We start from the raw sequence: 243,793 nt of genomic DNA on the forward strand, positions 1-243,793 counted from the left end.
GTGGTCAAGGACCATTCCATTAAATGTTGGGACCATTTGGGACCATAGTTCCAATTCTGAACCACTTTTTAGTATACTTTTCAGACCTGCTAGTGTTAAAAGATAGGACAGAATTTTTCAAAAGCCGGCGAGCAGTCTTAAAGTAATAAGTAAACTGAAATTGCATTTTCTCGAGAACTACTTGTCCAAAAAACTTCATGTTTGTACAAGAGGCAAGAGTTATAATTGGTGATTTGTAATTTTAAAACATAATTTGATTTAATGTGAACATTTTTTGATGCGAGTAGTTTAAAAAACCTATTTCTTTTAAAATTCACTCGTTTGATTTTCGCGTTGCTGTTCTATTGTTAGTCAACTGAAGCTATTGTTAATTGAAAGGCTTGTTACATAACCATTACACCAAACTCGCATACACATGCTTGTAGTGAAATTAGCCTAAATCACAAACAGCATTAAGACACACACAAATAAAGATATTTTTTCCCGGAGAAATCTTATGTAGGCGAATTTTACAGTAGGCGGAGGTATGCACTCTCGGAGTGGCTTTCTAGTTTTACATGATGTTTTTAATAGTTAATTTTACTGTTCAGTTGAATTTATTTGTAAAATTATGTTTATGATATTCATAATAATCGTGTAATTAATTAATTAACCTATGCAAAAAGAGGTAACACGTAAATTTCTTAACGACATTATTTTACTTTAGTATCCTCAAACGTTTATTTATGATTATTAAACAACAACGTTTAGTTCAACAACGTTTGGTTCAACCTTGAAATAACTCTGAAGAGTTGGTCTATTTGGGCTATGTAAATCTAACGAAATTATGTTGCTACCAAATAATTAGGCCTATTCTTAAAAAATAAATAAACATTAACAAAAAAATACATTTCTTTTGCATACAATTTGATTTAAAAGTTAGCGAAACAAATTATTTTTCCTAATAAAACATGTAAAAATGAATAGAATATTACTTGATTCCAAAGACAAAAACACTTGTTTGTTAGTGACAAGTGAAAACCGTTCAATGGTGTCCTTGCTGACATCAGTATTTGGACTACATGATGAAGCTAGTGAAGTTATACACTTGCTACGAAATAATTATGCATATTCTTAACAAATAAATTAACATAACAAAAATACATTTTGATTAAAAGAAAAAAAAAATTAAAAATGAATAGAATATTACTTGATCCTAAAGATACAAACACTTCATGTTGGTTAGTGACAAGTGAAAACCGTTCAATGGTGTTCTTGCTGACATCAGACCAATACAGTGTTAATCTGCTAATGTCAAAATCGATAGCGACAGGTTCAGTTAATACGACATTCTGAAAAACTGATGCTAAAATCAAATTTGCGTTGTCACTGGAACTAATGTTTGTCATATAAATTCCAGGAGGATTCAACTTATTGACCACAAACATAACATCACCTGTATTAAAATATAAAAAAAACAAAACGTTTACTTGAATATAACACCTAAATAAACAATCATAACAACACTAACATTAATTTTTGGGAAAAAAATTCTTTGCTGATTCATAGATAAACACATGAACAAATCAAATACAATACCTATGCACAAAAACAAAGCGATTTTTCAAAGCTCCAGAGGATTAAATTAAGTTTCTAATTGTTTAAATATAATGTATTTTTTTATATTTTATTTAATAGTGTTAATAATAATTTAATTAGTTAAATATAATATGTTTATCATTTTAAAGAAGGCCTCTGAATATTAGCTGGCCTGATATGCTAGAAGGTTTACCCTCCTAAATAAAGTGGAAATAAATAAACAAAAAGACAAAATCAAGGCCGATTTCTAGGAAATTATTAAAAGCATTCACTCCACGTTTACATCAACATGTTTCTTATCGTTGTTCAGTCCCACAGTATCGCAATATTAAAATAACTGTAGTTACGACTTAAGTGTCTTTAACACCTGAAAATCATCAAGTGTTCGTCTCCACGACGCGGCAGCATGGTTTCCTTTAAATCGCTGCACTGTCGCTACCACAGCAGCATCATCTTCGACAGGATTGGATTATAAAAAGTCATTGATTTTGAGTGATTTAATTGGAATTCACTACCTTTGTTAACAATTATTGACTCGATATTGAATATATGATTTATATTTGCCTGGTAGAAATTAACATTTGTAATCATAATGGTTTGTCCATTTTCGAAAACAATATTTCTGTACTATAGATTTTGTCAAACGTGGCACACATTATCAGTCAGTTATCTTGATAACATAGCATACTGTAAGTTGTAATACATACAAAATATTTATATATGACACAGTATACAGTCATTTATCTTGATAACATAATATCAATCATCATGCAACTATTTTACATGAAACATTATAATATATGAATCTCTTGAGCAACGAAATAGCTAAATTGCCTCAACACACTCCACTGGGACATGAATACCACTGATTTCGCATCGTGATATTCTACAAAACACTTGAATTTCATGTTCCCACCTAAATATCTCGGCTATTATAAATCGGTAGTCGATAGTCGATCGATAGTAGCTCAAAATAAACTGTAGACAATACTGAACATTATGATATATGTTTGAAATTGTAAAGTTACAAAAAGTAGGCCTATGTGTCATTTTACGTTTTAAAACTCACCATCCATTGCCCGCTGACAGTGTGAGGTCAATTTTTTACCTATTTTCTAAAGCACCACAGTGTTTTATTTGCAATTTAAGATCACTTGTAGGCCATCAATCATTTTGGATAGTTTCTTAAAAGAAAGCTGAATATTCATAGATTCCTTACATACTTTTCTTATGAGCATTGGCTTAAAATAGACTGTGTCAAAATAGCAAAATCTATTTTGAAAAAATCTAAAAAATCCTCAAAAAGGCGGCAAAATTCAAATAGGGTTTGCCTGTGTTATCAAGCCGGTCTTCACTTGACAGACCGTTGGATTGTAGCTAAGTTTGGGGTTAATTTTTTCATTATATAATTGTAAGTAGCATTTAATTTTTATATCATTCTAATGTTTGATATATAAGGAACAATTGTTAGGTGTTATTTAGTTCTATATGTCGTGTTTTATATTCACAATTGCCAAATTAAAACACCTATGGTTTAATGATAGCGAGCTGGGATCTACCATTTTTCACTCGGGTAATGGTTATGTTTATCTTTCTGTGACCTGTTTTGTTTAATGAATAGATGGTAATTATTACAAAGTCTGGAAATGTTCATACTATACTAGTTCATGTCATTTTAATTTCTTTGGTTAAAAAATGTAATCAATAATCGTGAAAATTAGTTGTAGTCATAATGGTTGACCCCCCCCCCCCCCCCCCTATATAATGGACGATGACAAGACTTGGGTTGCATGAACTTGGTATGAACTTATAAGTAGATAAACAGCTCAATAGGTACATATTAAAAATCACTGTTTGGTTGCAAAATTTGCACCAAGAGATTCATATTGAACGTAATTACTCATGAATACATAAACATCAGTAGAATATTACATAAAATAGTTATGATCATTTTATTTACATAATACAATCATTTATTGTGATATAACATGAGGTGTACATAATAAAAAAATAATAAGAAAAAAAATATACATGAATAGATATACAGCAGTGAGTAAAAATACATGATAAAACAAATGTAGGCCTACTGTATATGACTGTCCAAGATCAAGTGCATAGCCCCTAACATAGGCAATAAAATGAAAAGACTTATACTGTAGTAGTACAGTACTGCATTTTTAGTGGATGTTTAAGAAAGATTAATTAATCTTGTGAACAAATTGTCTCTATAATTAGACTTTTTCTGTTAGAGCAAATAGGAATGTGTATATTGTGAACTATGGCGGCCATTTTTGACGCCATCTTGGATTTCTCGGAGAGCACAAGGAGGATTTTTCAGGACTTTTAGTATGATGTTCCAATAATAGTTCTGAACCTTTACTGAAAAAATCAGCTTGTTACCAAACATTTGCGCCGAAAATTGTGTAAATAAATTCTGATTATTAAAAATGTTTAGTAATGTTAAAAAACTTAATTCCGGAAAACATTTTTTTTTAAATAATAACGAAGTAATTCATATTTAATTCGTAAAATACACAGTAGCCTACTTTGAAGAGCATAAACATCCAAGTTTCTTTCTCTTAATGTAGAGAATCAGTTAGTCGGAGACACCCTTTACATTTACACAGCATTGGTAAATAAATACTATAAATAATATTAATAACATACCTTTACTTAAATGTAGAAAGGTAGAAAGAAAAAAACAGACGAATTTCCAACAGGCCATTTTTAGAAACAATCTAACTTCACAGTCTGTTAATAAACAATGTTCAATTACGTCGTCAAAAACGAATATAAGCTGTATATCACACGGTCGCAATACAATATAATTATATTATACCTAACGCTGTGTATGACGTCATTTGTTTTTCACTTTACGCGTTGCGCGTACGATAGACAGGCTGATCTATATTTAATGGTATCGTGTGAGATATTATGCAGTTTTTATCATCTATATTGTTATTTGGAACCCTTGGTGAGTTTGAATTATAGTCAACATTTAATATGTTGTACAGTCTTTGTGTTGTTGCCCCTTTTGAATTATATAATCGTTTGTTTAAGCAGTTTCATAATTCATAATCATATCTCTACTCTAGGCCTACACTCTAAGCATCGCTCGTTATCATGCCGTTTCATTTGAGTCGGCCCATTATTATTCATAGACCCATTATTTCGGGAAATGGCACTGCTACACAGAAAATTTCTGAATAGGCCTATGTGGATGATTTACTTAGACCATAATGTGACTGATCTCCCGTCATACATTCAGGACTCCACGGACTTTTACCGCAAAATTAACCAAATTCAAAATGTACCTATTAATTCTGTTCTGACTACATTAATTAGATGTTTCATCGCTGTATACTAATATCCCTCACGAAGACTGGAGCCGATGCATGCATTTTAAATTACAAACAAATTCCAGGCAAAACGCCTACTAAAGCTCATTTACGAGAACTGGTCATGTTGATTTTAACCAACAACAGTTTTATTTTTGGCAATGACTTACCTCCAAATTCATGACACAGCGATGAGCACAAAAATGGCGCCATCTTTTGCAAATTTATTTATGTGACAATTTGAGGCCAATTTTCTGTCCCTTCTCCAACCTAATAAACTACTTGTTTAGTTTAGATACATTGACGACATCTTCATGATCTGGACCCATGGTGAAGATAATCTGGATTCATTGCTTCTGAATATTAATTCAGCCCACTCACCTATCAAATTTACAGCTACTAAATCCACTAGTAGCGTTGACTTTTTCGACACTATAGTGACCATAGAAAATGGTACACTCAAAACTGACCTATTCCGTAAACCCACAAACATGTACCTGCTACCTAGCAGTTGTCATCCCCGACACTGTACCAAAAACATACCGTACAGTCAAGCATTACGTATCAGACGTATTCAGATGTTCAGATTTAGATTTTCAGAATCCTACAGAAGAACTTTCTTTCTTTTATTTCAATAAGATACAAGATAACTTTATTGTCAAAATTGTTAACAATTTCGAGATATGTTTTGTACCTTAGTAGAATAAATAATACGATGTGATAACAATAAAAATAAATACAAATGATACAAGTGACTATCTTGAAAAGTTTTTGTTAAATAAATTGCATGCTATGTACATTGGTGAAAATCTGAAACGGTTTGTGGATATTTTTTTCTGTGTCAGTCTAACCCTTCCTGATCTACTTATAATGATGTCTGAATGTAATGGGTGTGATGGGTCTTGCATAATTGTGTCAAATTTTTGAAGTATGAATGTATTAAACATTTCATCTAAAGGTTTCACTTATACACCGATAACTCTGCTGGTCTTATTTACAAATCTCTGAATTTGACTTTTACTGTTTACATTGATATGAGAAAACCAAACAATAATACAATAAGAAATGATTGATTGAACAACAGAGGAATAAAACATATGAATGAGATGAGAACTAACATTAAACTGTTTCATTTTGTATATAAAGTACATTCTCTTATTAGCCTTGGTACGGAGTTCTTTAGTGTTGCTCTCCCAATTTAGTTTATTATCAATTATTAATCCCAAGTACTTATGACTTTCTACTATTTCAACAATTTCATTATCAATTTCAATATTTACATGATTAGTTTTATTTTTCCTTCTAAAATCGACAATAACCTCTTTAGTTTTTTTGGCATTTAGTTCAAGAAAATTTTGTTTACACCAGACTATAAATTGTTCAACATATTCATTAAACAGGGATGTATTATTATTTGAAATTAAACCAACTAGGCAAGTATCATCTGCAAACTTAACATTAAATGATTTACTTGGATCAATATCACTATAAAAATCAGAATATAATGAAAAAAGTAAGGGTGAGAGAACGCATCCCTGTGGTGCACCTGTATTACAAGTTAACTGCTTAGATACGCTACCCCTAAACTTAACAATCTGTGTTCTTTCATTTAAGAAATCAGAAATCCAGAGATTTAATCGTGGATTTATTCCTAACTTTAATAATTTATCTGTAAGTAAATGAGGCTGAATTGTATTGAACGCTGCAGAAAAATCTAAAAATAATATTCTAGCATAGTTATTTGGATATTCAAGATGACCATACACCTTTTGCGTGAGCGTCATAACTGCGTCAACTACGCCCCTTTTTTCCCTATAAGCAAATTGGTTGCTATCAATTATACCCTTTGTCTCATTATTTAATATATTTTTTATAATTTTCTCAAAACATTTCATGGGGATGGCTGTTAATGCCACTGGCCTATAGTCATTGCAAACAGTACATTTATCATTTTTTGGAATCGGTGTGATAATAGCAGACTTCCAAAGTTTTGGTACACGACATACATCAACCGACCACTGAAATAGGTAATGAAAAATATACTTTAATTGAAAATAACAGGTCTTCAGAACTTTCCCTGAGATTTGATCTGGCCCTGTGGCTTTCTTTGACTTGACTTTTTTTAGGGTTTGTTCCACATCAGTTATATTAATTAGGATATTGTTATTTTCTTCTTCTGATTGAGCCCATAATATTTTCATTTTGTTTTTCCCGTAAATCCGAAAGGTCACTTTTTTCAAACCTGACATAAAAAGTATTTAAGTTATCCGCTGTGATGTCAGTATCCTTACTCTTATTTAATGCAACTTTGTAATTACCCGTAACTTTATTCATACTTTTCCAAACGTTCTTGATATCACCTGACTTAAATGTGTCCTCAATGTGTTTGGCATAGTTCTGCTTATCTCTTTTAATTACTCGTCACACTTCTCTTTGTCTAATTTTACTGGCCTCGAAATCTCCTTGTTTAAATGTTTCATATTTTTCTTTCATTAGTAATCTTAATTCCTTTGAAACCCATGGTTTATTATTTGCATAGAATTTTACGAATTTGATTGGTACAATGGAGTCCTCACAAAACTTAATATATGCTGAGCATCTTTCTACCGTGTCGTCAAGTGAATCGCTCTTAAACGTATCCCAATCTGTTCTATCAAAACAATCCTTTAGATCATTTATAGCAACTTCTGACCATATCTTGACCGGTTTTTTAATGATGTTAAATTTTCTTAATTTCTGCTTATACTTTGGCAATAATTGAATAAGATTGTGATCCGATTTCCCAATTCCATATTTTGCTTTTGCCAGGTACGCATTCGGTATATTTCCATAACATTCATCCAATATGCTGTCTTTCCTTGTCGGTACTTTCACATATTGATGCCAATGAGGTAGTGCTCTTTTAAGCATACAATGATTGAAGTCGCCTAACACCAGCTTTAACGCATCTGGTGACTCGCTCTCTAATAATCTCATTTCCTGTGCGATGTTATTCCCTGCTTCTATACGACTTCCTTCTTGTTGAACATATGCAACTGACACAAAGATCTGTGGTATTTCTCTCGGCAAGTAAAAAGGGCGTAGTGCAATCACAATGAATTCAACATCTTGACAGCAATGTTTTTTTACTACCTTGATGTTGTTACACCATCGTGTGTTAATGTATGCGCAGACACCACCGCCTGATCCCTTCTTTCCTGTAACATGCAGATCTCTATCTCCCCGCATGCATGAGAACCCATCAATACTGACATCTGCAGTGGTATGTTGGTCTTTAAACCACGTTTCGGTGAAACACAGTAAGCTAGATTCTCGGAAGTCTTGTATTGCCATACACGCTTCCAGTTGATCAAGCTTATTACACAGGGATTGAGCATTTCCAAAAATAACAGTTGGTAGAGGAAGACGATCCCTCCTCTGCGTCCCCTTTTACGCAGCTTTGGATTGTAATTGAGATTTAGGTTGCTAGGCCCATCTATTATTTTCGGACATACAGGTTTTTCTTTTTTCATAAGCTTTACATAAGTAGGTTGCAAAAGACTTCATTGTTTATAAACATATTTTTTAACATGTATACATTTAAATCAGACATACATTTTTTCCTGATGTTTTTATAAAAAGGGCAGTAAAGAAAATGTTGTTCATCTTCTAAACTTAATTGATCACAAAACATACATTATTCTAGACTTTCGGTTAATTTTTAAATGTCGATTATGACAAGATAATCTAAAGCGTGATATTAGTGTTCTATACTTAAAACTTAAATCATAAACATAAGGTTCGTAAAAATTGTCGAACTTAATATTTTTATAAAAATTGAGACGTGTATATTACTAATTTTTTCATTTGATTTCTGCAATGCAACATACCTAATTCTTTGTGAGATAATAGGTAAAATGTTTTCATTGATTAAACTATTCTACATATAACCACAACCGAAATTATCCAGAACGCCCAACAGTTTTTTCCATTTTTCGCCCACGATCTTTGAGTTTGGTAGCATATATTTGGTAATCTATTATTTTCCGTTTTATTAATTTTTATCCAATACTTGATCATTCTCAATATTTGATAGTAATTAATTGGAATTCTACCTAGTTCATTCATTACGCGCACCTTCGCTTGGGCACTGTGTAAATTAGCCTATATATAAATCATACTGTCAAATTATAGGAACAGTGCTCATATTCGGATCTTATAATCGCGTCGAGCATAGCTCATCGGCGAAAGTTTTAGTATTTTTAGTTGTATGAAAAAATGTCTCTGACGGGATTCGAACCGAATCGCTTACAGGGCGAGTATCATACCACTAGACCAAGAGCCATATATGGTATTATCGCAAATTTTCACCCACCAGATACATTCTCTCATACAACAAACGCCCTCACAATCAGTGGAGGCTTAACTAGTCAGAATAAATTCTAACTTTAATACGCAACGGTTTTTAAATAATATTGTGTATAATGTAAATCAATTGTGTTGCGTAGCACTGTGTAAATTATATATAAATCATACTGTCAAATTATAGAAATAGTGCTCATATTCGGAACATGATCTTATATATATAGACCATGCATATTAATTTTCAGAGAAATCGATATATCGGTGACGTCATAAAAGATTATTATAATCTTTCTTTAACGGAAATATTTTAAATAACACGCCCTCTGTCGTTTTTGCCAAGAATTAATTATTGTTATGGCGTTCACTCGACTCGGATGATATGACAGACACAGTTTTTGTAGAATAAAATATGTACGTGCATGTTGTGTGTGTGTGTGTACAATAGGAAAAAAAACTATGCGTGACTTAATTTTTAGGTTAAAAATAACGCTAGTATTAAAATGAATCTCATTCACTTTGGCCTGACAATATAGTACGTTATGCACATAGACACAACAAAATTGTACTTGATAACACACACAAGTAAACTTTAATAGTATTTTATTTCCTTAAAAAATACAGAATTAATAACTTAATAAACTTATACTGGATAAGTTTAGAGCTTAGAGTTTTGATAATGCATGATCATACTTTATTAAGCGGGTCGCATAGAGGCAGGCTGATCAATATTTAATGGTATCGTGTGAGATATTTATGCAGTTTTTATCATCGATATTGTTATTTGGAACCCTTAGGGTGAGTTTGAATTATAGTCAACAATTAATATGTTGTGCCGGGAGTGTCTGCGTGTTGTTGTCCCGTTTGAATTATATATAATAATATTGTTTCATATCTCTAGGCATCGCTCGTTATCATGCCGTTTGATTTGAGTCGGCGTACGTGGTCTACTTCTTTCTACTATTTTAGAGGGGGTAGTTCCAATATTTTTTATATGGAGTGCCATGACTATCGTACATTATCCAATGATATAATTATATATAATAGCGGCTTATTACATCTCTCTGACATTATCTGATACATAATCCCGACTATAGAGGGGGTAGTTTTATTATTGTTTATCATCAGAGATTATGTATTACCCCTTTCACACCAAAACTCCGGAGTAATCTCCGAAAACACTCCGGGGATTATGACCGTTCAGAAATTACCTTACTTAAAGATATGTTGTCCCTCTACCTTTTTGTTTTTTCGTTGAATATGCCATTTTAATGTCACATAATAGTTATTCACTTTGACCAAAAACTGGATCGAAAAAGATATATATATTTTCCTGAAAAAAAATGTAATTTAAAATTAACCGTTTCTTTTGTCTTTTCATAAGTGAAATAATTATTTTTGTTGATTTTTAACTTTAATAAAACTGCAAAATGGCCTTTTCAAAGTATTATTTTATTAGTCTTTATTTTTCAGGTTTTTGGGGGACAATAGGGCCTATATCTAGTAACAATATCCTTTTTGGACCGATTGTCCCATAAGGCTACAAGATGTTCTCTTCAACCAGTTCTTTTTCTAACTTTAGTAGCCTCATTCCATGATCTCCAGCATGATCTTTTTCTTTCTCCACCGTGCGCCTCCAACTTGTTTTGTTACTCGAGAAATAACATTTTCTCCGGATAATTGGTCAGCATGAGATGGTATTTCAAATCCACGCGTCGTCAAATAACACGCCCTCAGTGTCGCTATCTGCAATTTGCCATGTTATAGTTATGGTGTTTGCTTACATAAACATCTACAGCTTCATGTTTTTATAGCCATGTCAGTTTTGTTGTTAAAGACTAAAATATGTACGCGCATGTATGTGTATTATGTATGTACATAATAGGAAAATACGCCTACAATGTTTTTTCGACAACTTTACTTGAGCGTTAAATTACGTTTACATTGTAACTAAGATACCGTTGAAATAAATAATTTAAGCTACCTAGATACAGTGCGTAATCAATAATCATCTCCTTCAATTCACTACACCATTTAACAATTAGCAATAATAGAATATTTATTTAAACACGGTAACTTTGTATGTTTTCGTGAACTCAAATTCGATGATTTAGAAGATGACATAGGCCGTAGCACGTTAGGTCACGGAACAAGCGACCGCCCTCAATATGTTTCTAATATGAGAACTTTTACTGTAGTGACGTTACTAAAATATAGGCTGTGCACTTTATTATTAATAGGCCTGTAGTTAATTTAATCACATAGCCCATATATGTTGTTGACGTTACTCAATAACCGGCAAGTTGCACTATTACAGGCTTAGTTTAGCCTTCGGCCAACTCAGAAAGCACCGAGTTTGACCTGTACTCGATCAAAGTTATGCTTTATCTACTATAGGTAAGGCTAAAGTATTCACTCAATTCAACCATACGCTGGATTGTGCAAATTCTTACCGAACATGATAACACATAACGTGAAATGAAATTTAAGCCATTTGCATGTTATATATTGTAATTATATCAGAGCAAGACTGACAACATATCGAACGACGTATGCCTCTCATGATTAAGAAGAATAAATTGAACATCATTGACGTTGATAAGCGCCCTTCGCTAATAATTGATCTTTTTGCACCTGACCCCTGACCAACGTACGCGATAACTAGCAATGGTGTTTGTACGTCAACGATACAGTCTGATCCAGATACATATTACAGTTTGATACGCGCATGCGCAACAAGTGACTTTAACTATGTAAGAATGTGTGATTATCTTGATTTTTAGAATAAAAGTGCTTTGGTCTGCTACACTGACAACCATATTTCATTCGAATAATAAACAATATTAAGCAAATTATAATTTAGTAAAAACAATTACGCAATTACAATTTTAAATACATTTTTTAGGATTTAAAATATGAATTATTAAATTTCATTGCACGTAAGATAAATAACAATAGCTATAGTGTAATTACAATAATAATAAATATTAAGTATATACAAAATCTAACTACAAATATAAATATTCTTAATTGATATAATTCTTATTATTTTTACGTAGCGCCACGAGTGGCCCGGCAATTTGATTTTTCAAAACAGGATTTTGTATATGTATGAAACTTCATGCGTGACAAAAAACAAATTTTATTATTATTAGTCCGAATCACCATTAATAGTATTACACTAGGTAAAAACATTCAAAATATTTAAGAACAATACAAAATTAGCAATGCAAATACCAAACATATTACAATTAAAACAATTAAATATAGATTGTAAATTTCAAAGTTCCATTTTCGATTGAATTTAAAAACCACAACAGGACGGAAATCTGACTTAAAATCGGGCCGCTGAACTGTCATGATTTAGCAGCAGTCTTTCTTCATTTTCAAAACTCCATTATACTTCAAGCCACTGTCATCATCTGTTGAAAAGATAGAAATGTGTTAAATAAGCACAGTAGCATAAAACCTAATCATCATTATCACAAGTATATTACAGTTGATTAGTTTATTTCGTATGACGTAGAACTGGTTATTTTTAACATTTTTAAAAGATTGTCGCACTTAAAAACAATACACTGTAGTGTAACTATTTCAGTTTTTAAAACACTGAAGCAAAGACAGGTAGCTCAAGTTTGACCAATCACAAGCGACAGTTCAGATTAGGCGTCGCTTGTTATTGGTCAAATTACTCGCATTGGACGTACATAACCGTGAGACCTAAATAATGATATAAACTCACACAGCCAGTTGTCTTCACTAGTTCCAGCCGTCTTGAAGTCCGGCAAACTTTTTGTCAAAGAGTCCCAGGCGTCTTTACTGATAAACACCCACGTTGCACCATGATCTTTACTGCGCATGTAACTGCGCATGTCCATGTGAATGCCATAGATAAGTCCTGTGAGTTGGTCAGATCCAATGACATTGTGTAGGTTCATTGGTAGAGCTATTGAAACATATTTAATTTTTTATACATATTGTAATGGTAATAGTACTGGGATAGATTTTTCATCTTGAAAAAAGAAAATATTAATAAAATAATGCAATGTTTCGTTTATGTGCCTTTTTTTTTAATTGGAAAATATGTGTGGCCGCTAGGCATTCAAGGCAGGATGTATTGACAAAAGAAATCTAGGCCTAGGCCTAACAATTCATTGCTAGTTCTCTGCAAATCCGGGATCTCCGGGAGAAAATGTCAGTGTTAGGCCTATTACTTTTCGATTTATCAAGTTAGAAATTCCTCTTGCATATCGATGTGTATGATGACCCGTGCCAATTAGGCTCTAAATATGGAAGTTCGTGTGTTTGATATATCAGCCAGCCTCAGGTCAGTGATATTCTTTGAGGGACATTATGAAAACAATCCTCATTGTTTTACCTTTCCAGCGTCCATCTGGTGGATTATCTTGTACATAGCAGGACGGAACAACCTTGTCTAATAGACGTCCAACTGAAGGGTTACAAGCAAAAATGACGTCGTTATCCGGATCATCCAACTTCTTAGTTATGACAAAACCCTGGTCATAATAATCTGTCAAAATAATTAAAAAAAAACATCGATAAATTAAAAGCAAACGCAATCCACAAGGCCTTATTCATCGATTAATTACATTGTGTGGAAAATATCTTGTTGATGTCGTGTTGATGCTTCGACAAATTGCTAAAAGTCACATGGATAGCTAGAAACCAAACCATGTTAGGATGATAAAATAGGAAGAGGAGTGCCCGGAGAGTGTTTACCAACATTATATTATATATACTATATAGTCAGAATTTTAGGAATTATTGTCTCTTTTTTATATAGGTTACGCATCAGTGTTGACACAGTAATTTGATTCATAAGCCAAATAAAAATGTGATATATTAGCTATACCGTCAGGACTCTTTATTCCAAACTTACCTGGAACTGGGCATTTACTAGGATCACTGACACACACAGTATGTTTTCCGTTTTCACACTTATGAGCACCAGCCACGCAAGCATCGCACGTCTGGCTAGATCCCCCATCATAATGGCAGACGTCTGTCTGAGATTCGGTCCATTTGCTGTACCTCATCACAGCTTCTTTTGCATATCTTAGTACTGGTTCTGGTGTACCCTCATCTGAAGAAAAAAGTGTATTATAATGGAAATCCGAATTTATTTTGCTGAAACCCATTTTCTAATAGACAATATTTGTGTGCTACTTTATTACAAAATTGCAGTTGTAACTGTTCTAAAGGTTTATTGTGGCGATCAAGTCTATGATAGTATGTAGTCATTATCGAAAAACCAAGTGCCCAATCACAACGCAACCATTTGTCCTTAGGTCAAAGATTAAAACATTATTGCATTTATCCGATATTGGTCAGATTTACGCATTACACACGCGTCCGTGTTACGTTGCGTGCTAATGCCAAAATTTATCCGATTTGAATGAGATAATTATCGGTTAATTTTTCTGGAGCGGAATCAGTTAAACCCCTTTTCCACATCGGTTAATTATCGGTTAAGTTAGTTTTATCGGTTAATTGACTGCAGAAACACAGTCTTTTTGCAGTATGTTAAGAACCATGGATTTAGCGTACCGTATTCAAAATCTAACATATGATACTCGCAGATAGCTGGCAGGATAGCGGTGCAGTCCATAATGTCCCAGTCACCAAGATCAGTACTGACATCCCTGGTATCGTATACGTCTACAAAAGCCGCAGCTCCGCAGTCTTCGGTCACACTTGTTCCGGGTCTGTTTGGTAGCCATTTTGTAAAAGACGCCGATGACCCGTCTGTCCACTTGAAAGTATCAGTACCCTAGAACATATATATTGTTATAATTGAAGAGTCATAAGGGGTATAATAAACGGCATGTCATGTTTACTGGGCATGGTCAGTTCATTACGGTGATTACTATATAGTGACGTGAGATCTCTGAGTCATGCTCACCCCAACGTCTTTTAGCCCAATCCAGTATTTGTATGGAGAGAGTACTGGAACGAGGCCGCGAAGAAATTGCTGTTCAAACGTATCTTCAATCATGACTAATTGCGCATTGTCTGCTTCACAGGCCGCCTTTGCTGCATCCCAAGTTTCTAGCGTGCCGTTGAACACTTTGTAACACGTTTCTTCGTAAGGTGTGTAACCAGATCGACATAAATCTACAAGTACAGTGTAAGAGTTATAGAGTAATTACAATCAGACGATTCATGTTTGTAAGAATCATCAGGGAAGAGTTAAATTAACTTTTCCCTGGAATCATAGACACACTGTTTATTACAACGTAATATATCGATCACATATAAACTTGTATCAACGAAAGTTGTTTTGGTCGAGGAAGTCATCGTTATGATACACATGTGTTCCTGTATCTACAACTTCTCTATGTTACTGGACAAATTGTTGATACTTTACCGATATTACAATCATAATAAACATAATTCATATTTGATAAGGATGTTTAATGTTATGAAAGAAACATTGTCAATGTTTTGGTCGCCTTATTAAACACACTATCGTACACTTACCACCACCAACATCTGGTCTGTCCGAATACTTAAATTGAAAATATTTTGTGGAACCAAGAACTTTAGCGCTATTAGCAGTCGAGAACCACAACAAATCAGCCACGCCAAAAAAGCGATGATTGCCCGGAGCAGTTTTACCGTTTTTGTCGATTCCTAGGCGTACACGGAAAGTTGGTTTGGCAGCAATCTGAATAGTTCCAAGCTGTGAAATACATACAAAATGTTACTAATTGTTGTCCTTTACGCCTGTATTTGATATCATTTAGAAAACCCTATCCCTGGAAGTCATTAAAACAGAGAAAGTTAAACACACCACCCAGCGAAATAAAGGCTGTAATAACTGTAAACCTTTAAATAATAACAAATCTGAAGAGTGAACAAATCGCACACAGCCAATATCGAATTAGTTATCCTGATGCAGACAGACGTTACACTTCATTATAGGTGTATGAATGTATTCTGAACATGTTGCTGAAGGTACTACACTCACACTGGCCATCCACCCGTTTCCTAATCTTTCAAAATGTATCAGCGCTGTAGGTAAACACCTAACATACTTAAAAGTACTCTTCCAAACCTTAACCAAGCTGACCGTGGGCCCTTCACATAATTGAATCTGGTTAATTGTAGAATAACTTACATTAAATCGAACAGGTGATGGTCCAGGCATGCTTGGGTTTACCACTGGTGGCTGGAACAGCTCAGTGTATTCTGATTCAAGGCTAAGATATCGCACATTTTTCGATGTCATTATTGTGAAAGTTACATCTACTGCTTTTCCGGTTGAATCGTCATCGTGCCAAATACTAATCATTAGTGTTACATCATCACTGAAAATAACAAACAAATACTCTTATCGAAATTGAATTAGAGTGGTACCACAATCACTATATCCCAATACTTATAGGACGTCAAGAGTGATTATGTGAAAATATTGTCGCGACCCAAATGTCAAATGCCGCAAACAAAATGTCAAACGCTTATGTACAAATTGGTTACATTTAAAAATCGCCAAACATGAACAATGATTGCCAACGATCAAATACGACGAATGCAGTTGTTTGCCAATTAAATAATGCACATCACAAGTTCTGATAGTGTTCGCTAGTGTCAACTTGAACCATTCTAATTTATCTTATTTCATTCATACAATTCTACAATAATAAGAACAATTAGGCCTACTCTTACAGTAGGCCTACATTGCTTGTATCCGATACTAAACTTACCCTTTATAAAAGGAATTAGTTTCGTATGTTATCTTGAACGACATCTTAGGCTTTGGGACTTCATTAACCAGCGTATAAACTGGTACTTCTCCAACCCAGATGTGAGCCCCGTCGTCAATCTGCATTCCAAGTCCTAACCAGTGCTCTGATCCATTGACCACCGCGTCTGTATCGTCTAAGACAATTTCAACTTCTAACGCCAAGATGTTATTGAAAGTATCTGGGTCGTTCACTTCAATAAATCCGTTGAACTGTGTCACCGACCAGTCTTTAAGGATGCCGAAATCATCATCGTTAGCAATGTACTGCGTCTGAGGAGCGTAGTAGCAGAACTCTGTCGAATATGTACAGGATAAGGACTCACTGACATACGAAACGGACACTTTGTTGATACTCCACTGCTCGCTTGTCTTGTTAGTCGTGAAGTTGTATGGTAGTATGACTTCAATTGTAGGATCAGCGGTACCTTTTGGAAACTCAACAATAAGGTTCATATGCACCTTTTGACCAACGTTAACATAAACATTGCCATCTGCAGATTGCTCGGTGATGTTCATCACGAAATGCGGTAGTTTAGGCCTACTGAAAACTGCGTTTGACACTCCTTCTGCGGTGACTAAGCCATTGAATATGTCAGTTATTTCAACAGTTATAGTTACACGTAAAATAGCTCCAGGTTTTACATCGGCTACATAGAAATTGATGTAACAACAATAAATAAATATTATTATTGTATATCTAAAATAATGCAAATTAGGAAGACATTAAAACTATAATGTTCACTTCAAAGACGTATTGGTGTTATATTTCTTGTCAAATACATGCCTTAAACTAGGACTAGCACTTGGTGACGTAATTACGATTTTGTACAACAAAGCAATGTACTGTATAGGGTTACCGGAGGGATCTATAAGAACTGTTATAATGTGATATGGTTGGTTGAGGTCTGTACGTTAATTCATAAAAAAAATACTTTTACAAAAGATTATCAATTTGATAATAAATCTGATCTTATACGCTGACGTCATCAGTTTGATAGGAACAAGGATGTGGTAACTCTCATTTGGGTTCAACAGCCTACAGTGTAAATTATTATTTTGGCTAAAAAAAACAAACAAAGGATTCAGTTAAAATACCATTAACAGTAGAGTTGATGGTCCCTTCAAATTGAATGTCAGATGAAAATATACTGTTATTACTAAAAGACAAAGTAATTTCTGATGCGGAGACCAGGGTGACATTGAAGTCGCTCTGAAAAATACAATGAATCCGTAACAACATCTGATAGCAAATCTGACTTAAAAACAAAACACAGTAGATCGGTCAAATCGAGAAGTAACTCAGGTAAAAATCTTAAGCTGTAATGTAAATAGAATATCTGAGATTAAAGTTGGCAAAGTCGGGTCTTCTCCTTCTATTTCTTTCGCACGCCCAACCGACAATTATATTATAGATAAAAGACCTATACCTATGGTTTGACATATCATTAGATTAAGTTATATTCAACTATTTCACTGCTAAAATCACACGTCACACTTATTTTGTTATAACAACAACAACTAACCAATATCGTATTTAGGAAAATATAAAACAGAACCATACCGGCATGGTTGTTGAATCGGTGTTTCCGTTTCCTGTTAAAGTCCATATAAAAGGATCTGCAGACAGGTCGAACTGAAAAAGATGTTTACTATAATTACCACCCGATTATCGGTGCTGTATCTATATTATTTGCACAGTATCATAGGAATAGTTGGTAATACAACATCACATGTGTTTCACATGTTTCTCCTATAGTATTACAACCAAATATTCCTTCGACACTGGGAAAATATCTAGTAATACGTGAAGATACAGCACGGTGAATCGGGTAATAATTACACCCAACCGGTATTTAGTACTATATTCATTATGTTCCGCGTGTGTTATTTTTTTCTATTTCTATCTCAGTAGGCTTACGGTGGATTTATCGTCTGGCCAACATTTTTTTTAGTTCTTTGCCGTTAGGCCTATATTTAAACATTTTTCTTGTAAATAGTTTGTGTTTATGAGAACTCCGAACCTGTCAGTGTCACTGATAAAATATGATATAGAAATGTATTTTTAACAATTAAATCTCAAAGTTTTAGTTAACGTGTAAAATTCAATCCATACAAAATGCATATAAAATCCGGATCACGCGCGGAATTACCGTCTCGTTACTACACGTACACATGTGACTTACGCGAATTTTACCAATTATGCGACTACGGAGTTTTTGCATTCTACTTATTCCATAACTCATTACCTAATGCATTCTCAACTGAGAATCATCGACGCACAGGTCAACAACTGTGCAAGTATTAAAAGAACACCACCAAAAATACAACGAAGTGGAAAACATTACGGCCAAATAATCACCCTATAGCCGCCGACTTAAATTGAGAATAACCAAAAATAGCCTAATTTTTCGTTATGGGATAGAGGAGAAGAAAGATTATATTATAGAAATTATATATTTAAATTAATGGCATGGTCAGAAACACTGTATATATAAAATATGTGTTCCTTTTTAGTTAGTTACCTCCATATTCTCAGCTGTAAGGGTGACATTAAAGACTGTTCCTAATGTCAATCCAGTAGTGTTCACCAAGAAGTCTGTCTTCACTTCATCTCCAATTCCGTAGTAGGTTGTCGAATCTTCTACGGTTGCGCCCGCATCCATGATGATGATGGGCGCTGAAAGTATACGTTGCCGGTATCAATAAACAATTAGATAAGAACAATTATTATACAAATAATTAATGTTTATTCGTTGAAAAATTGACTGCACTATTTAACGAGGCATAATAATGAAATTGCAAGAATACAATCAGGTGTGTTATAAATTTATCTATACGATGGTCTGCTAGTATTAGATTATTTAATTATTTAAAGCTTAGAAAAATACATCCTCGCGTTGTCTTTCATTTTTTGGCAGAATCCATTAATACAGAACGGGAAAGATTCGGTAAATTTATTCACAATCGCCTCTATTTTGTGTTTATCATTGAAGCAAAACGAAAAAATCTGCGCGCAATGCATGCCGGTATTTAAAGCTAGCCGTTTAAATTGTTATAATCGACTTCTTTTTCAGATTAATACCCGTATAAAGACAACAAAAATGATCGCAATATCGGCCCGGCCATTTAGGGTTCATTTTTACAAAAAAAATGTAGTCTGTGATCTTAAAATAGACCATGCACAATATGTAGGGAATGCGTCTTTTATCAAAATGTAATCGATGGAACTCTTGTTCGTTAACAATTAAACAACTTTCGCCCAATAATATTATAATAAGGAAAACACATCTTATTTATATCAGGTCAAAGTTTAATATGTTACTCTTCAATCCTCCACTATGCTTTTGAATCACAACACAAAAATATTTCGTCGATTTAAAATTATTTCGGGAACTGAGAGAATATCGCGTAGAATTTCGTCTTACATTGTTTTGTTCTAAAGAGTGTTTTTACTAGCACATTTGGTTTAATTGTGAATGTATGTACTTTAAAAAAATCAAAAATGGGTTTGTTGACCACAAATATACTTTACTATAAACTAGGCCTAGAAATATAAAAGCAACGCTAATGGAACGTGTGTCATTTGCATCTTTAACTACAATTTGAATTAGAAATTTCATTTGAATATTAAAATAGAATATTTACTTTTTAAAATATATAATCCTTTTGATTTATTAAGTCGACTATCGCTACTTTGTCGTGATGATACTCCGGTTGTTCTATCCACTCGATATATATGATAACCTGTCCAATACAGATAGTTTCCATAAATGTCAATGTTTAACGGGCGCTCCGGCACAGTTATAATCGTTCTTCTGTTAGTACCGTCAAGGTTAGCTTCCTCGATTAACTTTTTGTTGTAGTCACACCAATACATCTTTCCATCTTGAGAATAGTGAAAAACAAAAATGAGAGAGACCTTTACGATTGAATACGGTAAAGGGATTACCGTGCATTTAGTTCAAATGAAAAGAAGTTCTCAAGAAAATGAATCACAATGTAAAACGTAAAAAAAATGTTATCACTCAAACGAGAATGTAATCAAATGGAAGCATAGATTTGATCATGGGGTCTGAGCAACATACTTTGTGCCTAACGAGTAAAAATGTCATTATGCGATGCTCATGTGTTTTTGAGCGTGGGCAGAATTTTCTTTTTACTCGAATACGCGTGGCGCGCATCGTGTGAACGCAAAGTCGCTAATGTCAGGAAGTAAGACGAATCTACAACATGCAGTACATCGAATGTCAAAGTGATAACCCCACGTACATTTTACATGATTTTGTAGTACCATGCACTCTATAGCAATACAATGCTGAGCCAGCACATGTCACGGATGCGCACACATTGACTAATGGAGCGTGCACAAGGTTAGCTTTCTCAATTTCGTCAGTACATGCATCATACTACATCTTTCCTTTCTTATAAATAGTATTTCAACACAGTAAGGAAAGAGTATGAATTCAATTAAAAACGTTTGATAATATAATTTCACCATATGCGTGCTTATCCTTATTATATTATACGTTTTAACAAGTCAAATTATGTTAAAATGTTAGTACCAATAGCTTTACGTAAAAAGAATATATTTTGCAACATCCGACGTAGCTCTTATAAGCTAATATAGGTACGTGGCTGACAATAGACATAGGCCACGATACCAGCCACGATACCTAAAACATAATATAATTTAAGGAAGTATATGTAATCGATCGTTGTTTTCTAGGTCTTACTATAGCCTACACAGTCACTCATATTGCAGGTATAAATAAGCAACGTGGCCCGAAATGTTGTTTACAATAGTATGCGACTTTATGTACAGGCATCAACAATCAGCATTAGAAATAGTTACTAATAGTAAACATAATATTACATATGGTAGTAATATTATATAACTTATATGCATTCATGGTCATAGGCCTAAAGTAACTTACCGGGAACTGCTAAAACAAGTCCGGTTGCCTCTGGTACACTTTTTACTAAGACGGTCCTTGTATTCAAGTCATTTAACTTCGCTCGCTCTATCACATCGTTATTTCTATCAGTCCAGTACAGGTATCTAAGTATAAGTATAATCTATGTTACTACATTAACGTTAGTTCAAATCCCTTCCACGGATAAAAAAAAATATATTGAAACTTACGAAATTACTGAAGCAGATTGATTATTATTGAAAAAAAATGTTAATGAATCTTCATTACAATTCCTTTATTGTTGAGTGGTATTAATGTATTATTATTATTACGTTTTTGCTTACTAATCAAAAGGAAGAATCAGAACAATGGAAATGTGAAGTTCATAGTTGATCTTCTTGCAAAGTGAAAAGTGGTTTAGTGTGTATAGATGGTGACATTACCCGTTAGGTATATCAAACGTAACTAAAAAGAATGTACGTTCCATCCAGATGTATTACTTTAATGCGGTCAGTCTTTTACTAATTTAGATTATGATACAAGTGGTTCAATGGTATAATGGTAGGATTATCAGTACTGTAAGTATAATCTGTAATACAGTGTTATATCTGTATCACATGTGACACCTGTATAAGCCTACCCTAACTGTAACCATAACATAGTACAGACGCCAGTGAAACATGTGACAATGTATTTACAGAATTGGCCTATACTGGACAGATTATATAGATACTTACAAACTACTAAAGCTGAGACATTATTAATGAAATTCAATTCATTGAATGTTTTAAACGTAAAGGCAATCATTCTTCTTTAACATTATTATTAATTGTTAACGAATTTAAATGTGTGGTTTAGATGCATTAATAATATACAGAATACAAGTCAATCCGAGATGTGATCACACAGTTCATCTCTTTTGGGTGTGTGAAAAAAAGACTGACGTGCGTTAAGAGAGAGTGACATACCCGTTAGCTGTGTCTATCTCAATTGCCTGTGGCCACTGTAATCCCGTGTCAAACAGAATTGTTCTGTTTGTTCCATCCAAATTGATTACTTCAATTCGGTCATTTTTTTGATCTGTCCAATAAAGTTTTTTTCCAGCTCCATCAACGGCTAAATCACGCACATCTTCATCTGAAATTTACTTTATATGCTAAAGACTAAAACTGTGTTAACACATTTCAATTGATGCTCAACCCTCGACTAGATGTATTTTAATTCTATTATACCCTTTATTATCCCAGGTATTTTAGTTCTTGTATGCAGAGGAAATAACAAAAAAGATTTTTGTTTGCGAAAACAGGAAATAAAAGATTGGCCTATAAATTATAAATATGCTGTAAAATGGTTTAACTTCTGCTACGCCTTTGGACTAGGCGCTATCTTTCCTAACCTCACATCTGTTATCAACGCTTACTGAAATCTTTCGATTCAGAAATCCTTAATCCGACTCCGTTATCTACAATTTTTTGAAAAATCGTACGGATTGATAAATTGTTGCTTATAATTATTACATCACCTATGCAAAAAGAGGTAAAACGTAAATTTCTTAACGACATTATTTTACTTTAGTATCCTCAAACGTTTATTTATGATTATTAAACAACAACGTTTAGTTCAACAACGTTTGGTTCAACCTTGAAATAACTCTGAAGAGTTGGTCTATTTGGGCTATGTAAATCTAACGAAATTATAAACTTGCTACCAAATAATTAGGCCTATTCTTCAAAAATAAATAAACATTAACAAAAAAATACATTTCTTTTGCATACAATTTGATTTAAAAGTTAGCGAAACAAAGGCTACAAAATAGCATGATGCTCATTTTTCCTAATAAATGAATAGAATATTACGAGCATGTCCCAAAGACAAAAACACTTGAAGCTAGTGAAGTTATACACTTTCTACGAAATAATTATGCATATTCTTAACAAATGAATTAACATAACAAAAATACATTTCTTTTGAATACATTTTGAATTAAAAGAAAAAAAATGTAAAAATGAATAGAATATTACCTGATCCTAAAGATACAAACACTTCATGTTGGTTAGTGACAAGTGAAAACCGTTCAATGGTGTCATTGCTGACATCAGACCAATACAGTGTTAATCTGCTAATGTCATAATCGATAGCTGAGGGTGTGATTAATCCGACATTATGAAAAACTGATGCTAAACTCAAATTTGCGTTGTCACTGGAACTAATGTTTGTCATATAAATTCCAGGAGGGTTCGACTTATTGATTACAAACATAACATCACCTGTATTATTAAAATATAAAAAAACAAAACGTTTACTTGAATATAACACCTAAATAAATAATGATGTTATTATTCAATTAAACATTAAGTATTGGGGAAAAAAATCTTTGCTGATTCATAGATAAACTAAATTAAATTTGTGTTTTCACTGTAGCTAATGTTTGTCATATTCCAGGAGGATCTGGTTGACTACAAACATAACATCACCTGTATTATTAAAATATATATAAAAAAAACGTTTACTTGAATATAACTAAATAACAATTAGTAGGCCTATAACAAAATTAAACATTAACGCCCTAAATAATATTCTATTAAACATTCATTATTGGGATAAAAATTAATGCTTTGCTGATTCATAAATAACCGCATGAATAAATCAAATACAATACCTATGCACAAAAACAAAAGCGATTTTCCAAAGTTCCAGAGGACTAAGCTACATCAAGAGGCAACTTACAGGTACCTAAAGTAACATTGGAATGCTTCCGCCGTTATTTTAGTTATTTTGCGACACATTTATATTATGTATTACCATCTGTTTTAAAAGAGTCTTTCAGTATCAATTCCTTTAAATTTAAGTTTAAAAAATATATTCTATCTTTTTTTTATTGAATGTTATATTGTAAAGAGTTTAATAAAGTTAAGTATAATAGATGTTTATATTTTAAAGGCCCCTGTATACTAGTTGGCCTGAAGATTCAGCTAGAAGAGTTACTCTAAATGAAGTGGAAATAAATAAATAAAAAAATCAATCGATCTCTTGTGACGCATGCCAATATTTTTACTCGATATGCGTAGATGTAGTAGTAGTATTTTGCGACACATTTATATTATGTATTACCATCTGTTTTAAAAGAGTCTTTCAGTATCAATTCCTTTAAATTTAAGTTTTAAAAATATATTCTATCTTTTTTTTATTGAATGTTATATTGTAAAGAGTTTAATAAAGTTAAGTATAATAGATGTTTATATTTTAAAGGCCCCTGTATACTAGTTGGCCTGAAGATTCAGCTAGAAGGGTTACCCTAAATGAAGTGGAAATAAATAAATAAATAAATAAATCGATCTCTTGTGACGCATGCCAATATTTTTACTCGATATGCGTAGATGTAGTAGTAGTATTTTGCGACACATTTATATTATGTATTACCATCTGTTTTAAAAGAGTCTTTCAGTATCAATTCCTTTAAATTGAAGTTTTAAAAATATATTCTATCGTATTTTTTTTATTGAATGTTATATTGTAAAGAGTTTAATAAAGTTAAGTATAATAGATGTTTATATTTTAAAGGCCCCTGTATACTAGTTGGCCTGAAGATTCAGCTAGAAGGGTTACCCTAAATGAAGTGGAAATAAATAAATAAATAAATAAATCGATCTCTTGTGACGCATGCCAATATTTTTACTCGATATGCGTAGATGTAGTAGATTGTATAATGCTTTAGAAAAAAATATTTATCATATCTAGTTACCAATATAGTTGATTAATTTACCGTCACGAGTGTGTGAACGAATAACAAGAACCAAATAGAAAATTATAATTTCAATGTTGTAAATAAATTGTGATTATTAAAAATGGTTAATAATGTTATAAAACTCAATTCCGGAATACATTGTTTAAAATAATAACAGTAACGAAGTAATTCATATTAAATTCGTACAATACACAGTAGCCTGCTTTGAAGAGCATAAACATCAAGGTTATTTAGACCAAACGTTTTTGTTTTAACTTGTTTAAATTCTTTTGTAAGTGTATTATAGCAAAATATAAGGGAAGGAGGTAATACGGAATACAAAGATTTAAAAAAGTTACTGATGAAGTTTATCAAATTGTGATGACATTAGGAATTAACAAAATGTGATAAATAATTGTGATTTATGTGATGACATGAAAGATAATATGAATGTGAATAAAAGTGATGTTTACGCCACAAAAGAGACAAAAAACATTAAGTTCCTTCCAAGATACTATACAGCATTGATAGATACTAAAACATATTAATAACATACCTTTACTTAAATGTACAAGTACAGAAAGAACAAAACAGACGAATTTCCAACAGGCCATTTTTTAAAACAATCTAACTTCACAGTCTGTTAATAAACAATGTTCAATTACGTCGTCAAAAACGAATATGCTGTATATCACACGGTCGCAATATTATAACTAACGCTATCTTGTTGCGATTTGTTTATTAATAACGCTATATTATTCAAATTAATTAATATTAAGACTGACATATTAGGTACTTATGGACATGATAAGCACAATAAAAAATTACTTTTAAGACCATAACACACCGATCTTTATGAAAATTTTACTCTCTTAAACGAAGACATAATCAATAATAATAACATAGTTTATTATTTATAGTCTTAGTATCTTTATCTTCGTGGACGGGAATATTTTAAATAATACGCCCTCAGTCATTTCCGGCAAGCATTAATTTTTATTGCGTTCACTCGACTCGGATGCATCTTTAACTTTTCTTAGCCATGACAGTTTTTATAAAGAATATAATAATGTGCGTGCATGTATATGATAATAGAAAAATAACAATGAGTTATGAATTTATTTTTAATTCATTTCAAGGTTAAAAATAGCAATAACGCTAGTATTACAATTAGTTTCATACACATTGGCCTGACTAATTAAATACGTTAGGCCTATATATAATACAACAAAACTGTTCTTTTATTTAATAACACACACAAGTGAACCTTTATAGTATTTTATTACCTTAAACAAAAGACATAATCAATAACTTAATAAACCTACATTATACTGGATAAGTTTAGAGCTTATTTATTAAAGATGTATTGTCCCCCCCACCCCCCATCCCCGAAAAAATAATTCTTAAAACATTTTATTCAACAATATTGAATAATGAATAATGTCACATAATAGTTATTTACTTTGACCAAAAATTGGAGCGAAAACAAAATTATTTACTTGAAACAAAAATGTAATTTAAAGCAAAAAAATTGTCAAATTGGCTGCCAGCCAATGGGTTTTTGGTTGAATTTAGCCATTTATTTTGTCATTTTATTAGTGAAAACTTTTTTTTCTTTTTCTACAAAAATTATTAACTTATTGAAACTACAAAATAACCTATTCAAAGTCTGATTTTTCATGTTTTGGGGGGACAATAAATCTTGAAGCAGGCCGTTTTAAACACTTTTTAGAAGACCAACAAAACATCCTACTATGTATGTAAGCAATTTGAAAATAATTAGCTACGTTAACAAAATTTAATACCAGACTGAATTTAAGGAGTCACGCGACGACGGCCAACTGATAGTTCAAAATATACCAACTTTATTTAAGTTATCATAAATAAATAGTACAATACAATACAATATATAGGCCTATGTGTGTGTGAAAAGGAGCCAAAAAATAGCTTTCGCTAATCAAGGTTTGACTCCTGTCACAAAAAATAAATTAGTCATAATGCATACATTTTCATCTATCAACAATAATTCAATAAGAAAGAAACAGCAACTATATGAAAGAAATAACATTAACAAGGGCTAACATTAATATTTTTGTAAAAGTAAACATTTAACTTCATTTATGAATTTAAATCTAGAAGAGGTACATTTTATAACTAAGGGTAAATTATTCCAAAGTTGAGCTCCATTAAAAGAAATTCTAAATTTACCAGCATCTGTGCGAGCTTTCGGAATTGCAAAATTATATCTACTAGAGGGTTCGCTCGCGCACCCTCTAGTGGGTGTACCCGAATGGTCCTCGAAAACATGACCAACGCCTATGGAAATTGAAGCCCAGGTGACACCTATGCATATGACTGATGAGTAATGTATGTTTATTTTGTGATGTTTCATGGTGATCCATAAATTAGGTACGCCAAAAATATCGCTTCCAGGGTAATGTAGCAAATTAGAGTTTAAAAAATGTACGAATAGAGAACAATATAGGCTATTTATTATATTCGGTCTTCCGCCGAATGTGTGTGTGAGATTTGAACCTGTACTGAAAATAAGTTTGGTAAGATGCGAAATGTATACCAATTATGATTGATTACGTCCCCTGTCAGTTAGTAATGATGTATGGACACTTGACAGCAATCGTTGGTTAGGAACGTAAAGGGGAAAAGTTACTCAATAGATTTATTTATTTGTAAACAAAATGTACATTAATTCTCCCTGTAATGATGTAAAAACTTTCAACAATTGGTATTACAACAATTGGTGTTAATGCAAATAATATAATTGTAAAGAACAGTATATGTATAATATACATATTAGCATAGCAAAGCATAGTTTATCAACGTGGGTGACAGTGAGCGGGGCTTTAACATTTGTATCACAATATATCATGACAACAGCATTTTGTTAATTTTGGAACAAAATGATCAAATAACAACTTTCGCAGCCTACTTATATTTCGGTCGTAGTAGACACCATTTATAATTATAAATAGAGCAAGCAACAGAAATAATCGATAAACAGTAAAGGTGTTTCCCTGGTAGGCATGGCCTCCTATAGTAACATTGAATCGCACCTAAATTTGATAAAATGATTAATAAATAGCATAAATAATTAGTTAAATTACTAAAATCCCATTGTAGTTCACATAAAAGTAAAGGCCTTCATTCAAAGTTAAATTACTAAAACAAATTGTAGTTCACGTAAAGTAAATGCCTTTAATCAATATAATTTATTAGTTGAATATCTAAAACAAATAATTTCAGTAGTTCACGATACGTTGAACCACTAAAATATTTTTTTATTTCTCGCGCACCCTCTAGTGGGTGTACCCGAATGGTCCTCGAAAACATGACCAACGCCTATGGAAATTGAAGCCCAGGTGACACCTATGCATATGACTGATGAGTAATGTATGTTTATTTTGTGATGTTTCATGGTGATCCATAAATTAGGTACGCCAAAAATATCGCTTCCAGGGTAATGTAGCAAATTAGAGTTAAAAAAATGTACGAATAGAGAACAATATAGGCTAATTATTATATTCGGTCTTCCGCCGAATATGTGTGTAAGATTTGAACCTGTACTGAAAATAAGTTTGGTAAGATGCGAAATGTATACCAATTATGATTGATTACGTCCCCTGTCAGTAATGATGTATGGACACTTGACAGCAATCGGTGGTTATGAACGTAAAGGGGAAAAGTTACTCAATAGATTTATTTATTTGTAAACAAAATGTACATTAATTCTCCCTGTAATGATGTAAAAACTTTCAACAATTGGTATTACAACAATTGGTATTAATGCAAATAATATAATTGTAAAGAACAGTATATGTATAATATACATATTAGCATAGCAAAGCATAGTTTATCAACGTGGGTGACAGTGAGTGGGGCTTTAACATTTGTATCACAATATATCATGAAAACAGCATTTTGTTAATTTTGGAACAAAATGATCAAATAACAACTTTGCGTACTTATTTCGGTCGTAGTAGACACCATTTATAATTATAAATAGAGCAAGCAACAGAAATAATCGATAAACAGTAAAGGTGTTTCCCTGGTAGGCATGGCCTCCTATAGTAACATTGAATCGCACCTAAAATTGATAAAATGATTAATAAATAGCATAAATAATTAGTTAAAATATCACATAAAAGTAAAGGCCTTCATTAAAAGTTAAATTACTAAAACAAATTGTAGTTCACGTAAAGTAAATGCCTTTAATCAATATAATTTATTAGTTGAATATCTAAAACAAATTAATTTCAGTAGTTCACGATACGTTGAACCACTAAAATATTTTTTTATTTAATATTGAATGGCGCCACCAACGGCCATTTTGCCGGAAGTGACGGACCCGGAAGCCAGTTGAACAACAGCGCGAGTGTGTGAAAATAACCCTGTGATATCCACAAATTTCCACAATAGGGTTGGTGAAATCTGTCCACAATAGGTTACTTTTCTGTCCATAATAGGTTACTTTCTGTCCACAATAGGGACTAGAGGGCGCTGTTGTTTGTCCATAATAGGTTACTTTCTGTCCACAATAGGGACTAGAGGGCGCTGTTGTTTGTCCATAATAGGTGACTTTCATAATTGGCTGTCCAAAATAGGTGACTTTTTGTCCACAATAGGGGATTTTATTGGAGTAGTGCGCCATCCATTGTGTTGTCCATAATAGGTGATTTTTTTGGCGTACTCTCGTACGTACGTACGTAGGCTAGTTTGTTTCGCGAGTAGAAGTAATACTAATTTGCTTTCTCTTCAGACTTTGAGTTGAGGCTACCGACCTAGGCCTATAAATTAGTATATTATTTAAGTCTCTCTAGCCTAGGGGTCTCTCTAGCCTAGTCCTGTTAGTTAGGCTACCTCTATAATATAGGCCTACTTAGGCCTACTAGCCTAGGGCTAGGCCTAGCTTAGATACAGCAGCAGGGTACCTCCCTGCTTACAGGAATACAAATGACATGGGCTCCATATTAGGTAGATATGTTTCCTACTACAAACAACTAGGCCTAGCCTCAGTTATCTTGTTTGTTTGTTTTTTTATTATTTATTAATATAATATGAATATATATACAGACTAACATACTATTTTACTCGTAACTATATTGCCTATTCTGCAGGTCACTGGCGGACTAAGTCACTAGAGGCCTAGTCACTATTTAATACGGTCTTTTACTACTGCCACCGCTACTATACTTTGAAGACCGAAATCTTCAAATCACAAACATCTAGATTGAACTATTAAAATTTTTGTTTTTTTTATTATTTTGTGAATGAACGAGTCTTATCCAGACAGTTCGGACAGTTAATAGGTTGGCAGTATAGTAGAACCAGAGCTAGTGTTACTGTGTTATTAATTATGTCATCTATTTAAATCTCACAATTGTTTTCCCATATTTTTTGCGTGTATTACAGATTGTGTACAGTGTATCTTCTGATCAATGTTATAGTACAGTAGCATGGAAATGTCTATTAACTAGGGTAAGTAACAGATAGGCCCAACCTACAATTGAAGAAAAATACTTTACATATAACCCACTACATCTTTTAGGAGATTTTTCAATATGATCAAGATACTGTGAAATCCCAAAAAGAAGCCTATTTCAAAACAGTATTTGTTTGCAAAAGTAATCTCGAAAAGGAGGATACAAATGAGACAAACTGAATATTATCAGTACCGTAGTAGAAAAACTTGCTGACAATACATTTGAAATGTTCTATTCATTTGCTTTGCTAGGAAAATAAAAGTAGATATTTCTTTGTTTATTTCCATTCATTATAAACATTACAATCACCATACAAAGAATAGATAAATCCACTGACAAATTCATGCAGAAAATATTTCAAAATTTAATTAAATGTTATATTATTAAAGCATTCATTCAATAAAGCCTTTATCTTTAAACATTTAATATAAGTTTTTATATAGTGAGTATGGTAATAATTGACTCTGACAACTGGCATAAACATAAATTTAGTAAAACAATCCTACATATCTTTTTTTTAAATGCAATAAAATATTTAAACATAACTGTGTCCCACCATACAACATGACAATTTGACTCAGCATTACTAAGATTGAAGTTACTTTTATTATACAATACCTAAACATTATTATAGTGTTTAACTATTTCCTTTTTTTATTATAGGCATACAGATGTTTGATATTCTGCCCATATATCCTGCTGAAATGAAAATTTATCTTTGCTATTTTTTAAATTGTAGTTTAACCATATTTTTACACTTTTAAAATTAATATAATTCAGTATTTTTGAATGTGATTTAGATTATGAATAAATTTAGAATACAGAACAAAATTGTTGATTGTACACTGCGTGTATGTAAACTGGATTTATTGTCGTATTCCTAATGATTCAAAATAATATTTATTTTGCTTCATTATTAAAGATGTATTGTCCCTCAAAAACATGAAAAATTAATTCAATCAGACTTTGAATATGTTATTTTGTAGTTTTAATAAAGTTAATCGAAAAATTATTATGTTACAATAAAATGGAATGGAAAATTTTTTTTTAAGAATTATTTTTTCAGGGGGACAATACATCTTTAAACATTAAAATTGATTCATTTAATTAAACAACAATATAATAAATGGATGAGAACTGCTGCTGTTGATTGACTACTGACTGGGATGATTTGTCATGGATTTTGAAACAAGGGACGACCTAAAATGACGAAATGAAGTGCTGAACTCTGATGTCTTTTGCAATATTAAATTGATAAAGTTGATTTTTATTATTACTGTTAACAAAACAAAAAAAACAAAAAATTAACGGTAAAGAGAAAACATTATCATATATCCATATAACCTATGTGGACTATCATCAGGAATTAAAGGTATAAAGGTATAAAAACGTATTTTACTAAAACAATAGGAAGATTCAAATGTTGTAAGCCTACATACAGTATTTACAAAAGGAATGGAAAACCCAAAGATGAAATGAAAAGCTGTTGGCAAGCGTCTTTAACTCCTATAATTTGTAACATTGTTGAGAAATTGCTTTGATGTATCTAGAATAGTATAATAATATACTAATTACATTTTTTCAGTTTGGAATTAAACAAATGTATAATTATTGAACTTTTACTTTCTAAGGTTTTCATTCATGGGCACAGTTAAAGGCTGTAAAGATTTTTAATTTTTGTTTTCTTGACTTTTCTTCTGCACTGGACGGTGTCTAATAAAAAGAACTTAATAACTCAGTAGCTGTTGGTGAAAACACCAATGGATTACAGATTTTATTTCAAATAAAGCGCAAGTCAAAGTTGGTGATATTGTAAATAATATTTCTTCTTTTTTAATTTGCTGATGATCACACCTTATCACGTCCTATAAAAATAATGATTGTATAATGCTTCAAATAGATTATATTTAATTGCTAAATGAGCAAATGTCAACAATCTTAAAACCTTAAATCCTGTACAATGTGCCATAATATTCTCTCAAACTATTTACATACACACTGTAACTTAGTGAACATTGTCTGATTCTTGCATTATGCATTATATAAAATATGTCTTGGTCAAGTTGAACAAAGCTCTATTACTCCTAGTGGTTAGATTGTAGTGTGGGCACCATTTGAGAAATATTATGTTTAGAGAATAAAAAGTATACAAAGGAAAACAACAAGGAAAGTGATTTTAGACACACTTGGGACATAGGGCCTACCTTATTTTTATAGTTTGAAAGTGCTAGAAATATTACCTATTGGTTGATTGATCACTTTATTTCAGAATAAAAATTTCATACAACAATTTAAAAAAACCCGAAAATCACACTTTAATAGGATTTTTTCTCTCAAAACCTATTTGAAGACTCTATTGAAGACTTGTTTGAATTACATTTAAACTTTTATTAGGATTTAAGGTGTTGAAGGGTTACTATAGTTTTTTTGGTTTTGTTGGAATTCAAAAGGCAATTCATAATTCTTCCCAGAAAGCAAATTATTATTTACGATACAACTTTCCTACTATTAACTCAGACTTGGAGGCCTAGGATAGGCCTAGGGCCTAGCCTAGGCTAGGCCTAGGGCCTGGCCTAGGCTAGGCCTAGTTTAGTTAGTACTTGGTTGGCCACTATCTAGCCTATACTAGGGCCAGGCTACTTAATTACTAGTCTACTATGCTATGGAGTTTCCTACACATTACAAAAATCACCTATTATGGACAACATAATGGATGGCGCACTACTCCAATAAAATCCCCTATTGTGGACAAAAAGTCACCTATTTTGGACAGCCAATTATGAAAGTCACCTATTATGGACAAACAACAGCGCCCTCTAGTCCCTATTGTGGACAGAAAGTAACCTATTATGGACAGAAAAGTAACCTATTGTGGACAGATTTCACCAACCCCGCTCCAAATTTCGATAGGTAACGCTAAATTTTGTCGTTGTAAAAGACAAAAGTGGAACAATAGCGTCGATGTGAAAACTAATGTTATCAAATCTACGTTTCGCGGTACATCTGAGATAGATAAGGTAGGTATCCATGGCGGAGATTTGTACCGAAGTTTTTGCATTGTGCTCGCCTATGTCGGAATTAACCATAATTAGTTATCTCCTTGTAATCGTCCTGTTTCATCATCTTTTTTTTTTGTCTGTATTATACTTCTTTCCTTCTGTCATTTTTGTGCGTCGCGTTTCTCAAAAACGTGTAAACAGAACATATCGTAACTTTGTCAACATATCGACAATTACGTGAACTTGTGCACCCCCTATTTTTGAATGACATCAGAGTTGCGCAACGTGACTTACGCGCAATTTTATGAATTTCAATGATTGATCATAGATTAAAAACCAAAAGTCATTTTGTATTGACACTTAGTGAAAATTTAAGTCAAATCAAGGGCAAACTTTCTATGGATTAAAAATGGCATGTTTCACAAGAAGTTACGCGTGCACGCGCATTAAAAATTTCAAAATGCGCAAAATTAATTTCTAATCTACTTTCTGATCATGACATTTTGAGCATGTCAAAAATTCCCACACGCGCGAAAAATTTTACGCGTAAAGTGCGCACGGAGCATGAAAATCATGTGTTTTTCTCTTGAATTATGATTTTACAGCCTTTCCTAGTCATTTTAAAAAAGATTGACATAATTTCAAATTAAAATGACGTCATACGAACACGTTGATTTAGACCATTTGCGCGCATTTTAGTTGAAAAAGTTATAAAATATTGTCAAAATAATGCCAATTTTGAATCTATTATAGCTCTTCAGGATAAAAAATGATCCCCAATTTTTTTAACTTATTATGTAAGAAGATAAATTGTAGATATGAATTCATGCAGAATTTTTACCTCTCGGATGTTATGACGTCATCGTATGGCCACACGGATGTAAAATATAGGATTTTTGTCTCTTTCGTTATTGCTCATCACATTCAACAGAGCGCATCTCGCTTATACGTATTCCATTTCCCCCGAGATTTTAATATTGTCTACATCAATCAACTATCTTTCGCATGTGTTAGAAATATTTTAATTTTTATGACGTCATCATGTCTAAAAATGTAAATAACGTGGGTCACTTATTTTCATCTTTACAGTAAATTTTAATCTGTTATATTCTCAAAAAATTTCATCTGGTTTCAAATATATATTAAATAAATCAATGTTAACTTTTTGGTTAAACCAGTTGACAAGTACTTACTTGCTACGTTTCAGCTACTTTCAGTAACCTTGATCACGCAAATGACGTTGACATGATGTTCTGTCATTCGTCATAGTTCGGTGACTTGCGCCATCTTTCGTCTGGTGTTCAGCTTTCTGCTGGTGTCCCCCTTTGGATGCTCGGGTGTCCCTTTTTATTAAGTCATCATAGATGTGGCTCAGTTCATGTCCTCCCTGGTCTCTGTTGATGTTCATATTTGTTTTTCTTATCCAAATGGCTTCTTTTATTTTTCTTGATAAGTAGTGTTGTTCTTTGTCTAATATTTTTGTATTTTCAAAATCCGGTATGTGATTTTCTATGGTGGCGTGATCTGTGATTGCTGATTTGTGTAGAATTTTAGATTGTGAGTGGCGAGCGCTCCTGGTTCTTGTCCCTACCGTATTTTTTTCCACGTCTGTTTTGTGTTCTATTATTCTTGTTTTTAATGCTCTGCCTGTTTCCCCTATGTATACCTTCTTGCAGTTGTGGCAACCTACTTGGTAGACTATACCACACTGTTGATCTTTGTCAATCTTGTCTTTAGGATGAACGAGACTTTCTCTTAATTTGTTTTGGGGAGTGATATATGTATTTATATTCACATCTGTCCACTAGGGTATTGACTACGCTAAGTTTGTGTTCGAGTAGATGATTTGATTGAAAGTGTAGGTATTGGTCTGTGTGTGTCGATTTTCTGTACACTGATGTTTTTATGTTACCATTGTCTTGAATAGTGATTAGAGTATCGAGAAAAGGGATGGTGTTGTTTTTCATGTTCTCCATAGTGAATTTTATTTGGCCTGTCTGGTCAATGGTGTTTAGATGTTGGAGGAGTTCTTCCTAAATCCAATTGGTACAATTGCCAAGACATCGTCTACATATCTGCGCCAGAAAATCGGTTTGATATGTGATGGTGCTGTTTCTGTGGCACGTTGTTCCAAGTCTTCCATGAATATATTTGCCATTATGGGGCTGACAGGACTGCCCATTGCCATTCCCTCTTTTTGTCTGTAAATATCACCATTAAATGTGAAATATGTCGTGTTAAGAACTAGGCTTAACAGCTCCATGATGTCCTCCGTTTTCAAATTGGTGTTTAATTTTCTTTGGACTTGTTCCAGGATCTTAGTTTCTTTCAGTAAAGTGTTGTGTGTTATGTTGATTGTTGGTTTTATAGGTGTCTTTGTGAATAGAGATATAACATCAAAGGATACAAGTGTGTGTTTTTCTATGTCTATGTTGTTCAGTGCTTTTATGTCGACTGCTAATTGTTTAGAATTTTCCACATGGAATTCTGTGTTTCCAACCAACGGTGATAATAATTAAGACAAAAGGGAACATAGAAAAGCAAACAAAGACAAAGAAATAACAACAGATAAAGAAAAATCCAGAGTCAACATTGGTTTACCGTATGTCGAAGGGATGACTCAAAGGCTAAGAAGAACATTGAAACAGCACAATATAAATACATATATCACTCCCAAAAACAAATTAAGAGAAAGTCTCGTTCATCCTAAAGACAAGATTGACAAAGATCAACAGTGTGGTATAGTCTACCAAGTAGGTTGCCACAACTGCAAGAAGGTATACATAGGGGAAACAGGCAGAGCATTAAAAACAAGAATAATAGAACACAAAACAGACGTGGAAAAAAATACGGTAGGGACAAGAACCAGGAGCGCTCGCCACTCACAATCTAAAATTCTACACAAATCAGCAATCACAGATCACGCCACCATAGAAAATCACATACCGGATTTTGAAAATACAAAAATATTAGAAAAAGAACAACACTACTTATCAAGAAAAATAAAAGAAGCCATTTTGGATAAGAAAAACAAATATGAACATCAACAGAGACCAGGGAGGACATGAACTGAGCCACATCTATGATGACTTAATAAAAAGGGACACCCGAGCATCCAAAAGGGGACACCAGCAGAAAGCTGAACATCAGACGAAAGATGGCGCAAGTCACCGAACTATGACGAATGACAGAACATCATGTCAACGTCATTTGCGTGATCAAGGCTACTGAAAGTAGCTGAAACGTAGCAAGTAAGTACTTGTCAACTGGTTTAACCAAAAAGTTAACATTGATTTATTTAATAATCTGTTATAGCTCGTCAGAATAAAAAGTGATAATCATGATTAAAACGTTTTCTGGAAGCTATTAGATTGTAGATACGAATTCATGTGAATATTTTGCCAATCAGATGTTGTGACGTCATCATATGGCCAGTTGAATAAAAAAAGTCGTATTTTCATATTTTGCGTCACATTTAAAAGAGCGCGCATCTATATTTTACGTATTCAAATTTCTTCTACACGTTAATATGTTGTTGCTGAGATAATTATCTTCCGTAATTGCTATATTAGTGTTTCATTTTGATACCGTCACCATGTTAAAAATTGGAATAAATGGCGGGACTCATAATTTCAACTATTCTACACTGTATGTAATATGTATACAGATTATACTATGTATACTGTAAATAGTATATGACACAAAATATACAGCATTCAGCACTAACAACATATCATATTCTTCAGTTCAGGTCATAATGCCATAATCTTTTTCTGTGTGCAATATTCCAACGTATGACGTGCACGTGGCGTTTGTCGAGCGGATAACTAACTCGTCAAAGTGACGAGTTTCATGTCTAGTTTATATATAGATTACTAAATCTGGTACTAGCATTATGTGTAATTAAATAAGAGTATTCCATTGTTTGATGTGGTGTTTTGCCGTTAATTTGGTCATGAACAAACTTAACTATACTTAATTCAAACAACTTAATTATACTTTTAGCAATATTTACTCAAAATGTTAGGAGAATGAAAAAAATAACACAAATAAACAATAGATCTAGACGTTCCAATATCGAGTACCATCAGTATCACTGGATTTGTATTTGTCTCGAAACGCCAGTTCCTGCACGGAAATTACCTTACTTAAATATATATTGTTCCCTAAAAATGTTGTTTTTTTTTAATATGCCATTTTAAATTATGTCACATAGTAGTTGACCAAAAATTGGATTTTTTTATTAAAACTGTAAAATGGCCAATCCAAAGATTTTATTAATCTTTATTTTTCAGGTTTTTGGGGGACAATATATCTTTAACAATCCTTTTTGGACAGATTGTCCTGTGCCCATAAGGCTACAAGAAGTTCTCTACAATCAGTTATTTTTCTAGCTTTTGCTTAAGCTTCATTCCGTGATATCCAGCCTAATCTCTTTCTTTCTCTACCGTGCGTCTCCCGATTGCTTTGTGTCGACTCGGAAACTTACTCGAGAAATACAATTTTCGATCCCCAAATGGTCTGAGATGGTATTTCGAATCCACGCGTCGTCATTGGTCAAATTATTTGCATTGCACTTATATACAAACAGAACATGCATATTGATTGTCAGGAATATATCGGTGACGTCATAAAAGCTTATTATAATCTTAAGCTGTCAACACTATCAAACTAGTTTGACAACAAATTGTGATGTGCCCAAATTATTATAGTAGTGATATGCTCAATCATTATAGTTTTTTTTATCTTTCGTGGGAATCACCCACCTTTATTGTAATTTCTTCTCATTTTAAATGTATAATAGTATAAATAATTCTGTCATTCTTAAAACGATATAGATACATATTTGGCATAAAGGTAAATAAATATACTCTATACAGATTGAGCTATAATAGAACCATTGATAAAATAATTAGTGATACATTATACATATATTTAAAATTGTACTGTACAGATAAATGAAAATATTGCATATATTAAAATCAAGGTAAGTTCTCTAAAATGCTAGTTTTTACATTTTTTCATTTTTTGTCTGCTTTAATAAAATTGCATCCGTATTCATTTGTAACTAGAGGGTACTCCGAGAGTACAAACCTCCGCCTACTGTAAAATTCCCCTACTGTAAAATTCCCCTACATAAAATTCCCCCTAAATATTTTTTTTTTACATTTTTTTTTATTAGTTCTAAGTGTAAATATGTTAACTGCACACTACAAATTTGTGGATGACAGTGTGGTGTAATGGTTATGTATCCAGCCTCTCACAGTTAAGATCGCTGGTTCAAGTCCCACTGAGGTTTTTTTTTTTATTATTTTTTTATTTCTTTTTTTTTTAGTTTTTTGTGGACTTTGATCTTTGACCCTGACCCTTCAAAATTTAACCACAATTATATGATGTGGCTAAGTTTGGTGAGAATCGGATAAAAACTGTGGTCTCTAGGCAGTAAAATAGTTTTTTGTTAGTTGTGACCTTGACCTATGACCTTTTCCCCTCAAATTCGAACTTGTCCGAGCTTTTGGGGCATAGATCATTGTTGCCAAATTTGGTGAGAATCGGATAAAAACTGTGGCCTCCAGGCTGTTCACAGACACACACACAAACACACACACAAACATACAGGGGTGAAAACATAACCTCCTTGGCGGAGGTAATTAAGGATTTCAATTCAAATGCAAACAAATTCAATATCACTTTATGTTTTTTCTTTTTTTCTAATTTTTCCAAAATGCATGATTACTATTACTATAGTATCATTAAAGATGTATTGTTCCCTTGTCTAATTCCAAAAAAATAAAAAATAAAATATTTCGAAAAAAAGTGGGTCATTTTGAAGTATCATAAAAGTTATTAACTTTCACCAAAAATTAGTCGAAAAAAAAATCATTTAACTGAAATACAGACGTTTTTTGATTAAAAAAATAACTTTGACTTCCAGTCAAAGTTTTTGATCAAAACATATCTCATAATGCAACGCGCTTGTTTGGCTACTCTCTGTATGCATAATCATAAAACTTCCTTGCGGTCTGTGTGAAAACACCTTCTCAACCATGACGAGTTGTAAACAAATCTTAATTAGCATATGCATAATGCATACTCGTGGTTTGAAATCTTTGTTTACTTTCGCTCGCGATGATTTTCCAGACGAAATGTAATCAAATTAATTTACCTGTTAATTACGTAAACTTCTTGTTTTTGGCTCGAATTTTCGACTTAAAGTGAATATCTTTAATATTACTTTGATATGGCCAATTTAAATTTAGAATATTTTGACCTTCATTTTTTTTGTGTTTAAAGGGACAATACATCTTTAATTAATTTATATCCAGAATGTAACCATGTTTCAAAATATATTGATTTTCCATTAGTTGTAATATACCTATTTTCTCACAATTGTTGTTTTTTAATTTCTGCTACATTTATTGGATTTCGACCTAAAATATTGTTGATGTGCACCACATCTTTTAACTTTTCTACATAAAAGTCTGATAAACCTCTTAAAACTGTGTTATTCTAAATTGAGTAGGCTTGTATTTACAGTATATTCAATGGGATACATATAATAGAGTGGTATGCACTTCCATTTACCGGGGTCTGGACTTAGAAGCCTTTTTATCCAACTTAACTTTAGAAATTTTACCATTGACTTAAAATTAACCATATTAAGACCACCTTCACACACTTGCTTGATGAATGTTGTTCTTTTAATTTTTTCTTTTTTCTTTCCCCAAAGAAAACTATATATTATTGTTTCTACTTTGGGATAGACGTAGTGTGGAACATTTATTATACTTGCATTATATACAATTTTTGAAATGGCAAGTGTCTTAATGATTGTAATTTTACCAAAGAATGTGAGGTTTCTTTTCTCCCATAACTTTAATACATTTTCTAGGTTAACAATTTTATTGTCCCAGTTCATTGCATTACATTTATCTTTATTGTAGCCTATATAAATTCCCAAAAATGTTACTGGTTCAATTGTCCATGTTATGTTACATGGTTTTAAACAACTATTTTTATTTGACCCAATCCAGACACCTTTTGTTTTATATTTGTTTAAAGTCAAACCAGACACCTTACAGAAAATATCAAATTCATTATCAATATTTATAGTGATATGAGATCATCATGTCCATATTTGAGCACATCACCTTTTTTTTTGTCACATAAAGTTTGATAGTGTAGGGCGGAAATATTAAATAACACGCCTCTGTCGCTCTCTTTGCATTTTGCTAAGCAATACTTTTTATAACGTTAGCTTACATAAACATCTACATCTTCATGTTTTATAGCCATGTCAGTTTTGTTGTTAAAGACTAAAATATGTACGCGCATGTATGTTTATTATGTATGTACATAATATGAATATACGCCTACAATGACTGTTTTTCGACAACTTTATTTGAGCGTTAAATTACGTTTACATTGTAACTAAGATACCGTTGAAATAAACAATTTAAGTTACCTAGATACAGTGTGTAATCAATAATCATCTCCTTCAATTCACTACACCATTTAACAATTAGCAATAATAACATATTTATTTAAACACGGTAACTTTTATGTTTTCGCGAATTGAAATTCGATGATTTAGAAGATGACCTAGGCCGTAGCACGTATAGGTCATAAGAACAAGTGACCACCCTCAATATGTTTCTAATTATGTGAACTACTGTAGGGACGTTACTAAAATATAGGCTATGCACTTTAATAGGCCTTGTTACAACCGCTAATGTAGAAAACGCCAGCTAATGTCGAATCAACCGTTAATGTAGCACAATCCACCGCCGCTTATGTAGTAAAACCTCCAGCTTATGTAGAAACACCAACAGCTTATGTAGTAAATAACAAGAAATATTTCTAACAAAAAACGCTGCTCGCTTATTGACGTAACAGTTTTAAAGATATATTGCCACTCTGAAAAATATTGTTAATTTCAAATTTGTTTTTGAATGTGTCATTTTATTTGTCACATAATAGTTATTTTACCTGAAAAAATGTAATTTAATGCAAAAAATGCAGACAATGGCTTTTGGGTTATAATTAAATGTTTCTTTTCTCTTTTTATACGTGAATAAATATTATTTTTTTGTTACAGAAGTGAATAACTTTGATATGAAACACAGATTCAATTTCTGTCACTTTAGTTTATTTTATTGCTAAGGTCAAGATACTTCAAGTGTGAAGTATCCTATTACAAACAAAAACTTTAATGGACTGATTTGATAATAATTCAATGATTATCTGACAGCGAATGACAGTATTTTATATCGGTTCAATCTGTTGATTCGCGTCAACCAATCAAAGGGCAAGAATCCAAAATCGTTTAACCGTGAGCCCTCATAGACTCTTTTCCGAGACGTTTTTTGGGTCCAGCAGCTGGGACCTATAAATTATAGTCGAGAATCCTTTTTAGCAAAAACGTCAGTGTCTAGTACTATAACTGCTGCTTGCTTTCAGCTTATAAATGAGTCATCTCTTGTGACGTAGCGGGCTAGAGCAGCAGCGTGAAAATCAACACAAGCTAATGTAGAAACAGTCAACAGCTTATGTAGTAACGAAAATTGCCTCCCAGCTCATGTAGTTACTATCGCCAGCTAATGTAGAAAATGTTATATATTTTACAAAAATGTCTAATTCATGTGCAAGCATCGATCTTTACTTAGCTATCAGTCTTTCCATCTCTCGTAAGCAACCAACTTTCTAAAACCACCACACATCGTAATAAGCTACCATCTCTGTTAAGGGACCGCTTCTCATAATCGACCACCTCTCGTAAGGGATCACCTCCTCTCATAAGGGACCGCTTCTCATAATCGACCACCTCTCGTAAGCGACCACCTCTCTTAACGACCACACCTCTCGTAAATGACCACCTCTTTTAAGGGACCACGACCTCTTTTCTATAGTTGCACTATAGTCTATTACAGGCTTAATTTAGCCTTCGGCCAACTCAGAAAGCACCGAGTTTGACCTGTACTCGATCAAAGATGCTTAATATCTACCATACGTAATGCTAAAGTATTCACTCAATTCAACCATTCGCTGGATTGTGCAAATTCTTACCGAACATCTTAAGACATAACGTGAAATAAAATTTAAGCTATTTGCATGTTATATATTGCGGGCTACTATAGACCTACCCATTTCGGTTGTACTTGAACACAGTGATAATAAATAGGATTTAGTTTAGCACTGTGCGCTACTATACCCTGTCTGTACTTGAACAAAGTGATAATAAATGGGATTTTGTTTAACACTGTGCGCTACTATACCCATTTTGGTTGTACTTGAGTACAGTGATAAATAAATAGGATTTGGTTTAGCACTGTGCGCTACTATACCCATTTTGGTTGCATTTCAGCACAGTGATAATAAATAGGATTTAGTTTAACACTGTGCGCTACTATACCCATTTTGGCATTACTTGAGCACAGTGATATTAAATAGGATTTAGTAGCACTGTGCTCTCCCATTCTGGATGTACTTAAACACAGTGATAATAAATAGTTTTTAGTTAGCACTGTGCGCTACTATACCCATTTTGGTTGTACTTGAGTACAGTGATAAATAAATAGGATTTGGTTTAGCACTGTGCGCTACTATACCCATTTTGGTTGTTTTTTAGCACAGTGATAATAAGTTGGATTTAGTTTAGCACTGTGCGCTACTATACCCATTCTGGTATAATAAATAGGATTTAGTTTAGCACTGTGCACTACACTATACCCTTTTTGGCAATACTTGAGCACAGTGATAATAAATAGGAGAAATAACATTTTCTCCGGATCAGTGGTCATGAGATGGTATTTCAAATCCACGCGGCGTCGTTGGTCAAATTATTTATTTCTTTGTGTTGCGTCGTATTGGGAACCTGACTTTGTATATAAGTTATTTTGGTTGCAGCGTGCAGAAAGGGTTTCTAGATAGGTATATACAAAAAAGAACATGCATATTTATTCTCAGGGAAATCGATATATCGTTGACGTCATAAAAGCTTATTATAATCTTATTCTTAGTTATATTTATCTTCATGGGCGAAATTTATTAAATAACAAGTCCTCAGTGTCGCTATCTGCAATTTGCCATGTAATAGTTTGATGGTATTTGCTTACATAAACATCTACAGCTTCATGTTTTTATAGCCATGTCAGTTTTGTTGTTAAAGAATATATTATATATTATAATAACAATATTATAACAAACGCTATCTTGTTGCGATTTGTTTATTAATAACGCTATATTATTCAAATTAATTAATAATTAAGACTGACATAATTAGGTACTTTATATGGACATGATATGCACAATAAAAAAGTACTTATAAGACCGTAACACACACCGATCTTTATGAAAATTTTACTCTCTTAAACGAAGACATAATCAATAATAATAACATAGTTTATTATTTATAGTCTTAGTATCTTTATCTTCGTGGACGGGAATATTTTAAATAATACGCCCTCAGTCATTTTTGGCAAGCATTAATTTTTATTGCGTTCACTCGACTCGGATGCATCTTTAACTTTTCTTAGCCATGACAATTTTTTATAAAGAATATAATATGTGCGTGCATGTATATGATAATAGAAAAATAACAATGAGTCATGAATTTATTTTAAATTCATTTCTAGGTTAAAAATAGCAATAACGCTAGTATTAAAATTAATTTTATACACATTGTCCTGACTAATTAAATACGTTATATATAATACAACACTGTACTTTTATTTAATAACACACAAGTGAACTTTATAGTATTTTATTACCTTAAACAAAAGACATAACCAATAAATTACATAATCAATGACTTATAACTTATGATATGGCTAAAGCCCTTGACAGGGTCTCCCATAAGTTGCTCTTATTCAAACTTCAACAATTTGGTCTAAATCACGATTTAATTTTATTTTTTAAAAGTTATTTATCGGACAGGTTTCAGAGAGATATTGTAATATTTATTGCCATCCATATAAAAAAGTAGACAGATCAAACAATTTGTACAACAATAATACAAGAAAAATAAGTTACATATATGGAATAGCAGAGGATAACCCTTTAAGCTCAAGAGCTTGTTTCAGATCTTATATTATCGTAAAAATTCAAATATGAAGTATGATAATTATAATTTAGATATTATACAGATATTTTATAAGTAAAAGGTTTGAGATACTCCCCTGTGGTACTCCGCAAACGACCTCCATTTTGTCTGAAACTCCACCACTAATACAAACTGTTTGAAACCTATTCTCTAAATATGATTTAAACCATTGTACTGATCTTATACCAAGCTTTCCTAATTTTTCACACAGTATCTCATGATTTACACAATCAAATGCTTTTTGTATGTCAAGTAGTAACATACCATTAGCAGTTTGTCTTTTTATATGATCAATTAAATGTATTAGACAGTGATCATTTGAGTGTTGCCTTCGAAAACCTGATTGAAAGCAGTGTAAAAGTTCATTATTTTCAAGATACATATTAAGTTGGGAATGTACAATTCTTTCCAGTATTTTCGAAGCCACTGGTAAAATGCTAACAGGTCTATAGTTGGCTGTATTAAGTTTACTTTTCTTTTATAAATTGGTCTCACTCTTGCATTTTTCATGCCAGAGGGAAAACATTCCTTAAAAATAGATAAGTTTATAACATGGGTTAATGGTCCTGCGATGACCAAAGAAGAGTCCTTTAAAAAGCGTGCGGGTATTCCATCAGGACCGGTACTTTTGTTGCTACTGAGACTCGATAATTCCTTTTCAACAATCTCAGAGTCAATTGGATTCAAGTAGAATTCCTCAACTTTCTTCTCTTTATAGTAGTTGTCAAACCGGTCAGAGTTCACGAGGTTGGCACCTTTTGTTGTCGGGAGGTTTTTAACTAAGTTGGCTGCCACAACAATTTTAGGATCGCTACATAAGTTACCGTTAATTTCTAAAGTCATAGACGCCTTGCAGCTTTTATTTTTTCTTTGTACCCAAGATCCTTTATTATTTTCCATAGCTTCTTTGGATTGTGACGATTCTCGTTAATTTTATCCTTTATATTTGGCAAACTTGATGGTTCGTTGAACCTCATTTCTGACCTTACAGTACTCTTCTCTATATCGGTAGATGCGCGTTTCCTTGTATTTTTTAAGATAGGCATCCCTTACATTAATTCGCCTTAAAATGTCAGGTGTCATCCAGGGTTGGGAAGATTGTCGAATCCGGACTTCTTTGACAGGTGCAACTTCATCTAAAGCTGTATTGAAGATTTTACACAATGCTTCCCATGATTCGTCTACAGATCTAGCGTTGTAGACTTCATTCCAATTTGACTTTTTCAATAACAATAAATAATAATTTGCTGCTGTGCCAGACACATTTCCAGGTGATGTCAAAAGGATTTCATTCACATGGACAGTGATGTCGTTTGTTTCTGAATTTGTACTAAAAAAGGAATTGTTCAGTTGCGGAAGAGCACATAAGTGGCATACCCAGTCTGACGGTCTACTTTTGATGAACTTCCTAAAACTAAATGCATCAATTGATAGGCAACTAGTATGAAAATATCTAAGACAAATGTAACACTGTAGTTGCTGTCTATTTCTAGTAATCTTAGAGTCACAAACTTGACAATGAATTGGCATTACATAATTGACTTCACCAGTTGGATGTTCTGTAGGTCCTGGGTTAGGTTGAATGTCACCACATTCATTAAGATCTATATATTATATGAGGCAACAGAGTTGCGATCATATAGGATCCTAGTTTTAAAAAACTTATGGTTCCTAGACCTAACAACATGTGCAGGTAAAACTGAATTAAATTGGAAATTCACAAATACCTTATTTCTGTAAAGAACACCATCACTAACTAACATCACCAGTAGTATAAAGGTCAATGGAAAGTATTTAAATAGTAAAAGTATGTGTATTATGTATGTACATAATAGGAAAATACGCATTTTTTCGACAACTTTATTTGAGCGTTAAATTACGTTTACATTGTAACTAAGATACCGTTGAAATAAAGCATTTAAGCTACCTAGATACAGTGCGTTATTATTATTTGTGGAAATAAATATTATTATTACTTGAGCACAGTAATAATAAATAGGATTTATAGTTTAACACTGTGCGCTACTATACCCATTTTGGCATTACTTGAGCACAGTGATATTAAATAGTTTTTAGTTTAGCACTGTGCGCTACTATACCTATTTTGGTTGTACTTGAGCACAGTGATAATAAATTGGATTTAGTTTAGCACTGTGCGCTACTATACCCATTTTGGTTGTACTCTTGAGTACAGTGATAAATAAATATGATTTGGTTTAGCACTGTGCGCTACTATACCCATTTTGGCTGCATTTGAGCACAGTGATAATAAATCGGTATTCGTTTAGCACTGTGCGCTACTATACCCATTTTGGCATTACTTGAGTACAGTGATATTAAATAGGATTTAGTTTAGCACCGTGCGCTCCCATTCTGGTTGTACTTAGCCTAAACACAGTGATAATAAATAGTTTTTAGTTTAGCACTGTGAGCTACTATACCTATTTTGGTTGTACTTGAGCACAGTGATAATAAATTGAATTTAGTTTAGCACTGTGCGCTACTATACCCATTTTGGTTGTACTCTTGAGTACAGTGATAAACTAGAAAGCCACTCCGAGAGTGCATACCTCCGCCTACTGTAAAATTCTCCTACATAAGATTTCTCCGGGAGAATATATATATATATATAAATCCAAGGGCAAATTACTGAAAAAATGACAATGCTGTGGGTATCAGTGGCTGGATCTCAATGGAGATACAAAAAAAAAAAAGCGAAAAGCTAAATCAAAACGATAAGTAAAACAGCCAGAAAAGTTAGCAGAGCTTTCGGGCAACACTAGCCCTTCATCAGTGCAAGTGAAGGAATTTGGATATATATATATATATATATTTATATATATATATATACATATATTTGTGTGTGTCTTAATGCTGTGTGTGATTTAGGCTAATTTCACTACAAGCATGTGTATGCGAATTTGATGTAATGGTTATGTAACCAGCCTTTCAACTAACAGATTCTGTTGACTAACAATAGAACAGCAACAGCACAAACGGGTGAATGTGAAACGGGTGAATTTCTTGAAAAGAAATAGGTTTTTAAAAACTAATCGTATCAAAAAACCTGTAAATAAAATCAATTTAAGATTTAAAATTATAAATCACAAATTATAACTCTTGCCTTTTGTACAAAAATGAAGTTTTTTGGACAAGTAGTTCTCGATAAAATGCAATTTTATTTTACTTGTTAATTTAAGACTGCTCGCCGGCTTTTGAAAAAAATCTGTCCTATCTTTTAACACTAGCAGGTCTGAAAAGTATACTAAAAAGTGGTCCAGAATTGGGACCATGGTCCCAAATGGTCCCAAAATTTAATAGAATGGTCCTTGACCACATATCTATCTGTATATTCATTTTGGTAAAGATCTTGTAATTACTTTTTGAGTAATCCTGCTAACAAACAAACTAGCCCTCGCGCATAGCGCGATACTTGGCCAAACCAAAATTGGCCTCCTGACTTTGACCCGATTTTCACCAAAAGTGTGTGTCTTATACTGTGTGATTTAGGCTAATTTCACTACAATCATGTGTGTACGAGTTTGGTGTAAAGGTTATGTAACCAGCCTTTCAACTAAGAATAGCTTCAGTCGACTAACAATAGAACAGCAACGCGAAAAACACACGGGTAAATTTGAAAAGAAATAGGTTTTTTAAACTATTCGCATGAAAAAACTTGTATATTAAATCACATTATGTTTTAAAATTACAAATCAAAAATTATAACTCTTGCCTCTTGTACAAACATTTTTGGACAAGTAGTTCTCTAGAAAATGAAATTTTAGTTTACTTGTTAATTTAAGACTGCTCACCGGCTTTTGAAAATTCTGTCCTATCTCTTAACATTAGCAGGTCTGAAAGAAATTCTAAAAAGTGGTCCAGAATTGGGACCGTGGTCCAGATTTTCACCAAAATTTGGCAGTGTCAAACACATATACCTCCTTGGCGGAGGTAAATAAATCGGATTTAGTTTAACACTGTGCGCACTATACCCATTTTGGCATTACTTGAGCACAGTGATATTAAATAGGATTTAGTTTAGCACTGTGCGCTCCCATTCTGGTTGTACTTGACCACAGTGATAATAAATTGGATTTAGTTTAGCACTGTGCGCTAGTATACCCTGTACTTGAGCACAGTGATAATAAATAGGATTTAGTTTATGCACTGTGCGCTACAAACCCATATTGTATGTACTTGAGCACAGTGGAAATAATAGGATTTAGTTTACCACTGTGCGCTACTATACCCATTTTGGTGGTACTTGAGCACAGTGATAATAAATAGGATTTAGTTTAGCACTGTGCGCTATACCCATTTTTGTTGTACTTCTTGAGCACAGTGATAATAGGCCTAAATAGGATTTAGTTTAACACTGTCCGCTACTATACCCATTTTGGTTGTACTTGAGCACAGTGATAATAAATAGGATTTAGTTTAGCACTGTGCGCTACTATACTCATTTTGGTTGTACTTGAACACAGTGATAATAAATCGGATTTAGTTTAGCACTGTGCGCTACTATACTCATTTTGGTTGTACTTGAGCACAGTGATAATAAATAGGATTTAGTTTAACACTGTGCGCTACTATACCCATTTTGGTTGTTCTTGAGCACAGTGATAATAAATAGGATTTAGTTTAACACTGTGCGCTACACTATACCCATTTTGGTTGTAGTTAAGCATAATGATAATAAATAGGATTTAGTTTAGCACTGTGCACTACACTATACCAAAGAACTTATAACACAAGAATCTCCTGTTCTTCAATTTGCATTCAAAACACAGTATCGGAAGTACAGGGTTAAAAGGTCAAACTGGGCGACGCCATTTCACAGCATGGAGCAGCGCCCCCTCCAAACTAGGAAGTCAATTACTCGACCCCCCTAGAGTATTAGCAGATTCCCTCTATGATTTTGACTTTCTAATTTGATGCGGGCGCCCTACTCCTCAGTCAATTACTCTACCCCCCCCCCCCCACCCTAGAGTATTAGCAGAACCCCTCTATGATTTTGACTTTCTAATTTGATGCGGGCGCCCTACTCCATTGCTTACAATGGCGCCACCCATAGCTCTATTCTATCCCACAATGCCTTTCGAAATTGTTACGCGCTTCGGACGAACAGGAGATTCTTGTGTTATAAGTTTTTTGACTATACCCATTTTGGCAATACTTGAGCACAGTTAAAATAGATTGGAGAAATAACATTTTCTCCGGATCAGTGGTCATGAGATGGTATTTCAAATCCACGCGTCGTCGTTGGTCAAATTATTTATTTCTTTGTGTTGCGTCGTATTGGGAACCTGACTTTGTATATAAGTTATTTTGTTTGCAGCGTCCAGAAAGGGTTTTCCAGATAGGTATATACAAAAAAGAACATGCATATTGATTTTTAGGGAAATCGATATATCGTTGACGTCATACAAGCTTATAATCTTATTCTTAGTTATATTTATCTTCATGGGCAAAATTTATTAAACAACACGCCCTCAGTGTCGCTATCCGCAATTTGCCATGAGTTTTATGGTGTTTGCTTACATAAACATCTACAGCTTCATGTTTTTATAGCCTTGTCAGTTTTGTTGTTAAAGACTAAAATATGTACGCGCATGTATGTGTATTATGTATGTACATAATATGAATATACGCCTACAATAACTGTTTTTTGAAAACTTTATTTGAGCGTTAAATTACGTTTACATTGTAACTAAGATAATTGAAATAAACAATTAAAGTTACCTAGATACAGTGCGTAATCAATAATCATCTCCTTCAATTCACTACACTATTTAACAATTAGCAATAATAAAATATTTATTTAAAAACAGTAATTTGTTTATGTTTTCGTGAACTCAAATGTGATGATTTAGAAGATGACACAGGCCGTAGCACGGTTTAGGTATATAATTTATATATATGGCTCTGGGTCACGGAACAAGCGACCGCCCTCAATGTTTCTAATATGAGAACTTTTACTGTAGTGACGTTAGTAAAATATAGGCTGTGCACTTTAATAGGCCTGTAGTTTAATCCGCATAATTCACATAGCCCATGTGTTGTTGACGTTTCTCAATAACAGGCAAGTTGCACTATTACAGGCTTAGTAAGGCCTTCGGCCAACTCAGAAAGCACCGAGTTTGACCAGTACTCGATCAAAGATATGCTTTATATCTACTATACGTATAGGCTAAAGTATTCACTCAATTCAACCATACGCTGGATTGTGCAAATTCTTACCGAACATCATAAGACATAACGTGAAACAAAACTTAAGCCATTTGCATGTTATATATTGTGCGATACCCTGTACTTGAGCAAAGTGATAATAAATAGGATATAGTTTAGCACTGTGCGCTATTATTATACCCATTGTGGTTGTACTTAGGCCTAAGCACAGTGATAATAAATAGGATTTAGTTTAGCACTGTGCGCTCAGACTATACCCATTTTGGTTGTAGTTGAGCTCAGTGATAATCTATATATAAATTATAAATTATGGTGCGTTGCTATACTCATTTTGGTTGTACTTGAACACAGTGATAATAAATCGGATTTAGTTTAGCACTGTGCGCTACTATACTCATTTTGGTTGTACTTGAGCACAGTGATAATAAATAGGATTTAGTTTAGCACTGTGCGCTACTATACTCATTTTGGTTGTACTTGAACACAGTGATAATAAATCGGATTTAGTTTAGCACTGTGCGCTACTATACTCATTTTGGTTGTACTTGAGCACAGTGATAATAAATAGGATTTAGTTTAACACTGTGCGCTACTATACCCATTTTGGTTGTTCTTGAGCACAGTGATAATAAATAGGATTTAGTTTAACAATGTGCACTACACTATACCCATTTTGGCAATACTTGAGCACAGTTATAAAAAATTGGAGAAATAACATTTTCTCCGGATCAGTGGTCATGAGATGGTATTTCAAATCCACGCGTCGTCGTTGGTCAAATTATTTATTTCTTTGTGCTGCGTCGTATTGGGAACCTGACTTTGTATATAAGTTATTTTGTTTGCAGCGTCCAGAAAGGGTTTTCTATTCTCAAAAAATTTCATCTGGTTTCAAATATATATTAAATAAATCAATGTTAACTTTTTGGTTAAACCAGTTGACAAGTACTTACTTGCTACGTTTCAGCTACTTTCAGTAGCCTTGATCACGCAAATGACGTTGACATGATGTTCTGTCATTCGTCATAGTTCGGTGACTTGCGCCATCTTTCGTCTGATGTTCAGCTTTCTGCACTGTGTTCAAGAAAAATGGGTAGTAAATTTGTCAGACAGGAATCTATCACCGATCGAGCACGACATACTAGAAAAAGGCCTGAATTTTGCGATTGCCAAAGAAACGCTACCCATCCAGGATGTGATCGTAGCCACTGAAGTAGCCTGTGAACAAATAACTGAAGCGGAAAGAGATATTGTACGAGGTAAGGTTACTAGCATTTTAAAAACCACCAAACCACCACAAACAAATATCACAAAAGAGCAACATTCAGCCATACATAGCCTTAAAAAAGACAAAAACATCATGATCTTACCGGCAGATAAAGGCAGAGCTACGGTGATCATGAACACCCCTGATTACAAACGTAAGGTAAACACCATGATGAAAGATGGGGATGTGTACGAAAAACTTAAAAAGGACCCTACAAAGAAATACAAGAGAAACCTTGTGGAAATCCTAAACAGATTACTAGAAGAAAAGAAAATAACATATCAATGGAAAACCAAACTCTTCCCCACTGCAGAAATCATCCCACGACTATACTGCACACCTAAAATCCACAAACAGAACAATCCATTACGCCCAATCGTAGACAATATCAACACAATATACTACGAAGTCTCCAAATTGCTCTCAAAATTATTATCACCGTTGGTTGGAAACACAGAATTCCATGTGGAAAACTCTAAACAATTAGCAGTCGACATAAAAGCACTGAACAACATAGACATAGAAAAACACACACTTGTATCCTTTGATGTTATATCTCTATTCACAAAGACACCTATAAAACCAACAATCAATATAACACACAACACTTTACTGAAAGAAACTAAGATCCTGGAACAAGTCCAAAGAAAATTAAACACCAATTTGAAAACAGAGGACATCATGGAGCTGTTAAGCCTAGTTCTTAACACGACATATTTCACATTTAATGGTGATATTTACAGACAAAAAGAGGGAATGGCAATGGGCAGTCCTGTCAGCCCCATAATGGCAAATATATTCATGGAAGACTTGGAACAACGTGCCACAGAAACAGCACCATCACATATCAAACCGATTTTCTGGCGCAGATATGTAGACGATGTCTTGGCAATTGTACCAATTGGATTTGAAGAAGAACTCCTCCAACATATAAACACCATTGACCAGACAGGCCAAATAAAATTCACTATGGAGAACATGAAAAACAACACCATCCCTTTTCTCGATACTCTAATCACTATTCAAGACAATGGTAACATAAAAACATCAGTGTACAGAAAATCGACACACACAGACCAATACCTACACTTTCAATCAAATCATCCACTCGAACACAAACTTAGCGTAGTCAACACCCTAGTGGACAGATGTGAATCCATCGTATCAACAGAAGAAGGACAAAAACAAGAAATGAGCCATATAAAAGTAGCTTTATCAACATGCGGATATCCAGACTGGAGTTTTAAAAGAGTTAAAGACAAAAGGGGAACATAGAAAAGCAAACAAAGACAAAGAAATAACAACAGATAAAGAAAAATCCAGAGTCAACATTGGTTTACCGTATGTCGAAGGGATGACTCAAAGGCTAAGAAGAACATTGAAACAGCACAATATAAATACATATATCACTCCCAAAAACAAATTAAGAGAAAGTCTCGTTCATCCTAAAGACAAGATTGACAAAGATCAACAGTGTGGTATAGTCTACCAAGTAGGTTGCCACAACTGCAAGAAGGTATACATAGGGGAAACAGGCAGAGCATTAAAAACAAGAATAATAGAACACAAAACAGACGTGGAAAAAAAATACGGTAGGGACAAGAACCAGGAGCGCTCGCCACTCACAATCTAAAATTCTACACAAATCAGCTATCACAGATCACGCCACCATAGAAAATCACATACCGGATTTTGAAAATACAAAAATATTAGACAAAGAACAACACTACTTATCAAGAAAAATAAAAGAAGCCATTTGGATAAGAAAAACAAATATGAACATCAACAGAGACCAGGGAGGACATGAACTGAGCCACATCTATGATGACTTAATAAAAAGGGACACCCGAGCATCCAAAGGGGGACACCAGCAGAAAGCTGAACATCAGACGAAAGATGGCGCAAGTCACCGAACTATGACGAATGACAGAACATCATGTCAACGTCATTTGCGTGATCAAGGCTACTGAAAGTAGCTGAAACGTAGCAAGTAAGTACTTGTCAACTGGTTTAACCAAAAAGTTAACATTGATTTATTTAAGGGTTTTCTAGATAGGTATATACAAAAAAGAACATGCATATTGATTTTTAGGGAAATCGATATATCGGTGACGTCATACAAGCTTATTATAATCTTATTCTTAGTTATATTTATCTTCATGGGCAAAATTTATTAAACAACACGCCCTTAGTGTCGCTATCTGCAATTTGCCATGAGTTTTATGGTGTTTGCTTACATAAACATCTACAGCTTCATGTTTTTATAGCCTTGTCAGTTTTGTTGTTAAAGACTAAAATATGTACGCGCATGTATGTACATAATATGAAAATACGCCTACAATGACTGTTTTTTCGACAACTTTATTTGAGCGTTAAATTACGTTTACATTGTAACTAAGATACCGTTGAAATAAACAATTAAAGTTACCTAGATACAGTGCGTAATAAATAATCATCTCCTTCAATTCACTACACTATTTAACAATTAGCAATAATAAAATATTTATTTAAAAACGGTAATTTGTTTATGTTTTCGTGAACTCAAATGTGATGATTTAGAAGATGACACAGGCCGTAGCACGTTAGGTCACGGCTGGGTCACGGCAGATTTATATATATAATTTATTTAATTTATATATATGGCTCTGGGTCACGGAACAAGCGACCGCCCTCAATATGTTTCTAATATGTGAACTTTTACTGTAGTGACGTTACTAAAATATAGGCTGTGCACTTTAATAGGCCTGTAGTTTAATCCGCATAATTCACATAGCCCATGTGTTGTTGACGTTACTCAATAACCGGCAAGTTGCACTATTACAGGCTTAGTTTAGCCTTCGGCCAACTCAGAAAGCACCGAGTTTGACCTGTACTCGATCAAAGTTATGCTTTATCTACTATAGGTAAGGCTAAATATTCACTCAATTCAACCATACGCTGGATTGTGCAAATTTTTACCGAACATGATAACACATAACGTGAAATGAAATTTAAGCCATTTGCATGTTATATATTGTAATTATATCAGCGCCAGACTGAACACATATCGGACGACGTATGCCTCTCATGATTAAGAAGAATAAATTGAACATCATTGACGTTGATAAGCGCCCTTCGCTAATAATTGATCTTCTTGCACCTGACCCCTGACCAACGTACGCGATAACTAGCAATGGTGTTTGTACGTCAACGATACAGTCTGATCCAGATACATATTACAGTTTGATACGCGCATGCGCAACAAGTGACTTTAACTATGTAGGAATGTGTGATTATCTTGATTTTTAGAATAAAAGTGCTTTGGTCTGCTACACTGACAACCATATTTCATTCGAATAATAAACAATATTAAGCAAATTATAATTTATTAAAAACAATTACGCAATTACAATTTTAAATACATTTTTTAGGATTTAAAATACGAATTATTAAATTTCATTACACGTAAGATAAATAACAATAGCTATAGTGTAATTACAATAATAATAAATATTAAGTATGTACAAAATCTAACTACAAATATAAATATTCTTAATTGATATAATTCTTATTATTAGTCGCGTGGACGCGACTCTATAGTTCACTATGTCGGTCGGTCGGTCTGGTATCACTATGCGTTTTAGCACGCGACTTATGGCTGTTGGTCTTGTTTTTACGTAGCGCCACGAGTGGCCCGGCAATTTGATTTTTCAAAACAGGATTTTGTATATGTATGAAACTTCATGCGTGACAAAAAACAAATGTTATTATTATTAGTCCGAATCACCATTAATAGTATTACACTAGGTCAAAACATTCAAAATATTTAAGAACAATACAAAATTAGCAATGCAAATACCAAACATATTACAATTAAAACAATTTAATTCAATATAATTTGTAAATTTCAAAGTTCCATTTTCGATTGAATTTAAAAACCACAACAGGACGGAAATCTATAATTGAAAGTTGAATAATGACTTAGAATCGGGCCGCTGAACTGTCATGATTTAGCAGCAGTCTTTCTTCATTTTTAAAACTCCATTATACTTCAAGCCACTGTCATCATCTGTTGAAAAGATAGAAATGTGTTAAATAAGTAGCATAAAACCTAATCATCATTATCACAAGTATATTACAGTTGATTAGTTTATTTCGTATGACGTAGAACTGGTTATTTCGTTTTATATAACACCTAAATAAATTCCTGTCATTTGATTGGACGATTGTGGGTCACACATGGCGTGCAATAGTACTCACTATTAAACGACCGTTTAATAGTACTTTTTGAAACATTTTTGTGTACGAAAAAAAAAACGTCTCGCGGATGAAAAAAAATCTAGTACACAAATTATCCTATGATAATAATGACTCTGATCTGTACTGTGAAATACAACAGCGCCACCTGTCGTCTGGCCTCAGTTTCGTTTTTCTTTTAAACATATTGTGTACGAAAAAAAAAAACGTTTCGCGGATGAAAAAAAATCTAGTACACAAATTACCCTATGATATGGCTCTGTACTGTGAAATACAACAGCGCCACCTGTCGTCTGGTCTTAGTTTCATTTGTAAACACCACCGCGAGATATGCAACAGCAGCAGATATTTGTGTACGATTTGGACATAATATGTACTAATTTCATTCAAAAAGGCATTTAAATTAGCTTTAGATCGTTTTTAGGATTTTGATTAATTAATAGGGACATCCCTACAAGACGTGGAATTGTTGGAAAAACCATAATTAGCCTAGATAAGTTCCAATTGTCTGTCGAAGTTTTTCCTTTCAGCCAAGCTAATACTAGACCTAGGCCATGCTAGTATTAGGTTAGGCCTAGTCTAGGCGTTTTAGCCTTGCTAGGCCTAAGATTGTTTTGTCGTTTGTTGACATAATTAACACTAAAGTAGGTGTGTTTATAAAATCCATATAAATATAACATTTAATATAATATTAAAAACAAAATGATACTGTTTTTAATCAATGTGAATGAAATGTAGGCCTTTTGCTAGGGCTACCTTACCTTATTTGATTCAAATGACAGGAATCTATTTAGATGTTATATAAAACAAATAATGAATGTTTTATATTCGTGTAATGGTACAAATAATGGCATTTGGTGAATGATGAAAGGTTAATATCAACTCGGCTGTCGCCTCGTTGATATATAACCTTTCATCATTCACCTCATGCCATTATTTGTACCATTACACTCATAAACATTCATTATTTGTATACTATTCAATGGTCAGCCTATTTTTAACATTTTTAAAAGATTGTCGCACTTAAAAACAATGCACTGTAGTGTAACTATTTCAGTTTTTAAAACACTGAAGCAAAGACAGGTTGCTCAAGTTTGACCAATCACAAGCGACAGTTCAGATTAGGCGTCGCTTGTTATTGGTCAAATTACTCGCATTGGACGTACATGACCGTGAGACCTTAGTGGGAGCTAAATAATGATATAAACTCACACAGCCAGTTGTCTTCACTGGTTCCAGCCGTCTTGAAGTCCGGCAAACTTTTTGTCAAAGAGTCCCAGGCGTCTTTACTGATAAACACCCACGTTGCACCATGATCTTTACTGCGCATGTAACTGCGCATGTCCATGTGAATGCCATAGATAAGTCCTGTGAGTTGGTCAGATCCAATGACATTGTGTAGGTTCATTGGTAGAGCTATTGAAACATATTTAATTTTTTATACATATTGTAATGGTAATAGTACTGGGATAGATTTTTCATCTTGAAAAAAGAAAAATATTAATAAAATAATGCAATGTTTCGTTTATGTGCCTTTTTTTTAAATTGGAAAATATGTGTGGCCGCTAGGCATTCAAGGCAGGATGTATTGACAAAAGAAATCTAGGCCTATGCCTAACAATTCATTGCTAGTTCTCTGCAAATCCGGGATCTCCGGGAGAAAATGTCAGTGTTAGGCCTATTACTTTTCGATTTATCAAGTTAGAAATTCCTCTTGCATATCGATGTGTATGATGACCCGTGCCAATTAGGCTCTAAGTATGGAAGTTCGTGTATTTTGATCAGCTAGCCTCAGGTCAGTGATATTCTTTGAGGGACATTATGAAAACAATCCTCATTGTTTTACCTTTCCAGCGTCCATCTGGTGGATTATCTTGTACATAGCAGGACGGAACAACCTTGTCTAATAGACGTCCAACTGAAGGGTTACAAGCAAAAATGACGTCGTTATCCGGATCATCCAACTTCTTAGTTATGACAAAACCCTGGTCATAATAATCTGTCAAAATAATTTTAAAAAAACATCGATAAATTAAAAGCAAACGCAATCCACAAGGCCTTATTCATCGATTAATTACATTGTGTGGAAAATATCTTGTTGATGTCGTGTTGACGCTTCGACAAATTGCTAAAAATCACATGGATAGAAACCAAATGTTAGGATGATAAAATAGGAACGAGGAGTGCTCGGAGAGTGTATACCAACATTATACTACTTTGTTTTGTTTAGCCAGAATTTTATGAGTCACATTGTCTCTTTTTTATATAGGTTACGCGTCAGTATTGACACAGTAATTTGAGTTCATAAGCAACGGAACTTCTTGTGATATATTAGCTATACCGTCAGGACTCTTTATTCCAAACTTACCTGGAACTGGGCATTTACTAGGATCACTGACACACACAGTATGTTTTCCGTTTTCACACTTATGAGCACCAGCCACGCAAGCATCGCACTGGCTAGATTCCCCATCATAATGGCATACGTCTGTCTGAGATTCGGTCCATTTGCTGTACCTCATCACAGCTTCTTTTGCATATCTTAGTACTGGTTCTGGTGTACCCTCATCTGAAGAAAAAAGTATATTACTGTATAATGGAAATCTGTATTTATTTTGCTGAAACCCATTTTATAATAGACAATATTTGTGTGCTACTTTATTACAAAATTGCAGTTGTAACTGTTCTAAAGGTTTATTGTGGCGATCAAGTATATGATAGTATGTAGTCATTATCGAAAAACCAAGTGCCCAATCACAACGCAACAATTTGTCCTTAGGTCAAAGATTAAAACATTGCATTTATCCAATATTGGTCAGATTTACGCATTACACACGCGTCCGTGTTACGTTGCGTGCTAATGCCAAAATTTATCCGATTTGAATGAGATAAATATCGGTTAATTTTTCTGGAGCGGAATCAGTTAAACCCCTTTTCCACATCGGTTAATTATCGGTTAAGTTAGTTTTATCGGTTAATTGGCTACAGAAACACAGTCTTTTTGCAGTATGTTAAGAACCATGGATTTAGCGTACCGTATTCAAAATCTAACATATGATACTCGCAGATAGCTGGCAACATAGCGGTGCAGTCCATAATGTCCCAATCAGCAAGATCAGTACTAACATCCCTGGTATCGTATACGTCTACAAAAGCCGCAGCTCCGCAGTCTTCGGTCACACTTGTTCCGGGTCTGTTTGGTAGCCATTTTGTAAAAGACGCCGATGACCCGTCTGTCCACTTGAAAGTATCAGTACCCTAGAACATATATATTGTTATAATTGAAAAGTCATAAGGGGTATAATAAACGGCATGTCATGTGATTAATCATAGACTTGCCCTGTCGAAGTTACGTCCGCTTTCTCGTTTACTGGGCATGGTCAGTTCATTACGGTGATTACTATATAGTGACGTGAGATCTCTGAGTCATACTCACCCCAACGTCTTTTAGCCCAATCCAGTATTTGTATGGAGAGAGTACTGGAACGAGGCCGCGAAGAAATTGCTGTTCAAACGTATCTTCAATCATGACTAATTGCGCATTGTCTGCTTCACAGGCCGCCTTTGCTGCATCCCAAGTTTCTAGCGTGCCGTTGAACACTTTGTAACACGTTTCTTCGTAAGGTGTGTAACCAGATCGACATAAATCTACAAGTACAGTGTAAGAGTTATAGAGTAATTACAATCAGCCGATTCATGTTTGTAAGAATCATAGACACACTGTTTATTACAACGTAATATATCGATCACATGTAAACTTGTATCAACGAAAGTTGTTTTGGTCGAGGAAGTCATCGCTATGATACACATGTGTTCCTGTATCTACAACTTTTCTATGTTACAGGACAAATTGTTGATACTTTACCGATATTACAATCATAATAAACATAATTCATATTTGATAAGGATGTTTAATGTTATGAAAGAAACATTGTCAATGTTTTGGTCGCCTTATTAAACACACTATCGTACACTTACCACCACCAACATCAACATCTGGTCTGTCCGAATACTTAAATTGAAAATATTTTGTGGAACCAAGAACTTTAGCGCTATTAGCAGTCGAGAACCACAACAAATCAGCCACGCCAAAAAAGCGATGAGTGCCCGGAGCAGTTTTTCCGTTTTTGTCGATTCCTAGGCGTACACGGAAAGTTGGTTTGGCAGCAATCTGAATAGTTCCAAGCTGTGAAATATATACAAAATGTTACTAATTGTTGTCCTTTACGCCTGTCTTTGATATCATTTAGAAAGCCCTGTCACTGTAAGTCATTAAAACAGAGAAAGTTAAACACACCACCCAGCGAAATAAAGGCTGTAATAATTGTAAACCTTTAAATAATAACAAAAATGAAGAGTGAACAAATCGCACACAGCCAATATCGAATTTGTTATCCTGATGCAGACAGACGTTACACCTCATTAATAGGTGTATGAATGTATTCTGAACATGTTACTGAATGTACTACACTCACACTGGCCATCCACCCGTTTCCTAATCTTTCAAAATGTATCAGCGCTGCAGGTAAACACCTAACATACTTAAAAGTACTCTTCCAAACCTTAACCAAGCTGACCGTGGGCCCTCCACATAATTGAATCTGGTTAATTGTAGAATAACTTACATTAAATCGAACAGGTGATGGTCCAGGCATGCTTGGGTTTACCGCTGGTGGCTGGAACAGCTCTGTGTATTCTGATTCAAGGCTAAGATATCGCACATTTTTCGATGTCATTATTGTGAAAGTTACATCTACTGCTTTTCCGGTTGAATCGTCATCATGCCAAATACTAATCAGTAGTGTTACATCATCACTGAAAATAACAACCAACAAATACTCTTAACGAAATTGAATTAGAGTGGTACCACAATCACTGTATCCCAATACTTATAGGACGTCAAGAGTGATTATGTGAAAATACTGTCGCAACCCAAATGTCGAATGCCGCAACCAAAATGTCAAACGCTTATGTACAAATTGGTTACATATAAAAATCGCCAAACATGAACAATGATTGCCAACGATCAAATACGACGAATGCAATTTTTTGCTAATTAAATAATGCACATCACAAGTTCTGATAGTTTTCGCTAGTTTCAACTTGAACCATTCTAATTTATCTTATTTCATTCATACAATTCTACAATAATAAGAACAATTACTCTTACAGTAGGCCTACATTGCTTGTATCCGATATTAAACTTACCCTTTATAAAAGGAATTAGTTTCGTATGTTATCTTGAACGACATCTTAGGCTTCGGAACTTCATTAACCAGCGTATAAACTGGTACTTCTCCAACCCAGATGTGAGCTCCGTCGCCAATCTCCATTCCAAGTCCTAACCAGTGCTCTGATCCATTGACCACCGCGTCTGTATCGTCTAGGACAATTTCAACTTCTAACGCCAAGATGTTATTGGAAGCATCTGGGTCGTTCACTTCAATAAATCCGTCGAACTGTGTCACCGACCAGTCTTTAAGGATGCCGAAATCATCATCGTTAGCAATGTACTGCGTCTGAGGAGCGTAGTAGCAGAACTCTGTCGAATATGTACAGGATAAGGAGTCACTGACATACGAAACGGACACTTTGTTGATACTCCACTGCTCGCTTGTCTTGTTAGTCGTGAAGTTGTATGGTAGTGTGACTTCAATTGTAGGATCAGCGTTACCTTTTGGAAACTCAACAATAAGGTTCATATGCACCTTTTGACCAACGTTAACATAAACATTGCCATCTGCAGATTGCTCGGTGATGTTCATCACGAAATGCGGTAGTTTACTGAAAACTGCGTTTGACACTCCTTCTGCGGTGACTAAGCCATTGAATATGTCAGTTATTTCAACAGTTATAGTTACACGTAAAATAGCTCCAGGTTTTACATCGGCTACATAGAAATTGATGTAACAACAATAAATAAAGATTATTATTGTATATCTAAAATAATGCAAATTAGGAAGACATTAAAACTATAATGTTCACTTCAAAGACGTATTGGTGTTGTTTTTCTTGTCAAATACATGCCTTAAACAAGGACTAGCGCTTGCTGACGTAATTACGATTTTGTACAACAAAGCAATGTATACGACGGTTACCGGAGGGATCTATAGGAACTGTTATAATGTGATATGGTTGGTTGAGGTCTGCACATTAATTCATAAAAAATATACTTTTACAAAAGATTATCAATTAGATAATAAATCTGATCTTATACGCTGACGTCAGCAGTTTTATAGGAACAACGATGTGGTAACTCTCATTTGGGTTCAACAGCCTACAGTGTAAATTATTATTTTGGCTAAAAAAAACAAACAAAAGATTCAGTTAAAATACCATTAACAGTAGAATTGATGGTCCCTTCAAATTGAATGTCATATAAAAAGTAATCATTATTACTAAAAGACAAAGTAATGTCTGATGCGGAGACCCGGATGACCGTGAAGTCGCTCTGAAAAATACAATGAATCCGTAGCAACAGCTGATAGCAAATCTGACTTGAAAACAAAACACAGTATATCGGTCAAATCGAGAAGGAACTCAGCATTTATGTAAAAATCTTAAGCGGTAATGTAAATAGAATCTCTGAGATTAAATTCGGATGTTCTGCTTCATTTTTTCCGCACGCCCAATTATATTATATAGAAAATACCTATAGGCCTATCTATGGTTTGACATACCATTACATTAAGTTATATTTAATTATTTCACTGCTAAAATCACACGTCACACTTATTTTGTTATGATCACACCATTACCCAATTACCCAATACCGTATATTAAGAAAATATAAAACAGAAGCATACCGTCATGGTTGAGTCGGTGTTTCCGGTTCCTGTTAAAGTCCATATAAAAGGATCTGCAGACAGGTTGAACTGAAAAAGATGTTTACTATAATTACCACCCGATTATCGGTGCTGTATCTATATTTGCACAGTATCATAGGAATAGTTGGTAATACAACATCACATGTGTTTAACATGTTTCTCCTATAGTATTACAACCAATTATTCCTCTGATACTTGGAAACTATATCTTGAAGATACAGCACTGAGAATCGAGTAATAATTACACCAACCGATATTTTTTAAAACATTATGTTCCGCGTTTGTTATTTCTTGTATAAACTAACGTATACGTATATTTATTCATGTCGACACACGACACATGAATTCGTATTTCATTTAGCCAAATTCCTTTTACGTCCGTCGGTAGGACAGACATGTGATCCATTGTTCTCAGTAGGCTTACGGTGGATTTTACAGTCTGTTCAACATTTGTTTAGTTCTTTGTCTTAATTAAACATGTGTATGACAACTCGGAACCTATCAGTGTCACTGATGAAATAAAATATGATATAGAAATGTATTTTCAACAATTAAATCTCAAAGTTTTAGTTAACGTGTAATTCAATCCATACAAAAAGAACAGCAAATCATCACGCGGCTAACGTCACACTACTCGCACACATTGTGACCTACGCGAATTTCACATATGTTATAGAGTTTTTCCATTCTACTTACTCCATAACTAATTATACCCTTCATATGCATTCTCAACTGAGAATCATCAACGCACAGGTCAACAACTGTGCAAGTTTGAAACACTAATAATCGTTATTAGTCGCGTAGACGCGACTCTATAGTTCACTATGTCGGTCGGTCGGTCTGTCGGTCTGTCTGTCGGTCCGGTATCACTATGCGTTTTATCGGTTTTCTGTACTTTTTCAACTGTTTTGATGTACAGAAAAGTTTTAAAGTACATTACTTTTTGAAAGTTCATTTTTTTCTGAGAGCACGCGACTTATGGCTGTTGGCCTTGTTCCGTATTGCATGAATACCACCAAAAAACAACGAAGTGGAAAACAGTTCGGCCAAATAATCACTATAATCACCTATAGCTGCCCACTTAAATTTAGAATAACCAACAAGTAAAAATAAATATAGGCCTAGACATTCGATGAAATATAATTGGCATGGTCCGAAACACAGTATACTATGTATGTATCTTTTTAGTTAATTACCTCCATATTCTCAGCTGTAAGGGTGACTTTAAAGCCTGTTCCTAATGTCAACCAAGTAGTGTTCACCAAGAGGTCCGTCTTCACTTCATCTCCAATTCCGTAGTAGGTTGTCGAATCTTCTACGTTTGCGCCCGTATCCATAATGGGAACTGAAAGTATACGTTGCCGGTATCAATAAACAATTACATAATAACAATAAAAATAAGAATTATTATTCAAATAAGTGATGTTTTATATTCGTTGAAAAATTGATTGCACTATTTAACGAGGCTTAATTGACCAATGAAATTGCAAAAATACAATCAGGACGGTGTGTTATAAATTTATCTATACGATGGTCTGCTATCAGATTATTTAAATTATTTGTAATCAATTACATTTTATAGCGTTTTTAATAGTCTCATCCAAAGGATATTAATTATTTTGTTTGCGTAATTATTTCGTTTTGTCCAACCTAATAGTTTGTTGGGCAATAATTTGTAAATACAGTTGTTTGAATCTGAATCATATTGTTTTAAAAAACTATTCATTTAAAGCTTGGTTCCCATTAGAAAAATACATCCTCGCGTTGTCTTTTTTGGCAGAATCCATTACTACAGAACGGGGAAGATCCGATAAATTTATTCACAATCGCCTCTATTTTGGGTTTATTATTGAAGCAAAACGAAACAATCTGCGCGCAATGCACCGGTATTTAAAGCTTGGTTATAATCGACTTCTTTTTCAGATTAATACCCATTTAAAGACAACAACATGTAGGGTTCATTTTACAAAAAAAAATGTAGTCTGTGATCTTAAAATAGATCATACACAATATGTAGGGAATGCGTATTTTATCAAAATGTACTCGATGGAACTCTTGTTCTAAAAAAATTAAGCAACTTTCGCCCAATAATATTATAATAAGAAAAACAAATCTTATTTCTATCAATCCCCCACTATGCTTTTGAATCACAACACATAAATATTTCGTCGAGTTAAAATTATTTCGGGAACTGAGAGAACATCGCGTCGAATTTCGTCTTACATTGTGTTGTTCTAAAGAGTGTTTTTACTAGCACATTTGGTTTAATTGTGAATTTATGTACTTAAAAAAAAAAATCAAAAATGGGTTTGTTGACCACAAATATACTTTACTAGTAACTAGGCCTATATTGAAATAGAAATATAAAAGCAACGCTAATGGAACGTGTGCCATTTGCGTCTTTAACAAGGAGTTAGCAATTTCATTTGAATATTAAAATAGAATATTTACTTTTTAAAATATATAAGCCTCTTGGATTATTAAGTCGACTATCGCTACTTTGTCGTGATGATACTCCAGTTGTTCTATCCACTCGATATATACCACCACGATAACCTGTCCAATACAGATAGTTTCCATAAATGTCAATTTTAGACGGGCGCTCCGGCACAGTTATAATCGTTCTTCTGTTAGTACCGTCAAGGTTGGCTTCCTCGATTAACCCAGCGGCGTAGTCACACCAATACATCTTTCCATCTTGAGAATAGTGAAAAACAAAAATGAGAGAGAGACGTTTACGATTGAATACTGTACTTGAATACGCGTATTAATAGGCCTAGTGCATGATACTACAAAATCGTGTAAAATAAACTTGGGGCTATCACTTTGACATTCAATGTACTGCATGTAGTAGAGTCGGCGTCTTGCTTTACTTCTTGACATTAGCGACTTTGCGTTCACACGAGTAAGAAGGAAATTCTGCGCACGCTCAGAAACACATGAGCATTTTTACTCGTTAGGCACAAAGTATGTTGCTCAGACCCCATAATCAAGCTATGCTTACATTTGATTACACTCTCCTCTTTCTCAATGAGTGATAACATTTTTTTTTATGTTGTACATTGTGATTCATTTTCTTGAGAACTTTTTTTCATTTGAACTAATGATAATCCATATTTGCGCGTCTACTAAAAGGTCACGTGCTTGAAATTATCATTTTGTTGACATACAATGCTGAGCCAGCCCATGTCACGGATGCGCACACATTGACTACATATGAAGCGTGCACAAGGTTAGCTTCTTCAATTTCGTCAGTACATGCATCATACTACATCTATCCTTTCTTGAAAATAGTATTTCAACACAGTAAGGATAAAAGTATGAATTCAATTGAAAAAGTTTGATAACTTATATGTTTCATCATATGCGTGCTTATCCTTATTATTATTATACGTTTTAACAAGTCAAATTAGGTTAAAATGTTAGTACCAATAGCTTCACGTATAAAGAATATATTTTGTAACATCCGTAGCTCTTATCAACCACCGCCATGCTTAATATAGGTACGTGGCTGACAATAGACATAGGCCACGATACTTAAAACATAATATAATTTAAGGAAGTATATGTAATCGATCGTTGTTTTTTGTCATTAAGCTCTGCGGGCTCAAAAGTTGGTAACATTTTATTTTCTAGGTCTGACTATAGCCTACACAGTCACTGATGTTGTAGGTATAAATAAGCAACGTGGCCCGAAATGTTGTTTACAATAGTATGCGACTTTATGTACAGGCATCAACAATCAGCATTAGAAATAGTTACTAATAGTAAACATAATATATTACATACGGTAGTAATATTATATAACTTATAGTAACTTACCGGGAACTGATATAACAAGTCCGGTTGCGTATGGTACACTTGTTACTAAGACGGTCCTTGTACTCAAGTCATTTAACTTCGCTCGCTCTATCACATCGTTATATTTATCAGTCCAGTACAAGTATCTAAGTATAAGTATAATCTGTGTTACTACATTAACGTTCTGTTACAAGTAGTTCACATCCCTTCCACGGATAAAAAAATATATTAAAACTTACGAAATTACTGAAGCAGACTAATTATTAATGATTTACGAATATGTGAAAAGAAATGTTAATGAATCTTCATTAAAACATTTATTGAGTGGTATTCATTAATGCATTATTATTACGTTTTTTGCTTACTAATCAAAAGGAAGAATCAAAAGAATGGAAATGTGAAGTTCATAGTTGATCTCCTTGCAAAGTGGTTTACTGTGTATAGATGGTGACATACCCGTTAGATATATCAAACGTAACTAAAAAGAATTGTTCTGTACGTTCCATCCAGATTTATTACTTTAATGCGGCCAGTCTTTTACTAATTTAGATTATGATACAAGTGGTTCAATGGTATAATGGTAGGATTCTCAGTACTGTAAGTATAATCTGTAATACAGTGTTATATCTGTATCACATGTGACACCTGTATAAGCCTACCCTAACTGTAACCATAACATAGTACAGACGCCATGTGAAACATGTGACAATGTATTTACAGAATTGGCCTATACTGGACAGATTATATAGACACTTACAAACTACTAAAGCTGAGATATTATTATTTTATTTATTTATTTATTTTCAATCTTTCTACATAACAAAAAAAAACATATAATTAATGAAATTCAATTCATTGAATGTTTTAAACGTAAAGGCAAACATTGTTATTAATTTTTAACGAATTTAAATGTGTGGTTTAGATGCATTAATAATATACATAATACATGTCAATCCGAGATGTGATCACACAGTTCATTTTTTTTGGGTGTGTGAAAGAGAGAGTGACATACCCGTTAGCTGTGTCTATCTCAATTGCATGTGGATAGGCCAATTCCGTGTCAAACAGAATTGTTCTGTTTGTTCCATCTAGATTGATTACTTCAATTCGCTTGTTGTTACCATCTGTCCAATAAAGCTTCTTTCCAGCTCCATCAACTGCTAATCCATACACATCTTAATGATAAAAAATTAAACAATTGATACTTTATATACTTTATATGCTAAAGACTAGACTAAAACTGTTTTAACACATTTCAATTGATGCTCAACCCTCGACTATGGTTATGTATTATACTATACTAAACTTTCGCACGAGGACACAAACATTTACATTAACGGATAATGTCAACATTCTACTCATTTGCATAACAGTGTAGTTCATAATTCAGCGAACAGTTGCGTTTTAACGTACTTGATTTGAATTTGATTTGAACGCAACGCATGTGTCGCGCGCAACATACGCCACTCTCGCATTAAAACAATTGCCTTGGGCCGCCAAGACCTAGCTAGGAATTTTAATTTGCATATTATATTATTATTAGCTGATAAATAGCATACTGCGATAAACATATCTTATTGTTTGACTTAATTTAAAACATAATTTTAAATTTACCATTTTGTTTTCTTAATTATTCTGCAAAAATGTAATGATCTTCCATGTTTCGATACCCGTTGGTTAACGTTTTTCACGTCGCTATTTTTCCGAAATAAGGTTCTCGACGCAACTAATTATATTTTTTCGTAATGCTTGCTCACGTAGAAAGAAAAAAAGTATGTTATATAAATAATTTAAGGCATATCTTAAACAAGGCCAACAGCCATAAGTCGCGTGCTCTCAGAAAACAATGAACTTTCAAAAAGTAATATACTTTAAAACTTTTCTGTACATCAAAACAGTTCAAAAAGTACAGAAAAGCGATAAAACGCATAGTGATAGCGGACAGACAGACAGACCGACAGACAGACCGACAGACCGACAGACAGACCGACCGACCGACATAGTGAACTATTGAGTCGCGTCCACGCGACTAAAAAGCAAGGCAGTATAATCAGGGAAGAGTTAAATTTAACTCTTCCCTGGTATAATAATTGAACCATACATTATTTTTTTTTTTTTAAGTTGGACATTTTTTTAGTTAGCCCTATGCGTTATGTAATAAAGATTCAATTTCTTTTATAATTGTAGTTTAACATCGTCAAGTCCGGCACTATATTAGATTATAAATTATTTCAAGAATCTCTTTTGCAGAGTTAGGTAAAGACAAGTTTTAGTGGGATTCCTTAGATATTAGTGAGTGACATTGCAAGAGATAGCTTGGGTTTTACAAAAACATTGATCATGTTGCAGTAAAGTAACTAGATTTCATGGCAATTTATTTACAAAATAATTAGATAATGTCTTTATTTTCACAGAGCATGATATATTGATTGTTTTACATGTTGTTTTTAATAGTTACTTTTACCGTTTAGTTGAATTTATTTGTAAAATTATGTTTATGATATTCATAATAATCGTGTAATTAATTAATTAACCTATGCAAAAAGAGGTAAAACGTAAATTTCTTAACGACATTATTTTACTTTAGTATCCTCCAACGTTTATTTATGATTATTAAACAACAACGTTTAGTTCAACAACGTTTGGTTCAACCTTGAAATAAGAGTTTGTCTATTTGGGCTATGTAAATCAACGAAATTATAAACTTGCTACCAAATAGTTAGGCCTATTCTTAAAAAATAAATAAACACTAACAAAAAAATACATTTCTTTTGCATACAATTTGATTTAAAAGTTAGCGAAACAAATTATTTTTCCTAATAAAACATGATGAATAGAATATTACGAGCATAATATCCCAAAGACAAAAAAACTTGTTGGTTAGTGACAAGTGAAAACCGTTCAATGGTGTCCTTGCTGACATCAGTATTTGGACTACATGATGAAGCTAGTGAAGTTATACACTTGCTACCAAATAATTATGCATATTCTTAACAAATAAATTAACATAACAAAAATACATTTTGATTAAAATAAAATATTTTTTTTAAATGAATAGAATATTACTTGATCCCAAAGATACAAACACTTCATGTTGGTTAGTGACAAGTGAAAACCGTTCAATGGTGTCCTTGCTGACATCAGACCAATACAGTGTTAATCTGCTAATGTCATAATCAATAGCGAGAGGTTGAGTTAATCCGACATTCTGAATAACTAATGCTAAAATCAAATTTGCGTTGTCACCGGAACTAATGTTTGTCATATAAATTCCTGGAGGATCCAAGTTATTTACCACAAACATAACATCACCTGTATTAAAATATAAAAAAAACACTTGAATATAATAAAAAATAAGAATAAAATTAAACATTAACGCCCTAATTATTATTCTATTAACGTTAATTATTGGGATAAATTCTTTACTGATTCATAAATAAACGCATGAACAAATCAAAAACAAAAGCGATTTTGCAAATATCCAGAGGACTGAAGCTGCTTTAAGAGGCGACTTACAGGTACCTAAAGTAACATTGGAATGTGTCCGGCGACACATTTATATTATGTATTATCATCTGTTTGAAAGAGTCTTTCAATATCAATTCCTTTAAATTTAAGTTTTTAAAATATATTCTATCGTATATGTTTTTTAATTGAATGTTATATTGTAAAGAGTTTAACTTAGTTAAGTATAATAATTTATTTTAGATGGCCTGTGGAGCCGTGAAATGTGCAAAAAGTCACATTTGTGCAAACAACCACATTTGTGCCTTTGATTATAATAAAATACAACAGTATAATTAGTTTTTTATATATTGAACATTTTACATTTATTATACTCTTTTTCCTATTGTTATTTCTACTCTGAAAAACCTACGAACCAAAAATATAAAATGGAATAGGAGTTTGGTTGAATACCTTTTGCACATTTAACGTCAAAACTGATCGTTTTTACATTTAACGGCGAGATGTTTGCACATTTGCGGATTATGATTTTTTACAGATTTGCACATTTGAAGGTAAAATGTTTGCACAAATATGGTTGTTTGCACATTTGAAGGTAAAATGTTTGCAGAAATGTGGTTGTTTGCACAAATGTGACTTTTTGCACATTTCACGGCTCCACATGGCCTTTGGATGCCAGGTTGCCTGTGGGTTCACCTAGAAGGATTACTCTCTCTAAATAAAGTGGAAATAAGTAAATAATAGACAACATTAAGGACGATCCCTAGGAAATTAGTAAAAGCATTCACTCCACTGTTATATTTACAGATTTCTTGTAAACATTGTTCAGTTCCACTCTCACAATATTAAAATAACTGTAGTTACGACTTAAGTGTCTTTCACACCTGAAAATCACCTCTCAATATTTCGTCTTCACGACGCGGCTCGCGGCTCGCGACGTGCCAATATTTTTACTCGATATGCTTACATGTGGTAGATTGTATAATGCTTTAGGGAAAAATATTTAATATCATATCTAGTTACCGATATATTTGATTAATTTATCGTCATCAGTGTGTGAATGAATAGCAAGAATCACAAGGAAAATTAAAATTTCAATGTGAAAAAAAATGCTTAATAATGTTATAATACTCAGTTTCTATACTTCTTTTTTACTAAGTTTCTTCCTAAATGTAGAAGCAGTTAGTCGGAGATACCCTTTACATTTACAGCGTTGGCAAAATACTAAGATATATTAATAACATACCTTTACTTAAATGTAGAAGTACAGAAAGAAAAAAACAGACGAATTTCCAACAGGCCATTTTTTAAACAATCTAACTTCACAGTCTGTTAATAAACAATGTTCAATTACGTCGTCAAAAACGAATATGCTGTATATCACACGGTCGCAATATTATAACTAACGCTATCTTGTTGCGATTTGTTTATTAATAACGCTATATTATTCAAATTAATTAATAACCAAGACTGACATATTAGGTACTTTATATGGAAATGATAAGCACAATAAAAAATTACTTCTAAGACCATAACACACACCGATCTTTATGAATATTTTACTCTCTTAAACGAAGACATAATCAATAATAATAACATAGTTTATTATTTATAGTCTTAGTATCTTTATCTTCGTGGACGGGAATATTTTAAATAACACGCCCTCAGTCATTTCCGGCAAGCATTAATTATTATGGCGTTCACTCACCTCGGATGCATCTTTAACTTTTCTTAGCCATGACAGTTTTTATAAAGAATATAATAATGTGCGTGCATGTATATGATAATAGAAAAATAACAATGAGTTATGAATTTATTTTTAAATCATTTCAAGGTTAAAAATAGCAATAACGCTAGTATTAAAATTAGTTTCACACATTGGCCTGACTAATTAAATACGTTAGGCCTATATGATAATACAAAAAAACTGTACTTTTATTTAATAACACACACAAGTGAACTTTACAGTATTTTATTACCTTAAACAAAAGACATAATCAATAACTTAATAAACCTACATTATACTGGATAAGTTTAGGGCTTATTTATTAAAGATGTATTGTCCCCCTCCCCCCAAAATAATTCTTAAAACATTTTATTCAACAATATTCAATTTTAATGTCACATAATAGTTATTCACTTTGACCAAAAATTGGAGCGAAAACAAAATTATTTACTTGAAACAAAAATGTAATTTAAAGCAAAAAAATTGTCAAATTGGCTGCCAGCCAATGGGTTTTTGGTTTAATTTAGCCATTTATTTTGTCATTTTATTAGTGAAAACTCTTTTTTCCTTTTCTACAAAAATTATTAACTTATTGAATCTAAAAAATAACCTATTCAAAGTCTGATTTTTCATGTTTTTGGGGGACAATAAATCTTGAAGCAGGCCGTTTTAAACACTTTTTAGAAGACTAACAAAACATCCTACTATGTATGAAGGCCTAAGCAATTTGAAAATAATTAGCTACGTTAACAAAATTCAATACCAGACTGAATTTAAGGAGTCACGCGGCGACGGCCAACTGATAGTTCAAAATACTTTATTAACTTATTCACATCATCATACATAAATAGTACAATACAATACAATATGTATGTGTGTGTGAAAAGGAGCCAAAAAATAGCTTTCGCTATCAAGGTTTGACTCCTGTCACAAAAAATAAATTAGTCATAATGCATACACTTTCATCTATTAACAATAATTCAATAAGAAAGAAATAGCAACTATATGAAAGAAATAACGTAAACAAGGGCTAACATTAATATTTTTGTAAAAGTAAACATTTAACTTCATTTATGAATTTAAATCTAGAAGAGGTACATTTTATAACTACACAGCAAAATTTCAAATTCTTAGCAAGAAAAAAAAATCTTGTTTTAAGATTTATTTCTTGAAATAAGTAATTTTCTTCTTGTCAAGATTTAAAATTACTTAAAACAAGAAAAATTTTACTAAGACAGACAAAGTTTCTCGAATTAAGTCTTGCAATTTTACTTATTTTAAGAAATATTTTACTTAAATTAAGAAGTCATTATAAAACTATCCTTATTAAGATTGTTTTTGCTTAAAACAAGTTGTGCAAATTCTTGAAAATACTTATTTTCAGAAATATTTTACTTAAAATAAGAAAAAACATTGTACTATTTCTATCAAAAATATTTTTGCTTGAATCAAGAATCGCGATATTCTTATAAATGCTAATTTTGAGAAATAATTTACTTAAAATAAGATGTCAATATCGTATACTATCCTTATCAAGAATATTTTTGCTTGAATCAAGAATATTTTTGCTTGAATCAAGAATCGCGATATTCTTGTAATACTTATTTTGAGAAATATTTTACTTAAAATAAGAGGTCAATATCATACTATCCTTATCAAGAATAGATTTGCTTGAATCAAGAATAGCGATATTCTTGTAATACTTATTTTGAGAAATATTTTACTTAAAATAAGATGTTAATATCATAATATCCTTATCAAGACTATTTTTCTTAAAACAAGAATCGAAATATTCTTGTAAATACTTATTTTGAGAAATATTTTTCTTAAAATAAGATGTTAATATTATACTATCCTTATCAAGAATATTTTTCTTAAATCAAGAATCGCAATATTCTTGAAAATACTTGTTTTGAGAAATATTTTACTTAAAATAAGAAGTCAATTTCACACTACCCTTATCAAGATAATTTTTACTTGAATCAAGATTCACAATATTCTTTAAAATACTTATTTTGAGAAATGTTTCACTTAAAATAAGAAGTCAATATCATACTATCTTATCAAGACTATTTTTACTTGAATCAAGATTCGCAATATTCTTAAAAATACTTATTTTGAGAAATGTTTCACTTAAAATAAGAAGTCAATATCATACTATCCTATCAAGACTATTTTTGCTTGAATTGAGATTCGCAATATTCTCAAAAATACTTATTTTGAGAAATGTTTCACTTAAAATAAGAAGTCAATATCATACTATCTTATCAAGACTATTTTTGCTTGAATTCAGATTCGCAATAATTTTTAAAATACTTATTTTGAGAAATGCTTTACTTAAAATAGATTGTCAATATCATACTATCTTATCAAGACTATTTTTGCTTGAATTCAGATTCGCAATAATTTTAAAATACTTATTTTGAGAAATGTTTTACTTAAAATAGATTGTCAATATCATACTATCTTATCAAGACTATTTTTGCTTAAATTGAGATTCGCAATATTTTTAAAAAAACTTATTTTGAGAAATGTTTTACTCAACATAAGAAGTCAATATCATACTATCCTATCAAGACTATTTTTGCTTGAATTGAGATTCGCAATATTTAAAAAAATACTTATTTTGAGAAATATTTTACTTAAAATAGATTGTCAATATCATACTATCTTATCAAGACTGTTTTTGCTTAAATTGAGATTCGCAATATTTTAAAAAATACTTATTTTGAGAAATGTTTTACTCAACATAAGAAGTCATAATAATACTATCCTATCAAGACTATTTTTGCTTGAATCAAGATTTGCAATATTCTTAAAAATACTTATTTTGAGAATGTTTTACTTAAAATAGATTGTCAATATCCTTATATACACACAACTGTAGAGCAGTTAGCACTTCAGTTTCAACTGATGAAAGAATCTGGGTAATCAAGCTGTGCTTTGAATAATGATTGCACTGCAACCTAAAGAAAATAATATTGATTTAATATTTTTTTATAAATATTCAAGTTAATATGCTTAAAAACTAAGTTGTGCTTTAGTTGGGGAGCTATGCAATGTAACAATGAAATTGGTCCAAAAAAATGCAACATAAACTTTTAGAGTGTATAATGCCGGGGGCCTAGAATAGTACCCAAAGTCCTATAGTTACTATAGGTAATAGTCTTGTATAACAGTACCAGCTAGGCCTAGGAAATAGACGTACGTATTTCTCTAATAAAAAATAGTTTAAAATGCATAATTGTTGTAATTTTGAAGTAAAATAGCTTACCTGTGGAATCTTGTTTCCTTCCTTTAATTTTAGTAGAAAGAAAGCAGTATTTTTTTAATACTATTATCTGCTTGTTCATCCTCTAGTTAGTAGGCCTTCTTGCTGAACATCAACAAGATCATTATATTAAATAATCATTAACAGTGAGTAACAATACTAGAATTATCGGTACTATCGTCAGTTGATAAATCATCCCTTTTTTAATTGTTGTTTTCTTCATTAACTTCGTCAGTCTCCGGGTCTAGCTAGGCCTAGTTCTACTTCATCCTCAATTGGCATCCTCGTTTTCTCCAGGCATACTGATGTTACCATCGTCAACTGCAGGAGGTTGCCGATTGTTATACTCGTCTTTAAAATGGCGTCTTATGACATGCTTGTAAAACGAATTGTAAATTCCAAAGCTTGCCGGGCAACCACCAATTCCATATGTTATTCGAAAATTCGGAATATTTCCATGAATTGAATTATAATGCCTTAGCAATAAATATAGAGTAGGCCTAGATAGGCGCGTTAAACGTACAATTCAGCGTACAACAAGTTGAACAAGACCACATTTTCTTCAATGAAGGCTAAGCAACCAGGCTTAGGCCTAGCCTAGCCTAGACCTGTTGTGATTGTATATACAGATTGGGAAATGTGTCATCATGATGGATGGAGAAAATTCCTCCATTATTCATAAATCAACAATCACAATACTGTACCTACTTCGGTTTACTGGCACCAACTTGTCGCATTTTTCGGACTGCCACAAACATGTGTCATTATTTATGTATGTCGTATTACTGTTGGTCCAGACGTTTTATAGATTTGCTTTAACGTTGAGCAGTATAATGACCTTATACATTCTGGGGTAAAGGCCAGCGATAACTTTTTGGATAGTTGTTGAAACAACACTGTGTGGGGTCGATGACCCAGCTAGCTCCCGGATCATGGCCAACGGTTTTTTTTTAAGTAATCATTCAAAATCTAGAGTTTATAAGTAAAAGACACCTTTCATCGCAATTTATATATTCAATGCTTCAATAGTAAGATTAGTCTAATATAATGTCGAAGGAAGACGTTTTGTCGAAGATCCGAGAAATAGATGATGAAGTGGCCAACATTTTAACAGGTTCGTCAATAATAATTAGGCCTAGGCCTAGGCCTATATTTTAATAATATTTTTTTTAATCTACCACTGCCAGCAGTCTAGGCCTAACCTAGGCCTAGGCGGCTAGGCTCCCTTCCTAGTTAGTTGGTCTAGCCTACTATGCCTGTACTGACAGGAGGTGTATAGGTATAGCTTAGCATTTTAGTTCAGACATTGACAGAGAGGACAAATATTGTCGGACCTAGGCTATTTCAGCTAGGTATATGGCCTAATATTAATAATAAATAATAGACTATAATGTAACAGTTATTTTGTAATGTAGCCATGAAATATCTACGAAGGATTTGTTTTAAGGTAGATGTATATGAATAACTAAGTGTTTAATTATATTGTATTTGTTTTGCCATTATTTCAATTAATGCCCTCATATTTATATACACATATTCCAATGAGAAATATAATGACATTTAAAAAAACCATTGTACTGCATAACTAAAATTGTTATATCAAATTTCTTTTTAAAAAAAACGTTATTTAAATTATTTTTTAGATAATTGAAGAAGTTCGAGGAATCAAAAACAAAAGAAAGCTTTTTAAAAAAGTGCTTAGCAAATTTGTCCGAAGAAGTGAATAATATAGTTTATTTTGGTATTTCAAAAAGAAACACCAGTCCTCCATCTGGTAAGTACAGTGTATGTTGTTATGCCTTTATCTATTCATAAATAGTTTTATAATGGTAATGAGGAAAATACGTGTACATATTGTGTACGTATTTAACAGCTTGGTTTCACCGTTCAAGCTAGTGTCATGCACTCCTCCCTTTAACAACTAAAATTAAATAAATGACTTATGAATAATAATTTTTGACAGATTAATGCTCTCCTGGCCAGCCCACCCTTTCCCCTTCCTTTTACCTTGACTACCTACAAAACTGTAGGCTACATTAACAATTTGAGCTATATCAAGTTTATGTCCGTACATTATTCCACTCATTTATTAATTTAAATAAATTTATATAATGTTTTCAATTTGTTATTTTTGTTTAGGTTCAAAGATAACCCATATATTGTCAAATCTGTCAAACATATTTGTTGGGAAAAAATCGTCAATAAAAGTCTGCCGACCTTGTAGACAACCTGAAGGTATTTAGTGTTTTTAAAATTTAAAATAATATTATGTACATTAAAAAAAAAGTTGTCTTTAGTTGAAAAGTGTTTTTTAAAAATCAAATTTATCGTAGCTTAAAATTTGAGGTATATGTTTACAATAATTTATTAAAATCAAACAATTAAACAAAATTTACATTTAATTGTATGATTGTTATTATAAACATATTGATACGGAATAAAAGCATCAATCAGGATTGAGCACCGTTTTGCATATTGTCTTCCTAAATAGTAATATTAAAAATAAATTTAGACCCTAATTATTTAACTAAAAATAAGAATAATAGATATACTGCCAGGCCTTTCTTTGGGATCGGTATAAACAGGCAACGTTTGTAATTAAAAAATTCAAATGCATATTCCACCCACCCTTATGTCTTATAATGTAAAATTCTTCTTACCACTGTTCTAATATTGCGTCATGTTTTTGTGTTTACCGCCCCAGATATAGGACTCTAAAAACCATACTGTACCCAATTACAGTAATAGTTTTATAAATACTAAAACTATTATTAATCTCTTTTCATGTTTAGGAACATGAATGAAGATCCAGCAACCTGGTCTTCACGCCGATCAGGCAATATGCCGGTATTGCTTTTGGACACAGAAATGGCCTACATTAAAGTTGAGCAAACAATTCTAACTACAATGGAGAAAGCAAAATTAGATGAGGCTCTAGTTACTCTCCTCTCCACTTTTTACCTTCTGGATTTCGATTATCCAAAATGACAAGAAGTAGGCCTCACTATCCTTCAACAGTTAGTGATTGGTGATGAAGAGACACCTGTACACTTGGCAAAGGCTGTTGAAGCATCATTAATAGACATTAGTAAATTTAAAGACACCTAATAGTTTAAAGCCCAGGTGCGGGAGAAGAATTTTACGAAATTTGTATTTGACCATTTTAATGTTTTTAAGTTTTCTTTTGATGGCATTTAATTATTAATAAAAACAAGTTTTTTTTAAAGAAGTTGTATATATTATTGTACCTAATGTCATATTTGTACGTAAATTGTAGTTCTTAATGAAAATAACAGTATTGTTAATATTATGTTTTATAACATTCTTGAATTTATTTGTTTAAGTAAAATATTACTTAAAATGAGTATTCATTTATCATTCTTAAAATTAATTTTTAATGATTTATATTTTATAGAATTCTTGTTTCAGGCAATTTTTTTCCCAATATAAGTAAGAATTTATGAATTTTAAACAAGAATTCTACAAATAAAAATCGGAATATTCTTACTTATTTTAAGAAATATCTTGCTTAAAACAAGAATTCAACAAATAAAAATCGGAATATTCTTACTTATTTTAAGAAATATCTTGCTTGAAACAAGAATTCTACAAATAAAAATCGGAATATTCTTACTTATTTTAAGAAATATCTTGCTTGAAACAAGAATTCAACAAATAAAAATCGGAATATTCTTACTTATTTTAAGAAATATCTTGCTTAAAACAAGAATTCTAAAAAATACAAATCGGAATATTCTTACTTATTTTAAGAAATATCTTGCTTAAAACAAGAATTCTAAAAAATACAAATCGGAATATTCTTACTTATTTTAAGAAATATATTGCTTGAAACAAGAATTCTACAAATAAAAATCGGAACATTCTTACTTATTTTAAGAAATATATTGCTTGAAACAAGAATACTAAAAATACAAATCGGAATATTCTTACTTATTTTAAGAAAAATATTGCTTGAAACAAGAATTCTACAAATAAAAATCGGAATATTCTTACTTATTTTAAGAAATATATTGCTTGAAACAAGAATACTAAAAATAAAAATCGGAATATTCTTACTTATTTTAAGGAAAATTTTGCTTAAAACAAGAATTCTAGAAAATACAAATCGGAATATTCTTGCTTATTTTAAGAAATATACTGCTTGAAACAAGAATTCAAAAAATACAAATCGGAATATTCTTACTTATTTTAAGAATAATATTGCTTGAAACAAGAATTCAAAAAATACAAATCGGAATATTCTTACTTATTTTAAGAAAAATATTGCTTGAAATAAGAATTAAAAAAATACAAATGGGAATATTCTTACTTATTTTAAGAAATATATTGCTTGAAACAAGAATTCTATAAAATACAAATCGGAATATTCTTACTTATTTTAAGACAAATATTGCTTGAAACAAGAACTCTATAAAATAAAATTCGGTAAATTCTTACTTATTTCAAGAAAAATATTACTGGAAACAAGAATTCTGTAAAAAAAAAATCGGAATATTCTTACCTACTTTAAGAAAAATATTGCTTGAATCAAGAATTCTATCAAATAAATTGAGAAAAATATTGCTTGAAACAAGAATTCTATTTTAAAAAGTCGGTAAATTGTTACTTATTTTAAGACAGATACTGCTTAAAACAAGAATGAAAAAACAATTAAATTCTTGGTAAGAATATTGTTCTTAAAGTATTATTTCTTGGTAAGAATAATTTTCTTGATAAGAATTTGTGTGATTCTTGTTAAGAATTTTACGATTCTTGGTAAGTAAAAAAGTATTGAAATACGGACAAGTCAAAATTTACTTGTTTCAAGAAATATTTTGCTTGAAACAAGTTTTTTTTTTCTTAAAACAAGAATCAGAATTTTGCTGTGTAAGGGTAAATTATTCCAAAGTTGAGCTCCATTAAAAGAAATTCTAAATTTACCAGCATCTGTGCGAGCTTTCGGAATTGCAAAATTATATCTATTACTAAATCTGGTACTAGCATTATGTGTAATTAAATAAAAGTATTCCATTGTTTGATGTGGTGTTTTGCCGTTAATTTGGTCATGAACAAACTTAACTATACTTAATTCAAACAACTTAATTATACTTTTAGCAATATTTACTCAATTTTAGGAGAATGAAAAAAATAACACAAATAAACAATAGATCTAGACGTTCCAATATCGAGTACCATCAGTATCACTGGATTTGTATTTGTCTCGAAACGCCAGTTCCTGCACGGAAATTACCTTACTTAAATATATATTGTTCCCTAACAATGTTGTTTTTTTTAAAGCTCAGGTACAGGCATGACTTTTAAATATAATATCTGGTTAATTGTACATAAATCAAATATTTTCAACTGAAATCAAGACAAAAAAACATGAATTTCCCTTAATATAGTCAAATACAAATTTTGGCAAAATTCTGCCATAAAAACCAGGAAGACTTTTTTTTAGTAGTTAGGTAGTTTAACCTAATGTAATAACATGTCTGGTGACTCCCTAGAAGGTGAAAAAAGATGGTGGATATACGGTGGATAATTTTTGCTATAGCATGAAAATAAAAATCTGAAGTTGAATAAAAATACCAGAAATGTCAAATTCAAGTTATATTACCTATATTTAGTCATCTGATAACATTTTTTGACCCACCGTTTATTTTTCATAGCTTTTTAAATTGCCTCTCTATTTACAAAATTTGTGTACAAAAGAATAGAGATTTTACTGTATAATTTGAACTATCCCCCCACTGATAAGAAAGTGCTTATTTTCAACAACCTTGTGTAACACAAATAAAATCCCAAAAATTATGAAACATAGGGGAAACTATAGATCGATACTTATTGGAATGTATGATCAATAGAAATTTTTTGCCCGCACCTGGCCTTTAATATGCCATTTTAAATTATGTCACATAATAGTGATTATTAAAACTGTAAAATGGCCAATTCAAAGATTTTATTAATCTTTATTTTTCAGGTTTTTGGGGGACAATATATCTTTAACAATATCCTTTTTGGACAGATTGTCCTGTGCCCATAAGGCTACAAGAAGTTCTCTACAATCAGTTATTTTTCTAGCTTTTGCTTAAGCTTCATTCCGTGATATCCAGCCTAATCTCTTTCTTTCTCTACCGTGCGTCTCCAGATTGCTTTGTGTCGACTCGGAAACTTACTCGAGAAATACAATTTTCGATCCCCAGATCAATGGTCTGAGATGGTATTTCGAATCCACGCGTCGTCATTGGTCAAATTATTTGCATTGCACTTATATACAAACAGAACATGCATATTGATTGTCAGGAAAATCAATATATCGGTGACGTCATAAAAGCTTATTATAATCTTAAGCTGTCAACACTATCAACTAGTTTGAGAACAAATTGTGATGTGCCCAAATTATTATAGTAGTAATATGCTCAATCATTATAGTTTTTTTTATCTTTCGTGGGATCACCCACCTTTATTGTAATTTCTTCTCATTTTAAATGTATAATAGTATAAATAATTCTGTCATTCTTAAAACGATATAGATACATATTTGGCATAAATGTAAATATACTCTATACAGATTGAGCTATAATAGAATCATTGATAAAATAATTAGTGATACATTATACATATATTTAAAATTGTACTGTACAGATAAATGAAAATATTGCATATATTAAAACAGAATGAAATAAAATCAGGGTAAGTTCTCTAAAATGCTAGTTTTAACATTTTTCCATTTTTTGTCTGCTTTAATAAAATTGCATCCGTATTCATTTGTAATTAAGGATTTCAATTCAAATGCAAACAAATTCAATATAACTTTATGTTTTTTCTTTTTTTCTAATTTTTCCAAAATGCATGATTTGTAAATGCAAAATGTGAATAATGAAATAAGGTCATTTACAACTATGTTTTGTGTACCTGATATTATTTTATACAAATTGATAGTACCTTCTGTTGGAAAACACTTAAATATGAGGTCATTAAATTTAAGCCATACATTTTGATTTGCTGTATACCATTCAACTAGCATATGTAATTCACATTCAATTTCCTTTTTACATCTGTCACATATATTGTTTTCTACTATTTTCCAATCTTTAAGCCTTTTTTTACAAGGTAAAATATTGTGTAGTAATTTAAAATCATTATGTGCTTAAAGTTGTGTATTTTATTTGTCCATACTTCATACCAATCTAGTTCAGCATTATTGAACACTACTTCCCATTTTGCCTCTGCAATGGGATTGGTAGCTATTTCATTTACAAAAAGTGCCTATAATAAAATTGACCTTTGTTCTCTTTTCGGAACAAGGATTTCTCAACTGTGTTCACTTGTTCGTCATCGTATTGGTCACTCACTATAGATTCTTTCCATTCAATAGGTATGGCATTAATAAGAACCATGTATTCTATTAGACCATTTTGTCTTTTGGATAGAGTGGGTATTAAGACATCATGTGCTATTATTCTTTTATTTACTATAGTATCATTAATTAATTTATATCCAGAATGTAAGCATGTTTTCCATTAGTTGTAATATACCTATTTTCCCACAATTGTTGTTTTTTAATTTCTGCTACATTTATTGCACCATGTATTCTATTAGACCATTTTGTCTTTTGAATAGAGTGGATATTAAGACATCAGGTGCTATTATTATGTTATTTACTATAATATCATTAATCACTTTACATCCAGAATGTAAGCATGTTTTCCATTAGTTGTAATATACCTATTTTCCCACAATTGTTGTTTTTTAATTTCTGCTACATTTATTGGATTTCGACCTAAAATATTGTTGATGTGCACCACATCTTTTAACTTTTCTACATAAAAGTCTGATATACCTCTTAAAACTATGTGTTATTCTAAATTGAGTAGGCTTGTATTTACAGTATATTCAATGGGATACATATAATAGAGTGGTATGCACTTCCATTTACCGGGGTCTGGACTTAGAAGCCTTTTGATCCAACTTAACTTTAGAAATTTTACCATTGACTTAAAATTAACCATATTAAGACCACCTTCACACACTTGCTTGATGAAAGTTGTTCTTTTAATTTTTTCTTTTTTCTTTCCCCAAAAAAAACTATATATTATTGTTTCTACTTTGGGATAGACGTAGTGTGGAACATTTATTATACTTGCATTATATACAATTTTTGAAATGGCAAGTGTCTTATAATGATTGTAATTTTACCAAAGAATGTGAGGTTTCTTTTCTCCCACAACTTTAATACATTTTCTAGGTTAACAATTTTATTGTCCCAGTTCATTGCATTACATTTATCTTTATTGTAGCCTATATAAATCCCCAAAAATGTTACTGGTTCAATTGTCCATGTTATGTTACATGGTATTAAACAACTATTTTTATTTGACCCAATCCAGACACCTTTTGTTTTATATTTGTTTAAAGTCAAACCAGACACCTTACAGAAAATATCAACTTCATTATCAATAATTATAGTGATATGAGATCATCATGTCCATATTTGGGCACATCACCTTTTTTTTGTCACATATAAAGTTTGATAGTGTAGGGCGGAAATATTAAATAACACGCCTCTGTCGCTCTCTTTGCATTTTGCTAAGCTATACTTTTTATAACGTTAGCTTACATAAACATCTACATCTTCATGTTTTATAGCCATGTCAGTTTTGTTGTTAAAGACTAAAATATGTACGCGCATGTATGTGTATTATGTATGTACATAATATGAATATACGCCTACAATGACTGTTTTTTCGACAACTTTATTTGAGCGTTAAATTACGTTTACATTGTAACTAAGATACCGTTGAAATAAACAATTTAAGTTACCTAGATACAGTGCGTAATCAATAATCATCTCCTTCAATTCACTACACCATTTAACAATTAGCAATAATAAAATATTTATTTAAACACGGTAACTAGAAGATGACCTAGGCCGTAGCACGTATAGGTCAAAGAACAAGTGACCACCCTCAATATGTTTCTAATTATGTGAACTACTGTAGGGACGTTACTAAAATATAGGCTATGCACTTTAATAGGCCTTGTTACAACCGCTAATGTAGAAAACGCCAGCTAATGTCGAATCAACCGTTAATGTAGAACAATCCACCGCCGCTTATGTAGTAAAACCTCAAGCTTATGTAGTAAATAACAAGAAATATTTCTTACAAAAAACGCTGCTCGCTTATTGACGTAACAGTTTTAAAGATATATTGCCCCTCTGAAAAATATTTTTTATTTCAAATTTGTTTTTGAATGTGTCATTTTATTGTCACATAATAGTTATTTTACCTGAAAAAAATGTAATTTAATGCAAAAAATACTTAAATTGTCTGTCAGACAATGGCTTTTGGGTTATAATTAAACGTTTCTTTTCTCTTTTTATACGTGAATGAATATAATTTTTTTGTTACAGAAGTGAATAACTTTTAATATGAAACACAGATTCAATTTCTGTCACTTTAGTTTAATTTTATTGCTAATGTCAAGATACTTCAAGTGTGAAGTATCCTATTACAAACAAAAACTTTAATGGACTGATTTGATAATAATTCAATGATTAACTGACAGCGAATTACAGTATTTTATATCGGTTCAATCTGTTGATTCGCGTCAACCAATCAAAGGACAAGAATCCAAAATCGTTTAACCGTGAGCCCTCATAGACTCTTTTCCCAGACGTTTTTTGGGTCCAGCAGCTGGGACCTATAAGTTATAGTCGAGAATCCTTTTTAGCAAAAACGTCAGTGTCTAGTACTATAACTGCTGCTTGCTTTCAGCTTATAACTGAGTCATCTCTTGTGACGTAGCGGGCTAGAGCAGCAGCGTGAAAATCAACACAAGCTAATGTAGAAACAGTCAACAGCTTATGTAGTAACGAAAATTGCCTCCCAGCTCATGTAGTTACTATCGCCAGCTAATGTAGAAAATGTTATATATTTTACAAAAATGTCTAATTCATGTGCAAGCATCGATCTTTACTTAGCTATCAGTCTTTCCACCTCTCGTAAGCAACCAACTTTCTAAAACCACCACACATCGTAATAAGCTACCATCTCTGTTAAGGGACCGCTTCTCATAATCGACCACCTCTCGTAAGGGATCACCTCCTCTCATAAGGGACCGCTTCTCATAATCGACCACCTCTCGTAAGCGACCACCTCTCTTAACGACCACACCTCTCGTAAGTGACCACCTCTTTTAAGGGACCACGACCTCTTTTCTATAGTTGCACTATAGTCTATTACAGGCTTAATTTAGCCTTCGGCCAACTCAGAAAGCACCGAGTTTGACCTGTACTCGATCAAAGATGCTTAATATCTACCATACGTAATGCTAAAGTATTCACCCAATTCAACCATTCGCTGGATTGTGCAAATTCTTACCGAACATCTTAAGACATAACGTGAAATAAAATTTAAGCTATTTGCATGTTATATATTGTGCGCTACTATACCCATTTTGGTTGTACTTGAGTACAGTGATAAATAAATAGGATTTGGTTTAGCACTGTGCGCTACTATACCCATTTTGGTTGCATTTCAGCACAGTGATATTAAATAGGATTTAGTAGCACTGTGCTCTCCCATTCTGGATGTACTTAAACACAGTGATAATAAATGGTTTTTAGTTAGCACTGTGCGCTACTATACCCATTTTGGTTGTACTTGAGTACAGTGATAAATAAATAGGATTTGGTTTAGCACTGTGCGCTACTATACCCATTTTGGTTGTTTTTTAGCACAGTGATAATAAGTTGGATTTAGTTTAGCACTGTGCGCTACTATACCCATTCTGGTTGTAGTTAAGCATAATGATAATAAATAGGATTTAGTTTAGCACTGTGCACTACACTATACCCATTTTGGCAATACTTGAGCACAGTGATAATAAATAGGAGAAATAACATTTTCTCCGGATCAGTGGTCATGAGATGGTATTTCAAATCCACGCGGCGTCGTTGGTCAAATTATTTATTTCTTTGTGTTGCGTCGTATTGGGAACCTGACTTTGTATATAAGTTATTTTGTTTGCAGCGTGCAGAAAGGGTTTCTAGATAGGTATATACAAAAAAGAACATGCATATTTATTTTCAGGGAAATCGATATATCGGTGACGTCATAAAAGCTTATTATAATCTTATTCTTAGTTATATTTATCTTCATGGGCGAAATTTATTAAATAACAAGTCCTCAGTGTCGCTATCTGCAATTTGCCATGTAATAGTTTGATGGTATTTGCTTACATAAACATCTACAGCTTCATGTTTTTATAGCCATGTCAGTTTTGTTGTTAAAGACTGAAATATGTACGCGCATGTATGTGTATTATGTATGTACATAATAATATAATATATATTATAATAACAATATTATAACTAACGCTATCTTGTTGCGATTTGTTTATTAATAACGCTATATTATTCAAATTAATTAATAATTAAGACTGACATAATTAGGTACTTTATATGGACATGATATGCACAATAAAAAAGTACTTATAAGACCGTAACACACATCGATCTTTATCGGTGTGTGTTTATATTTTACTCTCTTAAACGAAGACATAATCAATAATAATAACATAATTTATTAATTATAGTCTTAGTATCTTTATCTTCGTGGACGGGAATATTTTAAATAACACGCCCTCAGTCATTTTCGGCAAGCATTAATTTTTATTGCGTTCACTCGACTCGGATGCATCTTTAACTTTTCTTAGCCATGACAATTTTTTATAAAGAATATAATATGTGCGTGCATGTATATGATAATAGAAAAATAACAATAAGTCATGAATTTATTTTAAATTCATTTCTAGGTTAAAAATAGCAATAACGCTAGTATTAAAATTAATTTTATACACATTGTCCTGACTAATTAAATACGTTATATATAATACAACACTGTACTTTTATTTAATAACACACACAAGTGAACTTTATAGTATTTTATTACCTTAAACAAAAGACATAATCAATAACTTACATAATTAATGACTTATAACTTATGATATGGCTAAAGCCTTTGACAGGGTCTTATTCAAACTTCAACAATTTGGTCTAAATCACGATTTAAAAGTTATTTATCGGACAGGTTTCAGAGAGATATTGTAATATTTATTGCCATCCATATAAAAAAGTAGACAGATCAAACAATTTGTACAACAATAATACAAGGAAAATAAGTTACATATATGGAATAGCAGAGGATAACCCTTTAAGCTCAAGGGCTTGTTTCAGAAGGGGTCCTCAACATAAAAACTTATATTATCGTAAAATTTCTGACCTTACAGTACTCTTCTCTATATCGGTAGATGCGCGTTTTCTTGTATTTTTTAAGATAGGCATCCCTTACATTAATTCGCCTTAAAATGTCAGGTGTCATTCAGGGTTGGGAAGATTGTCGAATCCGGACTTCTTTGACAGGTGCAACTTCATCTAAAGCTGTATTGAAGATTTTACACAATGCTTCCCATGATTCGTCTACAGATCGAGCGTTGTAGACTTAATTCCAATTTGACTTTTTCAATAAAAATAAATAATAATTTGCTGCTGTGCCGGACACATTTCCAGGTGATGTCAAAGGGATTTCATTCACATGGACAGTGATGTCGTTTGTTTCTGAATTTGTACTAAAAGGAATTGTTCAGTTGCGGAAGAGCACATAAGTGGCATACCCAGTCTGACGGTCTACTTTTGAAGAACTTCCTAAAAATAAATGCATCAATTGATAGGCAACATGAAAATGTCTAAGACAAATGTAACACTGTAGTTGCTGTCTATTTCTAGTAATCTTAGAGTCACAAACTTGACAATGAATTGGCATTACATAATTGACTTCACCAGTTGGATGTTCTGTAGGTCCTGGGTTAGGTTGAATGTCACCACATTCAGTAAGATCTATATTATATGAGGCAACAGAGTTGCGATCATATAGGATCCTAGTTTTAGAAAACTTATGGTTCCTAGACCTAACAACATGTGCAGGTAAAACTGAATTAAATTGGAAATTCACAAATACCTTATTTCTGTAAAGAACACCATCACTAACTAACATCACCAGTAGTATAAAGGTCAATGGAAAGTATTTAAATAGTAAAAGTATGTGTATTATGTATGTACATAATAGGAAAATACGCATTTTTTCGACAACTTTATTTGAGCGTTAAATTACGTTTACATTGTAATTAAGATACCGTTGAAATAAAGCATTTAAGTTACCTAGATACAGTGCGTAATCAATAATCATATCCTTCAATTCACTACACCATTTAACAATTAGTAACAATAAAATATTTATTGAAACACGGTAATTTTTTATGTTTTCGTGAATTCAAATTCGATGATTTACACAAGATGACATGGGCCGTAGCACGTATAGGTCAAAGAACAAGTGACTACCCTCAATATGTAATATGTTTCTAATTATGTGAACTACTGTAGGGACGTTACTAAAATATAGGCTGTGCACTTTCACAGGCCTGTAGTTTAATCCGCATAATTCACATAGCCCATATGTGTTGACGTTTCTCAATAACAGGCAAGTTGCACTATTACAGGCTTAGTTTAGCCTTCGGCCAACTCGATCAAAGATATGCTTTATATCTACTATACGTAGGCATAATGCTAAAGTATTCACTCAATTCAACCATACGCTGGATTGTGTAAATTCTTACCGAACATCATAAGACATAACGTGAAATAAAATTTAAGCCATTTGTATGTTATATATTGTGCGCTACTATACCCTGTCTGTACTTGAGCACAGTAATAATAAATAGGATTTAGTTTAGCACTGTGCGCTACTATACCCTGTACTTGAGCAAAGTGATAATAAATAGGATTTAGTTTAGCACTGTGATCTACTATACCCATTTTGGTTGTACTTGAGCAAAGTGATAAAAAATAGGATTTATAGTTTAACACTGTGCGCTACTATACCCATTTTGGCATTACTTGAGCACAGTGATAATAAATAGGATTTAGTTTAACACTGTGCGCTACTATACCCTGTACTTGAGCAAAGTGATAATAAATAGGATTTAGTTTAGCACTGTGATCTACTATACCCATTTTGGTTGTACTTGAGCAAAGTGATAAAAAATAGGATTTATAGTTTAACACTGTGCGCTACTATACCCATTTTGGCATTACTTGAGCACAGTGATAATAAATAGGATTTAGTTTAACACTGTGCGCTACTATACCCATTTTGGCATTACTTGAGCACAGTGATAATAAATAGGATTTAGTTTAGCACTGTGCGCTACTATACCCATTTTGGTTGTACTCTTGAGTACAGTGATAAATAAATATGATTTGCTTTAGCACTGTGCGCTACTATACCCATTTTGGCTGCATTTGAGCACAGTGATAATAAATCGGTATTCGTTTAGCACTGTGCGCTACTATACCCATTTTGGCATTACTTGAGCACAGTGATATTAAATAGGATTTAGTTTAGCACCGTGCGCTCCCATTCTGGTTGTACTTAGCCTAAACACGGTGATAATAAATAGTTTTTAGTTTAGCACTGTGATCTACTATACCTATTTTGGTTGTACTTGAGCACAGTGATAATAAATTGAATTTAGTTTAGCACTGTGCGCTACTATACCCATTTTGGTTGTACTCTTGAGTACAGTGATAAACTAGAAAGCCACTCCGAGAGTGCATACCTCCGCGTGTTTGATTTAGGCTAATTTCACTACAAGCATGTGTATGCGAATTTGATGTAATGGTTATGTAACCAGCCTTTCAACTAACAGATTCTGTTGACTAACAATAGAACAGCAACAGCACAAACGGGTGAATGTGAAACGGGTGAATTTCTTGAAAGAAATAGGTTTTTAAAAACTACTCGTATCAAAAAACCTGTAAATAAAATTAATTTAAGATTTAAAATTATAAATCACAAATTATAACTCTTGCCTTTTGTACAAAAATGAAATTTTTTGGACAAGTAGTTCTCGATAAAATGCAATTTTAGTTTACTTGTTAATTTAAGACTGCTCGTCGGCTTTTGAAAAAAATCTGTCCTATCTTTTAACACCAGCAGGTCTGAAAAGTATACTAAAAACATGAATTTCCCTTAATATAGTCAAATACAAATTTTGGCAAAATTCTGCCATAAAAACCAGGAAGACTTTTTTTTAGTAGTTAGGTAGTTTAACCTAATGTAATAACATGTCTGGTGACTCCCTAGAAGGTGAAAAAAGATGGTGGATATACGGTGGATAATTTTTGCTATAGCATGAAAATAAAAATCTGAAGTTGAATAAAAATACCAGAAATGTCAAATTCAAGTTATATTACCTATATTTAGTCATCTGATAACATTTTTTGACCCATCGTTTATTTTTCATAGCTTTTTAAATTGCCTCTCTATTTACAAAATTTGTGTACAAAAGAATAGAGATTTTACTGTATAATTTGAACTATCCCCCCACTGATAAGAAAGTGCTTATTTTCAACAACCTTGTGTAACACAAATAAAATCCCAAAAATTATGAAACATAGGGGAAACTATAGATCGATACTTATTGGAATGTATGATCAATAGAAATTTTTTGCCCGCACCTGGCCTTTAATATGCCATTTTAAATTATGTCACATAATAGTGATTATTAAAACTGTAAAATGGCCAATTCAAAGATTTTATTAATCTTTATTTTTCAGGTTTTTGGGGGACAATATATCTTTAACAATATCCTTTTTGGACAGATTATCCTGTGCCCATAAGGCTACAAGAAGTTCTCTACAATCAGTTATTTTTCTAGCTTTTGCTTAAGCTTCATTCCGTGATATCCAGCCTAATCTCTTTCTTTCTCTACCGTGCGTCTCCAGATTGCTTTGTGTCGACTCGGAAACTTACTCGAGAAATACAATTTTCGATCCCCAGATCAATGGTCTGAGATGGTATTTCGAATCCACGCGTCGTCATTGGTCAAATTATTTGCATTGCACTTATATACAAACAGAACATGCATATTGATTGTCAGGAAAATCAATATATCGGTGACGTCATAAAAGCTTATTATAATCTTAAGCTGTCAACACTATCAACTAGTTTGAGAACAAATTGTGATGTGCCCAAATTATTATAGTAGTAATATGCTCAATCATTATAGTTTTTTTTATCTTTCGTGGGATCACCCACCTTTATTGTAATTTCTTCTCATTTTAAATGTATAATAGTATAAATAATTCTGTCATTCTTAAAACGATATAGATACATATTTGGCATAAATGTAAATATACTCTATACAGATTGAGCTATAATAGAATCATTGATAAAATAATTAGTGATACATTATACATATATTTAAAATTGTACTGTACAGATAAATGAAAATATTGCATATATTAAAACAGAATGAAATAAAATCAGGGTAAGTTCTCTAAAATGCTAGTTTTAACATTTTTCCATTTTTTGTCTGCTTTAATAAAATTGCATCCGTATTCATTTGTAATTAAGGATTTCAATTCAAATGCAAACAAATTCAATATCACTTTATGTTTTTTCTTTTTTTCTAATTTTTCCAAAATGCATGATTTGTAAATGCAAAATGTGAATAATGAAATAAGGTCATTTACAACTATGTTTTGTGTACCTGATATTATTTTATACAAATTGATAGTACCTTCTGTTGGAAAACACTTAAATATGAGGTCATTAAATTTAAGCCATACATTTTGATTTGCTGTATACCATTCAACTAGCATATGTAATTCACATTCAATTTCCTTTTTACATCTGTCACATATATTGTTTTCTACTATTTTCCAATCTTTAAGCCTTTTTTTACAAGGTAAAATATTGTGTAGTAATTTAAAATTAAATTGTGCAATTCTATTTATGTGCTTAAAGTTGTGTATTTTATTTTTCCATACTTCATACCAATCTAGTTCATCATTATTGAACACTACTTCTCATTTTGCCTCTGCAATGGGATTGGTAGCTATTTCATTTACAAAGTGCCTATAATAAAATTGACCTTTGTTCTCTTTTCGGAACAAGGATTTCTTAATTGTGTTCACTTGTTCGTCATTGTATTGGTCACTCGCAATAGATTCTTTCCATTCAATAGGTATGGCATTAATAAGAACCATGTATTCTATTAGACCATTTTGTCTTTTGAATAGAGTGGGTATTAAGACATCAGGTGCTATTATTCTTTTATTTACTATAGTATCATTAATTAATTTATATCCAGAATGTAACCATGTTTCAAAATATATTGATTTTCCATTAGTTGTAATATACCTATTTTCCCACAATTGTTGTTTTTTAATTTCTGCTACATTTATTGGATTTCGACCTAAAATATTGTTGATGTGCACCACATCTTTTAACTTTTCTATATAAAAGTCTGATAAACCTCTTAAAACTATGTGTTATTCTAAATTGAGTAGGCTTGTATTTACAGTATATTCAATGGGATACATATAATAGAGTGGTATGCACTTCCATTTACCGGGGTCTAGACTTAGAAGCCTTTTGATCCAACTTAACTTTAGAAATTTTACCATTGACTTAAAATTAACCATATTAAGACCACCTTCACACACTTGCTTGATGAAAGTTGTTCTTTTAATTTTTTCTTTTTTCTTTCCCCAAAAAAACTATATATTATTGTTTCTACTTTGGGATAGACGTAGTGTGGAACATTTATTATACTTGCATTATATACAATTTTTGAAATGGCAAGTGTCTTATAATGATTGTAATTTTACCAAAGAATGTGAGGTTTCTTTTCTCCCACAACTTTAATACATTTTCTAGGTTAACAATTTTATTGTCCCAGTTCATTGCATTACATTTATCTTTATTGTAGCCTATATAAATTCCCAAAAATGTTACTGGTTCAATTGTCCATGTTATGTTACATGGTATTAAACAACTATTTTTATTTGACCCAATCCAGACACCTTTTGTTTTATATTTGTTTAAAGTCAAACCAGACACCTTACAGAAAATATCAAATTCATTATCAATAATTATAGTGATATGAGATCATCATGTCCATATTTGAGCACATCACCTTTTTTTTGTCACATAAAGTTTGATAGTGTAGGGCGGAAATATTAAATAACACGCCTCTGTCGTTCTCTTTGCATTTTGCTAAGCTATACTTTTTATAACGTTAGCTTACATAAACATCTACATCTTCATGTTTTATAGCCATGTCAGTTTTGTTGTTAAAGACTAAAATATGTACGCGCATGTATGTGTATTATGTATGTACATAATATGAATATACGCCTACAATGACTGTTTTTTCGACAACTTTATTTGAGCGTTAAATTACGTTTACATTGTAACTAAGATACCGTTGAAATAAACAATTTAAGTTACCTAGATACAGTGCGTAATCAATAATCATCTCCTTCAATTCACTACACCATTTAACAATTAGCAATAATAAAATATTTATTTAAACACGGTAACTAGAAGATGACCTAGGCCGTAGCACGTATAGGTCAAAGAACAAGTGACCACCCTCAATATGTTTCTAATTATGTGAACTACTGTAGGGACGTTACTAAAATATAGGCTATGCACTTTAATAGGCCTTGTTACAACCGCTAATGTAGAAAACGCCAGCTAATGTCGAATCAACCGTTAATGTAGAACAATCCACCGCCGCTTATGTAGTAAAACCTCCAGCTTATGTAGTAAATAACAAGAAATATTTCTTACAAAAAACGCTGCTCGCTTATTGACGTAACAGTTTTAAAGATATATTGCCCCTCTGAAAAATATTTTTTATTTCAAATTTGTTTTTGAATGTGTCATTTTATTGTCACATAATAGTTATTTTACCTGAAAAAATGTAATTTAATGCAAAAAATACTTAAATTGTCTGTCAGACAATGGCTTTTGGGTTATAATTAAATGTTTCTTTTCTCTTTTTATACGTGAATAAATATAATTTTTTTGTTACAGAAGTGAATAACTTTTAATATGAAACACAGATTCAATTTCTGTCACTTTAGTTTAATTTTATTGCTAATGTCAAGATACTTCAAGTGTGAAGTATCCTATTACAAACAAAAACTTTAATGGACTGATTTGATAATAATTCAATGATTAACTGACAGCGAATTACAGTATTTTATATCGGTTCAATCTGTTGATTCGCGTCAACCAATCAAAGGGCAAGAATCCAAAATCGTTTAACCGTGAGCCCTCATAGACTCTTTTCCCAGACGTTTTTTGGTTCCAGCAGCTGGCTCCTATAAATTATAGTCGAGAATCCTTTTTAGCAAAAACGTCAGTGTCTAGTACTATAACTGCTGCTTGCTTTCAGCTTATAACTGAGTCATCTCTTGTGACGTAGCGGGCTAGAGCAGCAGCGTGAAAATCAACACAAGCTAATGTAGAAACAGTCAACAGCTTATGTAGTAACGAAAATTGCCTCCCAGCTCATGTAGTTACTATCACCAGCTAATGTAGAAAATGTTATATATTTTACAAAAATGTCTAATTCATGTGCAAGCATCGATCTTTACTTAGCTATCAGTCTTTCCACCTCTCGTAAGCAACCAACTTTCTAAAACGACCACACATAGTAATAAGCTACCATCTCTGTTAAGGGACCGCTTCTCATAATCGACCACCTCTCGTAAGGAATCACCTCCTCTCATAAGGGACCGCTTCTCATAATCGACCACCTCTCGTAAGCGACCACCTCTCTTAACGACCACACCTCTCGTAAGTGACCACCTCTTTTAAGGGACCACGACCTCTTTTCTATAGTTGCACTATAGTCTATTACAGGCTTAATTTAGCCTTCGGCCAACTCAGAAAGCACCGAGTTTGACCTGTACTCGATCAAAGATGCTTAATATCTACCATACGTAATGCTAAAGTATTCACCCAATTCAACCATTCGCTGGAATGTGCAAATTCTTACCGAACATCTTAAGACATAACGTGAAATAAAATTTAAGCTATTTGCATGTTATATATTGTGGGCTACTATAGACCTACCCATTTCGGTTGTACTTGAACACAGTGATAATAAATAGGATTTAGTTTAGCACTGTGCGCTACTATACCCTGTCTGTACTTGAGCAAAGTGATAATAAATAGGATTTTGTTTAACACTGTGCGCTACTATACCCATTTTGGTTGTACTTGAGTACAGTGATAAATAAATAGGATTTGGTTTAGCACTGTGCGCTACTATACCCATTTTGGTTGCATTTCAGCACAGTGATAATAAATAGGATTTAGTTTAACACTGTGCGCTACTATACCCATTTTGGTTGTACTTGAGTACAGTGATAAATAAATAGGATTTGGTTTAGCACTGTGCGCTACTATACCCATTTTGGTTGTACTTGAGTACAGTGATATTAAATAGGATTTAGTAGCACTGTGCTCTCCCATTCTGGATGTACTTAAACACAGTGATAATAAATGGTTTTTAGTTAGCACTGTGCGCTACTATACCAATTTTGGTTGTACTTGAGTACAGTGATAAATAAATAGGATTTGGTTTAGCACTGTGCGCTACTATACCCATTTTGGTTGTTTTTTAGCACAGTGATAATAAGTTGGATTTAGTTTAGCACTGTGCGCTACTATACCCATTCTGGTTGTAGTTAAGCATAATGATAATAAATAGGATTTAGTTTAGCACTGTGCACTACACTATACCCATTTTGGCAATACTTGAGCACAGTGATAATAAATAGGAGAAATAACATTTTCTCCGGATCAGTGGTCATGAGATGGTATTTCAAATCCACGCGGCGTCGTTGGTCAAATTATTTATTTCTTTGTGTTGCGTCGTATTGGGAACCTGACTTTGTATATAAGTTATTTTGTTAGCAGCGTGCAGAAAGGGTTTCTAGATAGGTATATACAAAAAAGAACATGCATATTTATTTTCAGGGAAATCGATATATCGGTGACGTCATAAAAGCTTATTATAATCTTATTCTTAGTTATATTTATCTTCATGGGCGAAATTTATTAAATAACAAGTCCTCAGTGTCGCTATCTGCAATTTGCCATGTAATAGTTTGATGGTATTTGCTTACATAAACATCTACAGCTTCATGTTTTTATAGCCATGTCAGTTTTGTTGTTAAAGAATATATTATATATTATAATAACAATATTATAACTAACGCTATCTTGTTGCGATTTGTTTATTAATAACGCTATATTATTCAAATTAATTAATAATTAAGACTGACATAATTAGGTACTTTATATGGACATGATATAATAATAAAGTACTTATAAGACCGTAACACACACCGATCTTTATGAAAATTTTACTCTCTTAAACGAAGACATAATCAATAATATATAATTATATATATAATATAGTCTTAGTATCTTTATCTTCGTGGACGGGAATATTTTAAATAACACGCCCTCAGTCATTTTCGGCAAGCATTAATTTTTTATTGCGTTCACTCGACTCGGATGCATCTTTAACTTTTCTTAGCCATGACAATTTTTTATAAAGAATATAATATGTGCGTGCATGTATATGATAATAGAAAAATAACAATGAGTCATGAATTTATTTTATATTCATTTCTAGGTTAAAAATAGCAATAACGCTAGTATTAAAATTAATTTTATACACATTGTCCTGACTTATTAAATACGTTATATATAATACAACACTGTACTTTTATTTAATAACACACAAGTGAACTTTATAGTATTTTATTTCCTTAAACAAGAGACATAATCAATAACTTACATATTCAATGACTTATAACTTATGATATGGCTAAAGCCTTTGACAGGGTCTCCCATAAGTTGCTCTTATTCAAACTTCAACAATTTGGTCTAAATCACGATTTAATTTTATTTTTTAAAAGTTATTTATCGGACAGGTTTCAGAGAGATATTGTAATATTTATTGCCATCCATATAAAAAAGTAGACAGATCAAACAATTTGTACAACAATAATACAAGAAAAATAAGTTACATATATGGAATAGCAGAGGATAACCCTTTAAGCTCAAGAGCTTGTTTCAGAAAGGGTCCTCAACATAAAAACTTATATTATCGTAAAATTCAAATATGAAGTATGATAATTATAATTTAGATATTATACAGATATTTTATAAGTAAAAGGTTTGAGATACTCCCCTGTGGTACTCCGCAAACGACCTCCATTTTGTCTGAAACTCCACCACTAATACAAACTGTTTGAAACCTATTCTCTAAATATGATTTAAACCATTGTACTGATTTAATACCAAGATTTTCTAATTTTTCACAAAGTATCTCATGATTTACACAATCAAATGCTTTTTGTATGTAAAGTAGTAACATACCATTAGCAGTTTGTCTTTTTATATGATCAATTAAATGTATTAGACAGTGATCAGTTGAGTGTTGCCTTCGAAAACCTGATTGAAAGCAGTGTAAAAGTTCATTATTTTCAAGATACATATTAAGTTGGGAATGTACAATTCTTTCCAGTATTTTCGAAGCCACTGGTAAAATGCTAACAGGTCTATAGTTGGCTGTATTAAGTTTACTTTTCTTTTATAAATTGGTCTCACTCTTGTATTTTTTTCATGCCAGAGGGAAAACATTCCTTAAAAATAGATAAGTTTATAACATGGGTTTATGGTCCTGCGATGACAAAAGAAGAGTCCTTTAAAAAGCGTGCGGGTATTCCATCAGGACCGGTACTTTTGTTGCTACTGAGACTCAATAATTCCTTTTCAACAATCTCAGAGTCAATTGGATTCAAGTAGAATTCCTCAACTTTCTTCTCTTTATAGTAGTTGTCAAACCGGTCAGAGTTCACGAGGTTGGCACCTTTTGTTGTCGGAAGGTTTTTAACTAAGTTGGCTGCCACAACAATTTTAGGATCGCTACATAAGTTACCGTTAATTTCTAAAGTCGTAGACGCCTTGCAGCTTTTATTTTTTCTTTGTACCCAAGATCCTTTATTATTTTCCATAGCTTCTTTGGATTGTGACGATTCTCGTTAATTTTATCCTTTATATTTGGCAAACTTGATAGTTCGTTGAACCTCATTTCTGACCTTACAGTACTCTTCTCTATATCGGTAGATGCGCGTTTCCTTGTATTTTTTAAGATATGCATCCCTTACATTAATTTGCCTTAAAATGTCAGGTGTCATCCAGGGTTGGGAAGATTGTCGAATCCGGACTTCTTTGACAGGTGCAACTTCATCTAAAGCTGTATTGAAGATTTTACACAATGCTTCCCATGATTCGTCTGCAGATCTAGCGTTGTAGACTTCATTCCAATTTGACTTTTTCAATAAAAATAAATAATAATTTGCTGCTGTGCCAGACACATTTCCAGGTTTCCAGGTCAAAGGGATTTCATTCACATGGACAGTGATGTCGTTTGTTTCTGAATTTGTACTAAAAAAGGAATTGTTCAGTTGCGGAAGAGCACATAAGTGGCATACCCAGTCTGACGGTCTACTTTTGAAGAACTTCCTAAAACTAAATGCATCAATTGATAGGCAACTAGCATGAAAATATCTAAGACAAATGTAACACTGTAGTTGCTGTCTATTTCTAGTAATCTTAGAGTCACAAACTTGACAATGAATTGGCATTACATAATTGACTTCACCAGTTGGATGTTCTGTAGGTCCTGGGTTAGGTTGAATGTCACCACATTCAGTAAGATCTATATATTATATGAGGCAACAGAGTTGCGATCATATAGGATCCTAGTTTTAAAAAACATGTGCAGGTAAAACTGAATTAAATTGGAAATTCACAAATACCTTATTTCTGTAAAGAACACCATCACTAACTAACATCACCAGTAGTATAAAGGTCAATGGAAAGTATTTAAATAGTAAAAGTATGTGTATTATGTATGTACATAATAGGAAAATACGCATTTTTTCGACAACTTTATTTGAGCGTTAAATTACGTTTACATTGTAACTAAGATACCGTTGAAATAAAGCATTTAAGCTACCTAGATACAGTGCGTTATTATTATTTGTGGAAATAAATATTATTATTACTTGAGCACAGTAATAATAAATAGGATTTAGTTTAGCACTGTGCGCTACTATACCCTGTACTTGAGCAAAGTGATAATAAATAGGATTTAGTTTAACACTGTGCGCTACCATACCCATTTTGGTTGTACTTGAGCACAGTGATAATAAATAGGATTTAGTTTAGCACTGTGCGCTACTATACCCTGTACTTGAGCAAAGTGATAGTAAATAGGATTTAGTTTAACACTGTTCGCTACCATACCCATTTTGGTTGTACTTGAGCACAGTGATAATAAATAGGATTTAGTTTAGCACTGTGCGCTACTATACCCTGTACTTGAGCAAAGTGATAAAAAATAGGATTTATAGTTTAACACTGTGCGCTACTATACCTATTTTGGCATTACTTGAGCACAGTGATATTAAATAGGATTTAGTTTAGCACTGTGCGCTCCCATTCTGGTTGTACTTAAACACAGCGATAATAAATAGTTTTTAGTTTAGCACTGTGCGCTACTATACCCATTTTGGTTGTACTTGACCACAGTGATAATAAATTGGATTTAGTTTAGCACTGTGCGCTACTATACCCATTTTGGTTGTACTTGAGCACAGTGATAATAAATAGAATTTAGTATAGCACTGTGCGCTAGTATACCCTGTACTTGAGCAAAGTGATAATAAATAGGATTTAGTTTATGCACTGTGCGCTACAAACCCATATTGTATGTACTTGAGCACAGTGGAAATAATAGGATTTAGTTTACCACTGTGCGCTACTATACCCATTTTGGTGGTACTTGAGCACAGTGATAATAAATAGGATTTAGTTTAGCACTGTGCGCTATACCCATTTTTGTTGTACTTCTTGAGCACAGTGATAATAGGCCTAAATAGGATTTAGTTTAACACTGTCCGCTACTATACCCATTTTGGTTGTACTTGAGCACAGTGATAATAAATAGGATTTAGTTTAGCACTGTGCGCTACTATACTCATTTTGGTTGTACTTGAGCACAGTGATAATAAATAGGATTTAGTTTAACACTGTGCGCTACTATACCCATTTTGGTTGTTCTTGAGCACAGTGATAATAAATAGGATTTAGTTTAACACTGTGCGCTACACTATACCCATTTTGGTTGTAGTTAAGCATAATGATAATAAATAGGATTTAGTTTAGCACTGTGCTTATAACACAAGAATCTCCTGTTCTTCAATTTGCATTCAAAACACAGTATCGGAAGTACAGGGTTAAAAGGTTAAACTGGGCGACGCCATTTCACAGCATGGAGCAGCGCCCCCTCCAAACTAGGAAGTCAATTACTCGACCCCGCTAGAGTATTAGCAGATCCCCTCTATGATTTTGACTTTCTAATTTGATGCGGGCGCCCTACTCCTCAGTCAATTACTCTACCCCCCCCCCCCCCCCCTAGAGTATTAGCAGAACCCCTCTATGATTTTGACTTTCTAATTTGATGCGGGCGCCCTACTCCATGGCTCACAATGGCGCCACCCATAGCTCTATTCTATCCCACAATGCCTTTCGAAATTGTTACGCGCTTCGGACGAACAGGAGATTCTTGTGTTATAAGTTCTTTGACTATACCCATTTTGGCAATACTTGAGCACAGTTAAAATAAATTGGAAAATAACATACTCTCCGGATCAGTGGTCATGAGATGGTATTTCAAATCCACGCGTCGTCGTTGGTCAAATTATTTATTTCTTTGTGTTGCGTCGTGTTGGGAACCTGACTTTGTATATAAGTTATTTTGTTTGCAGCGTCCAGAAAGGGTTTTCCAGATAGGTATATACAAAAAAGAACATGCATATGGATTTTTAGGGAAATCGATATATCGGTGACGTCATACAAGCTTATAATCTTATTCTTAGTTATATTTATCTTCATGGGCAAAATTTATTAAACAACACGCCCTCAGTGTCGCTATCTGCAATTTGCCATGAGTTTTATGGTGTTTGCTTACATAAACATCTACAGCTTCATGTTTTTATAGCCTTGTCAGTTTTGTTGTTAAAGACTAAAATATGTACGCGCATGTATGTGTATTATGTATGTACATAATATGAATATACGCCTACAATGACTGTTTTTTCGACAACTTTATTTGAGCGTTAAATTACGTTTACATTGTAACTAAGATAATTGAAATAAACAATTAAAGTTACCTAGATACAGTGCGTAATCAATAATCATCTCCTTCAATTCACTACACTATTTAACAATTAGCAATAATAGAATATTTATTTAAAAACGGTAATTTGTTTATGTTTTCGTGAACTCAAATGTGATGATTTAGAAGATGACACAGGCCGTAGCACGTTAGGTATATAATTTATATATATGGCTCTGGGTCACGGAACAAGCGACCGCCCTCAATATGTTTCTAATATGAGAACTTTTACTGTAGTGACGTTAGTAAAATATAGGCTGTGCACTTTAATAGGCCTGTAGTTTAATCCGCATAATTCACATAGCCCATGTGTTGTTGACGTTTCTCAATAACAGGCAAGTTGCACTATTACAGGCTTAGTAAGGCCTTCGGCCAACTCAGAAAGCACCGAGTTTGACCTGTACTCGACCAAAGATATGCTTTATATCTACTATACGTAGGCCTATAGGCTAAAGTATTCACTCAATTCAACCATACGCTGGATTGTGCAAATTCTTACCGAACATCATAAGACATAACGTGAAACAAAATTTAAGCCATTTGCATGTTATATATTGTGCGATACCCTGTACTTGAGCAAAGTGAGTTTAGCATGCACTGTGCGCTATTATTATACCCATTGTGGTTGTACTTAGGCCTAAGCACAGTGATAAATAGGATTTAGTTTAGCACTGTGCGCTCAGACTATACCCATTTTGGTTGTAGTTGAGCTCAGTGATAATCTATATATAAATTATAAATTATGGTTAATTCTGACATAGGCGAGCACAATGGAAAAACTTCGGGACAAATATCCGTCTTGGATACCTACCTTATCTATTTCAGATGTACCGCGAAACGTAGATTTGATAACATTAGTTTCCACTATTACGATATTGTTCCATATTTCTATCTTAGGAAGATATTATAAAGGGTTTTGAAACAAAATTTCTGATTTCATCGGTAGATTTTCAACTTGTGCGCGATAGAAGTAATTTCCGGGTTCACGGTGAGTCCATGGGTTCACCTTGCAACTTCCTGGTTTCAACTAAGTTGGCCGTTGGTGGCGATTGCCATTTTTGTTTTTTGTTTATTTTCGGACCGCCCGTGTGAAGGTGCACTGCAAAATAAAAATTATACCGAAAATGAATAAAGATCAAATTAAATATATGTCATAAAAGCATCCGAGTATATTGTGGGGAATACTGTAGTATATAAATGTACATAGGAAGAACTGATGATAAGACCTTTTGTTTAAAATCGAGTTAAACCCCGACAGCCGAGTTATTGAGTAAGCTGGCAGAAATAACTGTGGGCTATCTGTCTCCCGTTAGGACCCTGAGATAGTTCATTATCATTCTCTACACGAGCGACCCTTTTAGTAAATAGAATTTAGTTTAACACTGTGGCTAACTATGCCAATTTTGGCAGTACTTAAGCACAGTGATAAATAGTAAGTATGATTTAGTTTACCACTTTGTGGAACGATTCGGCCCGGTACTATTCGGCCCGGGATGATTCGGCCCTGAGACGATTCGGCACACTTTATTTATCTGCTTTGATATATGCATTTTATAAGCATAAATAAGTTTTTTATCCCCAAACTTTATTTTCAGAGAGACTATGAGGTAGTAATACTATGGATAAAGATGCAAAAAAGAAAACATTTTAAAAACCTTGTCGAAAATGTTTAGCCATGCGCGAATCATGGAGGTATAAAATTACCTCCATGCGCGAATGATACAACAAGTTGGCCGCTTGGCGAATGCACGAAATACAAATAATAAATACAAAGTTTTCGAAGTAATAAATTGAATAGAAAATTACGTATTTTAATAATTTATTTATTAAAATATATCAACATTGCCAATATCAATAAAAAAAAATACTAAAAAAAAAATTTGATAAATACAACATTTTTTTGTGGTCCACAAAAAATGTATATAAATTTGGTCTAAAGTGAGACGTTTCGGCCCACAAAGTTGGACGTTTCGGCCCAATAGTGGTCCGAATCGTCCCACCAAAAGTGGGCCGAATCGTCCCCTATAGATAATACTGTAGTATCTTTTTCCCCCTGAGTCCCTGACAGACGTACTCTGTAGGCCTAGGCCTAGATGGCGAACGACAAAGTCAGTGGTTTTTATTTAAAGTTTACACAAGATTAAGGAGCTAATGTAGGTTCGTATTCACCCCTTAAAATTATTCAAAATTGATTAAATTTAAATCCCAAAATCAAAGGCAACTTTGCTATCGCAGCCAGGCAGGATTAGGCCTAGCCTAGGCCTAGGCTAGGCTACTCAGGCCGGCCCCTAGCCCAGGCCTTCAGAGGAACAATGAAATGTTATGACTTTATTTGGTCGTTTCGGCCTGTGTAAAGAGTTCGTGTGCAATTGACAAATATATTTGTTTAATGGTATTATATGCTTGTTTGTTATTTCCATTGATTGATGTGATTATTATTTTATTATGAAAGAATATCAAATAGCCTACCCTCCCTAGGCCTACTAGGCCTATTTGTTTTGTTGTAAATATATTTATTTAAATTAGGCCCCTCCCTACCCTAGCCTAGTAATAATAGTAGTAGATTGGTTGGGACTACAAACTAGGCAGGCCGGGTGGCCTAGTTAAGTTATAGCCTAGGCCTAGCCTATAATGTTATGCACAATTTGAACGATTTTCAAGAATTTATTTTTTTTTATTTATTTGCTTATGCATTATATGACTCCTGTGCATTGGTGCATCATTTGTCTGATGTGGGGGATACCTTATGAAGCAATGACGCAAAAAGTGACTAACCTTTCGGTGAAGCATTGTGACCATGTTGTCAATAATTATTTATAAATGATGCATCCATGACGCACTACCTCTCCTGGGGGTTGTATAGTGGGTCATACAAATTGACAAGTGCAATACTATATTATTATAATTATATGGGTTCTGTGCCTATTTTCTCTTCAGATCTTAACCCTTTAAATTGAAGTAACTATGATTGATGTACATGCTTGCCTGGTTCGTGGTTCCGTATTCTTAGCAGGAGAGACTATAGAATGTATAATAACATTCTCAAACAAAGGACAGTCGAGGTAACCTTTTAATAATCATTGATTATTTGGGTCTTTTACATGCATGAAGTACTAATATAAATTAGTACACTTTAAGGGCTCAATCCAAAAGAAGCCCAGATCGTCATCACATGATTTAAAACTTGTCTAAATTAAGAAATCCATTCCACACCCAAAATGTATTTTAGTTCTTTCAAATTTTGCCTTTGGTACCCAACAAGGTGTCCCCTTAAAAGGAACTAATTGTACAGTAGTAGTAAATAAATAAAAGTAAAACATAACTGCCCTGTTCAAAATATGTGTTAATAGTTCTTTTTTCCTTTTTTTTTATTTAAGGCAAGTCAAGATATGACATTCTAATTTCCAATAAAATAATAAAAGGAATCTGTATCTATCTGTATCTGTAGGCCTATAGGAAAGTGTCCCCTTAATATATAGGGGTGACCCTTCATTTTCCCAAATGAAGGGTTCTAATTATTTAATCACAATGGTTACATTTGACTTAATCTTATATCATACTTATAGACTAGACCCAGGATTCTAAATATTCAATTTTAATCAGATTAATATTTTTAACAGGAATGAGACACTTGCCTGGGCAAGTGCCCAGGTCCACTGCCAGTGTAGTGTAAGTGACTCAAAGGTGAAGCTTCCCACACCCAAAAGCATTCAACAAGATGCCACTGGTTTCCCTATAGACAGTGTTACCAGCTTCACACCAAACAGGGGTGAGATGGATCTATGTTTGCACCATGGTATTCTGTTTTCTGTTTATTACTGCATGCTTTCCTTTATCTTACGCCAAGCATGCTTTCCCCTAGACTGGGAGGAATTGTTATCAGAAGTTTTAGGAGATTTATATACAGTTACAGTTAATTATATATTGTATCTAAATCCCCAGAATAGAATTATAGAGAGACACTTTTTTGTTTTTTTCTTTTTTTTTCATCTATCTTTCTCACTATATTTTTATTCATATTATTTGCTTAAATTCTCTCACTCTCCGGCAGTATAGATGTTTATAAAACACATTGAGCTGAATATAAACAATCCAGATATAAATAAAATCCCACTAAGATTTGTAGTAATTTTCAACCAAAATACCTGTAAATAATACTAAAAAAAAATATTGCAAACCTTATTTGACATTAATTATGTATACTATATGTAAATAAGAAAAGAATATTGCATTTGTTTTCAAGGAGAAAAGGGTATCTGTGTTGTGTCCACTACACCAAAGATCCTGGTCTGTGACCTGATGTTGGCCCCAGGGGAAAGTAAAACATGCAAGTATAATCTCTACATAATACAGTACTATATCACTATTTCTTACACTTACAGCCGTACACCTGCCAACTCTCACGCATAATGCGTGAGTCTCGCGCATGAGGGCTGATTTTTTTATGCTTCACGCATACGTGCCTATTTCTCACATATCCTTAAAAAAATATTCAGAAAAACATTATTTTGAAATTAACTTGCCTATTTTAAGGGAAAAATAGCCTAGGACTACACTTTATTTAATTAATTGAGCATAATTAGCCTAGGCCTATGTTTATTTTAATGTTATGGTTGAGGTAGTACAGGAAAGCCAAACTCAATTTGGCGAAAAATTAAACATAGAGGTTGTATTTCGCGATTATTTTGAGTTATTATAACATAGAGGGTGCTATAAACAATTTTAATTTGTCTCACGCATTGGCCACTGAAAAAGTTGGCAGGTATACATAAGAATATCCAACACAGGTTCTAGGCAATAAGTCTTCTTGGCTTTGTATCAAGTGCGCACTTATAGGAATCCAGTGCATCTTTAGGAAGTAGTAAGGGTGTCCGTTAAGCCTCTGTTGTTAATCACTGCATCAGGCTAACAACTCATTAACTCTGTTATTATGGAAACCATAAGAGTAGCTCTTTGTCCCAATGAGATGAAAACTAAACAGCACAGCATCATTAACAACTTACCATAAAAAGTAAAAACACTTTAAAATACCCAATATAATTTGGTTGACATTTGACAGTACTGGTCAAGATGTGGGTATTGTATTATGGATAGCTTCAGTGTCCAGGGGCTGACCGAAGTAACATTATAATATCACACAAGTTTAGTATATTGTAATAAGAAGCTGTCAAACATTTTTCTATAATTCTTTTCTTTGTTTTCAGATAAATATTATGAAACAATCCCCCAAGATGCTCCACCCTCATACAAAGGCCAGTCAGTCAAATATTCTTATAAGGTTGCCATAGGAACTCAACGTGTTAGCTCTCCAACAAGACTTCTCCGTGTCCCGTTCAGAGTTCTTGTATTATATGGTGAGTTGAATTCTCTTTTCAAAGATAAGATCAATGGTACATTTTAAGCACCTGAGCTCATCTGTAATTGTTTTAAACAGCTCTCTTCTCTTTGTTTGATTATATACCATAATATAATATGATAATTAACACAACATTTTATTTCTTGTAGTTATTTATGAATTAAGAGACGTTTACTATACAACTTTAAAATAAAATTTTATGACAAAAAAGATCGACGTTTCGGAACCATCATGGAACCATTCTCAAGAACAAATGAGTACAATTAACAAAGTACAAAGCACCAAAGGGTGACAGGAAATATTATAAGCAATTACAATAACAAAGACTGAAAAGCCTAAAAAGATAAGCTCCTCTTCTCGTTAATTGTTAAATAATTTTGCTTTGATTGCGTCATTTTGTTATCCATAACATTTCATTAATTAAACAATCAAATTTAGATTTGCACTTAAACAATACTTTGAAACAATTGACTAGTCAATTGTTTCAAAGTATTGTCTAAGTACAAATCTAAATATGTTCTTGGGAATGTTTCCATGATGGTTCCGAAATGTCGATCTTTTTTGTCATTAAATTTTATTTTAAAAATTAAACTTTTGTTACAGGAAACAAAGAAGAGGCCTTTCATCCACCTGTTTGAGTTACTGTATAATTTCAGCCATGTAAACTTCATTTGAACAACACTTTAACACTTGAAATCACAAGTATAAATGTAGCTTTAATGTACTCGATGTATCAACCCTGTCAAAAATTTTATTTTCACATGATAGGTCTGGGTGATACCTTCTTTATGGATCCTGACGATGATTATGATACTGATAACCCGTTCTTGGAGGGTGAACGGAAACCAAATTCACTTCTTGATCAAGCTGTACAGGTTTTGACCACAATTACTTCCAGAAAAAGTGCAAGTAAGCTTTTAATGATTGCTCTATGAAATGAACTGTTAAGTACTGCTTATTTTAATGAATTGTGTATAGTACTGGCTGTTATATCTATACTTGTACCACACTTTTTCTTACCTTTAGTAAAGTTAAGAGGCAATGAGTTTTTTAACTTGTAAGGTGCCTTTTCTCTCATGTGTGTGTGTTTGTCAAATTTGTTTTTGAATGAGTTTACACTCTTGCTATTGACAACCAATTCTGGCAGTGAGTTCCACTTTTATTTATTTTTTTTATTACGTTTAGTTGAGTTCCATCTAGGTTTCTTTAAATTGAAAGTTGAGCCTCGATTGATATTTGAACCAACTTCAGATGCTAATTTAAAAAAGGAGTGGCGATCTATATTTTGGAAACCGTTCAAAAACGTAAAAACTTCAATGAGGTCTCCACCTTCTCTTCTTTCGTGTAAAGTTGGTAGACCAAACTTGTACCACAAACACCTAGCCTAGGGTAGGTTTAGGTTATTAATGCAGGGTAATATTAAGAGTATTTGCTAGGGTAGGTTTAGGTTATTAATGCAGGGTAATATTAAGAGTATTTGAGGGTTATGTACAAATATAATTAAGAGTGAGGTTGATTATTTAGGGGTTATGTTAACAGACTTCTTAAGTGTATTTAGGGTTTATTAGGAACAATGTGGTACTACTGTATTACAGTACTTTACTACATATCATATACCAAGTCTATAAAAGTACAATGTTCATGTTCAGTTTTCTGAATCAGCAAAATGTTAACGTCTAAACCTATGTCAGCTCGTCAACATTCAAAAACCCCTCACCTTCAAAACATACCACATTAGACTTTTATAATAATAATAACAAAATAAATGCAAAAAATAGCATATTATGTGAAATACACAACATATCACTGTTTTATAAGAAAATAGCATAAATTGAATTAGCAACAATAGGTTCTTTTAATGTTCTAATGAGCAGATATTAGGGAGGTTTCGCAACCTTATGAATACGATAACGAAAACGGATACGTCACACATCTGTGAAACTTTTGAGCTGATCCCCATTTCATATTCGTAAAGCGTATTCGTGTTGACGAATATCACCAGTCATATTCGTAACTACAAACGAGTATAGTTTTTGATCTATTTTGCACATTTTGCATTTGAATCAGGAATGATTCATGATTATAATATAATTATAGATTTATTGAAAGTAATTTACTAAAGTAATTTACTAAAATGGCAGGTCAATTTTGATAAATAACAGTTTTTAAAGTCTTAGGCAGCCAAGCAACACGTACTTGGGTTTCGCTCATATTTACCGCAGTCATATTTTGGACGGCGCCCTCAATGTTTCGTTGCCATGCGAAACAGATTTTTACTGGCTTAATACGAAAACGAATACGTGTGCGTGACGTATCCGTTTTCGTTATCATATTCGTAAGATTGCGAAACCTCTCTACAGAAATTAATAACTACAAACAGCACACTTTACTAGGTGTACAGGCTATTCAATTTTATGTATACAATTATATATTTTGGTCCTCGGGTATAGGCAGTTCCATTTTACAAAGTCAACATTGATTTAATAACGAGATTTAATTAAATGTATAGTATAATTATTTAATTAGGAATAATGTATTGTTTATTATACCGATTGTGATCTTTTTTATAGATACTTACAATATAACAAATTCACGTGGTACAGTTGCTCGTTTTTGTATCTTCAAATCTGCCTACAAGCTTGGTGAGGACATCATAGCAACTTTTGACTTCAGTAATTGTCCTGTGCCTTGTATTCAGGTAATTACCAAACTATAAGTATAAAGTGACTGATAAAAACATAGATTAAAAACAGAATGCTAATCTACTAAAAGCCTCCAAACCTAACATCTAGTTTGACTAGAAAAAGTTGAATATAATGTTTTTGCAACTTTATCTTGGACATCTTTACCTGTGTCCAAATATGGTAGTGATATGCTTAAATATGGTAGTGATATGACATCATCATGTCCATATATGGGCACATCACATTTTGTTGATGGTGTAGACAGAGCTTCACTATTAAGTTAAATTCAATTAGAAACAGTTATTGTTAGAAAGTTAGAAAGTTAAATTACCTTCAATTAAATTAATTATATATGACCCTCGGTTAAAACTAACCAAGACAATAAACCTGAAAGATTTGACTAAATCCAGTGCAAATGAGGCATAATACTACATTTCATTTTATTCATTAGCAGTCTGTCTTTAACGGTGTTATGAACAAAAGGTTTTATTCAATTTCTTGTGTTATATTTATCAGTATTCTGTGACACTGCAGAGTGAGGAACTGATCACAGAAGAGTGCAGACGAAGGCCTAACCAGGGTGTTTGTATCAGCTCCTACAGCAAACACCAAGAGTTTAGCGTTCATGTCAGTAAATCACACATGATTCTACCCATACCACTACATATTACACCAAGTTTTATCACTGATATTGGTAAGAGAAGACTCAATATATTTGTCATGATTCTCAATAACTTTGTGCTTTGAGACCGTTTAGTGGATTTAAATGCGCAATATACAGACTGATGATAAACATTATATAATTTACAATCTTTTCTGTTCTATACAACTGTATATCAACTTGTATTATTGTCCTCATTAAAGTATCTTTTTTGATAACCCCAAGCCTTTAAGAATAAACTTTAAAATCATTTTAGAAATTCTATACACTAATTTGTTATATACAGTAGTACTTGATTTGATCTTTTATTGTTTATGTTCTTTCATTTTTGTTTGTCCTGTTTATTGTAAATTATGTTTAAAGTAAAAACAAGTAGTTACCATTAAAATTACTTTAATGTGACAATATATTGTTATATTTTCACCGTAGCTTATTTTATTGGCACTAAGTATAGTTTTGGCAATTCCAGTATACTGAATAGTTCAAGATGTATTGTCCCCATGAACAAATTATTTCTTAAATATAACATTTTTTGTTGAATATGCCATTTTAATGTTACATAATAGTTATCCATGTTGACCCAAAATTGGATCAAAAAAACATTTTTGTACCTGAAAAAATGGTAATTTAAAGCAAACAATAGTCAAATTGGCTGCCAGCCAGTGGGTTTTTGGTTAAATTTAACCATTTATTTTGTCATAAATAAAAACACTTTAAAACATTTTTTTTTCTATGGAAGTGATTAACTTTATTAAAACTACAAAATAACCTATTTAAAGTCGGATTTAATTAATCTTCATTTTTTATGTTTTTGGGGGACAATACATCTTTATCCCTGTCAATTGAATGTTGATAAGAATGTGTTTTTTCCTATTATATAGTATGCTTGAAATGGCGGCTTCGATTTGAATTTGTTACTTCAAAAGAACCACTGCCAGAACAGGTGATTCCCGCTGATCAATCCGAGAGTGCTACGTGGCAAGGTCCGCAGAATATCGGCGTCGAGACTATGGTTTGGAATCTACCGATAAAAATTATGCCGACGAACCCACTGCATGCTACAAGTGTGTCATTGCTAAGAGCTGTGACTACAATGTCTGTATGAACTCTGTTAATGAATTATTAGTATTGTATATGATTGTATAATCCCATGTTGAAGTATAATCCCACCCCTAACTTAGGCAAAGTACGGACACAATGATTGGCCAATGCCTTCCAAGTATATATCTTTATATCATTTTCCATTATTCAACAAACCAATGCCGTTTTCCATTCCATGATACGAAGCAAGTGTGAATGTACAGTAGCACCATTTCTCATGTAAATTGTATATACTGTAAAAGTTATAATCACTTGCCATATATGTCACTTATTAGCCTTTGAGATGAAATAAAATGAATGCTGTATACTGCTACAGTGAATTCCATCCATGTTTATTGCAAACTTATGCAAAGCATTTTCCATTAGAAAAATGTATTCATGCGAATCAAAAGCATTGACTATTGCACATATAATATGTTAAAGAACTTGGTACATTATTCGCAAAGAGTAGGGGATCATCGGTGTGCTGATCTGGTAGGCGCTGCACTGCTGGCTGCCGTGGGTCCGTGGAGGGCCTAATCCGAGTTTCCTCAGTTTGAGGACAAATGTAAAATACAGTACCTTAATACTGCGACGTGAAAAAACGTGCAGGAAATCGGAACTCTTGAATGTTAGATTTTCGCTAATGGAAAACAGGCTTTAGTAATAATGGGTTTGTTCCCGCTATTTACTTTTATTATTATTTGTTTATTTCAACACTTTTGTATTAATAGTATTTTATTATTCTGTATTGATAGTATACAGTACTTCTGAGTATTTGACAAACAATGAGTAGTAGAATAATATAACTATGATATTTTATAATAAAATAATAATAAAATAGTGCTTTTGATCTTTATTGGATTTCATTATTATAGTTTAACAAGGCCATATACATGGCTGCAGTCGCGTGCGCAAATTTGAGTTAGAGTTTACCGATCGACATAGTGAGCTATAGAGTCGCATTGCACGCAACTAAAAATGAAACTAATATATTTTCTAGGCCTGGAGAGCTAAGAAACATAAGAAGAAAATTTGCTTTTTTATTGGATACTGTTCATACAATTATTTTGGTTTTACTATTTAACCTGCCATATAAAACTAAAAATCATCAATCTTGGCTAGAAAGTTTTGTAATTATAGGAATGCAACATATAATAATTATATAATTATTTAATCCATGGTTGTAGTAAAAAAAATAGCTTTTAAATTTTTAATGTTAGCAACACCAGTACCACAATAGGTATTTAGATTATTGTTCTTGTTTACTTTAAACCTATAAAAACAACCAACAAACCACCTACAAGCAGACAGAAACAAAACTAAATATTGCATTATAAAGCTTTTATTGGTTTAATCTTATTGTTAGAAGTAACATTGAGTTGATTTGTGTTTACTGGTATAATGTTTATGAACTTCTGTAGTACAACAACACTGACATCTGCACAGCGGTTGCATATAAGTGACACCATTAATTCTATCAAATTAAAAGTTCACACAGACACTCCTTATACTCCTACCTATTTACATCACAAAGTATCTTTCTAATGTGTTGGTTACTTTGAACTTTTGATTCAGAAGTTTATTTCAAACAATTCATATTTTCTAATTGTAAAATTATTTACAGTACAATGCCATCTTTCTTCTGTTTTTAACAAAACATAATATTAACACATTAAATATACTAATAAAGTAACAGTGTTTAGAATAAATTTTAAAATAACTAGTAACAATATAGTTTTTGTTTAAATAAAATTCAGCAATATAAAGTATAAAATGATTAATTTGAACATCATATGTTCATATATAATTTTGTATATATTATTAGGAACAATATAATTTGTTTAAGGTAAAGGGTCAGAAAAGATAATAACATATTTCAGAATAACATAAAATAATTACTGTACTTATAAAATATTTTACTAGCGTTTAAAAATTCTCTCATTCTTGCTATAAACACCTTTTTATGATATCCAGTAAACTCTAGTCACAACAAAAACTGTCACAAATACAATGCGTTCAAACAATCTTTTCAACAGCCAATTAATATGCACTATAATATGAATAATTTACAGGGGTAACAACTTTCAACTGCTATATATATAATTGCAAAAAGAAGCACGTTCTCATAAATCTGGTCCACCTCTCTGGAAAAAATAAAAATAATACGAGGGTTATTTAAAAGCCAATATTATTATTCATCACAATTAGCCATAAAACAGTAATTAATAAATTTACTGCAACTTTCACAAACTTGAAAACTGTCTCAAAATCAAACTTTCTGAAAACTATCTACAAAATGTTAAGAGAGGGGTATTGAGAACCATTCACATAGGCTGCTTACCATTATATATTCCATTTCATTAACATCAATTTCCGCTCTCCTAAATTTAAATGGTAGTTGACTAAGGTCTATAACTGGCCCCCTTGGTTTACTGCTTGCTGTACTCGGTTTATTTGTCGTTAAATTTGAGGCAACTGCAACTGGTTTTTGAGCACCTACAGTACAAAGAGAATAGCAATAACAAGTTATTAACTTAATTTAAGATATACAATCATTGGCATTGATGTTCAATCCTTTGCGTTTGTGTAGCAATGCATATCACAGTTTACTTACTAATAAGATTCTTGCCAGACCTGAATTTTATCATGGGTATGTGCGGTTTGAGTTTCTGAAAGATAATTAAAAATAATAATTAGCCTAATTAATAGTAATAAAATATATTTAAATAACTTTCTTCGCATGGTATTCTGCAGAGAGGGTTGGTCTCCCTGTTTGCTGGTCTAGCTAGGCTAGGTGAGGCCCATGCTAACATATTTACTACTAAGCCTGCTATAATCTAGGCCAGGTCTTATAGCCCTCTCTAGAGGCCTAGGCCTAGTAGGAGAGCCTAGACAGACTGCCTAGTAGTAGGCCTAGCCTAGCTAGTAGAGAGGCTCTAGCCTAGTAGGCTTAGGTTTGGTTAGTTAGGCTTAATCCAGAATTTTTATTCAGTACTTGGATGTAACATTTAAAAATTATAAACTTACAGCGATTATTCTTCCCGTAGAAGACATTATATTCATTGATTTTAATCTGAGGTTGACCGGTATTTTCAGTAATACTTTTTGGTATTTTAATTTTTGGAGCGCCCTCTCTCCCCCAATCATGTAATTTTTCTGTACTTTTTTCCCGATGGTTTGTGTGCTGTGTGTGTTGGCAACGCGTGGAACATGAATTTTGGCAGGACAATGTCATCACCCATCTCACACAAGAATTAAACATTCAAAAATGAAATGAAAGTAAAACAGTAGAATTAGTAGAACCTTTCAAAGAGAACATGTAAAACCCGATTTCATTAATGACATAAAACTTTGAATTTAATGTTTAACTAATTGATGACGCATTGTTCGTATGATGACGCATAATGCGTTTACAAAGTTCATGGAAAAAGGGAAAGGTGTCCCATCATCATCGGAGCTGAAAACGAAAAACAACGACGGTGAGGACACGTCGATACGATTCAGTTTTTATATAATAAACCTCTGTATTATTTAATAATCTAACATTAACAGAAGGTAATTTATATTTCAGACATTAAGCGTGTGTAGGATTAAGTTATAATAATGGTAATTTCTAATTAAACCGGTTCATCACTTATAAGGTAGGCCTATAGGCCTAGGCCTACACTGAGTTCGAGGGGCTACCTACCTAATCTAAACTAGGCCTAGGTCCTAGCTAGCTAGCTAGCCTAGCTAGGCCTACCTAGTAGTAGGCCTAGGGTAGGCCAAAAGAGGGCCTAGCCTAGCAGCAGCTGTCTGTAGGGGTTATCAGACGATCAGGACCACGGACGATCGGGCCCACTTTAAGACGATCGGACCCAAATCGTGAGTGAGACGATCGGAAAGAAGGGTGAAAGACGATCGATCGGGACCACAGACGATCGGGGCCAATGAATAAGACGATAGGGCCCAAAACATTCTCGGAAAATTAAAAAAAATAATTATTTGATTTAAAGTCAGGAAAACATGTATTACCGAATCAGGTTTCACGCATGTGCTATTAATTTTGTCGCGAGAGAGAAGTCAAGTTATAATAGTTATATCACACTATAGAGCAAAAATTAATAGGCTAGGGAATATATAGGCTACAACACAATAATAACAATCAAAATCAATCACATTTATTCATAAATCGAGAGTATTTGGTAAGAAATTCTTAAAACCAGTAGTGTTAATTAGATAGGGGAAAAATAATAAAATCAGAAAAATCTAATTAACCTTTTTAATTAAAATCTTAATTTACGCAAGAAAAGCATGTTGACACTAAGCACTAGGAATGAAATGTGGCACATTATTTTATATAACACAAAAGACTATCGGGCCCAACGCTAAGACGATCGGGACCAACTGGTAAGACGATCGGGCCCAACACATATTGTTTGTTTTTATTGATTTTATTGATTTTCCACACAAATGAATATGATAATTAACAATAAACATATATAGACCTATATATAAGAAAGATGTGTGGCTGGTGGGCAAATAAGTTCAAAGAACTTTAAGGCTTACCCACCAGAAAAGATATATAAAGACACATAAGACGATCGGGACCGCAAAATGTGGGCCTGATCGTCTTGGGCCCGATTGTCCGTCCGTCTGTTCCCCGTCTGTAGGCTACATATTGCCATGAATTAGCATACGGTAGTCGCTACAATATGAAGCCTAGGCTAGGTGCCCTAGTTCCGTTTCGCACCTGCCTTGTATTTCGACTCTAAATTTGTTAACTCACTTTATCGTGAGTACCACCGGGTCCTTAAATTCGGCCAGGAAATATAAATATTATTATAATATCCTATACCCACATAGGCATAGGCTAGATCTAACTAGGCCTAGGCTAGTTCGGAACAGAAATTTTCATTTCATTTCAAAAGACATTTATTTTCCTCCATAGCAATACAATACAAAATAGTATACAGAAATGATAATTTAAAAAAATAATTAAGATAATGATGATTGTTGGATGGACAAAAGAAAAGAGATTAAAAAAAAAAAAAATAAGCAATGGAGGAAGGCATAATCCCGAGAAGATGTGGGTATCTTGAGATGGGTATGCCTATGCAAATAGAGAATAAAAAAAAAATAAGCAATGGAGGAAGGCATAATTCCGAGAAGATGTGAGTATCTTGAGATGGGCATGCCTATGCAAATAGAGAATTAAAAAAAATAAGCAATGGAGGAAGGCATAACCCCAAGAAGATGTGAGTATCTTGAGATGGGTATGCCTATGCAAATAGAGAATAAAAAAAAATAAGCAATGGAGGAAGGCATAATCCCAAGAAGATGTGGGTATCTTGAGATGGGTATGCCTATGCAAATAGAGAATAAAAAAAAAATAAGCAATGGAGGAAGGCATAATCCCAAGAAGATGTGGGTATCTTGTGATTGGTATGCCTATGCAAATAGAGAATAAAAAAAAAATAAGCAATGGAGGAAGGCATAATCCCAAGAAGATGTGGGTATCTTGTGATTGGTATGCCTATGCAAATAGAGAATAAAAAAAAAATAAGCAATGGAGGAAGGCATAATTCCGAGAAGATGTGGGTATCTTGTGATTGGTATGCCTATGCAAATAGAGAATAAAAAAAAAATAAGCAATGGAGGAAGGCATAATCCCAAGAAGATGTGGGTATCTTGAGATGGGTATGCCTATGCAAATAGAGAATAAAAAAAAAATAAGCAATGGAGGAAGGCATAATCCCAAGAAGATGTGAGTATCTTGAGATGGGTATGCCTATGCAAATAGAGAATAAAAAAAAAAAAAGCAATGGAGGAAGGCATAATCCCAAGAAGATGTGGGTATCTTGTGATTGGTATGCCTATGCAAATAAAATGAAGAGTGGGAATTAAGAGAAACAAGCAATACAAAAAGAAACGCACACACAGGGAAAAAAAAAAAAAAAAAAAAGATCAATCAGTTTGTAGTATCAAATATGTGTTTACAGTGTTGTTTTTCCTCTTTATTTATATTTTTAGGCCGTAAAAGATGCAAGTTCAAGATTTGATATTGAAGAAGTCAAAATGAGATAATAAATAAGGATATTGTCATTTGTTGTGTGTAGTGGGCCCGGCCTACATCACTTTTGTCATTTGTTTAAAATTAAGATAAAAGGATTCTTCATTTGAAAAACTATCATGGCAGCTAAGTTTGGGGAAAGCACATTTTCTGGTGGCAGTCATTTAGGCCGAGTGGATCCAAGAAGGTAATTAATCCTGACATCTGTGTATATTCATAAAGAATACTGGATCCCAGTGCCACTGTTATAATCCCGGGATTGTACCAATTCGTAATCTTGAACATAAACCTACCTCTCTCAATATCTGAATGCACTTGTCAATTGTATGACCCACTATACAACCCCCTGAAGAGGTGCCTTATTTACAAATAATTATTGACGCAGGGGTGCGTCAAAAAACCTAAATGGTATGTCACATCAATAAACAATAGTGTGTCAATGTTCATCACTTTACCACCCACCATATCATGAACAATATGATAACTGTTCTTCAAAATCGATGCGTCATGGTATTCATAAGGTATGACACACAAATGAAGCACCTCTCCCGAGGGTCATACAATTGACATGTGCATTATTATAACAAAATAGTAATATTCATACACTTTTGTCAATGTTTGTTGGAAGCTGTGTCGGTATACTTTTGTTTAAGCCTATCCTATACAGTAGCAAACTTTTGATTGCAAACCCTAAGATAGCCACTATTTGTTCTTACTGTATGCCGTTCATCTGAGATTCATGACTTGTGTAGTTATGTGAACTTCAAATGGACAGTTGCAGTAACACAACCTTTCCAAACAGTGGCAAAGTAAGAGCATGAAGGTACTGAATAAAATGGTCGGAATTTGCAAACAAAGGTTTTTGGGAGTGTAGACTAGGTCTATTTTATTTTTTATAGGCATGCTTTCCACTAGGCAAATGTATTTGCGTGAATCGACAGCATTGTCGAATACGCATGCATATTAATATTTTCATCTACTGTTTTAGGACGTGAAAAATGTGTTACCAATTAAAACTCAGGAATATTTGATTCAAATTGAGCTTTCTTCAAATGTATCTGGCGTTTGTGAGAAATTAAGAAAGTAAATCAAACAAAAGTTTTATAATACTTATTGTTTCTAGGTTGACGCCATTTATATTTTTGCTTGTGGCTACAAAATTGTTACGTGCATTTGGGCTGTTCATCGCTTACGATGTTCTCAAGACAATTCACTTAACTCTCTTCGTGTTTATTATTAAATCAGGGTAAGAAAAAGTCTTTGTAGTGCAATTTACTATGTAGATATTCACATGCATAGAACAGAGTTGATCTGATCATATCCAAGTTAAAAAAACCCAATGTCAAGTTGAGTGGCCAAGCTGCCGCAAACCATACAGTAGCTATACAATCGGCACAATAAGTTCAAGTCACTCCTTTACCATTGTTCTGGTGGTAGAATAAGTCTTCTCGGATAAGGACTTAAAACTAGAGGTCCAGTGTACACATCTGGCTTGTGTGCACTTTAAAGAACCCAGTACAAGGGATCTTAGGGCAGTAGAAAGTTGTGATATGTGTCGTCCACACCTGTGCGCAATTCAGTCGCAGGTTACTCCCCCTTTTCATTTAACTTTGTAACTTTGACAGACTGAAATTTAACTCTGACAGTGTAACCATAGCTTATCCAATAATGTGAACCAATTTTACTACTATAATTACTACTGTATAGATTTTCATAAATTAATATCTTTGTTCTGGTAGGTGTGCAGGTATATTTCTGGTGCTACAAAAGCCTTTTTCTTCAGGGAGAAGAATAACAAGACATCAGGTTAGCTAAATGTATAAGTTAATAAATCACTGCATTTGCACTTTTCTCTTGGTGCATTCAGAAATGTTTTTTTTTTAAAGATGTTAAATGAAATATTTTAAAGCCAGAGAAAAGCATTTCTATTTACTCTGTTTTGCCGGTCTTTTGACTATTGAATGGGAAACTTCAAATCTAACTTTAACTTGTTACCTTGGGAGACAGAAGCTGTTATCGGCATCAGTCAACCATGGCAATGGCACAGTCACCCTTCCATGAAATCTATTATTTTCTATCTCCATGTTTGGTAAAGCTCTGTCTACACTATCAAACTTTATGTGAAAAAAAAGTGTGATGTGCCCAAATATGGTAGTGATATGACAGCATCATGTCCATATATGGACACATCACATATTTTTTGTCACATAAAGTTAGATAGTGTAGACAGAGCTTTATGCGTTTAACAGTTTTACCAATGATAAAATATTAATATGTATACAACAATTAAATTTATTTGTTATATATTTTATTTCAGTGGATTAGAATATTAAAACATGCTTTTGGCAATACATTAATAACATTATTGTGGATGTTTGGCCTTACAATATGTGGTCCTGCTAGGTGAGTATGCATGCATGTTCCCATTTTCCTTTCTGTACAACTTACAACAGGAAAATAACTTAAGTCTGAACAGGCCCTATATTAATGACTTCTATTTATATCTTTGTAGAACCATTCTCTTATTTGAGCATTGTGATGTTGTGATCATTGCTGCTGCAGCTGCGTTGTTTACCAGTACAGGAGGTGGACCAGCAAGGGTAGGTTGACATACTTATTTACCATTCAAAGTACCAAGTTCAAGTCATGACTTTGTCACTGTTGTAGAATTTCATTTCTCATAGCTGATAAGCTTCACTACATCTGTATTAATTTATTCATGGGGAAACAACTACAAATGTTTTTTTCAAAATGGAAATTCACAAAAGCACACTTTCTATTATAAAATAAATACGTAAAAATAAACAATAAAGTTATGCAAAGTTAGAATTACTAAAAAAAATTGAGGTTCTATATAACAATTGTTATTTTTAATACATGATATAAAAAACTAATTCATACTGTAAAACATAAATTTTCAATATTCATTCATTTAAATTTTAATGTTAAAAGATAACTTTTTAAATGTTTTTTTTTTATTTTCAGACCAGAGGAGCATTTTTATTTATGGTAGCCATTTTATCTCTGTTTCTTTTTGATGTTGACCTGAAGGTCAAAGAGGTTGAACATCGTATCCTTTATACTTTTCAAAGTACTTCTCAGTTATGTTTTTGTTTAGTTAAAGTAATTATCAGATTATATTTTTAATGGACAATGTAAAGCTCTGTCTACACTATCAAACTTTATGTGACAAAAAAATGTGATGTGCCCATATATGGACACGATGATGTCATATCACTACCGTATTTGGGTACATCACATTTTTTTTAGTTTGGTAGTGTAGAACTTAAGTTATAATGCTATTTTAGATATACATAGGCCTACAGTATTTTAAAGTATTCTTCATCAAGTCAGTGCCTTCTGCCATTCGTCATACTAGTGCCAGGAATAAAAGATAAAAAGGAATACGGTACTCATGGTATAACAACACTTAGTGGTTAGAACTGATATATTTGTGTGTTTCCTTAAATTTACCTTTAAAGCTGAGGGACCTCATAGCAGTGCAATAACTCATCTATTTTACAAGGCTATTTCATGGCTTGGAGTCTCCGATCATAAGGTTTTTATTTTATAATTATTTTCAAACAAGGAGATAAATTACCCTGTCCAAGAGTGACAGCCCTTCCGTCATGATGTGGCGTCTGTTGCATGCAAGAAGCATAGTTGCATAAGCTTTACCAAGGAATCAAAATCAAACATTTTAACAGAACTGTTAAGCTATGCTGTCATGCTAATTAATAGAATGATGACATCATTAATTAGAGTTAAGATTTTTACATATCTCGCTGAAAAATCTATAGTATACTGTACGTATATTCCTTTCTGTTTAGAATCTATTTTAAATCTGTACCTTGATTAACAATCTTAGGGTTCAATCCCTAAACTTTGTTTATGTAATTTTTAAGTATATGCTTATCTGCTGAATATATTGAAACAGTGTGGAATTGCTAATGGGTAATCCCTGGCAATAACATGACCAAACAAACAATACAAGAAATGATAAAACAAATGACAATTATAAAATAATAAACTATTGTATTTTTCAGGGTGGAGTACTGTTACTAGTTTTACTTGCATGTGTAAATGTAGCTTTTAAAAATGCATCACGTAAACTGTCTGTAGACGTTGGTGGCGCTAAACGTCTGCATGCACTCTCAACATTGTTGTCTTCAGTGTTAATGCTTCCCTGGTTGTTATATCATTCTATTTTTCATGAAGTAAGTATGTGTTTTTTTGCGTGTAGGAATTTGTAACATACCATTTTAAAATTCCTCGCATGGCCTATTTAAAGGTAAAGGTAAAGGTATTTATATTTATCCTCAAGCTTAACTGGAAACTGAGGAAATTCTGATTAGGCCCTCCACGGACCCACAGCAGCCAGCAGTGCAGCGCCTACCAGATTAGCACACCGGGAGACGATCCCCTACTCTTTTCGAATAGTGTACCAAGTTCTTTAACGTGCACTGTTAAGTACACGGGACCAACGGATTTACATCCCATCCGAAGGACGAGGCAATGAGAGTAAAGCATCTTGCCTAAGGATGCAATTAGTATGGTACAGATAACCTCGAACCCATGCCTATCACATGCTAGTCCGATATTACCATTACACCATCACTCTCCAGTATATACAGCACCCGCCACGATTTCTAGACGGTCTCCCATCCAGAACGCAACCGGGCCCAACGTTGCTTAACTTCGGTGATCTGACGAGAACCGGTGTTTCAACGCAGTATGGCCGTATTTGGAGCCATGCCAGGCCATTTAATACAAGTAAATAGCTGAGCAGTTAAGACACATACAGTATGCATAACTGTTTCATTGGCATGGGTTCACGGTAGACTCACTCAATGGTTATGGTAGAACAAGTCTTCTTGTATAAGGACTATAAACCGGTTCTGTACATTGGTGCTGTAAAACCTTTTTATAAGCTTGTACAAATGTTTTTCTTGGTGCAATATTTTTTATATTTCGATGTTTTTTAAGGGGCAACTGATAGTAATTGTTTTGCTTTTAGTTGCCCCTGACCATTGTGCTCTGTTTCTGTTCTGTTATGTATCTGTGTTTTGGTCGAATAAATAAATGAAATGAAAAAATGAAAACCATTTGTAACCCATTGGTTTTCAAAATGGAATTAACAATGTTTAGCATTTACTGATATTTGTTATTACAGGGGACAAGCGAATCATATAGCGCCCTCATCCTGCCAATCTTAGTAATCATTCTATTTGTATTCGTAATTGATTATTACATTGATGCTGTATCGATCAACCGGCTGGATGTTTTTAAAACGGCTCGTTACGGGACGGTTAGCATCTTTATCAGTGCTCTGGCTCTCAGCTGGTTATGGAACAATAAAGCAGAGGATATTGGTAGGACAGAAGTGAAGGAAGACCATGGCTTGTCTGGTGGATATGTATTTAGCACTATTCTATTTATTACAGGTAAGATGATAATCTAATTCTAATTCTCAAGAAATTAAGGAAAAAAATAAGTGAATATTTCTGTCTTAAGGCCAATTTAGACAGACGAGCAGTAACGGTAAGCGGAATACCGCGTAGCTTGTCCCACGTAGAATCTGTATCTATCCTGAGCGGAAACCGCCTGTTCGCTCCGCGTAGTGTGTAAATGGTCATAGTATATAGATTCTACATTTCTATTACCGTTACCGCTCATCTGTGTAAATTGGCCTTTAGGGCTTGTTTTCTCATGCATACCAAAATACTGTAAATAAAACACCCTACTGTATTAGATACGATACCGTATCGGTAACAAAATGCATGGTTTGACTTGATATAGCAAAGAAATTGGCTTATTAGTTTAAAAGCATAACCAATTTTTACAACACTGATTGTATTGAATGTCATAATTAACAAGTAGAGTGTAACAGTATAATGGATATTAGGTGTATTCGATTAGAGACTTTAAGGTTTGAGTATTGCTTTTATGTTGACTATTTACTTAACATTGGAAATACTCAACGGAAAGCAATAACTTGCGTTGATTAGTGTTTACCATTCAAATACAGATTTTCTGTTGTGGCAGTTACCCGAGAAACCAGTTTACTCAATCGAATATGCCGTCCGAGAATATACCAATTTTTTATAGAGCTATATTAAAAGTGATAATGATAAATAACTTGTTTTTATACATTTCAATTCATTTCTTAGGGACCAATATTCTTGCCACTGCCATACCAAAAACAAAAGGTAACCTTATAGGTTATTCGTCCGGCGGAATGCCTATGTACACGTTCACTGGTGATGCCCTGAAGAGGACGTCGCAATCCCTCATGTCTGTTTGCACGCACTTTCTCAAGAAAACTTTAGATGAACCTGATTCCAGGCAGATATTCTATTATTTATGTATAAATTTGGTAAGATATGATGTTTTTGTATTTTGAAGATACTATTATTTTGTGTGTAACACACCTACTGCTTTTTGAAATTAAATTTTTTTTTAATCAATCTGCTATTTCCATCTTGAATAAATGTCAAAGTTTAGTCGGGGAAGCTATTCCAAGAGGCAGGGCACAAATGCTTGCAGAAAAGTAGTACGGTTAGGTTTAGTCATCAGCCTTGCTTTGCACAACATTTTTACAAAATGCTGCTGTGTAATAAACCTTTAAATCAAACTTATTTTTTTGTGACAGAACTAATGCTGAACTGCACATGATACGTAATTAACCAATCAAATTTGTGTTGTGTGTAATATGGTTTTGTTTTAGGACTAATTCAACTATTAATTAATTTTGTAATTATAATTAAATACTGAATACAATATATGCCTTTTAATCCAAATTTAAATATTTTTATATTTTTGTATGGTATGGTTTCTTATTTTGATGTTTTATATTTTTATAATGCCCTATCAATTATGTAAATATTGTGGTTTTAGCCTTCGGGCTAATTTACATTATATGATGAATTTTGCAATAAAAGACCAATATGTATATTAAGAAGTATTGTACTTTACACATTTTCTTTTTTTTTCTCATAGTTGTTCACATTTGTAGAGATTATATATGGAGCGTGGACCAACAGTCTTGGTTTATTGTCTGATGGTTTTCATATGCTATTTGATTGCACAGCACTTGTACTAGGCTTGTCTGCTGCCATCATGAGCAAGTGGAAAAGTACCAGAATATTTTCCTATGGGTAAGTATAAGCTATGCTTATTGCACAATTCTATAAGGCACTTCATTTTTGAGATTACTAATAGTAAATAAATCACTGTCCTATCTGACAGGTTGTAATCCCCCTGACTCGGGGCTATTTTGTGAACCAGTTCACCGGGGTAACCTCTTAATTGTCTTGAATGATCAACTAGGTTCTTTAATGTGTACACAGGTTATAACTGTGCACACTGTTATAGTCCTTATCCGAGAAGACTTGTTCCACTACCAGAACTAGGAGCGAGTCAGCCTCAAACCCACCTTTTAAATAAATACTTTCTTTTCTAATTCTACGGAACTTAATATTTATATAACACTACATCATTTTACAGCATTTCTAATATTACTTATTATTACTTGCTTTATATCATTACAGGTATGGTAGAGTTGAAATACTGTCAGGCTTTGTAAATGCTTTGTTCTTAGTCGTCGTGTCCTTTTTTGTCTTCACTGCAGCTCTTGGAAGACTCCTAGACCCACCAGAAATAAACACTGAACGTTTAATGGTTAGCGTTAGATCAATGTATTACTGAATTTCAATATCATGCTCTACAAACCTGTTTTTTCAGTCCACTTGATATGTGGCATGTGGCGCAGTTTCTGCCTTGCAGTGACCCTCTCTCCACACAAGTGTATAAAATAGGTACCTGGTTAGATCAAGAGGGATGTTTCTATAAGGGGTTGTTCCAAAAAAAATTACCGGGGTAATAATTTGAAGCGCTTTGAAGCATTGTACAGTAAGCGCTGTATAAAAACGAATATTATTATTATTAAAATTATTTGATAATGTACTTATACTTTTATATATGTTATTATATTATTATTATATTAGAGATATTTTTATCGTTTCTATTATCAAACAGACTGTTTCAGTTGCTGGACTATGTGTCAATCTAATCGGCATCTTTGCATTTCGCCATGCTCACTCACATGGACACGGCCACTCACATGGCGGTGGTCATGGTCACTCGCATGGCGGCTCAGGTCGGTCATCACCGGATAATTCCCATGCCCACAATCATGGTCATAATCATAGTCACAACCATGGTACTGCAAGTAGTGGACATGGTCACTCGCATGGTGCAAGTCATCATGGTCATTCACACGGTTCGACTGGTTCAGCTTGTTCAAGCGGTCAAACTCATAAAAATACTAACATGGAAGGTAAAGTATTAAGCATGTTTATAATAACAATAGCTCAGTTGTAGTGGAGCTGTGGCTTGGTAGTTAACATGCTTGCCTTCCAATCTCAAGGTCCAGGGTTCGATCCTGACCTAGTGCCGGGGTAACAATAGCACAGCTGTATTTACCAATGTAATGTTTGTTTTACAAATCATTTTGAGTTTTGCTAATTTTATAAACAAATTTTGATGTAATTGTGTTTTGAAGTTTGATGACATTTTATTGCACATTAGATATAATAATTTCACTTCATTTCACAATGATTTCAACCCATTGTCTGACAGACAATTTGACTATTCTTGGCCTTTATTTATAATTTTTTCAGGTAAATAATTTTTTTTATTTTGCTCAAAGTGAATTACTATTATGTGGCATTAAAATGTCATATTCAACAAAAAAAAGTTATTTTTTCAGTATATATAAATTAATTCTGTTGCAAAATATTGGAAATGTGCTCTCCATTTGATAACCTATACTATGAATATTCAGATCATTTCATTTAATTTTTTTTAAGCGCATCCACAAGCACATGTTATACATCCAATTGTAGGTAAAGTTCAACCATGGTTAAACACACATTCAGCTTGGTGGACATCCCAATTACTTTTTAATTTTCCATTTTTTTTGACAACAATGGCAATTTTATAATGGATCAAAATGTGTTTTACATCAACTATCTCTGTACAATTCTTTACGTTAAACCAGTAATAAATATGTACGTGTGTGACGTTCCAACTTGTTGTCAACAAATCTTCATCAGGCAATGACTAGATGTTAATGGTTGCTATGAGTAGCTTTGCTAGTTGTAGAGAAGCGCTCCCTAATAGTAACCTTGGTCTACGATTTGCCAAAGTTCTTCAGCTTTTTAGGTGAAATGACAATTTTTTGTACTGGTTTAATGTAAAGAATTGTATACAGACAAGTGGATTAGGTACAACTACTACTAACACTGGTACTGTATTTGTCATTGCATTGTGGCAAAGCTACAGGTGTCACTATGAAAACAGAAACCCTGAGTTTAATGATTTGCTTGTAGTTTATCCCTATCACTTTAAAACAAATATTTAGTCTAATCTATTTAGCATAAAATTAGGAAAAGAAAAAGTTTATTTGTAACTTTTTAGTCTTTAAAAATTAACACTCAAGACATTTTTAGAACTGTCTGTTTTTTGTTGATATTTTTACTAAAGGAATGTTCTTTATGCTTGTATTGTGCATGTTTTTTTTTGGTGAAATTAAATGTTTTATGTTTTTGTTTTTAATAACAAATCCTCAAATCAGATTGGCCTAAATTGTGTGATTTTCTTCATTTTAGGCGTTTTCCTTCACGTGCTGGCAGACACAATGGGTAGCGTTGGCGTGATCATCTCATCTTTCCTCATTGATCAATTTGGTTTACTGGTAGCAGATCCGATCTGTTCCATCTTCATTGCAGTCCTCATCTTCCTAAGCATCATGCCACTTTTAAAGGAGACCTCAGTAATTCTTCTGCAGAGAACACCAGTTGAGCTAGAGCATAAGATTCTTGAAGGACTTAATAAGGTTGGTCATTTCAAGCGTGCGTTATTTTGCTTTTTACACCTTAAAGCATAGATTCAGCGCCATTGTTGATAGCCTTTTACTATTTTAGCCTTATGCATTATGTACATTAAAAAGATTATTGATTCTACATATCGTCCTTTACTAGAATTATTACATTATTTTTATGAGTTACCATCCTTTTTTTCCTAAGTGTAATAGAGTTCACAGTTCATTGCACTCACATTCTCTTATTCTATTGGATATGATGTGATGTAAATATATTATTAATATAGTACTTTATTTATTAAGAATATCAATACAATAATTCTAAAACATTGTATGTCCTGAGTGGTTTATTCTGTTGCCTGCAGTTGTTGAATAAATAATAAAATGCAGTGACGTAAGGGATATGAACGCTCACTGGGTAAACCCAAAAGGCACCAGAGCTTTATGGGCTCAGAACTTAAGAGGCCACAGACATGAGGAGTCCCAGAACATGAGATGCCCCATGCTAAACCAGGGGCCTTTTCCCCTTGTCTTACGCCACTTATAATATGCTATTTATTGTATTATAATATTATTTCAGGTTAAGATGTTGGAGGGTGTGATGTCTTACAGAAACCAGCACTTTTGGCAGCAGCACTCTGCTGTTGTCGCTGGTACGTTACATGTGCAAGTGGGATCGGATGCTAATGAACAGAAGATTATACACCAGGTAGTTAGGATATTCAATTCTGTAGATAATTTCTTTCTTAATTTACTGCCGTCTCAAAGGGTGCCCTACAAAAGTAAAGGCTTGGAACGTTTCTGTTGTAGCTTAGTAAACATACAATCTTTTTATCAGATCTGGATCATGGATCCATGTAAAATGTTTTTTAGTATCTAGCCGATAAACTACTAAAGCTTGGTTCCCACTAGGATGCAATGCAAAGACTCAAGCGCAATGGCAAGCGAACAATTGAATAATACATCACTTGTGATTGGTCAAATTACTTGCGTTTTGCTTAAATTCTTGCATTGTCTCCTAATGGAAACCCAGCTTTATGCCTCATTGATCTCACCTCTTTATTTTCCAGACACTGTTTTTTATTTTTAATTCTTGTTTAAGATCATTTGGTTCAGTAATATGGTTTTTCATATTTCTGTAGAAATTGTTTCATTATTAAAAAAACTTATTGACGGTGCGGATTTTGGTCTGTAGGTTGATGTTATGAGAGGTAGCAAATGCACTGATTAGATAGGTAAAACAAACAGGCTTTTGTATTGAGGGAAATTTAATTGTATGATATATTTGTAAGTAATATTATATGTTATTGACTTCACAGGTTGCAGCAGTATTTAAAGAATGTGGCGTCCAAAATTTTACAGTACAAATTGAGAAAGAAGCGTTCTATCACCATATGTCAGGACTTAGTGCATCATTTGATAGCATGATGAAAATGACAAAACAAGTTGAAATAATGCAACATAAAAATGATCCTAATTTTGATATCAAGACAATTTGAGAACATTCATTGAAAGATAGGATAGAGAAGAGGAACAAGGACAGCAGCAATTTGGAAGGTTGCTATAACTTTAGGCAATGTTTATAAATTGAAAAGGTGCACAAATGAAGTTGTGGCATGTATAGCAAAAACTTGGGTTGCTGTTACATCTTCAATAGATTTACAAAGCAGCAAAATGAAACTGAAGCAAGTGAAGCCAAAATTTGTAAGGTTGCTACAGGTGAAATAGACATTGAATAGCTGAAATAGACATTGAGGCTACAGCTGAAATAGACAGTAAAAAAACCTTAGCCTGCACACCATAAACGCATGACCCTGCAGAAGACATCATGAACACAAATAAAAGAAAACCTGTAAACCACCAATTTATATAATTTATTGAATGGAGTTATGAATATCAGTTATACTGTACATACTGTATTGTGAATATCATGTGTTCATGTGAAGTAATTAACACAAACATTTTTATATCACATCATTTAATTTAATAATTAATTAAACAATAATTTGTGTGTGAAGAAAAATGGATACTATATTATTTGACATAATTCATGATTATGTGATCACAGCTTACCATTTCAAACTGATTTTTAAATTGATTTTTTTTTTCAGATAGACAATCATTCATATTATATTGCTTATTTATTTAGGAGCTTTGACCACCATCGGTGGCAAAGTGCACTCTAGAAATCTATTATTATTATAATTGTTATTATTGCTATTGTTATTGTTATTATTGAAATATAAAATATATTAATGTTATTTAAATACAAATTTTAATTGAAACTTAATCAAGTGTACCTTATTAGTAAATAAAATTTGTATTCTGTACACAACAAAAAAATAGCACATAAGCCTGAGGAGCAAACAAACATGACAAAGGTATCTACACAAAGTCATTTGAAGATGTAATATTTTGCTAAGATAAAGTTTGTGATATTTGAAATAAAAATGTCTTTTATGCATTTCTATTATTTGTTGTTTAATTAAAATGTGTACTTTTTTATTTTACTTATTACAGAAAAATGTTAATACAGTACATGTTTCAGGCAACTCATGCAGTAATTTGTTACAACTTGTAATATTATTTTAAAATTCTATTTTGACAAACCAAAATTAGTTACTGACCTGACTGACAGTTTCAGTTCTCATTTCACGAGCACTTTCTTCAGAGTGACGACTATATTGTTCAGCAAATCGCTCACCGTCAATATAGTCATTACTCTGAAGAAAGTGCTCGTGAAATGAGCACTGAAACTGTCAGTCAGGTCAGTAACTAATTTTAGTTTGTCAAAATAGAATTTTAAAATAATGTATCTTCAAACCAGATGAACATTTCAAACTTGTAATATTGCTAAATATGTTAATTCCATAATGAAACTTACTGTTTTGTGTTGTTGCTATAATATGTTAGAAGTGGACACTTGAATTGGTAACTAGGCATGCAATAACATCCAAGGCAGATCATTCCATACAGAGTCCTGTCAAAAATATGAATTGTCTCAGCCTACAAACCTTTTTCGTTTAGTTATAAGCTTTACATCACTGACGTATGTTTACTATCAGTACCACTACCATATATTACCATGACCATAGTTCAAATTCCGGGTACCTCTAGCAGCTCTATTTGTCAAAAACTATCTTAGCTCCGCCTCAACCATCGTGGGCTAGTACTGGAGACTTATAATATATCATATTTGATTAATAAGTGCAATTTCCGGGGATGTAGCAGCTCTATTTTTAAAAATTGGGGGTTTTTTTCAAAATACTTTTCACACATGCCTCTGTATTATATTTATTTCAACTAAAAGGATTTATTTGAATAAAACATGATAGATTAGAAATTATTCAGTTACTTTACGCTGATGACCACACTGATTTGTATATTAAATTATAAAGCCGATACGGTATTTTATTGCGCGGAAAAGATAAAAAAAATACAAAACTGTTTTTGATTGGTCCGAACTTTTTAATGAATATTCATAAACTTATACGGTTGGTGATTGGATGATCAGTAGCGCGTGAGAGCTGAGTGTGCAGCATGTTGCAGACTATAAAGCATTTGGCTTAGGCGTGGTGGTAGTAAGTAGGGATATCCCGTAAGTAGGTCTGGCCGATGTGGTTCCGCCGATTTGTTGAGGCTAGGATAGCAGATAAAATAAATGTTATTATATTCAATATAACATTTGAACCTACACTCAAGAACATCTCAATCAAGACACAGAGAAACTTATTAGACCCCTTTATTAGCCAGATAGGCCTACTTACTAACTAGCCTAGTCTCTATGTGCAGACCTCTTTTTTGTCGATGGTAAGTAGCTCAGCCAAACCTCTCTCAGGTAGGTTGGGTAAGCATACCCCACCCAGACCCGATATTAGCATCCTTCGGGACCACCAGCAGTTACGGCGGCAAGGGCTTCCTACTAATTATAAATAAATACTAGGCCTAATAATAATATTATAGCCCAATGATGGAAGACTTAGTACACCTAGATTGTTTTTTTTTTCTGATTAGAGTATTTTCTGAAGGTGTAAATCTTGAATTGATCTAGGCCTAACTTGATCAAATAATATTATTACATAATGTTATAATGTGTATTATATTGTTCAAAGTTTTGCATGGCGAACGTATATATAATGCGGCATTTAGTTCCTTTTTTCCCCTCCCACCTTCCCGCATTTATGACCTGCAGTACGACTACTTCTGTACCGGTACAATTTATATTTAATCAAGTATGAATTGGTCTTGGCACGCTCTAGCCCTATCCATTGTATTGTTCTGAAATCGAAAGGATTAATTTAACTAGATACAGATAAACTTTATTTCATCCTTCACACAAAATTTACATATAATAAAGTATTAACATGATTATTAATCTTGTCTAGACAATAACATTTGCATGGAACCATATTTATGACATATTAATGATCCGTGAAATACATTCCAAATTATTACCTAAAACCCTAGAAATAAACAACTCTTATTAACCCCCAAGAGATCAATTATACAACCTAACCCCCAAGAAAATGTCTCCTAAAATCATTTATACAAAATTAAACAGTATTCTTTGAGGGAAAGCAAAAAGAGAATTACTTGATAATCATTAAGTTGGTGACAATGTTAATTAGTAATAATAACATAAATTTGTTATTATTGTTTGTAGTTTTCTATGCAAGGACATTTCAATAAAATAATTAGAATTGTTAATGGAACAATAATGTAAATATCGTAGTCAAGCCTAATGGAATTGTTATAGTTTACAAATTATCATACTTGCTCGAATAAACACCCATTTACAAAATGAAATGATGACTTTGAAAATTACTTTCTTTCCACTTTTTTCGACCTCTCTAGTAATGTGTTGCTTTTAAGTTTTAATATTTAGGTTCTGGATGATTTAATTTGTGCTTGGTGTATCTTGATCAATAAAGAGGTAGTCTCCGATATATCTTAAGTCAGTGATATAATGAGGTGGGTGCTAGATTTCGTCTGGTACGAATGTAAAGACTTTCTTTGGTCATAGTTGAAATGATTCTTGAAATGGGTAACATGTTTGGGTATTGGCATAGTGTCGGGATGGGTTTAAAAACAAAACCAGTAGAAGAAGCTGTCCGATCAGGACAGCGAAACTGTCAAGGTTAGTTTACATACGAATTGTTGGTTTGGAAAAAAGAACATTTCTAATAACTTATTACTACAAACTAGATGAACATTTTCAATCAACAGTAGCTATATCGTTTGCTCTCTTGAACTCTTTCTGCCTAGATTCTCTCAGCATGTTCAACTTGACATTCTTGTTTGTAAAACTCATTTTCAAGATGTCTTTCTAGATCATTATTCAGCTTCATTTGAATCATTATTTTGTTCCACTGATTTCTTTTGTTTTAAAGAACATAGAAGTTGTTCATCGTTTACCTTGCTCGGTAAGGTTTCAATGGCCGCGGATAATGAACAAATGAGCAGCGTACAGAGATATGAAATCAATTGCTCATCTGTAAATTGCTTATTGGATTTTTTCTTTTCTTTTTCTTTCAATGTCTATTTTCACGAATTAAGTCGAGTAGTAATTCTCCATTTTCATCTTGGTGAGATCATTAATGGTGTTGACATAAAGTTTTCAGTACATCACCATAGTTCTGAAAAGATTTTCTCAACGTTTAATATATAGATCTTCCTGTGAGAATGCAGAAAGTGAGGGAAATTGAATGGGACTAGTGTGAAAGCTACTAAAAAAATAGCAGGGTTCTGAGTGGGTGGGATATACAAACTAGCTATAGAAGAGCATTTCTCTTAAACACATGATGAATAGATACTAGATATAAAAGAGCATTGTTCTAAGAAAAACATTTCTATTTCTTGAGATTCCTAAAGCCTTGTCTACCCTATCAAACGTTATGTGATGATGTCATATCACTACCATATTTGAGCATATCACTTCCATATTTGGGCACATCACAGTTTTTGTCAAACTAGTTTGATAGTGTAGACAGAGCTTTAGTTGGGAAGTTGCAAAATCCTTTTTCTTTAGTAATCTGCAACTGAGTGTACTAACTTTGTTTTTCATCACAAATAACTATCTTGTGTGTTTGACAAATCTTTCTGAGCCATGTTACAGTTTGAATTCATTACTGCTAATTAATACAAGCAAGATGTTGTACTGTATTTCTGTTGGTTGAAATCAAGTCACAGTTCATGTTATCTGGAGCAACATTGATTCAATTTGTCCTAAAGGTTATTTTAAGGTAGTAGAATTGGTTGTGATTACTTCAGAGGAAAGAATGAGATATTGAAATTCATGTAAACGCACAAAATAATGCTCTGCTGACTCTGATATCTTCCCCTCATAAACAAATCTTTTAAAATAAGTTTGAATTATTGCATCATAACTCTGGATCTGACAAATTATTAACACTCTTTCGGGCATCAAAAGAACCACTTTATCAGATGAAAGTTTGAATCAAAACATTTTATTTAAAATGTTATTTTATTTCCACTTATCCTTTTGTTTGTATTTTGAAAGGCAGTACTGAAAGTTTTAGTTTAAAAAAAAGGCAAAAATGATGACAATATTAATTTTAGGCCTATATAGGTATACTATTAGCGTTGTGACTATTTTTAGAGTACTGTATATAAGAGGACACCTTCAGGACCTAAACAAGTGTCCCTTTAGTAAAGGTGTCTCCTGAATAGTAGGCCATAGTATTAGAACACTATTTTCTCTCATTCATTCCATGTGAGAAAGTGTTCCCTTAATAGGGGTGTCGCTTGAATAATGGTGTCCCAGGGAAATCTCCCTGGAGGGGTTCTAATAATAATAATACGGCTTGAGTGCGCTCAATGCACAAAGCCTCTATGTATAATATTTTTCAGTAATTTCAATTCCACTACCTCAATGGCCTCCTGAACCCTAACATTCACTCTGTGGCCATAAAAAAAAAATTTGCATTTAGCCTAAATCAAGTGCATTTTGATAACACTAATATAATTTTAAGATAAATTCCCAGATGGAATTGTATAGACATTTAATACTTTGTTTTAAATTGTGATATTTGATCAATTATTTTTATGTGATTATAAAGCCGAGTTTGGTTCAGTTTTAAATTGTCGGAATGAATATATACTGGCAATAAATGATCTTTTATAGTTTCTCCAGTCATTTTGTATAATTTAGTATATTTCTGAACCTGTGAAAGTAGTTTCAAATACTAGTAAAAATACTAAATCATCATTATTTAACAATTTGTCACAAAATGGGTTCAAGCGGGCAATTATATAAAGGTATTGTTTAAATTAGAACATTTGTCAAGCACAATACTGTATATACAATTGCTGTATATAATTTACAGATGTTTGAACTTTTGTAGAACAATCATTTTTGTTTTCCTGTTCAGTTTCTATTTTAAACCTGGAATCATAGATATACTGTATAGAAAGATTATTCTGTGTTTATTTTTTAGCCAAACAAAAATTGTTTTAAGCTTAAACTAAGGAAAAACTTTTAGTAATAAATTAATTAAATCGAGTAAAATTAGAGATTGCATACAAGCAATTTTGCTTAAATTTAAAACATGATTGGTTTACAGTTATTTACGAGATGGCCTAAAAGTATAAGAATCATTTTGAAAGAAATTAAATACAAATTGTTGAAAGAAAACTATAAAGCTTATTAAGTGGAATAAATTTTGATATAATAACCACACCTACATTATAACAAATATTAATATTAATATCTTTATTTAATCAAAAAGGAAAAGTTGTTCATCAGAGGCCTATATATTACAGTAATCCCTATAAAGAGACACCTTCAGGATCCCTGATTAGAGGTGCTAAAACATATATTATCCCTTGTTTGTTATACTGGAAAATATCCCCTTAATAGGTACTGTTAATGTAGTTGAAAATGACATATCCACAGAAACAAATTCTGTTTTTCTTTTTCTCTTTTCAGTTTAAGTTATGCTTTAAATTGTGAAAAATAAGAATTTAAAGCATTTACATTTATGATTTGTTAAATAATTAATCGCCTCTTATTATAGACAAACAACTAATACCAATATTGCAAGCTAATTACTTTGGTCCAGAATTATATTTAGGACATTAAACTAATTGACTGAGAGTTGTCACAAAGACGCAAATAATAGTAAAGTTATTCCCAAAGCAGGTACACTAGATAGATATATCCTCCATTGGGAGTGTGAATGGAGACAAGATATCATGATGCCCATCTTAAAGATTACTATTAATTTTACCTTTGAGATTCATACATATCATCAATTTAATGTTTTGTAGTTATTCTACATTACTGTTCTAATTCTGCCAATAAGGTTAGTGTTATAAAGTTTATGATTATTTCTAAAAGGAAATTATACAATAGTACATGAAGTATCTAAGTTTTTTTTTTCTTTAAAAGGAAGTTATTTCAATTTTACAATACAAACAACATACATCACACATTCTAGACCTGGGGACTCCAAACTGCGAACTCAATCGCTATTGATGGGACGTCCCAGCCAGCATCTTTAAATTACAATGGGCATTCAATTATAATTAAAAACAGTAAAACAAAAACACAGTAGACAAGTAAGTTTACACACTTGTTTCAATAAATATTACAATTGGGAACCAAAACAATACAATTTTCACATCACAAAAATCAGGTTTGTGTAAATTTAAAGGACATTTTGAGGAGCTCTGTGAAATGTTGGGAGAAAAACATCAGCAAGAGGCCAGTTTTTTGTTCCAATATGTGTGCTTTTGTCCTGGTATTTAATTTACCAATCACAGTGCACCTCTTTGGAAATATCGGTGCGTGACGTTTTATATTCATTTTAAAAGTTGCGGTAATAATAATCAAATATCGCCCCCAACTATGCAATGACAATACTTCTCCCGAGATTTCAAAAGGCTCACAAATGTGTGTATAAAAACATTGAATAAATCTGGAGATCAAAATACTGTATGAGTCAAATTCATCAGAAGTGAACAGATGTAGGTTACAGTATGTTTCATTAAAGATAATATATTGATACTAAATTAATTATTCATTTGTTCTTATTATAGTGGTATAGTTTATTTATCTATTGTTAATATATAATAACAACAGATGTCGTTTGTGTTTCATTAGAAAATATATTTGTAGTCAATTATTCACTCATACTTTCTTATTCATTTGTTTTAGTATTATCATGAAGATCATATTACATGGGTTGATGATCACAAATAATTTCTTGATTATTGAAAAGGTAATTTAATCTCTTATTTTTGTAACATTTACATATTTCTTTGTTTCATATTTGATTTTGAAATTTCATTGGACTCAACAGCAGCAAAAATCTTAATTGTGTTTATGCAAATTTTATATAGGCCTTTATGCGATGTTTTGTTTGAATTGATTTTCTTTTGTTTGTATATAGTAAATATAGTAGTACACCATACAGTATTAAGTAACAAAAAATAATAATTTAACTTATTGAAATTATTATTAGTTGTAAAATCCCTCTGCTGCCCTCTATAATTTGGAAAGAAAAAATTGATTATTTGTAGTTCACTATCAAACTTCATGTGACAAAAAAAATGTGATGTGCCCACTGAGCAATGTGGGCTTAATCTTTGCAGATTTCTATGGCAAATGTTCCATTTCGATGGCGCTCCACATGGCTATGCGCCAATCTTTTTACTTCATATGCACATAGCCGTGTGTCGCGTCATGAAAACGAAAATTCGCTAAGGCTGTATGAGCGATCTTAAAATGGAGCCTGGGCCGAATCTGAGGTGTGAATTATTATTATTATAGCAGACTGATCTAGGGCTTTTCCCTATGTCTTTAAACCACTCTCAGCCAGGTTCAAACTAAACACCAAATACTTTCTATAAGCTTGCACTTGTGTGCCTGTCAGCTATGCTAAATTAAGTTAAAAACTAAAACATATGCAAAGTTTGAATGAAATCGTGAATGCTGTTGGTTATTGTCAATATCAGCATCGAGTAATCATTACTCCCTTGGCCACAAAAGATACAACTGTTCACAAACTTGAGCGTTCTGTCATTGTTGTTATGTTGTCTGTTAATCCAGTTAGAACAAATTGAAAGTTAGTGAAGACTATGCAAGGGCAATTGATGTTGTAATAACATTGCTAACCTTTAGTTTACAAAAAAAAATGGAGCCTATTAATAACAACTTTTATTTAAACTTGTATGTCAAATTAGTCAACCGGAACCCATTGTCTGAAAGTCAATGGGATTTTGGTTAAATTTAACTGTTTATTTTGTCTTATAAGCAAAATCATTATTTCTTGCTTCCTAAAAGTGAATAACTTTATTAAACAAAATTGCCCAATAAAAGTTTGATAGTTTCATCAATTGTTTTGTTCAAGTAAATTTATTTTTATAAAATGCTGTAGACTATAAAAAAAATCTGAAATGAAGACGCTTCTTTGAAAAATTGTTATGTTATGTTCAAAACACAATAGTCTGAACAATTAATTTTATTCTAATAATGCAACCAATCAATGTTGTTTCTTTATTGCAATTCGTAAACAATTTGAAGTTTAACATTTCAATACATCATGGAAAAAAAATGTCTTATAAAAGGACAGCAAATGACAAAAAGGGATATTAACTACGAGAATAAAAATGTCTATGTCCAATATACAATTGGAAATACAAATTTATTTGAGAATCTATGTACATTATACTAAAATTGTTAAGTTGTATTTGTTGTAGAACTTATCTTTTTGGAAAGAATTTGGCGCTTTATAAATACGAATTGATTGATTGATTGATTGATTGTAACCAAATGTGAATGTAGAAATCTACACAGCTCTAAAAACTAAATTGAATTGTTGACCATTGTGAGAGTTGAGTCAGCATTTGTTAAATAGGCTTAACTACCCACTTTCAATCCACCTGCCACTGCACATAACTAAGTCTGTGTCACCAATATAAATTAACAGGTGTTCACACTTTACATGATCAATTTGAACTAATTTCTTATAACGATTTAGTGTTCCTGGTAATTTACCAGGGTTACTTGAGGTTGTAGCTGAGTTTTTATGGCTGATTCAGAGGGTTCTTCCTAAGGGAAACCCCAGAGGGATCTGATTTTAAAATGTTTATAATATTCTATATTCATGGGAATTATGTTGTTATACTGTTGTTTCAGTTGCTTAGATCATTATTTGCCTTATTGTTTATCTATATTTATATGAAAAATCTAAAAAATAAAAACATTTTTTTTCCAGGGTAGTCCAAAAATAACAGTCGGTAAATATTAACTAATGAATTAATATTAATTTTGAAATCTTCTTTTTCTGTTAAGTTTTATTCTGCAATGTAGTTCCAACGTAGAGGTTCTGAAATTATTCTTAAATCTCTTATTATATAGTTTTACAATCAAGTATGTTTTTTCTTTTCATTCTTGATATTTTCATTTAAAAGATAATCTTTAATTAATTTAAATACTTGTTACTGTTACTGCCTTTGATATTTTTTTTTACAAATTGGCACAGTCAAAATGTTTGATTATTATAATAAACTGTCACAGTACTTTCGAACATAAAAGTTTCAGGTATGTTATTTCTTATATTCTTAGAAATGTTTTCTTGATAGTTTCCATTTAAAAGAATCGTTAATAATTGTATATATAATTTATCTGATTTAAGTTTATTGACTTTTCTTCAGAATGTTTCTCTGAATCTAAGGTCATTCAAGGTTGATTGGGATATCATTTATGTGTCAGATACAGACAATTTAATTCCTAAATTCTAAAAAATGAAAATAATGTTGAGCCTTAATTTAATTGAACTTGGCCTGTTTAAACCTTTAATACCGAGTGATTCACCTTCAGTTTTATTCCAATTTCCAAAACGAAGGTATCATTTAAAATTACATTAAGATGTAGCATAAAACCTTTTTTCTCTTTTGTGTGATCTAATTTTGACCCAATTTTATCAATTCTTTATTCTTTTTTTTTTCTTTTCATAAATAAATGAAAAAAAATAAATTAATTTTATAACATAAAACAATAATAAAAAAGTAATAAAAAACAAAAGGAGAAATCGCAATAAATAGTCAACTTGACTGGAAGTCAATGGGTTTTTGGTTGAATTTAGCTGTTTATTTTTTCTTTATTTTTGTCTACTTTTAAAAAAATTTTTTTCTATGGAAGTGATACTTGATTAAAACTGCGAAATGGCCTATTCAAAGTATTTTTTTTTTAATCTTCATTTATCTTTAAATTGAAATGTGATACATTTCAAAATTAGATAGTTAATATAATAAGTAGAGTTTTTATATTTGATGCCAACGTAAACATTGTTATATACTGTATGTGCACATTTTAAAAAAAGCTAAAATAAAGAAAAAACAATCAGTGAGTGATAGCAGATCAATGTATCATACAAATAGACCTAGTTCTACAACTATAAAATGGGGTCATTCAAAATAAGATATAGGCCATAGTTCGCCTCTTATTTATGCAAGACTAATAGCATGTGTAAAGTTACTAAAATAATTATAAATATGGTTTGGAAATTGCATGATTGTTAACCCTGAAGGAATGCATTTTCTTTTTAAAATTAATAATTCAATGTTTTATAAATCATAATATTTTAACAAAAACAATTTATTTTAAAGAGCGCTATTTGACATAGATTTACATTGCAATGTCATCGGATTATAACATTTTTATAATTAAATTTATCTGTATTTCTTTTTTACCGTAATATTAAGTTGAGAATAATTTGCCTGCAGTTTTAATCTGAACATCTAAATAAATTACAATCAATATTCCTCATTACATTCATGAACCTTTCTATTTATTTGTAGAAACCGTGCTTACCTACAACATTTTTTACGATTTTTTTATTTGATTATTGCTGGTTATATATTTTTGCTATACAAGTTCATTAATCTAATTCTATGGTAGGAAACAATGAAATTTATAAGAAATTAACATTTGGGACCACTTTTCGATGGTCATTTTGGTTTGGTTTGTACCCAATAGCTATATTTATTACTTCAACCACTGGCTTGGAGGTTGACATCCTTGCTTACCAATCCCATGGTTCCTGGTTCAAATCCTGTCTAAGATATAGGATTTTTCTGATGTCCAATGTAGTGGTACTACCTATTGCCTCATATTTTTTTCCAGTCAATTTATTAGTGGAGGCAGGTTGTTGTCTTCATAATATTTTGAAGAATAAAAAAATAACAACAAATTTGGACATATTATACAATACTATCATAATGTAATAATTACTTTATAATGGAATGCGAATTTGGACAATGTTTGATATGATTTATATGACGCAATATTGTAGGCAGCAGTTGCAGTAATTGGAGTATTGTTGTAACTGATGAGATTCTCATTGTGAAATAGACTGGAAATAATCTCTATAAAACTCATTAGAAAACTTAGGAAATAATTTATCATTTTTATTGTACACAAAGTAATCATTTTATGAATAAATTGCTAAAATTTTACATTACAATCGGAAACGATCATCTGAGTAAACCAACTGCATCCTTGATTTATCTTGTTGTACAATAGTCATTATCATCCCAGACAATTTAAATTTCCCTAGATGGTGATGGAAAAGGAAGTAATCCTCCTATCCCCAACCCCCTTTATTTACTTTTCAATCCAATCATCATCACATTTTGTGTAGTAATTGAGACCATCTGGTTGTAGTGGAGCCCTCTGTCAGAGATCTCCCTGGGTGATAAAAACTGATGTGTCCCCAGATGAAGAGGAGTACGGCAGTCTCTGTCAAGATCCCACGGGATGATCTGCAGAGACATATACGTTGCTGTGGCTTTCTCTATTTATTCTTTAGTTTCTATTGTTATGCTCGAGACATTGCATAATACTTAGAGTATTACGTATTAAAATGATGTATCTTTAAAATGTCTGAAAGAAAAGACATTTATTCATTTATGTTGCCACATTTCTCCCCCTCCTTCCCCAAGGTATAATATTGTTGCAGTCTCAAGTAATGGAAGATATCTTTTATGTTTCCATGGTATCTATCTCACCTACCCCTGGGGTTAATATATTTCCTTAAAGTAGTTAAAATTAGTTAGATTATTATGTTTTTTTTCCAAATAAGATGAGTTGTGCGTATAACTTTTTCTTTTCCATGTGGATAGAGTGTTATTTTCTAAAATACTGTACTGTAATAAGATTTACTTTTGGTTAATACAGTAGTAATATTCATATCAATATTAATTAGTTGTATATTTCAACATATATTACATTATTTTGGATGCATCACTTTTTGTGTGCGATACCAATGTAAAGGTGTAATTCCAAATAAATTGAATGATTGATATCATTATTAAATGATATGATATCATTATTAAATGATATATCATTATTTAATGATATGATATCATTATTAAATGATATGATATCATTATTAAAGACACTTTTTAGTTAGCACTTTAATTTTTGATATTCAATTTTATCTAAAGAACTATCTGCATTTAATCAAATTAAAATTAATCTCTACCCAACCGATACATTATGGTTTTCTAAAACTTTCTACAGCCTTTACTGGTTTTATAAATAAAAACCTTAGACCTTAAAATCAACCTACAAAACTACATTATTCTGACTACTTTATTTTTTTTAATTTAACAAAAGTGTAGGCTATGTCTAATTGTTGATTTATTCTAAAGATTTAAAAATATTTACTCATCAAATTAACATATTTATACCTATTTTGAGAACCAGACTTTAAGCTGTTTTCCTTCGCACAACTTTAGTAAATACCTTGCATGTGTCTGTATTATTTTCATGCGTGAATAAATAAACTTGGACTTGAAGTATAGACCCATAGACAACAAATGACAAATGAGAGATAGCTCTTAAGTTTAAAAGTTAAACTTAAAAGTTTAAAGGCAACCAATTTTTGAATACCATCCCTTGAATTCACGTTTTATTATCCAAAAGTGGAAGTTATAATATACACAGAAAGAGGATGACAGACTTAATACGTTCAAGAAGTTATTAAGAACTGCAAGTTTATCAATACAAACTTAACCCTTTGAAGTTTAATATCAAATCAGACGTGAAAATATTTAGGGGAAACGGAGACACAAATATAGCTCTGATCTTTACACATAATAGTGCACTTTTAAATGGAAACAAATTTCCCTACCCAGTTGTAAGTTTAGAACAACCTGACAATCAAATTTATTGGTTAGTGATTGTTAGCGTTATTAATGCATGAAAATATTTATACATGTACATGGTTGAAGAATGTCATTATGGTGGAAAACTGAGAGCACAGTTCCAATTAGTGCCGCTTTACATTTATTTTCTACATTTATTTTATGCTATGAAAATAATATAAATTTTGAATTTTGACATTTTGAGTTACTAAGAGAATGTGGTTTTTATTGCGTTATATTGTTTATGATAATATAAAATGATCTTTTAAATAATCTTAGCACTTAGTAGGCTATGACCAAATACTGTTTTTGAAGTCAAATATTATAACCTAGATCTGGTCTTTACTTTTGGAATTGATTTTTATTATTTATTTTATTTTTATATATTTCTATTTTAAAACTGTACAATTAGAAAAACAGTAGGCTACACTAGTCTTGAAAGTGTAAATCATTGACTCTGCTCCGATAAACTAGCTTTGATTCAAGCCTATATAACCAAACAGTAATTCAACAGTAATGGTCAGTGCTCCATCGTCATCGATCTTGCTAACCCACTGTATCTGAATATTAAATTTAAACACTGTACACTTCTCTGTGTACAAAAGTTTGACAAAAAAAGTGTGATATGCCCAAATAGAGCTTTAACTGTAATTTGGATCAGATCATGTTGTTCTGTTGTGAGATGGTACTACTGTACAGCATTGCTCCTTATTTGATTCACATGAAATTGTCCCCTTAATAGAGGTTGTGAGGAATAATGGTCCCAAAGGAAAGGTTCCACTGTATCAAAATCAAGGAAGGTTACTACATTATCTTAGATATTAAACCATGTTTAATCAGAAATATGATTTTAGAATTATATCCTATACATTATTTAAATAATTTTCAATCCTGGTCTCTATTCTCTAGAAATACTATATAACTTTATTAGTCACCATTGATTGATTTATGCTAAAAGAAAAAGTACAGATAACCGCAACATAATATTGATAATTTAAATAAAAGTATGTGACTGCAAACAAATTGAAACAATACAAAGACACTACAGTATTTTCTATGTCTAATGATTGAATTGTAAATAACATTCTACTTTTTAAAACACCATGAACAATGTAAATAAACCTACCTACTGATAAATATAAAACATGTATTATAATGAATGTTTGTAATGTGTGACTGCAAATAAAATAGCATAGATGATATATTGTTCATACAATTTTATGATTTTACCGTATGTACACAAATGTGCTTATGTGCTCATTCATCGCGTGTGGTCGGAGATTATTTTTTACGTTGCTAAAGTTGAGTTGAGCAGACCAACATTAACATCTTTTCCCACTTTCTGATCTGACTCATTCCCATAGGATTGCTTTTATAGCTCTCCATAGGGAAAGCCAATACAAAGCCCAGCTTAACGTATTTTAACAACTTAATCCTATCTACTGTTGTTGTCTTTCTATTTTTAATGAATAATTTACTATATTAAATATAGTGAAGTTTGTGTCTACAAGAATCTTACTGTATTGTTATTTCACAAACTAATTTAACCTATATATTTTGACTCCTGGCATTGAAAAACAAGTGTTCAACAATTAGGCTAACAAGTATTGATGAATTTCAAACAAAGGTATTATTAAGGTATGTTGGATTGCAGATTAATGTGAAAAATGTGGGAAAAAAACTTAAATTTTTAAAGTTTATAAATGAATAATATGATGTATTATATTGTTTTGTTAATTTTGTCTTGGTTATTACAACTGCTGCTTGCGCTTCGTCTACTCACTAGCGTTGCACCTACGTCGTTGCGTTGCATCCAAGTGGGAATTATGCTTTACTGAATGTAGATTTTATATTAGGACTTCAATATTCACTGATTGATTCATCATTTTTTTTTTTTTTGAATAAATATTACTCCACTTCCAAAGTTTTTGTTTACATTTATATGACAATAATGTATAATAGTTGTAATATTTTTACATTCGAACATAACATGTTATATTAAAGACACCTTCCCTACAATTTGTGACGTTTTGTAAAAATAATACATATATAATACTTTAAAAACATTAAACCAGGTCATTCCTTGTCTACGTTTTATTGTAAATTATGATAAAAAGTGAGAAACAATGCACTACCTAAGTAGCTCGCGGCGAGAGACCTGTCGTGGACGGTCTTTAGGCCTAGCCTAGCTAGGCTTAGTTTTGTAGGCCTAGCTGGTAAACGAACATCGTACGCTAGCTATATACCTAGCCTGACGTTGTATAGTTGCTGCATTAATTGTCTTTCTATTTTTGTCAGACTTCGTTGATACAAATTAGGGAAAACCCGGTATTTTCGCTGAAAAGTTTGGAGTCTTCCATTTGTTTTGGTCTCACGATCAAAACAAACAAAAATATCAATCCGCGCGCAATGCATTTTGGGATTTATAGCGGGCCGCTATAATTATTAGAATCGCCTTTTTTAAACATTTTTAACCATTTAAAGACGAAAAAAGTTATCGCAATAGGACCATATAGTTTTATTTTTACATTAAATATAGTTTGTGATCTTAAATTAGATCTAAAAAACGTAGGGAAGGTGTCTTTAAGCTACACATTAAAAGCAAATGCTCATTGACAGTGTAAATGGTGTTAGAACTTGTATAGTACACCGTTTGTTTTTCAGTCATCCATGCTAATTTTAAAATCCCGAGTGTGAAGTTAACCTAATTTGTATTGGAATAACAACAAAAATACCAGAGTGCTTTTAAACAAATAACAGTACATAGTTTTATATTTTGTTTACTTATACTATATATATTGTAACTGGTCAGTTGTGTAAAATTGCTTATTTTGGAGGATGAGCTTATACCTGAGGATGGGCTTATACCTAAGGATGTCAATGGGCTTATACCTGAGGATGGGATTATACCTGAGGATGTTAAATTGATCTTTTGTTCTAGTATTCATTGACAAATTGTATTTGTTGATTGTCAACAACAAAATTGGAATTGAGCCAAGTTTCATTTCCTCGGTCAACCACGTTAACTACATAATAATACCGATTTACGTGGTTTTCCTCAAGGACAGTACATTTCCTGTTTTGAAATGCAGAATATCACGGAGCATTTGGTGCGTCGCCAATGGCATGTCCACTCTTGGTATTATTGACCAATTGGATTATATGGTCACTAAGCTTTTTGTTCAGTGTTCAAAGAAGTAAAGTGGTAATGTTATAAGATTAGAGTGACCACAAGCAAATGCCCCTGGTCAAGTTGTGATTTGATTAATTTATGTATTACCGAACACATCTGATTCTGATTATATCTATTTTATAAGCAAAATTACAGGATTGATATTGTTGCCACTGAAAATATTCTGTAAGCCTTAATTGTCTACGCTATCAAACTTTATGTGACAACAAAAATGTAATGTGCCCATATATGGACATGATGACATCATATCATTTGCCTTCATAATTATCATAGTAGATTGTTTCTAGGGTCTAACTAAACTGTAAGGTATAGTACTACTACTATTTCAAGGTACCAATGAACAGGTTTTACGCATAAGGCTTATTCAGCTGGTCACTTGCAAGGCCAGTAAACTACTCCCTAAACAGTTAAGTGAGAAGTTTGAGGAGATAGCTGATCTCCTGATTATCTGCTGAATACACCCACTTATAATTTTTAAAAGGTTGACGGTACCATTTTCCATGTGAACAATAATGGCTTTGTTTAGTTTAACAGGCTTACTAAAACATTTATTACCTGATTTTCATAAGATTTTAAAGGATGGTATCATAATGTTCATACACCGAAGGTGGAGGTTTGTTCTCTCTGAGTGCCCTTCTAGTTTATAGTGTGTTTTATCTGAAATTGCGAGAGTTAGGTTTTAAATGAAAGTATTTTTAATTTCAGCAGTAGGATTGTTGTCTGCTGCCATCTATAATTCATTGTCATCTAGATGCTGTCAAGTAGAACAAAGTTGTTCAATTAATGTATAGTACAACTGTAGTATTCTGTAAAATTAACCACTTTAGATTCCGCAAGATTTTGTCATTCTGAATCAATGCTAAAAATACAATGTTTAACAAACAAACATAGAATTATTTGGAACCTACATACTATCACCTGTGAAACCAACAAGAGGCAATTATGTACATACTACACTACAGCTAACCTACTGTATTGTTGGATAATAAAATAGGGGTTATACTACACTTTAGAATAGTAGGATATCATGCTACAAATTGTCTTACGGTTTCTATCAGTTATTGTTTTTCTAGTATCTTTCTACAGTAGTGCCTATATGAAATTTACCTTGACCATTTGTTTTGCTTAGCAGCTGGAGTTAGCTACCCAGTTAAGTACCCATAGCATTATTCTCATTACCTTCAAATTACACTAATTAAAGAACACTAAGAATATAAGTTTAATTTGTTGTAATAAAAATGTTAGTGGTCCTCTGTCATGTTTCTAATTACAAATGTCCCCAGTTAAATCACCTACGGCAAAGTATTATGGATTCCTACTTTGAATTCCATCAATCACTGTCAGAGAATACTCATTATCTTGCTACCATAAGAATAATAAATCACTAAATAGATACAAAATTCACAACATTTCTATTTAAAGTTACGATTGATTCGCAAACTAATGGACCAATAGATTCATTCACAATTTATGAAAAGCATTCGATAAATTACAAGCAAAAAATTTCGCCTTAACAAATTTTCATTGGTATAGAATAATAAATTCTATGAATTGTAAGTTTGATATTTACTAAATTACAATCACTACAAAATCTTGCAGTGTGTTTAAAACTTACTGTAGTACAGATCTATTTAAGTGAATGTAAAAGTACTTATATAATTTAACCATGTTCTATTTCTCACTCCTCACAAAAAAAACTTCTTTAAGTATACCATCATTTAGTCTCATCTGTTTTGGCTCTGAATTAAAAGTTGTCACAAAAGAAAAGAATCTCTACCACCTCCTCCCCTTGCTATTATCAGCAACAGACAATTTATGGCATCTTTTCAAGCTGGCAGAAATGGGGACTGCAAAATAAAGTATCTATTGTCAATATTAAATCCACGATTGAGAGTAATTTACAGTATATTTTTGTCAGCAGAAATAGATAAATTTTAGCAGTGGCGTAATAGCTTGAGCGCGCACTGGTTAAACCCAGGGGCCCCAGAGCATAAGGGGCCACAGAGCATAAGCAGCCCAATGCAACTACCCATGGAGGGCCAATGAGTACTAAACAAAGCGGCCTTTGTCACATGCATTATGCCACTGTATTTTGGTAAAATAAATTGAAAAGTACTCTTTTGACGCTTGCCAACCACTAGGCCCCATATTATGAAAGTTTACAAACGCAAACCCAATATGCTACATTTCTCCTTTATGTAAGGTCGCATTACTTGATTGATTCGATGCTTATTAATAAAATTGAGACAAACCGAAACTAGCATACTCAACTCGACCGTATACACGTGGAAAGGAAGTTTAGTAATTACCAAATAAAGACAATAATTGGCAATTGAAATGATAGAAGTAATGTTTGTAACTTGTAGTTTGGTTAGCTGGCCTTCGATACATCGTTTTTTAATAGATTTATTAGATGACATTTTAGCCTAATGGGAAATCAAAGTGAGTTATGTTTAAATGTGTAGGACGTTTCAATTTTGTACTGTTTCTCTTGTGACTGTTATTGATGTGGTGGATAGTTTTGGCAATGTTTCTAGTATAGTGGATGTTACAAGAACACCATACTTACTAAAAAATCAAATTCGTAGGGGGTCAATTCATCCTGCTATCATGACCTTATAAGACCATTGACTAATGACAAAAATAAGTTTGGCTACTTTTGTAGCCTACACTCTTTCATTCCATTTTCCCAAGTGTCTTCTCATCTCTTTATAGGCAAGTAAACACATTTAAAATAATGGAACATTTTGAAGAATAACTGACACATACAGTATATATTTTTAATTCATGAATTAGTTATTTCAAGTTATTTTGTTATTTGATGTTCTGAAATGTCAAAATATTATTTTAAAATCTAAAATTGTCTAAGGTAAACACACTTTCTTAAATATAATCTATTCTTCATTGGATATAATCATGATTGACATTCAATAATCGACTTTAGTAAATTACAAACCAATTTCATCATCTTCTCAAGACCAAAAACATTAAATGCGTTAATCAGTCGCTTTTAGTGTCAAGGTCTGTCTTAAAGTTCACGCAAAAGTCAGTTGGTAATTCGTCAAAATCAATAAAAATCATTACATAAAATTATCCATAGAAAGTGAAGGTGTATGTTTTCGCACTTCACTAAATACCTGTTTCCGATCGATATGGTTGCATTGTCGGAAGTCGTAGCGGCGTACGCAGTATCAAGGGGGTGTTAATAAAGAAGCAATCATGGTGCGTGAGTTCTAGAAGAACCGAATGCAAACCTTTTAAGATGTATTGTTCGCTTGTATCATCTACGTATCAATTACCAAGATGTCATGCCAAGATCCAAGAAGGAGAATTTGAAAAATCATTACGTTGCTAAATTTGGAAAGCAAATAATGTCTACACTGCAGTTTATTTTAATTAATTTGATTCATAGTAAAGCTGTCAAGGTTAACATTTAATTGATATTAACTTTTAAGATTAATATAGTCCTATACAGTACTGTATATAAAAAGTTTTATATAAAGTAAAAACCTCTTGATCTACCTTCACAGAAAATGGGCGCATTTATTTTTAATATATTTTTTAAATAAATGTTATTGAGCTTGAACATAATGAGTAGGTAAAAACAGAAATGCAGCTTTTAAAATGATCAAATCACCAGTGTAATAAAGGGGGTGTCCTTGAAACCAGAGAGCCTACAGTACCCTGACCAAATCTATATTACTCAAGTTTTTCTGGAACAGTTTATAAATATCACTTGACTTAAGTATTGTTTTATAAATTTGTATTTGTTGTATTTAATTTATAGTTTTGTACGTTGTATATGTGATCAAGTTTTCTGATTTAAAATAAAATAATTATTATTGTATTAAGCATATCAAATGAACAAACTGCCTTTAGTAGTGTCAACTGTATGTTCTACCATAGTTGCCAATGTAAATTTCCTTGTTTCTTTTGTTAAATTATTAAAATTTCCGTAACAAAACGTCTTTGAACAATTTGTTTATCATGAGGCCTATACTTCAGTACTTGATTTTGATTTGAATTTATTTTGAAAATCGTTTAAAATTAACACACAAAGTAACATTACTTAACTACTGACATTAATGCACGTTTTTCAAAACATGCACACCAATGTTAACAAGTGAATTAATAGGTCCTCATAATATAAATGGAATGTTCTCTGTTTATTTTGATTTACAACTGTTTATAACTGAACATCTGGCGTAACATGAAAAACAAAAATATATGCTAATGAATGGATTATATGCAGGAAACCAGGTTTTTGCAGTGATTTATAAGATTACGTTCGTCACGATGTAGATTAGTTGCGATGTTAATTGTGGTGTGGTAACGCCTGTGTTTTTGTTCAATAGTGTGGTATGTGGCTTCTGATTTTAAAAGCCTTCTGGATATAGGTTTAAGGAAATGTTGGAGCGGGTTGCCTCTTATTGTTGATGAACATCGATTAAAAATACTTTCATCATTCATCATTTCAGCCATTGTCAGCCAACTGCAGGGCGAAAGGCCTCCCCAAGCTGAACCCATCCTTTTCTGTACCATGTCCAAATAAACACCCAATTGTTCGAATAACGGACCTGATAGGGCCTGGGAATTTGAATAAGCATGGGTATCTTTAAGCTCTTTGCAACCTCATTTTGTGACATGTAGAGTTGACTGCAAATTGCAGAACACATCTTTGACCATTCAAAGAAATTGGTCTAAAAATGCATGTTCATTAAAAAGTCGTCATTCTAACAGTGTAAATACATAATGTTGTAATGTTGTTAAATTTATATAGCGATTTTAACAATCATTGTCATTTGCGCAATTAGAAGGTTTCCTACCACCACAAATGGCATTGGTTATTAATAGATAGAATAAAAAGGGTTTGTCACTAGCATAGTACAGCCGGCTCTACCTACCAGACTTTCTGTAAACTGGGAATACTTTCCCACACCCAAACTTTTCTTAAGATCCAACATTCTCAAATTCTTTATTACCATTAAAAATAAGAATAGAATTTCTGGAAAACCAAACATAGTAGCCAAGCCCAAAGGGGGTCTGGTATTTAGAGCATTGACTATATAGAGATGTTTTATATCATTTTTTTAGCTAATACAAGCTAAATATTATTTAAGTTTTATGGAATGAATAAAAGTGTATAAACACATTAAGATGAGTGATAGTTTGCATACAAATCAGCTATGAGCACTTTAAATGTGTTTTTGGATCGCTATTCCAATAAAATCTACAAAGTGCTTCTTATTAATGTGCACATGTGTTACAAAAACATAAAAATATGAGCTAAAGCAAGATTTTGTCATTACGCTGGACATGTTGTTACATAAATATAACACTACAAGGTAGTAAAACAATATTTTATTTGGTGCATTCAAATATGTAACACAATCTTTAGTAAATCTGGTTTTCTTTGTTATTTTCCAAGATAGGTTTATAAAAATAAATCTTGATAAACTGTTAATTTGTTGAGTGGTACAAAATCTGTTATTAGTGTTAGTTATTTCTTAAAATAAAAAAAATAGGGAAACTTGCATTCCCATTGAATCCACTCATAAAAGAAAAAATGTACTTAAAAAAAGTCAATACAAACGAAATAAAATGTGACCAATAAAAACGTTTCAGAACCAACATTCGACTTGCTATATTTCATTTGAAATAGTAACATAAATGACTTTTTTAATTTATGGTGATGCATATTCAAATAACTTCTAATATCATAGATTTTCTCACACTATAACATAATTCTCTTACCAAATCTCATAAACCCCATGGAAAGTTTCCCCACCTGTTTGTATAGCTTGTGAGCTTTACATTTATATACCATGTAATATACTGTAATGCGTGTATGTTAGTTTTAAACTTGCATAAACACAATTAATATCATTTTTCACCTTGTTGTGGTGTTAAACAATTGTTTACAGTACTGGGAATAGTCAATCTTATATTTTGTATATATTGATCATACTAAAAATTATGTGAACTTTTGTGAATAAAAATGAAAAAGCTCTTCTTGCTTATGTACAGTGTTAGAGTGAAATGCATAATGCCTGTTGCACCTTGCAGATTCGGCCAGCATATTCCAAATATGCCAATACTTCATTTAAACGTTAGCATACGCAGGGTTTTTTAAACGAATACATGGCATATTGCATAACAACGTTTACATAATAATTATATGAAACTTTGCGAAACCTACAAATGTTTAGTATGTTGCAAGTATTCATAACTTTTATGGCCACTGATAGATTTACTTACACATCAAATGTGTTCTTGGACGATCATGTTATTTGCGGAAATATACACTGTACAACCGAGAAAAATACTGGCTACCCAGCTGTAAGACTCACCACCAACTAAACATTTTGCCTATACAGAAGCCTGCGGTTTGAATATAAATTTTAAAACAAAAATATGGGTATTAGTTTTTTTTAATTTAATAGGTCAAATCCTAGAATTAAACTTGATAATACAAAGACGTATTATAAGACAATATTAAATATCAATAAACATAAATTGGAACATTTGTAATTGAATTTGTAATTGGAAGATGTTATTGTACTTTTAAAAATAATTATAGGTTTATTAATTAAATATAAATAATTTAGAAACTTGATGAATAAATATTTAAAGTAAGATTGAATAATTTATTACTTTAACATTGTCTAGTTTATAAAACTTAAAAGAAACAAAAACCAATAGAGATATAAATATTTAATGTATTCTATTTGACATAATTTAAAAGTTAATTTCATTTAAAGACCCCTTCCCTGCAATTTTGGACGTTTTTTGGAAAATAATACATATATATCACTTTAAAAACATTAAACCATGTCATTCCTTGTCTTAAATGTACGTTTTATGGTAAATTATGATAAAAAGTGAGAAACAATGCACTACCTAAGTAGCTCGCGGCGATCGACCTCTCGTGGACGGTCTTAGGCCTAGCCTAGCTAGGCTTAGTTTTGTAGGCCTAGCTGGTAAACATCGGTAACGTACGAACATCGTACGCTAGCTATATACCTAGCCTGACGTTGTATAGTTGCTGCATTAATTGTCTAGTCTATTTTTGCCAGACTCCGTTGATACAAATTGGGGAAAACCCGGTATTTTCGCTGAAAAGTTAGGAGTCTTCCATTTGTTTTGGCCTCACGATCGATCGAAAAGTGGGCGAATTACAGGTGAAAAACAAAAATATCAATCCGCGCGCAATGCATTTTGGGATTTATAGCGGGCCGCTATAATTATTAGAATCGACTTATTTTTCACATTTTTAACCGTTTAAAGACGAAAAAAGTTATCGCAATAGGACCATATAGTATTATTTTTACATTAAATATAGTTTGTGATCTTAAATTAGGTCTAAAAAACGTAGGGAAGGGGGCTTTAATATTTAAAGAAATTCATTCATTTTAATAAATAATAAACGCATGGATTTATTATATTGATATGTTTTTTTTGTGGTGGTATTAATATTTAAGTAACAAGAAAGTGGAGCCAGAGAATGTTTGTTTGTTTTTATGAGGGAGGGTGAGAGCTGGGGATATTGCCACTGAATAAGTTTGATATTGAATACATTTGATAAGATCGTTTAAAATTTATAATTTTAAACTTACTCTTCCATATATCTAAATAACTCAATTTTTATATTAACAAATATTATTAGCGTTAAGCTCTGTCTATACTATCAAACTAGTTTGACAAAAAAAGTATGATGTGCCCAAATATGGTGATGATATGCCCAAACAGGTTAATGATATGACATCATCATGTCCATATATGGATAGTTTGATAGTATAGACAGAGCTTTAGATAGTAGACAAATAATTTAAATCGCCAATGAGTTGAGCCCGCCACTTCTATAAATATAGATATCTGTATTGCTAATTTGTATTTAAAACCCCCTTTTTCTCAGATTAATTTTTTTTTACTATATTATTTTTTTTGTCAATTATTTATATTGTTGACTTTAATTATCATCTCTGTTGGAGGAAAAAAACCTTGAGTTTAATAAATGTCAAATTCTGTTTTCAACAACTTTCCAACTTTTGTGTAAGATCCCCAAATGTGTTAAAATTAAATCAACGAAGGTGCAAATGAATGACCATGATAAAGGCCCAATGGAACCATTCACGCTCTACTCGAGCATCTTAGTAATATACCGCAGACAGGATACAGCAACTAGCTTGGGTATTTATATTCAATCATTAGCAAAAAAGTAGGCAGAGTATTAGAAGGCCACCGCTTTTATGCAACCTAAACAAATTGCTTCATATACAACAGATACATTAGTCATATAGAACATAAAACAATGTGACAGACAGGATATTGTTAAAAGGCTATGGTATCTATTAATCATTGGCAAAAAGTTTATAGAATATAAATGCCACCACATTTAAATTTGATATCAAAATACTGTATGCGTATATGTACAGTGAAAAAAGTTTTGTTACTGTATAGCTAGCTAGACAATATACAACAGAAGGATCATATGTGCACAAACTATGCCTATAAAAACCCACGTATGCAAAAAAAATCTGTGTGAAATTTAATAACAGCATCGCCTGTTCTGCGAATGGAAGCATCGACGCGATCTCTCCTTCACAAAAACCATCACACACATTAACTTAACTCATTAAATAAAATAAAGACAACCAATTGTTTCATTTTATTTTATTAAAATCACAATTGGCAGTAGCAACAATTTCAAAAATAAACTTTTTCCATTTTTTTTGTGGTTATTAATTAATAGATGATGTTCACAAGCAGTAGGCTTATATAATTTAGGCAACAACAATTTGGCATTGGTAATCAATTTACAGCTGTAGAGTTTATCAAAATGTCGTGCTTACCAATAAAATAAGTCCACTAGGTTTTATAACTTAATCTAAAATAAGCTTTAAAAAATAACATAAAGAAATACATTTCAAAATAAAGCCTGTTCAATTTATGTTTTTTTTAACTAAATGAAACCCTTTATCAAAAATGGAATGTCTCATGCCAAATTTGACAAGTTACTCACTTTGATTTGAATGTTATCACACCTGTAAATATTTTGTTCATCACCCACGTATGAATTTAAAAATAATACCAATTTGCATCAAATATTTGACCCAGCATTGCACTCTCCCAAGGTAAAGTTTAAAGGTCAAAATCATATTATTGCAGGTGTAGTCATAACGCTAGTGGCAACCGTAGTTTGGCCGACGGCCCAATTTGGACACCCTCGAAATGACCAGGTGATTTTGGATTTTGATTTTATCTTAAACCTTATTATCGAAAAATTACAAAGGAAAAAAGAAAAACCAGTATCAAGTTTCTTTAAAATGTTTGCAAAAGTTGCAATCTCTATTGAATTGTTTTTGTTACATAGGAATTTATTTGTCAATATGTTTTGCTGCAAAGAAATGAATGTTTATTGTAATATATTATATTATTTAAACACAATTTTTTAATTTGTTGTCATGTGACATTCATATTAGTTCTACTGCACGGTAAATATTCTATTTAATGGTTCTATTAAATGGTTCTATTGCAATATATGGTTACGGTATATAAATCCAAAGGTAAATTACTGAAAAGATGACAATACTGTGGGTATCATCATTGGCTGGATCTGAATGGAGATTCAGACAAAATAAGAAAAGCTAAACCTAAACGATAAAGTAAAACAGCCAGAAAAATTTGCAAAGCTTTCGGGCAACACAAGCCATTCATCAGTGCAAGTGATTGGACAGAAATAAAAAGCAATACGTACATGATTTCCAGTATTTTGTGATAGCTACCTGTTAAATTGCATTTTAACACACAATCAGATGTTTAAAATTGTTATTCTGGGAGAGTGAGAATGCTATTTATTTATCATTTGAAGTCATTTCTCCCAGTTAAAGAAAATTCAGGTAATTCATCAACCCACTATTAAACCTAAAAAGGCCATGTATCTGATATCAATGTGATTTGTATTTTGTTTTTTCTAGACTGACTTTCATTTGCCATAATGTCGCCCATCATGGAGGTCTTTCAATTCCTTTTCACAGAACAATGTTATGTTTTATTCTATATGTCTCAATATTTATAGACAACACACTTGAGTTAATAACAAGTCATAAATCATAGTGTGAACGATAGCTACTAAAGAATCATCAAGATACCATGAACCTTTCAAATAATATATGACCGTGATTACATTGAGATCATGTCCCCACCTTTACACCTGACCCATATAATTTGAAAAATAAAAACAATATAGCCTTTATAGTTAGGAGGCTGTGGTATTATTAAAACATGAACATTATATATTTTTGAACAATTAAAATCTAATTTCAGATGCCAACTACAGCCCTGTTTCTGCTGCCAAGAAAATACCGTATTTAATACGGTATTTTTTGAATACCGTATTTATACCGTATTTTTTTGGCAGCAGAAACTGCGCTCATAAAAAAAATACCGTATTTTGTATTTTCAAATTTATACCATATTTTCTGTAACCATTTCTGCTGCCATTAAAAAGTACCGTATTTATTTTTAACCTGTGACATGAGGTCAACATCGTGTTTTTATTTTCTGTTGCTGTCAGCTATTTTACACACGTGTATAGATATATTAGGCGAAAATGTGGAGCGAATATTTACTATATAAATCTGTGTGGGGAGGGAGGGAGAGGGGAAGCTAAAATGTCCGGCCAACTAAAAGGTAATAAAAGGAACAACCACTTATAAAGACATTTCTAAAAAAATAAAGCAGGAGTACGGAATAGATTCCAAAGCAAGTAAATGCAAAGCTGAAAAGCCTGCGAAAGCAGTACAACATTGCAAAAGATAATAACTCGGGGAGGGAACGAATTACTTGTCCCCATTATGATGTTTTGGCCCGGATATTGGGAGATCGGGCCATAGCTGTGCTTTTACAACATCTCTATCACTAGGGCTAGGCTGTTGAAAGTGAGACGTAAAACTTTTAATTATCGACCAAATAAATGAATGGCAATTTGGGTAAAAAGGATCAATTTTAACACGACCACCCAAGATGTATTGTTAGCAGAAACGGGGTACTAAAAAATATGGTATAAAAAATACCGTATTTTTATACCGTATTTTGAGCAGTTGCAGCAGAAACAGGCCCTACAGTACCAAGGTAACACTTAGGGTTCATTATGAAACCTGAAAATAGCTTGGTCAATAATTATTCATTAGCAAGTTTTTAATGGTTGTCTATCTCTATTTAGATGTTATGCATGTTTTTGTTGTTTGTCATCAATTAATTAAACATTTTTTTATTAAAAATAAGCCTTTTCTAGATTTCATCAAATCAATTTGTTTCACCATGGAGCCGTGGAATAAACGTAAAATAATTTTGCACCTTTTGGTTGGACAGAATGGTTGTAACTAGCGCAATTATACCCATGCATACAATATCATATCACATACATATTGTTTATTCATAATTAAGAGAGGGAGAAAATTGGTTGAACTCTATAGTTTCTACTTAAATCGTCCAGGGTTTGCACCGATTGGAGAGGTTTGAAGTATAGTATAAATATATTTTGATATAAATTACTAACTTTAAATAAAGTGCTTTTTTAGGTGACATGTAACATATTGTTTAGAGACAACAAATGAGAAATTCAAATCTTATTTTTAAATTTAATTTTGTAATACCATTTATTGACATATGTAGACTAAGATTAGATTACTAAAGTTGGTTTTGGAAATCTCAACAGATCAATCTTCAAATTAAAGTTAAGCAATCCAATTATAGTTTGTTGAAATTTAGTAAGGAATTATTAGCAGCGTGTTTTTAATTATCTCTTCCTTCTAGTTGGCAAATACGCCAAATAGTTCAGGCTGATTCATGATGAGTAGAAATCAGATGTTATCTGATCTTTAGTATCAAGAAGAATAGAAAGCAATATAAGAAATTGAAGAAGATAAGACATTAGTTTGGCGCTTTAATTTACCATTTTTAGGCCCTGGCTCCCCTTTTTCAAAATCTTGGATCCACCATTGGATCATGGATTTATTGTATCTTCACCATTGAGCTCCAGCCACTGATACCCACAGCATTGTCATTTTTGTCAGTAATTTTCCTTTGGATTTATATATGTAAATATATATCTATTCTCTGTTTATCATTTCATAGTTTATGTTGAGGACCCCTCCTGAAACAAGGTTTCTTATCTTGGTATCTTTCTTTTACTTATAATTGATGTAAAAGTTATATGGATTACAAAACATAACACCGTGAAAAAATATTACATATACTTAACACTTTTTACATAATAATGATTGCCAAAATTGATGTGTTGTATTTGATAATAATTGTGAATAAAGTTGAATTCATAATAATACATTTTATTTCAGCAATTTAGAAGCCATATAAAATTCAAAGAAAAGCACAAGACCATCATCATAAAACATCATTTAAAGACAAGAAATCAATAAATACAAATTAAACCCTGAGAAAAGCCACATATTTTTATATTTATATATTTTTATTTATCTTTTTTATTTATATATATTGAATTGACATAACTTGATGTTCATTTTAGTTAAAAGTAAAATGGTTAGTTATATGATAAACAAGAAATATTTCTTACAAAAGTTGCTGCTCATCTCATGATTATTTCCGCTACATGCATTTCAATACTAAATATCAGCAAATGTTTTCATAGACTCTCTTTTCCCAGACGTGCTTTGGTGTGTGCGCATGCCCAGTCCGAGTTTCCAAATACCCATTTTTTTGCCGTAGTAAACTATAAGCTACCTCATCGTAACTGTTTCCTAATGAATCTCTTGAATATAACTGCCTAAAGAAGCAGTGCGAAAACTAAAAAATTATACTGAAAATAATAAATATAAAAGTATTCAGGTTGATGACATTTCTTTTATAAAGAGTATCTTCAGATTCAAAAAAATTAATATGAAAGTAAAGGTTATAAACATTCAAATATCAAATATCTAGATATACAGAAGTAACATTATTAATGTAGAATTATTAATTTCGAAAGAGATTTTGTTATGAGTCATGACACTTTCGTGTTGGATATGTGCCCAATCACAAACAGTACACTGGTGTTTGTGTGTAGCAAAATATCTTTTTAGGACATTTTGCTTTCATAAATTTTACTGAATTAATTTATTAAAAAATAGTTTTTGCATACATGTATTTTGAGTTTTTTTTTCTGTTCTGTTACATTAGTAAATTCTGAAAATCATTTTAATCAAATCAAAAGTCTTAGGTGCAAAAACAACATTGGAACTATTGGAATTATTTGAAAAAAATCTCTACACAAAAGTTTATTTTTTAAGTTTTTTTATTCATATTTCACGCTTTAATACTTGCTTGAGTTTTACCTATTCTATTTTAAGATTTCATTTTTATTTGTTTTAATTTACACAATGAACCCGTAATCGACAATTGAACTAATGGACGTCCAACTCAGTCTGGCATTTGCAATTACAGATCCAAACATCAATCAAACTACTGACAGTCAACTTTGATATCACTTTAAATTCATATAATAAATATATATTAGCATTTCCAATTAGCAATTCTAAAACCAAATATCTGTTATGCATATGAATTTTGTAGTAAAATTATCTACAAAGTATAGACAGGCAGATCTTTGTACTGTATATTATTGCTATTATTTTGATTGGGTTTAATTTAGATTTAGTTATTTATAGATAATAACAAAAATGAATGGAATAAACCATTAATATTAAATTTTGTTTGTACTATATTTTTGGATTTTTTATTTTCAGAAAAAAGATTCACTTGAACAGAACACGAACCAAAAAAAAAAAAATATGGATATACTTCCCCCAAAATATGGCTGATTGATAATATAGGCAGAATATTCTAATAGTGACCATTAGACCACTAGGCTATCAGGTGAAAGGTATGTTCAATTCCAATTTTCCTTTTAAAGTATTGTGAAACAGCACTATAGCTACTGTATGATGAAATATGTTTTTTTTTTAGTTTGTTGTATTCTAGTTTATTAGTCCTTGTCTTTCTGTTATTAATATTTATTACATTAGCTTATTTAAACACATTCAGTGACCATTATAATGTACTATTACATCACGCTAAAAATCACACTAAGGACAAGGCCAAGGTTATCCTGTATTTACATTTTCACAGTTGAATACGTGATGCGAATGAAACCATGATGTAAACTGTATTCAAGTTTATTCAACATGATAAAACTATTAATTATGAATTAAAATAATATACCATTTCGTTAGAGTTATTATAGAGTTATAGATTGATGAACAAGAAATTGATTTCCAATCAAACATTTGTGTAATTCATTCTTGGCAACTGTCTGTCCATGGTATGTCTATGGGCCTGTTTCTGCTGCAACTGCTCAAAATACGGTATAAAAATATGGTATAAAATACGGTATTTTTTATACCGTATTTTTTAGTACCCCGTTTCTGCTAACAATACTTCTTGGGTGGTCGTGTTAAATTTCATCCTTTTTACCCAAATTTCCATTCATTTATTTGGTCGATAATTAAAAGTCACAATAAAGGAAGTTACGCCTCACTTTCAACAGGCTAGCCCTAGTGATCGTAATGGGGACAAGTAATTCGTTCCCTCCCCGAGTTATTGTCTTTTGCAATGTTGTACTGCTTTCGCAGGCTCTTCAGCTTTGAGTTTACTTGCTTTGGAGACAAGTCTATTCCGTACTCCTGCTTTATTTTTTTTAGAAATGTCTTTATAGACGTGGTTGTCCCTTTTATTACCTTTTAGTTGGCCGGACATTTAGCTTCCCCTCCCCCTCCCTCCCCACACAGATTTATATAGTAAATACTGTGACGTCCTCGCTCCACATTTTCGCCGAATATATCTATACACGTGTGTTAAACAGCTGACAGAAAATAAAAACACGATGTTGACCTCATGTCGCAGGTAAAAAAATATACAGTATTTTTTATTGGCAGCAGAAAAGGGTACAAAAAATACGGTATAAATTTGTAAATACCGTATTTTATCCACAAATTTTGTGGGGAAAATACGGTATACAAAATACGGTATTTTTTTTATAAGCGCAGTTTCTGCTGCCAAAAAAATACGGTATAAATACGGTATTCAAAAAATACCGTATAAAATACGGTATTTTCTTGGCAGCAGAAACAGGGCCTATGAGGTCCAGAACCGACCCCCTTAAATTTGTATAACTTTGAGATAGAATTTGTTGTTTTATATGAAGTCAGCCTCAGGTACATGGCTATTGCATTTAAAAAGATCAAAAAATCTTGTTTTTGTGTTCATTTAGAAAGCACATCCTTTCATGTGGAAAGCACATTCCTTTTTTCTATAGAACCCGAAGAACTTTTAGATCCACCCCAGCCTTATGCACTTAACAGTTACAGCTACCACTGCACACGGAATGATCCCTTTCCTTCCATGTGTGTGCATGCTTTTCCTTTACTAAATTGTTTAGTTTTTCTCGATCTTGATTCCATGTTCTGTGACTTGTTTGAATGTATTCATTCGTATATACAGTAAGTACTGTATTCATTTTTATTAACCTGTCTAGGGCAACCCTGCCACAACATTTTTATCTGTTTGGGATTCTGGATTTGTCCATTTCAATCTGTACTTGCTGTTGTGTGTCTAATTGATTTTGGGAAATGACATAGTTACATTAACCAACATTGCTCAAGGTTCAATTAGCCCTTTCTGTATGTACATGACAACTACAGAGTTCCTATCAGGATAGTACTGTACACACTGTGGATGATACCCTATCCTTTTGTACTACGTTTTTCCTTTACAACAATTCATGTCCACCAGATCACATCTTAGCATGATGATTTGATCGGCAAGGGGAAATTAGACAGTTCTGCACTTAGGTTTGTAAACTTTAAATAATCTAATTAAGCATTTTTCTTATTGAAATTCAATTTCCTTATGATAATAGGAATTATATCATTCTAGATCAACAACTTTTTTTTCTTCTAATGTCAATATAGTTCAAGAAATTTGTGATTGTGCCAAGAAATCAATCATTACAGACAAAAAATGGCTACTGTAAGCCTCGGAATTTGTTCAAGCTAAAATATACCCTTGGCAAATTGAATGTTTTGTTTATAATTTGGGAGTTTTTGTATTGCAAGGCTTTCCCCTAATAGTGACAAGAATTTAAAGCTCTGTCTACACTATCAAACTTTATGTGACAAAAAAATATGATATGCTCATATCACTACCATATTTGGGCATATCACTGCCATATTTAGGCACATCACACTTTTTTGTAAAACTATAGTTTGATAGAGTAGATAGCTTAATACCCTTTTGTTCTTCCTTGTCCTATAGCTGTTTTATTATAATAAAAAATAAAAACAACAAGGAGAAACTGATATATTTGTAAAAATATAGTGTTAAATCTCTTCAAAATAATAATAATTTTGAAATAAATAAAATGCAAGACACGTTTAGTTGCTATGGCAGGTACAAAGAACAAACCATACCACATGTAACTGAATAAACCCCAAAAGTTTGCCAGGATATCTTTGTCTTTTTCATATAGGAAAGAGGAAGAGCAGGGAATCTTTTCTTTGCATCCAAAATGGATTTACCAAATTTATCCTAACAGGGATTATACAGTACATGAGCTCTCCATTTAAATATTGTTTTTAATATTTAAATAGTATAATTAATACGGACAACTGGCGATCAAATTATGTTAATTCACTGTGGGCATACAGGTGTATTGGGACGTGTTTCCTTGCTTCCCGCTTCAACACAGTTTGATGGTTTCTAGGTCCAGACGACGACTGACGCCGCATTGATTGACCTGACCTACTTAGGTCGTCGGTCTCAATTGCCGCAAATCGAAAGCACCCTATAGTGTGTGGCTCTGTACTTTCAGTTAGTCGCTCTGACATGTAGGAACATAATTGTCATGGCTTATTGCCAATAGTACCCCAGATCAGGTATCAAATGTTGTCCCCCATGCTTAAACCGTGCCACGTACAGCTTGACAATCAAACACCTTGTTTAATCCGAAACCCTATAAATTACGTATTAAATTATGTTTGAAAAGTTAACTTTGGATTTTTAACTGATAAATAGTTTGAAGAAATTAATACATTAAACACGCATGAATCAAGGAAATTGTATTTGACTTAGACTTCTGTAACCAGAGGAGAAATGTTCTAATCGTTCTCTCAACATCAAAAAGAGTAGGAAGCGTTAAGCTTAGTAGGGTTAATTCCACATTTAACCTTGTTCTCTGATTGGCTAATCATGTATTTTTATAGCCTAGAGAAATTAGAGCAAAACTTGTACATTGGTTATAGCTGTTAATTTGATATCCTTTATTTCGGTTTATAATTTGAAATAGTTGTAACCATCATTAATGATTATCAAACGACCTTGATGATTATCTGTTTTCAAAGGGATTTAAACAGCCTGAAACATAGAAAATTTAGTTTTGGTTTTGGTAGGTGATTTGACAATGTGTTTATGTTCTTTTATGCGAGACCTAATACCAAAGAATGAAACTACTGTTCCTCTGTTATTTCCAGTAATGAGGTGTGAAGCTAATAATATAACATCACTGACCATTACATCCCAATTCTAAAGTTTCTTACTAAATAGACCTACTTTTCATAGCGTTTTAGCTTTTTTGCCTGTTGGTTACAACTTTTTGTTGGGCATGTCACAAACAGTTTTATGGTATGTCTTGTGGTCTGTACACTAATTGTAAATAAATTTAATATTTGTCCAGTTTTTATTACTTTGGCCTTTGTGGTAGACCCATCATTACTGGTAATTTCTTTGATTTGTGTTTTATCTACCACACATATAAAATGATCTGTATAATTCAGAAACAAAGAATTATATTTATAGATTTGATAAGAATATTTAATTAATATGTTGAATCATATGATCTGTTTCAAAGTTGTTTTCCTAATGTAAACAGAAAAAAAAGTGAACAAACTATTAGAAGCTAAACCTTAATTATTAGATATTTAAGCTTTTTATTTTTAGTGGAGAAGAATTATAGTCCCAAATGTCATTAAGTTTAAGCTCTATCTACACTATCAAACTACACTAAAAAAGTGTGATGTGCCCACATTTGATAGTAATATGACATGACAACATGACATATGTTAGGGTTAGGATTAGTGTTAGGGTTAGGATTAGTGTTAAAGTTAGGATTAGTGTTAAGGTTATGATTAGTCAAGGTTTGGATTAATGATAAGGTTTGGATTAGTGTTGGAGTTAGGATTAGTGTTGGAGTTTGGATTATTGCTAAGGTTTGGATTAGTGTTGGAGTTAGGATTAGTGTTAAGGTTAGGATTAGTGTTGAGGTTAGGATTAGTGTTGGAGTTAGGATTAGTGTTAAGGTTTGGATTAGTGTTGAGGTTAGGATTAGTGTTAAGGTTTGGATTAGTGTTAGGATTTTGATTAGTGTTAGGATTTGGATTAGTGTTAATGCTCGTGTCTGAACATTTATACTCTGATTGGTGTTTTAGCCCAGGTTTTAGGAGGAATGTCATCAGAGGGATTTGAACCAAATGTTTTAATAAATCTGTGAATTTTCATTTCCACCTAAAGTACTTATAAAATGCTTTCTCAGTGTACCTCCTATCTCCTTTTTCTTAAGCCACATGATGCCCTATGACCTTTTAAAAATGCCAGCCTTCATCAATTTGATGACATAATTGGTGAGTGTAATTTCAACACCTTACAACTTGTAAGCCTCCACATTACCAGCTGGTAAACATTATAATTGACAGCTTTGTGGTATGTTTAAAACATTAAATATGGTATATCCCATTGCATACAGGTGATTTATGCCTCAAGGGGATTATTATGTTGACCTGAGATGTTCAAGGGGTTAGTTAACAATGGCTTTTTGGGGATTTGAAAGTGCACGTATTCTGCCCTAGCGGTAGGCTTTTGAAATGTCTACTACTGTACTAGCTGTTTCCAAAAATAACACAAAAATATTGTTTATTGTATAATACAGTTAGGTTTAATATGAAATTAATTATCTTCCAACTTTCTCTCTTATTAGCTCTTTCTTAAAAGTAAAGATTTGTTATTGCATTGGATAATTTGAAACCTCACCAAGAGAAATTGTATTGCCTCATAGCGATATTTTTTGTCTTTAAATGTTTCGTCATTTAAAATTAAGGAGATATTATGATAAGTGAACCCATGCTTTGGGACACCCCTATTCAGGAAAATACCTATTTAGGTACACTTTCCTGTGAAAAAACGAGGAGAAATATTGTTTCACTGCATTCAACCCTCATTAAGGAGACACATATCGAGGGCACATTTTGGCGGGTCTAACGTATATGATAATATGGAATGCACTTATCCATTTTTTTTCTCTTTCTAGATTATTTAGAATATAGATAAACCTTTACCCTATTCAAAATCCATTAAGATTATTTAAATTTGTTCCATATTTGGTCATCATCTTGATAATAGTTATTATTTTAATCTTATTTTGATCTTTTAGTAAGTAAAGGTATTTCATTCCATCTAGATATGTTGATTACTATTTAATCTACCTCATCTAGGGTTAGAATTTGATTAAAATCAGATGTCAGTAATTAATGACACAAAAGAAAGAACTTGAATTATGTAGTCTCTTTAACAGGCTGGGATAATAATCTCAGGTGACAAATTTGGAAGGAATTTTGAAGAGGTACAAGCTATAAAATGTGTGAAAATAAACAATTCTTCAGAATCAATCATCAGGAACTGACTACTGGAAAGTTTGTGGGGAAACAAGCTGCTTGTTAACCCCAAATAAAATACCTATCACAACAAATAGCTACTGAGAAACTGCATTTATTGATGGATTGTAACAATAATCGACATACAATCCCTAAAAACAAGTTCTATTATACAGTACCAAGGAACAGGGTTACTCTAAATACAGACATTGAACACTGAGAATTCAAAGTTTATATTATATTTGAAAATTAAATTATCTTTGCATTTAATATTTACACCATGATAATAATAGATTCATATTTATTTTTGAGCTTTATAAAGTTAGAAGCACAGCAAAGCCTGAAGTGTAGTTTCCACTAGAGATGCAACGTAAGAAAATGCCCTTCCAACAATAGTGTTGAAATCAAATATCCCTGGTTGCTTACATTATGTGTACATACACACAACAACCATCATCCCACCCCTCCTAAGGTCCCAAACGTTGCTAATGACCTGGACTGAGAAAGTTAAACTAAGAGAAGACTTATTGTCCATCTGCAGAAGAAAGTTTTGAATCTCTACTAATTTTATGACTGTGGTTTATGAAATTGTAGTCATATTTACTCATTTATTAAAAAATAAGTTTAAAGATGTATTGTTCCCCCAAATACCTGAAATAAATTTAGAATAATAAAATCAGACTTTGAATAGGCCATTTTGCAGTTATTCACTTCTGTAGAAAAAAAAATCAACAAAAATAATTATTTCACTTATAAAACGGCAAAAGAAACGGTAACCAAAAACCAGACTGAGTCTGACAGACAAGATTTAGGTTTTTTTCAGTTTTTGGTCAAAGTGAATAACTATTATGTGACACTAAAATTTTAAAAAAAATATTTTATAAGGGGGACAATCTTTAAACAAAATTGTTGTTGAATAGCCAATTTTAATCACCTAACACATAATAATTATTATTTAAAAAAATTTATTATAATAATTTTTGAAAATGTCTTTTGAACTATAAAATATAGGCCTATGTCTATTTATTTAAAATATTTTATACCTATCCAAATTATAGACGGTACTCTTTTACTAAATTTTATTTAGTCAAATTGTCTTGTATAGTGAAATCATTATTTTTGTACAGTGTATATAAAATAAAATGTTGAGCAAAAAGTGTAAGAAAAAATTATTACTTTATAGTTTGCGCGATCTTAAACCATGGAGGTATACCTCCATGCTTAAACTAATCATAAGTTGTGGTTTCTACCAAGTACCATAGCTTGGATCGAACTTTAATACCTCTTGGATACCACCTGCACATAATCAACTGATCTCGGATGCCATTAAGGAAATGCTAAGTTAAACTTAAGAATTACTTGTCATAGTCTCAAGTTTATGAAACTAAAATCTCGCACACCAGAAAATAAAATAGGAACAAATCTTTTCAATGTCGGTCAATGGTAAGAAAATGTCAAGCTAAGCAAAAGATATTTTATTCAGTAACTTTAACTTATATATTGAGAATGCCGTTTAGAGTATTTCTAAATATCATTATTTCACAAGAAAATTTGGTAACTTATTCAATCCCAACTAGTTTTCGAAGCAGAAAAAAGCCCAAGGAAGTAAAAAAACAACAGAAAACGATCCTTATTACATTTTGACTGTGTTAATAAACTTGATCAATTAGCACATTGAAAATGAATTGATTGAGGAAAGGTATAAACAGAAGTATTACTCATTTCATACTTAAGGATTTTTTGTCCATTTTCATTGCCACCCACATAGACTTAAGTATAAAAAGATGATCATTTTCCAATTATTCCAACATCTTATATTGAAAGCTAACTGCTGTTTACATTTTCCTATTTGGGGCATTTCATTTCAACAACTTGTTTAGACGTTAATTTATAATACATATTAATTTTATTTTAAACTAATGTTTTAAGTTGATAACATTTACTTGCTTAGAATGTTTGTATTGTCTGCTGCCCTCTATATCATTATTAGAACCCATAATAGGTGTGCAATGTTAAAAAATGTCTGCAGCGGGTTTGAAATGGTAAGAAACTTGAAAGTGTCTTTGTTAAACATGAAAGTTACAACAATTTTCATAGGATATCCAATAGATATTGGGAAGAAAAACTAATATAATATAAAATTGGAGCAAAATTATTTATCTAATACAATGAGGAGCTAATTAATCATCCGCAATTAGCTGTATTATTTTATCATTTAATACCAACCGTGTACCTTTCTTTTTGTCATTAAACTTTGTATTGAAATTATATAACAACAATTTAATTGTTAGAATTTAGTTGTAATTAGGCCCTGTAAGCATCCCTAAAGCTTGGTTCCCACAAAGACGCAACACAAGGAAGTGAGTTGACTATGCAGTGTGAATAATCTATCACTTGTGATTGGTCGAATCCCTTACGTTACATTACGTTGTTGTGTTGCGTCTATAGTAGGAACCAAGCATTACAGGTAGCTTCCACCAATAAATTAATAGAAATTGGGAAGCGAAATAGAATACCTTTTGCAGCTACAGATTTTTAATGTCAATTAAAATTATTGGCTCAAGATTCAACTTGAAAACAATTCGTAACTATATAAATAGTGTTGAGTTATTATGAACGTAATATGTCAATTAAAAGGACTAACAAAGTTGAAATTAATAAGAGGATATTTGATACTCATTTGATGAGCGCCAACAGTGTCTAGCCATGAACAAACAAATATAAGAAGTCAATCATTAAATGTTTGTTTTGATTGATTTATTCAAATTGAATGAAAATGAATTTGTTTGTTTTACAAATCTGCAAGATTCAAGTATGATTATTTACCCTATGACTTCTCAGAATCTTCAAGTGCCAAGTCAACAAAATAACAATGTTTGTAAACCTTGGACCTGCTTTTATTACTTAAGAGTTCTCAATTTGCTATAATGAATTTCAATTAATTTAATTAATTTTAATGGTCTTGATGGATAATTTCAGTAGTAAATACAAAACTTGGTAGTCTGATGGTTTATCGTGAAACATTCAGGTAATCTGCATAGTGTATATGGTTGCGAAAGAGATCCACAAATTTAGTCTTTTATTGTGCGTATTATTCATTTGACCATAACGATCAGGTTTCTCGGTATATAGTACCTCCATTTATATACATTAATCCATAATTTGATTGACTTTTCATAGTATCGTATTGTGTACTCTACTCTTGTTTGCTTGTTTCTGATCAATTTTTCTTAGGTGTTACCAAAAAAACTTGCCCTAAGTACAGTTGGCTCTCCCAATACCGGACTCTCTGAAAACCGAAAACTCTCCCAAACGTTTCTTAAGGTCCAAAAGTTCCATAGAAAGCAAAAAAATAGTAAGTTTATAAAATTTTTATACTGGGAAAAATGTTCAAAGAAAATATAATTTTAGCAAAAATCATCTTCATGAAGGTAGTTGTTTCTGTTTGAGGAAATAATAGTAAATAACAATTCATTAGAGGGCGGAAACATGTTACTTATGTTAATTATTGTACCACTACGATACCTTTATTTTCATAAATTGTTAACAGATTTCCCAGAGAACACCTTCTTTAATTATTTAAAGTATAATGATTTCTTAAAAAAGAAAAGAATTCGAAGCAATGACAGATAGTAGTGAGTCTATTGTATTACCATAATAGGGATATAATAACTACAATATGCCTACACATAAATAGGATATAATTCTATATAATTTATATATTTGTTCTCTTCCCTTTCACTCTCAGTACAGTTTTGTCAACTAACTGAATGCTCGGCAGTTTCTAAACTTGATTGATTTTTAGCGGATTATATTGTCAACTTTTTCAAGTTCTTAAAAGTACTTTTTTTTTATAGTTTACGTTTGGTTTCCTGAATATGAGATTGAGGGATTTAAATGTTATTTTTATTCAAAGAATAAACTCTGTATGCAACTGATAATGAGTGAAACCTGAATTTGTGGCTTTTCTTTTAAAGGATACAGATTGAAGTTTTATCCAAATGTTACTAGATATGTTCCATTTTATCACCTACCTTTGTTCCTCTAAAGCTTTTTCTACACTATCAAACTTTATGTGACAAAAAAATGTGATGTGCCCATATGGACATGATGATGTCATATCAGTACCATATTTGGGGCATATTACTACCATATTTGGGTACATCACACTTTTTTTTGTCAGTGTAGACAGAGCTTAACAAACCATTACTGTTATTGCCATGTTTCCGTACTAAAGTCTTAAATTCTTGCGCATTTTTTCTTTGTTGCATCCTCCTTGGACGGACTCCCACTTTTTGTCAAACATTCATCAACTTTCAATTCTTTTAAATTAATTAAAAACTTATCTGTTCAGCAAAGGATCTACAATCCGTCTTTTGAATTGCTGCAATATAAATGTTATATTATATTTACAGTATTATTATATTATTATTATTACTATGCAACACTTTCAATCAAAGCCCTCCCATTTCCATGTATGTATATGGATTGTTTCTGCTCCCATGTAATATGTAAGCCCCCATACAGTATATTATGTTTTTTCTTTATAATGTGTATAACTGTATTTTTGGCAGCAGAAAAATGGTACAAATACTAATTGTTTTTTTCCCCTTTTTTTCTAAATTCTGTTGCTTAGATAATGTGAATATGGTAAAACCTTTTTTATTTTTTCACATTACTAACAAAAATTACGGTAGATCACATGGATATGTCTCGGTGAGATTAGGAAAAATGTATATGCCATAAAACTATAAAACGTGGGATGAACCGAATCATCCTCTTTCCTGTATTGGATTATGTCAAATCTCCGGATATGAAATGATAGCAGTACTACTCGTCATGATAACTTACAGTATAAATAACTTGTTAATGATGATAGCTTGGCACTTGATGAATATGACCTGAAAATGGATTTAGAATAATTTAAACATTTCCTATGTAGTATACTGAATTATTCATGTCATAATATGTTTTAAAATTTATTTAAATGTCTTGCTTTCATTTAATACAAGTTGATTTTGTTACATTCATTTATTTTTCATGTCCAACAAGTACATTACATACAATAATAAACAATATTAAACAATATTTAAAAAATTCTAGGCTAAGCCAGCAGCTCAAACAAATTAAATTTTCGTAAACTCGAGCAAGCTTCTGTTAACTTACCTTTTCAATTATTTTTATTATTTATTGATGCATTTAATAATATAGATTTGACAAGGATTGAGACACTCTAAATTGCCTGGTGATACACTATAAATTAATCAATTCATAAACAGTTAAGATAAGAAATCTGTAAGAATGAGAGGAAAGCTGCCTCAACTGGATTCGAACCTGGAACCCTCTTCTTGATATAGACATCTTACCATTATACCACTGGAGCTTTCATGGTATGGTTCAAATTAATACCCTTTAACAATGCTTCGTGACTTGGTATAGTGGAAATTACATAGGTCTGTCATTTTTTAATTTTTTATTAGCTATGTATTTGTAGCGTTTAAACTTAAAAAACCTAAAAGTTTATGGTGTAAAAATAATAGTCCCAATCAAACAAACCAAAATGAAAGTAGTTTATTTTACACTTTAATTTGATTTGCTTTTTTTATGATTCTTTTTTCTTCTATTTGTACCAAAATTGTTTCAAGCTTCAATGTTTTCCTTTGTTAATTTTAAGTTTCCTCAATTCAGACTGAGCATTCCTTTAAGTGTGTTCTTTATAATCATGTACTCAGACTAAAGTGTACATTCTTATTAGACAAGTGTTCCAATATAATAACTTAAAGATGACAGTTAAAAAAACATTAGTGGGCTCTTGATGACTCATTTTTTAATTCAGACACAAAGAAAAATTGTCTTTGTCTTTGGATTTCAAATTTATTAACAACCTACGCACATGGCTTATGTTATTATGCAAATTAATTCATTATATGTAAATTACCATTTTTAAATCATTATACTAAATACTATTGAAATATTTACTAAATATCATTTAATGATGTATAATAATGTTTATTAGTAAATTCTTTTGTTAGGACGTCCTTTAATTGTACGCTTACTACTGTACAATATTTGTGTTGTCCTTAGTTTTTTTGTGAGTGGAGAGATTACTTTACCATGGGTTAGGTCATGGAGCAACAATTTTATTTTCTCCATGGTTAAGGGTCTTTCACACCTGTTCCAGCACGGTTCTGGTCCGGCGCTGGCAAATCAAATCAAATTTTCAATTTCACGCCACTATGCGCATATCGATTGGTGCATTGATATTAGTGTTTAGTAGCTAGATAGATTTTGCTATATTTTCAAATAAGTGGCCGCTTTCATTTGTGGGCATACAGTATGTATAATGTAATCACTATTTGTGCTTTTTCATAAATGATTAAAAGATCCATTTTTTAGTGACTTTATTACTGTTTTAGTGACTTATTCACTACTGTAATGTACATAGATGTTCTGTGGTTTACTATATTGCCTAAATACAGTATGTAACATGTAACATGTACCATGATAATATTGACATGTTAAAGTTTAGTATTTTACTAACTGTTTATATTCATATCCTAATTCTTGAGTGTGTTTTGAATACAGTATACATAGTGATTTTCTATCATCTGCCAAATAAATCCCACTATAGACAAAGTTGCATCTTTTAAAATACAAATTATTACAGTATTAGATACCTGGTTTCTCATCCATCCTACTGCACAACAAATCAAATATAAAGATAAGTTAATATTCATTTTTGATAACACCATCAACAAATCATTATGTTGAATCATGCCTTTGACTTGGTGCGTGCCCATTCTTCAACTTCAATCTAAGTAATTATAATTTTAGGCATTTATTTGTTTTTTTCAATAGAGTTATTAATGAGAACCGCATTACCAATCTTGCACCACACCTGGTGTATAAACTCTAAATAACTTACTAAATAAGTCACCTGGGGCAGTCACCCTGGAGCTTCATTCCATCATGGGAGTGTTTTTACCTCTCTCAATATTCTTCCAAAAATGTTGGGAGTGCCATAAAAATGATTTTAAAAAGAAACTGTTCCAGCATGCAAACATTAAAAAGATTTCCTTTCTGAAAGGTAGCTGAAAGATGACGTTACTCAACCATGGTTGATGTACTACTGTAGTACGCCGGGGTAACCTCCTACACGTCTTTAAAAATGTACTGTACTAAGTACTTTAAAGTGCACATGAGCTAGATGTGTACTCTTTATAGTTTATAGTTCTCATCAAAGAAGACTACTACCAGAGCCATGGAGTGAGTGAGTCTCAAACCCTTGCCGATGTTATGGCTACGTAATGATGGTCCCACTGTCTTAACCGCTCGACCACACACTTGCTCACAGTTTAAAGTACTGGACTTATATACTGTACGCATGCACAGATTAATTTTATATAATATAATATTAATATATTATTGTTTCCCATCCTATTTATTGATATTTCTTTGCCGCAGGTCATAAATTGTGCTTAAGTTATATAAATGGCACATATGTTATATTTTAATAATACTAATTTAGCCTTGTATCAAGTACCTTCCTGTATTTTTATAGTATAAAAACATAAGCAGATGTTAGTACTGTATGTTGTATTGTTAAAAACCAATGTTGAACTATTTGCTTTTAATCCTACTGAGTGAGTAACATACTTGAGCACATGTACTTAAGCATTATATAATAATAGTAGGAATTTCCTAAGTTTTAATTAAATAGTATTTAATTACTGTAATCTCATCCCAGCTTGTTTCAAGTGTTTCCCAGCTTAGCCACGTAATTAAAATCTATTTGAAAAGATTGTTCAGGACATCTATAATCAATTGTGATGATCTTAATTTGTCTAGTCTGTTTCAAATAACAGTTTGTTTAATCTTTTGAATCATTTTTACTATTCAATTGGATGTGACGAGTGTTATATAACTGCCAGTGAAGTGGAAGCAGGTGCATGTAAAATAAAATGTTGAAGAAGAATTTGTCTTTATACAGTTTAGAGTGTGATGTAGAGTAAAATGTAATATAATTCAGTAATATACTTTAAAAACAAAATTAAATTAATTTAAAAAGTTATAGCTTATGAAAAACCTCTAAAACAATTATAGGCCTACTATTTTAATTCAATATTTGTACTAGTGAAATTGTTAAAAAAATGACTGTTTAGTCTCCCATTATACAAACTGTGGATTCCATAAACTGGGATAAAGGGTCTTTCATAACTGCTCCGGTCTGGCTGCGGTGAATAAAATGAAACGCCAATATTTCGTTTTCATGATCACATAGCTATGCACAATAGATATACGCATGGAACATCGTGAAAAAAATGTATTTGCCGAAGTCGGGCAGGTGTAAAAAACGCTTAAAGGAGGTTGCAAAATTAAATCCTATTGTACATTATAAACACATACAACCACAAGTCAATTACAATATACTTTTCAAATAGAACATTCTATCTTTCAGGACATAAGTACATTCAACTGAATTTTATTTTCCACTTCATACCCTACATTTATAACTTTTGAAATAGTACCTAAAATTTTAAAGTAAACCTTACACAAAAGCAAATCTTATTTATTTAAAGAAAGTATAGAACTTGAAGCTGGTATACAATTGAAAGGTATTTGTTAACAGGTGAGAACAATAGACACCAATTCCATTCAGGTGCGCCAATAAGTTACAAGAGGGCATTGAGCCTCCTTTAACACAGGTGTTATAAGCTTTTTTGTAAACACTAAAAGTGCAAGGTAAACATTTTATTGTTCTCACTATATTTACCTGGTCTTAGAAGGCTTGTTTCTATTTTATTTGCTTTTCATCTCGGGGATTTGGATATGCAGAATGAGAGGTTATGGTACTGTAATATTACCTGTGAAATACATGATTTAAATGAATTGTAGAATATTGAATTTCAATGCAAAGTTAATGATATAGTTCAGATATGTGTTAAACAGTGAATATTGTTTAATCAGAATTTCTATTTAAAGTTTTTTATTTTGGTTCAATATGTAAAACAGAATTTTAATATCCTAATTGGTTCTTTTTTCTAATTGAGGAGATATATACCTCAATCCTAATTAATTTAAATCTCTTTCAAATTTATAGATACTGAATTAAATCATCAGTCAAAAACATGTCAGTAAGTGTTTTGTGGAAACAGACACTTTCAGTGTCTTCTAGATTGACTTATTGTCATACATGTTTAAGTAAGTGTCTTGTGGATTGGATCAATAAACACTTTCAGTGTCTTGTGGATTGGATCAGTGTCATAAACTAAGTGTCTTGTGGATTCGATCAATAGACACCTTCAGTGTCTTGTGGATTGGATCAACAGACACTTTCAGTGTCTTGTGGATTGGATCAACAGACACCTTCAGTGTCTTGTGGATTAGATCAACAGACACCTTCAGTGTCTTGTGGATTGGATCAACAGACACCTTCAGTGTCTTGTGGATAAGATCAACAGACACCTTCAGTGTCTTGTGGATTAGATCAATAGACACCTTCAGTGTCTTGTGGATTGGATCAACAGACACCTTCAGTGTCTTGTGGATTAGATCAACAGACACCTTCAGTGTCTTGTGGATTAGATCAATAGACACCTTCAGTGTCTTGTGGATTGGATTAACAGACACTTTCATTGGTTCAATAGACACTTAATTTCAGTGTCTTCAGTGGCTTGTGGATTGGTTCAACAGATACTTTCAGTGTCTTGTGAATTGGTTCAATAGACACTTAATTTCAGTGTCTTGTGGATTGGATCAACAGACACTTTCATTGGTTCAATAGACACTTAATTTCAGTGTCTTCAGTGGCTTGTGGATTGGTTCAACAGATACTTTCAGTTTCTTGTGGATTGATTCAGTGTCATACACGCTAAGCAAGTGTGGTTTTAAAGGGTAAATTATGTTCTAATTATTAAGTCTTAATTATAGAGTGAGTAGCTAGAGTACTGTATATTATGAGCTAAACCAAGGATATGCATATCTTGATTACTTTGTTTTTAACTTGATCTTGTGATCGTTCAAAACTTGGTTTGTGGTTTTCCATCTGCAATTAAAAAACTTAATCTGTTCAAGATTCACCCTATTCTTGATTGACCATTTTCCAAACTTCCAAAATTCTCCTTGACTTACTTATAACACAGTCCCTATATTTCATCACCAGGTGAAAACGATGACCCAACGCTGACCTCACAGACAAATTGTTTCGGCAACATCTTTGATTTATTAGTTGAGGCCGTTTCACATTATCCTTAATGTTACGATGTCATGTTAGTCATCAAGTCTTCTGGGGCAAAACAACAAAATGAATCCTAAATCAAATGCTTTCAAATGCTGTTATCATCAAATAATGATTAGGTAATTTACCGGTCATTTGCAAGTCATACTAAATAGAGATCAATAGGCTTTATATCATATTTGTACGGCTCCATTTTGTTGAAAAAGTTAACTACCAACATATTTTTCATTTGAACTTTTGCAGATGTTAGGGTTATCAGTTGGTTGTATGCACTCATTTCTGATGAAAATCAATAACTGTAATTTGATTTGTTTTCTTTCCTTTTTAAAATGATAGATCAAAACGTTATGTAAATTGAAATAATGTGTTTTGATTACAAATATTTAGCCACCTACGTAATACTTTTGTCAGCATGCTATACATAGCTGTTATAACCCATGACTTTAGGATGGTCTTTTTTGGCTTATTCTACATAAAGACTTTATTGAGAAAAAATAAATTCTAGAAATAGCAATAATCCATTCATTGCCTTCCAAAAATGCAAATATTTTAAAACTGTACCATGTCTTAAATTTGACTAATTTTCATTCTCTCCATTTAATAAAAACAAAACTTTCATTATTTGTTTTATAACACACCTACTGTTCTAAAATAAACTTGATTAAATGTATCCATCGTAAATCATTGACGAAGGCTAGGCCGGAAAGCTAGGATATTCAAAAGGCAGTGTTCCCCGTTGATTTTTGAATACAATCAATCAACAACGTCGCATTGTAAAATTATCACCATTAGATATCACTTTTTCATTAAGTAGAACTAATACCGAATGGCACGTGATGCGTAATTACCCAATCGAATTGTAAGAATATAAGCAAGTGTGTAATATAAAACATTATATATAACCAGCGAGTTGTACAACTCCCTGATATAACCAATGGTTTTATATATAACCAATGGTTTTACTTATATATAGCTATAAGATTTATAGCCATCTAGTGTTAAGATCATTTGTAGACCACTTAAGGCAATCAAAATCTAATGTGTTCCATGCTACTTATACTTTAGGCTAGATTGACAGACTGATTCCATAAATGTGTTGTCACCTTCAGCATCTATGCACATGTAATCACATTAAATAGGAATGTCATTATCTTTAGCTTAGAGCATGGCTTATGGCAACATACAATGTCATTCTCATTGACCCAACTAGCAGAAAATTGTTTTTTTACCATACCATGAATGTAGAAGGTTGCGCATTACTTGGGGGTAGGAATATGTGTACAGGTATGAAATGTAAAAAATATTGATGGCATGTTAAAAGAAGTTCCTTGTATTGTATTGTAAAATTTAATGTATTTTATTTTATTATTGAGTATTTAATTTTTATGGAAGCCATCTTGCAGAGATGACAAATAGTTGTGACCAAGTTTAAAAAACAAAAATAACATAGCGTTTTCAGGGAATTTCCACTATGTTCTAAATCTTCTCGCTAATTTACTTTAGGCGATCAAAAACATTTGTATAATTTGTTTAATATTAGTAACGTAGGCCAATCTTCAAACATTTTACAGTAAATTTTTTTTTAATGGTAATTTCAAACCCAGCCAAGGCATCCACACGTTATTTTTAAACACTGCTACTGTATCACCCGTTATATTCCCTTTGGTATGAGGATCTAATTATTCACTTCTTTGTTACTGTAGAGGCTGTCTCTGATGATTAGTTAGTACACTTATTAATGTCTATGCTACTGTACCTATATTGTTGAATACCTTCACGTTGTGACCATCCCTGCTGATAGATTCAGACCCAATGTGTGAATCCATGCCAACCTCCAAAGACCTCACACCTGTGCCAATTAATACTACTAATCCAATCAAAATAATACTAAAATTACACGAGACATCCGCGACTGTGCACGGTGCATCAAGGGTCATTTAAACGCTGTGAGTAGAAAGATCATGTGACGGGCAATACCGAGGATCAGGTGACGTGCTATAACGACCGTTTGTTATGCAGATGTGTTTGCACTAAAAGCAAACGTCGTATTAGATTAGACTTCTTGAAGCTAGGAGATAAAACATATCGTGAATCTTGGTTTCATATTGCAGGATTTCCGTGGAATCTCTTCAGGTTGAATTGAAATATGAAACATAAATATGAATCTCATATCATATATTCACCTTCTTGTGGCCTTATTTTTGCACTTTCTTCATTTCCTCACCCTTTATTTTAAATTGTTGATTATTACACCGAACAGTTGCATTACTTTATCGAACAATTTAGACCTTATTGTAGACATTCTTCTGTTTAAAATCAAGATGCATTTGACCTTATTAATTTAGCAAAATCAAATTGTTTACATTAAAGTATATATGTAAACTTTCCCAAGAACTTGCAGAAAACCAGAAATTTTCTTTCTTTCAGAATATTTCAACCTTTAACTTGTAATTCTGGTATAAAAATATATATACCTGGCAGGTTAATAAGGTACAGTTTAATTTTATATCATATAAAACCCTACTGGATGGTACCAGGTCCCACCAGCCGTACTGGACATAGATTAGGTATGACCCAATCAATGCAGTTCACAATTCGTTCATTTTGTTTTTTAACTGATAACTCATACAATTCTATTACTTTTACAGACAGTTTATCGTTAAAAAATTAGTGAAATATGAAATGAATATTAATAAATGTTATTATTACATTATTTTTGCCATTAGTGCACATTACTGTAAAACATTAAATAATGAACTAAAATCAACCACACATGCAAATTATCTTTAAATTATCTATGTTTTAATACAGTGTTAATATCCATAGCACTTAACTACTGGCCTACCAGTACATAAAAAAGTACATATTGTCCATTCTAACATCGGTTCATATATCTGTGTCATCTTTTATAAGACCTACTTTTAGTAACTGTGCAAATAAAAAAAGTTTAGGTTTTTTTTACTAACAAATTAAATCCGATACTTTTGAAGTAAATGTAAAATCTTTTGGCGGCATCCAATATAATCACCGTTCAGGTGTAACTTAGTCGTGTTGATTTCAAAAGCGGTATTTTGAGATTCTTATTATGAGATCAACAGAGATATGTTTGCACTTGATGGCAATATAGAAGATACAGATAGTAAGCCATAAATGGTGTTTGGTGTTAGTACACTATACAAAGACATATGGACATGCTTTTTGTATTAAAGATGATGACATAGAAGCTGTAAAATAGAATTGCTACTTGTAAATAAAACATGTTAAAACTTATATAATGATAACAAAAACTGATGTATTTATTTGCAATTAATCATCTGTCCATTAGTGACCAAAATATGTTCTTAAAATGATTCTAATTGTTAACCAAAACTTAAGACCAGTATAACACTATGAGACCATTTTACTGTATCTCAAATGAAGCCTTAATTAAAGTGTTTCTAATTAGTGACCAAAACCAGAGTAATATGACGCTAAACAATTTTCTTAGATTAAATCATATGTACCCATAGATGGTCCAAACAGGGATTCTAATTAGTGACCAAAACCAGAGCAATAATGCTAAACAATTTTCGTAGATTAAATCATATGTACCCACAGATGGTCCAAAAAGTGATTCTAATTAGTGACCAAAACCAGAGTAATATAATGCAAAACAATTTTCTTAGATTAAATCATAAGGTACCCACAGATGGTCCAAATCAAAGTGATTCTAATTAGTGACCAAAATCAGAGTACTGTAATATAATGCTAAACAATTTTCTTAGATTAAATCATATGTACCAACAGATGGTCCAAATCAAAGTGATTCTAATTAGTGACCAAAACCAGAGTAATATAACACTAAACAATTTTCTTAGATTAAATCATATGTACCATCAGATAGTCCAAATCAAAGTGATTCTAATTGTGATAAAAACCAGAGCAATAAGCTAAACAATTTTCTTAGAATAAATCATAGGCCTATGTCCACACAGATAGTCAAAATTAATATTAGTGATCAAAACCAGAGCAATTTAACACTAGAGACCAATTTTCTGTAGCTCAAATGAAGGCAGTCTTAATTTGACTCTAATTAGAGACCCAAATTTAAGTGCAAAATTATAGCACTAGAAACAATTTTGAACACATTGATCGACTTTTGGCCTCTTTATGATACCTATATTCCATAAATCTTAAGTTGTTTAAGGACGCTTTCTTGAATGAGGTACATTATAGGGCCAATATTTTAACAAATTGGTGTCCCCTTAATAGGGGTTCTACTGTATTTGAATGTTTGATGATAAACAAGAAATTGTTTTCTAGAAATGCATTCAAACTTCTACACCATTACAGTTATAGCAGTGTAATCCATACAAGCTAAATACAATAAGTAGGCCAATGCCAACTGTGAAACTTTATGAAGTAGATGTAAATCATAATTATTTTTATAAAAGATAACAAGATATTTTTCACTGAGTTTTTCATATGAAGAGTCGCAATTACATCATAATAGTTAAATCCCATTAGTATAATGCTTGATCAAACATCGTCATTAAAAGAGATGAACTGTATCAGTACTTCATGTTTTATAGAATTTTTTCCTTTGAAGTTAGAGTAACTTACGCTGATCACGTCAACGGTCTATCATTTGACGGAACAGAAAAAAACGAACCGAACTGACCAGTAGATTAACACTTCAGACACTCTTCAGGCTTGCTGATTATGAAAATGTTCTTGTAATTATGATCTTATTGGAATTTAACTACAAGAAACATAGCCGTACATTAGAGCAGTCTTGTTTGCGCCATCACGGTCCTTTGGGAATCAATCCAAGAAGATAAAAATAACTCTTTTGTTCTTTCTTTGGAATATGTGTTTTATTGTTTTCTATTCTTTAATATTAATAATGAGTCACACCGTATCATCCAATACATTTACAGATTGATGAATCCTTTAAATCCTCTTTTGAGACAAACCTATTTAGAGGACACCCCTCTTCAGGAGACACTTTCCTGTAAACTGACAATGGGCAATATATGTGTTAACGCTATGGCTTGTGAAAGGTACACTAAGGAACACACATACACAAAAATTACCTCTGCCAAGAAAGTTATTTATTTATTTGTCTTTCTGTTTGTTTTACGTCAAAACTACTGAATGAATTCTGACTGACTGAAAAATAACGCTTTTAGTTATATTTTCACAGTACCATAAATACACAATATTTAGAAATTTTAAACTTCAGGTCATATATCATCATACGAGAATTAAACAAATTGTGTAAATGCATAATGCGCGCATAGATGCAGTCATAATTTTTAAAATAGCCAAAATGTTAACTAATGCATGTTTAGGCCAATTAAGTATTTCAAATTTGTATTGATGTGCACATACAGCACAAGTAAACTTTATTACATTGTTGGCAGTACCTGGATCAGTAAAGTTATCTAATCAGAAATAAGACTAACATTATTATTATGTTATCCTCTTTCACTACTTTTTATCTCTGCTTTTGTTGTTCTATATATTACACTACAATATTTCATTGCTTTAGGCCTAAATATAGTAGACTCCCACTTGGATCCATCAGTGAGTCACTCTTCCCTAGATCTATCTAAAAGTGTATAGTTACACAATGTATTACACTCACACAATTAAAATATAAGATGAGACTTTAATTTGATTGTGCAATAAGCTTTTTCTTGTTTTACTGTATTTGCTAACTGATGGCCTACATTTGACAGATGGTAATATGTTCTTCTGTATTTTATTACCATATGATACTTTATGGTGGATGGAAACATAATCTTTACAATCCTATCTTTCAAATAACAGGAGTAAAACACAAATAATCAAAAAATTATATTTATTGTTACACATTTTATATTTATATTTGTAAATATTTTTTTAATGCACCTTTCTGCTGTGAGTATTTTCTTGAATAAACCTTGAATTTAAATGAATAATAAACATATTTATTTAAATTTCACCATATTTTCAGTATTGATTTATGGTCAACAACAATACAAAGTGACAAAATTATATAGAATTTAAAACTCTGTAAAAGATATGAAAATTGTTAAAATCAGTTGTTAATGCAGTACTAGGGACCTATGTATGTATGTAACGTATTCAAATAAAAATCTCTGTTTGTAGTAGAATTCATTGACAAATCTACAATTTCTATTGTATTTTTCTTGATATTAATTGTGTTGTATTTTTTCATATCTAGAGGATATTTATTTGATTATACATGTTATTACACCCAAAAAATAAATGCCTCCCTCTGAATAAATGCCCCCCTCGAATAAACATCAATCAGATAATACTACTATTATCTGGTGACTGTAGTGAGAAAATTTGTATATTAATTATAAATATAAAGTTCAATTAGGTGGCAGAACTATTAGTAATATACGGTATATATTATAAATTTATAAAAAATAATGATGACAAATCTCCTGTCTTCTCTTTGATATGTGGATGCCATACCATTAAACCCTAGAGCTTGGATAGCATCGATCTCTTTCATCTTTGACATGTGGATGCCCTACCATTAAACCCTAGAGCTTGGATAGCATCTCTTTCATCTTTGATATGTGGATGCCCTACCATTAAATTCTTATAGCTTGGATAGCATCTCTTTCACATTTGATATGTGGATGCCCTACCATTAAACCCTAGAGCTTGGATAGCATCTCTTTTATCTTTGACATGCGGATGCCCTACCATTAAACCCTAGAGCTTGGATAGCATCTCTTTCATCTTTGACATGTGGATATCCTACCATTAAATTCCTATAGCTTGGATAGCATCTCTTTAACATTTGATATGTGGATGCCCTACCATTAAATCCCTATAGCTTGGATAGCATCTCTTTCATCTTTGACATGTGGATATCCTACCATTAAACCCTAGAGCTAGGAAAGCATCTCTTTTCATCCTCAACATGATATGGTTGAACAGCGCATCAAATAGATACACCTTTATTTTAATCACAAATCCTGTCAATGTCAATTTGATTTGTATTCTACTATAATTAAAATTCAGATTGTATAGTTGTACTTTTAAAGTAAATATTCCTCAAAGACCAATCATCTACTTTATATTCAATGAAATTCCTAAACGCATCATCAATTCCTTTGAAAATGTCCCCCAAATTCCTCATTGCCCTTCGATATGACCTGCTTGTTGACCCTAACCCTACCCATATCCCCCAGTAATAATTACAATTGAATATATATTAACATAGATGAGGGTAGTAATTAACATGTCCTCCCCCTTGCATCATAAGTCCATAAATCATGAATCTTATACTTATCTGTCTTATAGACTTTTTATAGTTTCATTTTAAAGGTGCAGTTCGTATTTTTCCTACTATTTTATTTCATTTTACGTGGTTCCCTAGCAAAGGCATAATACCAAATGATGACATTGGCTTTATTATGACCATTAGCACATGATCCAAAGTGGATATCGACTCCTTAAACTTTGGAAATTACAATGCAACAGGATGGCGTTAGGTCATGTTCAGCACTTAATTTCTAATATTGCCTGGAACATCATTTTGTAGAATAAAAGCTCGCTTATAATTGATTAATATTGCAATTTTTACCCACTTTAGATTGGGTGCTCTAATACATACGCATTCCATGAGTCGTAGTTGTAAAGAGAAACGCAGTTTTTAAATAGGGGTAAACAAATTATAATTACCACCGATTATATTGCAGCCAATCATAATACGATATGCATTATTAGTAGGTGCTTGCTTATGAAATCATCCTTATAGTTTCTCCCTTAAGACCTCAAATTAAGAACATTACCGGTGCCATATGTCTTTTTTATTGCCATTTTCTTTGTTCATAAATGATGAATTTTGAGAGATTGTTCTTAAAGAAAATGTTAATCCGATGGAATTCCATGTTTTATTGCTCAATTTAGTAATATTTTTGTTCATTTTAATCTCGACAGTAAAATTCTTAAAAGGCTTGATAAATCAGAGTGTTTTTTAAAACTGGCATTTTCCTATTATGAACATTTGATCAATAGAAGAATATTAGCCTGTTCTACGTGTATTAAAACATCTTGTAAACATATAATGCCTGTTATTAATAAATCTAATGCCATAGTAAATGTTATCAATATGTTATATTATAACATTAATAACTAAGAAATTTAAATGTGATGATTCCTAGCAAGACCCACATTTCATGTCTCTCTCATGCTATATACATGACCATATGTTGTGGTAGCACTCGGTCCAAAAAGACTTTGAATTGATTCCCTATATATGCCCTATATAATCCATGGCGATCGGCACAATTCACTCCTTCAAATCTTGCCAACACCACAAATATACTGTACTTATTTTATTAAAAATAATGAAAATTTAAAGGTAATTAATCTTAACTTAGCTGATTTTGACCTCAATTTTTGATCCAATATATGCTCAAATGTTGTATAAACCCTCTCAATACAATCCTGGTCATTTTGATACCCCATGAACAATGTGTATAATGAACAACCGAACAGACACTCTCTCTCTCCCTATCCCTTATAATATAGATTCTACACATTAGATGAATTTTTATTGACCAGATATTTGCAATAGGCTTATAATGCTTCCAGACTGTATAGCAATTTTTACGTATTGAAAATATGGGACATACCCCTCTAAATATAATGTGACTTAATTACTTAATGAAAGGAGGAGAAGAATATAAATACAAATTCAATTTGTGTAAAAAATATGATTAATACCCAATTTACACAGCATTGTAAGAGGGAAACCCTTACTAATGAATGCCCCCTGAGAAGGATACCTTTGCACGAGGGAGTATAAAATAAACTAGTCGGTACAATTTGGTACGGCCTTGATCATAATTAGTGACTTGAAGGGAACTATAATGTTTACATATTAATGACATATTTCATGTTATTGAATTTAAAATAATATTTTGAAGTTTGTACAATAACTGTTTAAACATTTTCTTTATTTTTTTATGCAGCAGAAACAGACTGAAAAGACAGAAAATGTATTGATCATTTCAGTAGATCTAAACTTTCTCTTTGTGTGATATTCTTTTGTAAGAATCAACTATGACATACTTTAATCAAGTATTATGTAAGATGTTGATGGATTAAAATTAAAATATAAGATGTCAGCAGCATAAATATTTACTATTTTATTGAAAATTGTGGATCAAATAGCATAAAACACTGCTTTTGCCTGGATTATTGTATGACCCATTCATTCCATCATTTTTGTTTTTGCATTTAACTAGTGAAAAATACAGTCCAACACTTTCTTTGGGACACACTATTAAAGGACACTTCCCCTTGAATTGAACTAGGGTAAATGTATGTAGGGCTACAACCAACACCTATTCACGGGACATCCCTATTAAGGAACACTTTCCCTTAAAATGAACTAGAGGTAATATATGTACAGGGCTACAACGAACAACAGAGGACACATTCCATTGAAATGAACTAGGGGAAAAATACAGTATTTGTTTTAACGTTATGATCTACCCCTATTCAGTGTGAACACTCCTAATAAGGAGAGACTTTGTTGTGTTCTGTTGGCGTCCCCCTTAGTAATAGAGGTTCTACTTTCATTTGCCAAAAAGTAACATTAAATCATTTTTCACCTGTCTCTCTATATTAATGTTTTTTATATGAACTAATACATCACCAGAATATAGTTTTATAGTTTGTTTTATATGTGGCTTTGATTTCAGTAGATTTATTATTACTACTCTCTTTGTGTTTTATTCTTCTTTTGTAAGAATAGACGTCAACTGTGACATACATATGAGTATTATGTAAGACGATGATGAAGTAATACTGAAACGTAAGATGACATTACTGTCAACATGTCCATGATGAATGATCCTCAATACATAAAGCAAATAATACTATAGTGTATTTTAAGAGCCCTGAATTCAACTCTTAATGTTTAATGCTCTAGGGTATATTGCTTTTTTATCTACATTTAAAGAAACTGTCCTCATTTTGGACATTACAAGACTTTTTCAACTGATTGTAACTCAAGTCTATCAACTGATAGATGAGTCTATATCTAGTATATGTAAAATTGTTGTAGATTAAGCTACTGTTCTAATAGCCACACATATTCTCTATGGTATGGAAGATAGAAAGAGGACCCCTACATTAAGGATCTAAAACTATATTCTCTGTAAAGATGGTTGATAATAAATGAAGGTTTTATATACCTATATGAATTTAATTTGTTTAAAATAAAGATGATGGTATTATACTATAGCATGTTTACTGCTATACATTACAGGTAGAGACTTTTATACATTGAAGATAGCATATGTTACTGCTAATATTCATGTACTATTGCATTATCTACATACCTGGTAGCCATATTACAACATATATAAAACATATACCAAAATTACAAGTAAGTGTTCAATAGAGTAGTTATTGAATATAGCATCCTCCAATAGTGAATGGTGATGTGCAATGGTACAAATATTTTATTGACTGAGAGAGACTGAGAGATGAAAATAGAACTAATCTAAAGTAGATCTTTCCACTTGAAGATTGTGATAGTACACATTGGAACCTGCATACTGTATGTCACATAAGTTCAATGGAGTTTTAAAAAATAATGTGACCCACAATCCTCAAATCAACTGAATCATCTACTTAGTTTTATAAATATATATATAGTATATATAGGGCATATACATATGATCTCCGCTTGAGTGTGTGTACAATTGAGGACTAAGTGATGTTCCACCGTACCACACCAAGAGTGCTAAAGGGTCGCTTTCCAATCAAATTTGAACAATACCATGAAAGCCTCAGTGGTCTAATGGTTAGAACATCTGCATATCAAGGTTCCGAGTTCGAATCTCGTTTGGGGTGACCTTTTCTCTTTCTCACAGATTTCCCCATCATTATAGTTTCAAATTAATTATAATTAATCATCGGGCAGTTTAGAATTAATGTTCTGTGCTTGTTGTGTTTATATATATATATATATATATAATTTTACCAAGTGGTTTAGTGTTTCTTCTGTGCCTTTAAATACACATAATTCATTGCATGCATATAGCACTGATACAGACATAGAGCCTTTAACACTGAGTATTGCATGTCAACTGTAGAATGTGACTACTGATACTCTACGAATAACACACCTTGTTCATTTTGATTCACACTTCATTCTCACCTGGTAAGGATCATTTATTGTCTGCTACATTTCCACGTTCCCATCTTCTAATTACCTGGAATCTCCTGCGAGCAATCTATCATTCAGATCATTTGTCTCGAGGGCACTAACTGATTGGCCGGGTAGCAGGCAACTTGCCGAAGATATTAAGAACTTATTCAAAAGAAATTAAATGAAAAAATGAGGTGTGATTACTAGGACGGTTATGAAACAAGATCTGAAAGAAGTTTCTGAAAATAGAAAATGAAAAAAGTTGGTAAAGATATATGATGGCTTAAGAAAAGATAATAAGAAAAATAATTGATCTATAAAAAAGATGAATGAAAGTTAATGAGATAGTGTTAAACGCAGAAGTTGAATAAATGAATATTGAATGCCAAAAATACATTTATTTGAATATAAATTTGAACAGATAAACAATAATGGATCAATGATACTGACCAAAAATACTATAAGTCTATTTCGTGCCTAGTTTACCTGAATAAACCAACATTTGCCTATTCTCCCAGAGAAGAGAGCTACAACTTGAATATATCAAATGTTATTAAACACCCCTATAAGATAATGGTAGATTCCATAAATGGTGTCCAGATGAGTTCAGAAATGTCATTGAATTGAGAATGTTTTCTTGAATGTTGAATTACGACAGTCCCAGGCTTTCAATGAATTAATACTCTCAACTTTCAACAAATAGGAAATTTCCATTATTTTTTGTTTTACTCAAATTATCCACCGCTTCCATCTTCAATCAAAGGTCTTGTAAAGAATGGTACGCAGGTTTTAAACACAAGTACAGCAGCAGATACCACACACACTTTATTATGCACTCACCAGCCTACCACATCTAACAAAACTCTTCTCAAATAACTGAGTATGCAATAGTCCCTAAAATTGTTGAAATAGGGAGAAAATAATGCACAGCATGTGATACAAAATCAACCAATCAAATGTGTTTAAGTTTAATACAGTACATGTGCAATACATGATATGGATAAAATATAGGTTTTAGTTTGAATTCAAAATTTATGAACAATAATTAATTTGGATTTTGTTTTCATTCTGCCTCTGACTCTGCAATCAATTAGGGAATAAGTATCAAACTCATTTTTAGATTTTATTAATGATATGAATTTAAAATCTAATAACTTCCCTTTTCAAACAATCTTTTTACATTAGAGAATTAGGGTAGAAATCCACCAGATTATTTGGACTTTCAATATAATAGTAAATTAATTAGATTCATAAAAACATGCCCAACCTAGTTTAAGCTTTTAACATATTAGCTTTAAAAAAAAGTAATTCACATATCACATTTTTTTCATTGTAGTTTTTTTTTTAAAGTAATAAACAAGTTTGTCGCAAACAAAGTATGCCATCAGGTACTTCACTTCAAACTAGAAGATTAAAACTTTGCTTCAATTTATTTCTGTTAATTAATCTGGTAATTTCCTGTGAAAAGAATAAGGAGAAATGTTTTAACACTACAGCCAACCCCTATTCAGGGGCCACACTATTAAAGCTGCTTTCATATCGTGGTCAGATTCTCTCTGATGCCCTGAAAAAAATGTCGTGGAAATGGGTTTAGTGATAAAGCATAGGATTGTTCACACCGAATTGTTACGATTTGAATATGTATCTGATTCGGACTCCGAATTTGGAGCGATGGATCAAGAAGCCATGTTTCCTGAAATCGTATGATTTTTTTCTCTTTCTAAACAGCATGAATGACCTCGCTTGACACTGGATAAACAAATTTGTGTTCGAAAGCATGCTCAATGCTCGCGATAGATTTCTCAGGGATTCGGTTCGGCGCGATGTGAAGGTAGCTTTAAATTACATATTGTTGGAAGGTGTCCCCTTAATAGGAGTTCTATATACGAATTTGTTTAAACTGACTTTAAACAGTGATTATAGTGCCTAACCTACATTTATACATGTATTGGTTCAGGTCGTATGACTATAACGATGATTTATGGTACAGACATTTATTGTGCACTTGTAATAATTTCATATCATAACCAATAATTAGCTAATAATTAAACCGATCGCCTATTGCAAATAAATTCGAATAATTTGAAATTTCTTTTAACCTGTCAGCGTAAAGTACATTTGTAATGGATGATTTATTTCTACAATTTATAAAAAAGTTCAATGGATTATGGATATTATAAAATATAAATGATACTATTCCTGTCAATTTTCACAATTAAATGGTAGCCTGAAAATAATAGTTAAAAACACCAAATTGATTGGGTGGTTTACAATGCCATTTAATCGGTTATCCCTGTTCAACTTTTAGCTGCAACACAAAATAACGGTTATTTGATTGATCGTCGTTGACCGTTCTTTAGTCAATTGGAGTGGAGTTGTGGCTTGGTGGTTATGATGCTTGGCTACCACTCCAAGGGTCCTGGGTTCAAGTCCAGGATTTTTTCTAAGATTAAGAAAATTACAACTCCACTCCCAAAGACTTGAATTAAGACTTTGTTTATGTAGAGTATCATCTTGTGTATGTTTGTCTTGTGAACTTCTGAGGGTCCCTAATGATCAGCAATTGCTGGATGGATCACCCTCTTTAAATATGGTTTAAAAAAAAAAAAAATAAAAAATTACTGCCGCATCTTTGTGGCAATGTTTGACCACCTTAAAGCATTGCATTTTGGGTATTTTTATCATTTTTTGTTGACGACCCCCACTGATATAAACAGTTATTCGGTTGAAATGCAGTCAATATAACAATTATATTTTAAATATAAACGTTTATTTCTGCGCTGTGCAGCAGAAACAGGCCCTTAGAATCCGACATTAAGGGTAATGACTTGTCTGTCATTGCCAAGTTCATCCAACAGCTAAATTCATCAAGTTGAATTATATTAATAGATGAAAACCTCATTAACTAAATCCAATATGTTCAGTATGGTTAAAGTGACTACGGTAGCTTGTGTATCTTGAGCAAGATAGATGACATTGTAGGAAAAATTATAGTCCAAGAGCATTAGTTCATAAGTATAGGCAGACCCGGAAATTTCTGGTAACAAGCTAATTTTTTCAGGAAAGGTCGAGAACTATGATTGGAACATCATACTAAAAGTCCTGAAAAATCCTCCTTGTGCTCTCCGAGAAATCCAAGATGGCGTCCAAAATGGCTGCCATTTTAAATTGGTCTATAACTTTGTAAACGCTTGTCGTAGAGTATCGATTTTGGTGTCAAATAGTTCACAATATATACATTCCTATTTGCTCTAACAGAAAATTTTGTCAAAAAATGGCCGCTACTACAGTTTCTGGCCTTTGACCTTTGACCTGGTCTTATCATATCTCGGTAATGGCTTGTCATAGAGAATTAAGATTAGGCCCAAATTGTTCAGAACATGCATATTTTTATTTGGTGTAATGAAATATTTTATCCCAAAATGACCGGAAGTGAGGTTATTGACCTCTTATTGACCTATTCATATCTCTTTACCGTATCTCAAGAAATATTTGTCGTAGAGCATTACTTTTGGTGTCATATTGTTTGGAACATATACATTTCTATTTAGTCTAATACAACAGTTTGCCCTCAAATGCTCGGGAGTAAGTTAATTTATTGAAAACTTAAAAAATCAAAGAGCTACATAGGCAGAGGATATGAATACTGTAGAAAAAATCTAAATCAAAGTTTTAACTCTGCCTTAAAACATGTTTTGGGCATAGCACATCATCAGGTAAAGTGAATTGTTACAAAAAGAAAATATGAAGTCAATAAATTACAAAGAATAACTGTCAGTGGCTAATCAAAGTTGGTTAAGTAAACAAAAGACAATTGGCAAATACATATGTACACAGCACATATCCGACCATTTATATGCAATTTTGAATTGCGTGCAAACGCGACTCTATTGCTCACTATGTCGGTCGGTAAACACTAACTCATATTCATATTTTTTTGTTATTTTGACACTGGATATTAATACTTGTAGGCAAATATAAATGTTTTTAAACATTTTTCAACATTTTTTAACTTTTTCAGCAATTTCGGTCGGTTGGTCAGTCGGTAAACACTAACTCACATTCATATTTTTTCGTTATTTTGACACTGGATATTAATACTTGGAGGCAAATATAAATGTTTTTACAATTTTTTTTACATTTTCAGCAATTTCGGTTATTCGGTCAGTTGGTAAACACTAACTCATATTCATATTTTTTCGTTATTTTGACACTGGATATTATTTAATACTTGGAGGAAATGTTTTTAAAAATGTGAACATTTTTAAACATTTTTAGCAAATTCGGTCAGTTGGTCGGTCGGTAAATAAACAATAACTCAAATTTACGCACGCGACTGCAGCCATGTATATGGCCTTGTTGACTTTGTAAAAATGCATTTTGAAACATTCCTTGCTTTAAATGTTCGTTGTATGGCTTATTTATGATAAAAAGAGAATATACCCTAGGTATTTCACGTCAAACGCTCTTTACTCGGCATGCATAGACTTTCTTTTCCAGATTCAGATTTTATTTGGTCCTTGCTGAAATCTATAAAAAATAGATTGGAATACCCGGGCAATGATCCCGGTACCTCTCACATGCTAAGTGAGAGCTCTACCATTTGAGCTAGTCCCCCAGTTACATATTTAACTGTTTAAAGATGAAAAAAGTATCGCCATATGCCCTATATATGATTTATTAAATATTGAAAATATGCAAAATAAGGGTCTTTAAATCACTTCAACATTGATCAGCAGCATTCTGTTACAGTCATTCATCATCTGATGTTGCATCTTCAACATCTTGGTGTTTGTTGCTTCTTTCACATCATTATCATCATGTTCATCTGTATGGGTGTTGTTGCATGTTTGCCCAAAAGTTATGACGTTATGACGTTTGAGAACATTCAATAGTGCATTCTCTTTTAAAACAAGGAATGACCTGGTTTCATGTTTCAAAATGCATTATTTTTACAAATAAAATGGTCTTTAACATTAAGTTTTTGACAATCCGGAGTATAATATATGCCATGTACATAGTGTTCCCTGCCAATTGAGCATTTCCATGCGAAATGTATATGACCTGAACATTTCATTCTCACACTCACAGTATTATAAAGTCTATACATTTCCTAAATTACATAACATTTCTACTTTTCTGAACAAAAAAAATTATCATAATTTCTATAATAAATTATAAAAATAACGACGTGATTTTAACAAAAGCACTAATTCGCGTATGTACTGTAATGCGAGTTACAGACGAATAACGCATTTAAAATGTATTCATGACATCTACATATAGGTGACATTTTGTAGCAATAACCTTTCAACCATACTAGTATGAGAATTTCAATTAACGTGTCCTATGATATTCTTTGTTCTATCGAAGTTAAATAAATGATTATTTTGGTTTTTTCTTGTATAGTTCATACCCTTATTACAGTAAAATTTACCCTCAAGGTTATTGTTGAAAATAACAAAACACTCTTCAACTACCCAATAAAATGTTGCGGAATAACCCATTTTTTTTGTTTACTTAACCAACTTTGATTAGCCAATGACAGTTATTCTTTGTAAGTTATTGACTTGATATTTTCTTTTTGTAACTTTACCTGATGATGTGCTATGCCCAAAACATGTTTTAAGGCAGAGTTAAAACTTTGATTTAGATTTTTTCTACAGTATTCATATCCTCTGCCTATGTAGCTCTTTGATTTTTTAAATTTTCAATAAATTAACTTACTTCCGAGCATTTGAGGGCAAACTGTTGTATTAGACTAAATAGAAATGTATATGTTCCAAACAATATGACACCAAAAGTAATGCTCTACGACAAATATTTCTTGAGATACGGTAAAGAGATATGAATAGGTCAATAAGAGGTCAATAACCTCACTTCCGGTCATTTTGGGATAAAATATTTCATTACACCAAATAAAAATATGCATGTTCTGAACAATTTGGGCCTAATCTTAATTCTCTATGACAAGCCATTACCGAGATATGATAAGACCAGGTCAAAGGTCAAACTGCCAGAAACTGTAGTAGCGGCCATTTTTTGACAAAATTTTCTGTTAGAGCAAATAGGAATGTATATATTGTGAACTATTTGAAACCAAAATCGATAATCTACGACAAGCGGTTACAAAGTTATAGACCAATTTAAAATGGCAGCCATTTTGGACGCCATCTTGGATTTCTCGGAGAGCACAAGGAGGATTTTTCAGGACTTTTAGTATGATGTTCCAATCATAGTTCTCGACCTTTCCTGAAAAAATTAGCTTGTTACCAAAAATTTCCGGGTCAAACCCTAATGCTCTTGGACTATTAAGTGAGATTTTATCCCATTGCAATGTTTTTTAAAATATAAATGTAGGTGATTGTGTATTACTCACTGCAGTCTTGCTGATGTAAAGTAAATAAGATATGTTATTATAGAATCACTATTAACACTTCTGGGACCCAATAAGGTGTCCGCTGGTCGTAGTGTAAACACATATTGCCCCTAGTACATTTCAAGTTTCCCCAGAATAGGAGTGTCCCATGAGTAGGAGCGTCCCCTGAATATAAGTGTCCCCTGAATAGGAGTGTCCACTGAATAGGAGTGTCCCCTGAATATAAGTGTCCCCTGAATAGGAGTGTCCACTGAATAGGAGTGTCCCCTGAATAGGAGTGTCCCCTGAATAGGAGTGTCCCCTGAATAGAGAGTTGTCGAAAAGGAGGGGTTACTGTTATCATTTTTTTGTAGACTTTGTCTCTAGTCTTTTATTTTTGTTGTCATTTTGTATGTTATCATCATCAGTTATGCCTCTTGTTAAGTTAAATAAGCTATGTTATATTAGAGCTATGCTTCTTGTCTTGCGACACAACGCTTTTTCACAATTCATTTTACTCTGTCACAGACAAAAAAAAACCACCCCAAAATAGTCAGAAATTAAAACATCTTGTACAGGCTTTAGGATGTTATGTGTCAACAGAAGGATGTTCAATTGTATTTAATTTATTGTTACATTATTGAAAGTAAACTAAAAAAACTGTAATTAAAACCATGATCCTTGAAATAACAGAAGTGATGAAATATTCTATTTTGTGCTAATAATGGATGGAATATATTTATTGGGCGGGAAATGTTAAGGGATAGTTAAGATGTGGTCCAGTCACTCAAAAGTACTCCCCGATAGGAAATAATTCACGATTAACATGATTTTGAGTCGTTTCCTAATTCCGCTGTAACAATAAATGACTTGGCGTAGATTGATTTGCGAGTTTTACAAGTGTTACATTTCTATTTGTAATAAAATGATGGAAGTTACAGCTGTTTGGAATGTCAAAGGTCACACAAAAGATTTTCTAAAAAACTCATATTTTTATCTTTGATGATTGACAAAAAATATAATTTAAATACATCGAATTCAAATATTTACTCATCATCAAAACACAAATATTAAACAATATAAATGGAATAAGTAAATTAAATAAATAAATAGATGAAAAGAAATAAAAACACATAAAACGTAATGAGTATCCCCTTTACATAGGCTGTTTCCATAATACTATACAAATGCGGCATGATCAAGATAATCAAACTAGTACACATTTTATATTGTTTAACATTGCTTGCAATTACTGTTTAATACATTTGTATTGGCCCACACACATATTTACTTTATTTCCAATGATTATTAATATTATTGATATACCATAAAGTATAATAATATAAAAAAACTATTTATTTTTGTAACACTATTTAACCAGAAATAAAGATACTTTATGCAAACGTAATAAATGTTTGAATTGAAGACAAATATATGATATGTAAATAATACACTGTCGTAAAGTAATGTTGTGTTAATGCTATACATTTCAAAATAAAGTTAACGACGACTCCCAGAGGAGCTCAATAATATAGTCACAAACATGTGTAAGCAATATTTCAATACTGCAGCCTACTCTATTTCCATAGATTAATATATTAATACAACTTTAACATGATTATGTTCTTTCAGTTTTGAAGAAGAAGATGATGATAAACAATGATGATACATGAACGAATTGAAAGCAAAAGAAATGCTGCATCATCATGTTTTTCTAATGCAAGATTATCAAATATCTAGTAAGACTGCCAAATATTGTGTCATACAATTATGAGTAATAATATTCTATATGAAAGTTTAAATTTCATTAAGTCTAAATTTGATTTTAATATATATATTTAATTTTTTTAGACATGGGTATGTTCTGCTCCGTCTACACTATCAAAGTAGGTTGACAAAAAAAGTGTGATGTGCCCAAATATGGTAGTGATATGATGTCATCTTGTCCATATATGGACACATCGCATTTTGTTGTCATGTAAAGTTTGATAGTGTAGATAGAGCTTAAGGAACACTTTTATTGTGAAATACATGAGAACAATACAGTATGCATTAACACTACAGCTAACCTGATTTAGGGGACATCCCTATTAAAGGGTACACCTATCGGCCCATGAATTGGATCAGGATTAACAGCCAACCCCTATTCTGGGGTTTACATAGCAAGTACCTTCAGCATCCAACACTCAGAAGATATAATAGCAGTGAAAAAGTAAGTGGTCAGTTTTTATAGTAATGTACATCAAATGTTTTCAAATTTTTGCTGTCTACATTCTTGGTTTATTTACTGGTCAGATAAAAATAATTGATTTACAAGTGTATATAAATAGTATCAAATGTTCTGTATTTATTTTTGTTCAATCTCCTAGATTTTAGTGACAGCATACATTGAATACTATAATAAGAATTTAGCCTACCAGGCGTATGTTATGTAAACTTTCTCCCAATCCTTTACATATCAATGGATTTAAAACATAAAAATAAGAATTTTAATTGCAACTCTTGCACATAATTTTACATGCATTTGCCAAGTTTTCTCGGTTGAAATCTGTGTTTATCAGCAAATCTCCCACCAGGTTGAAGACGGGTACTAACTCTAGTATTATATATTATCAGTTTAGCTGAGGACATATCAAGAAAAGAAGAAATATAGTTCACAAATAGACAAAAATAGTATATTTTTTGTGCAGCAATGAAATATCTAAATTATTGTTAAAAAAAGAAATACTAATTTGTTCTTGTTTAACAACACCAAAGTAACAAGGTATTTTTTAAGGATCCTTCGAAGGACTAGATAACTTGAATCGTAAGTTCTGTCTACACTATCCAACTTTATGTGACAAAAAAATGTGATGTGCCCATATATGGACATGATGATGTCATGTCACTACCATATTTGGTCATATCACACTTTTTTTGTCAAACTTGATAGTGTAGACAGAGCTTTAAACTCAAACAATATTCTAAAATGCAGTGAGGTCTACAAAAATGAAAAATACATCTGCATAGATTGTATAACATTTCACTCATCAATATCTGATTGTACTGTCAAACGCGTAATTGGCACGATGTTGCAGTTTCTCAAGTTGATGTTATCCAGTCATCCAAGTCCGTATGTTTGCGTATACTGGACTTGTTGCTCACTTTACGTTGACATTAATGTTGTTGCGTGTACGCTGCAAAATGAAAGTGAACATGTAAACAATAGTAGTATAAACTGGGTCGGTTTAGATATAGGTGTCATTTGGGAAGTATTTTGAAGTTTACCCAAATAGCTACTGAGTGAAAGTAAGAAACTTGTCTACTACCATTATTATGGGTGCATATTTTGAGACAAAATCTTACAAAACCTGACAGAAATGAAGATACAGTAGTGTCACTACTTTAATAAGCAAAGATATGTATTCAAAAGTTTGAAAAACCTTGTGTCCAAATCTTTTTAATTTGCAAGTGTATTTCTTATATTAAGAAATAGGATGAATCTTCTTATTACTTTATTGCTTAAAAACTTTGCTTATTTTGAGTTCTCTTTTTCAGAACTTTTGATGAAATTCTGTATATAACCATTTATTATGTTCTATGAAATAAAAATTGAATTTCTTGATTCATTGGTCCTTTCCATATAACACAAATGAATTAATTTTTAGCTCAAGTCTGTATAGTGAAAATTTATTTTGGACATGATGATGTCATATCACTACCATATTTGGGCATATCACTACCATATTTGGGCACATCACACTTTTTTTGTCAAATTGGTAGTGTAGACAGAGCTTTAAACAATGTTCTGAAATGCAGTCTACAAAAGTGGAAAATACATTTGCGTATAGTGAAAATTTGTTTTGCTTTTAAGTCTAAATATAACCATCTTAAAAAAAGGTGTCTTTACTATCAAAAGTATCAGTAAAGTTCAGAATCCCTATAATATTTTATTCACCCGCCGGATATTGCCGAAGGATTTGAATATTAATTACATATTTACAAGACTGATGTGGCAAATATTACTGATACTGCCTGCGCTGAATTGTGTTATTAAAAAAATATGTGTGGCCAAATAATAATGAATAACCTAACGATTCCAATTATTTTAATTACGATTTAGGTATGTACTTAATGTTGTTGTTGTTGATTGACTGATAGATTTGATGATGATTGACATCTTTGACATACCAATTTAATATATACTGTACAGTAATATGGTATCTAACAAGCTATTAGTATCACCTCATCAAGACAGAGCAAGAATGTATATTATACTGTCTGCACCAGAAGGAGTTTGTATTAGGCCTATATGTCTTCTGGAAAATAAATGAATTGAATTGAATTAAATATATTAACATATGCCAAAGTACCATTGCATGCTAGAACTTTCACATATCAAGGCACAGCATCTTTATTCAGTAAAACAAATAAGGCCTAAACATAAATTTCATTACAGTCAAAAAACGGAAATAAGAAAAAGAGAATCAACACCATTATAATAACCCCTTACAAATTGGCTTATTTTACCCGATTCTCAGTGCTGCATCTCTATATTATGACAATATTCCTCCAGTATCACAGGACTATTCTGTAATACAGCATCACATTGTATCACATGTGGTGCCTGTATCATGAGTAGTGTTATAGGTTATTGTGTTTTATGGTCTATGTATATATAGGCCATACAACACACAAAATTAGAACATTTCGATAGTAGGCCTACTGAAACAACCCAAAAAATAAAACAATCTGTGCCTGAAGGAAAAATGTGTTTATTTTAAGAATCCATGAATTTGTTGAATTATATTTAATTGCAGCATACGTTTAACCAATCATTAATTTGTGACGTGTTTGATGACACATACGTGATATAGGCCCTTTATCTTGAATGCAAAATTCAAACTTCCTCAACATCACTTAGCAAGGTACCACCAGTGCACCGGTGTTGTATGAATTCCTCTGCGTCTGGTTCAGAACCAGCTCTGGAGCAAGTTCGCCCCAGAGGAAACCCGCTATAATAATCTTTGTAAATATTAATTCAATAACATGATCAATAAATGACACTAAATCTATTGTATGTTGATAACTAACCAACCTAGCCGGACTATATTGGCTCTGGGGACTGTTTAACATTAGAACCATATGATGATGGAGGAAGTTCTTATTAAATAGGTCGTGTGTGTCACAACTTCACTTTTATTACCGTTTTTACGGCTCATGATTTCTCTTACAAAAAGTGTATTGTCTAAGAATAAATTAATGTTTCACACTCGCTTTTTTGTCTATGTGCGTGTTGAAAACGATTACAAATAATAAAAAATTCAACCAATAAAAACGCTGAATATAATAATTTAATTATAGGCCTAAATATTAAAGAATAAAATTGGCAGATACCGTGTGGATTGTTAGTTGAATGGTACGATATATATATATATATATATATATATATATATATTGAACTGTTTTTAATGATTTGTTTATGTTTTTTCGTTGTTTATATTCACATGCGTCCCCATGTCTAAGGGAAAAAAGAGATTTGATTAATTTAATGTTTTTTTAATGAATTCAAAGAAAAAAATGTAATCATTAAGGATACTGTTGTTTTTATTTAAAAATCCCTTTAAAAAGCCCTACTGTATTTGTTAAAAAGATTGTCTTATTCATGTAGGCCTACCAATATATACTTTGTAACTACCGATTTGTTTATTATTCATATTCTGTATCTTCATGTTTTTATAAACAAGAAATCAAAGTCGGGAAAAAATCACAAAAATATATAATATTCTTTTGGAAATGTTTACATCCTAGGCCTATACAAATAAACTACATAAGAGGTAAAATGGTAATACAGTATAAGGGAATGAAAACATTTAACATCTGCCACAATTAGCATTGTTACGAAATAGCACTTTTAGCTAGAACCTCGAAACGAAGTTAGGAAAGTCGGCTTCTTAGAGAACAAAACGAACTGTCATTAGTAATATATCTAAAACAATTTACGATAACAACTTACTCAACAAATTACGATACTGATATACAGTAATATATTATTTAGGCCTATATTACAATTATGTTGCACAACGATAACATGTACACACGCCCATCCACTCAGACTTGTAGACGTGGGTCATTTGCAACGACTCTCATGCAAAGTCTTTATAGATGAATATGCAATGATCTTTAAAACATTATGTCAATATTATGTCATAAAATATTTGCTTGTTCCGTTGATATTAAGATAATATAATATATATGCACAAGCAAATTAGAGATGAGATTGGTGGCTATCTCTAACCATTTTCTCTAACAACGTCATCGCATTACAAATGCGCATTTTGATGCTCATCGAAAATCCTTTATTAGTTTTACATGTTTTGGTTACACGAAGGCGAGATTAAATGGATAGGCCTATTATAGTACCACCGTTTGAAACCCGTTAATAATAACAATTATCCAAGACGCGTCTGACATCAAATCCAATTTATATATTATTTCTTACGGTATAGTAAGAAATGATAATTTCGTTATTAAACTTTTATCTAACAACCGTTTCTAGGCCCTTTGAATATGACATACAGTCTACAGTAATATTCCGGAGAGATCTGATATAAAATCAATATAGTAGTCATGTCTACTTGTATCAATGTAAACTGTTTTATGCCAAGTCATTCGGTATTAATGTACTATTCTGATGTCCGCGGACTAATGTGTGTCAACTAATGTTGTACTCTAGACACACTTATGCCGAGTCGTAAAACACCATAAGTCCCAGTTGTCGATAAAACTTGGCCGTCTGCAGCAGACAAAACTGGACTGGTTCTTCGAAAGTTTCGCTTTTCTAGCCTTTCGGGCATTCACTGGTGACACCTGCGTTAATATGTTGCACCATACGACAACATTAATTAGATCACAAAAATAGCACATTTTGACCAAAAGGTCATTCGTTGCTTCTTTTTCTTCGTTTGGTGCTCATAAGTATCGTTTGTTATGTAAAACTAAACAGCACTTTGTATTGTACTTATTTGTAAACATTGCTGCTAAAAACGTTCTTTAAAGTTATTGATTTAATGAATAGGTAGCCTATACATCATATGTGACATTATTAAATCTAGCATGTTAAATTCATTTCTCATTGCCGTTGTCTGTTTGAAACGTTAGTTTATTTCTTCCTCAACAAAATAATTTAGAGAAAAATAGTGTTTGTCCGATACGCCGCATTTTAATGTCACAGCCTTATAAGGTACCGTAGTTATTCATTTTGGATCGAAAAAAAAGATTTAGGCTACCTCATAAAATCGAATTTAAAGAAAAAAGGCAACCGGAAGCTTAAGTCAATTGACAGGAATTCAATGGTTTCTGGTTAAATTTTACTAAAAATAACCTGACTTACTCAAAGTAAGTGTAGGCCTATTTATCTTTCATGTTTTTGTGGATAGATCTTTAGGTATAGTTAAGTTTTGGTCAAATAATCATTTGCATTTTTTTTTTATCTCGGTAACTTAATGCAAATTTTAATATAAATATCAATGTAGCCAGGATCTCTCACTCTATACTGAAAATAATCGAGTTGTGTTGTCCAGGTACCCTACTAACCTTTCCAGGTACCGCACTAGCCTTTCCAGGTACCGTAATAATCTTTCCAGGTACCGTAATAATCTTTCCAGGTACCGTTATAACTTTTCCAGGTACCGTACTAACCTTTTCAGGTTCCGTACTAACATAGGCTTTCCAGGCACCGTACTAACCTTTCCAGGTACCGTACTAACCTCTCCAGGTACCTACTAATCTAGGCTTTCCAGACACCGTACAAATCTTTCCAGGTACCGTACTAACATTTCTAGGTACCGTACTAATCTTTCCAGGTACCGTCCTTTTTCAGTTGTTTTGCTTTGACTTAAAAAATAATCGACAGATAAAACTGAATAATTTTGTATACACAGGTGCATGCTCATCAAGGATCATTGTCGATGGGAGTCGTAAAAATAAACATTAATACACGTGGAAATCAGGTGCCTAAAGTATAGCATATTTTTATTTTTGACTTGACTTCAAATTCCAAATGTTTCTTCTATCATTTCAATAATACGAATTCCGTACTTTTTGTTTACGTATACAATACAATACTGAGAGCAACTTTTTTAAAGGTTTACTATTACAAAAGCGTAGGCCAGTGCACCCTCCTACACCCCCCCCCCCCCCCCCCCCCGCTGAGGCAGACGAGTTCCACTTAAGTGACAAACATGCAGCTCCTGTTCTGTTTTTTAACAAGTGACCGCAAGATTTTGAAACTTGTAAGAAAATCCTGCTTTTAACACTCATGCGTCATGTGGTATCGGTTTCGATTTTCTCTATACTTTTGGTGGACCTTCTTACTAGCCTACCACGCCTACATTTCATCAGTGACAGTTTGTAGCTTAGGCTTTCTTTCTATAACTAAACGTTTGTTATCAAGCTATAATGTTATTGATAGTATTGCTATGATTCATTGTTGATTTTCAAAGTTTATTGCGAGGGACGAGAAATGCATGTTTTGACCTGGTAAAGCGTGCAAATCACTGTCTACACGTCAGGTTGTATTCCCATAACTCCTCATCCATTACTTCATGGAGCCATCCATATCACGTGATAAACTCCATTTCCATGGCGAACCAATTATGAGTGTTTTGAGTTTAGAAAAGAAATGGATTCTTCTAATGTTGTGAAACAAATTATTCGTTCGCGTTTTGTTCGCTTGTAAATGAATGGTTCTTATAAAGAAAAAATAAGAGTTCTAAAATAAGATACCGAATTTTAGAAATACTGAATAATATAATGCCTGTTCTTTTTTAGTCTGAAACACGAATCTGTCTATTTTTATGGGTTACAAATGAAAAATGCAAGTAGGCCTAACTGGTATATTTCATATTTAAAATTTAACAAACATTTATTTCACAAAATGCCATAAAAAATACAGAGCATAATGAGAACCAACCTTGAAGTAAGCTTGTCTCAGTTGGCCTTTTAAAATGGTTACAAAAATAAGAAGTATACAAGTGAGACATGAAGCATCAGTAAATATATAATAAAATGAAATGTTTTATTTTTTTAAATAAAAGATATTTCTTTTAATTCTTAAATTGAATACAATTTTTTATTTCTTTTATATTAATAATAAGCTTGTTCCATTGGGTTCACAAAAAGCAATTGTACTTGTATTGAATTGACAAAATGGCCTAGAGATTATTGTATTTTTGCAAAAATCGATGTGACGCCCTCTTTGTATACCTACATGATGAATTGGACCTTGCCCTCAAAGAACAGGGATGAAAAGTATAGGACCAGCTACTAGAGGATTACCGTGCGCTTTAATGATTTTAGGCATCACGCGCGAATAATAAATTTACGATGTCTATGAAGATTTTGACTTACTACTTACATAACGCCGTTCCGTCGAATTCTGACTTTTCCGCCTCGACCGCTCTGCTGATTTTTTTCTGTAAAGTTTCTCCAAAGTGTTCTGTCTAATGCTATGTTTTTAATTTTCTGTAGGTCCGTTGCAGTTTTGAATTTTGCTGGTAGTGTGGTATTTGAATCTGATGATATTAGTGCTTAAGTCCCTTTTCAATGTTATTGGTAAAGTGCTCACTTGTCTCCCCCTCTGAATTTGGCCATGTTACTGAAGTATAAGTCTACTGCTGTATTTATAGGTGTTTGCTTATTTTTTCCTGAATATATTATGTCCAAATATTCCCCACTTCTATTGATATCGGTTTCGCGTTGCATCTTTTGTAAATGTTTTAATTTTTAAAGGTTTTATAATTCTTCTCAGTTGTTTTCTGTGAAATGTGTCTAGTTTTGTTTCGTCATCCTTTGTGTAGATTGAAAAATGGAAAAAAAAGAGGAAAAGTCAGATGTGGTAAAAATCAATGAAAGACTAACCGATGGCACCCTTGTAACATTTAACTTCAATTAGATTTAATTTTACCTGTCAAAGTAACTATCATGAGACACTCACATACAAACGTTACTTCAGGCCTAAAATAACCGGTGTGTCTGCAACTGGTCATGAGCTTTTCCATGGCCTAAAATCGTGAACTTTTGTTTTAACTTTATGTTAAAAAGTATCACGTTTTTTAGTTTTATGAGGTATAGCATTTAAATTTAAAACTTAGGGTCGTTTGATATTATTTATGTTTAACGCCGTAATAAAATCCAACCATGGAACCGTAGGAGCAATATTGTAACATAATCACACATTTCTTGTTCGTTGGTGAATGATTGTTAACAGGGTAGAATTGTATATGTGTTTACCTATAAATATGAAAATCATGCATTTCTTGTCTACAAGGTATACGTGAATGATAAATCCGTAACTATACTAAAATAAATCATAAACAGGCGCGCATTGATATCGGTCTTTTGTTTTGTTGAACGTTTTATTTATTTAAAAAATATATAAAATGACAAAATAAATGGTTAAATTCAACCAAAAATACATTGGCTGGCAGTCAATTTGAAGGTAATGTTTTTTCGATCCAATTTTTGGTCAAAGTGGATAAATATTATCTGACATTAAAATGGCATATTTAACCAAATTTTTTCAGGGGACAATCTTTGATATTTGTTACTGTAGGCCTAATTACTGAATATTATTGTTCATATAAGCCTATACTTTAAAATAGGCAATCATCACTGAAGGGCTCTGAACCTTTACCTGCATGTCTTCTATTAATGGCTCAATGTTTGTCTAGATAACACGTTGTTTGATAGACATAACTTTATAAAGCAATTTTGATAACTTTGACGGAAAACAAACACCAAATTATTAATACAGTTCATAAAGGTTGCAAAGTTTCTTCAATGCAAACACTTCAGCCGATAAAAATGACATTTATCATTTTAGATGTGTATCGAAAGGTTGTAATATTTCTGTAGAAGTTGAATTTATCTTTATAAACAAATGATTTATACATCAATAAAATGATTTCCTTCTCGTCAATCGATTGTATAAAGATTGAGGATGTAGATGATTGTTAGTAATCAATTAATACAACGATTATTTCTGATAACCTATCTAACCGGATGATGATAACACATTATGTGATAAATTAGCAACAGTCGTGGGGATTTTTATTATTCGTTTTATTAGAGAAAAAAGCGTAATGATTTTGTTTTTATATTAAACCAGTAATTAGTTTTCTTTCTTTTTTTTATAAAAACAAATTTATGTTTCTATTATTTATTAAGTGAAAAAAAACAACGAACAAGTGTGTAGGCCCAGCACGTTTGTTCATGTAGGCCTGGTCTTTGTAGGCCTACGAGCCTACAAAGTTTAAGAGGACTACGGTCCGTACTGTATATGATTCAACCTGTGTTATCGCGTGTCACCAGGCTGACACGACATTTAAAAGCTCAAAGTTCGAATTACAACCGAATTTGCTTAATCCGATATTTCCATTATGGATTAAATTAATTAACAGTGAATTTGTAGAAAGGCATTCACTTTGAGATTCAATCGAGAACTTATAACATTCCATGATTTCTAAAGAATAGGCCTAAATACAGAAACGATTGAAGCTTAAAGGGACCCCTTCTAACCCAATAAATGGTCCTTTTAATAGCGGTGGATGTGTCCGGCCCCTGAATAGAGGTTAGCTGTAGTGTTAAAACATAATATATCGCCTCCCATTGGTTTCACAGGAAATAATAGATGTGTTCCCTAGATAAGGGTGTCCCAAAGAGGCGTTCATTTAGGGGAATCAGTAAAATCTGTCTAAATTATCCACCCAAAATGGGGACGGAAAGTCTGGGGTTTGCACATTTTTAAGAGTATAAAAATTGGGATAGTTTTAAAAAAAAATTTTTTTTTTTTTTCAATGATTGAAAGGTTAGATTGTATTTTCGATCGAAATTGCATGATTGCGACAACGGTTCTTTTAATTTTTGGCACACCATACGATAGCTAATAATTATTATAGCTGATACTAAAACCCTACAAATTCAAACCTGGACGTGAAACTAAAAAAAAAAGGTTTAATAATTAAGCCTCATGTTCTGCACCTTCTATTTTAGTATGATCATATTATTAAGTGTGATTAAATAGCACGTCAACTTAGCTCCAAACAGATAACCAACGCATGGTGTGTTCCCCATCAAATTAGGACATGTCTTCAACCCTGGGGTTATATCGGAAATAATTGAACAAAAATAGCTAAATGAGACGTGAGGACGTGTTTCGCTCTATTAGGACGTGTGTAATGGTTGATCTAGTTGATGAAGGGGTTTCCGGAATGGACCACTTTACTTATTAGTGAGAAAATCAATGACACAAGATATCAATTTCTGTAGTATTACTATTAATGGACTGCATTCTTCGCCAAGAATAAAGAGATAATACTGATTTTCCATTTTTTCATAGGCCTATAAGTCCACTCGCCGTTTAGACACTTCACAAGCATAAATATGATGAAATACCTAATATTCAACAAAAATAATCCCTTTCCAAAAAAATGGATAGGACAGGACGTGGTACTAGCAACAGTGAAATGTTCTTATTTGAGCTAAAGAATGTCACTCCTCGAAAAGATCTGTAAAGTATCTACAAATAAGGTCCAACATTTCCTTGGTAGGGTAAACCAGAGAGTTGTTAATTATCGAATTACTGTTAATAAGTCAGTAGAATTTGTGCTGCTTGATATTATGTAATTGTGAACCATTATAACTTTTTGTACCTGTATATATATATGTATTGTAATTCAATTCAATTCAATCAATTCACTTTTATTTCAGAACAAAGTCCATATCATAACACATAACAATATTCTAATAAATAAATGTAAGTAAGTAAAAAATCTATACCACATGTCGCATATAATAATGCCGTCGGAAAACCGTCGGTTTTCAACTGGAGTGAAATAACATTATAATGGCTCGAACCTCTTGTTACGAGAGTGTTCCTCCATTTTAAAGGAGAGTAACCAATAAATATTATTATTATTATAACAATTCCCTGGGTAAACCAAGAGAACTAAAACCTATATACCTTTATTTCCTTCAGAGTAGGCCACATGCAGTTTTTGTTTTGCATTGTTATTACTACTTTATGATGTGCGGCGGCATATGGATATATTTCTGCTTGAATAAAGCAGAATTTAAAAAGGTGATAGAGTTACATTCAACATGTTTCACTACCACTTTCGCACCAATTAACACATCAATCAATGTAGTATGCCAACACACGAAAATTCTTTTAAACTGGTCCCGCGAGAAATATAAGTAAACATTTTTACTTGTAGTATAGATAGATAGATATGAATATTCAAAAATTCCATTTCTTATAATACGATTCCGTTCCAAACCGTGGCCGCGCCTCCACGTACCTTTAGATTTGTTTGTGCTAACGTGGAAAATAGTATAAACCCATAAGACATGAATATGTTTTATGTATATTAATTTTTTTTTAAAGGTAGCCCTAATTTATTTATATCTATTTTAGGCCTATATTGTAATGTTGGGGGCTGAACTTAGTTGAGATTAGTTTTAACTATTTTTTAGCCCTTCCCTCGAAATAATTATTATTTGTATGTTACAATGTTTATAATTTATATTTATGGGTAAATAAAAAAGAAAGAAATAAAGAAAAGAATAGGTCGATTTGGTCAGTATGTTGATTGATTGATTGATCGATTATTCGACCAATCGTTTATATTGATTGATCGATCAATCAATCGAGTAATTGATGTAGGCCTATATGCTAAATTAAGATAGGTCATTCATTTTGGTTCCCACTTGAACGCAGCGCGATGACGTAGACGCAATTCACGTCACAAATCACAGTTCGCATGATTCATCGCGGCGCGGTTCTCTCACTTACGTCCGTGTGTTGCGTATGAGGACTAAGTTTTAGAACCACATTGCTATGTTGAATGCCAAAACAACTGACGTCCTATTCCTTATCCTTACAGTTTTATGTACGGGGAAGAATGACACTCTTCCCTGATGTTTGTTTATTTTAACAGTTCTGTATGTTCGATATTAAAAACAGAATATCGTGTTGAGTATTGTATGATGTGATGGTAACAAAATATAGGCTATGACATATGTTGTTATCAATCGTCAACCACCGACACCTCTCTCAGGCATTCCATACGTATTAAATCAGGACGGGGGAGAACATCTATGGAGCGCGCTTAACGAATCCAAAGAGACCTTGATACTTATCTGGTTTAAAAACACATCTTGAAGGAATGTGATTGCTGATTGCATTGCATGCTGGGATACGCTCACCTGTCCACCATCTGCTTGTCGGCGTCACATACCTGCTGTCAGTCATCGCCAAGTTGGTGTTACTTACAACCCCGACAAATTACTTGTGTCCGGAACAATAAGATTTGCTGACAACCCTTGTGACTTACGATTGCTCTCAGTTAAAAGAATCCCAATAAAAATATCTCAGTATTATAACGCATATTTATGTGGATTGTTTTCAATGTATAGTATAGAGGTCTAGTAGGAGACGTTGTTTATTAACGAAAATAACTCCACAATCAAGCTGTCTACACGTCCAATTTTATCGGCTGTTGACGGGTGATGTCATTTATCTTTGGTACAGTAACTCGATAACATTTAATTCTATGCAGCTTCTGTTTTTTGTCCTTTTAGGCCTATGTTGTTCTGCTGTGTCATGTTTTTAGTTCTTAATTTCATTTTCTTATTATTCGTTTAAGAATCACTTTGGAAATGAGTTCAAGTGAGTAAAAAGTAGAATTCACAACACATGTGTTACATATGTCGAATATTATGCGTAAATTCGTTACGTTAGAAAATGTATCTATTATAGGTCCATGGTTAGAGCAAGGCAATCTAACAACAGGACACTGGGCTTTTGATCTTATCTCTGGCTGCGACAAAATGTTTGCCTTGGTTAGAGAAGCATGGTTAGGTTCAGGATAAAGGCGAATTGACGAACGTTAGAAAGTAGGACGACGTTAAAGGGAAATTTCACGACGTTTGAGGGACGTGGGGAATTTTCTACTTGAATATGTATCGATATCTATAGATTATATACATTACCGTATTTTTGTTTCTTATCCTCAACCTTTGTTGAGCTCTGTCTACACTATCAAACTTAATGTGACAAAAAAATGTGATGTGCCCATAAATGGACATGATAATGTCATATCACTACCATATTTGGGCATATCACCACCATATTTAGGCACATTATACTTTTTTGTCAAACTAGTTTGATAGTGTAGACAGAGAGCTTTAGATTCGAGCTAATGTAGGTCTACTTTGTTAGCCTATTAATATCATCAGCATGCAATGGCTAAATTGTTATGGTTTTATTTTGCCAGAAGGACTGAAATAGATCCGTGTTGAATGATGACCCGCGGGAATCACTACGTGAGAGATATAATGATATTCATTGATTAAAACGACTATCATTCATCGATATAGTCTGTCATAGGCTCAGTATGTCAACAAAAATACAAAGATCCAGAAAATAGTCAGAATTTTTATTTCTACCAGACCTAGTTTATTATATATAATATAATATTCGGGTATGGTGCGCCGAAAAATTAAGCATAGGCCTATAAACACATTTTTTTTTGTGAGGATGTCCCTGGTTTGTACTGGTCTTTTTATGTTAGTCCACCAGTCGGCGTTTCGATTTTTGCATGTTTTTTCGAACTATTATTATTATTATTATTCGAAATATTATACGTATGAAACGCCATATGTGCCAAACTAATTATCTTTTTCTAATATTAGGTCGAAACTAGTGAGACTGATATTCAAAACCAAGTTTAGCTGAATTGAGAATTGTCCTTTTAATTAACATGTTTTATCTATTGAGAGACCGTAAACCATGAACCGTGTAATTAATAGGGTGTATATAACAATATGATAATATCTTGCAATTAAGTGTTTAAAAATGGTGTTTTATATACCTATATAAATTACCGTTGTATTTAATTTGTCGGATATAATAAAAAAGAACTATAAAATAGCGGCATGATTCTGAAAGCTAGACAATAACGTTTGAAATTAAACCGGTTGTTGGGAATAAGCGAATTGAAAAGAAATACTTAAAAGAATCATTTGAAAAGGGGACCTTGAATAGAATAGTGAGTTCACGGGTACTTTAATATCACTGATATCTTTGATGAGCGAGTCTATAAAACGGGATTGACTTTTGTTAGTTGTTCGCTATAATTCGGCCAAATTGAAAGAAAAATAATACGTTAGCTCGATGCTTTTCACAACTGACAGGTGTTCGAGTACCTCTGGGCTCAATAATTCGACAAGGTGTGTTTTTAGACAGCCCCAGGTAATGCAATATTTATCCACGCATGAAGGAAACCTAATGCTTTAGGGTGTATAAATACCATACACTATAAGTTCGTATTAACCCCGTATGCTGCTAAGCCACGTGATCGATCGCGCAACGGTTTCCAACAGAAGATAGTCTAGGATGTCGATGCGTGTCATGCAAATGTTCTCGAATTACCGCGAATTTCTGCTCGATATGAAATTATACTTGGCATCGACGGTGTGTTTATTTAATTGTTACGACCTTAGGCAAGGTATCATGGTGATAAACTAGAAGAATATACGTTATGGAGCTAGGTGACGAAGCGTACTAATTCTATTGATGAGTCCTACGCATGGGCGCGCTTCTTTATTGGGTTAACGCTAGATTCATTGCAAGCTATGTAGGAGTTGAAATATTAAATCATATTCGTTTGAATACCCTGTCATCGTGTTCTATATTCCCTTCTAAAATGTTGTTGTGTTGTGTTCACACGCACTATAGAGTTCCGTTATGCACGCTTAAGCTGATCCGAGTTTTACATCCGACCACTTGCATCCGACGCAAGCCCCCGTGTCCTTAACTCCGTACTTCCGATATAACTCGGGTATATCCGGTATAACTTCGGTATACCTCCGATATAACTACGGTGTATGTCCGATATAACTCTGGTATACCTCCGCTCCGGTATACCTCCGATAACTCCGGTATACCTCCGATAACTCCGGTATACCTCAAATATAACTACGGTGTACCTCAGATATAACTCCGGTATACCTCCGATAACTCCGGTGTACCTACGATATAACTCCGGTGTACCTCAGATATAACTCCGGTGTACCTACGATATAACTCCAGTGTACCTCCGATAACTCCAATAAATAACTAAGCCTACGTCTTTATATTTTTAAATAAATGGAGACGGTTTTATTTTAAATATCTCTACCGATAACCTTAAAATTGAGACCCGAAAATAAACGATGGAGTGTATTATCTTATAGAAAAATTCATTTTGCATTTTTACGTTTGATAATTTGTTTGTAATACATTCCATGTCCTAAATAATTAGGAGGTTCGTTATCATGGTCATCGATTCGATGCATGTAATATCATATACGACCATGTTTCAAAGTATAGTATTTTTATATGACTTGCACCATTGTAAAAGAGTCTGTTTTTCAATACATTCCGTGTCCTAAATAATTAAGAATTTGGTTACCATGGGCATGAATTCAATGTGTGTTAATCCATTATTCAATTTAAATCCTAATCATTCAAAGAAAACATCAGCATTGCTTTAGTAAATATCCAAGAATAGAACTAGCGACGCAGAAAATTCCAATTAACTTCAAATAACGAGATATTTTCACCCGTTTTCAATCGAATCCATCATCTGCGGATATTAAACGGCTTTTTATGTATACATCGCATGCGAGATGATGTCAATTCTGCTAACAATTGGGGGAAGCTGATTAAAGGAATATTTCATCTCTGACGAATGGGGATAAACACGTCTTGTTCCGGATTGTTACACACTCGAACGTGCAAATTCAATTATTGCAATTGGTAAAGGCAGTATAAGATTAGAGGTTTCAAATAAATTGGCATTTGAATGCTCTCCAATTAAGTATTTCAAGCGTTGTTTTGACGACTTAACTTCTAGATGGATGGAGTTCATCTTTTGTGTTAGGCTTGATATGGACTTATATAAAAATAGATTAAGGTCCCTGCTTGCCGAGGAAACGTTTAGATTCGGCCCCTATGAGATCTCCGAAGGGTATTCAACCTTTCTAAAGACTAAAACTCTGCCTCTATCAATGATAAGCCGAATCGAAACAACTATACACGCTGAAGTCCGTGCATTGCGAGATAAAAAAAAAAGTCGATCGTCGTAAAGTGGAAAAAAATGGTAGGACTCAATATATTAAATTAATCTGGATGTCCCCTGAATTGGGAGTTATCCTCAATGTCAAAACATGATGTTGTCTTTCGTTCATGTCATTAGAAAATGTCCACTTAAGAGGGTTGACCCCTAAATAGGGTATCCCAAAGTAGAGGTTCTACTTTATTCGTGAGTTGATATTGAATCGTAGGCTCACTTATTTCTCTCAACACGATCCAACACCCTGCTTTACTGATTTTTATCTCTTTGTGACCACTCCAAATGACTTAGTCCACACGATTAAACATCTTAAAGCCTCAATGACCATGCCTAAATCGACTGGAAATTAAATTCATTATGGGCCAGCTAAGTATTACAGATTGTCAATTCAACATGATCTTTCTTTTCCCTATAAATTATAGAGGCGGAAATAAATGCAGTCACGAAGTATTGTACTGCGAAACATTGTTTTATTTATCGCTATTGCCTATTTCAGAGAATTCAGTGTTTTTGAATGTGAATAATGAGTGTGTTTCACACCGTACAATGTACGGTACCTGGAAAGTAAATTAATTTGTTTATTCAATCTGAAAAATGAGATTTATAAATAAGCACTACCGTACTACCTTATTTTGGATACACAAATCATTAGTACTAATAGCGTATGAGTACGAACTTTTGTACGCCACACCAAAAACGCAGCTATCGAATCGAAAAGTCATTATAGGCCTAAACACGCTCAGAAACAATTGAGCATGCGTAGAATGACTGATGAATTTGCATAGGTCGCGTTGACGCGTCGTGAAAACGAAAGGTCACTTATTGTGTATACGTTATACGTGTGAACACGCGCTTTAACAATTTGTTTATCCATGATGATTACCGTACGCAAGTTTACAAGAAATCCTACTACGACGGACGCAACGCAGGTCGACCAATGAAAAGCGCCAGTTTGAGTAATCTATCGATTATGATTGGTCAGATCACTTGCGTTGCTCCTTGGTAACCTTATGCCTAATAGTTAAGTGTTAGAAAGCTTTGATATATAGTTTCTTAACTTCCGTTGTATTGCTCGGTGTTACACATTCAGATCGGCTTTATATCGCTACCGTATAGCTGTTTCTCTTTCATTTTCTCACTCAATACATCACTTTTCATTTCCTTTTCTTTCACCACACGCCGTATGACTGGCATCTGTCTTTTGTTTTATTTACAATCTTATGTTTCACTTTTAAAGATTAGATTGTTTTGTATTATATTATATTCCCGATATATTATATTAATAGTCGGGTATATGGAGTATGTAATTGTAGTCATTGTCATATCGTCAGTGTCATCAGGTATAGCACAAAAGTATCGTCATTGTCATCGTATCAACAACATTTAAATCATAAAATCTCAATTTCTATTGTTGGACCTTATTAGTCCAATAATTGGACGATCACTTCTCTATTGCTGCCGAATGTTCCAATACAATGTCAATTGTAGCCAAAGAGATTCCATGTCCTTACATTATTGTAAATTGTTTCTATTTTTATTTTATCGTGTTTAATTGTGGGCCGATACAAGCAATAATGGCCATCGCATCATTATGGATCACCAGAAAATATATTATTTCCACGTGTTAAAAAGCAAAACTAAAGATGAAAGCGCGGCAGCTTACTTGCATAAGAGAAATCACATGTATGGAAGGCCACTAATGCGTACACTAATCTATAACGGCCCGTCATAGCGCTTGCAGGTAAATTCTCTATTGACCTGGCTTACCTGCGAGTTCCAGCTCATCAGCAGGCGGATCAACGCAATTGCCACCAGGTATACAGGCGTGATAGTTTGTTGGTCAATATATCACGGTCCATTTCAAATGGATTGGCACCTGAAGCGGTTGAACTCTTTTTAGAATCATCACTTAACGATTTATAACAAGCTTACATCAAGATGGTAGTGATTGAGTTCTGGAATATCTCCTTCTTTGAATTGTTACGGAGGGTCTCAGAGGTGTGTTATACGAAACGTCGTATTCTACACCATTATTTGATGCATTTGCATTTAAAGCATTTATTTACTTTCAATGACAACAAAATAAAAGGAGATACATAATATGACAAATTAACATTGAAAGAAGGCTTGATCCCGATGAAGGAGGAACTTGTGTTGGGCCTGAAACATAAAATAAAGTTACATAGTATACAATTAGTGTGTAGTTATAGCCTATCACCATATAGCCGGTTCACTTTTTGTGTGGCTCGCCTATTAACCATCCATTAATTAGAGATGGATTAGATGAGCTTTGAAGACGGTAGTCATTTTTTAACGTATAATTAATAAAAACAAAGAGCGTTTTTAAAACAAATTGAACAGTATAGTTTAGGCTTATTCAACAAAGAATCCTGCAGAAATTGAATTTAAATTGTTTACATTATTTGTTATGTATTCTATTATTTAGCATTTATGGAATAACCTACACCAATTGAAATTAAATATTCTCCCAACAATTCAAAGCTATATATCGATTTTTTCATTTTTTTGCCACAAAACTGAAATTCTTTTTGCCCCTGATTTATTTTGTATTTGAGACAGGACCACAATGCAAAACAGGTTTTATTTGATTGTGTAATCCCGGATAAATATGTTGATAAATAAACTAAGTTTGATTTGTTCGCTTGTTCTTTAAAAAAAATAAAAATACGGTATTTTATAAAAATGAATCCGCCTGTATTTTCTCACGTTACCTCATTTAAAAATAAGTCAATTTTCATTTTGAGTCTGTGTTGCCCTTTATGTTAATGATTTCAATAAATTGTTTAAATAATTTGTATACTGAACAGTAGTGCATTAGTAAACGTATCAGAAATCTCCATAAATGTTAACGTAATTATTGTTGCGTTTACCTATAATTGCTATAAATCGAATAGACTCATTAGTATACAAGTACGTTAATGGATATAGTGGACATTACCGTTAATGTTTAATATCAGCGTGTGATGTTACTGACTCGTGTATTTATAGACGATTAAAAAAAATTAAACACTGTATTTAACTGCAATTTTAAAGTTAATTTTCAGTTTTAATTTCAGTCGTAACATAAAGTGACTGCTAATCCAATTCACCGGTACCATACCGTCTGGAATACGGTACCTTTAAATGCAACTGTAAATGAGAAATGGCTTTAATTGTACCTGAAAATGTCATTTCTAGGCCAGTGGCCGTATTCACCATTTAAGGCTAAAAAACTTATACTTAAATATGTATTGAGTTAAGTGAAATACTTAAAACTAAAGAGAAATATCTCACTTAAGTGTGATTGGTGAATATCGAAGCCAGACCTACTAAGGACGGAACTTAATTACGCCTAAAACGAAATCAATTTCCATTTGAATATCTGTGGTTTATAAGATTTAAAATAACAATTATGTACAAATTCTGTATAATTATTCTATTCAGTTTTAATATTTCAAAGTTGTTTTTTTTTAATTCGTAACTGTGTAGCATTATCGGTAGATGTTCTCTTTTTAAACAAGTACGAGTATATAGGCCTACAACGTGATATAAAAAACGTAAAAAAAACAGCACAAACATGAACTCACATAATATAATTAAACAAACTGTGAACATCTATTAAAAATGAGAAGAAGATTCAACATTATTACTAATAACAAGAATATTCTAATTGTTTTAAAATAATATTTTTACCTGTGTATTAATTATGATCTGTAATGATATGATATGGTATATAATCCAAGGGATGAGTGGTAACCAAAGAGCGATTACTCCCTAATCGACCATCGGTCACTTCAAATAAAACTAAATTATGATTGCTAATTACACAGCATAACCCATTTAAAAATAAAAATTTATTCCAGTAAATTATAAATGCAACTGTCGCTCCGACGCTTCTTTTTGAATAGAGAGACAATTTACTTTCACTTAGTGCAAGAATCTAGGCTTATAATTTGTGTTTAGATACCTTGGGCTTAGTCCATAAAATGTGCCAAGAATCACGTTCGATCGAAGGTGGCTTAGGGCTCGATCTTGCCCGATCCAAAACAACAACTTTAATTACTACCAGGTTGCTATAATGACTTACGGGAAATTCATACACGATTTGGTATGGATTATTAAGAATAAGTCTTGTACGTGCAAAGCTGTATGTTTCTCTAAACTTTTAAGAACCTGTTATGTGTCAAAGTGCACATGTAAATCCGCGGTTACCACAGTCATCATGTATGACTAATTTTACGCGCACGTCGAAATATTGGTGAAAGTTTTGTTGGTCAACGTTTTGTGATAACATTTTACAATATAAAATGTAGTGCGTTTAGTATACCATAGTCGATTTTTTTTCAAATATTCAACCAATTTCGTAGTTAGGACATAAGCTTTCTACGTACATGTGTATGTGTTCTTCCAAAATGGTAATGCTAAGCGCAATCTGTGATTGGCGACTTAACGCGCCTCGCGTTCTTGCTAATCACATTGACTGCGAGAGTTTAAAAAAAAATACAATAGACCTACATTATTGTATGTCTAGATTTTCCTTTGATGGCGGAACTGTATTTAGAGCTGATTGGTAGGCCTATTTTGAAATGAGTCGGCGACCAATATTCTTAAATGCTTCAATCCATCGTGTCATGTCATTGCTTTTCTGGCTGGTATTTGTGTTAATGTTTCGTTACGAATTTCATGGCATATTTTTTACAGGAGGTAAGGCACCGTTTGTTACCCCTGGCTATTATTAGGAGTTGACTTTCATTCGACAATTGTGCTCTCTCGAGTGACAGAGCACGAGAACGTTGTCATCTCGTATCGTGTCCACTCTTGATAACTTCATGTTTAATTCAAATTGTCACACGGTCGAGTCCATTTTAAGTAGGGGGAATATCGATTTCAATATTAAGACAAGGTTTATACGAATTAGGAAATTTCCACTACGTTTTAAGACCACGTTGATGTTTATATGCATGTCTCGAAATTGAATCTGTTGCAAAAGCGACAGTATTGTACAGTACATAATTATAAAGTATATTTTAAAGTTAAATTAAATTGGAGTGTCTCATTTATTCCTTCGTATCCTTTTTATTTTTACCGTCATATAATACTAATTATTGATTATATTGATGAGTGGTAAACTGTTCGTATTCGTATTAAAATAAAAATATTAATTTCCGCATATGAACAAAAGAAACAACGAAGTTTAAAAGTTAATTTTAAGGTAATTAAATTACCCGCGTTCCATTTTATATTTCAATATAAGGAATATAATTAGGGGTATCCTAAAGGAGCGGTTCAATTTGTTTCGTATAGGTTTTAATAAGCATAACAAAAGAAACGTTTGTAAACAATATAAAATGCCAAACACATCAAATATAAAAGGGTGGTAAAATTATGTTTACAAAAATTGTAAATTTTTAGTTTGTTAAACTGTTCATTTCATTATAATAACGATGATATTATATAAGATTAATAGTAACAGACAGCACGGGTATGTAGGTTTACATCCACAATAATACGTCCACTAATTGGTCGATATGCTACCCCTATAGAATTAATGGATCAGGCTATGTGTACTCAAGAACCAACGTGACTAGCAGACGATGAGTATTTGCACATTCTAATAGGCAGGCAGTGACACTGCCCACTTGCCGCTTAAGTTAACATAATGAGCATATACAAATACTTACCAGTTGTAGTTACCACCGATCGAGGTACTTGGAATTACCTGGATAAAATAACTTACCTGTTCTTATCTTCTTTAGTGTACTTATTTTTTTGAGTACCTCACTTTGGATCATACCTTACGACGTGTTGGTTATAGTCTGTCTCTATACTTGGATATTTTAAACTTACGCTGGCGCTATAAGTGTTTTCATATACTGCTGTCAATAGTGTCATGGAAATCAGGTATATTTATCTTTCAAGTATTTTCTTATCTTTGTTTATGACACGTTCCTTTTCCATTGAGTATTTATTTAGGTTGTGTTCACGCTTAAGATGTTTGTTTTAGGCTTCGTTCACACTTTGTTCATAGTATGTACCGTGTTTCAAATTAATAGGTTGTCTACATTTATAGGCCTATATTAAATTCTCAAATATTTAAATATAAAAAAAATGCAAAATAGTATATTAAAACACTCAATTATTACTATTTTAAATACATTGATAAACTGTACATAATATACGTTTTTAATAAATGAATACTCAGCTATTAAGCCTGTACATTGTGTTGAGGTACCGTATTGAGCAGAGTTTTATGTATAGGCCTGTGTATCTCCGCATGTACCGTGTCTATTATGGTACATGCATGGACCCATGGTACAGGACACGTTATATCCACTTGATGACGTTAACCCGGGGGATATAACCATTCAGGAATTAATAATATTCATCCATGATTCTAATATTAACCGGAAATCGGTCATAAACCATTTTGTTTCCTTACCTCCTTGCCTTAATCCCCAGCTCTGAAATACCTGTTTTCTTACCGGTTGCTTATTCCTGTTCCTCCCTAATGACCAATAACATATTAGATACTAAATCTCAAGAATTCTACCAAAACATGTTCATAAAATATTGAAATCATTAAGCTTAGCCTAACCCTTGTGAAACTCCGGCGATATTGATCCCACGGGAAACACGCTAATCTGAGTATGATCCGAATCGTGTCCGAAGCCAGGTTAAACACATTCTTCCGGTTTTAGATCGATCTAATTTTAGGTATCTTCCCGTTTTTCATGATCTAGGTTAAGTCCTGCAAACTCTCGTATATTTGAGCTCCTTATGGTTTCACTAGAAACACACGTTTTAAAAGTTGTTAAATGAAGAACTTTAAAATCAAATGAATCTAATTTCTAGGTCTTGAAATCTTATATCAGTGCCGTATACTGTTATGTACTACTACAGTACATACTTCAATCAACCTTCTTTATTATAATATTTCAATAGGCCTATAGTGAACTGTTTTAGTTATACGTCAATATATTTAACGAATGTTTGTATAAGAACACTAATGTTGCCTCTTGCTATAATTATGTATATTGTAGGCTGTCAACTGCATTAAAAAAATATCACTAATACGTATAATAGTATACTGGTAGTTTCAATATTTATTGCAAGATTATATAACATTTAATGTTAACAATCAGTGATATTGTTACGGAAAATTAGGTCACTTTTCATCAATGGATAACTAATTGTCCGATCATCAGCTACTTGCTTCAATCAGTTCAATGCATGTAAACTCGTTCATTTACGAGACGCATGTTCTATGCCTTTTTGTCATACGTGTTAGGAACTCAGAGATAATTTTCCAGAAGCGAATTTATGTGCAGCGAAATGTCAACTACCTCTTAAAATGAATGGCCTTAAAAACAATCGTAAAATGTATACCGTGCAAACGGAGAAATGTATCGTGTAGATTGTTAAGCTTCATTTTATGTATTGTGAGAGTTTGTAGGCCTAGTTTATGTGCTTTTTTGGGGTGCGACAGCATTGGTGTCTGTCCAGGTCTAGCCCTGTTCCCATCATGGTTCCATAATGCTTTTTATGGAATGGTACCGATACAATCTTGTAACGGACGAATGGGAAAGAATGTCGACTTAGCCTATTGGACATCATCTTCACCACCAGTTTGGCAGTTGCACAACAAATAACTACAAATTGTTCATAGTCATTGTTTTTGTCAAGGGTTTGAATCTTAAGAGACTAAGAGGGAAGCGGGTGGCCCTCTGAGCCGAGTTTGCTATTGTCTGTGTTTCACATGTAACAATGTAAGAAACTAGTCAGAGAGGAGATTTCCGCCGATTTTAACAGCTTCAAAATTATTCAATATCCGGCATATAAAACCTGATTACGATATTGAAACCAGAAATAATAAAGGTTGGTTAAGATATTTTTACAGAATAGATATGTCTTTGAATTAAAGTTAAGGCAAGTTTACATTGCGAATGAAATGTCTATAGTTCTATACATGGGTAATCTTTAACAGGTTTAATAGACTTACTGGTATAGCACCACATACATTGTAACATAGGCTATATTAACATTGTACGGTATTTATTTAATATGCCTATATACATTTTAGTATAACACCGTATAACACAATTGATATATATTTTCCAAAATGGAATTTATGTGCAGCGAAATGTCTCGTAAATTGTAGGCCTACGGTCCGGGCCTACAGTAGCCTATCGTGAAACTTAGGAGGAGGCTTCATTATTTGTGTGAATTAAGTCGTTCATACTTTATACTTTGTTTTGGCATAGAAATTTCGATAGGAGGCCTATTGGGTTTAGTGTTGTCTCATGAGGAAAATAATGGTCTATACAGATGATGATGGACTTTAATGTAAACCCATGTGTAATGTGCTTCAGTATTAAAAAAGATGAGCTGTTCTGGAAAAGGCATTAATCACTATCTCGAGTACCGGAAATTGTATCGTTTGAACGTAATTTTTCAGATTGGCATTATTTCCGGGGAATTATGTATCACCTATCATTATGTTGTAATCATGTTAACTAATGTTTCCGGAGGCTGAGTAAGCTTTGGATGGATGAGTTTGAAACAAAACCCCATTGACAGATAGTGAAGTGTCAAGTTTAAGTGTTCTTAACACGTATTTAAGTGTAGTCAACACGTATCGAAACACACTGATCAGTATAATATGACAATGATTGACAGCGGGGCTATCCGTAATACGTGTAAGTAATCGTTATGTATAAGTCTTACTCGCGTGAAGTAAGGTGTGATGAATGACCTAACATAGGTCGCACGGTATTGCTATTCAGTATACAAAATTCTCTAGGCCTACGTGTATAGTTTACCGATCATAGTAGTAGGCCAACACGTTGGATTACGTGCGTCCATTACATCGATGATTATCAGGCGTAATGGTTGGCAACGCGAACTACCGTCTTCCCGTATACAGTTGCCTTGGTAATTGCGACAGGCGCTAAGCCTACGATTATCGCGCAATTATTCAGCAATTCCCGGAGATAATAATGTTTGCTCTTAACAACACATCAAGGACGATCATATCGTAAAGTCCAGTGTTGATTTTGATTTTATAATAGCACTCGTTGAAATTCGAAATAACCGGCGTAGGCACAGAATACATTCATGCAGCTTGTATGGAAAGCATTCTGCAATATCGATGTATGTAATGGATTGCCTGTAATCTTGAAATCGACACTTTTCGCGCACAATCATAAATTTTTGTCAAAAAAAGAATCTTGTACACAAATTTGTCAAAACACTTCTTGTCGATAATTGAAACATTCTTTATCTATGTAGGTAATTAATTTAACCTCGTTTTGTAGGCCTCCATGCTCCTGCAAACAAGAACACTCACTCAGTAGTAGGCCTAGGCCTACCGGCATTTGTTCATATTCTTTGCTCATCATTATTTGAAACACTAAAACCTGCAAGTAGGCCTAGACGTTTCGATTTATGCCGTTGTTTATGCACTGACTACATAGACTAGAATCCAAATTTGAATCAAGGAATTGATCATGAGGTTGAAACGGCGCGGTGGATCATTTCAAGTTAAACATAATCGTCCGATGTAATTGATTAACAACGTCAAGTTAAACATGAAAACAGGCTTAAAGGGTCTCCGGGTTTTTTTTATCATAAAATAAACAAAAAAGATTAATAATAACCCCATTATTCGAAAATTAAGTGAGGTTATTATTAATGCTCTTGCAAAGGTTTATATTTTATAATAGCAATTTTAAGCCCGGAACCACCCTTTAAAGCTTGGACGCAAGGCATCATCCTAGACTACTAGTTTCTGTAAGCCATTTTTTAAAAGCCATGTATGCCTCACTAGGTTAGGCCTATACTGTGATGCCTCTGCCAGGCCCTAAATATGGCCTAAAATATGAAAAAAAAATCGCCTGCATGTGCGCATGTAAATACACGCGGTAGATCGTCTGCAATCGAATCGCTTCATAGAATAATGCTAAGTTTAGGATATAAGAGTCTTAAGTACTCTAGTATTGGATTTGTCTTCTGTCATTTGTCTGCATTTATTCATGACTCATCTGGGACAAATTTTCTATTAATAAAAACATTACTTTTGGAGTGTTTTTCTGCTAAATTGAACGAATGCGGCTCTAGATTTCCAAATAAAGATGTTTTTGCAATAATAGTGAAAGATACAGCAGGGAATATTGGCTCAGAAACAATTCTGGATGCATGAATATGATGACACTTTTTAACCGTAACATTAGGTCTAATAGTATCGGATAGTAGAAGCGTATTATGGTGTTGTCCCCATGCCATTTAGTTTACCAACCCCGGCCCCTTTTGTGATGAAGCCTACATCTACATGTTTGGCAGCCTCCAATATGTTTGTGTTGAATTTCACCCAGGTTGGTTAGTATGTAGGCCTGTTGTAAAGGGTATACGGTTGGATTTCAAAAGTTAAAACGCAAAAGTTGAAGCGGAGCAATTGATGCGTGAAATTGCAATTCCTTTTTCAGTACCCTATGTCCTAAATATATCAAGACATTTCTCGGTTGATGTGCTTTTGCTGTCAAAACAAACTGATTGCGTGTGTCACAATATCACCGGCCTGTTCTTTGTCAGATTGTAGTGATGTTCCCGCTAGGTGTGAACAGCGTACTCCGTGAGCGAATGTAATAGGCCTAGCTGCGATAAATCAACCTAAGCCGTCACTTTGCCTTTTCGTCACACGCAGATGTTTTCTCTTTCCGCCAATTATCTGTGGAGGACTGAACCACCATAAATTGGGTTTACATTCCATGAAAGTGTCGTTTGAAGTAATTGATACAATTTTGAAATTCATATAACCAAGTAATAATATAGTTAGTCCTTTGGTTGACCCCTTTTATGTGAATATCACTAATGAGAAACCGACGTGTTTTTCGAATTTAAATTCAAGTTTAAATTGCAAAGTTTGACCAAAGACCTACTTAAGTATAACTACTTATTCACTGTTACAGAAGCTACCTACTTAAAGCAAGATTTTATTTTTACATGTAAATATATTGCTATTATTAGAGGATTAGAATATAAAGCTCTAGGCTATAAAGCACTATTATTACGGCACTGGTTTATCCGACTGTTCGATCTATCAGTATGATGCCTAAAAATGTTGTCGAACTAATATCTCATCACATGTACATTTCCAGCTCATGCTGTTTAAGGTTAATGTTTGTTTTGAGGGATTGTTTCACTGTCCCCGATTGTACATCCTTTTCAGAAAGTTGAATTGGTTTTTTTTTGCGAGTAGAGTGTACTTATTTAGCGTGTCATACTTATAGGGCACACTGTAGGTCACGATAAGCATACGTCGACCTTTTGTTATTACGTTCTGTCCAGGTGCCAAACAAAATATGCTATCAATCCTTGATAGAACACTTAAGATAGTGAATATGTAGTGTTAGTACATCGTGTCTTAACACCTTTACTCCTAAACCCGCTTTGATGTTTAAATTGTTATCAGATGTAAAGTTGTATCAGGTGTGTTTGTCCAATATGGTAAAGTTAGTTACAGATAAATTTGTTAAGCAAGCACTCAGTTTTAGCCTGGCAAGTTGTCACATTAGTGATTGGAATATCAAATTGACAAAAAGAGGAACAAAATTCAACAATTGTAGGTTGTTAGAAAGAAATGTAATTCTGAATCATTGTTCGCGTTTACCTTTTTGTATACGTGGAAAAGGAAGAAATAAGGACCAGTTACATTTATATGTAAACTTGCCTCAAGTTTGTTATTATTGTCCTTTTTATGTTTATTATTTCGAATTGTGTCGGTGATTTCAGCTCATGTATTATAAGTATGAAACGCCATGTGTGCCAAAATATTGATCTTTTTACGAATATTAAGTCAAAATGCCGTTTCGAACCTGGACTAATTTGATGATCCATTTTAATAAAACTGAATGTATGGTATAGCCTTAAATCCACTGATAGAGGGCGTTAGCACATGTTTAAGAACGGTAACTACTTTTCTATAGTTACGGTAGATTTTACACTGTTAAGTTATCAAATTAATGTTCAAGATTGATACATTTTCTCTATCTACAGATATCAAACTTCATTTAGGCAGACCTCCGCGTGAATGTTTCAATTAATTTTACTGTTTCTTTCCTGTTTACACATATTCTAGGCGTTGGATATTATATGAGATTTCAATTATTATGACGTCATTTGCGCATATCAGTCACGCGATTACGTCCTTTAGAATGTACACATGTTACATCAAATGTATATAGCCGTAGTTTACACCACTACGAAAAGCAGCCTTTAGATATGAATATTAAAATATATAATTCTGTAAACTTTATTTTCACAGTTGAAAAAGGTCAATATGCATATTATAGTAGCTGATGTTTGTCCTGTTCCAGTTTGCGTGTGACACTTTGCCATTTAACTAGACCTATATGACTAATCAGAGCGTATACGACTGGTATTCTTGCGTTTGTTTTGTTTCTTCAAATGTCACAATAGCAACGTTAAACAATACTCGATACTAAAATCGTTAACAACCAAAGAAAAACAAATCGGGGTGCGTTATCATTACATGAGGGTTTAAATTTTCTCGCCTTCTCTTTATCCCGAAAAAAGACAACTTATTACGACTGAATGAGAAGATAATAATATTCACAACTACCATAGTAGGCCTATATACAGTTATAGTTTTTGTAATACGTGAGCATATTGAACAATTTGTAACTAAACCGAGTAACAGGCCTATATTTGATTCACACATTATCATAAACATGGAATAAAAATACTAACTACTGTATCCATTATCGTCTAATACGACTCAGCCATCCGAATACCAGCATTTAACATGCATTTTAGAACATGCCACGAACAGTCATAAATTTGTCGCAATAACACATTAGGCCACCTGTTTGTATCATTCAAAGTTTCACGTACAAATCTACGGTAATTAGTGTTAATTTTAACGGAAAAGTCAAGTAGATTATATCGTGGCCTGTGCTTTTAAGCATATTTAACACAGGCATATTACTGCTGTTCTCGTCTGGTATTTAAAAGAGAAAATTTCTCTCATCTACATGGATTGTTTTCGTTTGAAAATCCTTCGATTTCATAGACGTGCGCAAGCATCGCTAAGTCAGTTTTGCCTTAGCTTAAAATAATTAGAAATTATAGGCCACTTATTAAGTTCTAACCTGTTCTAAAACTGCTATTGCTGGATCGATTATTAATCGTAAAGTAAGGCAATAAATTGGTAGGCCTACAACGAATTTACTTCTCAAATTAAACGTTACGTTATTAAAAGGAAGCATATCGTGGTGTCAAAGACAGTTATTGTTTTTAAATTATTGTATTAATTAAAGAAATTAAATTCTCTCTATAACAATACTGTTATTTTTACAAATTCATTCAGTATGTTTGTGCTTTCGTACATGTAACGTCTTTTCGGTGTACGTACGCGCAACGTAATTGATTTGACCAATTGCAATGCGCACACTTAGGATGATCCATCGCTTGTGGTTGGTCAACACTGGCATTGTGCGCCGTACGACGTCATTACGTTTCCACGGGCAAGAACAACGTTTCCGCATGCTCGCTTACAAACTATAATGATGATAATGATGATCACAAACTATAATTTGTGTTTGGAACCACTGTTTGTCGCAGCTTTAATTGTGATAAATGTGCCAGTAGGCCTATATTACCCGGGATCGCTTTGCCTCTGCTGCACCCCATCCCCCTATGGGATAGGTATTGTAAAGCTATAACATTTTGTAATTGTAAGTGCACATCATCACCTAGCCATGGCCCCTTCATATCTAGGTCCCTGTGTGCTACTTCTCGCAGCCGGTAGTAGCCATTCTACGCCCCCTGTTGTTGTCGTCAAAGCATGTATTTTTGACAGACATGGCTGATGTTCAGCTTGCGTGGTTTTCAGCGTCTGATGTGATATATGTCACAGAAAACGAAAACATAATTTTCCGACTGTTACACACAAGTCAAACTAATGCACGACAGGGCATTGCTTACGTTATGGTTGGTTCTTGGCCATTATAGCTGGCGCAATGCCAATGTAGTTATGAAAGTTAGAGTTATTATATCATTTTAAAAATTAGTCATTCGCTTCAAAATGCTAAATTTTTTTTGGATGCATAAAGGATCTATACCGCATGCATTCATGCGTGATACATCAACTGAACTGGTAAACTTTTATATATGTATTCCTGCTTATTCAAGGGAAACTCCTTAGTACGAAAAGACGCACATGATTACTAATGTTTTAGTGACCCGTGGAGAGATTATCTTCCCCTTCCCATTCCCATCACGAACATTGAGAGCCCACTTCCTAGATACGCCCATTCGTGATACATCACCATTTGTGCTGACAATTATCATTAGTTTTCAACTTCAATGATGCCGACAAGTAATATAGACCTGATGAGTATAGACGCGATAGAGTTAAAAAAAAAAAAAGACATCACACATCAAATTGGATTGCAAAGCACCGTCCATTACTACGCGCTACACAGCAGACGAACAGATAAATCACCTCTTTAATGTCCACAAAACTGCCGCCAAAACAAAGTAGGTCATAAGCGAATTCAAGTACATTATTGTTAATATGAGTTTATTTCTTTTGTAAGTTTGGTAACAGTTTCTCGAATCGAAACATCCTCTTTTACATGACCTAGATAGATTTGAACTCAGTGTTGCTTGGCAGTGGTCGAATTGACCATCATATCATGATCACCTTAGAATACCTGATTTAAGCGTCGAGAAAGGCAAAGCGATACGATTCAGCAAAGCTAATTATGGATCGTTATAGCAGCAAAAGTGTGTGAACGATAAATAATGTTTTTAGAATGTTTCAGAAATTACATGTTTAGCGCCCTCTGTTAATCGGTAGTTACTTAAACTTAAAGCACACTGTATTATCGCACACCTCTCGCGCCTTTTTCTTCATAGCCATTTGATTTTGTCTATATTGCGTTTAAGTAATTGGTATTGCATTACTCAATAATAATATTTTTGAAACAAATTACTTAACGTGTGGATATGCGACAGTTTTTTTTCTTGTTCTTCCATTTGGCTGAACCGTCTAAAACCACGCCAGGCGTATGAATAAACCTGATTTATATTTTCGCATGGACGCTCATAATAGAAAGGCTAGTAATTTGTCTTTCTTTGATGCTGTTAATCCGCCGACATAGACCCAAGGTCATCATTCTCTAGCCCCGTTGTGCTTCTAGGCCGGTTGAACCGTCAAACAACGCCATACCTGTCTCGGCCTTCGGACGTTGACAGGATAATCGCTATATCTAGCTGTTTATTAGCTTTTCATCTCTTACAATAGGATTATGTAATAATTGGCACCTTTCAGGGATCATTGGTTCTTTCGACCTGTTACCTGTAAAAACATACTCTGGTAAGAACATGCAAAATAATTTGAAATAATAATAATAGTTTTTGTTTTATCATGCAATATAAAATACTCATCATATGTTTATTAGTGACTCCTGCTGAAACAATTCGAAGCATAACATACAGAAGCTATTAGCAAAGTATCGTTTGAACGCGTGCCTATGTGTCGAGGCCTACAATACGTTGCGATAAGCAATATTAAAGAATACCTCGCTGTAAAAACGGCCACCGTGAGTATAAACATCAAAGTGTTTTTCATGGCCGCTCGCCCGCTGTGCACTGCGTGGCATTTCGCGCGATCCCTTCGACAAAGACCTTAACAACGCAGTGGAGAAATTGGTCCTTTACATCTCTTATTTCAATTTAGTCATTACTATCAGAATTAGGATATTAACATGGCTGCCAAAATTCTTTTAATAAACGTTTTTAAGTACCACCCTCGTTATATAAAATACATACACGGGATTATTTAGTACATTAATGTAAATGTCCACGTCGGTGTGTAGAATAATGCAAGCAGTCTTGTGGAATGTTATTATTGTTATTCATTTCACGTAATCATGTTAAAAGCATTAATTAAATTGCTTGATGAAAATGGGCCATGTATTAATTTCAATTTCAACGATAGTGTTTCGAAAATCGTTATTTTTATTTTGTTTATTAACCCATGCAGCACATTCGTTGCTTATGATGACAATAATGTGATATGTTACCTACAAGCGGTTCGGCTTCATTTCAAGCGTCACAGAAATACCATCAATAACTCCTGTTAGGCCTATATCAATTGCTCATTTCACCTTTTTGAAATGAATTCGCTATAAAGTTTACATGCACAACAACCTAAACTGCATTTTGCTGTAGGCTATAATCAACATTCTGCTAATTTAACCGTCTGCGCCGCCGCGATGGGCTTATTTTATAGGGCATGCAATTAACCTTCGGCTAACACCTCACTGAGTACGCTGGGGTAGCCATGACCCCACCATTTGTGGCAACTTTATAAGTACAGTGAGCTTAAGAAATTAACTTACCGTTTTTCTTGGCATGTGTTTTGTTTTTTGTGGTTTATATGATGCGATTGTTAAATTGGTTGTATTAGATGTATTTTTGACTGATTATGACGTAAATTTATCTGCGGATTTAATAAATACGCACGCGTGATGGTTACGTATGGGCCGGTTTCAGTACCTACATTATTTTTTGTCTAAAAAAACATTTTAGTTTCAATTGATTCTACTACTCACTTGCTTTTTGAGCGTAATAAATATTATTTTTACGTAAGTTTGCCTGTGTGACGAAAAATTCTTCAACACTGAATAGAAACGTTTTGTTGTAATTCATTTACAGTGGTTCTATCAAGTAATTATAGTTTACTAATTCAGAGAACATAATCAGATAGTTAATTGGAAATTTACTACGATTTTAAAGAATACTGCTTACTGTTATTCAGTCATCAATAGCACTTGTTTATACGCCTGGCCGCTTTATTGCTTTCGACCAATCGGCGACCCCGAAAGGGTGTTTATTTTCTATTGGAGTTGACAGCTGCCTTTAGGCCATCAAATCTAATTTAATGACCACGATTCAGTGAAATGGGTTCGACGGCCACATTCAGTTCAGCCCACTAGCACGAAATGCTACGTTGCTACTGCCTGGCACATTCTCAATTCGTTCGATTTTAATCGTCAATCTTGGATATAACTCTTTATTTAGACGAACGTAGAGTAACGGAATTTGTTATCACTTCCTGGCGTGGCGCTGTTAATAACTACAGTGCTTTAGTTGTGTACTGTTATGTTCGAGTATGCTCTCAACTCACAATGTTGATTGATAGGCACTGATGCTGATTCATTTTCCAATTTACAGAGCTTGTGAACCGGCTAGGATATCCAGTCACTCTTTGGATTACGGCCTGGCTACATGGAAGGTAATGGGGCAAAGGCGCTTCACAAGCGCGGCTTTTCGCCCGATAGCGGTTCTTTTCGTCAAACTTGTTATTTTGTGTAGTTTATTCCAAACAGGTAAGTCAGTTGGCGTTATTTTTTAAGGTATTTTAAAGACCCCGTTAAGAATATGAAATCAAAATTAAAATGCTCTGTGGCCGTTTTTTTTAAATTTACGCAATTGTGTTACGCGCGTCTACTTAAATATTGGTTCCCACTAGGACGCAACTCAAGTACGTAATTTAAGCTCAACGCACGTAATATAAACAATCACGACCCAATGGATCATCCGAACTGTCACCTTTGTTGATGGATCAACTCACTTGCGTTGCGCTTACGTCCTTGTGTTGCGTCCTCTAGGCTTTAAGACCTATATTTATGCCAATGTTGATATCGCACACGTAATTATACGTTCATGTCCTAACCAAGACATTCTGAAACAAAATAACACTTTAAATATCTTTATTTGTAGCTTGTACTCAATTTTCGTCATCTGATTGTAAAGTAGTTCGGTGTACAAAGCAGTACTCTTCAGCTACAGACTCTCTCGCTGAATCTGACGTTCTATTACGTTGTCAAGCTCTGGAAAGATATCGAACTTGTACCCAGAGGACGGCTAGTTCATGTCGTGGAAACCTCAACTACCACACAATCACAACATACATTCCTGATTATATGCAGCTATACGACTGTGAAAATGTTTTAGCAAACGTCCCGACAACTACCCGTCGTCCGAAGGGGACGCGGGAGTTGACGGTCACTGCGCGGAGACCCCGTCCTACGCCACCACAACGGGACAATACTTGTGACTATCGTGGTTCTCGTAAGACGGAGGATTTAGCACATTGTGGCATTTTTGGAGACCCGCATTTAAGAACGTTTTATGATGAATTTCAAACCTGTAAAGTGTCTGGTGCATGGCCACTGGTTTATAATGACTATGTAGCCGTGAGTGTTACAAATATACCAGTGAATGGATCGTCTGGAGCAACGGCTACGAGTAAGGTGAGTTATGCAAAAAAAAGTCTGCAGAAATGTCTGTCCTGTAGTAATCATTATTGTTTCTTTTTAGACAGTTCTTAGATGAGCACAGATTGGCCCCGAGATTAAAGGTTAACGTATTGTCTACTGAGTTAATTAAGTTCCCTTAATTTCCCCCTTCTTATTCAAGTGTGCTTTTCGGACTTACAATGGTCACTTCCATCTTCGATTGAATCGATTTGATCCTTGCATGAACAATAGATTTTACTCAAGGCGATTAATTTGACTCGAGCCCTTCAAAGAATAGATTGATTGTATTGTCCACTAGGTCAATCACTGGTCATATCTCTGGGTTACATTCCACTGAGATACGTTTACTTTTCAAGGCGTACGGTACTGATTACATTTAATGATCGAATATGAACTTCTGCATAGGCCTACAAATGATTATTACCGCTTTAATTTATGAATGAATGGATAATTTATACCACGGCTTTCAGAGCTCAAGTCTACTGTTATTATACTATTATTACATGGTCGTATACTAGCCTAAATAATGATTCACACATTTGAAGGTTCCTATTTCGATTGGAGCAAACAAAATTATGTTAACATTCTGATTCATTTTCGCACATCATTTACATTTCACTTCGTTGTATTCTGTTGTTGAAAGTTCGTATACTATGTTTTGTGTTGACTATTGTATTGTTGTAGACGAATGGTTTAATATAAAATAATCTAATCCACAAACCTCGCTGATCTTACATGGACTCATTCATGGGTTATCATTTATGTTGTTAACATCCTAGAATGACCTCTCGTTTCGTCGAGTAGTTTTGAAGCTAAACCATTACGGTATTAGAACAAAAGTTGTGTAATGTTTGCACGTTTTAGAATAGGGTAATTGAATTAGCTTATTTTCGCCGATAATTTTGTTACAGGCTCCCTTCCTTTAATACACAACGAATTAGGCTAGGCCCTGTTATCATCTGCCAGACAATGACGGCTTCAACCAAGCTTGTCGTTCTCTTTTCGTCACCAATTTTAAGCCCGTCACCGTGTCTATGCTTCAATCCTCAAATCGCTCGAGTTAAGCATTTTGTTGGCAGGGTTCGGATATAGTAATAAGTGAATCACCCAACGGAAAAAGAAAACCCACGACATGCTACGTGAAATTTTCTACCAATTCTCTAGCTCTAGATCGAGTGTAAATTACACACGATAGTCTCACAATACAATTAGAACGTCAAATACAGTAGAACCCCTATTAGGGACCACCTTGGAACTCTACAAAATGCCTCCTTAATAATACAGCATTGTCCTTCGTTCGTTTCATGGGAAAATGTCTCCTTAGGGTTTCCAGAAAAAGGGGTTCTCTGTGTATCAACATGTTACGTATAGTATAATATATCAGTATTCTGTCATATATTCAATATAATTCTTTCATAATTGTAGACACCATAGGTATGTTATATTTCGAGACAATTGAAATACAGTAGGCCTGCGTCAGCATACCATAAACAACAGTTTGATTTAATTAGTTTTTGGTGCTCACCCATGGGCTTAACCTGGATAGTATTACCCACACCTACCGGCGTATTGTGGGCAATGTTACCCTCACCCACCGGTGTTGGGTGGGTAATGTTACCCCCACCTACAGGCAAACAGTAGGTGATATTACCCTCATTGAATTAAGACAGTCAAAGTTATGCCAAAAACGTCGTTTCAATGTTTTGTTTTATTTTGTACACAACGGAAAATCGGAAATAACAAAGAATTCTTCCAGTACCAAAAATTAGATAATCGTTTTGTATACATTTATAGGAATGTTTTCAGGTACAATGAAAAAAAGTCGTCCATATATAATATAATTTTCTAAATAAATGCAACCTTATTCAAGTCGCTTCAAAGTACAGAACCCCTATTTATCAAGGGGAACATTGGGGACCTAATAAAGAATACACTGTACATTAGAGTCGTAAGAACCTCCCTAGTTAGTTTCACGAGAAAGTGTCCCCTTAATAGAAGCGTCTCCTGATAGTAGTGTCACAAAGGAGGGTAATATTGTATTATTATATAATATAAATGGAATTTCAATTCTGTTTTGAAAATAAGATCTTTCGTTTTGAAAGAAATATGTTGCGTGATACTAAATTGAGACAGGAAAGCAAATTACCCCGATTCGTTGCATATTCATTGTCATACATTAAATCGTGATATTTCAAATATATCGTTTGCAACTTTTCAGTTATCACGTAAATGGATCTGATATTAAATTAACTCACTCAATTATTCAGTGATGACGTGATTGAATATGAACGAACTTTTGAAAACACTCGCTCTGAGTTGCATTGGATTAAATATGTATACGGTATTCATTTACCGTGGTAATCCTTTCCAGAGCGACTATACACAATGATTTACTGCACTGCTTATACAATTTAAAACATTTAGTGTACAGTTCTACAAATCAGTACTTCTCGCAACATATGTTAGTAATGATGAGTAATATAGGAAAAAGGAGGAAGGATTTTAATACAATACACTAGTTGTACTTACGCCTAATTCTTAAACTTGATATTATAAAGATAAGCATATGATAATATAATATAAAACAAAGGTGCATTTTTGTATGGAACAGTTTCCTTTTGTTTTAGTGTATACGTATTTATGCATTACCTAAATATTTTAAGCCTACATCGTCAAAACCGAACAGGAAAACACGCTGGAAAACAAGCATGCTCCCTTGGTGATTAATGACCTTGCCTTTAGCGAGCTCAAAATGATGAAATTTGCATTATTATTCGACTGATCTCTGAAACGATATTTCTCTGGCGACTATTCAAGCTTCGTTATATATGGGCATCTTCCTAATTCCGTACATGCACTCGACTTTAGTATAATACTAAAGTCGAGTGCATAGTTTTATGTTATTGTTCTTTGTATCAATTGTCTTACGTTAATGTTCTACCTGTTTTTTTTTCATCGTGTTTATGGAGTAACATCGCTTCCTGCTCATAAACTGAATTCTCTATAGAATGGTATGGCGTGCAGTACCCAAGGTCGACGAATTGAACAGTTCACTACTGTAATACCACGGATACACGTTAAACATAAGAAATATATAATGTTATGTTGTCGCCAATGTTTATCATGCTCTTTATGAAATACCGCTATATTAATCCCCAACAAGTTTGTTCTAAAATAGATGCATGGAAAATAATGGGAACATAAATAAAATTGTCCACTTTAATATTTAAAATTTTAAATTCCTACAACAAAATACAGTACTGTACTAGCCATTTATAACAAAAAGTATTTTACTGTAGTTCGCATTTAACTTAATTTTAATTGCTAGTCGTCTATGTTTTTTTTGTTGTCTCATAAAATATTATATACAGAAATTATGTCTGCTAAACTGAGAACCAAAATCGAAAGTAAAAATATGAATTCTGCAATGGTTTAAATGCCACAAAGGGATTTTATCTTAAAGTTGTTCCTGTGCCAGACTAAGTTTGTCAAAATAAAGTTCAACTTGTTAAAACCATTTATATACGTCAGTAACGCCACAAATACGGAATCGTTATTTGACGCTTTGAAACGGTGATAGTAATGGAACGCATTGTATACGCCCGCGGCGATGCGCACATGTTCAAAATTTGATGATAAAATTATGGTGCAATATTTGTACGCGCTCACCAACTTTATGGAAAATAATGGGAACATAAATAAAATTGTCCACATTAGTATTTAAAATTTTAAATTCCTACGAACAAAATACAGTACTAGCAATTTATAACAAAAGTTCGCATTTAACAAGATTGCTAGTCGTCTATGTTTTTTGTTGTCTCATAGATTATAATATGAAAAAAATATGAAAAACAGATTCTAGTAGAATGGACATTTATTTAGGGAAATTTTATTGAAATTAAGTACCATACATTGAGTCTAATGCCATACTGTACAATTTTTATGAGTTTATCATGGTTAAAACCCAATATTTGATACTATATAGCACCAAAAGGTAAACAGTGATAACGTTGATAACTTTGTTGACATCCTACCGTAACCATTATCGACGTCAGATACACATAAAACACCATCAATTATTTGATCCGATTCCCATAAAGCCACCATTCGCGGAAGGATATTACAAAGAAAAATTTGATGAGACGAGAGATTTGGTTACAGGAGGTAATATTACGCATTAATAAAAAAAACCACAAAGGAAGTAAATTTTCACTCCTTCACATACCGTTTACGAGGAGAAAAAATGTACACCAATATGCTATTCCTCCATTCATAGTTTTGGCGGCGATAGTGTCACATTTATGATGTATACAGACATTTATTTATTTATTTAACAACATCTTTATACAACAGAATTACACAATCAGGTAAAAGAAAACCTATTTTGCATTGTGGTCCTCTCTTAAATACAAAATAAATCAGGAAAACAAAAGGCATAATAAAAAAAGGTATACAGGTTTTTAAAGGCCAGGTGCAGGCAAAAAATTTCTATTGATCATACATTCCAATAATTATCGATCTATAGTTTCCCCTATGTTTCCTAAATTTTGGGAATTTATTTGTGTTACACGAGCTTGTTGAAAATAAGCACTTTCTTATCAGTGGGGGGATAGTTCAAATTACACAGTAAAATCTCTATTCTTTTGTACACAAATTTTGTAAATAGAGAGGCATTTTAAAAAGCTATGAAAACTAAACGGTGTGGTAAAAAATGTTAACAGATGACTAAATATAGGTAATATAACTTGAATTTTACATTTCTGGTATTTTTATTCAACTTCAGATTTTTATTTTCATGCTATAGCAAAAATTATCCACCGTATATCCACCATCTTTTTTTACCTTCTAGGGAGTCACCACACATGTTATTACATTAGGTTAACTACCTAACTACTGAAAAAAAGTATTCCTGGTTTTTATGGCAGAATATTGCCAAATTTTGTATTTGACCATATTAAGGGAAATTCATGTTTTTTTGTCTTGATTTCTGTTACAAATATTTGATTTATGTACAATTAACCAGATATTATGTTTAAAATTCATGCCTGTACCTGAGCTTTAAAACACAAATTATGAAGTTCTGTATACGGTACCGTATTATACGTGGTAAACGCCTTTAGGGCATACATTTTTGCGAAACAAGCATTATAGTATCGACTGTATTTATACAGGGTAAAATTTATAATAAAGTAAACAAACGTTTATTGTTAGGTCCTGCCTGCTAAATAAATCTTGAGTGTCTATTGAAGTAACATTAACATGGATCTATTCCTGCATTTCCTATTCTAGGCTATAAGGATAGAGGTCAGTTGAGATTTATCCTATAATAATAAAGGTCGATGTGAGAATAATGGTTAACTAGATCATAATAAAATGCACATGGTAATCACATACTACCAAGCATGAAAGAATGTGTTGAAAGGTCGCTCGTAAAAATTAATGGCAATAGAACATTACAACACATAGCAGTTGTATCACTAGGCCCTACGGGATTGTATTCTGAATTTGATTTGGCACGATAGTTTGTACTCAGTAGTATATAACACAGAAAAATAGTCAAAAGAGGTCAATTGAAAAAAAAAAACCATGACAATCAATCGTTTACATGCATGCTATTCTATTGAAAAGGCAAGGAACATGGAAAAATTGACAAAATATCCATGAAATCCATCGCTTGATATACATACATGTATTATTTTCATACTTTAAATCACAGTAATGAATAATAAATAGGTGGCCTATGAAAATGTTGATAAAGCCAACATTTGGACAAAATGTTGTCCGATTCAATCAAATCAGAGAAGAGTGAAATTTCAGCCTTCGCTGGTCTACGATATTCGAAGTTTACCAAAATCACAGATGGGCAAACATTTGGTGGGTGGTTATGTATAAAATTATGTAGGTCACATGGGTGAGTGTTGCTCAAATAAAGGAAGTCTTTCTATGGAAAAAAAATTAAATATTTATTGTAATAGTATACCAGAAGTGAATTGGCCCTGGCCTTGTCCACCATGTTACCTTTCTCACGCAACTCGCACTTAATGTCGTTTTCAAGTGTAGTCATTTATTGGTAATCGAACGGCGGAAACAAAGCCCCGATAATCCTTGTATTGTTTCGATTATGTGTTTTGAGAAAATCACCTGTAGGCCTTAGACGGATACAAGAAGTAGCGACACGTACGTTTTGTGTACCAACAAAGGAATCGGAATATAATATATAAGAAGACCACGAGAGCATTCACTTCGGCACAAGTCGTCGCTTCGCGCGAGCACACGGGTGTCGGCCAAATTCGTCAAATTATTAACCTCTCCCTTTGGACAGCTATATTCAATGGAGACCCCTATTAAAATGACAGTGTAAAACGAATGAAGGGCAATATTTTGTAACACACGTCCAGCCCTATTCAAACATTCTACGATAGAGGTGGCCCTTTAATTACACTTCCACTGTAACTAACTGGAATAGGCCTACTTACAATACGATAACAATTACTAGACATATAAACTGTTATTTATCAATTTGGATTTTGTTATTAGATTTATTCGGAATTCTAAAAGTTTCGTTCAGTTAAAATAATAACAGCCCTGTCCCGGAAACTATAAACCACAAATAGAGAGGTTGTGTTTCCGAGGAATGACACAGTTCCGATACGAGTTAACGTTCCTGAATACACCAGTCTGTCTAGTTTATGTACTGTACAAGTTTTAAAACTGTATAAACTGAATACACGAAGCCTAGCCTAGCCTAGCCTAGCCTAGCCTAGCCTAGCCTAGCCTAGCCTAGCCGTAAACATAATATTAAGGAAGGACTAGTGTTGCACAAGTCTGTATATTGTCTTTTTTTCTGTTAGTCCAACATTCGGCGTTTCGATTTTTGTTTGAATACTACAAATACAGTAATAGTGTAATACGAAAGTACGAGCTTATGTATATTATACGTATGAAACGGCATATGTGCCAAAATATTTATCGTTTTACTCATTTCGGTCTGGAACCTAGACTAGTGTTGCACGAAAGCTTGACACTTTTTTCTTATTTTATTTTGTATCTCCCATAAAAGTAATTTTCTATGGATTAATATTTTAGGCCCTAAGTAACCTTTATAATACAATTATTGACATATACCTGGAGTACACCTTTCAATGCCTAAACAAAAACAGCGTCAATGAGGCTCATTGACGCTGTTTTTTGGTTTTATTAATTTCTTATCTTATTGGACGAATATGCACTGCGTTGAACTAGCTAGGGCTTTTTTTACAGACATTCATTTTATATCCCGATTGTCATGTTTTCCCAATACGACATAATTGATGATAACAATAATAAGAATCCAGAATCTTAAAAATGACCTAAATATAATATAGGCTAAATAGTATCGTTAATCTAATATTCGGTGCCCTCAAAAGCCGTGCACTCAATCGTGCGATTAGAAACACGCAATCCTTTTATGCTAAATAACCGCCTTATTGCTTCCTCTGAACCTCTGTATAAAAGTACATTACAAAGTTCAAATGTATTTAGTATTGTTTAACGCATTTAATATTTATTATTTTTTAGAAACAAACGTTTGACCATTGGGTTATTTTTATCTTTCATGACCTATATCACACATTGTCCGAAATTGTTTCCTTGCGTTAAATCTGTCTTTGTTTCGTTAAAAATGATTGAATTAGCAGTTTTCAAACACTACTATTATACAATTTTAAACCTTTTTATTGTTAAACCGTATTATTGAGGCATATTGTTTAACCGCCCAACTGGATTCCTGGATTGACTAGCTAAAGCGCTTGTATTATTTTGATTTTATTGATGGATTTAGTTTAATTGTTAAACACTTTGCTTTGAAATAAGTACGGTAGTAGTTCAATAAACCTAACGTTCAATATTGAATGGAATTTTATAGTTGTAATTTCAACAAATAAAACACCTTTTGTTGTGGATATTAACCGCATTTCCTATAGTATTAGTGTAAAACGCATCATGTATTTGTACGCTATAGTTCCTGTACTTTCTTAAACGCAGTTTGAAAATAAATAGGTGGCCTACTTTTCATTTATATTCCACTACTGTACTATGTTACACTGGTGGAAGACAGGCATAGTTACCAAGGCATTTTAACTGACGTCGTATAAACGATGCGCTGTACAATAATTAATTTTTTTTTACCATATTTAATGAGGGTGATCCATCCAGCACTTGCTGATCTTTTGGGACCCTCAGGTAAGGCAATGAGAGTAAAGCATCTTGCCAAATGATGCAATTAGTATGGTACAGATAAACTCGAATCCATGCCTATCACATGCTATGCCGATATTATCATTACACCATCACTCTCTCTCTTCATATTGAAACATTACGTATACAGTATAGTAGTGCCCGTTTGAGCTTAGTTTATTTACCCGAGTAAGTTGGTTCAATGTTGATGACTGGCCATGGAACTTACCCGTGTAAATGACTTAGCCTATGGCTGAATGGGCCCATAATGCTCTCATTAGGCTAATGGGGAGGACTCCGTGTTGCCATGCATTTTCACGATACGACAAGCACAAAATAACGACGACGAGTAACTTCATTCACTGACTTTAAATCCCAATAATGCTGGCCTGCTAACAAGTAGTGTACGGTACATACACCGATCCACCCATACCAGCAATCAATAATGGGAACCCGTCTATACCGTGTTTTAACGTTAAACATTACGTAATCATTCCTTTTAATTATTCACGACTGTATACCAAACAGTAGCAATGTAAAGTTGCACCTTCCAAGTATTTTCGTTAGCTTAAATTACGTGTTTGCGATGATTTGTCAACACATTGCTTTAATTTTATAGAGAAAGAGGGAAAAAGTCGGTGTCACATTCGACATCGAAAGTTCATAAAGAAAGGCATATCATATGCATCAAATGGAATGCCGTTTCGTAGAATACAACTTACAACATCTCCCAAATATTGAATTAGTACACGTTTGCTCGAACGTAATGTGGAATTCAGTTTGAAACTCTAGGCCCATCTAGACTGCTGAGATGCAGCGGAGGATTTGCCTACCTGGTGTCATCAAACAACCAACAGAAAGTGTAAAAGCCGGTTACCAGTGTGTTTTTGTCAACCATCTGTTGGCTAGACACGGTAGGCTTGCACTTGTATAATAGGGTGAAGCGTAGTGACGGTATGTGGTCTGAAGGAGGCGACTAACTCACCCGACCTTCACATATTTAATATTATCTACATTGGCAAACTACGTAATCCAAAGATATTGATTTTCAAGTCTAGTATTTTCACAGTTGTCGGATACGATCGAAAGCCGATCGTGTTAACACGGAATACTGAAATACGAAACACTTCACACTCCCTACCGAATATACTAGAGTTAGTTATGATTTAGAATGAGCAAAACATAAACATTTGTCAGCTCCTAAATGCCAATCTCTCGACATGTTAGGTTAATATTGATTAAATCGGCGTATTGGTGGTACAGTAATTCTATTTTCAATTCAGCGTATACAGATGGACAAATTATGCATGAGAGAGATAAAATCAATCCGGGTACTTGGGGCGGAAATGTAGGTCAGTAATTCAATCAGATCTTGTCAGTGGACCCATCCTGAAATTTAATATTTCAAGGCATCTCTCTATCTCGGTGCCATTTGTTCCAAAATCAGGTATAGGCCTAATCATTTTATTCACCTCTCTCCCCCTCCCAGAATCGGTATACATTATACAATGTAAAAATAGTGTTTAGATCTTAAACATGTATTTTGTACCCACTTTTTAATTTCCACACATTAAGCCTTAAACATGTTTAGATATGAAACATATTTAGGTTCTAAACACATTCTAAACATGTAGTCTGTATTCAACTTGTATCGTGTTGATTGTTAAACATGTGGAGCAATATAAAGACACGTTTAGGTTTTAAACGTGTTCAATTTGCTATGTATGGGGCTCATGCGTGGAGCTAAACACGTACCTAAACATGCTGACTGCTAAACATGTGGAGAAATGGAACATAATAGGAACATGTACGTTGACTGCTAAACGAGTGGATGGAAACAACATGTAGCTATAAACACGTTTAGGTTTTAAACACGCTAAACATGTAACTACGTGTTTAAAAGCTCCACTGTGTTTAAAGTGTATAATGACGCGAGTATGAGTGACGGCCGTGAACTCCATAGTACTAATATAATCAAGGCAATAATACTATAATAACAGTGATACCAACGGATAGTGACTTTTAATGTTGAATATTGGTGAAGGAAGTGAGAGCAGCTTATTCAGCTGTACCTGAGACAACAGACTTAAGTTATTGAACAGGCCAATGTGTTACCTGTATGCGGATTAACTCGCTTAAATAACCAACGGAAACAGAACAAGAATGTCGTTGTGCATTATTAGCGATAGCGTTTAGAAAGCGATTTTGTCTGGTCTAACATTTAATATCTGATCATTTTTATCAGTGGATATGTATGTTCGGCTATACACTGCATTGGGGTACCAGGATGGATTGGACCTCTAGTCTTTTACATTCCTTCTGGACATCCCTTCTGGACATTCCTTCTGAGCATCCCTTCTGGACATTCCTTCTGGACATCCCTTCTGGACATCCCTTCTGGACATTCCTTCTGAGCATCCCTTCTGGACATTCCTTCTGGACATCTCTTCTGGACATTCCTTCTGGACATCCCTTCTGGACATCCCTTCTGGACATTCCTTCTGGACATCCCTTTTGGACATTCCTTCTGGACCTAACATTGACAATTTAATGGGTTTCTGTAATTGATGCACTGTAGAGAAACAATAGTGCCATATAAACTTATAAATGAAAACACTGGGCATAGTAGTACAGTAGGCTTTTATTCTATTGGCTTTCCCACTGAATTAATTAGTTCAATAAAACTTGGTTTGAATAATATGATTATATTGAATACTTATTACTGCCTCCTCACAAGTACATTGTTTATAAGTAATTTTTTGTTTATGTTTCGATGAAGGCCATATTTGTATTACTCGATGAGTAGCTGCAGAGATACACGCTGAGATTTGTCGTATTTAACTCTTCCCTGGTCTAATCTGTTCATTAACAAGTGACGTTCCCGCTTGATAAGATAATTAATTATGCTCATTGAATAATCGGTTTTCAATTCCGTAACATTCTGTAAAAGTAGACTGCCCAGATCGCGAAGAATAGTATGTAAAGTGCAAATTCAAAGATTCAGTTACTATACAAGAATATAGTGTTACTTTTGCCTCTGAACATGATTAATGATTTTCTTATGTTTTAACCGGTACTTATTAATTATTATAGAATATCGTTAACGAAATTAAATCTATCATGGAGGTATAAAAATAGAGCTTAGACTACATCATCAGTTATGTTTTTACAAGGATAACATTTACGCACGCGTACCATTTTCCATAATATTTTCGTATTACTATACATTAATGCTTAGTCTAGTATCTAGACCGAAATTAGTAAAAAGGTGAATATTTTGGCACATGTGGCGTTTCATACGCATAATACATGAGCACGTAGTATTCAGACACAAATCGAAACACCGACTGGTGGAAAAAAAAGACAATAATACAGACTTGGGGCAAGTCTAATTGATACTATATTACTCTGCATTAATTGCAGTAGGCCGACATGTGCATCAAAATACATGCTAACCAATACTTGTGTATTGGTTTAACCTTTTTGCCGTTTATAATTACTCACTCATGATACGGAAATGACTGCAATGGAATCTCGAACAGAACATATAGAAACGTCACATTCGAGTTTCTTATAATCTTACAATATGAGCACATGGGTGATAACATTGTTTTGTAAACAATTCTAGATGGTCAAAACAAGAGGGAAATACCACGTGTATAACATCAAAATACTGCCTCCAAAGTAATTTGTATATGAATAATTTCAATTCGTTTCTTTAACCACACAATCGATGCATGCAAGTTAAATGTATTGTCTACATAATTAAATTTATTTACATATGATATTGTTATTTCTAATATTCTTTTTGTTTTGTAGATTTCTGTTGTGATCAAATCCAATGCTAAATGTGCCGAGCAGAAGATCTATTTCGCCGAGAGTGGGAGACTACCAGCTGCGTTCCTGGATGGCACAAACACAAGTGGGCCTAGTCAGAGTGTGGTCATTCTTGAAGTTGTACCGGGAAAGCACGTAGAAATACACCTTCAATACGTGGCAACAACCATCGTGCTTCGTCAGGTCGGACGATTTCTGACCTTTGCCCTCAGTATGCCAAGGGATTTAATCCAGGATAAGGAAGATGACGCGTTGCAATTGTGCGTCAAAGGATGCCCAGCTCGGGAAAGAATTTATTTCAAAGACTTTTTAAATCTCCGATATAAACAGCTCGAAAACCTTGATACATCTCGAAAATTAACTTCTCGCGTAGAAGCAATTGCCAAATGTAAAAAGGCAGAAGTTACAAATGACTATTTTGACTCATGTGTGTTTGACCTCATGACAACTGGCAATGCAAACTTTTCGCTTGCTGCACAACATGCCTTCATGGATGTTAAAAGACTGCATCCCAACCCCAAACGTGTACTTGCAAATAGAACTAGTATATTTGAACAAGATCCCCCACCAATAGTGCGGGGCGATAATGAACCCAATAGGACTAATGTTTTACAAGCCTCGCAAGCATGGACATTTGTGACGCTACTAGTTTCGCTTCTTGTCACATTTTCGACAAAACGGTAGCAAAAGCAGACTCTATATTATATATATATATAAATTATGTACATTTTGTAAAATATATACATATCGTTAACAGCTTTGTACATAGTTTGGATAAGATGTTATGGTTAAACGTTTGAAAAAGTTTTATAAATTTTGTATTCTTCACAATGTGCGGATACAGAGAGTGTGCGTTTCGCTATTAAACGTTAAAGAGGATGGATTGTATATTTTTGTTTATCAAGAGATTTAACGATGTGTACTGTAAATTTTACCGATACAAGTCAGAGCATGCGTGCCACTTAACGCGGCATTCAATGATGGCATTTTATGAGTATAGTAGTCCGATTTCTGTAAATGACGTCACACAATCATCAATCTTTTTCAACTCCGGTTTTCAACACCTTTAAGCGTTAAATCAACGAAAAGAGATGTCAAGTGTTCAAGTTGACATTGCTTACCTGAATTGAAATAAAAAAGAAATGTTTTACGTAATTTGTTTGGCAAGGCTTGAACAGACTGCCACCTGGTGAAAATCTCAATGGCGTGACGAAGAGTTGATCTAGGGTTTAGCCAGTAGACTCCAACACAATTATTGCCTTATTGAAGTATACCATGCAACTTGGTTTGATAATTACACGCTCAAGCGATCCCTGAAATCCATCGGTAGCTCAGCCCGCAGGGAAATTCCAGGCAGTAGTAAATGCAAAAACAAACAATTTAGATCGCTGTTCAAAACTATTCTTTTATTCTTATTAAAAATGCTATTGTTT

General features: G+C 32.8%; 5 protein-coding genes, 1 long non-coding RNA gene and 1 pseudogene across 13 annotated transcripts; 4 read left to right on the top strand and 3 right to left on the bottom strand.

Moving 5' to 3' along the window:
- Positions 1-12,612: 12,612 nt before the first annotated feature.
- Positions 12,613-19,688, bottom strand: LOC144854510 (uncharacterized). Its single transcript, XM_078712462.1, has 11 exons — positions 19,548-19,688; positions 18,121-18,235; positions 16,985-17,672; positions 16,399-16,588; positions 15,759-15,960; positions 15,181-15,392; positions 14,826-15,048; positions 14,158-14,361; positions 13,636-13,788; positions 13,000-13,203; positions 12,613-12,679 (listed from the first exon to the last, which is right to left on the bottom strand). The coding sequence occupies exons 1-11, from the start codon at positions 19,686-19,688 to the stop codon at positions 12,621-12,623; spliced, it is 2,391 nt and encodes a 796-aa protein (XP_078568588.1). The 3' UTR covers positions 12,613-12,620.
- A 57,183-nt stretch (positions 19,689-76,871) lies between these two features.
- Positions 76,872-78,961, top strand: LOC144853878 (uncharacterized). 3 transcript variants are annotated; one of them, XR_013614452.1, is made up of 4 exons: positions 76,881-77,153; positions 77,683-77,813; positions 78,179-78,274; positions 78,832-78,961. It is a non-coding gene; the product is annotated as an uncharacterized LOC144853878 (long non-coding RNA). The 3 variants fall into 3 exon arrangements; XR_013614453.1 differs by lacking the exon at positions 78,179-78,274 and having other exon boundaries at positions 76,872-77,153; XR_013614451.1 differs by lacking the exon at positions 77,683-77,813.
- A 25,317-nt stretch (positions 78,962-104,278) lies between these two features.
- On the top strand, positions 104,279-112,854 carry LOC144853931 (RAB6A-GEF complex partner protein 2-like). Of its 3 annotated transcripts, none has more exons than XM_078711798.1 (9): positions 104,279-104,386; positions 105,167-105,291; positions 105,850-106,025; positions 106,473-106,556; positions 107,434-107,583; positions 108,354-108,494; positions 110,156-110,283; positions 110,786-110,963; positions 111,812-112,854. In XM_078711798.1, the coding sequence occupies exons 2-9, from the start codon at positions 105,194-105,196 to the stop codon at positions 112,033-112,035; spliced, it is 1,179 nt and encodes a 392-aa protein (XP_078567924.1). In that variant the 5' UTR covers positions 104,279-104,386; positions 105,167-105,193; the 3' UTR covers positions 112,036-112,854. The 3 variants fall into 3 exon arrangements, with proteins under 3 accessions (XP_078567924.1, XP_078567926.1, XP_078567925.1); XM_078711800.1 differs by having other exon boundaries at positions 105,850-105,998; XM_078711799.1 differs by having other exon boundaries at positions 104,279-104,382.
- Positions 112,855-113,625: 771 nt separating this feature from the next.
- Positions 113,626-115,159, bottom strand: LOC144854901 (alpha-ketoglutarate dehydrogenase component 4-like). Its single transcript, XM_078712917.1, has 4 exons — positions 115,041-115,159; positions 114,628-114,682; positions 114,355-114,509; positions 113,626-114,157 (listed from the first exon to the last, which is right to left on the bottom strand). The coding sequence occupies exons 1-4, from the start codon at positions 115,074-115,076 to the stop codon at positions 114,137-114,139; spliced, it is 267 nt and encodes an 88-aa protein (XP_078569043.1). The 5' UTR covers positions 115,077-115,159; the 3' UTR covers positions 113,626-114,136.
- Positions 115,160-115,472: 313 nt separating this feature from the next.
- On the top strand, positions 115,473-136,479 carry LOC144854882 (proton-coupled zinc antiporter SLC30A5-like). Its single transcript, XM_078712889.1, has 18 exons — positions 115,473-115,568; positions 118,026-118,252; positions 119,189-119,311; positions 119,805-119,871; positions 120,383-120,468; positions 120,578-120,665; positions 121,051-121,135; positions 121,548-121,624; positions 122,112-122,282; positions 123,239-123,509; positions 124,236-124,441; positions 125,065-125,222; positions 125,616-125,745; positions 126,103-126,403; positions 127,737-127,963; positions 128,529-128,657; positions 129,268-129,481; positions 136,467-136,479. Exons 2-17 carry the CDS (start codon positions 118,185-118,187, stop codon positions 129,445-129,447), a joined length of 2,367 nt encoding a protein of 788 aa, XP_078569015.1. The 5' UTR covers positions 115,473-115,568; positions 118,026-118,184; the 3' UTR covers positions 129,448-129,481; positions 136,467-136,479.
- Positions 122,691-122,811, bottom strand: LOC144854923 (5S ribosomal RNA; annotated as a pseudogene).
- Positions 131,525-243,248, top strand: LOC144854890 (repulsive guidance molecule A-like). 4 transcript variants are annotated; one of them, XM_078712903.1, is made up of 8 exons: positions 131,525-131,758; positions 137,127-137,190; positions 160,079-160,215; positions 195,437-195,543; positions 195,869-196,016; positions 229,222-229,376; positions 229,771-230,303; positions 242,343-243,248. In XM_078712903.1, the coding sequence occupies exons 6-8, from the start codon at positions 229,286-229,288 to the stop codon at positions 243,042-243,044; spliced, it is 1,326 nt and encodes a 441-aa protein (XP_078569029.1). In that variant the 5' UTR covers positions 131,525-131,758; positions 137,127-137,190; positions 160,079-160,215; positions 195,437-195,543; positions 195,869-196,016; positions 229,222-229,285; the 3' UTR covers positions 243,045-243,248. The 4 variants fall into 4 exon arrangements, with proteins under 4 accessions (XP_078569029.1, XP_078569030.1, XP_078569028.1 ...); XM_078712904.1 differs by having other exon boundaries at positions 195,883-196,016; XM_078712902.1 differs by lacking the exons at positions 131,525-131,758; positions 137,127-137,190; positions 160,079-160,215; positions 195,437-195,543; positions 195,869-196,016 and adding an exon at positions 217,590-217,863.
- The last annotated feature ends 545 nt before the right edge of the window (positions 243,249-243,793 follow it).

The sequence above is a fragment of the Antedon bifida genome, chromosome 10 (genome assembly GCF_963402885.1).
Source record: "Antedon bifida chromosome 10, ecAntBifi1.1, whole genome shotgun sequence".
NCBI classification, from domain to species: domain Eukaryota; kingdom Metazoa; phylum Echinodermata; class Crinoidea; order Comatulida; family Antedonidae; genus Antedon; species Antedon bifida.

Bases quoted from the DNA above. Each gene is read 5' to 3' on its own strand.
- LOC144854510 (XM_078712462.1), bottom strand. From the start codon at position 19,688: ATGGATGCGGGCGCAACCGTAGAAGATTCGACAACCTACTACGGAATT. The intron at 17,673-18,120 runs GTATTTTAACTG...ATTTCTATGTAG, and splicing joins CATCAACTCTACTGTTAATG to CCGATGTAAAACCTGGAGCT. The intron at 15,393-15,758 runs GTAAGTGTACGA...CTGTACTTGTAG, and splicing joins CAGACCAGATGTTGGTGGTG to ATTTATGTCGATCTGGTTAC.
- LOC144853931 (XM_078711798.1), top strand. From the start codon at position 105,194: ATGATTGATGTACATGCTTGCCTGGTTCGTGGTTCCGTATTCTTAGCA. The intron at 106,557-107,433 runs GCAAGTATAATC...CTTTGTTTTCAG, and splicing joins CCCAGGGGAAAGTAAAACAT to ATAAATATTATGAAACAATC. The intron at 110,284-110,785 runs GTAATTACCAAA...TATATTTATCAG, and splicing joins GTCCTGTGCCTTGTATTCAG to TATTCTGTGACACTGCAGAG.
- LOC144854901 (XM_078712917.1), bottom strand. From the start codon at position 115,076: ATGAATATAATGTCTTCTACGGGAAGAATAATCGCT. The intron at 114,510-114,627 runs GTAAGTAAACTG...TTTGTACTGTAG, and splicing joins GTCTGGCAAGAATCTTATTA to GTGCTCAAAAACCAGTTGCA. The intron at 114,158-114,354 runs GTAAGCAGCCTA...TATTTTTTCCAG, and splicing joins ATGAAATGGAATATATAATG to AGAGGTGGACCAGATTTATG.
- LOC144854882 (XM_078712889.1), top strand. From the start codon at position 118,185: ATGGCAGCTAAGTTTGGGGAAAGCACATTTTCTGGTGGCAGTCATTTA. The intron at 122,283-123,238 runs GTAAGTATGTGT...TTGTTATTACAG, and splicing joins ATCATTCTATTTTTCATGAA to GGGACAAGCGAATCATATAG. The intron at 123,510-124,235 runs GTAAGATGATAA...TTCATTTCTTAG, and splicing joins CACTATTCTATTTATTACAG to GGACCAATATTCTTGCCACT.
- LOC144854890 (XM_078712901.1), top strand. From the start codon at position 229,196: ATGCTGATTCATTTTCCAATTTACAGAGCTTGTGAACCGGCTAGGATA. The intron at 229,377-229,770 runs GTAAGTCAGTTG...CTTTATTTGTAG, and splicing joins GTGTAGTTTATTCCAAACAG to CTTGTACTCAATTTTCGTCA. The intron at 230,304-242,342 runs GTGAGTTATGCA...TTTGTTTTGTAG, and splicing joins GAGCAACGGCTACGAGTAAG to ATTTCTGTTGTGATCAAATC.